This window comes from Lycium barbarum, chromosome 7 (genome assembly GCF_019175385.1).
Source record: "Lycium barbarum isolate Lr01 chromosome 7, ASM1917538v2, whole genome shotgun sequence".
NCBI lineage: Eukaryota > Viridiplantae > Streptophyta > Magnoliopsida > Solanales > Solanaceae > Lycium > Lycium barbarum.
Genome location: NC_083343.1, coordinates 45,734,872 through 46,023,229, shown reverse-complemented (window position 1 = coordinate 46,023,229; position 288,358 = coordinate 45,734,872).

Here is a 288,358-nt window from a genome sequence, read left to right as displayed (position 1 = left end):
GTTTTAAAATAAACGCAACAAGTTAAAGACAAGACTATCTCAAGATACGAAGTATAGACTTTAACTTCCGGTTTCGTTTCAAGTCACAATTTAACTACAAATTTCGTTTGGCATTGAAATATTAATGGAAAATTGGGATTAAACTAACCATAATTGGATTATTAAGTGGGATTGGGAACAAAAATCTGCCCATTTTTTAAACCATGTTTGGCCGTGCATAATAGTGGAATGGTCAATGGTGTTTTACCCAAAAACTTGAGTGGACACATGTCCAAGTCTTGTAGGGAATAAATATAGTGAAAATCTGATTCACTCCACAACTCACTACATCATTTCAACAATTACAAGTTAAGAACACATAGAGAGAGAAAGGGAAACTCGCGGCCTAGAGCTAGCCGAGAGTCAGGGTTCCAAATTGCTCCAAAAATTCAGTTTTCTTAAGCAATTCAACTCCATTGAAGGTATATTAACGTGTAGCATCCATTGATATAGCAAGAACAAGTGTTAAAATTCAAGAAGAGAGTTTGAGGGGCTAGCCGATTGAAGAAGTTAGTTACAAGGTAAGAATGATCATTTTTCTTGTGTTGTATGATGATTTGAATGTATAATTCATGCATGTTGTTGTTGGATTGTTGTTGTGCTTGAAGTAGGGGGTGAGCCGTGAGCTTGGTGAAGCCATGGTTGGTTTCATTTTGCATGTATTGTTGATGAATTGAATGTGTGTCAACATATGTAAATGAACAAAGATTGTAGAAGTTGGTTTATGATGTTGCATGTTGGTATTGGACTGTTTTTTCTTAAAATTTAAATGAGTCGTGTGTTGTAGGCTTTAATGGAATCATGTTTAATCTTCTTGTACATGTATTGGATGTGGATTGAATGTGTTGTAGTATGGATAAATGAATGAAAATCATGAAGTTGTTGGAATGGTGCTGAAGCCGTGTAAGGGGACTGTTTTAGGGGGATTGTGGACTGTTTTGTGCCAAGTTTTGATTGTTGTTGTTATGGACATTGTGGTGTATTGTATGCATATTGAATATGTGAATTGAGGTGTTAAAGAAACGAATCATGTTGAAGTATACAAGCAGTCCAAAACTGTGGACTATTTTAAAGTTAGAAGTGAATTAGTGTATGTTGAATGTTGAATGTTGGTATGAACATATAGTGAAAGTGAAGTGCAATGATTCAAGTTGAAATTGAAATTATTTGTGGGCTGTTGTAAGAATGAAAATGATGCTAAAACAGTTCCAAGAATCGTGAAAGTAATGTTATTAAACGTGTTGTTGTCGTTGTAAGTTAAAACTGGAAAATTGCTAAGTGAAAATGGTATTATGGTATGTGCTGTTTGGCCGTGAGTTTGGGACTGATTTGAATGATGTGCAAGCTATCCAAAGTCCCCTAAGTCATGTTAAACAAGTTTGGATAGATGTATGAAAGAATGATTAGCAATGTTAGCTTGTAGCACTAGTTGGTTTGAATGCGAACGAAACGTCGTTTAAATGTTAGAAAGGGATGGTGAGCATCAAAATACGTATTAAATTCCTTTGTAGACTAATTGTAGCTCTTGATATCTTGATATAGGATAAGTGTTTTTGGGCAGCAAGTATAAGTTATAATACGACTAAACGCTAAAGGTATGTAAAGCCTATTCTTTCTTTCTTTTGGCATGTCCAAGACGTAAGTATGAAATGATATGAACCATGGGGTAAATTCTATTCTCTAGTTCCATGCATGACTTATGATTCTATATTTCCTTAATGCTATTGTCACGAGCCTACTACATGATTGACTAATGAATGATGTATAGAAGTTCTTACTCTTACAAGAATGGCATGAACAGAAGCATACTTGACTTTCAAAAACTACATCATGGAAATTGATACATGTACATGAAAGCTGAAACGTTCCTTGCTATAACTTATAATGAGAGTTGAAAAGAATTGAATATGATTATTATCCCAATACTTTAGAGCTGGTTAGTTGCTTATCTATTGAGTCTCAAAAGATGAATTGCATATATGTGGTTGCTTATTATTCTGCTCGTGCTTACCGCTATATCCTTCACTGAGTCCCGGGCCAGGACACGTTCTCGTGCGCATATTTACTATATTAATCACCGAGTCCCTCACTAGAGGGCCGGGACACGTTATATATATATATATATATATATATATATATATATATATATATATGATATGATGATATGATGATGTGATGATATGATGACATGATGATATGGAGATGGTGGCCAGGAGGGCATATTCCCTATTACCAAGTCCCTTATTAAAGGGCCGGGACACGTCTATGTTTATGTTTATGATGCTATGATTTTAATTACTGAGTCCCTCATTAAAGGTCCGGGACACGCTATATATATGTTATATACAAAATGATTATGCAGCTTTGATTACAAAACTCTATAACGATATTGATATGAGAATGATACAGATGAAATATGTCCAAAGGCATGTTTTATGAATTTCTGATTGTTGCATTGGGTCCTACATACTTTGTCTCCTTATGAGTTTATTACTACATTTCATGCTTTACATGCTCAGTACATATTCCGTACTGACCCTCTTTCTTCGGGGGGCTGCGTTCATGCCTGCAGGTACAGACGCTCGTTTTGGAGATCCGTCAGCTTAGGGTACCTATTCAGCTATTTTGGACTGCTCCTTTGTCCCGGAGCCTAGCCTGTGGTATAACTCCGTTTTATGGTACATATAAGTGTTTATTCAGGGTACGGCGGGGCCCTGTCCCGTCATATGATATTGTCGTTACTCTTAGAGGTCTGTGGACATTTGTGTGGGTCTGTATGTAGTTGTTGATGCGTTGTATGACTATGACTTAGGGTTGGGGTGTACCCATTCGTAATGGCAGCCTTGTCGGCTTGCATATATATGTATGTTTGGTATGTTGCATATCGTGGCAGCCTTGTCGGCTTGCGTAGAAATATATATGTTGTTGTTTAAAAATTGTAACTCCTCAGGAGACAGGTGCCTACGACATACAAAATTTTGACAGCTTTAGAATAACACCCTACCTTTTTATACAAATAAGTTCATGACATGCTAGTTATAAATGATTACATTTAACAGGCAATATGAGTGTCCAATTCGGGCACTAGTCACGGCCTACGGGGTTGGGTCGTGACAATGTAACAGTTGGATTATTAATACCAACTCCTACACTGCTTGAGTCAATTAGGCGAACTCCAAGGCTGGCTAGCTGGTGGAGTTCACAACTTAATTTTTTCTTCCCCGGAGGGACCTCACATAGACTACCCATCGACTTGCGGCTAAGTGCATCAGCCACTACATTTGCCTTTCCGGGGTGGTATAAGATGCTTACATCATAATATTTCAATAGTTCCAACCACCACCTCTGCCGTAGATTTAACTCCTTCTGCTTGAAAATATATTGGAGACTCTTGTGATCTGTATAGATATTAACATGTACACCATACAAATAGTGTCTCCACATTTTTAGTGCATGAATAACCGCAGCCAATTCAAGATCATGAGTTGGGTAGTTCTTTTCATGTTTTCGCAACTGCCTCGAAGCATAGGCAATGACTTTACCATGCTGCATCAATACATATCCTAACCCAACACCAGAAGCATCACAATATAAAACATAACTATCTGGCCCTTCTGGGAGTGTCAAGACTGAAGCTGAAGTTATCCTATTTTTCAATTCCTAAAAACTGCACTCATAAGCATTATTCCACTGAAATTTAGCTAACTTCTAGTTTAGCTTTGTCAATGGTGCTGAATGGAGGAAAATCCTTCCATAAACTTTCTGTAGTAACCTGCCAACCCCAGAAAACTACGGACTTCTGTAGGCGTTGTAGGCCTCGGCCAAGTCTTCACAACTTCAATTTTTTGCGTGTCAACCCGAATAACATCAGCTGAAATAATATGGCCCAAAAACGTCACAGAATTTAGCCAAAACTCGCATTTTGAAAATTTAGCATACAATTCATGAGCCCGAAGAATTCCAAGGACAATATGCAAATGGTCTGCATGCTCCGATTCTGTCCGAGAGTATACTAGAATATCATCAATGAACACTATCACGAGTAGATATAAAAGAGGCCTGAATACATTATTCATCAAATTCATAAACACCGTCGGGGCATTAGTCAACCCAAATGACATTACCCGAAATTCATAGTGGCCATATCTCGTTCTGAAAGCTGTCTTAGGAATATCTTCCTCTCTAAATCTCACTTGATGATAACCTGACCTCAGATCTATTTTGAAAAACCATTTGGCACCTTGTAATTGATCAAACAAATCATCAATCCTTGGAAGCGGATATTTATTCTTTATCGTCACCTTGTTCAACTACCTGTAATCAATGCACATCCGTAGGGAACCGTCTTTATTTCTCACAAACAAGTCGGGTGCTCCCCACGGTGATGAACTGGGCCTAATGAATCCCTTCTCAAGCAAATCTATCAGTTGTGCCTTTAGCTCTTTCAATTCTACAGGAGACATTCGGTAAGGAGTAATGGAAATAGGCTTGGTGTCCGGCAACACATCAATAGCGAAATCAATCTCTCTTTATGGAGGAAGACCTGGGAGTTCATCTGGAAATACATCCGGGAATTCATTTACTGCCGGAACAGATTGGAAAGGTGGTGACTATGCTTCGGTGTCACGAACTCGAACTAGGCGATAAATATAGCCTTTAGATATCATCTTTCTTGCCTTAAGGTAAGAAATAAACCTACCCCTTGGAAATGCTGTATTACCTTTCCATTCAAGCACGGGTTCTCCCGGAAATTGAAATCGAACTACTTTCATTCGGCAATCAAAATTGGCATAACAAGAGGCCAACCAATCCATACCCATAATCACATCAAAATCTAACATTTCCAGCTCAACAAAATCAACTTTAGTCTGGCGGCCAAATACCACAATTATACAATTCTTGTATTCTTGTCTAGCTATCACGGGATCACCAACCGGAGTAGATGTCACGACCCAACTAGGGGACGCGACGGGTACCCGAAGCAAGATACCGAGCACTGCTCACTCTACTACTCATTTTACTCATTTAATGATCTTTTGCCAGTTTTACGCATGAAAGTATAGGAAACATAATTTGTATCAAAACATAAGTACTTTATATACATATGTCTCTCGGCCATCAAAATAATATATACATAATAATACCATCTTTTCAGACCACCTGACCCACACTACGTATCTACGAGCCTCTATTGTCATAATGAATACATAGACGGAACAGGACTCCGTCGTGCCCAAAATATATATACATAAATACCAAAGAGAAATCATAAGCACCTCCGAACAATGGAGTGCTCCCAACAGCTGACAGCTCCTAAGTATCTGGATCAAGCTCGCCTCCCTGTCTACCTGTGGGCATGAACACAGCGTCCAAAGAAGGGACGTCAGTACGACTATTGTACTGAGTATGAGTGGCATGAACAATGAAGAAAGGCATCAATAATATAATGAGAGCATCAATATAAAGCACATGGATCTGACTGATAATCATAAATGGAATAATGCATGCGGTCTTACTCATACTTATCATCGTAACACGTATGCATCATATGCAAGCCGCCCGCCCATGATGGAACGGTGTGATAATCAATAATATAAACCCGCGTCCAGGCCTCCCGCATCCGGGGTACCATCTAATGCAGCCCACTAGTGGTGTCTGCCCACACCCGAAGGTCGTGGTGTATCCGTATCGCCACCCGCCGAAGCGGTGTCTGCCCGGCCAACTAGGCCCGGTATGCAATCCTCATGCCATTCTTATCATAAAATAATCATAATAATGTACTCATTGTAAAATACTTATCTTATCATAGCACATGCGTAAGGTTTGAGAACAATTTTACTTTATCGGAGTGACGTAAGGTCGTGACCCCCCGATTACTTTATGGAGAAATTACGGACATTCTGCCTCACCTTGAAAGGACTAGTACATAAGGTGAGTGTAGGCAAGGACTAACATCATCATCATCCTAGCATCATCATATCGTATAACTTATCTCATATAGGCATTCAACTTTTTGGAATGTAGGAGCTCATGGAAAGATGGAAATTCGGGCTATAAGATTCATGCCATTGGAAAGAAAGGACTAGCCTCACATACCTTTCCGTTTAGCTAAGTTGTTGTCCACTTATTCTCCTTCGATACCACGTCGTCACCTTCATGAGAGAATTCGTACTTCATTAGTTAATTAACTACAAGAACGGATCGCTAGTTCTAGGAAAATTTGGGTAGTACTTCCTTCGTTTATACTACTTTTCCCATGTTCTATCTCTACCCCCAACATTCACAATGCTATTCATAATATCGCAATCAAAATCATCATTTATGCACCATTAGCAAAATCCACCATTTTCCTCCAATTTTCCCATATTTCTCCCTATAGCTCACCTTAGTGCTTTCGTGCATTTACTACTTGTTTCACGTTATAAACATCATTTATATCGTATTTGTATTCACAACACTTCAACATTCATGATTCAATTCCACTACCCTTCATTTATGTCAGTATTCACTCAATAATGACCCATTCCTATGTTCTTCTACATTTTAAGTATCTAAGCCTTCCAATACCTTGAATCACGTGGTATAGTCATGAAACATACCTTAACTGATGATTGAACAGGCCTTGAGTTGAAATACTTTACTTAGCCAAAACCCTAGTCCCACCCCTTTAAGGATTTCTTGACTTAGATGATCCTTTGATGTGTTCTTACACTTGTTTTCATGAATTTAGTGGTGTTGATCTTGATGTTCCCTTTGATTCTCTTGAATTCTTATGGAGGATATATTTGGAGAGTTCTAGAGCATTCTTGAGTTGTATGGAAGAAAAATCAAATGAAATGAAGCCTAAGTTCCTTTTAATAATCACAAAACTGATCTTTAATGAAAAATTATCGGGATGAACAGTGGTCGTAAACCACAGTTTACGGACCGTATTGTGGTTTACGGTCCGTCCTCCGCGATAGTTTTTAAGCATTTCAAAAACAGAAAGTTTGGCTAAGGGACATGGCAGTTTACGACCGAGGTTTACGGTCCGTAAACCAGTTTACGGGCCGTCCTCTAAGTCATTTTTAGCCATTTCAACACTTTGACAGAACTTGAAATTTTTGGACAGCTGGAGGGCGATTGCACTATACGGTCTGTAAATCACTTTACGGGCCGTATATTGCCCTTTACGACCACTGAGCTGAAAATTCTCCGCCACTTCCTTATTTCCACAAATTCATAATTTTCCATTCCTGACTTAACAAAACATCATACACCCAAGCCTTTCGTTGTTCTACTCATCACACAAGTACGGAAAAATTTCCGAGGTGTAACATTTTCCCCCCCTTTTGGAACATTCGTCCTCGAATGTTCGACACTCGGGAATTCTAGAAATTTTTGCCAGAGTCTCCTTTGTAATTTGACTCTACCAACCTGTCACAGCAACCCACAATATCATGGCCTTACAGGGCTATATCACACTATCAACACATCCATGGCCACACACGACTAAAAGCATAATACTAAAGTGTACATACCTTACATCTTCGACGTTTCATCTTGAATCCCTTCCGGGGGTTGGAATAAATGCGAGTATTTGGCTTTCATCTTTTCTTCCGCTTCCCAAGTCATTTCTTCCCGGTTGTTGTTTCGCCATCGAACCTTGACCGAAGCGACTTCTTTATTTCGGAGTCGTCGCACCTGTCTATCTAAAATGGCAATAGGTAGTTCTTCATATGTCAGCTTCTCTGTCACCTACACATCGTCAACCGGGACTATTCTTGTAGGATCCCCGATACACTTGCGGAGCATCGAAACATGGAACACCGGATGGACAGATTCAAGCTCCGAAGGTAGGTCCAATTCATATGCTACCTGTCCCACCTTACGGACAATTTTATAAGTTCTGATGTATCTTGGACTCAACTTCCCTTTTTTTACAAATCTCATCATCCCTTTCATTGGCGATACCTTCAGAAATACCCAGTCATTTACCTGGAATTCTAAATCCTGTCGGCGGTTGTCTACATAAGACTTTTGGCGACTTTGAGCTGTTAACAGTCGGTCTCGAATCACTTTAACCTTTTCAACTGCTTGTTGGATCAAGTCGGGGCCTATCAATTGTAATTCTCCGGTTTCAAACCATCCAATTGGAGATCTGCATTTTCTTCCATATAAGGCTTCATACAGGGCCATTTGAGTACCGGAATGGTAGCTATTTATATAAGAAAATTCGATAAGGGGTAAATGCTCATCCCAACTACCCCCAAAATCCAACACACACGGTCGGAGCATATCCTCCAAGGTCTGAATGGTGCGCTCAGCTTGTCCGTCAGTTTGTGGATGAAATGCTGTGCTGAATTTGACTTGAGTACCTAACCCTTCTTGAAAAGATTTCCATAACTTGGCGGTAAACTGTACCCCTCTGTCTGTAATAATGGTCAAAGGAATTCCATGAAGTCGCACAATTTCTTTTAGATACAACCTGGCATAGTCTTCCGCCGAATACGTGGTTCTAACTGGGAGGAAATGAGCTGCTTTCGTGAGCCTGTCCACGATCACCCATATAGAATCGTATCTGCCTCGGGAGCGGGGTAATCCCACAATAAAATCCATATTAATCTCCTCCCATTTCCAGGTAGGAATTTCCATTGCTTGCAATAAGCCCCCTTGCTTCTGATGTTCTGTTTTCACCTGTTGGCAGTTCGGACATTATGCTACGAAATCTGCTATGTCTCGTTTCATGCCATCCCACCAATATAGCAATTTAAGGTCATGATACATTTTGGTCGTACAGGGATGGATGGAATATCGAGAATAGTGCGCTTTCTCTAAAATTCGCTGGCGTAATTTTTCCACATCCGGTACACACAGTCTGTCTCGGTATCTAAGAACCCCATCTATGGAAACTGCAAATGGAGACTTCTCTTTCCTATGGGATACATCCCTATGACGACACATCTGTGGATCTTCATACTGGCGTTCTTTTATCTCCGCATTCAAGGGCGAGACTGCAGGATCATTAACACTAATTCCTGCCTTACCCGAATCAATTACACGTACCCCAAGATTTGCTAGCTGATAGAGCTCACGAACCATTTCTTTCTTTTCTGAAGGGAATTCACTTAAACTGCCCATTGATCAACGGCTAAGCACGTCTGCTACCACATTCGCTTTCCCGGGGTGGTATAAAATATTCACGACATAATCCTTCAACAATTCCAACCACCGCCTCTGTCGTAGATTCAACTCCTTCTGCTTAAAAATATGTTGAATATTATTGTAATCTATATAGATATCGACGTGCACACCATACAGATAATGCCTCCATATCTTTAAGGCATGAATAACCGCAGCCAATTCGAGATCATGAGTCGGATAATTCTGTTCATGTTTCCGTAACTGTCTCGAAGCATATGCAATAACCTTGCCATGCTGCATCAGCACACATCCTAGTCCCACACCGGAAGCGTCACAATACACGACATAACCATCCGGCCCTTCTGGAAGTGTTAACACTGGAGCTGAGGTCAATCTATCTTTTAGCTCTTGGAAACTACACTCACAAGCATCATTCCACTGAAATTTCGCTGACTTCTGGGTTAGCTTCGTTAATGAGGCTGAAATAGATGAAAAGCCCTCTACGAATCTTCGATAATAATCTGCCAAACCCAGAAAACTATGAACTTCTGTAGGCGTCGTAGGTCTTGGCCAAGTCTTCACAACTTCTATTTTCTGAGTGTCGACTCGAATGCCATCATCTGAAATAACATGGCCTAGAAATGCCATAGAATTTAGCCAAAACTCGCACTTTGAGAACTTCGCATATAATTCTCGGGCTCGGAGAACGCCAAGAACAATTCTTAGGTGGTCTGCATGTTCTGACTCTGTGCGAGAATATACCAGAATATCGTCGATAAATACTATCACGATGAGATCCAAAAATGGCCTGAACAGATTATTCATTAAATTCATGAACACCGCCGGGGCATTTTTCAATCCAAACGACATCACTCGGAACTCGTAATGACCACATCTTGTCCTGAAGGCAGTCTTAGGAATATCTGCTTCTCTAATTCTCACCTGATGATAACCCGATCTTAGATCTATCTTGGAAAACCACTTAGCGCCCTGTAACTGATCAAACAAATCATCAATTCTGGGAAGAGGATATTTATTCTTTATTGTCACCTTATTCAGCTGCCTCTAGTCAATACACATTCGTAGAGATCCGTCTTTCTTCTTTACGAACAAGACTGGCGCTCCCCACGGCGATGAACTGGGTCTTATAAATCCATTCTCAAGTAAATCTTTTAGCTGTGCTTTTAGCTCATTCAGTTCTGCCGGAGTCATTTGATAAGGGGGAATAGAAATAGGCTCGGTGTCTGGTAATACATCGATAACAAAGTCGATTTCCCTTTCTGGAGGAAGACCTGGAAGTTTATCCGGGAATACATCTGGAAATTCATTTACTACCGGGACAGATTGGAAAACTGGTGGCCTTGCCTCCGTATCATGAACCCGAACTAGATGATAAATATAGCCCTTGGCTATCATCTTTCTCGCCTTGAGGTAGGAAATAAAACTACCCTTAGGGGATGCTGTATTACCCTTCCATTCAAGTACGGGCTCTCCCGGAAACTGGAATGGAACTATTTTCGTTCGGCAATCAACATTTGCATAACACGACGCTAACCAATCCATACCCATTATTACGTCGAAGTCTATCATTTCCAGTTCAATCAAATCGGCCCTGGTTTGTCAGTCACATATAGCGACTACACAATTCTTATATACTTGCCTCGCTATTACGGGATCACCAACCGGGGTGAACACCTCGAAAGGTTTAATCGGCTCGGGTTCCACCCCGAAACAATTAGCAACATACAGGGTAACATAAGAGAAAGTAGAACCCGGATCAATCAAATCATATACCTCACGGGAAAATATATTCAAGGTACCTGTGACAACATCGGGGGAGGATTCAAGATCCTGTCACCCTACCAAAGCATATACGCGGGGCTGAACAACTCCTGAAGTAGATGCTCCCCCTCTGCCTCTGCCTCTACCTTCTGTAGTCTGAGAAGTCTGTGCTGTCAGACGCACTGAAGAAGAACCCGCTGCTGAACCTGTGGGCTGACTCCCTGCTCTATCTCTCGCCGAAAGGCAATCCCTCATCATGTGACCAACTTTCCCACTGGCATAACAAGCATCGGTACCCTGACGACACTGTCCGGAATGTAATTTACCTCACTGGCTACACCGCGGTACTGGGGGTCTCCTCTGGCTAAAATCTCCCTTGAACTGAAAATCGGAGGCCCTCGAACTCTGGCCTTGTCCCGAATGAAAAGAACGATTAGACCTCCTGTCTGAGAACCTGGGAGGCGCACTGGTCACTGACTGACCTGAGTGCCTAGAGTGCGTCTGCCTCGGTCCCCCTCTATACTCGCTACTCGCTCCCATCAATCTAGCCCTCTTACCTTGTTTCCTATCACCGTCACGCTCACTCCTTTGCTGTTGTTGTCGTTCCTCAAGATTTTGGGCGTGAGCCTGTATCCAGGAAATATCCATCCCATCTTGCAAAGAGGCCGTCAAACAATCTCTAAACAAGTGGGGTCCTAAACCACTCACAAATCTGTAGACTCTATCTCCCATGTCGGCCACCATAGTTGGAGCGTATCTGGCCAACGAATTAAACTGCATACTATACTCTCGAGCACTCATGTTTCCTTGCTTTAAATTCAAGAACCTGTCCGCTCTAGCTCGGCAGACCTCAGGCGGCAAGTAATGACGAATAAAGGCATCCACAAATTCTTGCCAAACGGGAGGTGGTGCATTCTCTCCTCTTGATATCATCCAATTTTTGTACCATAGCACCGCCAGATCGCGGAGTCTATAAGAGACCAACTCTACCGATTCGGTCTCAGACGCATGCATAAGTTTCAGCGTCCTCAACATCTCATCAACAAAGCCTTGGGGGTCCTCATCCGGCTTCGACCCGAAAAATTTCGGAGGATTTAAAGTCAAGAAATCACGGGCTCTCGTACTGGCGGAACGGTCACTCGGGCCCGCATTCGGCTGCTGTGCCTGAGCGGAAACCAATTGTGTCAGTAGGTGTATGGCCTCGGTCACTTGTTGACCCGAAACAAGTGGCGGAGGAATTGGGACTGAGGCTCCTCCCTGCTCTCCCACATTAGGCGAGGCCTCATTCTGTGATTCACTTTTCCTTACATTCGCCGGAGGCTCCCTTTCTGCCCGCTTCTTCGTCGTAGCTTTGTCTTTCTGGGCAGCTGTAGCTTTTCCTTTCGGCGGCATTCTGAAATCACAACGCACTTTTAGGGAAGGATAAAATCCTATGCATGGCTCTATCACACGATTTAGTAAAAAGAAAGATGGTCATTTTCCTAAATGCCCTGTAGCCTCTAGTTTATTGATGTGGCGCGCAACACACCATAAACAAGAATCTACTAGACACGGCTCGTAGACACTTCCTAGGACGAACTGCTCTGATACCACTTCTGTCATGACCCAACTAGGGGCCGCGACGGGTACCCGGAGCTAGATACCGAGCACCGCTCACTCTACTACTCATTTTACTCATTTAATGATCTTTTGCCAGTTTTACGCATGAAAGTATAGGAAACATAATTTGTATCAAAACGTAAGTACTTTATATACATATGTCTCTCGGCCATCAAAATAATATATACATAATAATAGCATTTTTGAGACCACCTGATCCACACTACGTATTTACGAGCCTCTACTGTCATAATGAAAAAATAGACGGAACAAGACTCCGTCGTGCCCAAAATATATATACATATATAACAAAGAGAAATCATAAGCACCTCCGAATAATGGAGTGCTCCCAACAGCTGACAGCTCCTAAGTATCTGGATCAAGCTCGCCTCCCTGTCTACCTGTGGGCATGAACACAGAGTCCAAAGAAGGGACGTCAGTATGAGTATTGTACTGAGTATGAGAGGCATGAACAATGAAGAAAGGCATCAATAATATAATGAGAGCATCAATATAAAGCATATGGATCTGACCGATAATCATAAATGGAATAATGCATGCGGTCTTACTCATACTTATCATCGTAATATGTATGCATCATATGCAAGCCGCCCGCCCATGATGGAACAGTGTGATAATCAATAATATAAGCCCGCGTCCAGGCCTCCCGCGTCCGGGGTACCATCTCATGCCGCCCACTAGTGGTGTCTGCACACGCCCGAAGGTCGTGGTGTATCCGTATCGCCGCCCGCAGAAGCGGTGTCTGCCCGGCCAACTAGGCCCGGTATGCAATGCTCATGCCATGCTTATCATAAAATAATCATAATAATGTACTCATTGTAAAATACTTATCTTATCATAGCACATGCATAAGGTTTGAGAACAACTTTACTCTATCGGGGTGACGTAAGGTCATGACCCCCCGATTACTTTATGGAGCAATTACAGATATTCTGCCTCACCTTGAAAGGACTAGTACATAAGGTGAGTGTAGGCAAGGACTAACATCATCTTCATCCTAGCATCATCATATCGTATAACTTATCTCATATAGGCATTCAACTTTTTGGAATGTAGGAGCTCATGGAAAGATGGAAATTCGGGCTATAAGATTCATGCCATTGGAAAGAAAGGACTAGCCTCACATACCTTTCCGTTTAGCTAAGTTGTTGTCCACTTATTCTCCTTCGATACCACGTCGTCACCTTCATGAGAGAATTCGTACTTCATTAGTTAATTAACTACAAGAACGGATCGCTAGTTCTAGGAAAATTTGGGCAGTACTTCCTTCGTTTATACTAATTTTCCCATGTTCTATCTCTACCCCTAACATGCACAATGCTATTCACAATATCGCAATCAAAATCATCATTTATGCACCATTAGCAAAATCCACCATTTTCCTCCAATTTTCCCATATTTCTCCCTATAGCTCACCTTAGTGATTTCGTGCATTTACTACTTGTTTCACGTTATAAACATCATTTATATCGTATTTGTATTCACAACACTTCAACATTCATGATTCAATTCCACTACCCTTCATTTATGTCACTATTCACTCAATAATGACCCATTCCTATGTTCTTCTACATTTTAAGTATCTAAGCCTTCCAATACCTTGAATCACGTGGTATAGTCATGAAACATACCTTAACTGATGATTGAACAGGCCTTGAGTAGAAATACTTTACTTAGCCAAAACCCTAGTCCCACCCCTTTAAGGATTTCTTGACTTAGATGATCCTTTGATGTGTTCTTACACTTGTTTTCATGAATTTAGTGGTGTTGATCTTGATGTTCCCTTTGATTCTCTTGAATTCTTATGGAGGATATATTTGGAGAGTTCTAGAGCATTCTTGAGTTGTATGGAAGAAAAATCAAATGAAATGAAGCCTAAGTTCCTTTTAATAATCACAAAACTGATCTTTAATGAAAAATTATCGGGATGAACAGTGGTCGTAAACCACAGTTTACGGACCGTATTGTGGTTTACAGTCCGTCCTCCGCGATTGTTTTTAAGCATTTCAAAAACAGAAAGTTTGGCTAAAGGACATGGCAGTTTACGACCGAGGTTTACGGTCCGTAAACTAGTTTACGGGCCGTCCTCCAAGTCATTTTTAGCCATTTCAACACTTTTACAGAACTTGAAATTTTTTGACAGCTGGAGGACGATTGCACTATACGGTCCGTAAATCACTTTACGGGCCGTATAGTGTCCTCTACGACCACTGAGCTGAAAATTCTCCGCCACTTCCTTATTTCCAAAAATTCATAATTTGCCATTCCTGACTTAACAAAACATTATGCACCCAAGCCTTTCGTTGTTCTACTCATCACACAAGTACCGAAAAATTTTCGAGGTGTAATAGTAGACACCTCAAAGGGTTTAATTGGCTCGGGTTTCACCCCAATGCGACCAGCAATATATAGAGTGATCTAAGATAACGTAGAACCCAGATCTATCAATGCATATACGTCATGAGAAAATACAGATAATATACCTGTAACCACATCCGGGGAGGACTCAAGATCCTGTCGTCCGGCTAGGGCATAGATACGGGGCTGGATACCACCTGAACTGGACGCTCCCCCTCTGCCTCTACCTCGACCTGCTGGAATCGGGGGAGTCTGCCCAACCGGGTGCATAGAAGAAGAACCAGCTGCTGATCCTGTGGGTTGAACCCCACCTCTGCCGTACCTCGAGGGACAGTCACGCATCATGTGTCTGCCTACAAGCATAACAAGCATCCGTACCTTGGCGACATGGACCCGAATGTAACTTTCTACACTGACTACATCGTGGGACTGGTGGTCTCCTCTAGCTATACTCATCCCCAAACTGAGAACTTGAGACCTCGAACTCTGACCCTGTCTTGAATGAACGGAGCGGTCAAATCCCCTGCCTGCAAATCGTGGAGGTGTACTAGTCACCGACTGGCCTAAATGTCTAGAATATGACTGCCTTGATCCCCCTCTATAGTCACTACCGGCACCCATAGATCTGGCCCTCTTACTCTGCCCTCTATCAATGTCATGCTCACCCCTTTGAGGGTGTTGCTGCTCTTCTAAGTTCTAGGCATGGGACTGAATGCGGGAAATATCCATCCCCTTTTGGAACGAAGCTGTTAAGCAATCTTTGAACAAATGTGGCCCTAGGCCACTCACAAATCTATGCACTCTATCTCCCATGTCGGCCACCATAGTCGGAGCATATCTAGCCAATGAATTGAAGTGAAGGCTATACTCCTGGGCACTCATACGTCCTTGTTTTAAATTTAAGAACCTATCCGCCGTAGCTCGACGGACCTCGGGTGGCCAATAGTGGCGGATGAAGGCATCTACAAATTCTTGCCAAACTGGAGGAGGTGCATCCTCTTTTCTTGAAGATATCCAATTATTATACCAAAGAACCACCACATCTCGGAGTCTATAAGATGCCAACTCCACAGATTCGGTCTCAGAGGCATGGATAATTTTTAATGTCCTCAACATCTCATCAATAAAACCTTGTGGGTCTTCATCCGGCTTTGACGCGAGAAACATCACGGGCTCTGGTACTAACAACCCTGTCACTTGGACCCGAATTCTGCCGCTGTGCCTGGGCGGTGACTAACTGTGTCAATAAATGAATAGCTTCGGTCAATTGTAGACCCGAAGCAGCTAGTGGAGGAACCGTAGGCATAGGAGCTGGAGCTGAAGCTCCCTCTTGTTCTTCTAGAACAGGCGGAGTGGGAGAGGTATTAGATGGAGCCTCATTATATGATTCACCTTCTTCTACATTAGTTAGCGGCTCCCTTTCTATCCGCCTTTCTGTCTTAGCCTTGCCCTTCTGGGCGGCTGTGGCTTTTTTCTTTACCGGCATTTCTGAAAGTATAACACACAATTAGGGAGGAGTAAATCTTATAACATGGCTCTATAGCACGATCTAATAGGAAGAAGAATGGTCATTTTTCCTAAATTCCTTGTAGCCTCCTATTTATAAATGTGGCGCGCAACATACCATAAACAAGACTCTACCAGACACGGCTCGTAGACACACCCTAGGACTGAACTGCTCTGATACCACTTTTGTCACAACCCGACTAGGGGCCATGACAGGTACCCGGAGCTAACTATCCAACACCACTCATTCTACTTATCCTGCATTCATTTATTGCTCTCATCCTTCTAATCATAGAGAAACCATTTTTATTTTTAGACATAACTACATTTATATACATAAGCCCTTCGGCTATCAAAATAATAATACGTATGTACATATATATAATGAGGAGATCATGAAACCGTACTACCCACACATTCGTATCTATGAGCCTCTACTAGAGTACTAGACATAAGGACGGGACCCCGTCGTGCCCAAGTATGTACACAAAACAATAAATCAATTGGCACCTCCAGAATAATAGAGTGCTCTCGTAAATCTGCTGATCAGCTCCTACGTGTCTGGGTCGCCTCCTTGTTTACCTGTGGGCATGAACGCAACATCCAAAAAGAAAGGACGCCAGTACGAGCATTGTACTGAGTATGTAAGGCATGAATAAAACTGTCATAATAAAGAAATAATGTGTCACGACCGGCCTAGGGACCGTGACGGGTACCCGGGGCTAACCACCGAGCACCACTCATTCCCTTACTTATCATACTCTTTATGCGTACATTCATTAATTTTTACTCAATCATAGGAAAACTATTTTTCATTTGGAAACATAATCACTTTTATATACATAAGCCCTTCGGCTATCAAAACAATATATATATATATATATATATATATATATATATATATATATATATATATATATATATATATATATATAATAACAACATTGTGAGACCATATAACCCACACCTGCGTATCTACGAGGCTCTACTAGAGTGATAAACATAGGGACGGAACAGGATCTTGTCGTGCCCAAAATATACATATATACGCAAAAGAATAAACCAAATAGCACCTCCAGAGAAATGGAGTGCTCCTGTAAATCTGCTGATAACTCTACGAGTCTGGATCGCCTCCCTGTCTACCTGTGGGCATGACCACAGCGTCCAAAGAAAACGAACGTCAGTACGAACATTGTACTGAGTATGAGGGGCATAAGTAACAATAATACGTCAATGAGGTAAAAGAAACATCAAATAAGGAGCAACTGTAACTAACTGTCAATTATAAAAGAAGTAATGCATGCTGGCTTACTTCATACTCATCATCATATCATGTATGCATATATGTATAAGCAGCCCGACCATATAGGTACGGTGTGATAATCTGTTACACCTTGGAAAATTTCTCGTTAACATACAGTGAATAGGCTAGCAAAGGGCACGACATATACGATGTTGCGATAAGAAAGAAATAGTATTTGATGATCCTAATCGAGATTCAAAGACATTTGACTTAAGAGAAGAATGTTATCAAGGAAAGTAAGGGATATGTTGCGTGTCGGGTAAGAGTTATGAGCGACGAGTTAATGGTGGCGTAATGATGTCTTGGAGAAGAGTGATAATTTTTCCTTAGATTGGTATTCAGGTGTTAATCAAGTGTCAAGAAGGTTCCATAAGGATTGAAGATCAAACGAGTCGACGAGAACGAGTTTCCGACAACTGGGCATTATACGGCCAAACATACTGGCCGTATAAAACATACGGACCGTATGTCCAGACGCATGTCTTGCCCAGAATAAGGGTCCTCACTGGACCAAACATACGGCCCGTATAAAATGTACGGACCGTATGTGGGTCCGTATGTTTCGGTCGGGACAGATTTTTAATGTTGATATAAGGACCCTCTCTCATTAATTCATTTCATTTTTCACTCCTCCACACTTCAAGAATTCTCTAGAACTCTCTCCATTATTCATCCACAAGAAAACAAGAGAAATCTTTGATCAACTTAATCAAACCCATAAAATCAAGTGTATGAAACATAGAAAAGTTCATCCATATCAAGAAATCTCAAGGGAAGTGAGCTAGGGTTTTGGTGCAAGAAGAGAAGTTCCACTCAAGGATTATTCTCCCATCATCTAAGGTGAGTTTCATGATCATTTCACATTTTTTAAGGTATTGGAAGGCTAAGACACTTGGATTGTAGAAAGATATAGGAAATGGGTCATGAATGTGGGAATAGTGACATTGTTGGGTAAAGGTTTGGATTGAGTCATGATTATCGATATGTTGTGATTGTAAATATGTTATGAATGACATTTATAACATGGAATAAGTATTACATGTGAGAAAATGCAATAATGATTTATGACCATGATTATGGAGAAATTAGAGTGAAATGGAGAAATGCGGATAATGTAGATGAATGATGATTGTTGCCTATGATATTGTAAATGTTGTTACGGTTGTTTGGGAATTGAAATATGACATGGAGAAAGTAGTAGAAACAAAGGAAATCCTGCCCAATTTTCTTTAGCCTTAGTAAGCACGTTTAACTAATTGATTAGCTAATGTTAACGCGACTTCTCTTGAAGGTAGAAACGTGGGCATTGAAGGAGAACAAGCAAGCGATATATTAGTTAAACGGAAAAGGTATGTGAGGCTAGTCCTTTTTTTCTATGGCATGAATCCGATGGTATGATTTTTCCTTCTTCTCCATGAATCCTCTATATCCCGGAAACCTAACAGCCTATGTTCATGAATATCCATATGAGATGAGAGACATATTATGAGTTCAATAATGATGACGATGAGCTAAGTATAAAGATTCTAGAGTTCATGATATGATGTTCCTATAAAGTTAATGATGTCGTTTATTGTATACACTCACCTTATCTACTACTTCCTTCAAGGTGAGGCAGAAAACTTATAAATGTCCATGATGGAATCGGGAGTTCACGACCTTATGTCATCTCGATAAAGTATAGCTATCTTTGAGTTGTTATACATGCATTATGATGAGTACATGTTGATGATATTACATCGTGCCTATATGGCACGGGCAGACATACCACTGTAGTGGGCAGCTTATACCTCGGACGCGGGAGGCCTGGACGTAGGTTATTGATTATCACACCGTACCTATATGGACGGGCAGCTTAATAATTCTCACACCGTACCTATATTGACGGGCACCTTATACATTTATGCATACATGATAAGATGATGATTATGAAGTAAGCCAGCATGCATTCTTTCTTTTATAAGTGACAGTCAGATACAGTTGCTCCTTGTTTGACGCTTCCTTTATCTCATTGATGTATTATTATTACTTATGCCTCTCATACTCAGTACAATGTTCGTACTGACGTCCGTTTCCTTTGGATGTCGTGTTCATGCTCACAGGTAGACAGGGAGGTGATCTTGATCCAGACTCGTAGGAGTTAGTAGTTGATTTGAGAGCACTCCATTGTTCCGGAGGTGCCTTTGATCATTCTTTTGTGTACGTATGTATATTTTGGGCACGACGGGGTCCTGTCCCGTCCCTATGTCTAGCACTCTAGTAGTGGCTCGTAGATACACAGGTGTGGGTTATATGGTCTAACGATGTTACTAATATATATATATTATCATTTTGATAGCCGAAAGGCTTATGTATATAAAGATATTTATGTTCTCAAATGAAAAATGAATTTTTTATGATTTGAGTATGAAATTGATAAAAGAACGCTTAATGGGTATGATGAGTAGTAGAACGAGTGCTGCTCGGTGGTTAGCCCCGGGTATCCGTCACAGCCCCTAGTTTGGTCGTGACAAAAGTGGTATCAGAGCAGTTCAGTCTTAGGAAATGTCTACGAGTCGTGTCTAGTAGAGTCTTGTTTATGGTGTGCTGCACGCCACATTAATAAATAGGAGGCTACAGGGCATTTAGGAAAAATGACCATCTTTCATCTTAAGAGATCGTGCGATAGAGCTGTATTACAAGGTTTTCTCCTCCCTAATAGTGTTCTATGATTTCAGAAATGCCGCCAAAGGGAAAAGCTACTGCTGCCCAGAAGGGCAAGACTACGATGGAAAGGCGGGTAGAAAGAGAGCCACCAATGAATGTAGAAGAGGGCTAGTCACATAATGAGGCCCCATCTAATACTTCCTCTACCCCGCCCAATGTAAAAGAACAAGTAGGAGCTTCAGCTCCAGTTCCTCCACCGGTTGCTTCGGGTCAACAAGTGACCGAAGCCATTCATCTATTGACAAAGTTAGTTGCCGCCCAGGCACAGCGGCAAAATGTGAGTTCAAGTGATAGGGCAGCTAGTACCAGAGCCCGTGAGTTTATGAGTTTGAATCCTCCGGAGTTTTTCGGGTTAAAGCCGGATGAAGACCCGCAAGGTTTTATTGATGAGATGCTGAGAACATTGAGGATTATTCATGCCTCTGAAACTGAATCTGTGGAGTTGGCATCTTGTAGACTCCGAGATGTGGCGGTATTGTGGTACAATAATTGGCTAGCATCAGGAAAAGAAAATGCGCCTCCTCCTGTGTGGCAAGAATTTTTAGATGCTTTCATCCGCCACTATTTGCCACCCGAGGTCCGCCGAGCTAGAGCGGATAGATTTTTATATTTAAAGCAAGGAAATATAAGTGCTCGGGAATATAATCTTCAATTTAATTCATTGGCTAGATATGCCCCGACCATGGTGGCCGACATAGGAGATAGAGTGCATTGCTTTGTGAGTGGCTTAGGTCCACATTTGTTCAAGGATTGCTTGACAGCTTCATGATAAGGTGGGATGGATATTTCCCGAATACAAGCTCATGCCTAGAATTTAGAAGGACAACAACCTCCGCAAAGGGGTGATCGTGATATCAATAGAAGGCAAAGTAAGAGAGCCAGATCTATGGGGGCAGGCAGTGATTATAGAGGGGGATCAAGGCAAACACATTCTAGACACTCAGGCCTGTCGGTGACTAGTGCACCTCCTCGATTTACGGGTAAGAGATTTGATCGCTCCTTTTATTCAGAACAGGGTCAGAGTTCGAGGGCCTCAGATTCTCAGTTTGGGGGAGATTATAGCCAGAGAAGACCCCCAGTACCACAATGCAGCCAGTGCGATAGGTTACATTCCGGACGGTGTCGCCAGGGTTCGGATGCTTGCTATGCCTGCGGCCGGATTAGGCATATGATGCGAGATTGCCCGTCGATGAGTGGTAGAGTTGGGGTTTAGCCCCCAGGATCAGTGGCTGGTTCATCTTCAGTGCGCTCGGTAGGGCAGACTCCCCAGATTTCAGCAGGTCGAGGTAGAGGCAGAAAGGGAGCATCTACTTCAGGTGCCACTCAGCCCCGTGTGTACTGTCACGACCCGACCCCATGGGCCGTGACTAGTGCCCGAGCTGGACACCCGCACACACTCACTTACCAGAATCGGCATACAAATGTCTTATCCAGATACGAAGGTCAAACGTCGTCTCAAGCGGTCGCATATAAACAAATGTATCACACAAAAGTTGGCAAGGCTATCGTAAAACACATCGCCCCAGAAATATATATATGTATATACAAACAAGCCGATAAGGCTGTCACAGCAAATGGAACCGCTTAAGACATAAATGACACAGACACGACTGGACAGTAACTATTCACAACCCACATGTATGTCTACAGGCCTCTAATAAAGACAACAGAATCACATGACGGGATAGGGCCCCGTCGTACCCCTGAACATATACATACATATATAAAACGGAAGAGTCTATACCAGAATGTAGGCTCCAGAACAAGGGGAGCACTCCAAAATAGCAGAATAGGTGTACTAAGCTGGCGGGTCACCAGAACGAGCGTCTGTACCTGCGGGCATGAAACGCAGTCCCCGAAGAAAGGGGGTCAGTACGAAAGAGGTACTGAGTATATAAAGCGTGAAATACAATAATGTGGATCATAACTGAAATAAGAAGTATGGAAAACGAGTACAAGAATCAAAATACCAAAATGCTTGTTTTTGAAACACAAATAATTTATGTCAAAATCATGTATAGGGCTCGGAAACATGGTCGCCGCCCCGTCATTGGCGCAACAGCACATCATACTCCAGAAGATTTCATATCCCCGTAACATCTCCGTAACACATCATAGCAACATAACACATCATAACACCATAACATACATAAACGGTACCCGGCCCGCTAGTGCGCGACTCGGGGAAACTGTAACACATCATACTGCCGAATATAACATAGTGCGCACGATGACAAAACCGGCCCAGGACTCAGCGAAAGATATAATAACAGTATGCACGAACAGAGTAGTGAGAAACCATATGCACATAAATCAATTTTTAAGACTCGATAGACAAGTACACTTACCGACCCCTGAAGGATCATAAACACGTTTCGAGTCAATCCGATTTAGTATAAGAAAGCTATAGGCATTTTACTACAGGAACCTCTACGAACGATTAAAAGCAATCCGAGACTGCCTACGAAAGATACAGACATTATTCGCTTTAGAACTTCCTAAGAACGTATCGGAGCGATCCGAGCTCGTCTAGGAAAGTTAGAGACATTATTCGACATAAGACCTTTAAGAACAAAAAAATTATGTATACACGTTCATTATCCAATTATACAAAAGACCTAAGGACCATAGTTCGACTATATTAGGAGTGTAACATCAAGAAGTGAATGAGAATCGTCGACATGCTCGGATCTTATGAAAGAAGTTACCCCGAGGTTTGTATCACATCTTATTTGCATCTAAGGCATGCCAAAAGAAAGAAAGGTAAACTTTACATACCTTGCCCGCTTCCTAAGCTAATCCCAACTCAAGTCTCGGGGTCCCCAAGATCTACAATAACGTCATTAAATACCAAATGTTAGCTACAAGTACTTAGGAATTTAATCCTAAGCTAGCACTTGTCTACAGAAATTTGGGCAGCATTTCCCCTGTAAATTCAACAACCCCGATAATTCAACTCGGCCAAATCATCAACAACAATACCAACAACCATATTAACAACATCAATAATTAATTCAAAACACATTCTAACATTAGCAACTCCCTTTTACATAATTCGACGACATTCAATCTACATTCACTTCAACTACATACAATCAAGCTAACACCAATGCTCGCACACTCAAATACTATTCCGAAACCATTCAAACAAAACTCAAGAACGCTTCAAACAATCCGCATGACATTCAAACGTCCCAACCAACACACACTACCCGAAACCTTCCAAATGCAACAAGAGCAATAACAACACATTTCCTTCTTTCAAATTCATGAACTACACCAACAATTCACACACTAACAACATTATTTTCCATAAATACAAGAAGACTACATTCAAATCACATTGGCTTCTAAAACAGCCCACAACAATTTCAACTTCAATTTGAATCATTAAACTCTCATTTTCATCATAGAATCCATGACGACAACAACCAAAATACTAGATAAAATTAGTTCATTCCTTGCCATACAAAGCAGCCCATATTCGGCCACCACCCTAACACACAAATTTCATGGTTTTCATCCATTTCCACACACTACAACATGTACAAAACATTTATAACATATGAAGAAGAGGATTAACCTTAACTTTCTTCACTACACTTCTCAACTTGGCTAGGGTGGTAAAGTGCACAAATAAGTGTTTTGCTTGCTCCAACAACTACTTCACGTTAAAGAGGACCTTCCAATTGGTTGAATTGCTAGAAGAAAATAATTTTTGTGATCAAATTTTCCCAAGGCCTTGTTCGGCTATGCCATGGCCGAATGGCTTCTCTTTATTTTTCTCCAAGGTTCTTGAATTTTCTAAGGGATGAAGATGAAGAATATGATTAATTAGTCATCTTTTATTTACTTATATTGAGCATCCATGTGGGCCATAGCCCACACCATATTACACGGCCACTTGGCCCTTTTGTGCAAGAATTATAAGTTTCCATAAATCACTTTTAACCCCAATTTTTCCTTGATATTTCCATGAGCCACCTTGTGAATTTTCCTTTTTACCCCTAGCCTTTCTTAATATTTCCACATCAATAATTTTCATAAACAACTATTGTATTAAACAAGATAAAAAATATATCCTTGCCCTTAACTTATCGCAACTATCTTGAAGTATCCGAATGTACAAGATATGGGATATAACATGTACGCTTTAACCAGACGACAGGATCTTGAGTCCTCTCCGGATGTGGTTACAGGTACATTATCCATATTTTCCCACGATGTGTATGCATTGATAGATCCGGGTTCTACTCTTTCTTATATTACTCCGTATTTTGCTGGCTGTATTGGGGTGAAACCTGAGCCAATTAATCCTTTTGAGGTATCTACTCCGATTGGTGATCCCGTCATAGCTAGACAAGTGTATAAAAATTATGTACTTGTGATATGCAATCGCCAGACCAAAACAGATTTAATTGAGCTAGAAATGTTAGATTTTGATGTGATTATGGGTATGGATTGGTTGGCCTCATGTTATGCTAATGTTGATTTCCGAATGAAAATAGTTCGATTCCAATTTCCGGGAGAGCCTACGCTTGAATGGAAGGGTAATACAACATCTCCAAAAGGTAGGTTTATTTCCTACCTTAAGGCAAGACAGATGATAGCTAAAGGCTATATTTATCATCTAGTCCGAGTTCATGATACCGAAGCAAAGTCGCCAACTTTCCAATCCGTTCCGGTAGTGAATGAATTTCTGGATGTATTTCCAGATGAACTTCCAGGCCTTCATCCAGAAAGAGAGATTGACTTCGCTATTGATGTGTTGCCGGACACCAAGCCTATTTCTATTCCTCCTTATCGAAGGGCTCCGGCAGAATTGAAAGAGCTGAAGGCACAGTTAAAAGATTTGCTTGAGAAGGGGTTTATTAGACCCAGTTCATCACTGTGGGGAGCACTAGTCTTGTTCGTGAGAAAGAAAGATGGTTCCCTACGAATGTGCATCGATTATAGGCAGTTGAATAAGGTGACAATAAAGAACAAATATCCTCTCCCAAGGATTGATGACTTGTTTGATCAACTACAGGGCGCCAAGTGGTTCTCAAAACTAGACTTGAGGTCGGGTTATCATCAAGTGAGAGTTAGAGAAGCAGGTATTCCTAAAACAACTTTCAGAACGAGATATGGCCACTATGAATTCCAGGCCACTCTTGGATTTATTCATGATAATATTCATTGATGATATTCTGGCATACTCTCTCACAGAATCAGAACATGCAGATCATTTACGTATTATTCTTGGAATTCTTCGAACCCGAGAATTATTTTCCTAATTTTCAAAGTGCAGGTTTTGGCTGAATTCTGTAACATTTCTGGGCCATGTTATTTCAGATGATGGCATTCGAGTCGACACTCAGAAAGTTGAAGCTGCGAAGACTTGGCCAAGGCCTAAGACACCTACAGAAGTTCGTAGTTTTCTGGGATTGGCAGGGTACTATAGAAGATTCGTAGAGGGATTTTCCTCTATTTCAGCCCCATTGACGAAGCTAACCCAGAAGTCAGTTAAATTTCAGTGGAATGATGCTTGTGAACACAGTTTCCAAGAGTTGAAAGACAGATTAACCTCAGTTCCAGTCTTAACACTTCCAGAAGGGCCAGATGGTTATGTTGTGTACTGTGATGCTTCCTGTCACGACCCGACTAGGGGCCGTGACAGGTACCCGGGGCTAACCACCGAGCACCACTCACTTCCTTACTCGTCATAGTCATTATGCAATTCTTTACCATTCATATACTCATAATCATAAGACAACCACTTTTCATTTGGAGAACATAATTAATTTTTATATACATACGCCCTTCGGCTATCAAAATAGTAATATATACACCATAGTAGCATCGTGAGACCATCCTACCCACACATACGTATCTACGAGCCTCTACTAGAGTACAAGACATATGGACGGGACAAGACCTCGTCATGCCCAAAATACATATACATATATATACACAAAAGTATAAACCCAATTTGCACCTCCGGAATAATGAAGTACTTCTGCAAATCTGCTGATAGCTCCTAAAGGACTGCGTCGTCTCCCTGTCAACCTGTGGGCATGAACACAGCGTCAAAAGAAAACGGATGTCAGTACGAATATAGTACTGTGTATGTAAGGCATGAATGAAATAAACATGATAGAGAAATCATAAGTAATAAGGTGAAGGCAAAACCTACGCGACCTTTAAGGATGAATACATTTCATACATATATCATATATACATAATCGTCGCACATGAATCATCATAGCGTATACATCATTATGTCATATAATTCATCATCGTAGTACTGTATCTGCTCATACGCATAAAAAATTATCCGTATTCGGCCACATAGTGGCTCGACATCATCCATATTCGGCCATATAGTGGCTCGACAATATCCGTATTCGGCCACGTAGTGGCTCGACAGTATCACATACATATCTTTCGTATTCGGCCACGTAGTGGCTCGACATTTTCACATATATCATAACAAGACTCGGTATATCTCATCATCGTCATTGCCATTACATACATCTTGTAAGCTTATCGTAACCTTTCATTAAGGCATACATTCGAATTTAAGGACAATTTATGAAAATCACATCATATTCGTAGCATGAACTTCATATAAATATCGTATGATAGATTTTATAATCTTTAGACTTAAGCTGATCATTACCATTATCGCTTCTATAGCATATACCTTACCTTTATATCATATGAAATCCTCTATGAACATAGACTCGAAATTTTTCGGAACATTGGTCATAGGACATGCATTAGAGCTGATAGACAATCTATAGTAAGATCGGGGTAACATAAGGTGGAGAACCCCCGATTCCGTTATGGAGCATTCAAAAGCATTCTGCCTCACCATGAAGGAATTAGCATATAAGGTGAGTGTATTCAATGAACAATATCAATGGATCATAATATGGATCATTAGCCTTGTAGAACCATAATATTATAGGCCTTAGAATCTTTAGACTTAGACTCGTCACCATCATTATCGCATTCGTAACACAACTCTTATCTTATCCCATATGGCTATTCATGAACATAGGCTTTTAGTTTTCCGGAGGCTAGGAAAGTCATGAAGAGGTAGGAGGATAATATTATAGAAATCATGTAGGGATCATTAGCTTCGTAGGAATATCATATCATAAACTTTATGACTTCTAGACTTAGATTCATCATCGGTATTGTCATGTTCGTAACGTATCTCTTTTCTTTATCTCGTATGAAGTTCTTTATACTCGTAGATTCATAGTTCCCAATAGGTAGGAAGATCATAGAGAGATAGGAGGATTCATACCATAAGATTCATGCCTTAGAAAGAAAGGACTAGCCTCACATACCTTTTGCGTTTAACTAATCTATGGCTTGCTTGTTCTCCGTCGATGCCCACGTTTCTACCTTTAAGAGAATACACATTAACATTAGTCAATCGACTATAAGAACGTGTTATTATTTCTAGGGAAAATTGGGCAGAATTTCCTTTGTTTATACAACTTTCCTCATTTTACATATCAACTCCCAACATCCATCACAACATTCACAATATCACAAGCAACAATCATCATTCACCCATATTATCCACATTTCGTAATTTCACTCCAATCTCTCCATAATCATGGTCATAGTTTATTATTGCATTTTCTCGCATATAATACTTATTCCATGTTCTAAATTTCATTCATACTATATTTACAATCACAACATACCAAGATTCATGATTCATATTAATCTACTATTCACAATTGCCACTAATCTCATCTTTCGTAATCCATTTTCCATTTTCTCCCATAATCCAAGTGTTTCAACTTTTCCTTACCTTAAACAACATGGAATAATCATGAAACTCACCTTTGAATGCGTAGGAACGGGTTTTAGTTGGTAATACTTCACTTGGAGAAAACCCAAGCTTCACTCCCAAGAGAATTCTTGACTTAGAGGAACCCTAGTGAGCTTCTTGCACTTGATTCACTTGAATTCTTGATATTGATATTTTCTTTCCTTTGTATTCTTGTATATGAAGTGTGTGGAACCCTCTAGAAGCTTGGAGAGAAGTGGTGAAGTGAGGAGAATGAATAAAATGAAGTGGGATCACATTTAAATACTTGGAATAACTCAGCCCGTCGGGACTTATACGGACCCCTTATACGGTCCATATAACATTTCATGGGCCGTATAAGTGTCCGTGGTTCATCACCAGGGAACACATAGTTGATGTTGGGTTATACGGACCATTATACGGTCCGTATAACATTCCACGGACCGTATAATGTGGTCGTGTAACTCACAGGTTTTTTTTCCGAAGTTGTTCTCGTCGTTTCGTTTGATCTCCAATCTTTATACAACCTTCTTAACACTTTTTTAATACTTCACTAATGATCTAAACATCCCTATAACTCGTCCTCAAGATCTTACCAAACAATTCTTAACGCAATAATTTACGAAACCTTTCCTAAACCTCACTTATACTCCACTTATCCTTATCAATCCTTATTCCATCAATTCATATAACTTCAAGATCTTAACGTACACATTCTAAGACCACTAATTATCTGTATTATAGTCTTAATAACTTCATGTTACCCTTAAGCTTGCAGTGGTTCATTCACTATGCGACGACATGAAATTTCCAAGGTGTAACATTCTTCCCCCCTTTTGGAACATTCGTCCTCGAATGTTAAACACTCGGAAATTCTACAAACATTTCGCCAGAGTTTCCCCTGTAATATGGCACTGCCATCCTGTCACAACAACCCATAATAATATTGCCTCACAGGGCCATGACATAATAGCAATAGAGTTTGGTCACACACGACCCAAAAGCATAAAAGAAAACGTACATACCTTTATCAAGCTTGCATTTTAGTTCTTAACTAACATCCTAGGGCTATTTGGGAGGGCATTTTTATATCTGCCTATACCTCTCCCATTCCCTTTCTGTCATACAATTAATTCTTCTAGGACATCTCTCATGTGCTTCATCGATTATGCAGCCCCGTACTACTAACTCAATAATCCTGTAACGGTAAACTTCTAAAGTGCTATAACTCTTGTCTCATATATTTTTCATACACTCACATCTTCATAAAATATATTGACAATATAGTCTGCACGATAAGGAAGCTTTCTTTAATAACTAACTTACTCGGTAGCGTATGTCACTCTCTTGATTTTTCTAACTGACCCTATCTTTTCTCTATTCTTCAGCAACTATTATCTTGGAGGTTCTACTCTTCACACCCTACTTCCTTAAAACTTGTGTACCATCGTCCTTACAATCCCCTTTAAGTCTCATCGGTAGTACTTTAAAGGTATTTCATGTAGATTACAGGTGGTAGATCAATGCTATCCTCAAGAATATATATAAACATTGTTAATACCACATATCGTACCTTACCGATTACCGTCGCTACATAGCATAAAACCTCTCAATTCATACTTGCTTAATATTACAAATATTTACTTCTCCTTTCACACATTATCAAAGGTGCAGATATACCTGTGACGGCATCGGGGAATGACTCTGGATCCTGTCGCTCAGCTAAAGCATATATACGGGGCTGAGTGGCACCTGAAGTAGATGCTCCCCCTATGCCTCTACCTCGACCTGCTGGAATTAGGGGAGTCTGCCCTCCTCGGCGCACCGAAGATGAACCAGCCGCTGATCCTGCGGGCTGAACCGCATGCCTACCGCCTCGAAATGGGCACTCTCTCATAATATGACTTGACTGGCAGCAAACATAACAATCATCCAAACCCAATCGGCACGGTCCCCAATGTAGCTAACCGCACTGGGTACATTATAGTATAGATGATCTCCTCTGGCCTGAATCACTCCTATACCGAGAGCCCGACTCTGTGAAACTTTGATCCGGTCCGGGATGACTTGAGAAATCGGACCCCTGGCCTGCAACTCGTGGGGTTACACTAGTCGCCGCCTGTCCTAAGTGTCTAGAACATGTCTGCCTCGATCCCCCTCTATAGTCGCTTTCAGCACCTATGGATCCGGCCCTCTTACTTTGCCCTTGACCCATATCACGCTCGCCCTTTTGCGGATGTCATTACTCTTATAGATTTTGGGCATGGGCTTGAATGCGGGAAATATCCATCCTGTCTTGCAATGAAGCCGTTAAGCAACCTTTGAACAAATGTGGCCCTAGGCCACTCACAAACCTGTGCACTCTATCTCCCATGTCGGCCACCATAGTCGGGGCATATCTAGCCAATGAATTGAATTGAAGGCTATACTCTCGGGCACTCATGTTTCCTTGTTTCAAATTTAAGAACCTATCCGCTCTAGCTCGGCGGACCTCGGGTGATAAATAGTGGCGGATGAAGGCATCTACAAATTCTTGCCAAACCAGAGGAGGCGCATTATCTTTCCTTAATGATACCCAGTTATTATACCATAAGACTGCCATATCCCGGAGTCTATATGATGCTAAATCCACCGATTCGGTTTTAGAGGCATGAATAATCCTTAATGTTCTCAACATTTCATCAATAAAACCTTGAGGGTCTTCATCTAGCTTTGACCCGAAAAACTCCGGAGGATTCAAACTAATAAAATCACGGGCTTTAGTACTAACGGCCCTGTCACTTGAACCCGAACCCTGCCGCTGTGCCTAGGCGGAAACTAGTTGTGTTAATAGATGGATGGCCTCGGTCACTTGTCGACACAAAGCAACCGGTGGAGGAACCGGAGCTGAAGCTCCTCCTTGTTCTTCTACATTGGGCGGGGTGGAGGAGGTATTAGATAGGGCCTCATTATGTGATTCGCCCTCTTTTACATTCGTTGACGACTCTCTTTCTACCCGTTTTTTTGTTGTAGTCTTGCCCTTCTGGGCGGCTATAGCTTTTCCATTTGGCGGCATTTCTGAAATCATAACACACTATTAAGAGGGGAAATTCTTATAACGCAGCTTTATCGCACGACCGCTTAAGATGAAAGATGGTCATTTTTCCTAAATGCCCTGTAGCCACTTGTTTATTAGTGTGGCGCGCAATAAACCATAAACAAGACTATACTAGACACGGCTTATAGACACTTCCTAGGAATGAACTGCTCTGATACCACTTTTGTCACGACCCGACTAGGGGCTGTGACGGGTACCCGGGGCTAACCATCGAGCACCACTCACTTCCTTACTCGTCATAGTCATTATGCAATTCTTTACCATTCATATACTCATAATCATAAGACAACCATTTTTCATTAAGAGAACATAATTAATTTTTATATACATACGCCCTTCGGCTATCAAAATAGTAATATATACACGGTAGTAGCATCGTGAGACCGTACTATCCACACATACGTATCTACGAGCCTCTACTAGTGTACTAGACATATGGACATGATAAGATCCCGTCATGCCCAAAATACATATACATATATATACACATAAGTATAAACCCAATTAGCACCTCCGGAATAACGGAGTGCTCCTGCAAATCTGCTGATAGCTCCTAAAGGTCTGCGCCGTCTCCCTGTCTACCTGTGGGGCATGAACACAACGTCCACCGAAAATGTATGTCAGTACGAATATTGTACTGAGTATGTAACACATGAATGAAACAGACATGATAGAGAAATCATAAGTCATAAGGTGAAGGCAAAACCTGTGCGACCTTTAAGGATGAATACATTTCATACATATATCATATAAACATAATCGTCGTACATGAATCATCATAGCGTATACATCATTATGTCATATAATTCATCATCGTAGTACCGTATCTGCTCATACACATAAAACATTATCCATATTCGGCCACATAGTGGCTCGACATCATCCGTATTCAGCGATGTAGTGGCTCGACAATATCCGTATTCAGCCACGTAGTGGCTCGACAGTATCACATACATATCTTTCATATTCGGCCACGTAGTGGCTCGACATTATCACATACATCATAACAAGACTCGGTATATCTCATCATCGTCATTTCCATTACATACATCATCGTCATTGCTATTACATACATCTTGTAAGCTTATCGTAACCTTTCATTAAGGCATACATTCGAATTTAAGGACAATTTACGAAAATCACATCATATTCGTAGCATGAACTTCGTATAAATATCGTATGATAGATTTTATAATCTTTAGACTTAAGCTCATCATTACCATTATCGTTTCTATAGCATATCTCTTACCTTTATCTCATATGAAATCCTCTATGAACATAGACTCAAAATTTTTTGGAACATTGGTCATAGGACGTGCATTAGAGCTTATAGACAATCTATAGTAAGATCGGGGTGACATAAGGTCGAGAACCCCCGATTCCGTTATGGAGCATTCAAAAGCATTCTACCTCACCCTGAAGGAATTAACATATAAGGTGAGTGTATTAAATGAAAAATATCAATGGATCATAATATGGATCATTAGCCTTGTAGAACCATAATATTATAGGCCTTAGAATCTTTAGACGTAAACTCGTCACCATAATTATCGCATTCGTAACACATCTCTTATCTTATCCCATATGGCAATTCATGAACATAGGCTTTTAGTTTTCCGGAGGGTAGGAAAGTCATGAAGCGGTAGGAGGATAATATTATAGAAATCATGTAGGGATCATTAGCTTCGTAGGAATATCATATCATAAACTTTATGACTTCTTGACTTAGATTCATCATCGGTATTGTCATGTTCGTAATGTATCTCTTTTCTTTATCTCGTATGAAGTTCTTTATACTCGTAGATTCATAGTTCCCAATAGGTAGGAAGATCATAGAGAGATAGGAGGATTCATACCATAAGATTCATGCCTTAGAAAGAAAGGACTAGCCTCACATACCTTTTGCGTTTAACTAATCTATCGCTTGCTTGTTCTCCGTCGATGCCCACGTTTCTACCTTACAGAGAATTCACATTAACATTAGTCAATCGACTATAAGAACGTGTTATTATTTCTAGCGAAATTGGGCAGCATTTCCTTTGTTTATACAACTTTCCTCATTTTACATATCAACTCCCAACATCCATCACAACATTCACAATATCACAAGCAACAATCATCATTCACCCATATTATCCACATTTCGTAATTTCACTCCAATCTCTCCATAATCATGGTCATAGTTTATTATTGCATTTTCTCGCATATAATACTTATTCCATGTTCTAAATTTCATTCATACTATATTTACAATCACAACATACCAAGATTCATGATTCATATTAATCTACTATGCACAATTGCCACTAATCTCATCTTTCGTAATCCATTTTCCATTTTCTCCCATAATCCAAGTGTTTCAACTTTTCCTTACCTTAAACAACATGGAATAATCATGAAACCCACCTTTGAATGCGTAGGAACAAGTTTTGGTTGGTAATACTTTACTTGGAGAAAACCCTAGCTTCACTCCCAAGAGAATTCTTGACTTGGAGGAACCCTAGTGAGCTTCTTGCACTTGATTCACTTGAATTCTTGATATTGATCTTTGCATTCCTTTTTATTCTTATATATGAAATGTGTGGAACCCTCTAGAAGCTTGGAGAGAAGCGGTTAAGTGAGGAGAATGAATAAAATGAAGTGGGATCACATTTAAATACTTTGAATAACTCAGCCTGTCGGGACTTATACGGACCACTTATATGGTCCGTATAACATTTCACGGGCTGTATAACTGTCTGTGGTTCATCACCATGGAAACACATAGTTGTTGTTGGGTTATACGGTCCGTATAACATTCCACGGACCGTATAATGTGGTCGTGTAACTCACAGTTTTTTTTTTCCGAAGTTGTTCTCGTTGTTTCGTTTGATCTCCAATCCTTATACAACCTTCTTAACACTTGTTTAATACTTCACTAATGATCTAAACATCCATATAACTCATCCTCAAGACCTTACCAAACAATTCTTAAAGCAATAATTTATGAAACCTTTCCTAAACCTCACTTATACTCCACTTATCCTTATCAATCCTTATTCCATCAATTCATATAACTTCAAGATCTTAACGTACGCATTATAAGACCACTAATTTTCCGTCTTAAAGTCATAAGAAATTCCTGTTACCGTTAAGCTCGCAGTGGTTCATTCACTATGCGACGACATGAAATTTCCAAGGTGTAACATTCTTCCCCTCTTTTGGAACATTCGTCCTCGAATGTTAAACACTCGGAAATTCTACGAATATTTCGCCAGAGTTTCCCCTGTAATATGGCAATGCCATCCTGTCACAACAACCCATAATAATATTGCCTCACAGGGCCATGACATAATAGCAATAGAGTTTGGTCACACACGACCCAAAAGCATAAAAGAAAACGTACATACCTTTATCAAGCTTGCATTTTAGTTCTTAACTAACATCCTAGGGCTATTTGGGAGGGCATTTTTATATCTGCCTATACCTCTCCCATTCCCTTTCTGTCATACAATTAATTCTTCTAGGACATCTCTCATGTGCTTCATCGATTATGCAGCCTCGTACTACTAACTCAATAATCCTGTAACGGTAAACTTCTAAAGTGCTATAACTCTTGTCTCATATATTTTTCATACACTCACATCTTCATAAAATATATTGACAATATAGTCTGCACGATAAGGAAGCTTTCTTTAATAACTAACTTACTCGGTAGTGTATGTCACTCTCTTGCTTTTTCTAACTGACCCTATCCTTTCTCTATTCTTCAGCAACTACTATCTTGGAGGTTCTACTCTTCGCACCCTACTTCCTTAAAACTTGTGTACCATCGTCCTTACAATCCCCTTTAAGTCTCATCGGTAGTACTTTTAAAGGTATTTCATGTAGATTACAGGTGGTGGATCAATACTGTCCTCAAGGATATATATAAACATTGTTAATACCACATATCGTACTTTACCGATTACCGTCGATACATAGCATAAAACCTCTCAATTCATACTTGCTTAATATTACAAATATTTACTTCTCCTTTCACACATTATCAAAGGTGCAGATATACCTGTGACGGCATCGAGGAATGATTCTGAACCCTATCGCTCAGCTAAAGCATATATACGGGGCTGAGTGGCACCTGAAGTACATGCTCCCCCTCTGCCTCTACCTTGACTTGCTGGAATCGGGGGAGTCTGCCCTCTCGGGCGTCCCGAAGAAGAACCAGCCGCTGATCCTGCTGGCTGAACCGCACGCCTACCGCCTCGAAATGGGCACTCTCTCATAATATGACCTGACTGGCCACAAACATAACAAACATCCAAACCCAATCGGCACGGTCCCCAATGTAGCTTATCGCACTTGAATTCTTGATATTGATCTTTTCTTTCCTTTGTATTCTTGTATATGAAGTGTGTGGAACCCTCTCGAAGCTTGGAGAGAAGTGGTGAAGTAAGGAGAATGAATAAAATGAAGTGGGGTCATATTTAAATACTTGGAATAACTCAGCCCGTCGGGACTTATACGGACCACTTATACGGTCCGTATAGCCTTTCACGGGCCGTATAAGTGTCCGTGGTATAGTTGCTGTTGGGTTATACGGACCATTATACGGTCCGTATAACATTCCACGAACCGTATAATGTGGTCGTGTAACTCACAGTTTTTTTTTCTGAAGTTGTTCTCGTCGTTTCGTTTGATCTCCAATCCTTATACAACCTTCTTAACACTTTTTTAATACTTCACTAATGATCTAAACATCCCTATAACTCGTCCTCAAGACCTTACCAAACAATTCTTAACGCAATAATTTACAAAACCTTTCCTAAACCTCTCTTATACTCCACTTATCCTTATTAATTCTTATTCCATCAATTAATATAACTTCAAGATCTTAACATACACATTCTAAGACCACTAATTATCCGTCTTATAGTCTTAAGAACTTCCTGTTACCCTTAAGCTCGCAGTGGTTCATTCACTATGCGACAACATGAAATTTCCTAGGTGTAACACTTCTGGCGTTGGGTTATGATGTGTGTTAATGCAGCACGATAGAGTTATTGCTTATGCTTCGAGACAGCTGCGGAAACATGAAAAGAACTATCCAACTGATGATCTCGAACTGGCTGTAGTCATTCATGCATTAAAAATGTGGAGATATTACTTGTATGAAGTGCATGTTGACATTTATACAGATCACAAGATTCTTCAATACATTTTCAAGCAGAAGGAGTTAAATCTGTGGCAGAGGCGGTGGTTAGAGTTATTGAAAGATTATGATGTGAGCATTTTATACCACCCCGGAAAGGCAAATGTAGTAGCTAATGCGCTTAGCCGCCGATCAATGGGTAGCCTATATGAATTTTCTCCGGAAAAGAAAGAATTGATTCATGAGCTCCACCAACTAGCTAATCTTGGAGTACGTGTATTGATTTGGGTAATGCAGGAATTGGTATAAATGATCCCACAGTTTCGTTCCTAGATATGGAAGTGAAAGAGCGTCAGTATGAAGATCCTCATTTGTGCCATTACAGAGACACATCTCAAGGAAAAGAGAAGTCTCCATTTGAAATTTCCATGGATGGAATTCTTAGGTACCAAGGCAGGCTATGTGTTCCGAATGTTGCAAAACTACGTCGTAGAATTCTAGAAGAAGCCTATTACTCTCGGTATTCTATTTACCCAGGTGCAACCAAGATATATCATGATCTCAAGTTGATATATTGGTGGGATGGCATGATGAGAGACATAGCAAAATTTGTAGCACAGTGTCCAAATTGTAAGCAAGTAAAAATCGAACATCAAAAGCCAGGAGGATTATTGCAAGCAATGGAAATCCCTACCTGGAAATGGGAAGTGATCAACATGGATTTTATTGTGGGGTTACCTCGTTCTCGAGGCAAGTATGATTCTATATGGATGATTGTGGACAGATTAACAAAAGCATCTCATTTTCTTCCAGTCAGAACCACATACTCAGCGGAAGACTATGCAAGGTTGTATCTCAAAGAAATTGTGCGACTCCGTGGTATAACGATATCCATTATCACAGATAGAGGAGCGCAATTAACAGCCATGTTCTGGAAGTCTTTTCAAGAACGCCTAGGTACTCAAGTGAAGCTTAGTATGGCATTCCATCCGCAGACTGATGGGCAAGCCGAACGTACTATTCAGACTTTAGAAGATATGCTACGGGCATGTGTACTAGATTTTGGTGGTAGTTGGGCTGATCACCTACCTCTGATTGAGTTTGCATATAACAATAGCTATCATTCCAGTATCCAAATGGCTCCGTATGAAGCCTTATATGGAAGGAAGTGTAGATCCCCGATTGGATGGTTTAAAACAGGAGAAGTACAGCTAATAGGCCCTGAATTGATTCGGCAAGCGGTAGAAAAAGTCAAAGTGATCCGAGATCGGTTGTTGACAGCCCAAAGTCGCCAAAAATCTTATGCGGACAACCGCCGGCGATGTCACGACCCAACCCCGTGGGCCGCGACTGGTGCCCTACTTAGGCACCCCAAACAGACTCACAAACCAGATCATCATATTAAGACTCATTCAGACATAACATACGTTGTTCGAACTGAAAACTAATAGCAGACGTCACACGAACATTTATCGAGGACTTATCTTAAGCGGTCGCCCGTGCAGAACAGTCATATCAAAATCAGAAAGGTGGCGGAATATACATCGCCCAAATGCACACACACACATACAAACTCATGGGCCGTCTTGGCCATAGTAGCATACGGGCCGCTTAAGAACGCAAAACAGATCCACATACAAACACACCGGACCCACGACCCATAAATATGACTACAGGCCTCTAAAACAAAACAGAACATGCGAACATATGACGGGACAGGGCCCTGCCGTACCCACACAGCCACAAATGTATAGAACACACGCACAGCAAAAGGTATGTACCAAAAGTTAAGCTCCGGATCAAGGGGAGCCCTCCAAAATAGCAAAATAGGTAGCCTAAACCTGAGGATCACCCGAACGAGCTTCTGTACCTGCGGGCTTGAAACGCAGCCCCCGAAGAACAGGGGGGTCAGTACGGGAGAAGTACTGAGTATGTAAAGTAGAAGGTACAGGAATCACAATCATAACTGGAGTCAGAAGGAACAAACACAAACGTCAAAGTAGCAAATCAAACCTGTATGGAAGATAAATGTACAAATGCAAATAAAAGATCATGTATAGGGCTTAGGAACGTGGTCACCCCCGACGCTGGTGCCACAACACATCATACTCCAGAAGTTTTTCAAATCTCCGTACAGTCTCCAGACAAATCGTATCACACACATATCACATCATCAGAACATGTCAAATGCCATATCACATCATAACACCATAGACGGTAACCGGTCCTATGACGAGGCCTCGGAGACTGTAACACATCATACTTCCGAATATGGTATAGCGCGCACGATCACAAAGCCGGCCCGAGTACCGACGAACGAAATCATAGTGAATGGCACGAACGGAGTAGTGCAGAGACCATATGCATATTAAAAGTAAATTACAGGACTCGACATATAATTACATATAGGCATATACCGACGCCAAAAGGCTCGGAGTAGGAGTCAGGTCGATCAAAATTAATGTATAGAAGTTACGAAGTTCCAAACTGCAAAACCTTTGAAAACCAACTGCCAGATCATTTTCCGAAAATCTAGTATCATTCATAGTGCAAAACGTTCCATAATGGTGTAGGAGATTTCAAACGGACCTTTGAGTCATAGGCAAACAATTACTTTTCATATCGGACGGAAGTGAGTCAAACAAATCAAATAAGGGAAGCCTCGGGGCTTACGGGCCCACCTTGACTCAAATCGAGGCAGCGGAAACAAATCACGGACTTTAGGCTCCATAAAGCCATCTACGAATGTTCGGAGAGATTCGGACACAATAGCAAAAGTTATGAACGTTTGAACATTCTTTAAACCAAATGTAAGGAATAGGTTTCAATTGCGCTGAATGAATAGTGCCCAAACTTGAACTCGGATTTCCAAGAGCAGAATTATCCCCGAGGGTCCGATCTTAACCTAGTATAACTAGGACATGCCAAAAGAAGGAAAGGTAAGCTTTACATACCTGGATTGCGCCTTACGCTCGTCAAATCTCAATTCCCGTTTCGTCCAAAAACTGCAAATAGTCACTTTAACCAGTTACTATTCATGAAAGTTAACATTTTAACCTTTGGGTTATACTTGGCTATCGAAATTTTGGCAGCACTTCCCCTATACATTTGACACCCCGAGAATTTAACTCGGCTCAACACAACCAACAACAACCCAACAACAACATCAACAACATCAACAATTTTTCATAATTCACAATAAGACATAATATAACACCATTAGTCTACTTTCCAATGTAATGCCATAATTCTTCCAACAGTTCCAAATCAATGCCAACTTACATCATTCTTTCCATTAAGTCACTACTTTTCCAATTTTTCCTAACCTTCAACATACAAGTTCGTTATACACTTCCATCTTCCAAATTCATCAACAATAATCATAATTTGCCTCTTGATACATTCATTTTCCATTTTTAAATAAATCATAACAAAGTTGCATATTCTCTTACAACAACTTAATAACCATTTTTCCAAGACAATAAAGATTGTTATCTTTCCATTCACTTCACCATAACATACTTAGCATACAAACAAGATCAAATTCATATTCCATACCCAACATAGCACCACACGGCCACTTCCTACATTCTCCAATTTTCACTAATTCATTCCACTTTCATTTCTAACACAATTTCCATCATACTACAACTAAATTACACCATGAATTCAAGCCATCTTAAACATACAATTCATGCATAAATTCGGCCACCATGAACACCATCCCAACACACAAATTTTCCAAGTTTTTCATTCATTCACACATACTACAACATACATACATATATCTTATGGCATGAAAATGAAAAAATCCTTACCTTTCTTCAAGTTCTTCACTTGGAGGTTAAAATTGTTTTCTTGCCACAATACTTATACCAACTTGTAGAGGGCCTTGAGTTTAGCACTAATCTTGCAACCAAAGAATTTTTTAACCAAAGATTTGGGCTCCAAATTGTTTTTCTTTCTTTTCTTTCTCTTTCTCTTCTTAAACCCGAAATGTTCCCTTTCTTTTTCTTTGTTTGTTCTTGTTCCTTTTTCTTGAAGCTTCCTTACACTTATCCATTATATGGACTTATCACATAATAAAAATTAATAATTCCATGGGCCAAGGCCTACATGGCCGGTTGGGCCCCTTAAAATTGGGCCTCACTTCACCTTTTTTTTTTTTAGCCCAAAATGGTTGGCTAATTATTGTAATTCATAAGGCAAATTTCCAAAATTCCAATTTTGTTTTTTTTGCCCTTGGCCTCCCTTCGTAATTCCGCACCATTGAATTCATAACCTACACATTCATACCTAGTAAGGTTCAATTGTGGCCTTATTCATCACAAGTCCATTTATCTTGAATTTTTCGAATAAACAAAAATGTCGGATGTAACATCCTCCCCCCCTTTAAAAACATTCGTCCTCGAATGTTAAATTAACCTTATGGGGCGTCATACTACTTCGGAAGGGTTCTCTTTATAGCCGTCCTTTGTTGACTTTCCGACATGGCTTCTTCACCAACCTTATAGGGTAACTTTTCACATCACTGATTCAAATGCCTTCACAAAATATATTTTCTCATACCCTACATAATCATCGGACCATAAGCTGCATTCTCGTAACCGACGGATGCTCTTTCAGACATTATAATCAATATCATTTCTCGTAATCCCACTTTACTTCATACCAGACACTTTATGCCAAACAGATTCAGAGCTAGGGCCGGACGCGTATAAGCATGTCGGGCGGATTCATAGTCAACATCAGAGGTACGAAAGTATGTCAGACAAATCTGAGATCGGAGTCAGACGTACAGAGAGATATCAGACAGATTCGAAATCAGAATCAGACGTACAGAATTGTATTATACAGAGTCGTGGTCAATGTCAGACAGACCGAAATGTATCAGACATACGCGTGATCAAAATCAGACGTACAGAGGTGTGTCAGACAGAAACGTATTCAGAATCAGACGCACAAAAATTCATCAGATGGGAACATAATCGAGCTCAGAAATACAGCGGTGTACTAGGCAGAGCCTTATCGGAATCGGGAGGGTAGAAGTACAACAGATAGAATATCGAATTAGGATCAAATCGCTCCTATTAAGGCTCCAATGGTTCATAAGAATTTCCCTTTATTTGTAAACTTGTTTGCCAAGTGATCATACAAATCGTCTTGCGTGTCGCTCAACGGCTCCTTCAGAGGTTCCGCTTATTCACACTTCTTATCTTCCATCACTCACAATATTAGTCGCCTGGACTCGGCTCTTGTTCCATATGGACACCAAACGAAAATCATACACACACACATACACACACTTACTAATGCCTTACTGGCGAACGTCTCTGACTGTTATTCGAATTCGTTCAATTTCCCAAGCGGTGTTGTACCTTTTTCTTTTTGCCCATTTAGTCCGCCTCGTTCTGCGCGACTCCTGTAAGGGCACTAATTACTCCACACATTCTATTTTTCCTTTTGGTTACTCCAAATTTCCATTCATATTTATCATACTCTCACTTGTGAAAAACTTTGCATTACTTTCCAGGGGGTCACCCATCCCAGAATTGCTCTGGCTTGAGCACGCTTAACCCCGAAAATTTTATATATTTTGACGCGTTAGGGTTGATATAATTTCGGCGATCGCCCCGCACGACCTTTGTCACAAAATTTTAGAGCAAATCGGGGTCTTAGCAAATTTTCGGAAATTTTTTATAGCGGGTCCCACCCCCGGCTAAGTCGTACAATTACCGTGTTGCCTTTCTGAATCTTCAACATTCAGTTTCATACACATATACATATGATTACGGATAACCCACAGATTTAAGTCTTCGTCCCACGAATTCCGCCTCCAAATAGTCGGTGGAATCTGATAAAATATCACCGTAAGGTGTTCTCCGGCCACCGCAGAAGAAAACTAAAGTCCGACAAGTATCGCGGGACCTTTTTGTACTTAGTCTACATATTTACTTCCATCTCTCTGGAAAATTTGGGCAGAGGTTCCTCTGTTTCTCTTACTATCCAAAACCTGTACACCAGAAATACCAATCATGCCTCACAGGGCCAACACATATACACACACATACATACATATCATGTCGTATCGCAGCCACACGGAGCTGATAACTTCAAATAAGAATTATAACGTCGTCGACACTTACCCCACGTGCCCATCTCAAACGGCATCGGAGGCACTTTCCTGTTTACTTTCATCCAGGATTTCCAGACTCACACTGACGGTGGGGACATCTCAGTCGCCCTTGCCTTCGATCACTAGGTCGCTAATCCTTTTAAATTTCCGTTATCGTCATTGAACAACGTTTTACAGATATCATACACATACCGAGAATTTTAGGAAACTTACGTAGTCATAACTGATCAAACTCGGGTCTAACCTGGGGAGCTGCCGTGGGAACTGTGTCCCTCATCATCGTCGTCTGTCTGGCCCCCACTATTACCTGCATCTGAATCGGAGGAGTGTAGATAGCCTGGCAATTCCTGGTTCACTGACGGCCAGGACAAAGGGCTGGAGTAGGGCGTAACACTCTCCGGGGAAGCCTGTCTAACATACTGCTCCACTACCAGAGCTGCTGGCACATCCTCGGGAACCTCCTCCTCCGGCGTCCCAGAGGGATGCTCTGGTGGCTCAGCATCGGGGCTATCCTCCTCCCTGGGAGTAAGAAACTCTGGAGGTATCATCGCTGGGTCCTCCGAAGGGTCGGTGTCATAACTGTCTTCCCTGGGAGCCTCTGCTCCGGGGATCAAAAACTCTGGAGCAATTGTCTCTGGATCCTCCGAAGGGTCTGTCTCAATCGAGTAGCTGGGGATCTACCTACTCGGTCCTGGTGATGTCCTAGGGGCCTTATTAGCACCCCCATCCCCATCATCCGAAGTGCTCCTCTTCATTATTTATCAACCTACAATCACTTGAAGGAAGAGGGTCAGAAACATTTTCCCCAAATACCGACACTTCTGCTCTTTGGAGCCTCGCTGTAGATACAGCAATTCGTAGGGGAGAATTATCCTAATCATACAGCTTTATCGCACGATCTAAGAATCCAAAGAAGACTAACACCCTAAATGCCCTGTAGCCTCCTGTTTATAGATGTGGTGCACAACACATCGATAAACAAGACTCTACAAGACACGGCCTGTAGACATTCCGAGGACAAACCGCTCTGATACCACTTCTGTCACGACCCAACCCCGTGGGCCACGACTGGTGCCCTACTTAGGCACCCCAAACAGACTCACAAACCAGATCATCATATTAAGACTCATTCAGACTTAACATACGTTGTTCGAACTGAAAACTAATAGCAGACGTCACACGAACATTTATCGAGCACTTATCTTAAGCGGTCGCCCGTGCAGAACAGTCATATCAAAATCAGAAAGGTGGCGGAATATACATCGCCCAAATGCACACACACACGTACAAACTCATGGGCCGTCTTGGCCATAGTAGCATACGGGCCGCTTAAGAACGCAAAACAGATCCACATACAAACACACCGGACCCACGACCCACAAATATGACTACAGGCCTCTAAAACAAAACAGAACATGCGAACATATGACGGGACAGGGCCCCGCCGTACCCACACAGCCACAAATGTACAGAACACACGCACAGCAAAAGGTATGTACCAAAAGTTAAGCTCCGGATCAAGGGGAGCCCTCCAAAATAGCAGAATAGGTAGCCTAAACTAGAGGATCACCCGAACGAGCTTCTGTACCTACGGGCATCAAACGCAGCCCCCCGAAGAACAGGGGGTCAGTACGGGAGAAGTACTAAGTATGTAAAGCAGAAGGTACAGGAATCACAATCATAACTGGAGTCAGAAGGAACAAACACAAACGTCAAAGTAGCAAATCAAACCTGTACGGAAGATAAATGTACAAATGCAAATAAAAGATCATGTATAGGGCTTAGGAACGTGGTCACCCCCGACGCTGGTGCCACAACACATCATACTCCAGAAGTTTTTCAAATCTCCGTACAGTCTCCAGACAAATCGTATCACACACATATCACATCATCAGAACATGTCAAATGCCATATCACATCATAACTCCATAGACGGTAACCGGCCCTATGGCGAGGCCTCGGAAACCGTAACACATCATACTTCCGAATATGGTATAGCGCGCACGATCACAAAGTCGGCCCGGGTACCGACGAACGAAATCATAGTGAATGGCACGAACGGAGTAGTGCAGAGACCATATGCATATTAAAAGTAAATTACAGGACTCGACATATAATTACATCTAGGCATATACCGACGCCAAAAGGCTCGGAGTAGGAGTCAGGTCGATCAAAATTAATGTATAGAAGTTACGAAGTTCCAAACTACAAAACCTTTGAAAAGCAACTCCCAGATCATTTTCCGAAAATCTAGTATCATTCATAGTGCAAAACGTTCCATAATGGTGTAGGAGATTTCAAACGGACCTTTGAGTCATAGGCAAACAATTACTTTTCATATCGGACGGAAGTGAGTCAAACAAATCAAATAAGGGAAGCCTCGGGGCTTACGGGCCCACCTTGAGTCAAATCGAGGCGGCGGACACAAATCACGGACTTTAGCCTCCATAAAGCCATCTACGAAAGTTTCGGAGAGATTCGGACACAATAGCAAAAGTTATGAAGGTTTGAACATTCTTTCAACCAAATGTAAGGAATAGGTTTCAATTGCGCTGAATGAATAGTGCCCAAACTTGAACTCGGATTTCCAAGAGCAGAATTGTCCCCGAGGGTCCGATCTTAACCTAGTATAACTAGGACATGCCAAAAGAAGGAAAGGTAAGCTTTACATACCTGGATTGCGCCTTACGCTCGTCAAATCTCAATTCCCGTTTCGTCCAAAAACTGCAAATGGTCACTTTTACCAGTTACTATTCATGAAAGTTAACATTTTAACCTTTGGGTTATACTTGGCTACCGAAATTTCGGCAGCACTTCCCCTATACATTTGACACCCCGAGAATTTAACTCGGCTCAACACAACCAACAACAACCCAACAACAACATCAACAACATCAACAATTTTTCATAATTCACAATAAGACATAATATAACACCATTAGTCTACTTTCCAATGTAATGCCATAATTCTTCCAACTCTTCCAAATCAATGCCAACTTACATCATTCTTTCCATTAAGTCACTACTTTTCCAATTTTTCCTAACCTTCAACATACAAGTTCGTTATACACTTCCATCTTCCAAATTCATCAACAATAATCATAATTTGCTTCTTGATACATTCATTTTCCATTTTTACATAAATCATAACAAAGTTGCATATTCTCTTACAACAACTTAATAACCATTTTTCCAAGACAATAAAGATTGTTATCTTTCCATTCACTTCACCATAACATACTTAGCATACAAAAAAGATCAAATTCATATTCCATACCCAACATAGGACCACACGGCCACTTCCTACATTCTCCAATTTTCACTAATTCATTCCACTTTCATTTCTAACACAATTTCCATCATACTACAACTAAATTACACCATGAATTCAAGCCATCTTAAACATACAATTCATGCATAAATGTGGCCACCATGAACACCATCCCAACACACAAAGTTTCCAAGTTTTTCATTCATTCACACATACTACAACATACATACATATATCTTATGGCATGAAAATGGAAAAATCCTTACCTTTCTTCAAGTTCTTCACTTGGAGGTTAAAATTGTTTTCTTGCCACAATACTTATACCAACTTGTAGAGGGCCTTGAGTTTAGCACTAATCTCGCAACCAAAGAATTTTTGAACCAAAGATTTGGGCTCCAAATTTTTTTTCTTTCTTTTCTTTCTCTTTCTCTTCTCAAACCCGAAATGCTCCCTTTCTTTTTCTTTGTTTGTTCTTGTTCCTTTTTATTGAAGCTTCCTTACACTTATCCATTATATGGACTTATCACATAATAAAAATTAATAATTCCATGGGCCAAGGCCTACATGGCCGGTTGGGCCCCTTAAAATTGGGCCTCACTTCACCTTTTTTTTAGCCCAAAATGGTTGGCTAATTATTGTAATTCATAAGGCAAATTTCCAAAATTCCAATTTTTTTTTTGCCCTTGGCCTCCTTTCGTAATTCCGCACCATTGAATTCATAACCTTCACATTCATACCAAGTAAGGTTCAATTGTGGCCTTATTCATCACAAGTCCATTTATCTTGAATTTTTCGAATAAACAAAAATGTCGGATGTAACAGGCGAGACTTGGAATTTTAGGGTGATGATTGGGTATTTTTGAAGGTGTTGCCAATTAAAGGGGTGATGAGATTTGGCAAGAAATGGAAGTTAAGTCCTCGATACATTTGACCTTATAAAATTATCCGCAAGGTGGGTCATGTAGCTTATGAATTGGACTTGCCTTCAGAGCTTGAATCAGTCCATCCAGCCTTCCATGTCTCAATGCTCCGCAAGTGTGTTGGAGATCCCACGAAAATTGTTCTAATAGATGATTTGCAAGTGATAGAAAAGCTAGCATATGAAGAAGTGCCCATTGCCATCTTTGACAGGCAAGTACGAAGACTTCGAAATAAGGAAGTAGCTTCAGTCAAAGTCTTGTGGCGAAATGACAACAGAGAGGAAATGACATGGGAAGCAGAAGAGAGCATGAAGTCCAAGTACCCGCACTTATTCCAACCCCCAGGAGAGATTCAAGATGAAACACTAAAATTATGAGGTATGTATGCTTTGTTTTCATGCTTTTGGTCGTGTGTGGCCATAGATGTGTTGATGTTGTGCTGTAGCCATGTGAGGAAATATTATTATGGGTTGTTGTGACAGGATGGTAGTGCCATATTACAAGGAAAACTCTGGCGAAATTTTCGTAGAATTCCCGAGTGTTTAACATTCGAAGACGAATGTTTCAAAAGGGGGGAAGAATTTCTCGTTAACGTACAGTAAATAGGATAGCGAAGGGTACGACGTATACAATGTTGTGATAAAAAAGAAATAGCATTTGATGATCCTAATCGAGATTCAAAGACATTTGACTTAAGGGAAGAAGGTTGTCAAGAAAAGTAAGGGATATGTTGCGTGGCGGGTAAGAGTTATGAGTGACGAGTTAATGATGATGTAATGATGTCTTGGAGAAGAGTGATACTGTTCCTTATATTGGTATTGAGGTGTTAATCAAGTGTCAAGAAGGTTCCATAAGGATTGAAGATCAAACGAGTCGACGAGAATGAGTTTCGGACAACTGGGTATTATACGGCCAAACATACTGGCCGTATAAAACATACGGACTGTATGTCCAGCCGTATGTATTGCCCAGAATAAGGGTCCTCACTGGACCAAACATACGGCCAGACATACGGCCCGTATAAAATTTACGGACCGTATGTTTCGGTCGGGATAGATTTTTAATGTTGATATAAGGACCCTCTCTCATTAATTCATTTCATTTTTCAGTCCTCCACACTTCAAGAATTCTCTAGAACTCTCTCCATTATTCATTCACAAGAAAACAAGAGAAATCCATGATCAACTTAATCAAACCCACAAAATCAAGTGTATGAAACATAGAAAAGTTCATCCACATCAAGAAATCTCAAGGGAAGTGAGCTAGGGTTTTGGTGCAAGAAGAGAAGTTCCACTCAAGGATTATTCTCCCATAATCTAAAGTGAGTTTCATGATCATTTCATGTTTTTTAAGGTATTGGAAGGCTAAGACACTTGGATTATAGAAAGATATAGGAAATGGGTCGTGAATGTAGGAATAGTGACATTGTTGGGTAAAGGTTTGGACTGAGTCATGATTATCGATATGTTGTGATTGTAAATATGTTATGAATGACATTTAGAACATGGAATAAGTATTACATGTGAGAAAATGCAATAATGATTTATGACCATGATTATGGAGAAATTGGAGTGAAATGGTGAAATGCGGATAATGTAGATGAATGATGATTGTTGCCTATAATATTGTAAATGTTGTTATGGTTGTTTGGGAATTGAAATATGATATGGAGAAAGTAGTAGAAACAAAGGAAATGCTGCCCAATTTTCTTAAGCCTTAGTAAGCACGTTTAACTAATTGATTAGCTAATGTTAACGCGACTTCTCTTGAAGGTAGAAACGTGGGCATTGAAGGAGAACAAGCAAGCGATATATTAGTTAAACGGAAAAGGTATGTGAGGCTAGTCCTTTTTTTCTATGGCATGAATCCGATGGTATGATTTTTCCTTCTTCTCCATGAATCCTCTATATCCCGGAAACCTAACAGCCTATGTTCATGAATATCCATATGAGATGAGAGACATATTATGAGTTCAATAATGATGATGATGAGTTAAGTATAAAGATTCTATAGTTCATGATATGATGTTCCTATAAAGTTAATGATGTCGTTTATTGTATACACTCACCTTATCTACTACTTCCTTCAAGGTGAGGCAGAAAACTTATAAATGTCCATGATGGAATCGGGAGTTCACGACCTTATGTCATCTCGATAAAGTATAGCTATCTTTGAGTTGTTATACATGCATTATGATGAGTACATGTTGATGATATTACATCGTGCCTATATGGCACGGGCAGACATACCACTGTAGTGGGCAGCTTATAGCCCAGACGCGGGAGGCCTGGACGCAGGTTATTGATTATCACACCGTACCTATATGGACGGGCAGCTTAATAATTCTCACACTGTACCTATATGGATGGGCAGCTAATACATTTATGCATACATGATAAGATGATGATTATGAAGTAAGCCAGCATGCATTATTTCTTTTATAAGTGACAGTCACATACAGTTGCTCCATATTTGACGCTTCCTTTATCTCATTGATGTATTATTATTACTTATGCCTCTCATACTCAGTACAATGTTTGTACTGACGTCCGTTTCCTTTGGACGCTGTGTTCATGCTCACAGGTAGACAGGGAGGTGATCTTGATCCAGACTCGTAGGAGCTAGTAGCCGATCTGAGAGCACTGCATTATTCCGGAGGTGCCTTTGATCATTCTTTTGTGTACATATGTATATTTTGGGCACGACGGGGTCCTGTCCCGTCCCTATGTCTAGCACTCTAGTAGAGGCTCGTAGATACGTTGGTGTGGGTTATATGGTCTCATGATGTTACTACTATATATATATTATCATTTTGATAGCCGAAAGGCTTATGTATAAAAAGGTATTTATGTTCTCAAATGAAAAATGATTTTTTTATGATTTGAGTATGAATTTGATAAAAGAACGCTTAATGGGTATGATGAGTAGTAGAACGAGTGGTGCTCGGTGGTTAGCCCCGGGTACCCATCACGACCTCTAGTCGGGTCGTGACATAATCATTAGCCCGCGTCCAGGCCCCCCACGTCCGGGGTACCATCTCATGCCGCCTACCAGTGGTGTCTGCCCATGCCATCTAGACATGGTGTATACGTTGCCCGCCTTAGCGGTGTCTTCCCGGCCATATAGGCGCAGTGTAATATCATAATCACATACTTATCATGAATCATGCATAAGACTCAAGACAAACTGTACATATATCGAGGTGACATAAGGTCGTGAACCCCCGATTCTGTTATGGAGCATTTATAAGCATTTTGCCTCACGTTGAAGGAAATAGTATATAAGGTGAGTGTATACATTAAACAAAATCATATCATGAACTCTAGAATCTTTAGACTTAAGCTCATTTTCATCATTATCGACTCATAATATATCTCTTATCTCATGTGGCTATTCATGAACATAGACTCTTAGCTTTCCGGGATGTAGAAGGACCATGGAGAAGAAGGAAAAATCATGCCATAGGATTCATGCCATAGAAAGAAAGGACTAGCCTCACATACATTTTTCGTTTAACTAATCTATCGCTTGCTTGTTCTCCTTCAATGCCCACGGTTTTACCTTCAAGAGAATTCGCATTAACATTAGCTAATCGATTACTTAAACGTGGTTACTAAAGCTAAAGAAAATTGGGCAGCGTTTCCTTTGTTTATACTACTTTCTCCATATCATATTTCAACTCCCAAACGTCAATAATAACATTCATAATATCATCATCAATGACTTTAGTCAAATTCATCATTATCCAATTCCTACAATTTCCTCTTAAGGTCATCCATAATCATAATCATACTACAACGTTACATTCATTCTCATCTAACGTTTCTCTCATGCTCTTAACATTATTCATAACATAATTATAGTCACAACATATCAATATTTATGATTCATATTAATCTACTATTCACAATTGCCACTAATCTCATCTTTTGTAATCCATTTTCCATCTTCTTCCATAATACAATTGTTTCAACTTTCCAATACTTTAAACAACATGGAATAACCATAAAAACACACCTTTGAATTCGTAGGAACGAGTTTTGGTGGCAATACTTCACTTGAAGAAAACCCTAGCTTCAACTTCCAAGGGATTTCTTGACTCTAGCAACTCCAAAGAGCTTCCTTGCACTCTATTCAATTGAATTTATGGTATTAACCTTTGATTTCCCCTTGTATTCTTGAAAATAATATGTATGGAATATTCTAGAAGTTTGGAGAGAAGTGGAGAAGTGGAAAAGAATGAGAAAATAAAGTGGGAACATGTATTTATAGTTGCAACTTAATCAGTCGGTCGGGACTTATACGAACAACTTATACGGTCCGTATAACATTATACGGTCCGTATAAGTGTCCGTGGTTCACCACCTTGGGAAACATTGTTCCTGTTGGGTTATACGGACCATTATACTGTCTGTATAATGTGGTCGTGTAGCTCACAGTTTTTCCGAAGTTGTCTTCGTCGTTTCGTTTGATCTCCAATCCTTGTACAACCTTCTTAACACTTGTTTAATGCTTCATTAATGATCTAAACATCCCTATAACTCGCACTCAAGGCCTTACCAAACAATTCTTAACGCAATAATTTACGAAACCTTTCTTGAACCCCATTTATACTCCACTTGCCCTTACTAATCCTTATTCTTGTCGATTCATATGACTTCAAAATCTTAACGTATGCATTCTAAGACCACTAATTATCCATCTTATAGTCTTAAGAACTTCCTGTTATCCTTAAGCTCGCAGTGGTTCATTCACTACACGACGACATGAAATTTCCAAGGTGTAACATAATAAACATAAGGTGAAGATGTAACCTGCTTAGCTTTTAAGAGTAAATGCATTTTATACCTATCACATCTATCAACATATAACATGTACTATCATCGTTAGCCCGCGTCCGGGTAACCGTCATACGCCGCCCACTAGTGGTGTCATGTCCGGCTCTCTAGGCACGGTGTAATCATATGCAGCTTGCCCTTGCGGTGACATGGCCGGCCATTTAGGTACAGTGGAATCGTATGCAGCCCGCTTTCGCGGTGACATGTCCGGCCCTCTAGGCATGGTTGAATCATATCATCATATACATCTCTTAACTTACCATGGCCATATCATAACTTTATCATAACTTCAAATAAAGCATACATTAGAATTCAAAGATAGCCTATAACCATATCAGGGTGACGTAAGGTCGAGAACCCCCGATTCCATTATGAAGTAATCATGATCATCATACCTCACCTTGAAAGAACTAGCATCATAAGGTGGGTGTTACACCTCGGAAATTTTTCCGTACTTGTGTGATGAGTAGAACAACGAAAGGCTTGGGTGCATGATGTTTTTTTTAAGTCAGGAATGACAAAGTGATTTACGGACCGTATAGTGCAATCGTCCTCCAGCTGTCCAAAAATTTCAAGTTCTGTCAAAGTGTTGAAATGGCTAAAAACGACTTGGAGGACGGCCCGTTAACTGGTTTACGGACCGTAAACCTCGGTCGTAAACTGCCATGTCCCTTAGCCAAACTTTTTGTTTTTGAAATGCTTAAAAACGATCGCGGAGGACGGACCGTAAACCATAATACGGTCCGTAAACTGTGGTTTACGACCACTGTTCATCCCGACAATTTTTCATTAAAGATCAGTTTTGTGATTATTAAAAGGAACTTAGGCTTCATTTCATTTCATTTTTCTTCCATACAACTCAAGAATGCTCTAGAACTCTCCAAATATTTCCTCTATAAGAATTCAAGAGAATCAAAGGGAACATCAAGATCAACACCAATAAATTCATGAAAACAAGTGTAAGAACACATCAAAGGATCATCTAAGTCAAGAAATCCTTAAAGGGGTGGGACTAGGGTTTTGGCTAAGTGAAGTATTTCAACTCAAGGCCTGTTCAATCATCAGTTAAGGTATGTTTCATGACTATACCACGTGATTCAAGGTATTGGAAGACTTAGATACTTAAAATGTAGAAGAACATAGGAATGGGTCATTATTGAGTGAATAGTGACATAAATGAAGGGTAGTGGAATTGAATCATGAATGTTGAAGTGTTGTGAATACAAATACGATATAAATGATGTTTATAACGTGAAAGAAGTAGTAAATGCACGAAAGCACTAAGGTGAGCTATAGGGAGAAATATGGGAAAATTGGAGGAAAATGGTGGATTTTGCTAATGGTGTATAAATGATGATTTTGATTGCGATATTGTGAATAGCATTGTGAATGTTGGGGGTAGAGATAGAACATGGGAAAAGTAGTATAAACGAAGGAAGTACTGCCCAAATTTTCTTAGAACTAGCGATCCGTTCTTGTAGTTAATTAACTAATGAAGTACGAATTCTCTCATGAAGGTGACGACGTGGTATCGAAGGAGAATAAGTGGACAAAAACTTAGCTAAACGGCAAGGCATGTGAGGCTAGTCCTTTCTATCCAATGGCATGAATCTTATAGCCCGATTTTCCATCTTTCCATGAGCTCCTACATTCCAAAAAGTTAAATGCCTATATGAGATAAGTTATACGATATGATGATGCTAGGATGATGATGATGTTAGTCCTTTCCTACACTCACCTTATGTACTAGTCCTTTCAAGTGAGGCAGAATGTCCGTAATTGCTCCATAAAGTAATCGGGGGGTCACGACCTTACGTCACCCCGATAAAGTAAAGTTGTTCTCACACCTTACGCATGTGCTATGATAAGATAAGTATTTTACAATGAGTACATTATTATGATTATTTTATGATAAGCATGGCATGAGCATTGTATAACGGGCCTAGTTGGCCGGGCAGACACCGCTTCGGCGGGCGGCGATACGGATACACCACGACCTTCGGGCGTGGGCAGACACCACTAGTGGGCGGCATGAGATGGTACCCCGGACGTGGGAGGCCTGGACGCGGGCTTATATTATTGATTATCACACCGTTCCGACATGGGCGGGCAGCTTGCATATGACGCATACATGTTACGATGATAAGTATGAGTAAGACAGCATGCATTATTCCATTTATGACTAATGGTCAGATCCATATGCTTTATATTGATGCTCTCATTATATTATTGATGCCTTTCTTCATTGTTCATGCCTCTCATACTCAGTACAATAGTCGTACTGACGTCCCTTCTTTGGACGCTGTATTCATGCCCACAGGTAGACAGGGAGGCGAGCTTGATCCAGATACTTAGGAGCTGTCAGCTGTTGGGAGCACTCCATTGTTCGGAGGTGCTTATGATTTCTCTTTGTTATATATGTATATATATTTTGGGTACGACGAAGTCTTGTTCCGTCTATGTATTCATTATGACAGTAGAGGCTCGTAGATACGTAGTGTGGGTCAGGTGGTCTCAAAAGATGCTATTATTATGTATATATTATTTTGATGGCCGAGAGACATATGTATATAAAGTACTTACATTTTGATACAAATTATGTTTCCTATACTTTCATGCATAAAACTGGCAAAAGATCATTAAATGAGTAAAATGAGTGGTAGAGTGAGCGGTGCTCGGTATCTAGCTCCGGGTACTCGTCGCGGCCCCTAGTTGGGTCGTGACAGTGGGTCTAGCAATAATGAATAGTATCAAGGAATAGTATAAGGAGCATTAGCTTCATGGAATTATCATATCGTAAGCTTTAGGATCTCTAGGCTTACACTCATTATCATCATTATCATATTCATGTTATATCTCTCATCTATATCTCATAGAAAGCCCTTTTTCAACATTGACTCATGGTTTTTGGAATGTAAAAAAGTCATGGAGAATAAGGAAAATCATATCACAAGATTCATGCCTTAGGAAAGAAGGGTCTAGCCTTACATACCTTTTCATTTAGCTACTATATCACTTGAACTTTCTTCTCCAATGTTCACGTTTCTACCTTCAAGTGAGTTTGTACTAACATTAGATAATCGATAGCTTAAGCATGCTTGACTAAAGCTAGAGAAAATTGGCAGCATTTCCTTTGTTTGTACAACTTTCTCCATATCATATATCAACTCACAAACGTCACTAATAACATTCATAATTTCATAAGCAACAATCTTCATTCACTTACATTATCCAAATTTCCCAACTTCACTTCAAATCATCCATAACCATGGTCATAGTACACTATTAAATTCATTCCTATATAATGTTTATCCCATGTTCTTAATGTCATTTATAACATATTTATAATCACAACATGTCAAGAATCATGATTCATTCTAAGCTACTACTCAAAAATGCCACTACTCTCATATTCATTACCCATCTTCCACCTCCTTTCATAATCCAAGTCTTTCAACCCCTCAATACCCTAAACAACATGAAATGATCATAAAACTTACCTTTGATAGTGTGGGAATGAGCCTTGGGTGGAAACACTTCACTTGAGCAAAACCCTATTTCCACTTCCAATGAGATTTCTTGTCTTAGATGAACCCTTGTGAGTTTCTTGCACTTGATTCTCTTGGTTTGATGAAGTTGATCATTAGTTTCTCTTGAATTCTTGTAGGATAAGTGTGGAGAGGTTTCTAGAGAGTTCTTGAGGTGTCGAGTGAAAAATGAAATGAAATAAATGGGGTTGGGGTCCCTTATATTAATTTAAAAATCTGTCCCGACTCGGTTATACAGACAAACATACGGTTCGTATAGTTTATATGGACCGTATGTGTGACCGTATCTTTGGTCCATTGAAGGCTCCAGGTCTGGCCAGTTTATACGGCCTAACATATGGCCAATATCTTTTATACGGTCTGTATAGTGGACCGTACAATGCTCAGTTTTCCGAAACTTGTTCCTGTCGACTCGTTTGATCTCCAATCCTTATGGAGCTTTCTTAACACTTGTTTAACACTTCATTATAAATCTAAGGGACGTTATAACTCTTATTCTAAGACATCATTAAGCCATCAATAACTTGATACCTCATAAATCCTTTTCGACACACAACGTATATGTTATATCCCGTATTTTGTGCATTAGGACATTTTAAGCCAACCACGTTAAGTTAAGGACAAGGCTATTTTCCGATTTTGCCTTAATGCACAAGTTGCTTATAAGTATTATTGGTATGACATATTAAGGGCAAAGTTGGGATTAGCAAATTAATTATTTCATGAAATGGGGAAAAAAAAGAGAAAAAGAAGCCCTATGGCCGTGTGGCACAAGTGGGTCCCACCCATGGCTTGGCCAATTGCCTTGAGCCATGAGATGGGGCATGTGTCCACAATTTAGGGGCTATGTGTCACACCCCGACCTCGCTGGGGTGTGATGGGCACCCGACCCTTACTTAGGGCCGAGCGAACCCTCAGACTCTCGCTGCACATAAAATCACGTCAACTCTTTTTTTTTCTTTAAAACAAATAATAAAGTACATAGCAAAACTTTTATTTCAGAAATATTCTTTCTCGTGGCTTTCAAGCCGAACAAATTTGTGATCATACAAAATTCATTACGTACACAGACCGACAACCAATACCCACGACACTGTCTGCAAAGTCTCTAGTAAGATCCCAAAAGCATAACATACAGAATCTGACTCGGCAGCACTCCGGGAACAAATGGAGCTTGCCATCTGCACTGGAACATCTTCCATCTGTCCTCAACTCAACTGGGAGTACCTGTGCGGCATGAAACGCAGCCCCCGAAGAACAGGGGGTCAGTACGGAAATGTACCGAGTATGTAAAGCGGAAATATAACTATATAAGCAAAACCGAGCCAGAAGTATAGAACTAGAACAGGTAGTATCGGATCCGAGTCCGAAACGGAAATACAGAGTGTGTGGCCAGGACCACGATATATATCATAAGCACGGGGTGTAGCCGTCTGAATCATGATATGAAACAGAGGTACAAAGCCTAACTGGCAGGATCATCGTGCGGATCGGGGCACAGAGTGCGACTGACATACCCGCAACCGAAGCTAGGGGTGTAGAACTATAGCCGACTGAAGCATAGTCCGGCTCAATCATGCACAAGCAACACCAACAGAATCATTCTCCGAATCCGCTGTCCAGAAATGTAACAGGCAGAACCATGCATGCAGAATCATAAACTTACACAAGCACAGGTAGTATACATTTACCTCAGGTTTCGGCCCTTTAGTGAGGGGCGCAATGGACAGTGCACTGGGGTGTGCACGAATAACCAGGTCGCCATAGGGTCGCCTCTTGTGCACAAGTCATACCCAAGAGGTTCCAGCAGGCAAATACGGCAGTTAGAATGTCAAAATGCTTTACTTTCTTTTGAAAAACATTTTTGTTTCACACATATAAAAGAATCAACGCACAATTTCCGCGGCCATAAGGCCAGCGGTCGCTACCACGCATACCGCGGCCAAGTACCCAGCGGTCACTATCACACGTACCGCGGCCAAGGGTCCAGCGGTTATAATCACACATACCGCGACCAAAAGTCCAGCGGTTACAATCACACATACCGCGGTCGAGGGTCCAGCGGTCACAATCACACATTTGACATACCGCGGTCAAGGGTCCAGCGGTCTATGTCAGGCACAAGCACAAGTGCGGCAGACGCGGTCAAGGGTCCAGCAGTCAATGCCACACGTCCGGCATGACACGGTCAAGGGTCCAGCTGTCAATGTCGGACACGCCGCGGTCGAGGGTCCAGCGGCCAATATTACATATGCGCATATTCACATAACCGGCCCGGGACTCGGTGAAATAGAAAACAACCATACAGGATACTAAATCACTACTTCCCATACATAAATCACACGTGCCAGGATCATGCATCACACAAGATTCAGGTATGCCAAAATCGTATATCAAAAAATACAGAAGATAAGTAGTTTATCCAAATTATCAGGGTAAGGTTTTCAAAATGTTTTAGACGTCAAAAACATTTTATAACGCTCATGAAGGTGGTCATAACACCTATCGTATAGTAAACAGCATAATAACCAGGAGTTACCTGCGAACTCCGGACAAGAGTACATTGGCTAAAGCCATACAGCACATATCAGGGTTTCTGTCCCCGCAGTTGGTTCAATAATAATTAAAATTCGTCTCAGGATAGATAAAATATCTCCCGTTTAGTAGTCGGGACAATAGCCATAAGTCCCTAGACTTGTCGCACCGAAGTGAGACAAACAAAACCATAGGAGGGGCGCCGGGGGTAACGGGCCCACCTCGGGTCAATTCGGGGTGGCGGACATGAATCACGCCCATTAGACTCTACGGAGTCATCCAGGAAAGTTTCGGAGTGATTGGATTACATTTGTGAAAGTTATGGAGGTTTAACCACTTTTTTTCAACAAAAGCACCTTTTGAAGTTCAATTGAATTGAATGAATAGTACCAAGAAATCAATCTCGGTTTCCGATGAGCAGAATTTCCCCCGAGGCTAAAATCTCCACCTAGCACACCTAGGACATGCCAAAGAACAAAGGGGAAGGCTTTACATACCTCGATTGCGCCTTATGCTCGCTTGGCTTCAATTCTAATTTCGTCCAGAATCTACAAATGGTCATGTTTACCAATTGTCAATTTCAAGCTTTTCAAGAATCTAAGCTTAATCACATAATTGCCTACCGAAATTTCGGCAGCATTTCCCCTATAAACTCGTCTATCCGAATTTCCAATTGCTCTCCTGTTGACACAGAAATACCAACAATAACATATGGACACAACCATATCTTCAATTCTTTTATTTCAACAAGAACAACAACATATCAAAACAGCCCCCAACTATAACATAACGATGCCCGAAATTCTAACGAACACTTGCAATACACCAAGAAGCCCGTATGCACTTCTTATACCTTATTCCATGCAATCTTTTCAGCAAATTTCTGAGAAATACAACAGCAGCCACACGACACCACATCATCTATTCATATGCAACTAAACCACATTATTATCTCTATAATCCTTACAACAACCCACAACAATTTTTAACTCCAACTCTAACCTTCAAATTCCTTCATTCTCATCACATAATCTATGATTACAACAACCAAAATATTAATTCAAATCAGTCCATCAATTTCAATTAAAACAGCCCCTAATCCATAAATCTCAACAAAACAACAAACGAGTTTATAATGTTGTTTTCTCCGTTCTAATTCGTTAAAACTCTAAATAAACACTTTAATAACATAAAATGAATCTTATAAATACCTTAGAAGCAGCTCAAAGACTAAAATTTCATTCCCCAAGACCAATATTTAGCTCAAATTGAAGGCAACTCAACGTACAATGCTTTTCTCTTCATGAGCTTCGGGATTCGGGGCTCGGATTTTGATCAAAATGACCTTCTTAGCCTTGAAGTTTTCTCTCTCTCTCTAATGTTCTTGGAAGATTTTATGTTAAATGAAAATCCCTCAAATAATTTTTCCTTATATACTTGACGTTAATGGGCCTCATGGGCCGAAATGTGAATGTTTGGATCGGGTCACAATTTTCTGCCCCGCCAGCCCAACTTGCATCGTCCATATCTGCTTATCCAGATATCGTTTTGACGAGCGGTTTGTTGCGTTAGAAACTATACTCGATGAACTTCATTTTAGAATTTTGAAACACCTTAAAACTCCTCATATACTAGGAGATATGCCTCCAACAATATGGGCTAAAAATCTGGTCCGAGATATTTTCTGAAGTTGTTTGGATTCATTTCGTTCAGCTTCGTTTAACTTCTAATCCTCTTCCGACCCTCATGTAACCTCTTATACATACATATACATACTCATATACGCTCGTAACGCGATTTCAAATCCTTTAGGTTACGATGTCACCTCGGGATACTTAAGGCAACTATATATATATAACGATATTCTTACTAACTCGATTAACTTTCCTTGAACTTTCTTAACTCATTCTTTCTTGTCTTAATTAAAATAGCACGGACTCTTACGGGGTATAACACTATGTAATTATATATATATAGATATATATGGGGCATGACCAAGCAAGACTCATTATTCATCCTTTTCCACTCCAAAAACTTGAAGAAAGTTGGAGAAAAAAAAAGGGAACCATTCGGCCATGGCTAAGAAAATTGGCCCCATGAAAAATTGATCAAAAAAAATATTTTCTTCTAGTAATTCAACCAAGTGGAAGGCCCATATTAACATGGAGTGGTTGTTGGAATAAGCAAGCATTCATTGTGCAATTTACAACCCTAGCCAAGCAAGAGGATAAGTGGAAAAGGTAAGGTTTAATCTCCTTTTCTATGTGTTAAGGGTAAATTGTGAGTGTTGTAGTATGTAGAAATGGATGAAATTCATGAAATATATGTGTGTTGGTTGTAGCCATGTGGGTGTTGTGTTGTGTGGAAGGGATGAATTAATTTTACTTAGCATTTTAGTTGTTGTTCTTGTGGATTCTATGATGCAAATGGAGGTTTAAGTGGTTCAAGTTGGCATTATAATTGTTTGTGGGTTGTTGTAGGAGTTAATGTGATTTTAATATGGTTTCTTGTAATTATGAGAATGAAGTTGCTAATGTGTAGATTGTTGGTGTAGTTCATGAATGTGGAAGAAAAGAATGTGTTGTTGTTGTTCTTATTGAGTTTGGAAGATTGCGGATTGTGTTGTTATGGGTAATTTGAACATAAATGAAATGTCGTCGAATTGTGTAGAAATGGTTACCAACGTTAGAATGCGTTCTGAGTTAATCGTTGAAGTTGTTAGTGTGGTTGTTGGTGTTGTTGTTGATGATTTAGCCGAGTTGAATTCTCGGGGTTGGTTGAATTTATAGGGGAAATGCTGCCAAAATATTTGTAAATGAAGTTTTAGTCTAGGATTGGACTCTTAAGTATCTATAGCTAATGTTTGAGATCTTTTGACGTCGTTGTAGATCTTGCGAAAGTCGAGACATAAGTTCGAATTAGCTTAGGAAGCGGGCAAGGTATGTAAGGCTTACCCTTTCTTTCTTTTGGCATGTCCTAGAGCTGAGTAAGTATGATATGTACCTTGGGGTAATTCTATTCCTAAATTTAGAGCTTATTTATGATTCTTATGCACTTCTTGTCATAAGCATGCTTAGTATGGTCGAGTTTAGTGTATGATGGAATAACGAACAAGGCACAAAGAGATTCTGTTCCTAAGAGGATTCTATAAGGATTAATGTACTTAACTTTCATAGACGGTCTCGGATTGTTTGAAACGTTCATAGAAGTTTCTATGATGAATAGCGTCCATGACTTTCTGATGCTAACTTGGATTGCTCTGAAACGTTCATAAAGGTTTCTGTAATGAATAACGTCTATAACTTTCTGATGCTAACTCGGATTGACTCGAAACGTGTTTATGATCCTTCAAGTGTCGATCAGTGTACTTATCTATCGAGTCTTGAAAATTGATTTTTATGCATATAGTTTCTCACTACTCTGCTCGTGCATGCGTCAATATGTCTTTCACTGAGTCCCGGGCCAGGACATGTTCTCGTGCACACTCCACTGTATTGTTCACCGAGTCCCTCACTAGAAGGCCGGGACACATTATATGTATATGTATATGATTATATGATGACACGATGATATGATGATATGGGGATGGCGGCCAGGATGTCATATGATGATTCTCTTCACCGAGTCCCTCACTAGAGGGCCGGGACACGTTATATGTATATGATATATGATGATGACATGCATGATTTTATCCACCGAGTCCCTCACTAGAGGGCCGGGACACGATATATGTATATGATATGTGATGATGACATGCATAACTTTATCCACCGAGTCCCTCATTAGAGGGCCGGGACACGTTATATGTATATATGATATATGATGTTGATATACATGATCTCCAGTTCATAAGGCAAATGTGTTGATGTTTTAACAGTTATACTGGTTTCTGGTAAAGCTCCATTTTAGATATGATCCTTTTTACTATATTCCATGCCTTACATGCTCGGTACATATTTCGTACTGACCCCCTTTCTTCTAGGGCTGCGTTTCATGCTCGCAGGTACCGACGCTCGTTACGGTGACCCGTCAGCCTAGGACATCCATTCAGCTATCTTTAAGTGATCCCTTGTTCCGGAGCCTACACCTTTGGTACAGATCTCTCTGTTGTGAATATGTATATGTATATCTGTCTAATTAGGGTACGGTGGGGCCCTGTCCCGCCATATGAAACTGTTGTTACTCTTAGAGGCCTGTAGATATATATGTGGGTCATGGGTGGTCATTGTGCAGTTATGTCAGTATGGATTACCTTTTGGCAAGTTCCCTGCATTACGATAGCCTGACCAGCTTGTGTGCAACATCATATGTGACAGTTTCATACAGTGTTTTGTCTTACATTTATAAAATCCCTTAATATGCTAATCGCAAGTGTGATAAATGTCTATCTGGTTGAGTCGTGGTAGCATAGGCTGAACAATAGATAATATGATAAGGGGTGGTCGGTAGTCAATACTGGGTACCTGTCATGGCCCTCTGGTTGGGTCATGACTGAAGTGGTATCAGAGCGGTTCATCCTCGGAATGTCTACAGGCCGTGTCTAGTAGAGTCTTGTTTATCGGTGTGTGGTGCACCACATCTATAAACAGGAAGCTACGGGACATTTAGGATGTTATCTTTCTTTCTTACTCTAGATCGTGCGATAGAGCTGTATTATTAGTGTTATAACCCATGTTTTCATACATTGGGACGTTTGAAAATAAACGCGACAAGTTAAAGACAAGACTATCTTAAGATACGAAGTAGAGACTTTAACTTCCGGCTTCGTTTCAAGTCACAAATTACCTACAAATTTCGTTTGGCATGGAAGTATTAATGGGAAATTGGAATTAAATTAATCATGATTAGATTATTAGTGGGATTGGGAACAAAAATCAGTCCATTATTTTAAGCCATGTTTGGCCGTGTAGTTGAGTGAAATGGTCAAAGATTCTTGACCCAAAAAACTTGAGTGGGACACTTGTCCAAACCTTGTAACCCATATATAAGGTAAAAATCTGATTATTCATCAACTCACTACATCATTTCAACATTACAAAGTGTAGGAAAATGTAGTGTTAGAGAGAGAAGCTCTCGGCCTAGAGCTAGCCGAGAGTGGTGGGGTGAAATTGCTCAAACAAAAATCAGTTTCTCCATCAAATCAACTCCTCATCAAGTGCATAAGAACTTGTAGTAGTTGTTTGAAAGAAACAAGGAGGTGTAGCATTTCAATAGGGTTGAAGATTCGGCCAAGGTTGAAGAACAAGTTGTAAGGTAAGAATGATCATTGTTCTTGTGGTGCATGATGATTTGAATGTATAATTCATGCATGTTGTTGTTGGATTGTTGTTGTGGTTGAACTTGAGGGTGAGCCGTGAGCTTGGTGAAGCCATGGTTGGTCTCATTTTGCATGTATTGTTGATGGAGTGAATGTGTGTCAACATATGTAAATGAACAAAGATTGTAGAAGTTTGTTTATGATGTTGCATATTGGTATTGGACTGTTTTTCTTAAAAATTGAAATGAGCCGTGTAGACTTAATGGAATCATGTTTAATCTTCTTGTACATATATTGGAAATGGATTGAATGTGTTGTGGTTTGGATGAATGGATGAAAATCATGAAGATGTGGTAATTGTGTGGAAGCCGTTTATGGAGACTGTTTTAGGGGAGTTTGTGGACTGTTTTATGCCAAGTTTTGATTGTTGTTGTTATGATCATTGTGGTGTATTGTATGCATATTGAATATGTGAATTGAGGTGTTAAAGAAACGAATCATGTTGAAGTATACAAGTAGCCCAAAACCGTGGACTCTTTTAAGGTTAGAAGTGAATTAGTGTATGTTGAATGTTGAATGTTGTTATGAACATATAGTGAAAGTGAAGTGCAATGATTCAAGTTGAAATTGAAATGGTTTGTGGGATGTTGTAAGAATAAAAATGATGCTAAAACAGTTCCAAGAATCGTGAAAGTAATGTTATTAAACGTGTTGTTGTCGTTGTAAGTTAAATCTGGAAAATTGCTAAGTGAAAATGGTATTGTGGTATGTGTTGTTTGGCCGTGAGTTTGGGACTGATTTGAATGATGTGCAAGCTGTCCAAAGTCCCCTAAGTCATGTTAAAAAAGTTTGGATTGATATATGAAAGAATGATTAGCAATGTTAGCTTGTAGCACTAGTGGGTTTGAATGCGAACGAAACGTCGTTTAAATGTTAGAAAGGGATTGTGAGCGTCAAAATACGTATTAAATTCCTTTGTAGACTAATTGTAGCTCTTGATATCTTGATATAGGATAAGTGTTTTGGGCAGCAAGTACAAGTTATAATACGACTAAACGCTAAAGGTATGTAAAGCCTATTCTTTCTTTCTTTTGGCATGTCCTAGACGTAAGTATGAAATGATATGAACCTTGGGGGTAAATTCTATTCTCTAGCTCCATGCATGACTTATGATTCTATACTTCCTTAATGCTATTGTCACGAGCCTACTACATGATTGACTAATGAATGATGTATAGAAGTTCTTACTCTTAAAAGAATGGCAGGAACAGAAGCATACTTGACTTTCAAAAACTACATCATGGAAATTGATACATGTAAATGAAAGCTGAAACGTTCCTTGCTTTAACTTATAATAAGAGTTGAAAAGAATTGAATATGATTATTATCCCAATACTTTAGAGCTGGTTAGAATCTTATCTATTGAGTCTCAAAAGATGAATTGCGTATATGTGGTTGCTTATTATTCTGCTCGTGCTTACCGCTAAATCCTTCACTGAGTCCCGGGCCAGGACACGTTCTCGTGCGCAAATTTACTATATTAATCACCGAGTCCCTCCCTAGAGGGCCGGGACACGTTATATATATATATATATATATATATATATATATATATATATATATATATATATATATATATATATATATGATATGATGATGTGATGATATGATGATATGATGATATGATGATGTGATGATATGATGACATGACGATATGGAGATGGTGGCCAGGAGGGCATATTCCCTATTACCGAGTCCCTCACTAGAGGGCCGGGACACGTATTTGTTTATGTTTATGATGCTATGATTTTAATTACCGAGTCCCTTACTAAAGGGCCGGGACACGTTATATATTTTATATACAGAATGACTATGCAACTTTGATTACAACACTCTACATTGATATTGAAATGAGAATGATACAGATGAAATATGTTCAAAGGCAAATTTTATGAAATTTTGTTTGTTGCATTGGGTCCTATACACCTTGTCTCAGTATGAGTCCATTACTATATTTCATGCTTTACATACTCAGTACATATTCCGTACTGACCCCTTTTCTTCGGGGGGCTGCGTTCATGCCCGCAGGTACAGACGCTCGTTTTGGAGATCCGCCAGCTTAGGATACTTATTCAGCTACTTTGAAGTGCTCCTTTGTTCCGGAGCCTAGCTTGTGGTATAACTCCCTTTTATCGTATATGTATGTGTTTATTCGCGGTACGGCGGGGCCCTGTCCCATCATATGATACTATCACTACTCTTAGAGGTCTGTGGACATCTATGTGGGTCTATGTATAGTTGACGTTGCGTTGTATGAACATGACTTATGTTTGGGGCGTACGCATTCGTGATGGCAGCCTTGTCGGCTTGCATAAGTATATATGTTTGGAATGTTGCGTGTAATGGCAGCCTTGTCGGCTTGCGTATATATAAATATATGTTGTTGTTGAAAATGGTAACTCCTCAGGAGACAGGTGCTTATGACATACAGAATCATGACAACTTTAAAATAACACCTTGCCTTTTTGTACAAATAAGTTCATGACATGCTAGTTATAAATGATTACAGTTAACAGGCAATATGAGTGTCCAATTGGGGCACTAGTCACGGCCTACGGGGTTGGGTCGTGACAAAAGTGGTACCAGAGCAGTTAAATCCTCGGAGTGTCTACAAACCGTGTCTAGTATAGTCTTGTTTATCGATGTGTTGTGCACCACGTTTATAAACAGGAAGCTACAGGACATTTAGGATGTCATCTTTCCTTCTCATTCTAGATCGTACGCTAGAGCTGTATTATCAGGATAATCTTTCCCTAACAGATTGTTATGTTTGCAGCGATGCCTCCAAAGAAGGCAACAGCCGCCCAGAAGGGCAAAGCGGTAGTTGGAGAGACCAGTGGGACCCGGAGGGTAACTAGAGATTATTCCCAGTATGTTCCTGAGATTAGGCTTCAGTCAGCGAGCTCCGCTACACCATCATTATCAGAGGAGCCTAGGGCAGCAGCAGCTACAGATCAGGAGACATAATTACCACCAGCTCCTGAGGCTCCAGTACCCGAGCCTCCAGCTCCCCAGCCTGGGGCGGAGGACAGGGCTATGCTTGACGCAGTACAGTTATTGACCAGGTTGGTGGCGGGGCAGGCTCGCAGACGCGGGTTAGGAGGTGATTATGCGGGCATACACGATAGTTTGAGGGTCCGTGATTTTCTAACTTGTAACCCCCCAGAGTTTTATGGGTCAAAGCCCGCAAAGGATCCACAGGAGTTTATTCGACAGATGTTGCGTATGTTGCGGGTGACTAAATCTTCCGAGACTGAGTCGGTCGAATTGGCTTCATATCGGTTGCGGGATGTGGCAGTTAATTGGTATGACTCCTGGGAGTTGTCCAGGGGTGAGGATGCTCCACCAGCAGTATGGGACGAGTTCGTAGAGGCTTTTCTGGGTCATTTCCTGCTTCCGGAGATGAGGTGAGCGAGAGTTTACAGATTTCTACACCTGAGGCAGAATGGCAGAAGTGTTCGAGATTATAGCCTCGAGTTTGATTCACTGGCTAGGTATGCGCCCACTATTGTAGCTGACATGGCAGACAGGGTGCATCGTTACGTAATGGGGCTGGATAATTACTTGATTGATGGCTGTATGGCAATGGCTTCTGAGCCCGGCATAGATATCGCTCGAGTGCAAGCATATGCACAGGGGGTTGAGGAACGACAGAGAGGCCGTCGATTTGATAGGGAGCAGGACAGGGGTCAGCATAAGAGAGCGAGATCAGCGGGGTACTCTTCTGGTGACTTTCGGGGCAGGCAGCCCCAACAGCAGTATAACAGATACCCTTCCCAGCCGGCACGGAGTGCACCTTCACGATTTACTGGCAGGAGGTTTGATAACACGGGGCATTCGGGAGCTGGTCAAAGCTCCATGACTTCAGGTTATTAGATGCACAGGAATTCAGGCCAGATGAGACCACCTATACCTCCTTGTCCTCGATGTGGCAGACGCCATCCAGGGGAATGTCGTCTTATTACTGGTGCTTGTTTCTCTTGCGGCCGTCAGGGCCATACTATGAGGGAGTGTCGATTTGGGGGTGGTGCAGGTGGCCCAGCTCAGCCTACGGGATCAGTTGCGGGTTCTTCTTCTTCGGTGGCTATGCACCCTATGGGGCAGGGTATTCCGACACCAGCAGGCCGTGGCAGAGGCCGTGGGGGGGGGGGGGGGCTTCCAGTTCTGGCGGTCCTTCAAACCGCATATATGCTTTAGCCAGCAAACAGGATCAGGAGGCGTCTCCAAATGTAGTCACAGGTATACTATCGATTTTCTCCCGAGACGTATATGCATTGATAGATCCAGGCTCCACATTATCAAATATTTCGCCTTTTGTTGCTAGTAAAATTGGAATAAAATCTGAATCTATAGAACCATTTGAGGTAGCTACACCAGTAGGGGATTTTGTTTTAGCCAGATTAGTGTATAAGGATTGTTCGGTGGTCATATGTAATCACTGCACCAAGGCAGATTTGATAGAAATAGACATGACTGAGTTCGATGTTATTATGGGGATGGACTGGCTAGCTTCTTGTTATGCTAACGTTGATTGCAGAGGCAAAGTAGTTCGGTTTCAGTTCCCAGGGGAACCAATTATAGAATGGAGGGGGAATACAGCATCGCCGAGGGGTAAGTTTATTTCATACCTCAAGGCAAGGAAGATGGTTAGAAAGGGCTGTATTTATCATCTGGTTCGTGTGCATGACTTGAAAGCAGAAACACCGACTCTTCAGTTAGTCTCGGTAGTTAATGAATATCCAGAGGAACTTCCAGGCCTTCCTCCTGAGCGTAAGATAGAGTTCACTATAGATGTACTGCTAGACACTCAGCCCATATCTATTCCTCCTTACAGAATGGCACCTGCAGAATTGAAAGAATTGAAGGAGCAACTGAGAGATTTGTTAGAAAAGGGATTTATTAGACCCCGTACATCACCTTGGGGCGCACCGGTATTATTTGTACGATAGAAGGATGGGTCGCTGCGGATGTGCATTGATTATAGGCAGCTGAACAAAGTCACAATAAAGAACAAATATCCCCTCCCCAGGATTGATGATTTATTTGATCAGTTGCAGGGTGCTAGTTGTTTTTCAAAGATAGACTTGCGGTCAGGTTATCACCAAGTGCGGGTAAGGGAAGCAGACATTCCGAAGACTGCATTTAGGACCCGATACGGGCATTATGAGTTTAAAGTGATGTCTTTTGGGTTGACTAATGCTCCAGCAGTATTTATGGACTTGATGAACAGGGTGTTTAAGCCATTCCTCGACTTGTTCGTGATTGTATTTATTGATTATATTCTGGTCTATTCACGATCGGAAGGAGAGCATGCAGATCACTTGAGGACAGTACTTAAGGCCCTCCAGCACAAGAAGTTATATGCTAAGTTTTCTAAATGTGAATTCTGGTTGACTTCTGTAGCATTTCTGGGGCATATTGTTGGAGCAGACGGTATTCGGGTAGACTCGCAGAAGATTGAGGCAGTCAAGACTTGGCCTAGACCTACGGCGCCTACTGAGGTACGTAGCTTTCTGGGGCTGGCAGGGTATTACAGGAGATTTGTGGAAAAGTTTGCTTCTATCTCAGCGCCTTTAACAAGGCTAACACAGAAAGCAGCAAAATTCCAGTAGACCGATGCCTGTGAACGGAGTTTCCAATTATTGAAAGATAAGTTGACTACAGCTCCAGTTCTAACTCTTCCTGAAGGGCCAGATGGCTATGTTATTTATTGTGACGCTTCCGGTGTTGGGTTGGGTTGCGTGTTGATGCAGCACGGCAGAGTTATAGCCTATGCCTCCCGACAGCTCAGGAAGCATGAAAGAAATTATCCTACACATGACCTGGAGCTGGCGGCGGTGATACATGCTTTGAAGATATGGAGACATTATCTATATGGCGTGCATGTGGATATTTATACAGACCATAAAAGTCTCCAGTATATCTTTAAGCAGAAGGAGCTGAATTTGCGACAAAGGAGATGGCTAGAGTTACTGAAAGATTATGATGTCGATATTCTATATCACCCAGGAAAGGCTAACGTTGTGGCAGATGCACTCAGCCGTAAATCTATGGATTGTTTGGCAGGCGTGCAGCCAGGAAAGAAAGAGATAGTCCGTGAGATTCATCAGCTAGCTAGTCTTGGAGTTCGTTTGGCTGATTCTGATGATGGTAAAATTTTGGTGCGAGGTGTTGCTGAGTCCTCTATTGTGGAAGAGGTGAAGAAGCGTCAATATGAGGATCCTGTCTTTGTACATTACAGAGACACAGCACTTCAGAAGGACAAGACCCCATTCAAGATGTCATCTGATGGAGTACTACGATACAGAGATAGATTATGTGTACCTGAGGTTGCAGGATTACGGCAGCAGGTAATGGGGGAAGCACACTATGCTCGTTATTCTGTTCACCCAGGATCGACAAAAATGTATCATGACCTTAGGTGTTTGTATTGGTGGGATGGTATGAAGAAGGACATAGCAGAATTTGTGGCCCAGTGTCCGAATCGCCAACAGGTCAAGATAGAGCACCAGAAGCCTGGAGGGCTATTGCAGGAGATGGAAATTCCAACCTGGCAATGGGAGGTAATTAATATGGATTTCGTCACAGGTTTCCCACGCACTCCACGGAAGTATGACTCTGTCTGGGTTATTGTTGATGGACTGACAAAATCAGTCCACTTTCTTCCAGTCAGGACTACGTATTCAGCTGGGGATTATGCCAGATTGTATCTTAAGGAGATAGTGAGACTTCATGGAGTTCCCACAGCTATTATCTCGGATAGAGGGGCCCAGTTTACAGCTAATTTCTGGAGATCCTTCTAGGAGGGATTGGGGACACAAGTGAGTCTCAGCACAGCATTTCATCCTCAGACTGACGGGCAGGCCGAGCGTACCATTCAGACGCTACAAGATATGTTACGGGCCTGTGTCATTGATTTCAGGGGCAGCTGGGATGATCACTTGCCACTTATCGAGTTTGCTTATAATAACAGCTACCATTCTAGCATTCAGATGGCACTGTACGAAGCTCTGTATGGAAGGAAGTGCAGATCCCCTATAGGTTGGTTCGACGTGGGTGAAACTAAGCTGATAGGCCCGGATATGGTTCAGCAGGCTGTGGATAAGGTGAATCTTATTCAGGAAAGATTACTGGCAGCCCAGAGTCGACAGAAGTCATATGCAGATAATCGACGTCGACATTTGGACTTTCAGGTTGGCGACTGGGTGTTCTTGAAGGTGTCACCCATGAAGGGTGTTATGAGATTCAGCAAGAAAGGGAAGTTGCGCCCGAGATACATTGGACCTTATCAGGTTATCCGTAAGGTAGGCCAAGTTGCCTACGAGCTAGATTTACCAGCGAATTTAGAAGCAGTACATCCGGTCTTCTATGTGTCAATGCTTCAGAAGTATATAGGCGATCCTTCCAGGGTGTTTCCGGCAGATGATGTCCAGGTAACAGAGGAGCTATCATACGAAGAGCAGCCTATAGCTATACTTGATCGACAAATCAGAAGGCTGCGAACTAAAGACATGGCTTCAGTTAAAGTGTTGTGGCGGAACAATAATAGGGAAGAGATGACTTGGGAGGCCGAAGAGGAGATGAAAAAGAGATATCCTCACTTGTTTTCCACGCCTACAGGTAATTTAAACTCCCTTACTTGATGGTGTTAATTGTCTGCTCAATTTATATGTTAGCGATAAGGAAAACCCTTCCCAAGACTCTTATAGAACCCGACGGGATGAAAATCGACATTCGAGGACGAATGTTCTAAAGGGGGGAGGATGTTATAACCCATATTTTCATACATTGGGACGTTTGAAAATAAACGCGACAAGTTAAAAACAAGACTATCTTAAGATACGAAGTAGAGACTTTAACTTCCGGCATAGTTTCAAGTCACAAATTACCTACAAATTTCATTTTGCGTGGAAGTATTAATGGGAAATTGGGATTAAATTAATCATGATTAGATTATTAGTGGGATTGGGAACAAAAATCAGTCCATTATTTTAAGCCATGTTTGGCCGTGTAGTTGAGTGAAATGGTCAAAGATTCTTGACCCAAAAAAATTGAGTGGGACACTTGTCCAAACCTTGTAACCCATATATAAGGTAAAAATCTGATTATTCATCAACTCACTACATCATTTCAACATTACAAAGTGTAGGAAAATATAGTGTTAGAGAGAGAAGCTCTCGGCCTAGAGCTAACCGAGAGTGGTGGGGTGAAATTGCTCAAAACAAAATCAGTTTCTCCATCAAATCAACTCCTCATCAAGTGCATAAGAACGTGTAGTAGTTGTTTGAAAGAAACAAGGAGGTGTAGCATTTCAATAGGGTTGAAGATTCGGCCAAGGTTGAAGAACAAGTTGTAAGGTAAGAATGATCATTGTTCTTGTGGTGCATGATGATTTGAATGTATAATTCATGCATGTTGTTGTTGGATTGTTGTTGTGGTTGAACTTGAGGGTGAGCCGTGAGCTTGGTGAAGCCATGGTTGGTCTCATTTTGCATGTATTGTTGATGGAGTGAATGTGTGTCAACATATGTAAATGAACAAAGATTGTAGAAGTTTGTTTATGATGTTGCATATTGGTATTGGACTGTTTTTGTTAAAAATTGAAATGAGCCGTGTAGACTTAATGGAATCATGTTTAATCTTCTTGTACATATATTGGAAATGGATTGAATGTGTTGTGGTTTGGATGAATGGATGAAAATCATGAAGATGTGGTAATTGTGTGGAAGCCGCTTAAGGAGACTGTTTTAGGGGAGTTTGTGGACTGTTTTGTGCCAAGTTTTGATTGTTGTTGTTATGGACATTGTGGTGTATTTTATGCATATTGAATATGTGAATTGAGGTGTTAAAGAACTGAATCATGTTGAAGTATACAAGCAGTCCAAAACCGTGGACTGTTTTAAGGTTAGAAGTGAATTAGTGTATGTTGAATGTTGAATGTTGTTATGAACATATAGTGAAAGTGAAGTGAAATGATTCAAGTTGAAATTGAAATGGTTTGTGGGCTGTTGTAAGAATAAAAATGATGCTAAAACAGTTCCAAGAATCGTGAAAGTAATGTTATTAAACGTGTTGTTGTCGTTGTAAGTTAAATCTGGAAAATTGCTAAGTGAAAATGGTATTGTGGTATGTGTTGTTTGGCCGTGAGTTTGGGACTGATTTGAATGATGTGCAAGCTGTCCAAAGTCCCCTAAGTCATGTTAAACAAGTTTGGATTGATATATGAAAGAATGATTAGCAATGTTAGCTTGTAGCACTAGTGGGTTTGAATGCGAACGAAACGTCGTTTAAATGTTAGAAAGGGATTGTGAGCGTTAAAATACGTATTAAATTCCTTTGTAGACTAATTGTAGCTCTTGATATTTTGATATAGGATAAGTGTTTTGGGCAGCAAGTACAAGTTATAATACGACTAAACGCTAAAGGTATGTAAATCCTATTCTTTCTTTCTTTTGGCATGTCCTAGACGTAAGTATGAAATGATATGAACCTTGGGGGTAAATTCTATTCTCTAGCTCCATGCATGACTTATGATTCTATACTTCCTTAATGCTATTGTCACGAGCCTACTACATGATTGACTAATGAATGATGTATAGAAGTTCTTACTCTTAAAAGAATGGCATGAACAGAAGCATACTTGACTTTAAAAAACTACATCATGGAAATTGATACATGTACATGAAAGCTGAAACGTTCCTTGCTATAACTTATAATAAGAGTTGAAAAGAATTGAATATGATTATTATCCCAATACTTTAGAGTTGGTTAGTTGCTTATCTATTGAGTCTCAAAAGATGAATTGCGTATATGTGGTTGCTTATTATTCTGCTCGTGCTTACCGTTAAATCCTTCACTGAGTCCCGGGCCAGGACACGTTCTCGTGCGCATATTTACTATATTAATCACCGAGTCCCTCACTAGAGGGCCGGGACACGTTATATATATATATATACATATGATGATATGATGATGTGATGATGTGATGATATGATGACATGACGATATGGAGATGGTGGCCAGGAGGGCATATTCCCTATTACCGAGTCCCTCACTAGAGGGCCGGGACACGTATTTGTTTATGTTTATGATGCTATGATTTTAATTACCGAGTCCCTTACTAAAGGGCCGGGACACGTTATATATGTTATATACAGAATGACTATGCAACTTTGATTACAACACTCTACATTGATATTGAAATGAGAATGATACAAATGAAATATGTTCAAAGGCAAATTTTATGAAATTCTGTTTGTTGCATTGGGTCCTATACACCTTGTCTCATTATGAGTCCATTACTATATTTCATGCTTTACATACTCAGTACATATTCCGTACTGACCCCCTTTCTTCGGGGGGCTGCGTTCATGCCCGCAGGTACAGACGCTCGTTTTGGAGATCCGCCAGCTTAGGATACTTGTTCAGCTACTTTGAAGTGCTCCTTTGTTCCGGAGCCAAGCTTGTGGTATAACTCCCTTTTATCGTATATGTATGTGTTTATTCGGGGTACGGCGGGGCCCTGTCCCATCATATGATACTATCACTACTCTTAGAGGTCTGTGGACATCTATGTGGGTCTATGTATAGTTGACGTTGCGTTGTATGAACATGACTTATGTTTGGGGCGTACCCATTCGTGATGGCAGCCTTGTCGGCTTGCATAAGTATGTATGTTTGGAATGTTGCGTGTAATAGCATCCTTGTCGGCTTGCGTATATATAAATATATGTTGTTGTTGAAAATGGTAACTCCTTAGGAGACAGGTGCTTATGACATACAGAATCGTGATAGCTTTAAAATAACGCCTTGCCTTTTTATACAAATAAGTTCATGACATGCTAGTTATAAATGATTACAGTTCACAGGCAATATGAGTGTCCACTTCGGGCACTAGTCACGGCCTACGGGGTTGGGTCGTGACAATTAGGATGGTCCCTCTCTAACGAACTGCTATGTTTACAGCGATGCCTACGAAGAAAGTGACCGCTGCCCAAAAGGGCAAATCACTAGCAGGGGACGCTAGCCTGGCTAGGAGAGTTACTCGGGCCCATGCCCAGATCATGCCCGAGGTTGCGCTCCAGTCCGCGAGTTCTGCGACAATGCCACTTCCAGATGGACCCAGACCAGCGACAGCTCTAGGACAGGGGGTGGCTCCACTGCCAGCTCCTGAGGTCCCAGCACTTGAGCCTTCAGCTCCTCAGCCAGGGCTGAGGATAGAGCTATGAGACACGCAGTACAGGTGCTGACTAGACTAGTAGCGGGGCAGGCTAGCAGGCCTGGGCCAGGAAGTGATTATGCGGATAGGTATGACAGTTTAAGGGTTCGTGACTTCTTGACTTGTAATCCTTCGGAGTTCTACGGGTCAAAGCCCAAGGAGGATCCCCAGGAGTTTATTCGACAGATGCAGCGTACGCTAAGGATAATCAGAGCTTCCAAGACTGAGTCGGTCGAGATGGCTTCATATCGGTTGCGTGATGTGGATGTTAATTGGTATGAGTCCTGGGAGCTGTCTAGGGGCGAGGGCGCTCCTCTAGCGGTGTGGGCTGAGTTTACAGAGGCCTTTCTTGGCCACTTTCTACCTCCTGAGGTGCGGCGAGCCAGGGTTGACAGATTCCTACAGCTGAGACAGAGGGGCAGGAGCGTTCGGGAGTACAGTCTAGAGTTCGACTCTTTGGCTAGATATGCGCCCACTATCGTAGCTGATATGACTGATCGGGTGCATCGGTATGTGATGGGGTTGGATGGTTATCTATTTGATAGCTGCATGGCAGTGCCTTCCCAGCCAGGGATGGACATTTCTCGAGTACAGGCGTATGCGCAGGGAATGGAGGATCGACACAGGGGGCGTCAACCCGATAGGGATCGTGACAGGGGTCAGCCCAAGGGGGCTAGATCAGCTAGTTATTCTGGGGAGTTCCGAGGCGGGAAGCCTCCACAGCCTACTAGGCATCCTTCTCAGCCAGTACGGAGTGCACCTCTACAGTTTACTGGTAATAGACTTGATAGCACAGGATATCCAGGAGCTAGTTAAGGCCTCAGGGCTTCGGGTTTGCAGTCGATCAGGGGGTTCAGTCAGATGAGGCCACCTATGCCTCAGTGCCCTCGGTGTGGCAGGAGTCATCCAGGGGAATGCCGTTTCGCTACCGGTGCTTGTTTTACTTATGGCCGTCAAGGCCATGTCATGAGGGAGTGACTGTTTGGGGGTAGTTCAGGTGGTCCAGTCCAGGCCACTGGGTCAGTTGCGGGTTCATCTTCCTCTTCTGTAGCTATGCGCCCTACGGAGCAGGGTATGCCGACGCCAGCAGGACACGGTAGAGGTCGTGGCGGAGTTCGCTGTTCTAGCGGTCTTTCGAACCGCATATATGCTTTGGCCAGCCGACAGGACCAGGAGGCGTCACCAAATGTGGTTACAGGTATATTATTGATCTTCTCCCGAGACGTATATGCATTGATAGATCCAGGCTCTACTTTATCATATATTTCCCCCCTGGTTGCTAGTAGAATTGGAATAGAACCCGGACTGATAGAACCGTTCGAGGTAGCTACACCGGTAGGAGATTCCGTTATAGCAAGGCGAGTATATAGAAATTGTTCCATAGATATATCTGGCCGTTGCACCAAAGCGGATCTGATAGAGCTGGATATGACTGAATTTGATGTTATTATGGGTATGGACTGGTTAGCTTCCTGTTATGCCAATGTCGACTGTCAGAAGAAAGTGGTTAGCTTCCAGTTTCCAGGAGAACCCATTTTGGAGTGGACGGGTAGTACAGCATCGCCAAGGGATAAGTTTATTTCATACCTCAAGGCCAGAAAGATGATTAAGAAAGGGTATATTTATCATCTGGTTCGGGTGCATGACACGAAAGCAGAGGCACCCACTCTTTAGTCGGTCCCAGTAGTAAATGAATTCCCAGATGTATTTCCAGACGAGCTTCCAGGTTTTCCTCCTGAGCGGGAGATAGAGTTCACGATAGATGTGCTGCCAGATATGCAACCTATATCTATTCCTCCTTACAGAATGGCACCTGCGGAACTGAAAGAATTGAAGGAGCAGCTGAGGGATTTGTTAGAGAAGGGCTTCATCAAGCCCAGTACGTCACCTTGTGGAGCACCGGTATTGTTTGTGAGGAAGAAAGATGGATCACTATGGATTTGTATTGATTATAGGCAGCTGAACAAGGTGACTATAAAGAATAAATATCCCCTCCCCAGGATCGATGACTTATTTGACCAATTACAGGGTGCTAAATATTTCTCGAAGATAGACCTGCGGTCGGGTTACCATCAGGTGCGGATAAGAGAGGCAGATATTCCAAAGACCGCATTCAAGACCCGATACGGACACTACGAGTTTAGGGTAATGTCTTTTGGGTTGACCAACGCCCCAGCGGTATTTATGGACCTGATGAATCGAGTATTCAAGCCGTTCTTGGATATGTTCGTAATTTTATTTATTGACGATATCCTGGTCTATTCGCGATCAGAAGAGGAGCATGCAGATCATCTAAGAGCGGTACTTGGGGTACTCCGGCACCAGAAATTGTATGCTAAGTTCTCTAAATGTGAATTCTGGTTGACTTCAGTGGCATTTTTGGGGCATATCATTGGAGCCGATGGCCTTCGAGTGGATACACAGAAAATTGAGGTCGTGAAGGCTTGGCTGAGACCGACAACCCCTACAGAGGTACGTAGTTTTCTAGGAATAGCCGGATATTATAGGAGATTTGTGGAGAAGTTTGCTTCGATTGCAGCGCCATTAACGAAGCTGACTCAGAAGGAAGCTAAGTTCCAGTGGACTGACGCCTGTGAACGAAGCTACCAGACGCTGAAAGAAAAGCTGACTATAGCTCCAGTTCTGACTCTCCCTGAGGGACCAGACGGTTATGCCATTTATTGCGATGCTTCTGGTGTTGGGATAGGTTGTGTATTAATGCAGCATGGTAGGGTTATAGCCTACGCCTCCCGGCAGCTCAAAGAGCATGAAAGAAATTATCCTACTCATGATCTAGAGCTAGCAGCAGTAATTCATGCTTTAAAAATATGGAGCCATTATCTGTGTGGCGTCCATGTTGATATTTATACAGATCACAAAAGCCTTCAGTATATCTTTAGGCAGAAGGAGCTGAATTTGCGACAGAGAAGGTGGCTAGAGTTGCTAAAGGACTACGATGTTGATATTCTATATCACCCTGGAAAGGCCAACGTAGTAGCAGATGCACTCAGCCGTAAGTCTATGGGTAGCCTGACGGACGTGCAGCCCGGAAGAAAAGAAATAATTCGTGAGATTTACCAACTAGCTAGTCTGGGAGTTCGTTTAGCTGACTCTGGAGATACTGGGGTTTCTGTCCGAGAAGTTGCCGAATCCTCTATTATGGAAGAAATAAAGCGACGTCAATATGAGGATCCTGTTCTGGCACAGTATAGAGACACGGCCCTTGAAAAGGAGAAGACTCCATTCGATATTACACCTGATGGGGCGCTATTACATAAGGGCAGAATATGTGTACCTGAAGTTGCCGGGCTGCGGTGACAAGTTATGGGAGAAGCACATTATGCCCGTTATTCCGTCCATCCGGGATCAACCAAGATGTATCATGACCTCAGATTCTTATATTGGTGGGATGGTATGAAAAGGGACATCGCAAAGTTTGTTGCTCAGTGCCCAAATTGCCAACCGGTTAAGATCGAGCATCAGAAACCTGGTGGGTTGTTACAAGAGATGGAGATTCCGACTTGGAAGTGAGAATCGATTAACATGGATTTCATTACAGGTTTACCACGCACCCCACGGAAGTATGACTCCATATGGGTTATTGTTGATAGGCTGACAAAATCAGCCCATTTTCTTCCAATCAGGACTACCTACTCAGCTGAAGACTATGCAGGGTTATATATTAAGGAGATAGTAAGATTTCACGGACTCCCCACATCTATTATATCGGACAGAGGTGCTCAGTTTACAGCTAACTTCTGGACATCATTTCAAGAAGGATTGGGGACCCAGGTAAGTCTTAGTACCGCATTCTACCCGCAATCTGACAGACAGGCTGAGCGTACTATTCAGACATTAGAAGATATGCTACGGGCCTGTGTTATTGACTTCAAGGGTAGCTGGGATGATCATTTTCCACTTATCGAGTTTGCTTATAATAATAGCTACCATTCCAGCATCCAGATGGCACCGTATGAGGCTCTATATGGTAGGAAGTGTAGGTCACCGATTGGTTAGTTTGACGTTGGCGAAACCAAGTTAATTGGCCCGGACATGGTTCAGCAGGCAGTTGATAAAGTGAAACTTATTCAGGAACGGTTACGGGCAGCCCAGAGTTGACAGAAATCATACGCCGATAATCGACGTCGACACTTGGAGTTCCAGGTTGGCGATTGGGTATTTCTGAAAGTGTCACCCATGAAGGGTGTAATGAGATTCGGCAAGAAGGGAAAGCTCAGTCCAAGGTATATTGGACCTTATCAGATCATCTGTAAGGTAGGCAAGGTTTCCTATGAATTGGACCTACCATCGGATTTGGACGTAGTGCATCCAGTCTTCCATGTGTCTATGCTTCATAAATGCATAAGCGATCCTTCCAGAATATTTCCCCTAGATGATATCCAGGTGACAGAAGAGCTGTCCTATGAAGAGCAGCCGATAGCCATACTGGATCGTCAGGTGAGGAGACTGCGTACAAAAGATGTGGCTTCCGTTAAGGTATTGTGGCGGAACAATAACAGGGAGCCTGGGAAGCCGAAGAAGTGATGAAGAAAAAGTATCCTCACTTTTTTCCTACACCTACAGGTAATCTAAACTCCTAAATTGATTATGTTGATGGATGAATGAACTGTATGTGATAATTATAAAAGAGATTTCCCCGAAGTGTTTACAAGACCCTATAAGACCAGTTCGACATTCGAGGACGAATGTTCTAAAGGGGGGGGAGGATGTTATATCCCGTATTTTGTGCATTAGGACATTTTAAGCCAACCGCGTTAAGTTAAGGACAAGGCTATTTTCCGGTTTTGCCTTAATGCACAAGTTGCTTATAAGTATTATTGGTATGAAATATTAAGGGCAAAGTTGGGATTAACAAATTGATTTTTTCATGAAATGGGGAAAAAAAGAGAAAAAGAAGCCCCATGGCCGTGTGGCACAAGTGGGTCCCACCCATGGCTTGGCCAATTGCCTTGAGCCATGAGTTGGGGCATGTGTCCACAATTTAGGGGCTATGTAATTATATATATATATATATATATATATATATATGGGGCATGACCAAGCAAGACTCATTATTCATCCTTTTCCGCTCTAGAAACTTGAAGAAAGTTGGAGAAAACAAAAGGGAACTATTCGGCCATGGCTAAGAACATTGGCCGCCTGAAAAATTGATCAAAAAAAATATTTTCTTCTAGTAATTCAACCAAATGGAAGGCCCTTATTAACGTGGAGTGGTTGTTTGAATAAGCAAGCATTCATTGTGCAATTTACAACCCTAGCCAAGCAAGATGATAAGTGGAAAAGGTAAGGTTTAATCTCTTTTTCTATGTGTTAAGGGTGAATTGTGAGTGTTGTAGTATGTAGAAATGGATGAAATTCATGAAATATATGTGTGTTGGTTGTAGCCGTATGGGTGTTGTGTTGTGTGGAAGGGATGAATTAATTTTACTTAGCATTTTAGTTGTTGTTCTTGTGGATTCTATGATGCAAATGGAGGTTTAAGTGGTTCAAGTTGGCATTATAATTGTTTGTGGGTTGTTGTAGGAGTTAATGTGATTTTAATATGGTTTCTTGTAATTATGAGAATGAAGTTGCTAATGTGTAGATTGTTGGTGTAGTTCATGAATGTGGATGAAAAGAATGTGTTGTTGTTGTTCTTATTGAGTTTGAAAGATTGCGGATTGTGTTGTTATGGGTAATTTGAACATAAATGAAATGCCGTCGAATTGTGTAGAAATGGTTACCAACGTTAGAATGCGGTCTGAGTTAATCGTTGAAGTTGTTAATGTGGTTGTTGGTGTTGTTGTTGATGATTTAGCCGAGTTGAATTCTCGGGGTTGGTTGAATTTATAGGGGAAATGCTGCCAAAATTTCTGTAAATGAAGTTTTAGTCTAGGATTGGACTCTTAAGTATCTATAGCTAATGTTTGAGATCTTTTGACGTTGTTGTAGATCTTGCGAAAGTCGAGACATAAGTTCGAATTAGCTTAGGAAGCGGGCAAGGTATGTAAGGCTTACCCTTTCTTTCTTTTGGCATGTCCTAGAGCTGAGTAAGTATGATATGTACCTTGGGGTAATTCTATTCCTAAATTTCGAGCTTATTTATGATTCTTATTCACTTCTTGTCATAAGCATGCTTAGTATGGTTGAGTTTAGTGTATGATGGAATAACGAACAAGGCACAAAGAGATTCTGTTCCTAAGAGGATTCTATAAGGATTAATGTACTTAACTTTCATAGACGGTCTCGGATTGTTTGAAACGTTCATAGAAGTTTCTATGATGAATAGCGTCCATGACTTTCTGATGCTAACTTGGATTGCTCTGAAACGTTCATAAAGGTTTCTGTAATGAATAACGTCCATAACTTTCTGATGCTAACTCGGATTGACTCGAAACGTGTTTATGACCCTTCAAGTGTCGATCAGTGTACTTATCTATTGAGTCTTGAAAATTGATTTTTATGCCTATAGTTTCTCACTACTCAGCTCGTGCATGCGTCAATATGTCTTTCACTTAGTCCCGGGCCAGGACATGTTCTCGTGCGCACTCCACTGTATTGTTCACCGAGTCCCTCACTAGAGGGCCGGGACACGTTATATGTATATGTATATGATGATATGATGACATGATGATATGATGATATGGGGATGGCGGCTAGGATGGCATATAATGATTCTCTTAACCGAGTCCCTCACTAGTGGGCCGGGACACGTTATATGTATATGATATATGATGATGACATGCATGATTTTATCCATCGAGTCCCTCACTAGAGGGCCGGGACACGTTATATGTATATGATATGTGATGATGACATGCATAACTTTATCCACCGAGTCCCTCATTAGAGGGTCGGGACACGTTATATGTATATATGATATATGATGTTGATATACATGATCTCCAGTTCATAAGGAAAATGTGTTGATGTTTTAACAGTTATACTGGTTTCTGGTAAAGCTCCATTTTAGATATGATCCTTTTTACTGTATTCCATGCCTTACATGCTCGGTACATATTTCGTACTGACCCCCTTTCTTCGGGGGCTGCGTTTCATGCCCGCAGGTACCAACGCTCGTTACGGTGACCCGTCAGCCTAGGACATCCATTCAGCTATCTTGAAGTGCTCCCTTGTTCCGGAGCCTACACCTTTGGTACAGATCTCTCTATTGTGAATATGTATATGTATATCTGTCTAATTAGGGTACGGTGGGGCCCTGTCCCGCCATATGACACTGTTGTTACTCTTAGAGGCCTGTAGATATGTATGTGGGTAATGGGTGGTCATTGTGCAGTTATGTCAGTGTGGATTACCTTTTGGCAAGTTCCCTGCATTACGATAGCCTGACCGGCTTGTGTGCAACATCATATGTGACAGTTTCATACAGTGTTTTGTCTTACATTTATAAAGACCCTTAATATGCTAATCGCAAGTGTGATAAATGTCTATCTTGGTAAGTCATGACAACATAGGCTGAACAATAGATAATATGATAAGGGGTGCTCGGTAGTCAATACTGGGTACCTGTCATGGCCCTCTGGTTGGGTCGTGACAGTATACCTCACCTTTCTTGACGAACGTTCTTCTCTCACCTCCAATGTCTTTGAAATCTCAATTAGAAACATTAAATACTAATTCGTACCAGTAGAAACATCGTATACCTCGTTCCTTTCATTAGTCTATTCACGGTGCAACAAGATGAAATTTTTCGAGGTGTAACACGAACTCTCTCCACACTATACCAATATATATCCAAGGGAAATCAAGGATCAACTTCATCAAACCATGGGAATCAAGTGCAAGGAGCTCTTTAGGGTTGCTTAGAGTCAAGAAATCTCCTTGGATTGAAGCTAGAGTTTTTCTCAAGTGAAGTGCTTTCATCCAAAGGCCATTCTCATACTATCAAAGGTATGTTTTATGATCAATTCATGTTATTTAAAGTATTGAGAGGTCGAAAGACTTTGATTATGGAAGGAAATAGAAAAAGGGTTACAAATATGAGAATAGTGATATTTTTGAATAGTAGCTTAATATGAATCATGATTCTTTGTATGTTACGAGTATAGTTATGTTATAAATGATATTAAGAACATGGGAGAAACATTATATAAGGATGAATGTAATGTTGTATTATGACCATGGTTATGGATGCCCTTGAAAAGGAAGTAGGAGAATTGAATAACGTATGGTTGATGAAGATTGTTGATTATGATATGATGAATGTTATTATTGACGTTTGGGAGTTGTTATGTTATATGGAGAAAGTCGTAGAAACAAAGGAGATGCTACCCAATTTTCTCTAGCTTTAGTTTAAGCATGCTTATGCTATCGATTATCTAATATTAGTACGAACTCTCTCGAAGGTAGAAACGTGAATATTGGAGGGGAACGTTCAAGTGATAAAGTAGCTAAACGAAAAGGTATGTAAGGCTAGTTCTTTTTTTTTAAGGCATGATTCTTATGATATGATCCTCCCTATCTCTTCATGACTTTCTTACATTCCAAAAATTATGAGTCTATGATTGTAAAGAGCTTCACATGAGGTAAAGAAAAGATATATGTTGTGAATACGATAATGGTAATGATGAGTCTAAGTCTAGAAATCCTAAAGCTCATGATGTGATTCTTATGAAGTAAATGATTCCTTGATATTATTCATTATTGCTACACTCACCTTATAATACTAGTTCCTTCAAGGTGAGGCAGGATGGTTATGACTATTACAAAATGGAATCGGGGGTTCTCGACCTTAGGTCACCCTGATAGAATTATAGTTGTCCTTGAGTTCTTATACATGCATTATGATAAGTATATGATGATGAGATTACACCGTGCCTACATGGTCGGGCAGACACCTAAGGCGGGCAGCGTATACACCATGTCTAGATGGCATGGGCAGACACCGCTAGTGGGCGGCATGAGATGTTTACCCCGGAGGCGGGAGGCCTGGACGTGGGCTAATAATGATCACACCGTACCTATATGGTCGGGCAGCTTTGTTTACCCCGAATTTGGATAATCAATTGAATTTATGAGTAAGGTATAGGATATGTGGTTGTGCCTTAATCTATTTGATGGAGGAAAGAAATATATGAATATGCTATGAACGAGCAGCTAATAATCAGTGGTTTACTATACATTTTGTAACTACTAATATATGGATATTGTTTGATCAAGCAGATTTAAAAGATGAACACGATGATCCAGGCGGAAATTAGATGTTAGATAGAGAAATTTTATATATCTTGCTATTACAAAATATTCTTGGTATGAGGAAGCCGACCCTTCAAAAGTGGGACAATGACCCCTATTTATAATTGGAAGTTAAACATGGCAGGACGTTATCGACGCGTGGCAATCGCGTCACGGATCTCCCGGACCAACGGCCACGATCAAACGGACCAACGACCACGATCAAATGGACTAACGACCACGATCAAACGGACTAACGGCCACCATCAACTCGGCTATAGAGAAACCGGACCGAACGATATCCTTCGCTTTCTTCGGATCAAGAACTTCTCCGATCCTGAAAGAAAGTCTTCATGCTCGTGCTAATTTCTTTCTTCCCTCAGACTCCGGGCTTACTAGTTTAGCATATATCCGATTTTTACCGTATAAAGATAGTCCCCACACTTTCCGGACCGTAGTTTTATCGGAGTAACGGGAAGTGGAGGAATCACGCCTTCATTTCATTTTTCCTCCATTTTATTTTCTTCACTTCCTCACCTCTAATCATGTTCCATCTCAAGTTTGTTGCTGATTTAACCGTTTATCCCCTTTGGTTCATTGCTTGTATTATGAACGGTGGAAGTGTCGGAAGATCACCCTTGACCAAGCCGAGCATGGTTTTACTGTCAGTTATGACCCTTTTCTGTGATCTCTGCCTTACATGCTCAGTACATTTTCCGTACTGACCCCCTTTTCTTCGGGGGCTGCGTTTCATGCCACGCAGGTACACCCAGATGAGTTGAAGCTAATATAGAAGGTGTTCCAACGGAGATGGCAAGCTCTAATTGCTCCCGGGGTGTTCCCGAGTCAGAGTTTGTATGTTATGATTTCTGGATTGATGTTAGAGACTTTGCAGACAGAGTTGTGGGTATAGAATGTCAGTTTTGTAAGCGGCTCCATCAGCCGATGTGTCATTTTGTGTTACGTGATAAATTCCATATGATTACTGATTTTGTTGATTTGAGATTGATAAAAAGAATGTTTCTGAAAGCTGTACTATGTATTTCATCCTTATTTGATTTAAAAGTCCAAAAAAGATTGTGTGTGTACTAAGGGTCAGAGGGTTCGCTCGACCCTAAGTAAGGGTCGGGTGCCCATCACACCCTAGGGAGATTAGGGTGTGACAATCAGGCAAGCGCTATTAAGCCCCCACTCGTAGGCCGTGACCTCGAGTTTCTGGGCGTTTGTCCTTTTATTTGTCAAGTAACACGTTGTACTTGTTGCCTCATTAAAAACCTTGTCGGAAAACCCATTTTGGGACAAAACCGTACTAAGGAAAAGAGTGCAACACGCGTTTTCAGACCTAGATCCTAACTTTATCCGGTACTTGACTTCCTGCAAAAAGAAAAAGGTTAAACATGAGGTGTCCATACCTTAGCAGTAATATCTCTTCAAATGAGCCGCATTCCTGTTGTTGCGCAACCGTTACCCGTCCATGGATTCCCGCTGATACGATCCTTTGCCCGTTATCTTGTACGGTCCTTCCCAGTTCGGACCCAGTTTTCCTTCGTTGGGATTCTTGGTGTTCAAGGTAACTTTCCGAAGCACCAAGTCCCCAACTTGGAAATGTCGAAAACTGACTCTCCGATTGTAGTACCTTTCCATTCTCTGCTTCTGGGCTGCAATACGGACCAACGCGTTTTCGCGAAGTTCATCCGTGAGATCCGTTTTCACAGCCATAGCCTCCTCGTTTGACTCCTCGGTGGTATACCTGAACCGGAGACTCGGACCGTATATCAGCCCGCCCGGAGAAATGACTCGGGCCATCCCTTGATTTTTCCGCCCTGAAGTTTGGTTTTTCCGAATGAGAGTATGGCCGATACCTTTCCCTCGATGGTCTGGCCTCCATTTCGTAATTCTTTCGTAGTCTCTCCGAGCTTTTGTTCATTTTTATGGGCCCCGGGAGAAACTCGAGTTGGTCATCCTCCACCCGAATCTTCAACTCGTATCGGTTATGGACATCTGCTAATGTCACAGCCTCGTATTCCAGCAATCTCTCCTTTAATTTGAACGAAGTAGTCGAGCTCCGAACATTGAGCCCCTTTGTGAAAGCTTGTGCAGCCCATTCCTCCGGAACCGGGGGGAGCTCCGTTCGTTCCCTTTGGAACCGGTTGACAAATTCACGCAGTAACTGATCGTCTCTTTGGGCTATACAAAAAATATCCGCCCTCCGAGCTTGCACCTTTTTGGCTCCAGCGTGTGTTTTCATGAACGCATCGGCGACCATTTCGAAAGAAGTGATTGAATGCTCGGGAAGATGGTCGTACCAAGTCAATGCTCCTTTTGATAGAGTTTCCCTGAACTTTTTCAGCAACACGGATTCGATTTCATCCTCTTCCATATCATTGCCTTTTATAGCGCAGGCGTATGAGTCTGTACCAAAATGCAGGCTCCAGAACAAGGGAGCACTCCAAAGCAGCAGAATAGAAGACCTAAGTTGTCGGATCACACACGTGAACGTCTGTACCTGCGGGCATGAAACGCAGCCCCCGAAGAAGAGGGGGATCAGTACGGAATATGTACTGAGTATGTAAGGCATGAAGAACAATATCGAGGATCATAACTGAAACAGAACTCACCAGAACACGTATGACTGTTAGAAAACATCAACACACTTGCCTTTTCAAATGAAAACCATGCGTGTCATTATCATATATCTTATATACATATAACGTGCCCCGGCCCTCTGGTGAGGGACGCGGTAAAATCATGTATGTCATCATCATATATCATATATATATATATATATATATATATATATATATAACGTGCCCCGGCCCTCTAGTGAGGGACGCGGTGAATAAAATCATGTATCATATATGCATAAACGTGCCCCGGCCCTCTAGTGAGGGACACGGTGAATAGAGTCATCATATACCATCCTGGCCGCCACCCCATCATCATATCATCATGTCATCATATCATATATATACATATAACATGCCCCAGCCCTCTAGTGAGGGACGCGGTGAACAATGCAATAGAATACGCACGAGAACATACCCTGGCCCGGGACGCAGTGGAGGATACATTAAGGCATGCACGAGCAGAGTCGTGAGAAACCATATGCATATAAAACAAATTTCAAGACACGATAGACAAGTATACTTACCGACACTTGAAGGCTCAGAAACAAATTTCGGGTCAATCCGACTTAGTATAAGAAAGTTATGAGCGTTTGAAGTACAGAACCTTCTACGAACGTTTCAGAAGCCATTTTTGGAAAATCAAAGCAACAATTATATCAAGTACCTTTCGGATATCATTATGGATCAAATCAAATATAGCTTTTGGAACCATATGTACATATCAAAATATATCAAGACATAACGGAATAATCAGACGTGCTATGATTTGAAAATCAAGACATTAATCATATCACTTATCTCTCGAATGCCAATTCGGGAACATACCAAATAGATCTTCAGACATCATAGATACGCATCAAAATCATATGAAACAGCTTATGGAAATCAAGGATATTAGCCATCCTAGTGGCTCTAAGAATGGGAATTTCTTTGAAATAATACATATACGTCATTTGTTCATTTCATAAAGATCATGCCAAAAGAAAGAAATGGTAAGCCTTACATACCTTGCCCGCTTTCTACGCTAATCCGAACTTAAGTCTTTGGCTTCGCAAGATCTACAACAATATTCATACATACCAAACATTAGCCATAAACACTTGAGAGACCAATTCTAAACCAACACTTAATCTATAGAAATTTCGGCAGCATTTCCCCTATAAATACACCATCCCCGAGAATCCAACTCGGCCATATCATCAACAACAAATCCGAGAATTTAACTCGGTCAACTTAGCAACAACAATACCAACAGTTATTCCAACAATATCGACAATCAATTCAAAACGCATTCCAACGTTAACAAATTCTTTCTATAAACTTCGACGACGTTCCATTTATGTTAGATTCATAATTGCTTACATATGCAAGTTCTAATCCCAACCATTCAAACAATATTCAAGAATACTTCAAACAATCCGTACAATATTCACAATAACCAACCCATATGCCATTCCACCCGAAACCTTCCAAATGGAACAAGAACAATAACAACACTTTTTATTCCTTCAATTTCATAAACTTCACCAACAATTCACACACTAACAACATTGTTTTCCATAATTACAAGAAATGGCTTTTGACATCACATTAGTTTCTAAACAACTCTCCAACACTTACAACTTCAACTAGAATCACCAAACTTTCATTATCAACATAGAATTCATGACAACAACAATCAAAACACTAAGTAAAATTGATTCATTCTCTTCTATACCACATAAGCACCACACGGCCACAACACTACATCCATATTTTCATGAATTTCACTCATTTCTACACACTACAACATACACAATCATCCATAACATATAAAAGAAGATTAATTCTTACCTTTTTCCCTTAACTTCTCACTTGGCTATGATTATGAACTTGCAACAAAGAGAGATCTTCTTGCTCTAACAATTATACCACGTTAAAGAGGACCCTTGAATTAGTAAGAATACTAGAAGAAAATATTTTTTTTGGATCAAAATTGAAGGCTTCAAAATTTTTCTTCTTTTCTTTTTCTTGGCCGAATGGCCCTTCTCACTTTGGTCTCAAGTTTTTCTTGAATGTTCTTGAATTGGAGATGACAAAATGATAATTGGTCATCCCTTTTATTACTTATTTTTTTAGCTTTCGTATGGGTCTTGGCCCTTTCCTCCTTGGCCGGCCACACTTGGCCATTTTTCTCAAGCCCAAATCTTTTTTTTTATTCCAAGCCCATTTTATTTCATGACCAATTTTTGTAATTCATGAAAAACTATTTTCCTAACTTCCAAATTTTCCCTTAGCCTTCCTAAATATTTCCGCATCAATATTTTCATGAACAACTTATGTATTAAACAAGATCAAAATATAGCCTTGTCTTTAACTTGTCACAATTATCCCAAATTATCCGAACGTGCAAAATACGGGATGTAACAGCTATGAAGGAGCAACTGATAATTAGTGGTTTACTATAGATCTTGTATCTACTAATATATGGATATTGTTTGATCAAGCAGATTTAAAAGATGAACACGATGATCCGGGCCAAAATCAGATGTTAGAGACAGAAATTTTATATATCTTGCTATTACAAAATATTCTTGGTATGAGGAAGCCGACCCTTTAAAAGTGGGACAATGACCCCTATTTATAGTATTGCCCCATGGGCTTCATACAACAAGTGTTTCTAAAAAATAAAGAAAAACTCTGAAATGTATTAGGTTGGTCGTACGGTCTGACACCCGTACGATTGACAGTTAAGCATGGCAGGACGTTATCGACGCGTGGCAATCGCGTCACGGATCTCCCGGACCAACGGCCACGATCAAACGGACTAATGGCCATGACCAAACGGACTAACGGCCACGATCACACGGACTAACGGCCACGATCACACGGACTAACGGCCAGGATCAACTCGGCTATGGAGAAACCAGGCCGAACGATATCCTTCGCTTTCTTTGGATCAAGCACTTCTCCGATCCTGAAAGAAAGTCTTCATGCTCGTGCTAATTTCTTTCTTCCCACGGACTCCGGTCTTACCGGTTTAGCATATATCCGATTTTTACCATATACAAGCTTATCTATATATATGTATATTTGATATGATGATGTTTATGAGGTCAGCTAGCATGTATTATTCAGTACATGTTGTTCTTTATATGATGTCTCCTTATTTAATTGATATGTTATTCTTGTTCATGCCTTACATACTTAGTACAATACTCGTACTGACGTCCTTTCTTTTTGGACGTTGTGTTCATGCCCACAGGTAGACAGGGAGGCGATCCAGATTCCTAAGTGTTGATCAGCGGACTCACAGGAGCACTCCATTATTCTAGAGGTGCTGTTTGATATACATTATTTTTTGTAAATATGTTTTGAGCATGACGGGATCCTGTCCCGTCTTTATGTTTAGTACTCTAGTAGAGGCTCGTAGATATGTATGTGTGGGTAGTAGATGTCCCCTGATGACTACGTTGTATTTCTGTATATCATTCTGATAGCCGAAGGGCTTATGTATATAAAAGTAGACATGTTCGTGGAAGTGATAATGATTTTCCCTATGATTAGAAGTGTGAGAATAATAAATGAATGCGGGATAAGTGTGACGAGTAATAAAATGAGTGGTGCTCGGTAGTTAGCTCCGAGTACCCGTCATGGCCGTAACTGGGTCGTGACAAAAGTGGTATCGGAGCAGTTCCGTCCTAGGGTATGTCTACGAGCCGTGTCCACCAGAGTCTCATTTATGGGTGTGAAGCACGCCATACTTATAAACAAGAGGCTGAGGGGTATTAGGAAAAATGACCATTCTTCTTCTTATTAGATCGTGCCATAGAGCCACGTCATAAGATTTTCTTCTCCCTAATTTTGTGTTATGATTTCAGTGATGCCGCCAAAGAGGAAAGCTACAGCCGCCCCGAAAGGCATAGCTACGACAGAAAGGCGGATAGGAAGGGAGCCACCAATGAATATATAAGAAGGTGGATCTCATAATAAGGCTCCGTCAAATACCTCTCATACTCCGCCTAATCTAGAAGAGCAAGAGGGGGCTTCAGCTCCAGCTTCTATGCCCCCAGTTCCTCTACCGGCTGCTTCGGGTCAACAAATGACCGAAGCCATTCAGCTACTGACACAGTTAGTTGCCACTCAGGCACAACGGCAGAGTACAGGCTCAGGTGACAGGGCGACTAGTACTCGAGGCTGGGATTTTATGAGTTTAAACCCTCCAGAGTTTTTCGGGTCAAAGCCGGATGAAAACCCGCACGGTTTTATTGATGAGATGTTGAGAACATTGAAAATTATTCATGCCTACGATATTAAATCTGTGGATTTGGCATCTTATAGACTCCGGGATGTGGCAGTTCTTTAGTATAATAATGGGATACAAGAAAAGAGAATGCAGCTCCTCCAGTTTGGCAAGAATTTGTAGATGCCTTCATCCGTCACTATTTTCCACCTGAGGTTCGTCGGGATAGAGCTGATAGGTTCCTGAGTTTATAACAAGAAAATATGAGTGCCCGGGAGTATAGCCTGCACTTTAATTCATTGACTAGATATGCTACGACTATGGTAGCTGACATGCGAGACAGAGTACACAGGTTTGTGAGTAGCCTAGGGCCACATTTATTTAAAGATTGCTTGATAGCTTCATTGCAAGAGGGGATGGATATTTCCCATATTCAGGCCCATGCCCAGAACCTAGAAGGGTAGCAACATCCACAAAGGGGTGAGCGTGATATCGATAGAGGGCAGAGTAAGAGGGCCAGATCTGTTGGTGTCGGTAGTGACTATAGAGGGGGTCGACACAGTCACATTCTAGATATTCAGGCCAGTCGCTGACTAGTGCACTTCCTCGATTTACAGGTAGGAGATTTGATCGCCCCGTTCATTCAGGACAGGGTCAGAGTTCGAGGGTCTCAGGTCCTCAATTTGAGGGTGATCCTAGCCAGTGGAGACCACCAGTACCGCGATGTAGCCAGTGCCGTAGATTGCATTCCGAACAGTGTCGACGAGGTCCATATGTTTGCTATGCCTGTGGCCGGGTCGGGCATATGATGCGAGATTGCCCATCGATGAGTGGTAAAGTTAGGGTTCAGCCCATAGGATCAGCAACTGGTTCTTCTTTGTTTGTGCGCCCGATAGGGCAGACTCCCTAGATTCCAGTAGGTCGAGGTAGAGGCAGAGGGGGAGCGTCCAGTTCAGGTGGTACCCAGCCCCGTATCTATGCTTTAGCCGGACGACAGGATCATGAGTCCTCCTCGGATGTGGTTATAGGTATAGTATCTATATTCTCTCATGAGGTTTATGCATTGATAGATTCGGGTTCCATATTATCTTATATTACCCCTTACATTGCTGGCCGGATTAGGGTGAAACCCGAACCAATTAAACCTTTTGAGGTATCTACTTCGGTTGGTGATCCCGTGATAGCTAGACAAGTATACAAGAATTGTGTAATTGTGGTATGTGATCTCCAGACTAAAGTTGATTTAGTTGAGGTGGAAATGGTAGATTTTGATATGATTATGGGTATGGATTGGTTGGCCTCTTGTTATACTAATGTCGTTTACAAAATGAAAGTGGTTCTATTTCAATTTCCGGGAGAGCCAGTGCTTGAATGGAAAGGTAATACACCGTCTCCCAAAGGTAGGTTTATTTCCAACCTTAAGGCAAGGAAGATGATAGCAAAAGGTTACATTTATCACCTAGTCCGAGTTCATGTCACCGAAGTAGAGCCACCAACTTTTCAATCCATCCCGGTAGTGAATGAATTTCCGGATGTATTTCTAGATGAACTTCCAGGCCTTTCTCTAGAGAGAGAAATTGATTTTGCTATTGATGTGTTACCGGATACTAAACAAATCTCTATTCCTCCTTACTAAATGGCTCCTGCAGAATTAAAAGAGCTAAAGGCGCAACTGAAAGATTTACTTGAAAAGGGGTTTATTAGGCCCAGTTCATCACCGTGGGGAGCACCTGTCCTATTTGTGAGAAATAAAGATGGTTCCCTATGGATGTACATTGATTATAGACAGCTGAATAAGGTGACGATAAAGAATAAATATACTCTCCCGAGAATTGATGATTTGTTTGACCAATTACAGGGTGCCAAATGGTTTTCTAAAATAGATCTGAGGTCAGGTTATCATCAGGTGAGAGTTAGAGAAGAAGATATTCCCAAAACAACTTTCAGAACGAGATATGGCCATTATGAATTTCGGGTGATGTCATTTGGGTTAACTAATGCTCTAGCGGTGTTTATGAATTTGATGAATAATGTATTCAGGCTTCTCTTAGATTTGTTCATGATAGTGTTCATTGATGATATTTTAGTATACTCTCGGACAGAATTAGAGCATGCAGACCATTTGCGTATTGTCCTTATAATTCTTCGGACTCGAGATTTGTATGCAAAATTTTCGAAATGTGAGTTTTGGTTAAATTCTGTGACTTTTCTAGGCCATGTTATTTCAGCTGATGGCATTCGTCTTGATACTTAGAAAATTAAAGATGTGAAGACTTGGCCAAGGCCTACAATGCCTACAGAAGTCCTTAGTTTTCTAGGATTAACAGGTTACTATAGAAGATTCATGGAAGTATTTTCCTCTATTTCAGCACCATTAACAAAGTTAACTCAAAAATCAGTAAAATTTCAGTGGACTGATGCTTGTGAATGCAGTTTCCAGGAGTTAAAGAATAGATTAACCTCAGCTACACTTCTGACACTCCCAGAAAGGCCAAATGGTTATGTTGTATATTGTGATGCCTCTGGTGTTGGGTTAGGATGTGTGTTGATGCCGCACAGTAAAGTCATAGCCTATGCTTCAAGGCAGTTGCGGAAATATGAGAAAAACTATCCGACCCATGACCTTGAGTTGGCTACGGTTATCCATGCACTAAAGATGTGGAGACACTACTTGTATGGTGTAAATGTTGATATTTATACAGATCACAAGAGTCTCCAGTATATTTTCAAACAGAAGGAGTTGAATCTTCCACAGAGACGATGGTTGGAATTATTGAAAGATTATGATATGAGTATTTTATACCATCCTGGAAAGGTGAATGTAGTGGCTGATGCACTTAGCCGCAAATCAATGGGTAGGTTATGTGAGGCTCCTCCAGAGAAGAAAGAATTAATCCGTAAGCTCCGCTAGCTAGCCAGCCTTGGAGTTCGCCTAATTGATTCAGGCAATGCAGGAATTGGTATTCACAACCCAATTGATTCATCCTTAGATGTGGAGGTGAGAGAACACTAATATGAAGATCCCCAGTTGAGCCACTATAAAAATACGCTTAATGAGAAAGAGAAGTCACTGTTTGAAGTTTCTACAGATGGAGTTCTTAGATACCGAGACAGGCTATGTGTTCCAAATCTTGCAGAATTATGTCATCAGAGTCTAGAAGAAGCTCATTACTCTTGGTATTCTATTCACCCAGGGGCCACAAAGATATATCACGAGCTTAAGCTAACGTATTGGTAGGATAGAATGAAGAAGGACATAGCAGAATTTGTAGCTCAATGTCCAACCTGCCAACAAGTGAAAATCAAGCATCAAAAGCCCGGCGGATTATTGCAAGCTACGGAGATTCTAATCTGGAAATGGGAGATGATAAACTTGGATTTCATTGTAGGGTTACCTCATTCCTTAAGCAAGTATGACTCCATATGAGTGGTCGTGGACAAACTCACGAAATCAGCTCATTTTCTTCCGGTCAAAACTACATATTCAGCAGCAGATTATGCAAGGTTGTATCTTAAGGAGATTGTGAGACTTCATGGTGTCTCGATATCTATTATTACAGATAGAGGAGCACAATTTACAACTACATTTTAGAAGTCTTTCCAAGAAGGTTTGGGTACTCAAGTAAGGCTTAGCACAACATTTTATCCACAGATTGACGGGCAAGCCGAACGCACTATTCAAACTTTGAAAGATATGTTACGGGCATGTGTGCTAGATTTTGGTGGTAGTTGGGATGACCACTTACCCCTTATTGAATTTTCTTACAACAACAACTACCATTCCAGTATTCAAATGAACTCGTATGAAGCATTATATGGAAGAAAGTGTAGATCCCTAATTGGGTCATTCGAAGTAGGAGAGGTGCAGCTAATAGGCCCTGAGTTGATTCAACAAGCAGTGGAAAGGTTCAAGGGTATCCGAGACCGACTATTGACAGCCCAAAGTCTCCATAAATCTTATGCGGACAACCGTCGGTGACACTTAGAATTCCTAGTTAATGATTAGGTATTCTTAAAGGTATCGCCGATGAAAGGGATGATGATATTTGGTAAGAACGGAAAGTTAAGTCCTCAATACATCAGACCTTATAAGATTGTCCGCAAGGTGGGTCAAGTAGCTTATGAACTAGACCTACCCTCAGAACTGGAATCAGTCCATCTATTTTTTCAAGTGTCAACGTTACAAAAATATGTTGGAGACCCTACTAGAATTGTGCCGGTAGCGGATGTGCAAGTTACGAAAAAGTTGACTTATGAAGAGGTACCTATTACCATATTAGATAGGCAAGTACGAAGGCTTAGAAATAAGGAAGTAGCTTCCGTTAAAGCATTGTGGCGAAATAATAACCGAGAAGAAATGACTTGGGAAGTGGAAGAAAATATGAAGTTCAAGTACCCACACCTGTTCTCACCCCCGGAAGAGATTCTAGATGAAACATTAACATTATGAGGTATGTATGCTTTCTTTTCATGCTTTTGGGTGGTGTGTGGCCAAAAGTTATTGCTATTATGTTATAGCCCTATGTGGCATGGATATTGTAGGCTTTTGTGACAGGATAGTAGTGCCATATTACAGGGGAAACTCTGGCAAAATTTTCATAGAATTCTCGAAAACTTAACATTCGAGGACGAATGTTTTTAAAGGGGGGAAGAATATTACACCTCGGGAAATTTCACGTCGTCATATAGTAGATAGAATAATGCAGTGTGACAAGTATATAATGTTTCTATAAACAAGAAGCAGTATTTAATGGTTCTAATTGAGATTCCAAAGACATTTGAGGCAAGGGAAGAAAGTTTGTTAAGAGAGGCGAAGTATTCGTTGTGTTTCGGAAGAGGTTTATAAAGTACCGAGCTAAGGTTGATCTAATAATGTCTTGAGGAAAAGCTATAATGCTCCTTAAGTTGTTAATGAAGTGTTAAACAAGTTTTAAGAAGGTTCCATAAGGATTGGAGATCAAACGGGTTGACGAGAACAAGTTTCGGGAAGTTGTGGATTATACGATCCTTTATACGGACAGTATAAAAGATATTGCCCGTATTTTTGACCGTAGAATCCTCCCAGGGAAGGATGCGGTTTTGAAAGAAATGTACAGTCCTTTATACGGACCGTATAAATTATACGGTCTGTATAATAGGCCGTTGGTTCGGGTCGGGACAGATTTTTAAGTTCTGTATAAGGGACTCAAGTTCATTATTTCATTTCCATTTTTCTCTCCACACCTCAAGAAACCTCCAGAACTCTCTCCACACTGTACCAACACATATCCAAGGGAAATCAAGGATCAACCTCATCAAACTAAGGGAATCAAGTGCAAGAAGCTCTTTAGGGTTGCTTGGAGTCAAGAAATCTCCTTGGATTGAAGCTAGGGTTTTTCTCAAGTGAAGTTTTTTCATCCAAAGGCCATTCTCATACTATCAAAGGTAATTTTTATGATCAATTCATGTTATTTATAGTATTGAGAGGTTGAAAGACTTTGATTATGGAAGGAAATAGAAAATGGGTTGCAAATATGAGAATAATGACATTTTGGAATAGTAGCTTAATATGAATCATGATTCTTTGTATGTTATGAGTATATTTATAGTATAAATGATATTAAGAACATGGGACAAACATTATATGAGGATGAATGTAATGTTGTATTATGACCATGGTTTTGGATGCCCTTGAAATGGAAGTAGGAGAATTGAATAACGTATGGTTGATGAAGATTGTTGATTATGATATGATGAATGTTATTATTGACGTTTGGCAGTTGTTATGTTATATGTAGAAAATCGTAGAAACAAAGGAGATGCTGCCCAATTTTCTCTAGCTTTAGTTTAAGCATGCTTATGCTATCGATTATCTAATATTAGTACGAACTCTCTTGAAGGTAGAAACGTGAATATTGGAGGGGAACGTTCAAGTGATAAAGTAGCTAAACAAAAAGGTATGTAAGGCTAGTCCTTTCTTTTGTAAGGCATGATTCTTATGACATGATCCTCCCTATCTCTCCATGACTTTCTTACATCCCGAAAATTATGGTAAAGAGCTTCACATGAGGTAAAGAAAAGAGATATGTTATGAATACGATAATGGTAATGATGAGTTTAAGTCTAGAAATCCTAAAGCTCATGATACGATTCTTATGAAGTAAATGATTCCTTGATATTATTCATTATTGCTACACTCACCTTATAATAGTAGTTCCTTCAAGGTGAGGAAGGATAGTTATGACTATTCCATAATGGAATCGGGGGTTCTCGACCTTTCATCACCCTGATAGAATTATAGTTATCCTTGAGTTCTTATACATGCATTATGATAAGTATATGATGACGAGATTACACCGACCCTACATGGCCGGGCAGCCAGTAGTGTTACACCTCTCATCTTGTTGCAATGAGATTTTGGCTTATTGGTGGTGTGTACCTTCAGTTCGGTAATCCGCACTAGAGTTTTGGGACATGAGATATTTTACCTTATATATGTACAGGCGTATAAGTATGCATTCTTGACATTACGAGGGAATTAGAAGTGAAACAAATCGAAACAAAACGGAGCAGTTCAGAAAAACTGTTGATACCTGTCAGCATCGACGACCCAAAGGACGAGCGTCGACACGTCGACGAGCCGTCGTCTAGCACCGTCGACAGCGTTCTGCAACGAACATCTCAGGCGGTAGTTCGATGGGGCATGTCGACAGACCGTCGACCTTGCTCGTTGACCTACGGATCTGGAACTTTCCAGCCCTGATTATAAATAAAATATCCCACGTTTTTATGCTATTATTCTCCCAAAAACAGATTCTATATCTCTCTAGAACTCTCCAAAAACCCTCCCTCTATTTCTACTACAAATCTATACCAAGAAACCAAAAATCAAAAGCAAGATTAAGAGATTCATATACTAAGAAGCCTATTAGGGCTTGTGAAGAGTAAGAATTTCTTTGGTATACAAGTGGGGGATTTCATTCTAATGGAGTAGAATTGACTCAAGGCTTATTCCTAAGTGATTAAGGCGAGTTTTATGTTTATTTCATGTTATTAAAAGTATTGAGAGGTTGAAAGACTTGGATTATGGAATGGAGGAGAATATGGAGTGCAAATATAAAATTAGTAATATTCTTGAATCATGATTTAACTTAAATCATAGTTCTTGATATGTAATGATTATAATCTTGCTATGAATATTATTAAAGATGTTGTAAAATCATTGTATGAGGATGGATACGGTATGGTGCCATAGCTAGGGTTATGAAGGATTGATAGGGAATGTTGAGGATTTAATAATGTCTAGGTTGATGAAGTTGTTGATTAAGATATTGTGGGAGCTGTTATTGATGTTGGAGTTGTTTACTATGTGGAGGAAGTCATCGAAATAAAGGAAATGTTCCCCAATTTTCATTAGCTTTAGCTTAAGCCTAAGTATGTCTTTAATTATCTTATCTTAGTATGAATTCCCTTGATGGTAGAATCGCAAGCTTGAGAGGCACGCAATTAGACGATAGAGTTGAAGAGATACAAAGGTATGTAAGGCTAGTCCCTTCTTTTCTAAGGAATGATTCCTATGATATGACTTCCTTTATCTTTCCATGACCTTCTTACATTCCGAAAAATATGAGTCAATGTTTATAGAAAGCTTCTTATGAGACAAAGATAAGAGATATGTCATGAGTATTATAATGATGATTATGAGTCTAAGCCTAGAGATCCTAAAGCTTATGATATGATATTTCCATGAAGCTAATGATCCTTGTATGATTCTTTGATGTTATTCATTATTGCTAGACCCACCTTATGATGCTAGTTCCTTCAAGTTGAGGTATGATGATTATGATTACTCCATAATGGAATCGGGGGTTCTCGACCTTACGTTACCCCGATATAGTTATAGATTATCTTTGAGTTCTAATGCATGCTTTATGATAAGTATATGATGATGAGGTTACACCGTGCCTAGAAGGCCGGACATGTCACTGCGAAGGCAGGCTGCATACGATTACACCGTGCCTAGATGGCTGGACATGTCAGCGCGGAGGCGGGTTGCATATGATTACACCGTGCCTAGAGGGCCGGAAATGACACCACTAGTGGGTGGCATGCGATGGTTACCCAGACGCGGGTTAACGATGATCGTATATGTGATATGTATGACATGTTTTTATTTTAAAGGTTAAGAAGGTTACATCCTTATCTCATATTTTATGATTTCTTTATCATGTTAGTATTATTCATGCCTACATACTTAGTACATTTATCGTACTGACTTCGTTTCTTTTATGGACGTTGTATTGATGCCCACAGGTAGACAGGGAGGTGACCCAGATTCATAGGAGCTGATCAGCGGACTTACAGGAGCACTCCATTATTCCGGAGGTGCTATTTTTAATATATTATATTGTCTATATATTTAGGCACGACGGGGTCTTGTCCCGTTCTTATCTCTAGTACTCTAGTAGAGGCTCGTAGATTTGTATGTATGGGTAGTACATATCCCATGATGACTACATTGCTCTTTCGTATATCATTTTTGTAGCCGTGAGGGCTTATGTTTATAGATATGTGTTTCTTTGAAGGCTATATATATATGTGTGTGTGTGTGTGTGTGTGTGTGTGTGTGTGTGTGTGTTTAGGTTGAGTATGACAATTAGCATATTGAGTGGTGCTCGGTAGTCAGCTCCGGTACTCGTCATGGCCCACTATTCTGGTCGTGACAAAAGTGGTATCAGAGCACTTCCGTCCTAGGGAGTGTCTACGAGCCGTGTCTAGTAGAGTCTTGTTTATGGGTGTGAAGCGCGCCACACTTATAAGCAAGAGGCTGCGGGGCATTTAGGAAAAATGACCGTTCTTCTTCTTACTAGATCGTGCGATAGAGCAATGTTATATGATTTTCTCCTCCCTAATTGTGCGTTATGATTTCAGTGATGCCGCCCAAGAGAAAAGCTGCAGTTGCCCAGAGGGGCAAGGCTACGATATAAAGGTGGATGGAAAGGGAGCCTCTAACAAATGTAGAAAAATGTGAATCTTACAATGAGGCTCCATCCAATACCTCTCATACTCCGCCTATCTTAGAAGAACAAGAGGGGGTTTCAGCTCCGGCTCCTATGCCTCCAGTTCCACCACCGAGTGCTTCGGGTCAATAAATGACTGAAGCTATTCAGCTATTAACACAGTTAGTTACCGCTCAGGCACAGCGACAGAGCACGAGTCCAGGTGACAGGGCGACTAGTGCTAGAGCCCGCGATTTCATAAGTTTAAATCCTCTAGAATTTTTTTGGTCAAAGCCGGATGAAGACCCGCAAGGTTTCATTGATGAGATGCTGAGAATGTTGAGAATTATTCATTCCTCGGATACTAAATCTGTGGAGTCGGCATCTTATAGACTCCGGGATATAGCGGTCCTTTGGTATAATAACTGGATATCTTCGAGAAAGGAAAATACGGCTCTCCCAGTTTGGCAAGAATTTGTAGATGCTTTCCTTCGTCATTATTTTCCACCTGAGGTTCGAAGGGCCCGTGCGGATAGGTTTCTGAATCTAAAGCAAGGGAATATGAGTGCTCGGGAGTATAGCCTTCACTTTAATTCATTAGCTAGATATGGTCTGACGATGGTGGCTGATATGGGAGATAAAGTGTATAGATTTGTGAGTGTCTTAGGGCCGCATCTCTTTAAATATTGCTTGACAGCTTCATTGCAAGAGGGGATGGATATTTCTCGTATTCAGGTCCACGCCCAGAACATAGAAGAGCAGCAACATCCGTAAAGGGGTGAGCGCGATATTGATAGAGGGCAGAGTAAGAGGGCCAGATCTGTTGGTGCTAGCAGCGATTATAGAGGGGGATCGAGGCAGTCATATTCTAGACATCCGGCCAGCCAGCGACTAGTGCACCCCCTCAGTTTGCAGGTAGGAGATGTGACCGCTCCATTCATTCAGGACAGGGTCAGAGCTTAAAGGCTTCGGGTTCTCAGTTGCGAGGTGATTAAAGTCAGAGGATACCACCGGTTCCGCGATGTAGTCAGTGTAGAAAGTTACATTCGGGCCCATGTCGCCAAGATTCAGATGCTTTTTATGTTTGTGGACAGACTGGGCACTTGGTGCGTGATTGTCCCTCGAGGTACGGTAGAGGTGGGGTTCAGCCCACAGGATCAGCAGCTGGTTCTTCCTCATCTGTGCGCCTAACAGGGCAGACTCCCCCGATTCCAGTAGGCCGTGGTAGGGGCAGAGGGGGAGCATCCAGTTCAGGTGGTGCTCAGTCCTGTATTTATGCTCTAGCCAGACGTCAGGATCTTGAGTCCTCCCCGAATGTGGTTACAGGTATATTATTCATATTCTCTCATCATGTTTATGCATTGATTGATTCGGGTTCTTCGTTATCTTATATCACTCCGTATATTGTTGGCCGTATTGGGGTGAGACCCGAGCCAATTAAACCTTTTGAGGTATCTACTCTGGTTGGTGATCCCGTAATAGTTAGACAAGTGTACAAAAATTGTGTGGTGGTGGTATGTAATCGTCAGACTATTGCTGATTTGGTTGAGCTCGAAATGTTAGATTTTGATGTGATTATGGGCATGGATTGGTTGGCTTCTAGGTATGCTAATGTGGCTTGCAGAACGAAAATAGTCCGATTTCAATTTTCGGGAGAACCCGTGCTTGAATTGAAAGGTAATACAACATCTCCCAGAGGTAGGTTTATTTCCTACCTCAAGGTGAGGAAGATGATCGTCGAAGGCTATATATATATATCACCTTGTCCGAGTTCATGACACCGAAGAAAAGCCACCGACTTTTCAATCTGTCCCGATAGTAAATGAATTTTTGGATGTATTTTACAGATGAACTTTTGGGCCTTCCTCCGAAAAGAGAGGTTGACTTTGCTATTGATGTGTTACCGGACACCAAACCTATATATATTCCTCCTTACCGAATGGCTCCTGCAGAGTTGAAAGAGCTGAAGGCGCAATTGAAAGATTTGCTTGAGAAGGGATTCATTAGACCCAGTTCATCACCGTGTAGAGCACCTGTCCTATTTGTGAGAAAGAAAGATGGTTCTCTACGGATGTGCATCGATTATAGGCAGCTAAACAAGGTAACGATAAAGAATAAATATCTGCTTCCAAGGATCGATGATTTTTTTAATCAATTACAGGGTGCCAAATGGTTTTTCAAAATTGATCTAAGGTCGGGGTATCACCAAGTGAGAGTGAGGGAAGAGGACATTCCTAAAACATCTTTCAGAACGAGATATGGCCACTATGAATTTCGGGTGATGTCATTTGGGTTGACTAATGCTCCGGCAGTGTTTATGAATTTGATGAATAATGTATTTAGGCCTTTTTTAGATCTGTTTTTAATCGTGTTCATTGATGATATTTTAGTATACTCTAGAACAGAGGTCGAGCATGCAGACCATTTACGTATTGTCCTTGGAATTCTTCGGACTCGAGAATTGTATGCAAAATTTTCAAAATGCGAGTTTTGGCTAAATTCTGTGACTTTTCTGGGCCATGTTATTTCAACAGAGGGCATTCGAGTTGATACCCAGAAAATTGAGGCTGTGAAAACTTGGCCAAGGCCTACAATGCCTATATAGATCCGTAGTTTTCTGGGATTGGCAGGTTACTATAGAAATTTATAGAAGAGTTTTCCTCTATTTCAGCACCATTGATGAAGCTAACTTATAAATTGGCAAAATTTCAATGGACTGATGCTTGTGAATGCAGTTTCCAGGAATTGAGGGATAAATTGATTTCGGCCCCAGTTCTGACAATCCTAGAAGGACCAGACGGTTATGTTGTGTATTGGGATGCCTCTGGTGTGGGGTTAGGTTGTATGTTGATGCAGCACGGTAAAGTCATCGCCTATGATTCAAGGCAGTTGCGAAAACATGAAAAGAACTATCCGCCCCATGATCTTGAATTAGCTGCGGTTATTCATGCACTAAAGATGTGGAGACACTATTTGTATGGCGTTCATGTCGATATTTATACAGATCACAAGAGTCTCCAGTATATTTTCAAACAGAAGGAGTTGAATCTTCGGCAGAGATGATGGTTTGAACTACCAAAAGACTATGATGTGACATTTTATACCACCCCGGGAAGGTGAATATAGTAGCTGATGCACTTAGCTGCAAATCAATGGGTAGTCTATGTGAGGTTCCTCCGGAGAAGAACCTCACATAAATTTTCCATAATCTTCCTAAATAAAGGAACTATGAGTCCATGACTGTAATGAGCTATATATGTGTGAGATAAAGAAATGAGATATGACGAGCAAGATAATGATGATGATGAGTTTAGGTACAAGGAATCCTAGAGTAAAGTAAGATGTCCATGAAGCTAATGATTCTAGGTATGGTTCCATTGATGCTTTTCCTTGTATACACTCACCTTAAAATGTTAGCCCCTTCATGGTGAGATATGATATTGATGATTACTCCATAATATAATTGAGGGATCACGACCTTATGTCACCCCGACATAGCCATAGTTGCCTTCAAGTTCTAATGTATGTTTTGATGATAAATGTTTAACGATGCTAAGTTATGCTATGCCTATGAGATGTACAATAATTAAGCTATGATTGATTATATGGCGATACAATTCCACCGCGCCTAGTTGACCGGGCATGTCACCGCGAAGGCGGGCTGCATACGATTCCACCATGCCTAAATGGCCGGGCATGTCACCGCTAAGGCGGGCTGCTATGTATACACCATGTCTAGAGGGCATGGGCAGACACCACTAATGGGCGGCATATGATGGTTACCCGGACGCGGGTTAACTATAATGATTATGATGAGATGATATATGCGCAATGATGACACATGTACTATGAATATATAAATATATGATATATGTGTGAAACGTATTCACCCATAAAAACGCACGCAGGTCATATCCTCATCCTATGTCTTATGATTCTTTTATTATGTTCATTTCATTCATGTCTTACATACTCAGTACAATGTTCATACTGACGTCCGTTTTCTTTGGACGCTGTGTTCATGCCCACAGGTAGACAGGGAGGTGATCTAGACTCATAGAAGTTATCTGCCGATTTACAGGAGCACTCCATTACTTCGGAGGTGCAATTTGGTTTATCATTTTGTATATATATATATATATATATATATATGTATATATGTATTTTGGGCACGACGGGGTATTGTCCCGTCCATATGTCTAGTACTCTAGTAGAGGCTCGTAGATACGAATGTGTGGGTAGTATGGTCTCACAAAGCTACTATTGTGTATATATTATTATTTTGATAGCCGAAGGGCTTATGTACATAAAAGTAATTATGTTTCCAAACGAGAAATGATTTTTTATGATTTGAGTATGAATTTGATAAAAGAAATGCTTAATGAGTATCATAAGTAAGGGAATGAGTGGTGCTCGGTGGTTAGCCCCGGGTACCCGTCACGGTCCCTAGTCGGGTCGTGACAAAAGTGGTATCAGAGCAGTTCAGTCCTAGGAAGTGTCTACGAGCCGTGTCTAGTAGAGTCTTGTTTATGGTGTGGTGCGCGCCACATCTATAAACAGGAGGCTACAGGGCATTTAGGAAAAATGACCTTCTTTCATCTTAAGAGATTGTGCGATAGATCTGTATGATAAGACTATCCCCTCCCTAATTGTGCATTATAATTTCAACAAAGCTGATGAAAGGAAAAGCTACTGCAGCCCAGAAGGGCAAGATAATAGTTGAAGAAGGGCTTGAACGGGAGCCGTCTATGGATATGGAGGAGAGAGAACCCCAGAATAAGGACCTATCTCGATTTTTCCATACTTTTCCCACTTTAGAGGATCAAAGGGGAGCCTTAACTTTAGCTCCAGCACCCCCCGTTCCTCCACCAGATGCCTCGGGCTAAGAGATGAGACAGGCCATTCTTCTACTGACTCAATTGGTAGCCGCTCTAGCTCGGCGGTAGGATGTGGGCCACGATAATAGGGGTTGGAGAAAGAGAGTTAGTTCTTCAGGGTTTGATCATGAGTTTAGGGGTGCTCCGAAGCAACAATTCTCTAGGCACTCAGTTCGTTTAACAAGCGGTGCTCCTCCGCAGTTTCCTTGACCTAGGTATGATGGATCTACTTATTCTAAGTCACCCCAGAGTCTCAGAGCTTCCAGTTCTCGGATTCGGAGTGGTTCTAGTCAGACGAGATCCTCGGTACCACAATGTACTCGGTGTTCTAGGTTACATTGGGGATCGTGCTGCTTGGGCTCGGATTGTTGTCATGCTTGTGCTCGTCCAGGCCATTTAAAGCGCGACTACCCATCGCTACGTGGTAAAAATAAGGTTCGGACTACGGGAGTGGTAGCTGGCTCTTCATCATCGGTACGCCCTCCAAGGCTAGGGCCACAGATGTTAGTAGGCGGTGATAGAGACCGAAGAGGAATGCCCAGTCCAAGTGGATCCGAGCATCATATCCATGCGTTATCTGGGTGACAGAATCTTGAGTCTCTCCCCGATATTATCCCAGGTATATTGCTAGTATCTTCTTATGATATGTGTGCATTGATTGATTCGGATCCTATGCTGTCATGTATCACTCCCGTGGTGATGATTGCGTTGAGGTGAAAAATCTGAGCCAACCCGACAATTTGAGATGACTATATTTGTTAGTGACCTAGTGATGGCCAGAATCGTGATTTATGAGTAAGTTGATTGACAGTGAGTGAAAATAAATAATATGTGTGTGTATATATATATATATATATATATATATATATATATATATATATATACATATATGTTTGGGATTGTTATGCTTACAAGAGAAACTCTGCCGAAATTTTCCTAGAATCTAAGGGAGATAAGATATAAGCTTGTAATATGCCTTAACGGGAAAAGATGTTGTGCAAAAAGTAATGGCAGGACGAGATTAAGTTAGGAGTATAGTTGACAACTACAAGAGATGAGTAACGATAATTATAAGAACGACATTGATATGGTAAAGAGAAATACTAGAGTAAATTGAGGAGACTGGTACTACTAAAGCATGACATAGAAGAGAAAAGGGTGACTCCAATAGAGTGTGATACTGAAGTATTGATTGGGTGGATAAGTACAAGTAAAATACGATAAGACTATTAGCAAAATGAAGTAACAACATGACTGAGGCAGGGGTACGATGAATGTGAATCCATTGGTAAAACAATTTATATGGTAAGTGTAATAGAGCAAGGTTTATTCTACTTTACGAGCAGGCTTGCGAACGAGGTAAAGAAGTGGCACCCTATAGCGTTGATTATGATCAGGATATAATGAGAGCGTGGCAAGAACCGTAATACAAAGTATAGCGAGGAAACGACTAAAGATGTGACATGTTCTATATGAATAAAGAGTGAACGCAAGTGTGAAATCAACAAGCGATCCATGGGGCTGCAGATGAGAAAGCTTATAAGACTTTGTTAAGGGAGAGTCCAGCTTAGAGGTTCCTCAACGACAGAAATGATGGCAAGCAAAAGCGAGAAGTCAACTTGAAAAAGAAATCAGAGAAAAGCGATATGGCAGAGTAGTAGTTCGTGATTTCTATAATCGAAGATATGGGTGATATTTTTAGCTAGATGTAAAAGACGAAGACTACAGAAAGATGAATAACGAAAGGATCAACACGAGAAGGATGAGAGGGGATGATCAGAATGAACGGAATAAGTTTTGGAAGCAAAGAATGGATTGTACGAAGCTAGTATATTCTAACGGACAAAGCGGTACTCAGTTAAGAATAGGGTTCCTCGTGCGAAGAATAAAGGATTGATTATAATGGGGGGAAGTAATATAAATTGAGGAGGAAGGAATGTAAAGGAATAAGAATGGGAATAGAAGAGAAGGAAATGCGCCGCAAAGTACGTGCACTTAACAAATAGTCGTGTTATGATTAAAGGAAGATACATCTCCTATGAATATCCTATACCACGTTAGAAAGAGTAAAGTATATGAAGTGATGAGCTGAAAAGAAAAAGATGATCATGAGTTATGAGTTTACCGTACGACCATAAAGCGATAGAGTAAAGCTATCATCAATGACAAATATAATACGATTATTATTGGTTTTGAAATCAATGTTCAGTGCAACACAAGAGTAGAAGAGTATGAGGCATGAGGGATATTAGTGGCGCATAAGACTTAGGCCCTGGAAAACAAATATGACGTTACAAATAAACTTTGAGCACCGAAGAAGAGGGCAAGTGACATTGCATAGATGGTATGGATAACTAGGCATACTACTATGATCAGCATCCCTATGGGATAAAAGTTGTTAATTGGAGAGGATTAGACATTGACTCATAATTACCAGATGAGTCAGGTAAAATACCTTTTTGCTCGGATTGTTATATCGGTTGTGTTACTTGGTTACAAACCTGCAAGATGAGTATATTAAGACTTCACACATGAATTATTGTAGCTATAAATTATGGGAAACGGCATGAATAAGATGTAGTATAGTAAGGGATATGTGAATTTGAGATTTGAAAGTGAGGCAACGAATTTGAGAATGGTACAAGTAAAACCCTAAAGGGGGGGGGGGGGGGGGAGCGAGTAAAGAGAATACAAGTGTAGAAATTGAAACGATGGACCCTGAGATGTGATAGATAAAGACTCTGAAACAAAGAGTGAGAGTTACACAGAAACGAGTTTGATAACTGGTAAATAAACGAACACGAATTGAGCAGGCATCTGAGACTGTGCGGGAAATCATTCGTGAAAACCTTGAACCACGTGACATTCATAGAAAATAACTCAAGGGGTACTGTAAAGGATGGCGATGTTATACTAGAATAGAGGCAAAGGCACTAGCGGTAAAGTCGTTGTTAATGATATTGTGATTTATAAGCGACAATTAAGAAAGGGACCTAATGTTTTCTATAGTAGAACATAAGATATGATAATCAAGGGAAAAATAAAGGAAGGAAGAGAGCACGACGAGATAAGTTACTACAGATAGACAAAAGACTTTTGGTATGAATGACACTGAGCCTTGTCGTGGCCGGATATGCGAAAACCACCGAACCTTCAAAGTCGGGTGTGCTATGGATATGAATATGGACACGAATGTGTATACAGATATGGATACATGTATATGTATAGATGTATATGTACACGAATCACGCAAGAACGATTATGTAACTTGTAGATATTTATGTATTGCCAATGAAACCAAGTGGGTACTTAAAAAGAGGAGTAGGAGGTAAACAAGGATAGTGTAGTGATGATACTTCGGGTCAGTTGAAGGAAAATATTTGGTAAATTGAGTTGAAATGTTGAGTTGGGATTATCGTTAGGGATAAACAAGACAATTACTTGGAATATGACATAAGTACATGCTATACGCTTACTACAATAGCCCTGGGGTGTGACAACTTACGAATGCAATAAGACCACTGAATGAAGGGGAAGCTTAGTCCCCGATACATTAGGCCTTGTGAGATTGTGTGCAAAATAGGCAAGGTGGCTTATGAATTAGATCTACCTCCTGGTTTGGAGTCAGTTCACCCAGTTTTCTTTGTCTCGATGCTTCGTAAATAGGTTGGAAATCCCACTAGGATCGTGCCAGTAAATGATGTTAAAGTGACGGAAAATTTTATTTATGAAGAGGTAACCATTGCCATATTATATAGGCAAGTACGGAGACTTCGAAATAAAGGAGTGGCCTCAGTTAAGGTCTTTTGGAAAAGTAACAACCGAGAAGAAAGACTCGGGAAGCGGAAGAAAATATGAAATCCAAGTGTCCGCACTCATTCCAGCCCCGGAAGACATTCAAGATGAAATATCAAGATTTTGAGGTATGTATGGTTTCTTTCTATGCATATGGGTCGTGTGTGGCCAATTTATATTGCTATTGTGTTGTGGCCCTGTGAGGCAATATTATTGTGGGCTGTGGTAACAGGACGGTAGTGCCATATTACTGGGGAAACTCTGGCGAAGTTCTCGTAGAATTCCCGAGTGTTTAACATTCGAGGACGAATGTTCGAAAAGGGGCGAAGAATGTTACACCTTGGAAATTTCATGTCGTCATGTAGTGAATGAACCAATGCGATCTTAAGGATAACAAGAAGTTCCTAAGACTATAATACAGATATTTAGTAGTCTTAGAATGCATACGTTAAGATTTTTAAGTCATATGAATTGATGAAATAAGGATTGATAAGGACAAGTGGAGTATAAGTGGGGTTTAGGAAAGGTTTCGTTAATTATTGTGTTAAAGATTGTTCGGTAAGGCCTTGAGGACGTGTTATAGGGATGTTTAGATCATTAATGAAGTATTAAACAAGTGTTAAGAAGGTTGTATAAGGATTGGAGATCAAACGAAACGACGAGGACAACTTCGGAAAAACTGTGAGCTACACGACCATATTATACGGCCCGTGGAACTTTATACGAACCGTATAACGGTCTGTATAACCCAACAACAACAATTTATTCCAAGGTGGTGAACCACGGACACTTATACGGACTGTATAATGTTATACGGACCGTATAAGTCCCAACGGACTGATTAAGTTGCAACTATAAATACATGTTCCCACTTTATTTTCTCATTCTTTTCCACTTCTCCACTTCTCTCCAAGCTTCTAGAATATTCCATACACATCTTCAACATAAAAATCAAGGGAAACTAAAGATCAAACACCAATATTCAAGGGAAATCAAGCATATGGAAGCTTGCTAGGGTTATGGAAGTTAGAAATCCCTTGGAAGCTAAAGCTAGGGTTTTCTTCAGTGAAGCATTGTCAACCAAAACCTGTTCCTACGCATTCAAAGGTGAGTTTTTATGATTATTCCATATTATTTAAGGTATTGAAAAGTTGAAAAACTTGGATTGTAGAAGAATATAGAAAATGGGTCATGAATGTGGGAATAGTGTCACTTTTGAGTAATAGCTTGGGTTGAGTTATGATTCTTGAAGTGTTATGATTATGGTTATGTTATAAATGATGTTAAGAACATGAGATAGACATTGTATATAAATGAATGTAATCATGTGTTATGACTATTAAGACGGATGATTGGAAGTGAATGGAAGTGGAATTGTGAAATGAGGGTAATGTAGATGAATGATGATTGTTGGTTATGATATTGTGAATGTTATTATAAATGTTTGGGAGTTGATATACGATATGGGAAAGGTTGTATAAACAGAGGAAATGCTGCCCAATTTCCTCTAGCTTTAGTAAGCACGTTCATATAATCAATTAGCTAATGTGAATGCGAATTCTCTTGAAGGTAGAAACAGGAGCATTGAAGGAGAACAATCTAGCGATGGAAATTGTTAAACGAAAGAGGTATGTAAGGCTAGTCCCTTATTTCTAAGGCATGACTCCTATGACGTGAATCTTCTAAATTTTCCATAGTCTTCCTAAATAAAGGAACTATGAGTCCATGACTGTAATGAGCTATATATGTGCGAGATAAAGAAAAGAGATATGACGAGCAAGATAATGATGATGATGAGTTTAGGCACAAGGAATCCTAGAGTAAAGTAAGATGTCTATGAAGCTAATGATTCTAGGTATGGTTCCATTGATGCTTTTCTTTGTATACACTCACCTTAAAATGTTAGCCCCTTCAAGGTGAGATATGATGTTGATGATTGCTCCATAATATAATCGGGGGATCATGACCTTATGTCACCCCGACATAGCCATAGTTTCCTTCAAGTTCTAATGTATGTTTTGATGATAAATGTATAACGTTGCGAAGTCATGCTATGCCTATGAGATGTACAATAATGTTAAGCTTATGATTGATTATATGGCAATACGATTCCACCGCGCCTAGTTGGCCGGGCATGTCACCGCGAAGGCGGGCTGCATACGATTCCACCGTGCCTAAATGGTCGGGCATGTCACCGGTAAGGTGGGCTACTATGTATACACCATGTTTAGAGGGCATGGGCAGACACCACTAGTGGGCGGCATATGATGGTTACCCGGACGCGGGTTAACGATGATGATTATGATGTGATGATGTATGCGCTATGATGGCACATGTACTATGACTATATAAATATATGATATATGTGTGAAACGTGTTCACCCATAAAATCGCACGCAGGTTATATCCTCATCATATGTCTTATGATTCTTTTATTATGTTCATTTCATTCATGTATTACATACTCAGTACAGTGTTCGTACTGATGTTCGTTTTCTTTTGACGCTGTGTTCATGCCCATAGGTAGACAGGGAGGTGATCCAGACTCGTAGAACTTATCAGCCGATTTACAAGAGCACTCGATTACTCCGGAGGTGCTATTTGGTTTATCCTTTTGTGTGTATATATATATATATATATATATATATATATGTATTTTGGGCACGACGGGGTCTTGTCCCATCCATATGTCTAGTACTCTAGTAGAGGCCTCGTAGATACGCATGTGTGGGTAGTATGGTCTCACGATGCTACTATTGTGTATATATTATTATTTTGATAGCCGAAGGGCTTATGTACATAAAATTAATTATGTTTCCAAACGGGAAATGATTTTCTATGATTTGAGTATGAATTTGATAAAAGAAACGCTTAATGAGTATGATAAGTAAGGGAATGAGTGGTGCTCGGTGGTTAGCCCCGGGTACCCGTCACGGCCCCTAGTCGGGTCGTGACACCCAGATTCATAAGAGCTGATCAGCGGACTTACAGGAGCACTTCATTATTCCGGAGGTGCTATTTTTGATATATAATATTGTGTATATATTTGGACACGACGGGGTCATGTCCCGTCCTTATGTCTAGTACTCTACTAGAGGCTCGTAGATACGTACGTATGGGTAGCAGATATCCCATGATGACTACATTGCTCTTTTGTATATCATTTTTGTAGTCGTGAGGGTTTATGTATATAGATATGTGTTTCTTTGGAGGCTATATATATGTGTGTGTGTGTGTGTGTGTGTGTGTGTGTGTGTGTGTATGTGTGTTTGTGTGTGTGTTTAGGTTGAGTATGGCAATTAGCATAATGAGTGGTGCTCGATAGTCAGCTCCGAGTACCCCTCATGGCCCACTAGTCGGGTCGTGATAAGTAGCTCACCCCAAATCCTTCGTAATAGCTCCTCAATGGATATGGAAGTCTCAAGCCCCGCTCGTGCTAGGAACATAATCTGTACACAAAAAGGTGCATCAAGTGTAGAGTGAGTATGGAAAATCAATGTGTACTCAGCAGCATCGTCTGCCGACCCTAAACTAAAATAGAGACAAGGGTTGTGTTACACCCTGTAGTTTCTGTACATTGAGATTCGTTCGGTATAGTGTATATCTAAGATCAATGGGTACAAAAAGGATAGCAGAAATGGCACCGAAGGAGTAAACGCAAAGAGGGCGCTGTAGAGAGAGAAAGGTAGCTGCCCACTAACAAGGGAACAAGGAGCGAGAAAAAAAAAGGGGAAGAGTACTTACGGGCTGATAAATAGTTATGGCACGATAAGTCAAGACTACAATAATGGAGACAAAATGAGAGTGAGATGCTAGTTAATTTCTGACCATGTACATGAAGACAAAGAAGTGCAAGAAGCTGACTGAAGGCAATGAAAGAGTTAAGGGAAGATGAGAAGAGACTGAACCAAGTTATAGTCTAAACAAACGGTAATCGGACCCTAAGGGAAGAATAAAGGTTCTAAGGAATCAAAGATGGTGTGTAGGTTGGCAATACTACAACATTCAAGGACGAATGTTTCTAAGGGGGGAAGGATGTTACACCGTGTAGTTTCTGTACGTTGAGATTCATTAGGTATTAGCTATTCAATTGCAGACATCGGAGTTATTGTCGAGAAGATGCAAGATCATAGGTGCTCGTGTTACGATTATAAGAGTCCGAGTTGGCGTAACAGGTTATAGGAGTATTGGAATACCAGTGATCTAAGGATATTAAGCTTGCGAGGCTTTGAAGGAAAGTTGGGAAAGGTTTGGTACGGAAATTTTGGTCTAACTGGAAGAAAGAATATGTTTTAGTATATAAGAGTTTTGAAGTGAAACAAAAGTCTAAAGTGAAGTTCGGAAAGTCTAGTTACCAACACAACAAACCGCTTCTCAATAGGACATCGGGGTAAGGAGATATGAACGTTACAAGTCGGGCTGGCAGACCAAAAAATGGTCTACGCGAACGCGCCAGGGAGTGGCGCGAACACGCAGAAGGCGAAGGGCCAACAAAGCGCGAACGCACCACTACGAGGCACGAACGCGCTGAACTATTTTGAGGCCCAGGTTAGGGATGAAGGTTATATTATAAGAGTGTAAGAATAATATGCATATGACATTTGGAGACCATATGGGGTAAATCAGGCAGTGCATTACTTGACGAAAAGCCCTCGTCGCTGTACGCTAAGTGGGTCCCACACGTCAAAGTTTTATAAAGGACATATGAAGAGATATATGGGTAGTACATGGAAAGCTGAGTAAGTCCTAAGAAGTACCCTTAAGCTAAATATGGGCATAGGCTCTCCAAAAGGACGATTTAAGGAAACATTTTCGAATGATCTGACTTGGAGGGGCCAAAACGACATTATAAGTTTGGACTTTGTAAAAACACCAAGAATGAAAGTTGTATATAATTGAAAGATCTTTCAAACCATAGGTCGTGGGCCGTCACACGATTTTGGGATCAATAGTTATGACCTTTTTACTGAACGAACGCGCAGTCAGAAAAATTAGACCGGCGCGAACACGCCCAAAGGGGGCGTGATCGCGCTGAAGGATTTTTATGTCGGTCCAGGCAGAACCTGGACTGATATACAAAGGGGTTTATCCCCCATTTTTCAGCCGAGACACCCAAAAACATCCCAAATTCTCTGGAAAATTCCCCAACCTTCCCACACCCACTTTTTAGCCCAAACCATGTATAATTTCCAAATTCCGGTCCGGATAGCGTATAGTTATTGTTGCAGAATCATATAGCGGTGTGTTGTGGCCTAAACTTAGGGTGGAAAAGTGAAGATACAATAATATTAACGGGATAAAGGTATGGATTTCTTCCTATTTATGTTGATACTGGCTTATTTACAAAGATAGAATGGTTAAATGGTTGTATAGTGAGTTGATTAGTTATGGAAGTTGGAAAACAGCGTGTGGGATGTTTTATGGAATACTTTGATATGGGAAATGATATTATTGATGTTGGTATTGTTGTTGTTGTTGTTGGTTGATGAACTCAGAATTCGGGCTAGGCACATAAAAAGGGGAGATGCTGCCCGATTTTCGATAGAATATAAAATAGTTTAAATTGAAACTTGGGATAAGTGTGTGATAAGGAGACTAACAATAGTGTGAATCCTCTCGAATGTAGATTTACGAGCTCGGGCGGATAAACGTAGACAATAGGAGGTCGAGCAGGTATGTTAAGGCTCGTCCCTTTCTTTCAAAGGCATGATTCCTATGTTACGATTTCATAAATGCTTCCGTAACTTCTTGTTTTCAAAAGTTAGAAGTTTATGATCCCAAGGTATGATTCCTTTCCCGATAACCCGTAAATGTTTTTCCAAAATGTCCGTATTTTGTTTCAAAACAGAGGTTTATAATTTTGTAAGCCCCTATGACAACAAGGATGGACATGTTTTTATCATGATGACAATGATGCCAAAGATGAGAATATTTTTCTATGATGACTACAATGAGAACGATTTCATGTTTAAAGGTTCCAAGTTATGATTTCAATGACGATATAAGAATGTTGAGCTATTTCTTGATTTCTCAGTTTTATTCATGGATGATGACTATTTTTAAAGATTCCAAAGTATATGAATTGATGCCTTATGAGATTTATGATCTTATTCTATGTTCTCTCTTGATGCCATTCTTCATTGATAGTCTCACCTTATAATAATTGTTCCTTCATGGTGAGACGGAGCGATGATGATTATTCCATAATATAATCGGAGGTTACCGACCTTACGTCACTCCGATAAAAACATACATTTCCTTGGGCTCTCTTGCATGCTGCTTATATGATATATGTATATGTATATGGGGAATATGAGAAAAAAAGGAATGGCGCTATAGACGCATGACTACCTGATCAGTTGGCGTAATATAATATCATCCCGGACGCGGGATGCCCGGACCCGGGACATATGTGGTTAAATGGATCGGACTAGAGACCGATCGGCTACAGGTATATGAGTCCTTATTGGAATTTTCTATGTATGTACATTTCCTGTAGATTATTATTTAATAGCGGCGAGCGGAAACCCAAAGAGGTCGAACCGAGTATTTATAAGTAACGGTGACCAAGGTGTGTTTGCTACCTTTGGGAATCTGGAAATCTAGGACGGAAAGTAGTCATACATACAGATTAAAGGTGAATATTGAGAATTAAAAAGGCCTAAATAGTAATTGTGTAGTCAGAAGAGTAAGAGACCCTTTCTAATACGGAGGGAGATGTGTTAGGAGAACATTTTGGAATCTGTCAAGACCTCAACTTGCTCCAGATAATATCATGAAGGCCATGCGGTAAGGTGGATGCGACCATACCAGCATTAACGCGCCGGATTTTATCAAAGTTTCAAGGTTAAGCGTGCTGGAGTGAGAAAAATATCAGGATGGGTGACCCCCTGGGAAGTGTACTAAAAGTTCTGTGAACTCAGACATAAAAGACAAATGATTAGAAAATTAATCACATGGGACAAGAATTCTTGTAAAGACCGAGAGATTCGATCACCGAGGAAATAGAATGAAATGTAAGGAACGTGCATGGAGGACAACCTGGCCGTGACATCAGAAAGACGGATGAAGGCTCGATGAACGAGGATAGAGAGAGTGTACATTGTAAGAATTCCGTGCTAAGAGAAAGAAGTAGCAGGACACTCAGAAAACTTGGATGCACAGCTGCAACACAAACGCGTAGTTAAGAAGAATTATAAACAAGTGGATTAAACAGGCAAAAGGACTAGTAGTGGATGGAAGAGTATGGAAATATTGACAAAAGAATGATGATATAGACATAAATGGAAGAAGAACCCAGGGTAAGAAGTTTTAGAGATGTTATAAGCAAAGCCGGGAAGAAAGACAAGGAGTAAGGTATAATCGAAGACTTCATAAAGGAAGTGGTGAATCTCGATGTCCCCATTAACTTGTGGGTCCAGAAAATCGTTAGTTATCAAAGACAGAGGTGTGAAAAGACGGAAAAGTAGGCATCAGAATTGAATCTAACCCTTATAAGTATTCCAATTGAGTACAAGAGTTTAACCAGCAAAAAGACAGATAAGTCAGACTATACGATGACGAAACCCCGGCCCTAAGAAAATCGTGAAGGACGGCACATAATTATCGAAGACGACGATTACTCGAAGGCTATGGGCGTATAAGGACCTTCTTAATAAGGGGGGAAGAACATACTAGACTTGAAAGGAGCTGTGATGTTTCAAGCTCCAGAAAAGTAGATTTATTAGCTCGGGGCTAGAGTTCGAGGTGTATTGGCATATCGGGAAGGTAACAGAAAGACGTAGAAACAAATTGACAATAAGCGTACCATGAGGTAGACATAGGGAGAAAGTATGTAAGATAACTAAAGAGAGCACTTTACTCCAAGATGAACTACGATATTTTTAGACCATGATTTGAATCCCTCGTATGCGGCAAAAAAATTGCGTCGTACCTAAGTATGCAGCGACATGCCCTAAAGGTTAATGAAAAGAGCAAGAAAAGTCTCCAAGCTAAATTCACAAAGGGTGTTAGAGGGGATGACAAACCCAAAGGACACTTGGGATGATGAACCCAAAGGACACTTGGGATGACAATGACAATTGTAATAAAAGGAACAACGATTGGTAGTTTGGAAATTTTTGGAGGAAAGAAAGAACGTTGCTCCTACAAATGGAAATAAAAGAGTTCACCGGATATTAGAAAATAGTTCATGGACCACTAATTATACTGAACATGAGAGCATATGCTATGGAGTTATATGAACTATCAACGTGAAGCTATGAACGACTATAATTGCAAAAAGGCCATATCAGAAAGCCAATAGGGAATAACGACAGATGAAGTGATAGCCGGTACAAAGAAATCGAAGCTATATATATATATATATATATGTTGTAAGAGAGTCGTAATGGAGTGAGAATTGTCATAATCCTATGCTTCTGGGTTTGTATCGCGAGATTTAAAGGAACTCAAAAATGGAGGTTAAAGAAACAGTTGTGGTAGGAGCCCCAGGGATTTAGCTTTAACTTGGATTATAAGTTTTCCATAAGTACAATGGTACTGCGAAAGATAGAAAAGGGTGAAGTACCATTATGTATATACGTACTTTGGATCGATAGAAGTGGTCTTGGAAAGGAACTGGGAGGAATAGTTTAAGAAACACAACCATTATGCCCACTAGCGACAAGGCCATGTTGGATAAACACGTGGAATGCAAAGGTAAGAAAGATGGTGAAAAGAATGTAAGGACTAATAAAGTTGACCAATGAACTACAAGGAGTCTGTATAGTATATATCCAAGACCAACAGATATAAAAAAAGATAGCTGAAATGGCACCGAAGGAGTAAACGCAAAGAGGGTGCCGTAGAGAGAAAGGTAGCTGCCCACTAACAAGGGAACAAGGAGCGAAAAAAAATGAGAGCGAGATTCAAGTTAATTTCTGACCATGTACATGAAGACAAAGAATTGAAAGAAGCTGACTGAAGGCAATGAAAGAGTGAAGGGAAGATGAGAAGAGACTGAACCAAGTTATAGCCTAAGCAAACAGTAATCGGAACCTAAGGGAAGAATAACAGTTCTAAGGAATCAAAGATGGTGTGTAGGTTGGCAATTGTGCAACATTCGAGGACGAATGTTTCTAAGGGGGGAAGGATGTTACACCCTATAGTTTCGGTACGTTGAGATTCGTTAGGTATTAGATATTCAATTGCAGACATCGAGTTATTGTCGAGAAGATGCAAGATCATAGGTGCTCGTGTTACGATTATAAGAGTCCGAGTTCGCGTAACAGGTTATAGGAGGATTGGAAAACCAGTGAACTAAGGAGATTAAGCTCCCGAGGCTTTGAAGGAAAGTTGGGCAAGGTTTGGTACGGAAATTTTTGTCTAACTGGAAGAAAGAAAATGTTTAAGTATATTAAGAGTTTTGAAGTGAAGTTCGGAAAGTCTAGTTTCCAACACAACAAACCGCTTCTCAATAGGACATCGGGGTAAGGAGATATAGACGTTATAAGTCGGGCTGGCAGACCCGGAAAATGGTCTGTGCGAACGCGCAGAAGGCCAAGGGCCAACACAGCGCGAACGCGCCACTACGAGGCGCATACGCGCTGAACTATTTTGAGGCCTAGGTTAGGGATGAAGGTTATATTATAAGAGTGCAAGAATAATATGCACATGACATTTGGAGACCATATGGTGTAAATCGGGTAGTGCGTTGCTTGACAAAAAGCCCTCGTCGCTGTATGCTAAGTGGGTCCCACATGTCAGAGTTTTTTAAAGGACATCTGAGTAGTACATGGAAAGTTGAGCAAGTCCTAAGAAGGACCCATAAGCCAAATATGGGCATAAGCCCTCCAAAAGAACGATTTAAAGAAACATTTTCGGATGATCTGACTTGGAGGGGCCAAAACGCTATTATAGGTTTGCAATATGGAAAAACATAAAGAATAAAAGTTTTAGATAATTGAAATATATTTCCAACCATAGGTCGTGGGCCCTCACACGATATCGGGATCAAGGGTTATGACCTTTGTACTGAACGAAGGCGCAGGCAGAAAAACTAAGCCAGCACGAACGTCCTCAAAGGGGGCGCGAATGCGCTGAAGGAATTTTAAGTCTGTCCAGGCAGAACCTGCACCGCTATTTAAAGGGGCTTAACCCCCCCCCCCCCCCCCCCGCCCCATTTTCTTCATCAAACACCCCAAAACTTCACCAAAAATCTGGAGGCTTCCTCCCAACTCCCAACACAAACTTTTTAGCCCAAACCAGGTATAATTCCCAAATTTCGGTCAAGACGGCGTATAGTTGCAACTACAAAATTGTGTATTGAGGCGTTGTGGCTTAAGTTCAAGGTGGAGGAGTGAAGATATAGCATTATTATCAAGATAAAGGTATGAATATCTTGTTATTAACGTTAATCTTGGTTTATTTACGGAGAAGGAGTTGTTAAATTGTTGTAAATTAATTCTGTTGATGGAAAAATGGGACAAACACCATATGGGATGTTTATGAATATTTTGGGGTTGGAAATATTATGGTTAATACTGGTATTGTTGTGATTGTTGTTGGTTGTTGGTTGTTGAATTGAGAATTCGGGCTAGGCATATAAACAGGGGAGATGCTGCCTGATTTTCGGCAGAATATAGAATAGTTTGATTTGAAACTTGGAATAAGTTGCGATAAAGAGGCTAACGTTAGTGTAAATCCTCTTAAATGTAGACTTACGAGCACGGACGCATAAGCGTAACCAATAGGAGGTTGAACAGGTATGTTGAGGCTTGTCCCTTTCTTTCAAAGGCATGAATCCTATATTGTGATACCATAAACGCTTCCATAATATCCTTATTGTCAAACGTTAGGAGTCCTTGACTCAAAGACATGGTTCCTTTTTCCAATAATAGATACATGTTTTCCAAATGCCCGTATTCTCCAAACCAAGGGTCTACGGTTATGTAAGCTCTTATGATAACAACGATGAACATGTTTTCACAACGATAATGGTGATATCAAAGATGAAAACTTTTTTTATCATGTTTATGATGATGATGATTTTATGGTTACATTGATAATGATGATTTCATGTTCAAAGGTTCCATGCTTGTGCCTTCTATGTGAATATGAGAATGTTGAACCATTTCTTGACCCTCAATTTCATTCTTTGATAATGACTCTATTTTCTAAAGACTTCAAAGTATATAAATTGACACCCTATGAGATTTATGACCTTACTCTATGTTTTCCCTTATCGTTATTCTTCATTGATAATCTCACCTCTAAATTCTAGTTCCTTCAAGGTGAGACATGACGACCGTGATTATTCCATAATATAATCGGAGGTTACTGACCTTACGTCACTCCGATAGATACATGACGTTCTTTGGGCTCTCATGCATGCTGCTTATATGATATATGTATATGTATATGGGGAATATGGGAAAAAGGGAGTGGCGCTATAGACGCATGGCCACCTGATCAGTTGGCATAAAATGATATCATCCCGGACGCGGGACATATGTGGCTAAATGGATCGGAGCCGACGCCTCGGCAACATGATATGTTCTATTTTCCGTATATATGAACAAGAAATGTTTTTCAAAGAAAGCTAAGCATGCATGGCATCCGCCCTAAGAGGCACTCATATGTACAGGTCACTCTTTTATGTTATGGCATACTCTATATTTCCATTCTGTTATTATTTATACTTTACATCCCTTACTATGTTACTATTCATGCCTTACATACTCGGTACATTATTCGTACTGACGTCCCTTCTTGTGGATGTTGCGTTCATGCCCGCAGGATCAGGTAGCCAGTCAGATGATTCGCAGCAGTAGGACCTTCTCTCAGCAGCATTCAGTACGCTCCATTGGTCCGGAGCTACACCCCTGTGGTATGCCATTCCGTTACGTACATATATAGGTACGGCAGGGCCTTGTCCTGTCATTTCTACAGTTTGTACTCCATAGAGGTCTGTAGACAGTGATATGTAGTCGTGATATTATACAGCCTCGACGGTATGTATTTTGTTGTACCGTATATACAACAAAATTTGTCACGCGGCCAAAATTTGTCACGACCCAAACCGATGGGCCGTAACAAGTGCCCGACTACTATTGGCCAAGCGCTCCTATGCTTGCATTTATTTCTCACTGACTGTCCTGGGCCCATATACAATCTGTAACTGCGCTATACTGTCTCCCGAACAATCAACATAAAACACACCGTACCGGGAACTCACGGCCAACGCATACATATAAACATAAAACTGAGAATAACAGCGTAAGCCGATTTGGCCGCCACACATATATACTTTACAACAAAATACACGCCGACGAGGCTGCATAATAGCACGACTACATATCACTGTCTACAGACATCTATGGAGTACAAACTTTAGAAATGATATGACAAGGCCTTGTCGTACCTATATATGTACGTAACGGAATGGCATACCACAGGGGTGTAGCTCCAGACCAATGGAGCGTACTGACTGCTGCTGAGAGGAGGTCTTACTACTGTGAATCGGCTGACTGGCTACCTGATCCTGCGGGCATGAACGCAGCATCCACAAGAAGGGACGTCAGTACGAATAATGTACCGAGTATGTAAGGTATGAATAGTAACATAGTAAGGGATGTAAAGTATGAATAATAATATAATGGAAATATAGAGCATATCGTAAGATAAAAGAGTCACCTGTACATATGAGTGACTCTTAGGGCGAATGCCATGCATGCTTAGCTTTCTTTGAAAAACATTTCTTGTTCATACTTACAGAAAATAGAACATATCATGTTGTCGAGGCGTCGGCTCCGATCCATTTAGCCACACATGTCCCGCGTCCGGGATGATATCACATTACGCCAACTGATCAGGTGGCCATGCGTCTATAGCGCCACTACCTTTTTCCTATATTCCCCATATACATATACATATATCATATAAGCAGCATGCATGAGAGCCCAAAGAACGTCATGTATCTATCGGAGTGATGTAAGGTCGGTAACCTCCAATTATATTATGGAATAATCATGATCGTCATGTCTCACCTTGAAGGAACGATTATTATAAGGTGAGACTATCAATGAAAACAAAATCAAGAGAAAGCATAGAATAAAGTCATAGATCTCATATGGCGTCAATTCACATACTTTGGAATCTCTAACACTAGTCATCATCCATGAATAAGATTGAGAAATCAAGAAATAACTTAACGTTCTTATATTGTTATTGAAATCGTAACCTTGGGACCTTTAAACACAGAATCCTCATCATTATAATCATCATAGGAAAATATTCTCATTCTTTTGGCATCATTGTCATCACGATAAAAATATGTCCATCATTGTTGTCATAAGAGCTTACAAAATCACAAACCTCTTGTTTGGAAAAATACGGACATTCTGGAAAGCATTGACGGGTTATCGGGAAAAGAATCATGACTTGGGATCATAAACATCTAACCTTGAAAGCAAGGAGGCTATGAAAACATTTATGGAATTATAATCATAGTAATCATGCCTTTGAAAGAAAGGGGCGAGCCTTAACATACCTGTTCAACCTCTTATTGCCTACGCTTATGCGTCCGAGCTCATAAGTCTACATTTAAGAGGATTTACACTCTTATAATATAACCTTTCTCCTTAATCCTCGCATAACTTTGCTCTTCCTCAGGCCCATACTAAGCTGTCTACGACTTTGGTAGCGCGAAATTTTCCGGGGTGTAACATCCTTCCCCCCTTAGGAACATTCGTCCTCGAATGTTGCAGTATTGCCGACCCTCAACACCAACCTGGAGGTGAACTTTTTGTTAGAATGGTTATTCTTCCTTTAGGGTCGGGTTACCATGTGCTTAAACTATAACTTGGGTCAGTCTCTTCTCATTCTTCCTTAACCCTTTTATTGCTTTCAGTCAACTTCTTTCACTTATTTGCCCTCATGTACATGATCGGAATTTAACTAGTACCTCGCTCTCGCTCTGTCTCCATTATTGTAGCCTTGACTTGCCGTGCCGTAACTATTGATCGTCCTATAAGTATTCTCTTTTTCTCGCTTCTTGTTTCCTTGTTAGTGGACAATTACCTTTCTCATATATGGCATCCTCTTTGCGTTTACTCCTTCGGTATCATCTCGGGCTATCCTTTTATACTCGTTGATTTTTAAGTATGCATTGTACCGACTTATGGTACCTCGTTAGTCAGGCTCCCTATTCCCTTACATTCCTGTCACTGTCTCTCTTACCCTTACATTCCAATTGCTTATTCAACATTACTTTGTCGCTAATGTACATAATGGCTATATCCCTTAAGTTATTCTCCCCAGTCCCTTTCCAAGACCAGTTATATCAATATCAAAGATACGTATATACATAATGTTTCTTCGCCATTTATTATCCTTCACAATATAGCTACACTTATGGCAAAAAAGCATAATCCGAGTTCAACTAAATATTTAGCTCGCCACATTTTTGAGCTCCTGCCACAACTGTTTCTTTAACCTCCTTCCCTCAAATCTCACAATACAACCCAGAAGCATAGGGCTACGGCAATTCTTACTCCATTATGACCCTCTTAAAACATATATATATCTAGCTTCGATTTCCTTGTACCGACGGTCACTTCACTGGTCGTTATTCCTTATTGGCTTTCTGATATGGCCTTTTTGCAATTATAGTCAGGCATAGCTTTACGTTGATAGTTCATATAACTCCATAGCATATACTCTCATGTTACGTATAATTAGTAATCCATGAAATGTTTTCTAATATCCGGTGAAATCTTTTATTTCCATTCATAATAGCATCGTTCTTCCTCTCTTTGAAAATTACCAAACTACTAATCGTGGTTGCTTTTGTTACAATAGTCGTCCCTTCCAGTGCTAAAATGCTTTTTTTTTGTCATCCTCGGATTCGTCATCCTCTCTGTCATCCTTGTGAATTTGACATGGAAACCTTTCTTGCTCTCTTTATTACCCTTTTAGGACATGTCGCCGCATACTTAGGTACGGCGTAATTGTTTCCCGGAACGGGGGTTTCAAACCATGGTCTAGAAATGTCGTTGCTAATGTCGGCGTGAAGAATTCTCTTAAGGTGTCTTCCATACTTTCTTCCTATGTCTGTCTCACGGTACATTTATTGTCAACTTGTTTCTGCTTCTTTCCGATACCTTCCTGACATGCCAATACGCCTCCAGCTAATAAATTTCTTCTTTTGGAGCTTGAGAGCATCCCAGTTCTTTTCAAGTCTAATATGCTCTTCCCCCCTTAAGGAGGTCCTTATATGCCAATAACCTTCGAGTATCCAGCGTCTTCACTACTTATCTGCCATCCTTCACGATCTTCCCAAGGCCACGTTTTCGCCATCGTATGGTCTGACTTATCTATCTTTTTGCTAGTTACACTCTCATATTCAATTGGAATACTTTTAAGGGTTAGGTCCAGTTCCGATGCCTTTTTTTCCGTCTTTTCACACCTCTGTCTTTTATGACTAACAGTTCCTGGACCCGCAAGTTAATGGGGACATTGAGATTCACCACGTCATTTATGAAGTCTTCGATTATACCTTATTCCTCGTCTCTCTTCCCGACTTTTCTTATAACATATCTAAAACTTCTTACCCTGAGTTCTTCTTCCATTTATGTCTACACCATCATTCTTTTGTAAATATTTCCACACCCTTCCATCCATTACTAGTCCTTTCGCCCATTTATCTCACTTGTTTATAATTCTTCTTAACTACACGTTTGTGTTGCAGCTATGCATCCAAGTTTTCCGAGTGTCCTGCTACTTCTCGCTCTTAGCACGAAATTTTTTACAATGTACACTCTCTCCATCCTCGTTCATCGAGCCTTTGTCTGTCTTTCTGATGCCACGGCTAGGTTGTCTTCCATGCACGTTCTTTACATTTCATTCTATTTTCTCGGTGATCGAATCTCTCGGTTTTTACAAGAATTCTTGTCCCATGTCATTACTTTTCTAGTCATATGTGTCACCCTATCATCCTCGTTCTTATCTCGATGATTGATCGGTTTCCTACCGCCAACTCGTTAATGTATCTTGTGTACCCTCGTGGTTGAAGGTTTCCAGTTACTTTATTCCGAGATGCTCTCTTCTTTCTTCAATCAGCCCATTAGAATACCTTTGCTACTTTCACCCTTAACCTTTCTTGAGTTCTTTCCTCCTCGAGCGCCCTTCTCCTCTTGTTATTTACAGTATCGGCTTCGAAGTTCGTGACATATTCCTTTAAACGTGCAAATCCGTCTTATTTTTAAGTCATCTTTTAGAAAAGCTTCCTCATGTCCGAGGCAACCGTGTCAATTTGACCACACATTTATCCCTTTATATATCTACCTTTCGAGAGTTGCAAATCTTTTAACATCGTTGCAAGGCTTAATCATCCTTTCTCTTACTTCACATTCCTCGTCGTGGTCATTATCCTTTTAGCCCCACTTATCAAAATTTGTTCTCTAGCCCCACACATTCCTCTTTCATTCCATACTACCACACTTCACCTTATAGTCCACCGGACCAGACTAGAGACCGATCGGCTACAGGTATATGAGCCTTTATTGGAATTTTCTATGTATGTGGAATTGCTGTAGACTAGCACTTAACAGCGGCGAGCGGAAATCCAAAGGGGCCGATAACCAAGTGTTTATAAGTAACGGCGACCAAGGTGTTTTCACCACCATTGGGAATCTGGAAACCTTGGATGGAAAGTAGTCATACGCATAGGTGAAAGGTGAATATTGAGGATTGAAAAGGCCAAAATGGAAATTGTGTAGTCGGAAGACTAAGAGACCCTCTCTAATTCGTAGGGAGATGCATTACGAGAATGGTTTGGAATTCGTTAAGACTTCAACTTGCCCTAGATAATATCATGAAGGCCATGCGGTGGGGTGGATGCGACCATACCAGCATTAACGCACCGGATTTTATCAAAGTTTCAAGGTTAAGTGTGCTGGAGTGAAAGAAATATCAGGATGGGTGACCCCCTGGAAAGTGTACTAAAAATCTTACAAAGTCAGACATAGGAGGCAGATGGGCACCTCTTATCTCGCATTCTATTCTTACTACTGAGTGGGCCATATGGACGATACAGTCACATTTTACTCAATACAGTCATCAATAGCATACTCGTAAACAAATGTCAATAAGCTTTAACAACATATTATACAACAACGAGGACGAACAAGATTGTGAAACGTCTGACTGTACACGTCTGTCTTCGAGCCTCTAGATAAGATACATATATTCACAAGGAGGGGCCGGGTTCTACAGTGCCCAAATATGTACACAAAAGTAGTACCGATAAACTGAAGCTCCTCAACAACTGGAACGCCCTCAATGTGCCGCTGGTGGAGCTCCTAGGGATCAGACGCGTCTACCTGTTTACCTACGGGCATGAACGCATCGTCCACGAGAAGGGACGTCAGTACGAGCAATGTACTGAGTATGTAAGGCATGGGTAATAACATATTATGGAATACAAAGCATGAATAATAACAAAATGGAAATATGGAGTATATCGTAAGATAAAAGAGTGACCTGTACATATGAGTGCCTCTTAGGGCGGATGCCATGCACGCTTAGCTTTCTTTGAAAAACATTTCTTGTTTATGTATACATAAAATAGAGCATATCATGTTGTCGAGGCGTCGGCTCCGATCCATTTAGCCACATATGTCCCGCGTCCGGGCATCCCGCGTCCGGGATGATATCATATTACGCCAACTGCTCAGGTGGCCATGCGTCTAGACCGCCACTCCCTTGTTCCCATATTCGCCATATACATATACATATATCATATAAGCAGCATGCATGAGAGCCCAAAGAAGGTCATGTATCTATCGGAGTGACTTAAGGTCGATAATCTCCGAGTATATTATGGAATAATCATGATCGTCATGTCTCACCTTGAAGGAACAATTATTATAAGGTGAGACTATCAATGAAAAACAACATCAAGAAAAAACATAGAATAAGGTCATAAATCTCATAAGGTGTCAATTCATATACTTTGGAATCTCTAAAAATAGTCATCATCCATGAATAAGATTGAGAAATCAAGAAATAGCTCAACATTCTTATATCGTCATTGAAATCGTAACCTTGGAACCTTTAAACACAGAATCCTTATCATTATAATCATCATAGGAAAATATTCTCATTTTTTTTGGCCTCATTGTCATCATGATAAAAATATGTCCATCATTGTTGTCATAAGAGCTTACAAAATCATAACCCTCTAGTTTGGAAAAATACAGAAATTTTGCAAAACATTTACGGGTTATCAGGAAAGGAATCATGACTTGGGGTCATAAACATCTAACCTTGAAAGAAAGGAGGCTATGAAAACATTTATGGATTATAATCATAGGAATCATGCCTTTGAAAGAAAGGGGCGAGCCTTAACATACCTGCTCGACCTCCTATTGGCTATGTTTATCCGCCCGAGCTCATAAATCTACATTCAAGAGGATTCACACTAATGTTAGTCTCCTTATCTCACACTTATCCCAAGTTTCAATTTAAACTATTTTATATTCTATGGAAAATCAGGCGGCATCTCCCCTGTTTATGTGCTTAGCCCGAATTCTTACTTCATCAACCAACAACAACAATAACAATACCAACATCAATAATATCATTTCCCATATCAAAGTATTCCATAAAACAGCCCACACGCAGTTTTCCAACTTCCATAACCAATCAACTAACTATACAACCATTTAACCGTTTTTGTAAATAAGCCAGTATCAACATAAATAGGAAGAGATCCTGTCACGACCCAACCCCGTAGGCCACGACTAGTGTCCGTGCTGGACACCTGAACGTACCCAATAACCCAAACCAGCATATAAGCAGAATATTTAAATGTAAAAGTCAATTGGCGTTATTAATTATCACAGATTAACGGATAAAGCACAAGGAAGCCGATCAGGCTGTCACAGATCATACCAACCCAAATCATATGCAGAACCCACATGTATGTCTACAGACCTCTACAGAACACATCAGAATCATAAGACGGGACAGGGCCCCGTCATACCCCTGAACAACATACAAATGTACCATAGCAAGGACTGTACCAAACATAGGCTCCGAACAATAGAGCACTCCAAGATGGCAGAATATAGTCCTAAACATGCAGATCAGCAAATCTGTAGTCTGTACCTGCGCGGCATGAAAACGCAGCCCCCAAAGAAAGGGGGTCAGTACGAAATATGTACTGAGTATGTAAAGCATGGAACGTAGTAAACAAAGTCATAATCGAAGCAGAAGATACAGAAAATGAACGGAATATCTAGATTAGCAAAGATGCTGATCATAAAGCATAAATAGTATTTGCAGAAAACGTATGTCATACCTGGTCCCACTACGGGACAAAATCATAACCGAAACAGAACGTACAGAAAAGTGAGTGTGATATCCAGAGTATCGAATGCATATTTTCAAAACATGAAGAGTGTGTACAGAAACATATGCCATATCATCTCCGGCCCCTGCCAAGGGACTCGGCAGACAGAATGTGGCCACCCCCCCGACGCTGGTGCCACAACACATAAGGATCAGAAAAGGGGAATAACCCCGTAACATAGCATAACATATCAAATGGCCATATCAGATAATATCATATCATGTCAGAATAGTGTACATGGCACAACATACTCCACCAACCATGTACATATATACCTTCCCCCTCACATCGAGGCACGGCGAACAATGCAGTGGAACAAGCTTGAGAACATATCCTGGCCCGGGCTCAGTGTGGGAAACATTGAGGCATCCACGAATGGAGTAGTGAGAAACTAAATGCAATAAAATACCATGTATACTTCCAGAGACTCAATGAGGCATATCGAGTGACAAGTCAAAACAATGAAATCGGACGGAATCATAGTAAGTTAAACTTCGGATGTCATAATGGGTTACGGAAGCATAATCTTTCTGAGATCGTTTCCAAGATCCAAAACAGTTTATAAGACTTAACGGAGTATTTAAAACAATTCTTTAGATAATATTTAGAGGAGTAGTTAAGACATTTCATTTAAAGCAGCTCGAAGACAAGTCATAAATACAAAAGGGGTAAAATCGGAAATAGTGGGCCCACCTCGGGACAAACGAAGCGGTGGGCTCAAATTACGTATTTTAAGCTTGTGGGGTCACCTATAGAGGTACTAGGGACATTTCATAACTTTCTAAACAATTTGTGAAAGTTTGCCTAATTCTTCTAACAAAGCATACCTAAAAGGTTCAATTCTATTGAATGAAAAAGTGACAATTTAGAACGCGGATTCCGATGGACAGAATATATTCCGGGGCTCAAATCCGATCGTAGTACACCTAGGACATGCCAAAAGAAGAATCGGGATAACTTTACATACCTTATATGCTCTTTACGCCTTTCCAAATTCAATTCCCGTTTCGCCCAAAATCTGCAATTGGTCACATTTACCAATTCTCAATTTCCAATCTTTAAGTATTCAATCTTTATTCATAATTGCCTACAGAAATTTGGGCAGCATCTCCCCTATACATATACCATCCCCGAGAATTTAACTCGGCCAAAACAATCAACAACAACCCAACAACAACACCAACAACGACAACAATCAATATAGGACACAATATAACACAACTAGTCTTCTTTCCGACATAATGCAAGAACTTTCATTCCGACTTCCCATTTCCAAACCAATCTCAATGTTTTCATATTCATTATTAATCTAGATTATCACAATATAATTTGGAAGCATTTCATATCATTTCCACAAAATATTCACAAGATATACAAAATATACAAACTTTCCACGAAAGTCATAACTCATCCAAAACTTCTAATATTCAACCTACATATCCATAACATATTTCCATCTTCCAATTTCATCAACCATAATCATAATTCACATCTTAACAACTTCATTTCCATAATATCACAAAATCATTCTAAAGTGACATAATCTTCTACATTCCAACTTCAACCAAAATTCATTCAACTTTCATTCCCAATATAATTTTCACCATAACCACAACTAGAATACAACATAAAATTCAACTCATATATGTATACAACATACATACACTCACGGCTACATATATATATATATATATACACTTTGTAAACTTCCATATTTCCATAGTTTCTACTCATTTCCATATACTACAACACAAACAAACCTTCATAACATAACAAAAAGGTATGAATTCCTACCTTTTTCTCCAATCTTCTTCACTTGTCCAAAGTGTGAGATTGATGAAACTAATGCTCAATCTTCCAAAACAACTACACCAAGTTGTAGAGGGACCTTGAATTAGTAGGAATTCAACAAGAAAATAATTTTAGAGTCAAGATTTTTTTGAGGGTGATTTTTCTATGGCCAACCCGAAATGGCTCTTATGTTTGCTCTTGGTTTTTCTTCTTTCTCTTCTTTCTTTGTTTCTTGAAACTTCTATTAGATAGTGACCATTTATAATTAATTAGCACATGGAAATATAAATTAAAACCATGGGTTGGGCCTCACTTGGCCGGCCACCCCTTAAACATTGAGCCTAAATTTTCATTTTATTTTTTTGGGTCAACTCGGTTGATCCCGAGTCGGGCCTAGCCCACTGACCTTTTGACCGTAAAACGTTGATATCTCCTTGTACCGACATCACCTAGGAACCCACGACCTATGGATAGAAAGCTAATTCAATTATCTACAACTTCTATTTCATGGTATCTTTCCAAATTCCAAACTTATAATACCGTTTTTGCCCCTCAAAGTCAGGTCACCCGAAAACGTTTTCTTACAAATATTCGTTTGGAGGGCTTCCACTTTGATTTGGCCCAAGGGTACTTCATGAGTTGTGTTTAACTTTACATATGTGATTCATATGACTTTTCAGATGTTCCAAAAAAATATCTTGGTGTGTGGGCCCCACCCCAGCAAATAATCCGACGTTCAAAAATACGGGATATAACAGATCCATACCATTCTCCTGTTAATATTATTGTGTCTTCAATTTTCCACCATAATTTTAGGCCAGAACATACCCCTATATGATTCTGCAACAATAACTATACGCTATTCAGACCAGAATTTGGAAATTATACTTGGTTTGGGCTAAAAAGTGGGTGTGGGAAGGTTAGGGAATTTTACAGAGAATTTGGGATGTTTTTGGGTGTCTTTGGTGTAAAAATGGGGGATAACCCCCTTTTTATAACGGTCCAGGTTCTGCCTGGACCGACATAAAAATCCTCCAGCGCGATCGCACCCCCTGTGGGCCCCACTTAGCTTACAGTAACGAGGGCTTCCATTAAGCAACGTACGAACTGCTTTACACCATATGGTCTCCAAATGTCATATGAATACTATTATTATTACACTCTTATAATATAACCTTCATCCGGAACCCGGTCCTCAAAGTTACTCAGCGCGTTCGCGGCTCGTAGTGGCGCATTCACGTTGTGTTGGCCCTTGGCCTTCTGGGCGTTCGCGCCAATCCCTGGTGCGTTCACGCAGACCATTTTCTAGGTCTGCCAGCCCAATTTGTAATGTCCATATCTCTTTATCCCGATGTCCTATTAAGGAACGGCTTGTTGCATTGGAAACTAGACTTCCCGAACTTCACTTTATTCTTTTGTTCCACTTCAAAAATCTTACTATACTAAAAGATATTCTTTCTCCCGGTTAGACCAAAACTTCCGTACCAAACTTTGCCGAACTTTCCTTCAAAGCCTCAGAAGCTTAATCTCCTTAGTTCATTTGTTTTCTAGTCCTTCTATAACCTGTTACGCGAACTCGGACTCTTATAATTGTTAAACTAGCACCTATGATCTTGCATCTTCTCGACAATAACTCCGGTGTATGTAGTTAAATAGCAAACACCTAACGAATCTCAACGTACAGAAACTATGAGGTGTAATAATTCCTCCCCCCTTAGGGACATTCGTCCCCGAATGTTTGACTCTTAGGGACCTAAAAATTTACCAGAGTTTCCCTTATAACTGTACCACTATTGTCTTTTCATAAAAACCCAAAATTTGGTGAAAGAATTGTTTTGGAGAAATATTACATACCTGAGGGTACTGAGGGCTCTGTTTGCATATCTTTTGGAGGCTGAAATAGATGCGGGTACCTAGACTTCATTTCTTCCTCAGCTTTCCAAGTCATTTCTTCTTTGTTATTATTCCTCCACAGGACTTTGACTGAAGTTACGTCCTTGGTCCTAAGCCTTCGGACTTGCCTATACAGAATAGCAACCGGTACTTCCTCATAGGACAATTTCTCCGTGACTTGTACATCGTCCACATGCACAATCCTGGAGGGATCTCCAACACACTTGCATAGTATGGATACGTGAAATACTGGGTGGATTGATTCTAATTCTGGAGGTAAATCCAACTCATATGCTACTTGGCCTACTTTGCGCACAATCTCATAAGGTCCAATATAACGGGGACTAAGCTTCCCTTTCTTACCAAATCTCATCACCCCTTTCATCGGTGATACTTTCAAGAACACCCAATCATTGACTTTGAATTCCAAATTTCACCGACGGTTGTCCGCATAGGATTTCTGACGACTCTGAGCTGTTAGTAGCCGTTCTTGAATAAGCTTGACCTTTTCTGCCGCTTGCTGAATCAAATATGGGCCTACTAACTGTGCCTCTCCTACTTCGAACCATCCAACAGGCGATCTACACTTTCTCCCGTACAGAGCTTCATATGGGGCCATTTGACTGCTAGAGTGATAGCTATTGTTGTACGCAAATGCGATAAGTGGAAGGTTATCGTCCCAATTGCCTCCAAGATCTAGCACGCATGCCCTTAGCATGTCTTCAAGGGTTTGGATAGTGCGTTTCGCCTGTCCGTCCATTTGCGGATGGAATGTTGTACTGAGTTTCACCTGCGTTCCCAAACCTTCTTGAAAGGATCTCTAGAAATTAGCCGAAAATTATGCTCCTCTATCCGTAATAATAGACACTGGAACCCCGTGAAGTCGCACTATCTCTTTGATATATAACTTTGCATAATCTTCTGCTGAATACGTCATTCTGACTGGCAGAAAATGAGCGAACTTCGTGAATCTATCGACTATCACCCATATAGAATCATATTTACGTCGGGAACGAGGTAAGCCAGTAATGAAATCCATATTAATCGCCTCCAATTTCCAGGTGGGGATCTCTATAGCTTGCAATAATCCTCCAGCCTTTTGATTCTCTGTTTTAACTTGTTGGCAATATAGACATTAGGCAACAAACTCCGCTATGTCCCTTTTCATGCCATCCCACCAATATAAGCATCTGAGGTCATGATACATCTATGTTGACCCTAGATGTACAGAATAATGGGCATAATGTGCCTCACCCATGACCTGTCGTCGTAGCCCGGCAACATTAGGCACACATAATCTACCTCTATACCGTAGTACTCCGTCAGGTGTCACCTCAAATGAGGTCTTCTCCTTTTGAAGAGCTGTATCTCTATACTGTGCTAGAACAGGGTCCTCGTACTAACATCTCTTTACCTCTTCTATGATAGAGGACTCAGCAACTCCTTGGAGAGAAACTCCGCTATCTCCAGAACTAGCCAAACGGACTCCAAGGCAAGCTAGCTGGTAATCTCACGAACCATCTCCCTGCTTTTTGGTTGTACATCTATCAAGCTGCCCATAGATTTACGGCTAAGAGAATCTGCTACAACATTTGCTTTCCCTGGATGGTATAGGATGTCAATATCATAATCCTTTAGCAGCTTTAGCCACCGTCTTTGGCGTAAATTCAGCTTCTTCTGTTTGAAGATATATTGTAGGCTCTTATGATCTGTATAAATGTCCATATGGAATCCAAATAAATAATGCCTCCATATCTTTAATGCGTGAATAACCGCAGCCAATTCTAAGTCATGGGTTGGATAATTCTTCTCGTGTTTCTGTAACTGTCGTGAGGCATAAGCAATTACTTTTCCATGCTGCATCAACACGCAACCTAGTCCGACACCTGAAGCATCATAGTAAATAACAAAGCCCTCTGATCCTTCGGGAAGTGTCAAGACTGGGGCCGAAGTCAACCTATTTTTCAACTCATGAAAGCTGCGCTCACACGTATCCGTCCACTGAAACTTAGCCGCTTTCTGAGTCAGCTTCATTAATGGTGCTGCGATGGAAGAAAATCCTTCTACAAACCTTCTATAGTAACCGGCCAAACCCAAGAAACTACGGACCTCTGTAGGCGTTTTAGGCCTTGGCCAATCCTTCACAGCTTCAATCTTCTGCGTATCTACCCAAATGCCATCAGTGGAAATAATGTGACCCAGAAAAGTCATAGAATTCAGCCAAAATTCACATTTTTAGAATTTGGCATATAACTCCCGAGCTCGAAGGATTTCAATACCAACATTAACCATAATGTTTCCAACTCCAAAATACTTCATAAACATCCCATTTGGTGTTTGTCCCATTTTTCCGTCACAGAATCGTTTTACAACAATTTTACAGCTCCTTTTCCATAAATAAACCAAGATTAACGTTAATAGCAAGAGATTCATACCTTTCTTTCGATAAGAATGCTATATCTTCACTCCCCCACCTTGATCTTAAGCCACAACACGTTAATATACAATTTTGTAGTTGCAACTATACGACGTCTGGACCGGTATTTGGGAATTATACCTGGTTTCGGGCTAAAAAGTTGATGATGGAAAGTTGGGGAATATTCTGGAAGATTAGAGAGAGTTTGGGGTGGTTTGGGACCAAAATGAGGGGGTCTCCCCCTTTAAATAGCAGTCCAGTTTCTGCCTGGACCGACTTAATTTTCCTTCAGCGCGTTCGCGCCCCCTTTGGGTGCGTTCGCGCAGCCTTAGTTTTTCTGCCTGTGCCTTTGTTCAGTAAAAACGTCATACATCTTAATCCCGATATCTTGTGAGGGCCCACAACATATTTTTGGAAATCTAATTCAATTATCTACAACTTTTATTCTTGGGGTTTTTCAAAATTCCAAACTTATAATAGCGTTGTGGCCCCTCCAAGTCAGATTATCCGAAAATGTTTCCTTAAATCGTCCTTTTGGAGGGCTTATGCCCATATTTGGCTTATGGGTCCTTCTTAGGACTTTCTCAACTTTCCATGTACTACTCATACATCTCATCAGATGTCCTTTATAAATCTCTGGCATGTGGTCCCCACTTAGCTTACAACAACGGGGGCTTTCCGTCAAGTGACATATTAACCAATTCACCCCATATGGCCTCCAAATGTCATATGTATACCATTATTACACTCTTATAATATAACCTTTCTCCTTAATCCTCGAATAACTTTGCTATTACTTAGGCCCATACTAAGTTTCCTACGACCTTGGTAGCGTGAAATTCCCTTGGTAGGGTGTGATTGGCACCTGGCACCTTATGGAAACAGAGCGAACCAACTATTAACTTATATCCTTCATTTCTCAAATGGAAACAATTAGATCAAGAGGCTAAATGCGAACATAATATCATGTATATATATATATACTCGGCGGTGCTCCAAGAAGAGATGGAGCTCACTAATCAGAACTGGTACCTGAAGGCAGCCTATTATGGAAGATCCTTGTCTCGTCTATCTACACCTGCGGGCATGAACGCAACGTTCACAAGAAGGGACGTCAGTACGAACAATGTACTGAGTATGTAAGGCATGAATAGTAACATATTAAGAAATACTGAATATAAAAAATTAATATAATGAACGTATGGGGATAAAGTAATATAAACAAGATCAACCTGTGCCTTTGAATGCCCTTTTAAGGCGAATGTCGTACATGCTTAGCTTTTTAAGAATTTTTCCATACATATCCATACATATATAATATCTCGTCCGGTCGTTAAGGCGCGGTAATATGTATATATAGATACATATATTTATATACATATAGCATCTTACATGGTGTTATCTTACCCAGCCATGTAGGCTCGGTATCATCTTACCCGGCCCTTTCGGGACTCGGTGTCATCTTACTCGACTCTATCGGGACTCGGTGCTATCTTACCTGGCCCTTTTGGGACTCAGTCCTATCTTACTCGGCCCTTTCGGGACTCGGTGTTATCTTACTCGGCCCTTTCGGGACTCGGTGCTATCTTACCCGGCCCTTTCGGGACTCGGTGTTATCTTACCCGGCCTTTTCGGGACTCGGTGTTATCTTACCCGGCCCTTTCGGGACTCGGTGTTAACCCCAGCTGATCAGTGGGATGCAATGCATACATACATAGACATAAAAATACATAAATGAAATCAACATCATCATTAGCATTACCATTATCATCATATCAATCCTTGAAGGATCAACCATCGCAAGATGAAATCGACGATGTCACAGGAGTCTCGAGAATCATGAACTTAGGTAGCACTGGAAATAGAATCGTTATCATCGCTATATCTCACCTCGAAGGAACGAGTAACATGAGGTGAGACCCTCAACAATAAGTACGGTTAAGGGATTCATGGAATGGCTCAATAGTCTCATAATGCCTTCAAATCATAGCTTCGGAGTTTCAAAAGAAAAGGATCATTATCATCATCACAATCATCATAGAACATATTCCATTTAACATCATAAGAGGCTTTAAGAGTCATTAACTTCGAGCTTTTGGAAACAAGGCGGTTATGGAAACGTTTATGGAATCATAACATAGGAATCATGCCTTTGAAAGAAAGGGACGAGCCTTAACATACCTGTTCAACCTCCTATTAGCTACGCTTATTCGTTAGAGCTTGCAAGTCTACATTTAAGAGGATTTACATTAACATTAGCCTCTTTGTCGCACAATTATTCCAAGTTTCAAATCAAACTATTCTATATTCTGCCGAAAATCGGGCAGCATCTCCCCTGTTTATATGCCTAGCCCGAATTCTCAATTCAACAACTAACACAACAATAACAATACTGTTACACCTTGGAAATTTCATGTCGTCGTGTAGTGAATGAACCAATGCGAGCTTAAGGGTAACAGGAAGTTCTTAAGACTATAAGACGGATATTTAGTGGTCTTAGAATTCATACGTATAGATTTTGAAGTTATATGAATTGATGAATTGAGGATTGATAAGGATAAGTGAAGTATAAGTGGGGTTTAGGAAAGGTTTCGTAAATTATTGCGTTACGGATTGTTGGTAAGGCCTTGAGAATGAGTTATAGGGTTGTTTAGATTGTTAATGAAGTATTAAACAAGTGTCAAGAAGGTTCCATAAGGATTGGAGATCAAACGAGTCGACGAGAACTAACTTCGGAAAGCTGGGCATTATACGGCCAAACATACGGACCGTATGTCCAACTGTATGTTATACCCAGAATGAGGGTCTTCACTGGACCGAACATACGGTCCAGACATACGGTCAGTATAAAATATACGGACCGTATGTTGGTCTGTATGTTCAGGTCGGGACAGATTGTTAAGTTGATATAAGGACCCTCTCTCTCATTTGTTTCATTTCATATCCTCGCTCTACACTTCAAGAACGCTCTAGAATCCTCTCCACACTTCATCCACAAGAAACCAAGAGAAATCTATGATCAACTACATCAAACCCAAAAACTCAAGCGTATGAAACATATCAAAGCTCATCAAAACCAAGAAATCCCAAGGGAAGTGAGCTAGGGTTTTGGTGCAAGAAGAGAATTTCCACTCAAAGCTTATTCTTCCATTATATAAGGTGAGTTTTATGATCATTCCGTGTTGTTTAAGGTGTTGCAAAGTTAAAACACTTGGATTGTAGAAGAATATAGAAAATGGGTCATGAATGTGGGAATAGCGTCAATGTTGAGTAGTACTTTGGAGTGAATTATGAATATTGATATGTCATGATTATAAGTATGCTATAAATGATAGTAAGAACATGGGGTAAACATTATATGCATGAAAACGTAGTAGTGAATTATGACCATGATTATGGAGGAATTGAAGTGAAATTGTGAAATGTGGAAAATGTAGATGAATGATGATTGTTGCCTATAATATGTGAATGTTCCTATGGATGTTTGAGAATTGATAAAATATATGGAGAAAGTTGTATAAACAAAGAAAATTCTGCCCAATTTTCTCTAGCAATAGTAACACGTTCGTATAATCGATTGACAAATATTGATACGAATCCTCTTGAAGGTAGAAACGCGAGTACCGAAGGAGAACGATCAAGTGATAAAACTGTTAAACGAATGAGGTATGTAAAACTAGTCCCTTCTTTCTAAGGCATGACTCCTATGACATGAATATTCTATATTTTCCATAATCTTCCTAAATAAAGGAACTATGAGTCCATCACTGTGATGAGCTATATATGTATGAGGTAAAGAAAAGAGATATGATGAGCAAGATAATGATGATGATGAATTAAGTATAAAGAGTCCTAGAGTGCAGTAAGATGTCCATGAAGCTAATGATTCTAAGTATGGTTCCATTGATGCTTTTCCTTGTGTACACTCACCTTAAAATGTTAGTTCCTTCAAGGTGAGATGTGATGTTGATGATTACTCCATAATATAATCGGGGGTTCACGACCTTATGTCACCCCGACATAGCTATAGTTGCCTTCGAGTTCAAATGAATGTTTTGATGATCAATGTACAATGACGCTAAGTCATGATATGTCTATGAGATGTACAATAATGTAAGTTTATGTTATGCCTATGTAATGTATGAAATTGTTAAATTTATGATTGATTATATGACAATACGATTCCACCGTGCCTAGTTGGCCGGGCATGTCACAATGAAGGCGGGCTGCATACGATTGCACCGTGCCTAAATGGCCAGGCATGTCACCGCTAAGGCGGGCTGCTATGTTTACACCCAGCCTAGAGGGCCGGGCGTGATCACCACTAGTGGGCGGCATATGATGGTTACCCAGACACGGGTTAACGATGATGATTTATATGATACGACGATGTATGCGCTATGATGATACGTGTGCTATGATTATTTATATATGATATATGTATGAAATGTATCCATCCTTAAAAGTCACGCAGGTTTTGCCTTCACCTTATGACTTATGATTTCTCTATCATGTTCATTTCATTCATGCCTTACATACTCAGTACAATGTTCGTACTGACGTCCGTTTTCTTTTGACGCTGTGTTCATGCCCACAGGAAGACAGGGAGGTGATCCAGACTCGTAGGAGTTATCAGCAGATTGACAGGAGCACTCTATTATTCCAGATGTGCTACTTGGTTTATTCTTTTGTGTGTGTGTGTATATATATATATATATATATATATAAGATGTATTTTGGGTACGACGGGGTCTTGTCCCATCCATATTTCTAGTACTCTGGTAGAGCCTCGTAGATACGCATGTGTGGGTAGTATGGTCTCACGATGTTACTATTGTATATGTATTACTATTTTATAGCCAAAGGGGTTATGTATATAAAAGTAATTATGTTTCCAAATGAACAATTGTTTTCCTATGATTGAGTATAAACTAATGAATGTACGCTAAATGAGTATGATAACTAATGGAATGAGTTGTGCTCGGTGATTAGCCCCGGGTACCCGTCATGGCCCCTAGTCGGGTCGTGACAAAAGTGGTATCAGAGCAGTTCAGTCCTAGGAAGTGTCTACGAGCCGTGTCTAGTACGGTCTTGTTTATGGTGTGTTGCGCGCCACACTAAAAAACAAGAGGCTACAGAGCATTTAGGAAAAATGATCATCTTTCATCTTAAGAGATCGTGCGATAGAGCGGTGTTATAATATTTTCTCTTCTTAATAGTATGCTACGATTTCAGAAATGCCGCCAAAGGGAAAAGCTACAACATCCTAGAAGGGCAAGACTACGATGAAAAGGCGGGTAGAAAGAGAGCCGCCCATGACTGTAAAAGAGGGCGAATCACATAATGAGGCCCCATCTAATACTTCTTCCGCCCCGCCCAATGTAGAAGAACAAGGAGGAGCTTCAGCTTCAGTTCCTCCACCGGTTGCTTCGGGTCAACAAGTGACCGAGGCTATACATCTATTGACTCAGTTAGTTGCCGCCCAGGCACAGCGGCAAAATGTGGGTCCAAGTGATCGGGCAGCCAGTACCAGAGCCCGTGATTTCATGAGTTTGAATCTTCCGGAATTTTTCGGGTCGAAGCCGAATGAAGACTTGCAAAGTTTTATTGATGAAATGTTGAGGATGTTGAAGATTATTCATGCCTCCGAAACTGAATCTGTGGAGTTGGCATCTTATGGACTCCGAGATGTGGCGGTATTATGGTATAATAATTGGATATCGTCAAGAAAAGAGAATGCACCTCCTCCCGTTTGGCAAGAATTTGTAGATGCCTTCATCCGCAACTATTTGCCACCCGAGGTCCGCCGAGCTAGAGTGATTAGGTTCTTAAATTTGAAGCAAGGAAGTATGAGTGCCCGGGAGTATAGCCTTCAGTTTAATTCTTTGGCTAGATATGCCCCGACTATGGTGGCCGACATGGGAGATAGAGTGCATCGATTTGTGAGTGGCTTAGGGCCACATTTGTTCAAGGATTGTTTGACGGCTTCGTTAGAATATGGGATGGATATTTCCCGAATTCAAGCCCATTCCCAGAATTTAGAAGGACAAAAATATCCACAAAAGGGTGATCGTGATACCGATAGAAGGCAAAGCAAGAGGGCCAAATCTATGGGGGCAGGTAGTGATTATAGAGGGGGATCGAGGCAGACCAATTCCAGACATTCAGGCTAGTCGGTGACTAGTGCGCCTCCACGATTCCCAGACATTCGGGTTCTCAGTTTGGGGGTGATCATAGCCAGAGGAGACCACCAGTGCCACGATGTAATCAGTGCGGTAAATTACATTCAGGGTTATGTCGCCAGGACACAAATGCTTGCTATGTTTGTTGACAAACTGGGCACTTGATGCGAGATCGTCCCTCGAGGTATGGTAGAGGTGGGGTTCAGCCCGCAGGATCAGCAGCCGGTTCCTCTTCAGTGCGCCCGGTAGGATAGACTCCCCAGATTTCAGCAAGTCGAGGTAGAGGCACAGGGGGAGCATCTACTTCAGGTGCCACTCAGCCCCGTGTGTACGCTTTATCCTGACAACAGGATCTTGAGTCCTCCCCAGATGTGGTTATAGGTACATTATCCATATTTTCCCACAATGTATATGCATTGATAGATCCGGGTTCCACCCTATCTTATATTACTCTGTATGTTGCTGGTCGTATTGGGGTGAAACCTGAGCCAATAAAACCTTTTGAGGTATCTACTCCGGTTGGTGATCCCGTGATAGCTAGACAAGTGTATAAAAATTGTGTAAATGTGATATGCGACAGCCAAACTATAGAAATGTTAGATTTTGATGTGATTATGGGTATGGGTTGGTTGGCCTCATATTATGCTAGTGTTGATTGACGAATGAAAGTGGTTCGATTTCAATTTCCGGGAGAGCCCGTGCTTGAATGGAAGGGTAATACAACATCTCCAAAAGGTAGGTTTATTTTCTACCTTAAGGCAAGAAAGATGATAGCTAAGGTCTATATTTATCACTTAGTCCGAGTTCATGATACTGAAGCGAAGTCGCCAACTCTCCAGTCTGTTCCGGTAGTGAATGAATTCCCAGACGTATTTCCAGATGAACTTCCAGGTCTTCCTCCCGAAAGAGAGATTGATTTCGCTATTGATGTGTTACCGGACGCTAAGCCTATCTCTATTCCTCCTTACCGAATGGCTCCGGCAGAATTAAAAGAATTAAAGGTACAGTTGAAATATTTGCTTGAGAAAGGGTTTATTAGACCCAGTTCATCACCATGGGGAGCACCAGTCTTATTCGTGAGTAAGAAAGATGGTTCCCTACGGATGTGCATCGACTATAGGAAGTTGAATAAGGTGACGATAAAGAACAAATATCCTCTTCCGAGAATTGATGATTTATTTGATCAACTACAGGGTGCCAAGTGGTTTTCCAAAATAGACTTGAGGTCAGGTTATCATCAAGTGAGAGTTAAAGAAGAAGATATTCCCAAAACTGCTTTCAGAACGAGATATGGCCATTATGAATTCCGGGTGATGTCGTTTGGGTTGACCAATGCTCCGGCAGTGTTCATTAATTTGATGAATAATGTATTCAGGCCTCTCTTGGATTTATTCGTAATAGTATTCATTTACGATATTCTGGTATACTCTCACACAGAATCGGAACATGCAGATCATTTACGTATTGTTCTTGGAATTCTTCGAACCGAGAATTGTATACAAAATTTTCAAAGTGCGAGTTTTGGCTGAATTCTGTAACATTTCTGGGTCATGTTATTTCAGATGATGGCATTCGAGTTGATACTCAGAAAATTGAAGCTGTGAAGACTTGGCCAAGGCCTACAACGCCTATAGAGGTCCGTAGTTTTCTGGGATTGGCAGGGTACTATAGAAGGTTCGTAGAGGGATTTTTCTCTATTTCAGCCCCATTGACGAAGCTAACCCAAAAGTCAGTTAAATTTCAATGGAATGATGCCTGTGAACGCAGTTTCCAAGAGTTGAAGGACAGATTAACCTCAGCCCTAGTCTTGACACTCCCAGAAGGGATAGATGGCTATGTTGTGTACTGTGATGCTTCCGGTGTTGGGTTAGGATGTGTGTTAATGCAGCACGGTAAAGTCATTGCTTATGCTTCGAGACAGCTGCGGAAACATGAAAAGAACTACCCAACTCATGATCTCGAATTGGCTGCAGTTATTCATGCATTAAAGATGTGGAGACATTACTTGTATGGTGTGCATGTTGATATCTATATAGATCACAAAAGTCATCAGTACATTTTCAAACATAAGGAGTTGAATCTGCGACAGAGGCGGTTGTTAGAATTATTGAAAGATTATGATGTGAGTATTTTATACCACCTTGGAAAGGCAAATGTAGTAGCTGATGCGCTTAGCCGATCAATGGGCAGCCTATGTGAAGTTCCTCCGGAAAAGAAAGAATTGATTCATGAGCTCCACCAACTAGCTAATCTTGGAGTACGTGTAATTGATTCGGGTAGTGCAGGGATTGGAATTAATGATCCCACAGTTTCATCCCTGAATATGGAAGTAAAAGAGCGTTAATATGAAGATCCTCATTTGAGCCATTACACAGACACATTTCATGGAAAAGAGAAGTCTCCATTTGAAATTTCCACGGATGGAATTCCTAGATACCGAGGCAGGCTATGTGTTCCGAATGTTGTAGAACTACGTCGTAGAATTCTAGAAGAAGCTTATTATTCTTGGTATTCTATTCACCCAGGTGCAACAAAGATGTATCATGATCTCAAATTGATATATTGGTGGGATGGCATGAAGAGAGACATAGCAGAATTTGTAGCTCAATGTCCAAATTGCCAGCAAGTAAAAATCGAACATCAAAAGCCAGGAGGATTATTGCAAGCAATGGAAATCCCTACTTGGAAATGGGAAGTGATCAACATGGATTTTATTGTGGGATTACCTCGTTCCTGAGGCAAGTATGATTCCATATGGGTGATCGTGGACAGACTCACGAAAGTGGCTCATTTTCTTCCAGTCAGAACCACATACTCAGCAGAAGATTATGCAAGGTTGTATCTCAAAGAAATTGTGCGACTCCATGGTATTCCGATATCTATTATCACAGATAGAGGAGCGCAATTTACAGCCAAGTTCTAGAAATCCTTCCAAGAAGATCTAGGTACTCAAGTAAAGCTCAACACGGCATTCCATCCTCAAACTGATTGGCAAGCCGAGCGTACTATTCGGACCTTGGAAGATATGCTACGAGCATGTGTACTAGATTTTGGTGGTAATTGGGATGATCACCTACCCCTTATTGAGTTTTCATGTAATAATAGCTACCATTCCAGTATCCAAATGGCTCCGTATGAAGCTTTATATGGAAGGAAGTGCAGATCCCCAATTGGATGGTTTGAAATAGGAGAATTACAGCTAATAGGCCCTGAGTTGATTCAACAAGCGGTAGAAAAAGTCAAGATTATCCGAGATCGACTATTGACAGCCCAAAGTCGCCAAAAATCATATGCGAACAACCGCCGGCGAGACGTAGAATTTCAAGTTGATGATTGGGTATTCTTAAAGGTGTCACCAATTAAAGGTGTGATGATATTTGGCAAGAAAGGAAAGTTAATTGCTCGATATATTGGACCTTAGAAGATTATCCGCAAGGTGGGTCAAGTAGCTTATGAATTGGACTTGCCTTGTTACATCTGACATTTTAGCTTATTCGAAAGATTCGAAATAATTTGACTTGCAATGAATAAGGCCACAATTGGACCTTGCTTGGTAGGAATGTGTAAGCTATGAATACAATGGTGTGGAATTTCGAAAGGTGGCCAAGGGAAAAATTGGCATTTTGGAAACTTGCCCCATGAATTACAATATGTAACCAACAATTTTGGGCTCAAAAATAATAAGTAAATGAGGCTCAATTTGGGAAGGCCCAACCGGCCACCACCAATGCCCAAGTCCATGGAATTAATTTCCATGTGACAATATATATATCTATGTTTATCCAAGGAAGGTTCAAGAAAGAACACAAAGCAAGAACAAAGAAAAAAAAAAAGAGAGAGGGTTCGGGTGAAGGAGGAAAAAAGAAAGGAAAGAAAGAAATTTTTTTTGGAGCCAATCCTTGATTCAAAAAAAAAATCCATTTCTTGTGAAATAATTACCAAGTGCAAGGCCCTCTACAAGTTGATATAATTATTGTGGCAAGAAAGCAACTTTAACCCCAAGTGAAGAAAAGGTAAGAACCAATCCAATTTCTTATGTTATGAAGCTTGAATTGTGTTGTGGAATGTAGAAAATGAGTAGAAATCATGAAAACATGGAAGTTGCATGATGCTTATGTAAAGTAGTATGTAGTCGTACATGAGCATGTGTTGTGTAAGCAAAGATGAGTTGATTTCATGTTGTATTCTAGTTATGGTTGTGTGAAATCTATATTGGAAATGAAAGTTGAATGAATTGAGTTGAATTGAAAACAAAATATGGATGATGGCCGTGGCTATGGAAGGATTTGATATGGTGATGAATTGTTTTGTTTGATATGTTAGTTGTATGGTTATGATCTTTATAATTTAAATGACGGAAAAATGATGTAAGTTTGCATTGATTTGGAAGTGTTGGAGGAATTATGGCATTATATTGGAAAGTAGACTAATAGTGTTATATTATGTTTTATTGTGATTGTTGATGTTGTTGATGTTGTTGGTGGGTTGTTGTAGAATACTCTAAGCCGAGTTAAATTCTCGGGGTGTCAAAGTTATAGGGGAAGTGCTGCCGAAATTTCGGTAGCCAAGCTTAACCCAAATATTAAAATGTTAACTTTCATGAATAGTAACTGGTAAAAGTGACCATTTGCAGTTTTTGGACGAAACGGGAATTGAGATTTGACGAGCGTAAGGCGCAATCCAGGTATGTAAAGCCTACCTTTCCTTCTTTTGGCATGTCCTAGTCATACTAGGTTAAGATCGGACCCTCGGGGATAATTCTGCTCTTGGAAATCCGAGTTCAAGTTTGGGCACTATTCATTCAGCGCAATTGAAACATATTCCTTATAATTGGTTGCAAGAATGTTCAAACCTTCATAACTTTTGCTATTGTGTCTGAATCTCTCCGAAACTTTCGTAGATGGCTTTATGGAGCCTAAAGTCTGTGATTTGTGTCCGCCGCCTCGATTTGACTCAAGGTGGGCCCGCAAGCCTCGAGGCTTCCCTTATTTGGTTTGTTTGACTCATTTCCGTCCGATATGAAAAGTGATCGTTTGCCTAGGACTCAAAGGTCCGTTTGAAGTTTCTTATACCATTATTGAACGTTTTGCACTATGAATGATATTAGATTTTCGGAAAATGACCTGTGAATTGTTTTTCAAAGGTTTTGCAGTTTGGAACTTCGTAACTTCTATACATTAATTTTGATCGACCTGACTCCTACTCTGAGCCTTCTGGCGTCGGTATATGCCTATATGTAATTATGTGTCGAGTCCTGTAAATTATTTTAATATGCATATGGTCTCTGCACTACTCCGTTCGTGCCATTCGTTATGATTTCGTTCGTCGGTACCCGGGCCGACTTTGTGATCGTGCGCGCTATACCATATTCGGAAGTATGATGTGTTACGGTTTCCGAGGCCTCGCCATAGGGCCGGTTACCGTCTATGGAGTTATGATGTGATATGGCATTTGATATGTTCTGATGATGTGATATGTGTGTGATACGATTTGTCTGGAGACTGTACGGAGATTTGAAAAACTTCTGGAGTATGATGTGTTGTGGCACCAGCGTCGGGGGTGACCACGTTCCTAAGCCCTATACATGATTTTTATTTGCATTTGTACATTTATCTTCCGTACAGGTTTGATTTGCTACTTTGACGTTTGTGTTTGTTCCTTCTGACTCCAGTTATGATTGTGATTTCTGTACCTTCTGCTTTACATACTCAGTACTTCTCCCGTACTGACCCCCTGTTCTTCGGGGGGGCTGCGTTTCATGCCCGCAGGTACAGAAGCTCGTGTGGGTGATCCTCCGGTTTAGGCTACCTATTCTGCTATTTTGGAGAGCTCCCCTTGATCCGGAGCTTAACGTTTGGTACATACCTTTTGCTGTGCCTGTATTCTGTACATTTGTAGCTGTATGGGTACGGCGGGGCCCTGTCCCGTCATATGTTCGTATATTCTGTTTTGTTCTAGAGGCCTATAGTCATATTTGTGGGTCGTGGGTCCGGTGTGTTTGTATGTGGATCTGTTTTGCGTTCTTAAGCGGCCCGTATGCTACTATGGCCAAAACGGCCCATGAGTTTGTACGTGTGTGTGTGCATTTGGGCGATGTATATTCCGCCACCTTTATGATTTTTGATATGACTGTCCTGCACGGGCGACCGCGTAAGATAAATGTTCGTTCAATACTTGTATGACCCCTGTTATTAGTTTTCAGTTCGAATAACTTATGTTAAGTCTGAATGAGTCTTAATATGATGATCGGGTTTGTAAGTTTATTTGGGGTGCCTAAGTAGGGCGCCCGTCGCGGCTCACGGGGCTGGGTCGTGACAGAAGTGGTATCAGAGCGGTTTGTCCTCGGAATGTCTACAGGCCGTGTCTTGTAGAGTCTTGTTTATCGATGTGTTGTGCACCACATCTATAAACAGGAAGCTACAGGGCATTTAGGATGTTACCCTTCTTTGGATTCTTAGATCGTGCGATAAAGCTGTATGATTAGGATAATTCTCCCCTACGAATTGTTGTATCTACAGCGAGGCTCCAAAGAGCAGAAGTGTCGGTATTTGGGGAAAATGTTTCTGACCCTCTTCCTGCAGGTGATTGTAGGTTGATAAATAATGAAGAGGAGCGCTTCGGATGATGGGGATGGGGGTGCTAATAAGGCCCCTAGGACATCACCAGGACCGAGTAGGCAAATCCCCAGCTACTCGATTGAGACAGACCCTTCGGAGGATCCAGAGACAATTCCTCCAGAGTTTTTGATCCCCAGAGCAGAGGCTCCCAGGGAAGACGGTTATGACACCGACCCTTCGGAGGACCCAGCGACGATACCTCCAGAGTTTCTTACTCCCAGGGAGGAGGATAGCCCCGATGCTGAACCACCAGAGCATCCCTCTGGGACGCCGGAGGAGGAGGTTCCCGAGGATGTGCCAGCAGCTCTGGTAGTGGAGCAGTATGTTAGACAGGCTTCCCCGGAGAGTGTTACGCCCTACTCCAGCCCTTTGTCCTGGCCGTCGGTGAACCAGGAATTGCCAGGCTATCTACACTCCTCCGATTCAGATGCAGGTAATAGTGGGGGCCAGACAGACGACGATGATGAGGGACACAGTTCCCGCGGCAGCTCCCCAGGTTAGACCCGAGTTTGATCAGTTATGAGTACGTAAGTTTCCTAACAAATTCTCGGTATGTGTATGATATCTGTAAAACGTTATTCAATGACGATAGCGGAAATTTAAAAGGATTAGCGACCTAGTGATCGAAGGTAAGGGCGACTGAGATGTCCCCACCGTCAGTGTGAGTCTGGAAATCCTGGATGAAAGTAAACAGGAAAGTACCTCCGATGCCATTTGAGATGGGCACGTGTGGTAAGTGTCGACGACGTTATAATTCTTATTTGAAGTTATCAGCCCCGTGTGGCTGCGATACGACATGATATGATATGTATGTGTGTGTATATGTGTTGGCCCTGTGAGGCATGATTGGTATTTCTGGTGTACAGGTTTTGGATAGTAAGAGAAACAGAGGAACCTCTGCCCAAATTTTTCCAGAGATATGGAAGTAAATATGTAGACTAAGTACAAAAAGGTCCCGCGATACTTGTCGGACTTTAGTTTTCTTCTGTCGGTGGCCGGAGAACACCTTACGGTGATATTTTATCAGATTCCACCGACTATTTGGAGGCGGAATTCGTGGGACGAAGACTTAAATTCGTGGGTTATCCGTAATCATATGTATATGTGTATGAAAGTGAATGTTGAAGATTCAGAAAGGCAGCACGGTAATTGTATGACTTGGCCCGGGGTGGGACCCGCTACAAGAATTTTCCGAAAAATTTGCTAAGACCCCGATTGGCCCTAAAATTACGTGACAAAGGTCGTGCGGGGCAATTGACGAAATTATATCAGCCCTAACGCGTCAAAATGCATGAAAGTTTCGGGGTTAAGAGCCGAGACCCGGTAACTAATGTTGTGATAGACGAAAGGTTTTACTAAACCGAATACATGAAGCGAAGCGGGGGGCGACGATCCGAAAGTTCTCAAGGGATAGAAAATCCCTAAGTACATTATAACTCAGTTTAGAATGACGATGTCTGGAAGAGAAAATGAGTATGGAGGGTAGGAAAGATGAAAGATAAGCAGTGTGAACAAGTGGAATCTTTGAAAGAGTCGATACGCGAGACGCAAGACAATTTGTGTGACAACTTGGCGAATAAGTTTACCAATAACGGGGAAATTCTCATGAATTATTGGAGCCTTAATAGGAGCGATTTGATTCTAATTCGACATTCTATCTGTTGTGCTTCTGCACTCCCTATTCCGATAAGGCTCTGTCTAGTACGCCTCTGTATTTCTGAGCTCGATTATGTTCCCGTCTGATGAATCTTTGTGCGTCTGATTCTGGATACGTTTCTGTCTGGCACACCTCTGTATGTCTGACTCTGGATATAAATCCGTCTGATATGCTTCTGTGCGTTTGGTTTTGATCACGCGTATGTTCGATACATTTCGGTCTGTCTGATCACGACTCTGTATGATACAATTCTGTACATTTGATTCTGATTTCAAATCTGTCCGATATGATCTTGTACGTCTGACTCCGATTATGAATCTGTCTGGTATATCTTCGTGTGTTTGATTCTGATTACGAATCCGTTTGATACGCCTTTGTACGTTTGACTCCGATCTCAGATTTTTCTGATATACTTCCGTACCTCTGATTTTGACTATGAATCCGTCCGCCATAATTTAGTGCGTCTGCCTCCGATTACGAATCCGTCCGATATGCTTATACGCGTCCGGTCCTAGTTCTGAATCTATTTGGCATGAAGTGTCTGGTATGAAGTGCAGTGGGAATGCGACGATGTGGTAAGAAACTCAGAAGTGTAACAAGAAATGATATTGATTATGATGTCTGAAAAAGCATCTGTCTGTTACGAGAATATAGCTTCTGGTTCGATGATTACGTGAGATATGAGAAGATAAATTACGAAGGCATTTGGATCAGTGGCGTGAAGAATTACCCCATCATGTGGGTGAAGAAGCCATGTCGGAAAGTCCACGAAAGGCAACCATAAAGAGAACCCTCCCGAAATGGTATGACGCCCCATGAGGTCGATTTAACATTCGAGGATGAATGTTTTAAAGGGGAAGGATGTTACATCTGACATTTTAGCTTATTCGAAAGATTCGAAATAATTTGACTTGCAATGAATAAGGCCACAATTGGACCTTGCTTGGTAGGAATGTGTAAGCTATGAATACAATGGTGTGGAATTTCGAAAGGTGGCCAAGGGCAAAATTGGAATTTTGGAAACTTGCCCCATGAATTACAATATGTAACCAACAATTTTGGGCTCAAAAATAATAAGTAAATGAGGCTCAATTTGGGAAGGCCCAACCGGCCACCACCTAGGCCCAAGTCCATGGAATTAATTTCCATGTGACAATATATATATCTATGTTTATCCAAGGAAGGTTCAAGAAAGAACACAAAGCAAGAACAAAGAAAAAAAAAAAAGAGGGTTCGGGTGAAGGAGGAAAAAAGAAAGGAAAGAAAGAAATATTTTTTGGAGCCAATCCTTGATTCAAAAAAAAAATCCATTTCTTGTGAAATAATTACCAAGTGCAAGGCCCTCTACAAGTTGATATAATTATTGTGGCAAGAAAGCAACTTTAACCCCAAGTGAAGAAAAGGTAAGAACCAATCCAATTTCTTATGTTATGAAGCTTGAATTGTGTTGTGGAATGTAGAAAATGAGTAGAAATCATGAAAACATGGAAGTTGCATGATGCTTATGTAAAGTAGTATGTAGTCGTGCATGAGCATGTGTTGTGTAAGCAAAGATGAGTTGATTTCATGTTGTATTCTAGTTATGGTTGTGTGAAATCTATATTGGAAACGAAAGTTGAATCAATTGAGTTGAATTGAAAAAACAAAATATGGATGTTGGCCGTGGCTATGGAAGGATTTGATATGGTGATGAATTGTTTTGTTTGATATGTTAGTTGTATGGTTATGATCTTTATAATTTAAATGACGGAAAAATGATGTAAGTTTGCATTGATTTGGAAGTGTTGGAGGAATTATGGCATTATATTGGAAAGTAGACTAATAGTGTTATATTATGTTTTATTGTGATTGTTGATGTTGTTGATGTTGTTGGTGGGTTGTTGTAGAATACTCTAAGCCGAGTTAAATTCTCGGGGTGTCAAAGTTATAGGGGAAGTGCTGCCGAAATTTCGGTAGCCAAGCTTAACCCAAATATTAAAATGTTAACTTTCATGAATAGTAACTGGTAAAAGTGACCATTTGCAGTTTTTGGACAAAACGGGAATTGAGATTTGACGAGCGTAAGGCGCAATCCAAGTATGTAAAGCCTACCTTTCCTTCTTTTGGCATGTCCTAGTCATACTAGGTTAAGATCGGACCCTCGGGGATAATTCTGCTCTTGGAAATCCGAGTTCAAGTTTCGGCACTATTCATTCAATGCAATTGAAACATATTCCTTATAATTGGTTGCAAGAATGTTCAAACCTTCATAACTTTTGCTATTGTGTCCGAATCTCTCCGAAACTTTCGTAGATGGCTTTATGGAGCCTAAAGTCTGTGATTTGTGTCCGCCGCCTCGATTTGACTCAAGGTGGGCCCGCAAGCCCCGAGGCTTCCCTTATTTGGTTTGTTTGACTCATCTCCGTCCGATATGAAAAGTGATCGTTTGCCTAGGACTCAAAGGTCCGTTTGAAGTTTCCTATACCATTATTGAACGTTTTGCACTATGAATGATATTAGATTTTCGGAAAATGACCTGTGAATTGTTTTTCAAAGGTTTTGCAGTTTGGAACTTCGTAACTTCTATACATTAATTTTGATCGACCTGACTCCTACTCCGAGCCTTCTGGCGTCGGTATATGCCTATATGTAATTATGTGTCGAGTCCTGTAAATTATTTTAATATGCATATGGTCTCTGCACTACTCCGTTCGTGCCATTCGTTATGATTTCGTTCGTCGGTACCCGGGCCGGCTTTGTGATCGTGCGCGCTATACCATATTCGGAAGTATGATGTGTTACGGTTTCCGAGGCCTCGCCATAGGGCCGGTTACCGTTTATGGAGTTATGATGTGATATGGCATTTGATATGTTCTGATGATGTGATATGTGTGTGATACGATTTGTCTGGAGACTGTACGGAGATTTGAAAAACTTCTGGAGTATGATGTGTTGTGGCACCAGCATCGGGGGTGACCACGTTCCTAAGCCCTATACATGATTTTTATTTGCATTTGTACATTTATCTTCCGTACAGGTTTGATTTGCTACTTTGACGTTTGTGTTTGTTCCTTCTGACTCCAGTTATGATTGTGATTTCTGTACCTTCTGCTTTACATACTCAGTACTTCTCCCGTACTGACCCCCTGTTCTTCGGGGGGGCTGCGTTTCATGCCCGCAGGTACAGAAGCTCGTGTGGGTGATCCTCCGGTTTAGGCTACCTATTCTGCTATTTTGGAGAGCTCCCCTTGATCCGGAGCTTAACTTTTGGTACATACCTTTTGCTGTGCGTGTATTCTATACATTTGTAGCTATATGGGTACGGCGGGGCCCTGTCCCGTCATATGTTCGTATGTTCTATTTTGTTCTAGAGGCCTGTAGTCATATTTGTGGGTCGTGGGTCCGGTGTGTTTGTATGTGGATCTGTTTTGCGTTCTTAAGCGGCCCGTATGCTACTATGGCCAAAACGGCCCATGAGTTTGTACGTGTGTGTGTGCATTTGGGCGATGTATATTCCGCCACCTTTATGATTTTTGATATGACTGTCCTGCACGGGCGACCGCGTAAGATAAATGTTCGTTCAATACTTGTATGACCTCTGTTATTAGTTTTCAGTTCGAATAACTTATGTTAAGTCTGAATGAGTCTTAATATGATGATCGGGTTTGTAAGTTTGTTTGGAGTGCCTAAGTAGGGCGCCCGTCGCGGCTCACGGGGCTGGGTCGTGACATGCCTCCATAACTTGAATCGGTCCATCCTGTTTTCCATGTTTCCATGCTCCACAAGTGTGATGGAGATCCTACAAAAATTGTTCCAATAGATGATGTTCAAGTGATGGAAAAACTAGCCTATGAAGAAGTGCCTATTTCCATACAGGCAAGTACGGAGACTTCAAAATAAGGAAGTAGCCTTAGATAAAGTCTTATGGCGGAATGACAACCGAGAGGAAATGACTTAGGAAGCAGAAGAGAGTATGAAGTCCAGGTACCCGCACTTATTCCAACTCCCAGAAGAGATACAAGATGAAACACTAAGAGTATGAGGTATGTATGTTTTCTTTTATGCATATGGGTCGTGTGTGGCAAAATTTATATTGTTATTGTGTTGTGGCCCTGTGAGGCAATGTTATTGTGCGCTGTTGTGATAAGATGGTAATGTCATATTACAGCGGAAACTCGGGCGAAATTTTTGTAGAATTCCCGAGTGCTTAACATTCGGGGACGAATGTTCTAAAAGGGGGGAGAGTGTTACATCTTCGAAATTTCATGTCGTCGTGTAGTGAATGAACCAATGCGAGCTTAAGGGTAACAGGAAGTTCTTAAGACTATAAGACGGATATTTAGTGTTCTTAGAATTCATACGTTAAGATTTTGAAGTTATATGAATTGATGAATTGAGGATTGATAAGGATAAGTGAAGTATAAGTGGAGTTTAGGAAAGGTTTCGTAAATTATTGCATTAAGGATAGTTGGTAAAGCCTTGAGAATGAGTTATAGGAATTTTTAGATTGTTAATGAAGTATTAAACAAGTGTCAAGAAGGTTCCATAAGGATTGGAGATCAAACGGGTCGACGAGAACGAACTTTGGAAAGCTGGGCATTATACGACCAAACATACTGGCCGTATAAAACATACGGACCGTATGTCCAACCGTATGTTCTACCCAGAATGAGGGTCTCCACTGAACCAAACATACGGTCCAGACATACGGTCAGTATAAAATATACGGACCGTATGTTGGTTTGTATGTTCAGGTCGGGACAGATTTTTAAGTTGATATAAGGACCCTCTCTCTCATTTATTTCATTTCATTTCCTCACTCTACACTTCAAGAATACTCTAGAATCCTCTCCACACTTCATCCACAAGAAACCAAGAGAAATATATGATCAACTTCATCAAACCCACAAACTCAAGCGTATGAAACATATCAAAGCTCATCAAAACCAAGAAATCCCAGGGGAAGTGAGCTAGGGTTTTGGTGCAAGAAGAGAATTTCCACTCAAGGCTTATTCTTCCATTATATAAGGTGAGTTTTATGATCATTCCGTGTTGTTTAAGGTGTTGCAATGTTAAAACACTTGGATTGTAGAAGAATATAGAAAATGGGTCATGAATGTGGGAATAGCGTCAATGTTGAGTAGTACTTTGGAGTGAATTATGAATATTGATATGTCGTGATTATAAGTATGCTATAAATGATAGTAAGAACATGGGGTAAACATTATATACAAGAAAACGTAGTAGTGAATTATGACCATGATTACGGAGGAATTGAAGTGAAATTGTGAAATGTGGACAATGTAGATGAATGATGATTGTTGCCTATAATATTGTGAATGTTGCTATGGATGTTTGGGAATTGATACAAGATATGGAGAAAGTTGTATAAACAACGGAAATGTTGCCTAATTTTCTCAAACAATAGTAACACGTTCGTATAATCGATTGACTAATGTTGATACGAATCCTCTTGAAGGTAGAACCGCGAGCATCGAAGGAGAACGATCAAGCGTTAAAACTGTGAAACGAAAGAGGTATGTAAGGCTAGTCCCTTCTTTCTAAGGCATGACTCCTATGACATGAATCTTCTAAATTTTCCATAATCTTCCTAAATAAAGGAACTGTGAGTCCATGACTGTGATGAGCTATATATGTATGAGGTAAAGAAAAGAAATACGACGAGCAAGATAATGATGATGATGAATTAAGTATAAAGAGTCCTAGAGTGAAGTAAGATGCCCATGAAGCTAATGATTCTAAGTAAGGTTCCATTGATGCTTTTCCTTGTGTACACTCACCTTAAAATGTTAGTTCCTTCAAGGTGAGATGTGATATTGATGATTACTCCATAATATAATCGGGGGTTCATGACCTTATGTCACCTCGACATAGCTATAGTTGCCTTCGCGTTCTAATGAATGTTTTGATGATCAATGTATAATGATGCTAAGTCATGATATGTCTATGAGATGTACAATAATGTAAGTTTATGTTATGCCTATGTAATATATGAAATTGTTAAATTTATGATTGATTATATGACGATACGATTCCACCGCGCCTAGTTGGCCGGCCATGTCACCGCGAAGGCGGGCTGCATACGATTCCACCGTGCCTAAATGGTCGGGCATGTCACCGCTAAGGCGGGCTGCTATGTTTACACCGAGTCTAGAGGGCCGGGCATGATCACCACTAGTGGGCGGCATATGATGGTTACCCGGATGCAGGTTAACGATGATGATTTATATGATACGACGATGTATGCACTATGATGATACATGTGCTATGATTATGTATATATGATATATGTATGAAATGTATCCATCCTTAAAAGTCACGTAGGTTTTGTCTTCACCTTATGACTTATGATTTCTCTATCATGTTCATTTCATTCATGCCTTACATACTCAGTACAATGTTCGTACTGACGTCCGTTTTCTTTGGACGCTATGTTCATGCCCACAGGAAGACAGGGAGGTGATCCAAACTCGTAGGAGTTATTAGCATATCGACAGGAGCACTCCATTATTCCGGAGGTGCTACTTGGTTTATTATTTTGTGTATATATATATATATATATATATATATATATATATATATATATATAGATGTATTTTGGGTATGACGGGGTCCTGTCCCGTCCATATGTCTAGTACTCTGGTAGAGGCTCGTAGATACGCATGTGTGGGTAGTATGATCTCACGATGTTACTATTATATATGTATTACTATTTTGATAGCCGAAGGGCTTACGTATATAAAAGTAATTACGTTTCCAAATGAACACATGTTTTCCTATGATTGAGTATAAATTAATGAATGTACTCTAAATGAGTATGATAAGTAATGGAATGAGTGGTGATCGGTAGTTAGCCCCGGGTACCCGTCATGGCCCCTAGTCGGGTCGTGACAAATACCAACATTAATAACATCATTTCCCATACCAAATTATTATACAAAACAGCCCACACACTGTTTTCCAACTTCCATAACTACTCAACTCACTATACAATCATTTTACCGCTCTATTTCCGTGAATAAGCCAGTATTAACATAAACAGGAAGAGATCCATACCTTTATCCCTTTGATATTGTTGTATCGTCACTTTTCCACGCTAAGTTTAGGCCACAACACGCAGCTATATGATTCTGAAGCAATAACTATACGCTATCCGGACCGAAATTTGGAAATTATACCTGGTTTGGGTTAAAACGTTGGCTTGGGGGGTTGGGGAGAAGTCTCCAGATTTTTGGAGATGTCTTGGGGTGTTTGATGAAGAAAAATGAGGGGTAAGCCCCTTTAAATAGCGGTCCAGGTTCTGCCTGGACCGACTTAAAATTCCTTCAGCGCGATCGTGCCCCCTTTGGACGCGTTCGCGCTGGCTTAATCTTTCAGCCTACGCCTTCGCTTAGTAAAAAGGTCATAACTCTTGATCCCGATATCTTATGAGGGCCCACGACCTATGGTCGGAAAGCTAATTCAATTATCTACAACTTTCATTCTTGGTGTGTTTCCAAATTCCAAACTTACAATATCGTTTTGGCCCCTCCAATTCAGATCATCCGAAAATGTTTCCTTAAATCGTCCTTTTGGAGGGCTTATGCCCATATTTGGCTTAAGGGTCCATCTTAGGACTTGCTCAACTTTCCATGTACTACTCATATATCTCTTCATATTTCCTTTATAAAACTCCGGTGTGTGGCCCCACTTGGCTTACAGTGACGAGGGCTTTTTATCAAGCAACATATGGACCGATTCACCCTCCTATGGTCTCCAAATGTCATACATATACGTATTATTATACTCAGATCATCTAATATTCATCCCTAATCCTTGTATAACTTCACTCTTTTCTGAGCTCGTACCACGCCGTCTATGATCTTATAACGGGAAATTTTCCGGGGGGTAACATCCTTCCCCCCTTAGAAACATTCGTCCTCGAATGTTTCAGTATTGCCAACCCACAACACCATCTTTGATTCCTTAGAACCGTTATTCTTCCCTTAGGGTCCGATTACTAGTTGCTTAAACTAGAACTTGGGTCAGTCTCTTCTCATTCTTCCTTAACCCTATTATTGCCTTCAGTCAACTTCTTTCACTTATTTGCCCTCATGTACATGATCGGAATTTAACTAGTATCTCGCTCTCGCTCTGTCCTCATTATTCTAGCCTTGACTTGCTGCGCCTTAACCATTCGTCATCCTATAAGTATTCTCTTTTTCTCGCTTTTTGTTTCCTTGTTAGTGGGCAACTACCTTTCTCATATATGGCGTCCTCTTTGCGTTTACTCCTTCGGTACCATCTCGGGCTATCCTTTTATACTCGTTGAGTTTTAAGTATGCAGTGTACCGACTTCTGGTAGCTCGTTAGTTAGGCTCCCTATTCCTTACATCCTTGTCGCCATCTCTCTTACCCTTACATTCCAATTGCTTATTCAACATTACTTTGTCGCTAATGTACATAATGGCTATATCCCTTAAGTTATTCTCCCCAATTCCTTTCCAAGACTAGTTATATCGATATCCAAAATACGTATATACATAATGTTTCTTCACCATATATTATCCTTCGCAGTACGGTTACACTGATGGCAAAGTCATAATCTGAGTTCAACTAAATTTGTAGCTCGCCACATTTTTGAGCTCCTGCCACAACTGTTTCTTTAACCTCCTTCCCTCAAATCTCGCAATACAACCCAGAAGCATATGGCTACGGCAATTCTTACTCCATTACGACTCTCTTACAACATGTATATATATATATATATATATCTAGCTTCGATTTCTTTGTACCGGCGATCACTTCATCTGTCGTTATTCCTTATTGGCTTTTTGATATGACCTTTTTGCAATGATAGTTGGGCATAACTTCACGTTGACGGTTCATATAATTCCATAGCATATACTCTCATGTTCAGTATAATTAGCGATCCATGAAGTGTTTTCTAATATCCGATGAACTATTTTATTTCCATCCACAAGAGAAGCATTCTTCCTTTCCTCAGAAAATTACGAAACTACCAATCTTTGTTGCTTTTGTTACAATTGTTATCCCTTCCAGTGTAAAATCCAATTTTGTTGTCATCCTTGGATCCATCATCCTCTCTGTCATCCTTGTGACTTTGACTTAGAACCCGTTCTTGCTCTCTTTACTACCCTTTTAGGCATATCACTATATACTTAGGTACGGCATAATTTTACCCGATGCAAGGGATTCAAATCTTTGTCTAGAAATGTCATAGCTCATGTTGGCGTGAAGCGTTCCCTTGATTTCTCTTCCATACTTTCTTTCTATGTCTGCCTCATGGCACACTTATTGTCAATTCGTTTCAGTTTCTTTCTGATACCTTCCTGATATGCCGATACGCCTCGAACTCTAGCCCTGATTTAATAAATTTCTTCTTCTGTAACTTGAGAACGTCATAATTTCTTTCAAGTCTAATATGTTCTTCCCCCCTTATTAAGGAGGTCCTAATACACCAATAGCTTTCGAGTATCCATCGTCTTCGATAATTATCTGCCGCCCTTCACGACCTTCTCAAGGCCGGGGTTCCGTTATCGTATGGTTTGACTTATCTATCTTTTTGCTGGTTACACTCTTGTACTCAATTGGAATACTTATAAGGGTTAGATCCAAATCCGATGCCTTCTTTTCCGTCTTTTCACCCCTCTGTCTTTGATAACTAACGGTTTTCTGGACCCACAAGTTAATGGCGACATCGAGATTCACCACGTCCTTTATGAAGTCTTCGATTATACCTTACTCCTTGTCTTTCTTCCCGACTTTGCTTATAACATCTCTAAAACTTCTAACCCTGAGTTCTTCTTCCATTTACGTCTATATCATCATTCTTTTGTCAATATTTCCTACTCTTCCATCCTCTACTAGTCCTTTCGCCCGTTTAACTCACTTGTTTATAATTCTTCTTAACTACGCGTTTGTGTTGCAGCTGTGCATCCAAGTTTTCCGAGTGTCCTGCTACTTCTTGCTCTTAGCACAGAATTCTTACAATGTACAGTCTCTCTATCCTCGTTCATCGAGCCTTCATCCATCTTTTTGATGTCACGACCAGGTTGTCCTCCATGCACGTTCCTTACATTTCATTCTATTTCCTCGGTGATCGAATCTCTCGGTATTTACAAGAATTCTTGTCCCATGTTATTAATTTTCTAATCATTTGTGTCGCCCCATCATTCTCATTCTTATCTCGACGATTGATCGGTTTCCTACAACCAACTCATTAACGTATCTTGTGTACCCCCATGGTTGAAGGTTTCTAGTTACTTTATTCATAGATGCTCCCCTCTTTCTTCAATCAGCCCATTAGTATACCTTCGCTACTTTCACCCTTAGCCTTTCTTAAGTTCTTTCCTCCTCGAGCGCCCTTCTCCTCTTGTTATTTCCAATATCAGCTCTGAAGTTCATGAAATATTCCTTTAAACATGCAAATCCGTCTTATTCTTAAGTCATCTTTTAGAAAAGTTTCCTTATGTCCGAGGCAACCGTGTCAATTTGACCACACATTTATCCTTTTATATATCTACCTTTCGAGAGTTGCAAATCTTTTAACATCAATTCAAGGCCTAATCATTCTTTCTCTTACTTCACATTCGTTGTCGTGGTCACTATCCTTTTATCCTCACTTATCGAATTCAGTTCTCGAACCCCCACACATTCCTCTTTTGTTCCATACTACCACACTTATCCCTTTCACATGCCTACCTTCGAATTTTTACCCAAATAGTCTCGTGCTTTGCCCATCGTCTCTCTTGGAGGATCCACTCACTCATATTTCTTACTTTTGACATTTTGATCTCCTTACCTTCCATATATTCACTTTCTCTCCTTTCCAGATGTCGTTGCATTAGAACTTTCCAAGCCTAACCTGTAGTGAAAGTAACATCAGCTTATCTGGTAACGTTCTTCCGTCACTTGCACTTTATTACCCTATTCGATCAATGCCTTCAATATACCGCAACAGCGGTTGGTGGGATACACATACCCGTTGATACAGCCACATATGGGATATCATACGCATTCATATATATGTATTCTAACGCCTCACTTACAAAGTATTTCCAAACGCTACTTAAACCCATCCTAGTTCTATAGTTGTGATGCACCTTCTTTCTCTTCACCGGTCTAGTCCGCCTCGTCCTACGCGACCTCTTAAGGTTTCTAACCACTCCGCATACTCTAATTTCCCTTAGGCTACTCTAGCTTCTCATTTGTCTCTTATGTCTGAATTTATACGACTTTTAGTACACTTCCCAGGGGGTCACCCATCCTGATATTTCTCTCACTCCAGCACGCTTAACCTTGAAACTTTGATAAAATGTGGCGCGTTAATGCTGGTATGGTCGCATCCACCTCACCGCATGGCCTTCATGATATTATCTAGGGCAAGTTGAAGTCTTAACGGATTCCAAACCATTCTCGTAACGCATCTCCCTCCCAATTAGAAAGGGTCTCTTAGTTTTCCGACTACACAATTTCCATTTTGGCCTTTTCAATCATCTATATTCACCTTTCACCTATGAGTATGACTACTTTCCATCCTAGGTTTCCAGATTCCCAATGGTGGCGAAAACACCTTGGTCGCCGTTACTTATAAACACTTGGCTATCGGCCCCTTTGGATTTCCGCTCGCCGTTGTTAAGTGCTAGTCGACAACAATTACACATACATAGAAAATTCCAATAAAGGCTCATATACCTGTAGCCGATCGGTCTCTAGTCTGATCTGGTGGACTATAAGGTGAAGTGTGCTCCTCGTCATCGTCTACCCACAATCTGCTCATCTGGCCTTCATCATCTCTCTCGTCTGAGTCCGAAGGGTATAGATAACCGGGTAACTCGTAGTTTACCGACGGCCAGGATAGAGGGCTAGAGTAATCTGTAACACTCACCGGGGAGGCTAGTCTGACGTAGTGCTCTACCATAGGAGCAGCTAGTTCGGCCTCGGGAATCTCCTCTTCCAGTGTCCCAGACAAATACTCGGATGGATCTGTGTCATAACTGCCCTCAGGAGGGGGGTCCTCCTCTCTGGGAGTCAAAACTCTGGAGGAATCGTCTCTGGGTCCTCCGAGGGATCAGTCTCAATGGAATAACTGAGGCTCCTCCGACTCGGTCTGGGGGCCTGGAGTCCTAGATATACTCTAGGGGCCTTCTTAGCACCCCGACTATCTGAAGCTGATCTCTTATTCTCTCGTCAGTCTGCACTTACCTGCAGGAAAATGATCAGTAGCGATCTTTCCTAGACTCTGGCTCTATCGCAAGATCTAAGATGGAAAGAAAGGTCAATGATTCCTAGATGCCCTGCAGCCTCCTGTTTATAAATGTGGCCGGCTTCACACCCATAAACAGGACTCTGCTAGACACTGCTTGCAGAAAACCCTAGGACAGAACTGCTCTGATACCAATTTACCACACCCCACCCTTGGTAGGGCGTGATTGGCACCCGGCACCTTACGGAAACCGAGCGAACCAACTATTAACTTATATCCTTCGTGTTTAGGGGAGGTTTAGGTGTGTTTGGTGTGAAAATAGGGGATCTCCCCCTTTTATAGAATGGTCCCGGTTCTTCCTGGACCGACTTAATTTTCCTTCAGCGCGTTCGCGCCCCTGTTGGGCGTGTTCGGGCAGCCTTAGTTTTTCTACCTGCGCCTTCGTTCAGTCAAAAGGTCATAACGCTTGATCCCGATATCGTGTGAGGTCCCATGACCTATGGTTAGAAAGATAATTCAATTATATACAACTTTCATTCTTAGTGATTTTCCGAATTCCAAACTTACAATATCGTTTTGGCCCGTGCAAGTCAGATCATCCGAAAATGTTTCCTTAAATCGTCCTTTTGGAGGGCTTATGCCCATATTTGGCTTAAGGGTCCCTTCATATGTCCTTTATAAAACTCCAGTGTGTGGGCCCCACTTGCCTTACAGTGATGAGGGCTTTTCATCAAGCAATGTATGGACCGATTCACCCTCCTATGGTCTCCAAATGTCATACATATATGTATTCTTATACTCAGATCATCTAATCTTCATCCTAGCTACCTGGTCCTGCGGGCATGAACGCAGCGTCCACAAGAAGGGACGTCAGTACGAATAATGTACTGAGCATGTAAGGCATGAATAGTAACATAGTAAGGGATGTAAAGTATGAATGATAACAGAATTGAAATATAGAGCATATCGTGAGATAAAAGAGTAACCTGTACATGTGAGTGCCTCTTAGGACGGATGCCATGCATGCTTAGCTTTCATTAAAACACATATGTCCTACGTCCGGGCATCCCACATCCGGGATGATAAGTTACACTAACTGATCAGGTGGCCATGCGTCTATAGCGCCACTCCCTTTTTCCCATATTCCCTATATACATATACATATATCATATAAGCAGCATGCATGAGAACCCAAAGAACGTCATGTATCTATCGGAGTGACGTAAGGTCGGTAACCTCAAATTATACTGTGGAATAATCATGATTGTCATGTCTCACCCTGAAGGAACAGTTATTATAAGGTGAGACTATTAATGAAAAACAACATCAAGAGAAAGCATAGAATAAAGTCATAAATCTCATAAGGCGTCAATTCACATACTTTGGAATCTTTAAAAATAGTCATGATCCATGAATAAAATTGAGGAATCAAGAAATAGCTCAACATTCTTATATCGTCATTGAAATCGTAAACTTGCAACCTTTAAACACGGAATCCTCATCATAATAATCATCGTAGGAAAATATTCTCATCTTTGACATCATCGTTGTCATTGTAAAAAATATCCATCGGTGTTGTCATAAAAGCTTACGGAGTCATAAACCTCTGTCTTGGAAAAATACGGAGATTTTGGAAAGCATTTACGGGTTACTGGAAAAAGGAATCATGCCTTGGAATCATAGACATCTAACATTTGAAAACAAAGAAGTTATGAAAACATTTATGGAATTGTAGTCATAGGAATCATGCCTTTGAAAGAAAGGGACGAGCCTTAACATACCTGTTTAACCTCCTATTGGCCACGCTTATACGTCCAAGCTCGCAAGTTTACATTTAAGAGTATTTACACTAACGTTAGCCTCTTTATCGCACACTTACACCAAGTTTCAAATCAAACTATTCTACATTCTGTTGAAAATCGGGCAGCATCTCCCCTGTTTATATGCCTAGCCCGAATTCTCAATTCAACAACCAATAACAATACCAACATTAACAATAGTATTTCCAACTCCAAAATACTTCATAAACATCCCATATGGAGTTTGTCCCATATTTCCATCACAGAATCATTTTATAACAATTTTACAGCTCCTTCTCCGTAAATAAACCAAGATTAATGTTAATAGCAAGAGATTCATACCTTTCTTTGGATAAGAATGCTATATATTCACTCCCCCACCTTGATATTAAGCCACAACGCGTTAACACACAATTTTGTAGTTGCAACTATACGCCGTCTGGACCGGGATTTGGGAATTATACTTGGTTTCGGGCTAAAAAGTTGGTGTTGGAAAGTTGGAGAATATTCTGGATGTTTTGGGGAGGTTTGGGTGTGTTTGGTGTGAAAATAGGGGCCCCCCTCCGTTTATAGAACGGTCCAGGTTATGCCTGGACCGACTTAATTTTCCTTTGGGCGCGTTCGCGCAGCCTTAGTTTTTCTGCCTGCGCCTTCGTTCAGTAAAAAGTTCATAACTCTTGATCCCGATATCGTGTGAGGGCCTACGACCTATGGTTGGAAAGCTTTTAGCATCATTGTAAGGACTAATCATTCTTTCTCTTACTTCACATTCCTCGTTGTGGTCATTATCCTTTGAGTACCACTCATCGAAGTCCGTTCTCTGAACCCCACACATTCCTCTTTCGTTCCATACTACCACACTTTGTCCCTCTCACATGCCTACCTTTGAATGTTGAAACTCCGATACCAATAATGGCGTTTTGGCCCCTCCATGTCAAATCATCCGAAAATGTTTCCTTAAATCGTCCTTTTGGGGGGCTTATGCCCATATTTGGCTTATGGGTCCTTCTAAGGACTTGCTCAACATTCCATGTACTACTCATATGTCTCTTCATATGTCCCGTATAAAACTCCGACGTGTGGGAACCACTCAGCATACAGCGACGAGGGCTTTTCGTCAAGCAAAGCACTACCTGATTTACACCATATGGTCTCCAAATGTCATGTGCATATTATTCTTGAACTCTTATAATATAACCTTCATCCCTAACCCGGGCCACAAAATAGTTCAGCGCGTTCGCGCAGACTATTTTCCTGGTCTGCCAGCCCGACTTATAACGTCCATATCTCCTTACCCCGATGTCCTATTGAGAAGCGGTTTGTTGTGTTGGAAACTAGACTTTCCGAACTTCCCTTCAAAACTCTTAATATACTTAAACATTTTCTTTCTTCCAGTTAGACCAAAATTTCCGTAAAAAACCTTGCCCAACTTTCCTTCAAAGCCTCGGGAGCTTATTCTCCTTAGTTTACTAGTTTTCCAATCCTTCTATAACCTGTTACGCGAACTCGGACTCTTATAATCGTAACACGAGCACCTATGATCTTTCATCTTCTCGACAATAACTCTGATGTCTGCAATTGAATAGCTAATTCCTAACGAATCTCAACGTACAGAAACTACGGGGTGTAAACAATTTGACAACTCTTTCTCCGTAAATAAACCAAGATTAACGTTAATAACAAGAGATTATACATTTATCTCGATAATAATGCTATGTCTTCACTCCTCCACCTTGAACGTAAGCCACAACGCCTCAATACACAATTTTGTCGTTGCAACTATACGCCGTCTGGACCGGGATTTCGGAATTATACCTGGTTTCGGGCTAAAAAGTTGGTGTTGGAATGTTGGAGAATATTCTCGATGTTTTGGGGAGGTTTGGGTGTGTTTGGTGTGAAAATAGGGGGCCTCTGTCACACCCCAATCCTGATAGGGCATGATGGGCACCCGGCCCTTACATAGAGCCGAGCGAACCCGCTGGTTCTCGTTATACTCATAATCTCACAGGACTCCTAAGTCATGAAATGAAATGCATAATGGAAGCTTTTCAAAAACATTCTTTTCGTCTTTCTCAAATCAAGTAAAATCTGTACTCATATGAAATTTGTAACATAATGCATAATGATACATCGGCTTGCAGAGCCGCTTGCGAGACTGGCAGGCTATATATGTGACTCTGTCTGCAAAGTCTCTAACATAAATCAATATGCCGTAACATATATACTCTGACTCGGCAACACTCCGGAAAGAAATGGAGCTCGCCAATCCAGCTGGAACATCTTCTAGCAGTATCCTCTACTCATCTGTATGCACCTGCGTGGCATGAAACGCAGCGTCCACAAGAAGGGACGTCAGTACGAATAATGTACTGAGTATGAAAGGCATGAGTAACAACATAACATAGATATGAAAAGTAACAAGGAATAAGAGAGATAACATGTACATCTGAATGCCTCGTAAGGCGGATGTCATGCATGCTTAGCCTTTTTAAAAAAATATTTCTATACATATACATAGTAACATGGCCGGCCATTAAGGCGTGGTGTCATATATGTAATATCATGCCCGGCCATTAAGGCTCGGTGTTATCATCATTAGCCCGCGTCCGAGCCTCCCGCGTCCGGGGCAATATCATAACATGTCCACTGCAGTGGTGTGCACATCTACGTGCCTGTCCGGCCGACTATAGCACGGCGCGGTGTGAGAAAATACATACATAAATATATAAAGCATGCATGAGAGCCCAATCAAAAGCCACAACTATATCGGAGTGACGTAAGGTCGGTAACCTCCGATTATATTATGGAATAAATCATCGTCGTTTTGTCTCACCTTGAAGGAACAATTATTATAAGGTGAGACTATCAAGGAAGAATAGCATTAAGAGAAAACATAGAATAAGATCATAAATCTCATAAGGCATCAATTCATATACTTTGGAAGATTTAGAAATCGTAAACTTGGAACCTTTAAACATAAAATCGTTCTCATCATAGTCATCATAACAATATTCTCATTTTTTACATCATCGTTGTCATGGAAAAACATATCCATTGTTTTTATCATGAGAGCTCACATAATCACAAACGTTGATTTGGAAAATACGAATATTTTGGAAAACATTTATGGATTATTAGGAAGGAAATCATGCCTTGGAATCTTAGACTTTTTAACTTTTGATAACAAGGGAAATATGGAAACATTTATGAAATCATAACCTAGGGATCATGCCTTTAAAAGAAATGGACGAGCCTTAACATACCTGGAAGATAATTTGTCGGCTTCCAAGTTACTTCCTGTCTTGCAATTCACTGAATATTATTCGTAGCCTCGTAATCTACATATACAACCATTCATACTATTATTAGAATCATCATCATACACTTGTCTCGAAACTTTAATTAAAATCCTTTTAGATTCTGTCGAAATTCGGGCAGCATCTCCCTTGTTTATATGCCTAGCCCGAAATCATAATATCAACAACCAATCAACAACAACAATACCAACATCATCAATACCATTATCCATACCAATATACTTCCTAAAACATCCCACACGATGTCTTCTAAATTTCTCAACTAACCAACTTGTGATACGACTATTTGAATACTTTATTTCCGTAAATAAGCCGAAATTAATACTAACACATCAATAACAACATCCTCAACATCCTACAAGATAAATATATGTATTTTCATCCAAATTTATCTTTAACCCTCAATCCATAAATCAAAAACATCAACACAACACACCATAACCTCTATTCTTGAAATTATTCCTCAATTCATATTGATAGAGAAAGAGATTCAACAATTCATACCTTATTTTTATGAAGGTAGAAAAATCTTCAACATTTACTTGTTCCCAAGCCAACTCAAACACCAAACGAAATTATAATCGCGTCTACGCGTTTCCCGGACTTCGATTGGTATTTCGTATCTTGAATTTTTGCTCAAAATCCTCAATTTTAAGTAGGATTTATGACCCCTTTTGTTGGCTGAAAATTCTGGAACATTTGGTCCATTTTTGATGAATAAAAATGGGATATTTAGCCCTTTTATAATAGTTAAGTCGGCATCACTGCAGCAGTACTGTAGCAATTTTGTTTCTGCGTCGACAGCTCAGTTTGTAACGACTATAATTCTCTACTCCGATGTCCTATCGACGAGCGGTTTGTTTCATTAGAAACTAGACTCGATGAAATTCATTTTAGGATTTTGAAACACCTTAAAACTCCCAATGTACTAGGTGATATACCCCTCCAAAGTTGATTAAAAATCTGCCCAAAATCCTATCAACATTTCTCAAATTTTCGTCAAACTTATTTTCTTCAATTAGCTTGACCTCGAAACCTTCCGAAACTCTCCATACATGATATTTATCATTCATTATACTAATAATTTCCATGTTCTCGTGTTTCAAAATAGTCTTTCCCGATTACGACTTACGAGATCATAATCATCCTTTACTTCATTGTTACATACTTTCCATGGCTTGTACCTTCCAAAACATCATGGGACATCTCCGATACTTTGTTACTACGGTGATGTACATGTCATGCTCATGCTCCGAAAGTGCGGGGTATAACATCCTCCCCCCCCCCCCTTTAAAAACATTAATCCTCGAATGTTGAGGTAGAGTTCACTCCGAGGTTGATATCAATGTTTTTACCCGTATTTGTCGGTTTTTACTTTACTGACTTGCAGTCTTACTTGCTCATTTTAAACTGAACTTATCCGAATTATGCAGTTTATCGTTCCTCGTTTGTAGCCAAAATTTATGCTTGTACTCAAGATTATCCCTTTTTTTTATTATTTGCCTGTCCACTAACTCTCCATGCTTTACGCTTTCCTTGTCTCCCTTCAGCCTTCGTTGTTTACATTCTTGTATGCCCTTTCATGCCATGCTTACCATATACTTTTATCCAATTTTGATCTCATCTTCTGTTATAGCCCGTACCTTGTACGTTTGGAAATTCAAAATGTCATCGCGAAAGGTTAAGGGCGAAACCCTTTTCAAATATTACATTAATGCACAAGATGTTGAGAATACCATTTATGACCATTATTAGTATGAAAATATTGTGAGAGGCTAAGGGCAAGAAGAGAAATTGCAAAATGATCAATGGAAATAATGTGGAAGGTTAGGGGTAAAACGGTCATATTGAGAAAAGTCGAGGGACGAAACGGGAATTTCACAAAAAAAAAATTATGAAGGTTCAAAAGGGGCACATTGTCCATGTGATGAAAAATGTATGGGCCAAAGTGTGCATGGCAAGACTTGGATCATCTTTTAATTCAAGAAAAATTTCAAGAAAATTTAAGACTATTCTAGAGAGGGGCATGTGCCCCTCACATGCTTAAATTATGTGTCTATATATATATGGGTTCCTTCTAAATTAAGACAAGAGAGGAGAAGTGAAAACAAAAAAAAAAATAAGAGGGAGGAGTCGGCTAGGGGCTGGCCGAAACCAGCCCCTCAAAGTTGATCATGGAGGATCATTTTCTTTTAGTTTTCTTGCTATGTGGAAGGTGCTTGTTAACATGGTGGAATTGTTGGAACAAGCAAAGCACTCATATGGATGATTCATGAGTCATAACCAAGTGGAGAAGTTGAATAATGAAGGTAAGGAACCAATCCTCCTTCATGTGTTATGGATGTTGTTGAAGTGTTGTAGTATGTAGAAATGGGTGAAATTTATGAAATATGTGTGTATTGGTATGTGGCCGTGTGCATATGTAGCTTACAAGACAATGATTCAATTGTTTTATCTAGTATTTTGAGTGTTGTTTGTGTTATGGGTGATTTGTATATGTTGTAGGGTGAAGGAAATGATGGAATTGTGCATGTAGTGTGTGGATATAGTGCTGGCCGAAAATGGACTGTTTTGTGTGTCAAGGAATGAATTAATTTTATGTAGTATGTTTGGGTTGTTGTATTGTAGATCCTATGTTGTAAAATGAAGGCTTAATGATTCAAAGTGAAGTCGAAATCATGTGGGCTGTTTTGGTACCTAATGTGATCTTAATATGGTTTCTTGTATTTGTAAGACTAATGTTGTTATATTATGGATTGTTAGTGTGGTTGATGAATTTGGAAGAAAAGAAATGTATTGTTGATGTTTTCTTGGACTTGGAAGATTTCGGAATTTGCTTGTGTATTGGATGGGCTGATTTGAACATTTTGTGGGTTGTCCGAAGTGTTTTTGAATCTTGTTTAAGTGTTTTGGATTAGCACTTGAGTGTACGAATATTGATGTTGGTTCGATCGTATGCGGTTGATTTGAGTGAAAATGGAATATTGCCAAATTGTATAGCAAAGAGTCACTAATGTTAAAATGTGTTTTGAACCTCTTATTGGTGTTGTTAGTATCTTTGTTGGTTTGGCCGGGTTAAATTCCCGGATGGTTGTTGTTGATTTGGGGCCGAGCCTTATTCTCGGGGTTGGTAGATTTACAGGGGAGATGCTGCCGAAATTCCGGCAGAACATAAGTAAACGTGTTTGAAAGGTTAAGGCAAGTATGTGACAACGAGTCTAACGAATGAATGAATCCTTTTGGACGTAGATTGACAAGATGGATAAACTCTCTTGCATGTAAGCAAACAAGTTGGATACGTAAGCGCAACTAGTTGGTCGTCACTCAGGTATGTGAGGCTTACCCTTCTTTCTTTTGGCATGCCCTAAGGCCACGTAGGATATGATGTAGTATGTAACTTGAGGCTATTCCATTCTGTGGTTCTGAGTCCATTTGTGATTTGTATGCCCTCCCTAGCTTAAGTGTCAAATAATTCTAATGGGTAAATCATGACTTAAGTATTTCGACGTACGTATGATTCCAAGGGTTCTATTTGGTTTGATCCATAATCATGTCTAAAAGGTAGTTAACCTGATTACGGCTCTGGTTTTCCAAGAAAAGCTTCTGAAATGATTGTAGAGCGTTCTGTACTTCGAACGCTCGTAACTTTTGTATACTAACTCCGATTGACCCGAGACTTGTTCTGGGCCTTCATATGTCGATAAGTATTCTGTCATAATCCTTTGATATATGTATTCAGACCTAAGTAATCGGTTATAAGGAATCTGATGCAAGTAACCTGAAAAATGTAATCTGATTGAGTAAAAGCGATATAAGCACTTTGATAGAAATATTCTGATAAAGGTAACTTGACATAAAGTATTCGGTAATAAGTAATCTGTTATGGATATTCAGAGAATATGTTTGAATAATCTATAAGTAATCTGTAATAAGTGATCTGTATGGACATTCTGAGAATACGTTTGATTAACTTATTGAGCTTGAGTTATGCGCATTTGATTCTTCACGACTCTGCTCGTGCATATGTTATGACTTCCTTCGCCGAGTCCCGGGCCGGTATGTATCGTGTGGATGGTTCGCCGAGTCCTCTGTTGAGGGACGGGTTCCATATATGAATTCTGAAGTATGATGTGTCCGGTTCTGGGGTACCGTGTTATCTGCCCGTCCCCGGTTACCGAGGTTATGTTACGAAGTAGGATGTGTCCGGGCTCGGGGTGTTGTGTTATCTGTCCGCCCCCGGGTACCGTGGTTATGTGTGATGTGTGACGGAGAACGGAGAAAAACTTCTGGAAGTTAGATGTGTTGTGGCGCCAAAGGCAGGAGTGGCAGCCACGTTCCTATGCTATCGTGCGCATTCATTGGCACTGTTCATCGGGTCCTCGGCGTGTTATCTGCACCCGAGGCCACCATGCATATGATATGATGTGACCGTCCCTCGGCGTGCTATTTGTCCCCGAGGTTATCGTCTGTATGATATGGCACTTGTCCCGGCGTGTTATTTGTCCCCGGGGTTGCCGCGTATATGATACGATATCCGATCCTGATACGTATGACTTACGTTGGAAAGTAAGTATTCTGACCTTCCGTATATTCTGTATTCCGTCTGCTATATGATGTTATTTAAACAATTTGTACGTTCTGTAATCTGTCTAGTATACGAGGTGAGTAAGTATGATTCGTGTCTGGAAAAGAAAAACGATAAGTGTTTGATATTTCTGAATAAGCTTTTGTATGTTGTTCTGTCTATATCAATCATGGTTTCGTTTTCTGTACTCATGCCTTACATACTCAGTACATATCCGTACTGACCCCCTGTTCTTCGGGGGCTGCGTTTCATGCCGCGCAGGTACCCACAAATGGTTAGACGAGATGAGCTGAAGATGGCCCAACGGATTGGCGGGCTCCATTTCCTCCAGGAGTACTGCCAAGTCAGGGTATGTATGTTGTGATGTCTGATCAGTATTAGAGACTTTGCAGACAGCGTCATGGGTAGTGATAGTCAGTCTGTAAGCGGCTCCATCAGCCGATATGCTATTTGGTGTGCTATATAATAAATTTTGTATAATTACAGATTTGTTAAATTCTGGAAATAGTAAGCAGAAGATTTCGAAAGCACAACATGTATTTTGTTCGTAATTGACTTTCAAAAAAAAAAAAACTATGTGTGTAATCAGGGTCTGCGGGTTCGCTCGGCTCCGTATGTGGGGTCGGGAACCCATCACACCCTAATAAGATCAGGGGGTGACATCTTCTTTTTATTCAGAAATTCTTGTTCTCTTCGATCCCCACGTATCTTTCTTACATTTTTACAGATGTCCCAAGCCTTTGTCTTCTTGGAGTTGACTTATTCTTATTCTTACTTCCTTAAAGATAACCTCAAGACTGATCACATTTAGCATCCTTTGCTTTTTATAGCAGTCGAATGAATCTTTGCGGTACTTTCTCTTTCAACTAGTTTAACGCAGAAATGTCTCGTTTAATTTCTCTTTCCTTCAATTGGACTTCTGACAGTTGGCTAACTAACGATAATTCTTGTACGTATATCAAAAACATCTCAAACCTCTTCTTTGATGATTCCTTTCCTTCAATTTACTCTTGAAGTTTCTGATCCTTAGTTCGGCTAATAAATTAGGGGTGAATTCAGAAGTTTGTCGAAAAATAACCAAGATTCTTAGTCATGCAGCGAATTCGAAGCTTCTCATTCTTTCCTTCGTCTGTAACCTTCATTCATCCCTTTTTCCAATAAGATCCATCATGTTACTTGTTCCACGAGGTCTCATTGTCACCCGATTGATCTAATCAAACGCAATATCGTTTGATCGTTTCCTTTGGGTTTCTCCTTCTACTTTTAACCTTTGCCCGATTATCACTTAATAAGTCTTTACCATAGTTTGACGCGATTGTCTATAAATTTGGTTTATTAATCAAGCAGATCTCTTAATTCCTTAAATGTCCATCTCCGTTTTAATTCTCGGACTCCTTACTTCCTTGCTTTGTCATCATAGTTCGACCTATGATAACACCCAGATGATTTGTCATAGCATTTCCTTGCTAATGGCTTATTATTATAATTAATTACTTTACTTCAGATTACTCATCCAATGCGTCAAAAATACCATATCCAAGGGATTTATATTTAAATGGGACTCAATTCAACCCATACAACACCTTACAACATATTAATCCACTATTCAAAATATTTTCAAATCCTTGTTTGAATCTTTCCTCCAATTTCTTCTCCTCTAACCTTAACATCATTACAAAATAACTCATTAGCATGAGACTAAAATAAAATCTTACTTAATCACAACTTCCTTTCAATACGAGTGTGCTTCTCTCTTTAAGTCCTTAGCTCTCCTATACTAGCGACTAATTGAGATTTGACGAGCTTCCATTCTTCTTCAAATATTTATCGTCATCCCCACACCATTTTACTATCCATTTCATCAGGACGATTATTTATATAGTCCTATGACATATACTTTTCACGATTTAGTATAAATGGTGACTTATGATTTTTGGACGCATGAGATATTTCTAGTCTCAGGCAGTACTGCTGTCGCGCTATCCATAGGCATACTGCCTTTCTTTCTTTTGACGATCATTGAGATTCCTATAAATATTCCTCTTTTTAAAACTCTCATCTCTTCCAACGCCGCGATTTTTTTCTTTAGTAATCCCGTCTATCCTTGATACTTATCCTTGATCACTTGTAGGCCTTCTCACTTCCTCCGTTACCTTTTTGGAGTATGCCTGCTGCATATTTACTTGTAATAAAATATTTCTCTGGTACGAGCGATTTGAATCATAGCTCGGGACACCAAGTATTGCATTGACAAAACTTATTTCCTTTGATTTGCTCAACCTCCGTTATCTTGTCATGCCTCCTTTCCCCTGTCTGTCTCATAATATACTTGTATTTAGTCCATTTTCACTTCTCTTTAGCACATCCTTGCTATATTAGTTCCTCTCGAATTTCGACTCCTTCAAGCTGGTACATTTCTTTCTTCTGTACTTGGAATTGTTTTAATTCGTCTAAGAAGGTTATCATATACCAGTAGCCTTCGAGTATTGACCGTCTTTGGTAGTCAATTGGCCGAGCCTAGTGATCCTCCAACTCCTCCAGTCCATATAATGCCAGAGTTACCATCATCGCATGGTTTGACTTATTTCTCTTTTGCTAATTGAATTCTTGTATCAAGTCAAATGTCCACACATATTGGACACAACTCAAACCACTTCCTTCCTTCATGCCTAATAGTCCCCTAGGTTAATGAATCAATGGTGACATTCTAATTCGTTAGGCTCCTTATATAAGGCCTGACTATACCGTGCTCCTTCACCCGTAAAATAGTGCATTACATTTATTCATACGTATATACCATTATTGGTCTGGACCTAAAAGAAAAAAAACTGAGCAGGATTCCGCTTTTCCTTCCACGATGCGGACGAAAAGCGCAATGTCCTGAGACCTTCCGCTTTCCTTCCGCGATGCGGACGAAAAACGGAAAGTTCTGAGGCCTTCCGCTTTCCTTCCACAATGCGGACGGAAAGCGCAATTCCCTGAGGATTTCTACGCAAGACTCTGCTTTTCTTCCGTGATGCGGAAGGAAAGCGCAATGCTCTGTGGATGGTTTTTGAAGGAAAATTCAATAATCTAGCCTTGGCCTTTCGGAGTGACATGAGGTCGATAGTCTCCAAATAGCTTATGGAATTCGTATCGAGTCCAAGGAGTAATCGATGATGAGTAAAATAATATTTCCAAAAAAATTAATCAAATAACAAGGCATTAAGACTTGATATACCAAGCATTGGAATGGAGTGGATTTATTACGGATTGCTCATGTTCATGTTCTAATTGGGTTCATATCATATCAATAATAGTCGATACTTCCTCTCATATTCTCGCGATTCATCCTTTTCTTAATTTAGCTCATAGCGTCTCATAGTTCTCTTAACTAATTGATTGTATCATAATCATGCGTCATAATCCTTCTAATGTCCCGCCGATTCTTGTTCTCATCATGAAATTTTAGTAAAATACGCCCTTTTCTTTCTTCCTTCGTTGATTTCTTATTTCCCTTTTCGATAGCACAGCTTGTTCGTATATATATATATATATATATATATATATATATATATATATATATATATATATATATATATTTCTCGTATATTCGTCTTGTTTCCTTTATAATCGTATTTCTCTCCCAAGTCCACTGTCGTATGCCATCACTGTCTACCCTTGGCCAACCTTATTAATTTATTAAACTTCCTCTCATAGTTGCCAATCACATAACTTCCTTTAATCAATTCATAATCGCACTTTCTCGTACTCGTTAACTTCCTTCCCATATCAATATCTCTTTGTTATCACTTACTAACCAATCTAATCTATAAATCGTAATACTGTATTTGAGTTTCTAATGTCAAATTTCCTTATGTTTCCAATAGGTCCCAATCCTTCGAAATCTCGGATGCAACTCATCCCAGTTTCTTAACTACTAATCATTTTTCCCTCCATGATTCCTTCCTTAAATTAAATTAAGATCATTCTAAAACTTCTCTTTTGAAAGCATCCCATAATTGTTCCTTCAATAATGACTTACCAAACGGTTGATGGTCACATTTTCCCTCTACTCTTTCTCTATAGACATACAAACAATTCAATTTGCAAAAATTTCGACAGAGTTTCCCCTATAATTCTTACTACCTCATCCCTGCACACAGCCCAGAAAATACATCCAATGCCCCACAGAGCAATCACAAATACTATATTATCTTGCTTAAGTTCTTATATCAACATCTATCCATATTAATCAAATAGGAAACATACCTTTTGAATGAACAACTTCAATTCCAAACAATTTCCTCGTAGCAGCATAATCAACTTCTTATCCATGATCAAATATTTGATGTTAGAATCAGGGACATCATATCCTATGATTTAGCTCTATGGCACGATCTAAGATAAGAAAGAAAGGTCAATCGTTCCTAAATGTCCCGCAGCCTCTTGTTTATAAGTGTGGCGCGCTTCACACCCATAAACAAGACTCTACTGGACACGACTTTGCAGACAACCCCTAGGACGAACTGCTCTGATACCAATTTGTCACATCCCAATCCTGATAGGGCATGATGGGCACCCGACCCTTACTTAGGGCCGAGCGAACCCACTGGTTCTCGTTATACTCATAATCTCACAGGACTCCTAAGTCATGAAATGAAATGCATAATGGAAGCTTTTCAAAAACATTCTTTTCGTCTTTCTCAAATCAAGTAAAATATGTAGTCATATGAAATTTGTAACATAATGCATAATGATACATCGGCTTGCAGAGCCGCTTGCGAGACTAGCAGGCTATATATGTGACTCTGTCTACAAAGTCTCTAACATAAATCAATATACCGTAACATAGATACTCTGACTCGGCAACACTCCAGAAAGAAATGGAGCTCGCCAAACTATATGGAACATCTTCTAGCACTATCCTCTACTCATCTGTATGCACCTGCGTGGCATGAAACACAGCGTCCACAAGAAGGGACGTCAGTACGAATAATGTACTGAGTATGTAAGGCATGAGTAACAACATAACATAGACATGAAAAGTAACAAGGAATAAGAGAGATAACATGTACATCTGAATGCCTCGTAAGGCGGATGTCATGCATGCTTAGCCTTTTTAAAAAAACTATTTCTATACATATACATAGTAACATGCCCGGACATTAAGGCGCGGTGTCATATATGTAATATCATGCCCGGCCATTATGGCTCGGTGTTATCATCATTAGCCCGCGTCCGGGCCTCCTGCGTCCGGGGCAATATCATAACATGCCCACTGCAGTGGTGTGCACATCTACGTGCCTGCCCGGCCGACTATAGTGCGGCGCGGTGTGAGAAAATACATACATAAATATATAAAGCATGCATGAGAGCCCAATCAAAAGCCACAACTATATCGGAGTGACGTAAGGTCGGTAACCTCCGATTATATTATGGAATAAATCATCGTCGCTTTGTCTCACCTTGAAGGAACAATTATTATAAGGTGAGACTATCAAGGAAGAATAGTATTAAGAGAAAACATAGAATAAGATCATAAATCTCATAAGGAATCAATTCATATACTTTGGAAGATTTAGAAATAAAGTCACCATCCATGAATAAATTGAGCAATCAATAAATAGCTCGACCTTCTCATATCGTCATTGAAATCATAAACTTGGAACCTTTAAACATAAAATCGTTCTCATCATAGTCATCATAATAATATTCTCATTTTTGACATCATCGTTGTCATGGAAAAACATATCCATCGTTTTTATCATGAGAGCTCTCATAATCACAAACTTTGATTTGGAAAATACGAATATTTTGGAAAACATTTATGGATTATGAGGAAAGAAATCATTCCTTGGAATCTTAGACTTTTTAACTTTTGATAACAAGGGAGATATGGAAACATTTATGAAATCATTACCTAGGGATCATGCCTTTGAAAGAAAGGGACGAGCCTTAACATACCTAGAAGATAATTTCTCGGCTTCCAACTTACTTCCTGTCTTGCAATTCACTGAAGATTATTCGTAGCCTCGTAATCTACATATACAACCATTCATACTATTATTAGAATCATCATCATACGCTCGTCTCGAAACTTTAATTAAAATCCTTTTAGATTCTGTCGAAATTCGGGAAGCATCTCCCCTGTTTATATGCCTAGCCCGAAATTATAATATCAACAACCAATCAACAACAACAATACCAACATCATCAATACTATTATCCATACCAATATACTTCCTAAAACATCCCACACGATGTCTTCTAAATTTCTCAACTAACCAACTTGTGATACGACTATTTGAATACTTTATTTCCATAAAGAAGCCGAAATTAATACTAACACATCAATAACATCCTCAACATCCTACAAGATAAATATATGTATTTTCATCCAAATTTTTCTTCAACCCTCAATCCATAAATCAACAACATCAACACAACACACCATAACCTCTATTCTTGAAATTATTCCTTAATTCATATTAATAGAGAAAGAGATTCCACAATTCATACCTTATTTTTATGAAGGTAGCAAAATCTTCAACAATTACTTGTTCCCAAGCCAACTCCAACACCAAACGAAATTATAATCGCGTCTACGCGTTGCCCGAACTTCGATTGGTATTTCATAGCTTGAATGTTTGCTCAAAATCCTCAATTTTAAGTGGGATTTAGGACCCATTTTGTTGGATGAAAATTCTGGAACATTTGGTCCATTTTTGATGAAGAAAAATGGGATATTTAGCCCTTTTATAATAGTTAAGTCGGCATCACTGCAGCAGTACTGTTTCTGCGTCGACAACTCAGTTTGTAACGACTATAATTCTCTACTCCGATGTCCTATCGATGAGAGGTTTGTTGGATTAAAAACTAGACTCGACGAACTTCATTTTAGGAATTTGAAACACCTTAAAACTCCAAATTTACTAGGAGATTTACCCCTCCAAAGTTGACTAAAAATCTGTCCAAAATCCTGTCAACATTTCTCAAATTTTCGTCAAACTTATTTTCTTCAATTTGCTTGACCTCGAAATCTTCCGAAACTCTCCATACATGATATTTATCATTCATTATACTAATAATGGCCATGTTCTCGTGTTTCAAAATAGTCTTTCCCAATTACGACTTATGAGATCATAATCATCTTTTACTTCATTGTTACATACTTTCCATGGCTTGTACCTTCCAAAACATCATGGGACATCTCCGATACTTCGTTACTACGGTGATGTACATGTCATGCTCATGCTCTGAAAGTTCGGGGTGTAACAGCCTCCCCCTTTTATAGAACTTGGACCGACTTAATTTTCCTTTAGTGCGTTCGCGCAGCCTTAGTTTTTCTGCCTGCACCTTCGTTCAGTAAAAACGTCATAACTCTTGATACCGATATCGTGTGAGGGCCCACGACCTATGGTTGGAAAGCTAATTCAATTATATACAACTTTCGTTCTTGGTAGTTTTCCTAATTCCAAACTTATAATATCGTTTTGGCCCCTCCAAGTCAGATCATCCGAAAATGTTTCCTTAAATCGCCATTTTGGAGGGCTTATGCACATTTTTGGCTTAAGGGTCCTTCTTAGGACTTGCTCAACTTTCCATGTATTACTCATATATTTCATCATATGTCCTTTATAAAACTCGGGCGTGTGGACCGCACTTAGCGTACAGCAACGAGGCTTTTCGTCAAGTGACATATGAACCGATGCACCCCATATGGTCTCCACATATCATATATATGCCATCATTCACTCTTATAATATAACCTTTCTCCTTAATCCTCGCATGACTTTACTATTGTTTGGGCTCACATTAAGCTATTTACAGTCTAGGTAGCGCAAAATTTTCCGGGGTGTAACATCCTTCCCCCCTTAGGAACATTCGTCCTCGAATGTTGCAGTATTGCCAACCCACAACATCATATTTGATTCCTTAGAATAGTTATTCCCCCCTTAGGGTCCGATTACCAGTTGCTTAAACAAGAACTTGGGTCAGTCTCTTCTCATTATTCCTTAACCCTTTTATTGCCTTCAGTCAACTTCTTTCACTTATTTGCCCTCATGTACATGATCGGAATTTAACTAGTATATCGCTCTCGCTCTGTCCTCATTATTGTAGCCTTGACTTGCCGTGCCGTAACTATTGATCGTCCTATAAGTATTCTCTTTTTCTCGTTTCTTATTTCCTTGTTAGTGGACAATTACCCTTCTCATATATGGCGTCCTCTTTGCGTTTACTCCTTCGGTATCATCTCGGGCTATCCTTTTATACTCGTTGATTTTTAAGTATGCACTGTACCGACTTCTGGTAGCTCGTTACTCAGGCTCCCTATTCCCTTACATTCCTGTCACTGTCTCTCTTAGCCTTACATTCCAATTGCTTATTCAACATTACTTTGTCGCTAATGTACATAATGGCTATATCCCTTATGTTATTCTACCTAGTCCCTTTCAGAGACCAGTTATATCAATATCCAAAATAAGTATATACATAATGTTTCTTCGCCATTTATTATCCTTCGCAGTATAGTTACACTTATGGCAAACTCATAATCCGAGTTCAACTAAATTTGTAGCTCGCCACATTTTAGAGCTCCTGCCATAACTGTTTCTTTAACCTCCTTCCCTCAAATCTCACAATACAACCCAGAAGCATAGGGCTACGACAATTCTTACTCCATTACGACCCTCTTACAATATATATATATCTAGCTTCGATTTCCTTGTACCGGCGGTCACTTCACCCGTCGTTATTCCTTATTGGCTTTCTGATATGGACTTTTTGCATTTATCGTCGAGTATAGCTTCACGTTGATGATGATTCTCTTCTTTTGAAATGATGGTGATTCACTTCTTTTGAAACTCCGAAGCTATGATTTGAGGGCATTATGAGATTATTGAGCCATTCCATGAATCCCTTAACCGTACTTATTGTTGATGGTCTCACCTCATGTTACTCGTTCCTTCGAGGTGAGATATAGTGCTGATAACGATTCTATTTCTAGTGCTACCTAAGTTCATGATTCTCGAGACTCCCGTGACATCGTCGATTTCATCTTGCGATGGTTGATCCTTCAAGGATTGATATGACGATAATGGTAATGCTAATGATGACGTTCATTTCATTTATGCATTTATATATATATATATATATATATATATATATATATATATATATATATATATATATATATATATATATATATATATATATATATATATATATATGTATGTATGTATGTATGTGTTGCCTCCCACTGATCAGCCGAGTAAGATAACGTATATATATATATATATATATATATATATATATATATATATATGTATGTATGTATGCGTTGCCTCCCACTGATCAGCCGAGTAAGATAACACCGAGTCCCGAAAGGGCCGGGTAAGATAGCACCGAGTCCCGAAAGGGCCAGATAAGATAACACCGAGTCCCGAAAGGGCCGGCTAAGATAACACCGAGTCTCGAAAGGGCCGGCTAAGATAACACCGAGTCCCGAAAGGGTCAGGTAAGATGATACCGAGTCCCGAAAGGGACAGATAAGATAACACCGAGTCCCGAAAGGGCCGGGTAAAATGATACCGAGCCTACATGGCCCGGTAAGATAACACCATGTAAGATGCTATATGTATATAAATATATGTATCTATATATACATATTACCGCACCTTAACGATCTCCATCCTCGTTCATCGAGCCTTCATCCGTCTTTCTGATGTCACGCCAGGTTGTCTTCTCTTCCATGCACGTTCCCTACATTTCATTCTATTTCCTTTATAATCGATCCTCTCGGTCTTTACGGAAGTTCTTGCCTCATATCAGTAATTTTCTAATCACATGGGTCACCCCATCATCCTCGTTCTTATCTCGGTGATTGATCGGTTTCCTACCGCCAACTCGTTAAAGTATCCTTCTTACTCGCATCGGGTAAAATTATACCATACCTAAGTATGTAGTGATATGCCTAAAAGGGTAGTAAAGAGAGCAAGAACGGGTTCTAAGTCAAATTCACAAGGATGACAGAGAGGATGACGGATCCAAGGATGACAACAAAATTGGATTTTACACCGGAAGGGATAACAATTGTAACACAAGCAACAAAGATTGGTAGTTTGGTAATTTTCTAAGGAAAGGAAGAACGCTGCTCTTGTGGATGGAAATAAAATAATTCACCGGATATTAGAAAACACTTCATGGATCACTAATTATACTGAACATAAGAGTATATGCTATGGAATTAAGCATTTGGAATGTAAGGGTAAGAGAGATGGCGACAAGTATGTAAGGAATAGAGAGAAAGACTAACGAGCTACCAGAAGTCGGTACACTGCATACTTAGAAATCAACGAGTATAAAAGGATAGCCCGAGATGGTACCAAAAGAGTAAACGCAAAGAGGACGCCATGTATGAGAAAGGTTGTTGCCCACTAACAAGGAAACAAGAAGCGATAAAAAGAGAATACTTATAGGATGCCGAATAGTTACGGCGCGGCAAGTCAAGTCTAAAATAATGAGGACAGAGCGAGAGCGAGATACGAGTTAAATTCTGATCATGTACATGAGGGCAACAAAGTGAAAGAAGTTGACTGAAGGCAATAAAAGGGTTAAGGAAGAATGATAAGAGACTAACCCAAGTTCTGGTTTAAGCAACTGGTAATCGGACCCTAAGGGAAGAATAACGATTCTAAGGAATCAAAGATGGTGTTGTGGGTTGGCAATACTGCAACATTCGAAGACGAATGTTTCTAAGGGGAGAAGGATGTTACACCCCGGAAAATTTCGCGTTACAAGATCATAGACGGTGTGGTACGAGCTCGGAAAAGAGTGAAGTTATACAAGGATTAGGGATGAAGATTAGATGATCTGATTATAAGAATACATATATGTATGACATTTGGAGACCATAGGAGGGTGAATCGGTCCATATGTTGCTTGATGAAAAGCCCTCGTCACTGTAAGCCAAGTGCGGCCCACACATCGGAGTTTTATAAAGGACATATCAATAGATATATGAGTAGTACATGGAAAGTTGAGAAAGTCCTAAGAAGGACCCTTAAGCCAAATATGGGCATAAGCCCTCAACAAGGACGATTTAAGGAAACATTTTTGGATAATCTGACTTGGAGGGGCCAAAACTATATTTTAACTTTAAAATTTTGAAAACCAGCAAGAAAGAAAGTTGTATATAATTGAATTAGCTTTCCGAGCATAGGTCGTGGGCCCTCAGACGATATCGGGATCAAGAGTTATGACCTTTTTACTGAGCGAAGGCGCAGGCTGAAAGATTAAACCAGCGCGAACGCGCCTGAAGGAATTTTAAGTCGGTCCAGGCAGAACCTGGACCGCTATTTAAAGGGGCTTACCCCTCGTTTTTCTTCATCAAACACCCCAGACATCTCAAAAAATCTGGAGACTTCTCCCCAACCCCCCAAGCCAACTTTTTAACCAAACCAGGTATAATTTCCAAATTCCGGTCTCGATAGTGTATAGTTATTGCTGCAGAATCATATAGCGGCGTGTTGTGGCCTAAACTTAGCGTGGAAAAGTGAAAATACAACAATATTAAAGGGATAAAGGTATGGATCTCTTCCTGTTTATGTTAATACTGGCTTATTCACGGAAATAGAGCGGTAAAATGATTGTATAGTGAGTTGAGTAGTTATGGAAGTTGGAAAACAGTGTGTGGGCTGTTTTATATAATAATTTTGTATGGGAAATGATGTTATTAATGTTGGTATTGTTATGGTTGTGTTGGTTGTTGAATTGAGAATTCGGGCTAGGCATATAAACAGGGGAGATGCTGCCCGATTTTCGGCAGAATATAGAATAGTTTGATTTGAAACATGGAATAAGTGTGCGATAAAGAGGCTAATGTTAATGTAAATCCTCTTAAATGTAGACTTGCGAGCTCGGAAGAATAAGCGTAGCTAATAGGAGGTTGAACAGGTATATTAAGGCTCGTCCCTTTCTTTCAAAGGCATGATTCCTATGTTATGATTCCATAAATGTTTCCATAACCGCCTTGTTTCCAAAAGCTCGAAGTTCATGACTCTTAAAGCTTCTTATGATGTTAAATGGAATATGTTCTATGATGATTGTGACGATGATGATGATCCTCTTCTTTTGATATTCCGAAGCTATGATTTGAAGGCACTATGAGACTATTGAGCCATTCCATGAATCCCTCAACCTTACTTATTGTTGAGGGTCTCACCTCATGTTACTCGTTCCTTCAAGGTGAGATATAGCGATGATAACGATTCTATTTCCAGTGCTACCTAAGTTCATGATTCTCGATACTTCTGTAACATCGTCGATTTCATCTTGCGATGGTTGATCCTTCAAGGATTGATATGATGATAAAGGTAATGCTAATGATGATGTTGATGTTGATTTCATTTATGTATTTTTATGTGTATGTATGTATGTATGCATTACATCCCATTGATCAGCTGGGATAACACCGAGTCCCGAAAGGGCTGGGTAAGATAACACCGAGTCCCAAAAGGGCCGGGTAAGATAGTACCGAGCCCCGAAAGGGCCGGGTAAGATAGCATCGAGTCCCGAAAGGGCCGGGTAAGATAACACCGAGTCCCGAAAGGGTCGAGTAAGATAGTACCGAGTCTCGAAAGGGCCGGGTAAGATAACACCGAGTTCCGAAAGGGCCGGGTAAGATGACATCGAGTCCCGAAAGGGCCGGGTAAGATAACACCAAGTCCCAAAAGGGCCGGGTAAGATGATACCGAGCCTACATGGCCGGGTAAGATAACACCATGTAAGATGCTATATTTATATAAATATATGTATCTATATATACATATTACCGCACCTTAATGACCAAAGGAGATATTATATATGTATGGATTTGTATGGAAAAATTCTTAAAAAGCTAAGCATGCATGACATTCGCCTTAAAAGGGCATTCAAAGGCACAGGTTGATCTTGTTTATATTACTTTATCCCCACACGTTCAGTATATTAATTTTTTATGTTTGGTATTTCTTAATATGTTAATACTCATGCCTTACATACTCAGTACATTGTTTGTACTGACGTCCCTTCTTGTGGACGCTGCGTTCATGCCCACAGGTGTAGATAGACGAGATAGTAATGTTGGTATCACGGGTCCAATGTACATATACGTATGCATGATATTATGTTCGCATTTAGCCTCTTGATCCAATTGTTTCCATTTGAGACACGAAGGATATAAGTTAATAGTTGGTTCGCTCGGTTTCCGTAAGGTGCCGGGTGCCAATCCCGCCCTACCAAGGGTGGGGTGTGATAAATTGGTATCAGAGCAGCTCGTCCTAGGGATTATCTACAGACCGTGTCCGGTGGAGTCCTATTTATGGGTGTGAAGCCGGCCACACTTATAAACAGGAGGCTGCAGGGCATTTAGGAATCATTGACCTTTCCTTCAGTCTTAGATCATACGATAGATCCAGGGTCTAGGAAAGATCGCTTCTGATCCATTTTCTTGTAGGTAAGTGAAGACTGACGAAAGATGAAGAGATCAGCCTCGGACAGTGAGGGTGCTAAGAAGGCCCCTAGAGTATCTCCAGGACCCTAGGCTCCAGGACCGAGCAGAAGGATCCTCAGTTATTCTATTGAGACTGATCCCTCGGAGGACCAAGCGACAATTCCCCCAGAGTTCTTGACTCCCAGGGAGAAGGGCCCCCTAGAGGACAGCTATGATACAGATCCGTCTGAGTATTTGTCTGGGACACCGGAGGAGGAGATCCCCGAGGCCGTACCAGCTGCTCCTATGGTGGAGCACTATGTCAGACCAGCCTCCCCATTGAGTGTTACAGATTATTCTAGCCCTCTATCCTGGCCATCGGTAAACCAGGAGTCACCCGGTTATTTATATCCTTCGGACTAAGATGAGAGAGATGATGAAGGCCGGAAGAGCAGATGGTGGGTAGATGATGACGAGGACTACACTTCACCTTATAGTCCACCAGATCAGACTAGAGACCGATCGGCTGCAGGTATATGGGCCTTTATTAGAATTTTCTATGTATGTGCATTTCCTGTAGATTATTATTTAATGGTGGCAAGCGGAAACCCAAAGAGGCCGATAACCGAGTATTTATAAGTAACGGCGACCAAGGTGTGTTCGCTACCATTGGGAATCTGGAAATCTATGACGGAAAGTAGTCATACATACAAATGAAAGGTGAATATTGAGAATTAAAAAGGCCTAAATAGTAATTGTGTAGTCGGAAGAGTAAGACACCCTTTCTAATGCGGAGGGAGATGCGTTACGAGAACGTTTTGGAATCTGTCAAGACTTTAACTTGCTTTAGATTTTGTGTGAAGGTTATGCGGTGAGGTAGATACGATTATACCAGTATTAATGCAATGGATTTCATCAGAGTTTCAAGGTTAAGCGTGCTGGAGTGAGAGAAATATTAGGATGGGTGACCCCCTGGGAAGCGTGCTAAAAGTTTTGTGAATTCAGACATAAAAAACAAATGAGAAGCTAGAGCAGCCTAAGGAAGATGGGAGTATACGGACCGGTTGGATACCTTAAGAGGTCGTGTAGGCCGAGGCGGACTAGACTGGTGAAGAGAAAGAAGGTGCATCACAACTCTAGAATTAGGGTGAGTTTGAATAGCGTTTGGAAATATTTTGTAAGCGAGATGGTAGTAATTATATATATACGTATGCATATGATATCCCATATATGGCTATATCAGCGGGTATGTGTATCCCGGCAACCAACGTTGCGGTATATGGAAGGCATTAATCGAACATGGTAACAAAGTTGAAGGGACAACAAAAAAAAAGGTACAAATGTTACAAGGTAAGCTGATGCTATTTTCACTACAGGTTAAGCTTGGAAAGTCCTAATACACTGATATTTGGAAAAGAAAGAAAGTGAGCAGATGGAAGTTAAGGAGATCAAAATGTCGAAAAAAGTGAAAAGTAAGAAAAATGAGTGAGTAAAGCCTCCAAGAGAGACGACGGGCAAAGCACGAGACTATTTGGGTAAAACTTCGAAGGTAGGCGTGTGAATGGGATAAAGTGTGGTAGTATGGAACAAAAGAGGAATGTGTGGGGTTCGAGAAGAATTCGATAAGTGGCGCTAAGAGGATAGTGACCACGACGAGGAATGTGAACTAAGAGAAAGAATGATTAGGCCTTGCAACGATGCTAAGAGATTACCAACTCTCGAAAGATATATTTATAAAGGGATAAATGTGTAGACATATTGATATGTTTTCCTCTGATATAGAGAAGCTTTCCTAAAAGGTGACTTAAGAATAAGACGGATTTTCACGTTTAAAGGAATATTTCATGAACTTCGGAGCCGATACTGTAAATAACCAGAGGAGAAGGGCGCTCGAGGAGGAAAGAACTCAAGAAAGGTTAAGGGTGAAAGTAGCAAAGGTATACTAATGGGTTAATTGAAGAAAGAGGAGAGAATCTAGGAATAAAGTAAATGGAAACCTTCAACCATGGGGGTACATAAGATACGTTAACGAGTTGGCGGTAGGAAACCGATCAATCATCGAGATAAGAACGAGGATGATGGGGCGACACAAATGATTTGAAAATTAATGACATGAGGCAAGAATTCCTGTAAAGACTAACAGATTCGATTATAAAGGAAATAGAGTGTAATGTAAGGAACGTGCATCGAAGACAACCTGGCCGTGATATCAGAAAGACGGATGAAGGATCGATGAACGAGGATGGATAGAGAGTACATTGTAAGAATTTTGTGCTAAGAGTAAGAAGTAGCAGGACACTCGGAAAACTTGGATGCACAGCTGCAACACAAACGCGCAGTTAAGAAGAATTATGAATAAGAAACCGTTAGCCATAAAAGATAGAGGTGTGAAAAAAAAAAGCACTAGAATTGGATCTAACCCTTATAAGTATTCCGATTAGATACAAGAGTGTGACTAGCAAAAAGATAGATAAGTCAGACCATGCGATGAAGGAACTTCAATTTTAAGAAGATCATGAAGGGCGGCAGAAAATTATCGAAGACGATGGATACTCGAAGGCTATTGGCTTATAAGGACCTCCGTAATGGGAGGGGGGGGGGGAGAACATATTATATTAGACTTGAAAGTAATTATGACGTTCTCAAGCTCTAGAAGAAGAAATTTATCGGCTCAAGGACAAGCTCGGGGCGTATTGACATATCAAGAAGCATAAAAAAGGAGTAGACACAAATCGAAAATAAGTGATGCCATGAGGCAGGCATAGGAAGAAAGCAAAAAACTTTGAACCTTTAAACACGGAATCCTCATCATCATAATCATCGTAGGAAAATATTCTCATCTTTGACGTCATCATTGTCATTGTAAAACATATCCATCAGTGTTGTCATAAAATCTTACGGAGTCATAAACCTCTGTCTTGGAAAAATACGAACATTTTGGAAAGCATTTATGGGTTACCGGGAAAAGGAATCATGCCTTGTAATCATAGACTTCTAACTTTTGAAAAAAAATAAGTTATGAAACATTTATGGAATTGTAGTCATAGGAATCATGCCTTTGAAAGAAAGGGGCGAGCCTTAACATACCTGTTCAACCTCCAATTGGCTACGCTTATGTGTCCGAGCTCATAAGTCTACATTTAAGAGGATTTACACTAACATTAGCCTCTTTATCACAGAAGAAAGTTACCAGGAGGCTACAGGGCATTTAGGAATCATTGACCTTTCCTTCTGTCTTAGATCGTGCGATAGAGCCAGAGTCTACGAAAGATTGCTTCTGATCCTTTTTCCTGTAGGTAAGTGCAGACTGACGAACGATTAAGAGATCAGCCTTAGACAATGGGAGGGCTAAGCTGGCCCCTAGAGTATCTCCAGGACCCTAAGCTCCAGGACCGAGCATAAGGAGCCTCGGTTATTCTATTGAGACTGATCCCTCGGAGGACCCAGCGACAATTCCTCCAGAGTTCTGGACTCCCAGGGAGGAGGACCCCCCAGAGGACAACTCTGATACCACTTTTGTCAAAAACCCAAACCGATGAGCCGTGACAAGTACCCAACCATTGCTGGTCAAGCACTCCTGTGCCTGCATATAGTTCTCACTGACTATCCTGGGCCCATCCATAATCTGTAACTGAACTATGCTATCTCCCAAACAACCAACGTAAGAGACACTGTACCGGGAACTCATGGCCAACACATACGTATAGACATAAGCATTGAGAGTAACAGCGCAAGCCGATTTGGCTGCTACATATATATTGTACAACAAAATGAGCACCGACGAGGCTGCATAATATCAAGGCTACATATCACTGTCTACAGACCTCTATGGAGTACAAACTGTAGAAATGACAGGACAAGGCCCTGCCGTACCCATATATGTACGTAACCGAATAGCATACCAAAAAAGGTGTAGCTCCGAATCAATGGAGCGTACTGACTGTTGCTGAGGGGAGGTCCTACTGCTGCGAATCGTCTGACTGGCTACCTGGTCCTGCGGTAAGAATAACATCAACTTACCTTGCAGCATCCGTACCATTTTTGCCACTTGAACTTCGTTACCTTATTCAATTAATATCTTCTACATACCGCAACGTCGGTTGCTGGGATACACGTACCCGTTTATACAGCCACATATGGAATGTCATACACTTACGCAACCTCTTATGGTTTCCAACCATCCCGTATACTCCAATTTCCTTTAGACTACTCTAGTTTCTCATTTGTCTCTTATGTCTGAATTTATAGAACCTTTAGTACACTTCCCACGGGGTCACCCATCCTAGAACTTCTCTCACCCCAGCACGCTTAACCTTGAAGCTCTGATGAAATCCGGTGCGTTAATGCTGGTATGATCGCATCCACCTCACCGCATGACCTTCATCACATAATCTGGAGCAAGTTGAGGTCTTTAACAGATTTCCAAAAATTCTCGTAACGCATCTCCCTCCGAATTAGAAAGGGTCTCTTAGTCTTCCGACTACACAATTACTATTTTATCCTTTTCAATCCTCATTATTCACCGTTCACCATTGCGTATGACTACTTTCCATCCTAGGTTTCCAGATTCCCAATGGTGGAGAAAACACCTTGGTCGCCGTTACTTATAAACACTTGGCTATCGGCCCCTTTGGATTTCCACTCGCTGCTGTTAAGTGCTAGTCTACAGCAATTACACATACATAGATAATTCCAATAAAGGCTCATATACCTGTAGCCGATCGGTCTCTAGTCTGATGTGGTGGACTATAAGGTGAAGTGTGCTCCTCGTCATCGTCTACCCACCAGCTGCTCTTATGGTAGAGCACTACATCAGACTAGCCTCCCCGGTGAGTGTTGCAGATTAATCTAGCCCTCTATCCTGGCCGTCAGTAAACCAGGAGTTACCCGGTTATCTATACCCTTTGGACTCAGATAAGAGAGATGATGAAGGTCGGACGAATAAGCGTAGCTAATAGGAGGTTGAACAGGTATGTTAAGGCTCATCCCTTTCTTTCAAAGGCATGATTCCTATGTTATGATTCCATAAATGTTTCCATAACTGCCTTGTTTCCAAAAGCTCGAAGTTTACGACTCTTAAAGCCTCTTATGATGTTAAATGGAATATGTTCTATGATGATTGTGACGATGATGAAGATCCTCTTCTTTTGAAACTCTGAAGCTATTATTTGAAGGCATTATGAGACTATTGAGCCATTCCATGATTCCCTTAACCGTACTTATTGTTGAGGGTCTCACCTCATGTTACTCGTTCCTTCAAGGTGAGATATAACGATGATAACGATTCTATTTCCAGTGCTACCTAAGTTCATGATTCTCGAGACTCCCGAGACATCGTCGATTTCATCTTGCGATGGTTGATCATTCAAGGATTGATATGATGATAATGGTAATGCTAAGCCAATTTATCACACCCCACCCTTGGTAGGGCGTGATTGGCACCCAGCACCTTACGAAAATCGAGCGAACTAGCTATTAACTTATATCCTTCGTGTCTCAAATGGAAACAATTGGATCAAGAGGATAAATGTGAACATAATATCATGCATAAGTATATGTGCATTGGACCCATGATGCCAACATTACTATCATCACACTATGACTATACTGTACACAGGAACTGTCTATAAAGCCTCTATGAACATGACTGAAGTATACAAGTCGGGACAGGGTCCCCGACATAACCTGAACAAAATCATACATATATATATATATACTCGGCGGTGCTCCAGGAAGAGATGGAGCTCACAAATCAGAACTGGTACCTGAAGGCAGCCTACTATGGAAGATCCTTGTCTAGTCTATCTACACCTGCGGGCATGAACGCAGCGTCCACAAGAAGGGACGTCAATACGAACAATGTACTGAGTATGTAAGGCATGAATAGTAACATATTAAGAAAAATCGAACATAAAAAATTAATATAATGAACGTATGGGGATAAAGTAATATAAACAAGATCAACCTGTGCCTTTGAATGCTCTTTTAAGGCGAATGTCATGCATGCTTAGCTTTTTAAGAATTTTTCCATACATATCCATATAAATATAATATCTCTTCCGGTCATTAAGGCACGGTAATATGTATATATATATATACATATATTTATATACATATAGCATCTTACATGGGGTTATCTTACCTGGCCATGAAGGCTCAGTATCATCTTACCCGGGCCTTTCGGGACTCGATGTTATCTTACCCGACCCTTTCGGGACTCAGTGTGATCTTACCCGGCTCTTTCGGGACTCGGTGTCATCTTACCCGGCCCTTGCGGGACTCGATGTCATCTTACCCGGCCCTTTCGAGACTCGGTACTATCTTACCCGGCCCTTTCGGGACTCGATGCTATCTTACCCGGCCCTTTCGGGACTCGGTGTTATCTTACCCGGCCCTTTCGACACTCGGTGTTATCTTACCCGGTCCTTTCGGGACTCGGTGTTATCTTACCCGGCCCTTTCGGGACTCGGTATTATCTTACCCAGCCTTTTCGGGACTCGGTGTTATCTTACCCGGCCCTTTCGGGACTCGGTGTTATCCCCAGATGATTAGTGGGATGCAATGCATACATACATACACATAAAAATACATAAATGAAATCAACATCATCATTAGCATTACCATTATCATCATATCAATCCTTGAAGGATCAACCATCGCAAGATGAAATCGACGATGTCACAGGATTCTCGAGAATCATAAACTTAGGTAGCACTGGAAATAGAATCGTTATATATCTCACCTTGAAGGAACGAGTAACATGAGGTGAGACCCTCAACAATAAGTACGGTTAAGGGATTCATGGAATGGCTCAACAGTCTCATAATGCCTTCAAATCATAGCTTCGAAGTTTCAAAAGATAAGGATCATAGAACATATTCCATTTAACATCATAAGAGGCTTTAAGAGTCATGAACTTCGAGCTTTTGGCAACAAGGTGGTTATGGAAACATTTATGGAATCATAACATAGGAATCATGCCTTTGAAAGAAAGGGACGAGCCTTAACATACCTGTTCGGCCTCCTATTAGCTATGATTATTCGTCCGATCTCGCAAGTCTACATTTTAGAGGATTTACATTAACATTAGCCTCTTTATCGCACACTTATTCCAAGTTTCAAATCAAACTATTCTATATTCTGCCGAAAATCGGGCAGCATCTCCCCTGTTTATATGCCTACCCCAAATTCTCAATTCAACAACCAACACAACAATAACAATACCAACATTAATAACATCATTTCCCATACCAAAGTATTATATAGAACAGCCCATACACTGTTTTCCAACTTCCATAACTACTCAACACATTATACAATCATTTTACCGCTCTATTTCCGTGAATAAGCAAGTATTAACATAAACAGGAAGAGATCCATACCTTTCTCCCTTTAATATTGCAGTATCTTCACTTTTTCACGCTAATTTTAGGCCACAACACGCTGCTATATGATTCTGTAGAAATAACTATACGCTATCCGGATCGGAATTTGGAAATTATACCTAGTTTGGGTTAAAAAGTTGGCTTGGGGGGTTGGGGAGAAGTCTCCTGATTTTTGGAGATGTCTTGGGGTGTTTGATGAAGAAAAATGAGGGGCAAGCCCCTTTAAGAGCCTGCTTGGATGGGCTTATAAAAAGCAGCTTATAAGCTGTTTCTAGCTTATAAGCTAAAACAAAAGGTGGGGTAGGTCAACTTATTTTTTTTGGCTTATAAGCTGTTTTCAGCTTACAAGCTGCTTTAGATAAACTAAGCTAAAGGGGCCCAATTAATTTTTTAGACTTATTTTAAGCACAAAATGACTTTAAGCTGGCCAGCCAAACACTCAAAAAAGCTGAAAACTGCTTATAAGCAACTTATAAGCCAATCCAAATGGGCTCCAAATAGCGGTCCGGGTTCTGCCTGGACCGACTTAAAATTCCATCAACGCGATCGCGCCCCCTTTGGGCCCGTTCGTACTGGCTTAATCTTTCAGCCTATGCCTTCGCTCAGTAAAAAGGTCATAACTGTTGACCCCGATATCGTGTGAGGGCCCACGCCCTATGGTTGGAAAGCTAATTCAATTATCTACAACTTTCATTCTTGGTATATTTCCAAATTCCAAACTTACAATATCGTTTTGGCCCCTCCAAGTCAGATCATCTGAAAATGTTTCCTTAACTTGTCTTTTGGAGGGCTTATGCCCATATTTTGCTTAAGGGTCCTTCTTAGGCCTTGCTCAACTTTCCATGTACTACTTATATATCTCTTCATATGTCCTTTATAAAACTCCGGTGTGTGGGCCTCACTTGTCTTACAGTGACGAGGGATTTTCATCAAGCAACATATGGACCGATTCACCCTCCTATGGTCTCCAAATGTCATACATATATGTATTCTTATTCTCAGATCATCTAATCTTCATCCGTAATCCTTGTATAACTTCACTATTTTCCGAGCTCGTACCACGCCATCTATGATCTTGTAACGCGAAATTTTCCGGGGTGTAACATCCCAACAATACCAACATCAATAGCATCATTTCCAACACCAAAGTATTCCATAGAACAGCCCATACGCTTTTTTCTAACTTCCATAACTAACCAACCCGTTAAACAATTATTTAACCACACTTTCTTCTTAAATAAGTCGGTATTAACATAAATAGAAAGCGATTCATACCTTTCTCTTGGTAAGACTGCAATATCTTCACTTATCCACCATAGACTTAAGCCACAACGCATTACTATACAATTTTGTAGTTGTAACTATACGTCGCCTGGACCGGAATTTGGGAATTTTTACCTGGTTTGGGCTAAAAAGTTGGGTTGGGGGTTTGGGGAGAACTCTCCAAATTTTTGGATCATATTTGAGGTGTTTGTTGAGGAAAATAAGGGGTAAGCCCCTTTAAATAGCGATCCAGGTTCTGCCTAGACCGACTTAAAATTCCCTCAGCGCGATCGCGCCCCCTTTGGGCGCGTTCGCGCAGGCCTAATTTTTCTGACTATGCCTTCGTTCAGTAAAAAGATCATAACTCTTGATCCTACTATCGTGTGAGGGCCCACGACCTATGGTTGGAAAGATCTTTAAATTATCTACAACTTGCATTCTTTGCATATTTCCAAATTCCAAATTTATAATATCGGTTTGGCCCCTCCAAGTCAGATCATCTGAAAATGTTTCCTTAAATCGTCCTTTTAGAGGGCTTATGCCCATATTTGGCTTATGGGTTCGTTAATTTCATAAATGTTTCCATAACCGCCTTGTTTTAAAAATCTCAAAGTTCATGACTCTTAAAGCCTCTTGTGATGTTAAATGGAAATTGTTCTATGATGATTGTGAAGATGATGATGATTTTTTTTTTTGAAACTCCGAAGCTATGATTTGAGGGCATTATGAGATTATTGAGCCATTCCATGAATCTCTTAACCGTACTTATTGTTGATGGTCTCACCCCATGTTACTTGTTCCTTCTAGGTGAGATATAGCGATGATAACGATTCTATTTCCAGTGGTACCTAAGTTCATAATTCTCTAGACTCCCGTGACATCGTCGGTTTCATCTTACGAAGGTTGATCCTTTAAGGAATGATATAGTGAAAATGGTAATGCTAATGATGACGTTGATTTCATTTATGTATTTTTATGTGTATATATGTATGTATGCATTGCATCCCACTGATCAGCTAGGGATAACACTGAGTCCCAAAAGGGCTGGGTAAGATAACACCGAGTCCCAAAAGGGCCGGGTAAGATAACACCAAGTCCCGAAAGGGCCGGGTAAGATAGCACCGAGTCCCAAAAGGGCCGGGTAAGATAACACCAAGTCCCGAAAGGGTCGGGTAAGACAACACCGAGTCCTGAAAGGGCTGGGTAAGAAGACATCGAGTCTCGAAAGGGCCAGGTAAGATAACACCGAGTCCCGAAAGGGTCGGGTAAGATGATACCGAGCCTACATGGCCGGGTAAGATAACACCATGTATGATGCTATATGTATATAAATATATGTATCTATATATACATATTACTGCGCCTTAACGCCTGGACGAGATATTATATATGTATGGATATGTATGGAAAAATTCTTAAAAAGCTAAGCACACACGACATTCGCCTTCAAAGGGTATTCAAAGGCACAGGTTGATCTTGTTTATATTACTTTTTCCCCATACGCTCATTTTGTTAATTTTTTATGTTCGGTATTTCTTAATATGTTACTATTCATGCCTTACATACTCAGTACATTGTTCGTACTAACGTCCCTTCTTGTAGACGCTACGTTCATGCCCGCTGGTGTAGATAGACGAGACAAGGATCTTCCATAATAGGCTTCCTTCAGGTACCAGTTCTGATTGGTGAGCTCCATCCCTTCCGGGAGCGCTGCCGAGTATAGATATATATATGTATTATTTTATTCAGGGTATGTCGGGGGCCCTGTCCCGACTTGTATACTTCAGTCATGTTCATAGAGGCTTTGCAGACAGTTCCTGCGTACAGCAAAGTCATAGTGTGACGATAGTAATGTTGGCATCATGGGTCCAATGTACATATACGTATGCATGATATTATGTTCGCATTTAGCCTCTTGATCCAATTGTTTCCATTTGAGACACGAAGGATATAAGTTAATAGTTGGTTCGCTCGGTTTCAGTAAGGTGTCGGGTGCCAATCACGCCCTACCAAGGGTGGGGTGTGATAAATATGAATGCCCTTTTAAGGCGAATGTCGTGCATGCTTAGCTTTTTAAGAAGTTTTCCATACATATCCATACATATATAATATCTCGTCCGGTCGTTAAGGCGCGGTAATATTTATATATAGATACATATATTTATATACATATAGCATCTTACATGGTGTTATCTTACCCGACCATGTAGGCTCGGTATCATCTTACCTGGCCCGTTCGGGACTCGGTGTTATCTTATCCGGCCCTTTCGGGACTCGGTATCATCTTACCCGGCCCTTTCGGGACTCGGTGTTATCTTACCCGTCCCTTTCGGACTCGATGGTATCTTACCCGTCCCTTTCAAACTCGATGGTATCTTACCCGGCCCTTTCGGGGCTCGGTGCTATCTTACCCGGCCCTTTCGGGACTCGATGCTATCTTAACCGGCCCTTTCGGGACTCGGTGCTATCTTACTCGGCCCTTTCGGGACTCTAGTCTGATCTGGTGGACTATAAGGTGTACTCCTCATCATCGTCTACCCACCATCTGCTCGTCTGGCCTTCGTCATCTCTCTCATCTGAATCCGAGGGATATACATAACCGGGTAACTCCTGGTTATGGTATCAGAGCAGTTCGTCCTAGGGATTGTCTACAGACCGTGTCCGGTAGAGTCCTGTTTATGGGTGTGAAGCCGACCACACTTATAAACAGGAGGCTACAGGGCATTTAGGAATCATTGACCTTTCCTTCTATCTTAGATCGTGCGATAGAGCCAGAGTCTAAGGAAGATTGCCTCTGATCTATTTTCCTGTAGGTAGGCGCAGATTGACGAAAAGATAAAGAGATCAACTTCGGGTAGTGGGGGCGCTATGAAGGCCCCTAGATTAGATCCAGGACCCCAGGCTCCAGGACCCAACAGGAGGACCCTCAGTTATTCCATTGAGACTGATCCCTCGGAGGACCCAGCGACGATTCCTCCAGAGTTTTTGATTTCCAGGAAGGAGGATCCCCTGAGGGCAGTTATGACACAGTTCTATCCGAGTATTCGTCTAGGACACCGGAGGAGGAGATTCCCGAGGCCGTACAAGCTGCTCCTATGGTAGAGCACTACGTCAGACCAGCCTTCCCGGTGAGTGTTACGGATTACTCCAGCCCCCTATCCTGGCCGTCGGTAAACCAGGAGTTACCCGGTTATCTATATCCCTTAGATTCAGATGAGAGAGATGACGAAGGCCAGATGAGCAGATGGTGGGTAGACGATGATGAGGAGCACACTTTACCTTATAGTCCACCAGATTAGACTAGAGACCGATCGGCTACAGGTATATGAGCCTTTATTGGAATTTTCTATATATGTGTAATTCCTGTAGACTAGCACTTAACAACAGCGAGTGGAAATCCAAAAGGGGCCGATAACCAAGTATTTACAAGTAACGGCTACCAAGGTATTTTCGCCACCATTGGGAATCTGGAAATCTAGGACGAAAAGTAGTCATACATACAGATGAAAGGTGAATATTGAGAATTGAAAAGGGCAAAATAGTAATTGTGTAATTGGAAGAGTAAGAAACCCTTTCTAATTCGGAGGGAGACACGTTACGAGAATATTTTGGAATCTGTTAAGACTTCAACTTGCTCTAATAATATGGTGAAGGCCATGCAGTAAGGTGGATGCAATCATACCAGCATTAATGCACCGGATTTCATCAGAGTTTCAAGGTTAAGCTTGCTTGGATGAGAGAAATGTTAGGATGGGTGACCCCCTGGGAAGTGTACTAAAAGTCCTATAAATTCAAACATAAGAGACAAATGAGAAGCTAGAGTAACCTAAGGGAAATTACAGTGTGCGGAGTGGTTGGAAACCTTAAGAGGTCGCGCACGATGAGGCAGAATAGACCAGTGAAGAGAAAGAAGGTGCATCACAACTTTAGAAGTAGGATGAGGTTAAGTAGCGTTTGGGAATACCTTGTAAGCGAGGCTTTAGAAATATATATATATATATATATATATATATATATATATATATATGAATGCGTATGATATCCCGTATGCGGCTGTATCAACGGGTAGGTGTATCCCAGCAACCGACGTTGTGGTATATTGAAGGCATTGATCTAACAGGGTAATAAAGTTCAAGTGACAGAAGAACGTTACCAGATAAGCTGATTTTACTTTCACTACAAGTTAGGCTTGGAAAGTTCTAATGCAACGACGTCTGGAAAGGAGAGAAAGTGAATATATGGAAGGTAAGGAGATCAAAATGTCAAAAGTAAGAAATATGAGTGAGTGGAGCCTCCAAGAGAGACGATGGGCAGAGCACGAGACTATTTGGGTAAAAATTCGAAGGTAGGCATGTGAAAGGGATAAAGTGTGGTAGTATGGAACAAAAGAGGAATGGTGGGGTTTGTGAACCGAATTCGATAAGTGGGGCTAAAAGGATAGTGACCACGACAAGGAATGTGAAGTAAGAGAAAGAATGATTAAGCCTTACAACGATGCTAAAAGATTTCCAACTCTTGAAAGATATATATATATATATATATATATATATATATATATATAAAGGGATAGATGTGTAGTCATATTGATATGGTTGCCTCGGATATAGAGAAGCTTTCCTAAAAATTGACCTAAGAATAGAACGGATTTGCACGTTTCAAGGAATATTTCACGAACTTCAGGGTCGATACTGTAAATAACGAGCGAAGAAAGGCGCTCAAGAAGGAAGGAACCTAAGGAAGGTTAAGGATAAAAATTGGGAAGGTATACTAATGGGTTGTGATTGAAAAAAAAGGGACAACATTTTGCAGCAAAGTAACTAGAAATCCTTAACGATGAGAGTTAGAAGGATACTTTAACGAGTTGGCGGTAAGATACCGATCAATCACCGAGATAAGAACGAGGATGATGGGGCGACACATATGATTAGGAAATTAATGACATGAGGCAAGAATTCCTGTAGAGATCGAGAAATTCAAAGGAAATAGAGTGTAATGTAAGGAACGTGTACGGAGGACAACCTAGTCGTGACATCAGAAAGACGGATGAAGGCTCGATGGATGAGGATGGAGAGAGTGTACATTGTAAGAATTCCGTGCTAAGAGCAAGAAGTAGCAGGAAACTCGAAAAACTTGGATGCGCAGTTGCAACACAAACGCGTAGTTAAGAAGAATTACTAGTAAGTTCGCTAAATGGGTGAAAGGACTGGTAGTGGATGGAAGAGTATGAAATATTGATAAAATGGTATGGTATAGACATAAATGGAAGAACAACTCAAGATAATAAGAATTCTAGATATGTTATAAGCAAAGTCAGGAATAGAGACGAGGAGTAAGGTATAGTCGAAGACTTTATAAATGACGTGGTGAATCTCGATGCCCCCATTAACTTGCGTGTCCAAAAAACCGTTAGTCATAAAAGACAAAGGTGTGAAAAGATGGAAAAGAAGGCATCAGAATTGGATCTAACTCTTATAAGTGTTCCTATTGGATACAAGAGTGAAGATAGATAAGGCAAACCATATGATGACAGAACCCCAACCTTGAGAAGGTCGTGAAGGGTGGCAGATAATTGCTGAAGACGATGGATATTCGAAAGCTATTGGTGTATTAGGACCTCCTTAATAAGGGGGGAAGGAAGAACATATTGGCCTTGAAAGGAATTATAAGTTCTCAAGCTCCAGAAGGAGAAATTTATTAGCTCGGGGCCAGAGTTCGAAACATATCGGCATATCAGGAAGATATTAGAAAGAAGTAGGAAGGAATTGACAATAGACATAGGAAGAAAGTATGGAAGACACCGTAAGAGAATGCTTCACACCAATATGAACTACGATATTTCTAGACCATGATTTGAATCCCCCGTATCAGGCAAGAATTGCACCGTACCTAGGTATGCAGCGATATGTCCTAAAGAGTAATAAAGAGAGCAAGAAAGGTTTTCAAGTCAAAGAATGACAAAAAAAATGACAAAAAAAAGGATTTTAGCATCGGAAGGGATAACAATTGTAACAAAAGCAACGAAGACTGGTAGTTTGGTAATTTTCTGAGGAAAGGAAGAACACTGCTCTTGCGGAGGGAAATAAAAGAGTTCACCGGATATTAGAAAACACTTCATGGATCGCTAATTATACTGAACATGAGAGTATATGCTATGGAATTATATGAACCGTCAACGTGAAGCTATGCCCAACTATCATTGCAAAAAGGTTATATCAGAAAGCCAATAAGGAATAATGACAGATGAAGTGATCGCCGGTACAAAGAAATCGAAGCTAGATATATATACGTTGTAAGAGAGTTGTAATGGAGTGAGAATTGTCGTAATCCTACGCTTCTGGGTTTGTATCGCGAGATTTGGGAGCAGGAAGCTAACAAAAAAGTTGTGGCAAGAGCCCCAGGGATTTAACTTGAACTCGGATTATAAGTTTGCCATAATTATAATGGTACTGCGAAGGATAGTAAAGGGTGACCGAGTATTTATAAGTAACGGCGATCAAGGTGTGTTCGCTACCATTGGGAAGCTAGAAAACTAGGACGGAAAGTAGTCATACATACAGATGAAAGGTGAATATTGAGAATTAAAAAGGCCTAAATAGTAATTGTGTAGTCGAAAAAGTAAGAGACCCTTTCTAATGCGGAGGGAGATGCTAGATATATATATATATGTTGTAAGAGAGTCATGATGGAGTGAGAATTGTCGTAATCCTAAGCTTCTAGGTTTGTATCGCGAGATTTGAAGGAACTCAAAAATAGAGGTTAAAGAAACAGTTGTGGCAGGAGCCCCAGGGATTTAGCTTGAACTCGGATTATAGGTTTGCCATAAGTATAATGGTACTGCGAAGGACATTAAAGGGTGAAGAATCATTATGTATATACGTACTTTGGATCGATGGAAGTGGTCTTGGAAAGGAACTGGGAGGAATAGTTTAAGAAACACAACCATTATGCCCACTAGCGATAAGGTCATGTTGGATAAACACGCGGAATGCAATGGTAAGAGAGATGGTGACAAAGATGTAAGGACTAATGAAGCTGACCAATGAACTACAAGGAGTCAGTATAGTATATATCCAAGACCAACAGATATCAAAAAGGATAGCCGAAATGGCACCGAAGGAGTAAACGCAAAGAGGGCGTCGCAGAGAGAGAAAGGTAGCTGCCCACTAACAAGGGAACAAAGAGCGAAAAAAAATTGGGGGGGGGGGGGGGGTGGGGGAGTACTTACGGGCCGATGAATAGTTATAGTACGATAAGTCAAGACTACAATAATGAAGACAAAATGAGAGCGAGATGCTAGTTAATTTCCGACCATGTACATGAAGACAAAGAAGTGAAAGAAGCTGACTGAAGGCAATGAAAGAGTTAAGGGAAGATGAGAAGAGACTAAACCAAGTTATAGTCTAAGGAAACGGTAATCGGACCCTAAGGGAAGAACAATAGTTCTAAGGAATCAAAGATGGTGTGTGGGTTGGCAATACTGCAACATTCGAGGACGAATGTTTCTAAGGGGGGAAGGATGTTACACCCCATAGTTTCTATACGTTGAGATTCGTTAGGTATTAGATATTCAATTGCAGACATTAAAGTTATTGTCAAGAAGATGCAAGATCATAGGTGCTCGTGTTACGATTATAAGAGTTCGAGTTCGTGTAACAGGTTATAGGAGGATTGGAAAACTAGTGAACTAAGGAGATTAAGCTCCCGAGGCTTTGAAGGAAAGTTGGGCAAAGTTTGGTACAGAAATTTTGGTCTAACTGGAAGAAAGAAAATGTTTAAGTATATTAAGAATTTTGTGTACCCCCATGGTTGAAGGTTTCTAGTTACTTTATTCCTAGATGCTCCCCTCTTTCTTCAATCAGCCCATTAGTATACCTTTGCTACTTTCACCCTTAACCTTTCTTGAGTTCTTTCCTCCTCGAGCGCCCTTCTCCTTTTGTTATTTACAGTATCGGCTCCCAAGTTCGTGAAATATTCCTTTAAACGTGCAGATCCGTCTTATTCTTAAGTCATCTTTTACAAATGCTTCCTTATGTCCGAGGCAACCGTGTCAATTTGACCACATTAATCCTTTTGTATATCTACCTTTCGAGAGTTTCAAATCTTTTAACATCAATGCAAGGCCTAATCATTCTTTCTCTTACTTCACATTCCTTGTATTTATAAGTAACGACAACCAAGGTGTGTTCGCTACCATTGGGAATCTGGAAATCTAGGACGGAAAGTAGTCATACATACAGATTAAAGGTGAATATTGAGAATTTAAAAAGGCTAAATAGTAATTGTGTAGTCAGAAGAGTAAGAGACCCTTGCTAATGCGGAGGGAGATGCGTTACGAGAGCGTTTTGGAATCTGTCAAGACTTTAACTTCCTTTAGATTTTGTGGTGAAGGTTATGCGGTGAGGTGGATAAGATTATACCAGCATTAACGCACCGGATTTCATCATAGTTTCACGGTTAAGCGTGCCGGAGTGAGAGAAATATTAGGATGGGGTGACCCCCTAGGAAGCGTGCTAAATGTTCTGTGAATTTAGACATAAAAAAACAAATGAGAAGCTAGAGCAGCCTAAGGGAGATTGGAGTATGCGGAGTGGTTGGACACCTTAAGAGGTCGCGTAGGTCGAGGCGAACTAGACTGGTGAAGAGAAAGAAAGTGCATCACAGCTCTAGAATTAGGGTGAGTTTGAATAGCGTTTGGAAATATTTTGTAAGCGAGATGGTAGTAATTATATATATATGTATGCATATGATATTCCAGATATGGCTATATCAGCGGGTATGTGTATCCCGGCAACCAACGTTGCGGTATATAGAAGGCATTAATCGAACAGGGTAACAAAGTTCAAGGGACAAAAAAAAAGGTACAAATGTTACAAGGTAAGCTGATGCTTTTTTCACTACAGGTTAAGCTTGGAAAGTCCTAATACAATGATATTTGGAAAGGAAAGAAAGTGAGTAGATGGAAGGTAAGGAGATCAAAATGTCGGAAAAAGTGAAAAGTAAGAAACATGAGTGAGTAAAGCCTCCAAAAGAGACGACGGGCAAAGCACGAGACTATTTGGGTAAAAATTCGAAGGTAGGAGTGTGAAAGGGATAAAGTGTCGTAGTATGGAACAAAAGAGGAATGTGTGGGGTTCGAGAATAGAATTCTATAAGTGGGGCTAAGAGGATAGTGACCACAACGAGGAATGAGAAGTAACAGAAAGAATGGTTAGGCCTTGCGACGATGTTAAGAGATTTTCAACTCTCAAAAGATATATTTACAAAGGGATAAATGTGTAGCCATATTGGTATGGTTGCCTCGGACATGGAGAAGCTTTCCTAAAAAGTGACTTAAGAACAAGACGGATTTGCACATTTAAAGGAATATTTCTTGAACTTCGGAGCCGATACTGTAAATAACAAGAGGAGAAGGGCGCTCGGGGAGGAAAGAACTCAAGAAAGGTTAAGGGTGAAAGTAGCAAAGGTATACTAATGGGTTGATCGAAGAAAGAGGAGCGCATCTAGGAATAAAGTAACTGGAAACCTTCAACCATGGGGTACACAAGATACGTTAACGAGGTGGTGGTAGGAAACCGATCAATCATCGAGATAAGAACGAGGATGATGGGGCGACACAAATGATTGGAAAATTAATGACATGAGGGAAGAATTCCTGTAAAGACCGATAGATTCGATTATAAAGGAAATAGAGTGTAATGTAAGGAACGTGCATGGAAGACAACCTGGCCGTTATATCAGAAAGATGGATGAAGGCTCGATGAATGATGATGGAGAGAGAGTACATTGTAAGAATTTTGTGCCAAGAGTAAGAAGTAGCAGGACACTCGGAAAACTTGGATGCACAGCTGCAACACAAATGCGCAGTTAAGAAGAATTATGAATAAGTGAGTTACACGAGCGAAAGGACTAGCAATGGATGGACAAGTATGGAAATATTGACAAAAGAATGATGATATAGACATGAATGGAAGAAGAACTCAAGATTAGAAGAATTCTAGATATGTTATAAGCAAAGTCGGGAATAGAAAAACAAGGAGTATGGTATAAACGAAGACTTCATAAAGGACGAGGTAAATCTCGATGTCCCCATTAACTTGCAGGTCCGGAAAACCGTTAGTCATAAAAAGATAGAGGTGTGAAAAGATGGAAAAGAAGGCATCGGAATTGGATCTAACCCTTATAAGTATTTCGATTGGATACAAGACTGTAACTAGCAAGAAGATAGACAAGTCAGACCATACGATGACGGAACCCCGACCCTAAGAAGATCATGAAGGACGGCAGATAATTATCGAAGACGACGGTTACTCGAAGGCTATGGGCGTATAAGGACCTCCTTCATAAGGGGGGAAGAATGTACTAGACTTGAAAGGAGCTATGACGTTTCAAGCTACAGAAAAGGAGATTTATTAGCTCGGGGCCAGAGTTCGAGGCGTATTGCCATATCGGGAAGGTAACGAAAATACGTAGAAACGAATTGACAATAAGCACACCATGAGGTAGGCATAGGGAGAATGTATGGAAGATAACTCAAGAGAGAACTTTACGCCAAGATGAACTACGATATTTTTAGACCATGATTTGAATACCTCGTATCGGGCAAAAATTGCGCCGTACCTAACTATGCAACGACATGCCCTAAAGGGTAATGAAAAGAGCAAGAAAAGTCTCCAAGCTAAATTCACAAAGGGTGTTAGAGAGGATGACGAACCCAAAGGTCACTTGGGATGACGATGAAAATTGTAATAAAAAGAACAACGATTGGTAGTTTGGAAATTTCTGAAGGAAAGAAAGAACGCTTGTTATATCCCGTATTTTGTATGTTCGGATAAATTGGGAAAACCAAGACAAGTTAAGGACAAGGCTACAATTTTGATCTTATTTAATATATATGTTGTTCATGAAAATATTGATGCGGAAATATGGAGGGAGGCTAAGGGCAAAATTGGAATTTTGGAAATTAGTTTCATGAATTACAAAATACTAACTAAGTAATTGGGCTAGAAAAAATAAAAAAAAGGGGGCCCAAGGTGTGTGGGTGGCCGGCCATGGGCATGGCCCAAGCCCATGTAAAAATTAAACCCAAGTGATATTAATAAATAGACAAAAGGGCCTATTATTCTTCATTAGTCAAGAACTTTCAAGAAAAAAAAGTAGAAGAGAGCAAGAGAAAGGGCCATTCGGCCAACAAGAAAGAAAAAAAAAGAAAAATTTGAAGCCTTTCATCCTTGGTACAAAAATTCCTTTCATCTTGAATTCTTACTAAGTTCAAGAACCTCTTCAACGTGGTATAATTATTTAAGCAAGAAAACTACTTTTGTGGCAAGTGGGAAATTGAAGAAAAGGTGTGAATTTCTCTTCTTTTATATGTTATAGAAGGTTTATGTATGTTGTAGTATGTAGAAATGATTGAAATTCATGAAAATATGAATGTTGGGTGTAGCCGTGTACATGTATGTGTGTGGCCGTGTGTGTGTAAAATTTAAGGGACCAATTTTGCTTAGTATTTTGGGTTGTTGTTGTTATGGATTTCATGTTGATAATGAAAGTTTAATTATCCTAGTGAAGTTGTAATGGTTAGAGACTTGTTTTAAAAATTAATGTGGATTGGAAATAGTGTTCTTGTATTTATGGAAGAGAATGTTGTTAGTGTGTGAATTGTTGGAGTAGTTCATGAATTTGAATGAAGGAAATGTGTTGTTATGGTTCTTGTTGCATTTGGAAGATTTCAGATGAAGTAGAGTGTTGGTTGAATTGTTTGAGTATTGTATGGATTGTTTGAAGTATTCTTGGATGTGATTTGAATGGTTGCGGATTAGTGTTTGAATGTGTAAATAATTATGAATTGAACGTAAATGGAAAGTCGTCCAAGTTTGTGGGAAGAAGTTGTTAATGTTAGTATACTTTTGAATTAATTGTGGATATTGTGAGAATAATCGTTGGTATTGTTGTCGATATTTTGGCCGAGTTAAATTCCCGGATTTGTTGTTGTATGTTTGGTCGAGTTGAAATCTCGGGGATGTTGTCTTTACAGGGGAAATGCTGCTGAAATTTCCGTAGAAAAAAAAGTGTTGGATGGAATTGATTTCTTAAGTGTTTATACATAATGTTTGGTGCGCATTAATGTTGTTGTAGATCTTGTGAAGCCAAAGGCTTAAATTCGGATTTGCGTAGAAAGCGGGCAAGGTATGTAAGGCTTACCTTTCTTTCTTATGGCATGATCTCTATGAAATGAACAAATGATGTATATGTATGATTTCAAAGAAATTATCGTTCTTAGAGCCATTAGGGTGGCTAATATCTTTGACCTCCATAAGCCGTTCCATATGGTTTCGATACGTATTCATTATTCCGAGGCTCTATTTGATAAGTTTCCGAGTTCGTCTACGATTTCTATTGGCCTATTGATACGAGTATACGTAGTATGGTTGAGATTATCGCATAATTGGATAATAAGCCAAGTATAAGAATTCATGTCCTTAAAATGATTTTGTAAGTATTAATGTTTCTAACTTTTGCATACAATCTTGGATCGGGCCGAACGTTCCTCGGCAATACTATAATACGTTTATGGATCGGGCTGCACGTCCCGCAGCAATACAATGTACGATGTTCTACGAGTATGCGTGCATGAATCTGTTATATGTATATATAGATGATATATGATGTCAGCATGATGTCCAAAGACCTATTTGATATGTTCCTGAATTGGCATTTAAGAGATAAGTGATACGATTAATGTCTTGATTTTCGAATGATAGCACGTCCGACTATTCCGTTAAGTTTTGATATACCTTGATATGTACGTACGGTTCCAAAGGCTATATTTGATTTTATCCATCACGAGATCCGTAAGGTACTTAACATGATTGTTCCAAAATCTGTTATATGTATATATGATTATTGCTTCGGTTTTCCAAAAATGGCTTCTGAAATGTCCGTAAGGTTCTGTGGTAAAATATCCGTAACTTTCCTATACTAGCCACGATTGGTTTGAAACTTGTTCTAAACCTTCAGGTGTCGATAAGTACACCTATCTATCGAGTCTCGATTTATGTGTATATGGTTTCGCACTACTCTATTCATACAGCTTCAGTATGTCCTTCACTGAGCCCGGGCCAGGATATGTTCTCGAGCGTACTCCTCTGCATTGTTCACCGCGTCCCTCTCACTTGCGGACCGGGGCACGTTATATATGATATGTTGATATGATGATATGATGACGGGGTGGTGGCCAGGATGGCATATGATGATTCTATTCACCGCGTTATGCAAAATAGGGCCAGGGCACGTTATGTTGTATCCCGTATTTCATACGTTCGGATATTCCAAGGTAGTCGTGCCAAGTTAAGGGTAAGGCTATTTTCAAAAATTATGTTAATGTGCAAGTTGGTTATAAATATCAATTATGGACATTACTAGAACGGAAATGTTGAGAAAGGCCAAGGGTAAGAAGGAAAATTCGCAAAAGGGTTCATGGTCACATTGCGGAAAGAATAGGGGCAAAATGGGAATTTCACAAAAAAAAGATATCAAGAATGTTCTTGAAGGGCCACTTGTGGCCGTGTGGCATGTAGGGTGTATGCCCACATTTTTATTAATTAATGGGGGGCTAAATGTAAACTATAAAAAGAACTTGGACCAAGCTTCCTTAAGAAGACATTAGTCTTCTTTGTTAAATTTCAAGAAAATTCAAGGAAAAGGGAGAAAATTCTAGAGAATGGGCATGTGCCCCTCACATGCATATAAGGCTATATATATATATATATATATATATATGAGGGTGGTCATCTTTTATTAAAAAGAGTGGAGAGAAAGAAATTTCAAGAACTTTGAAGAGAAAAATAGGGGCCATATTCGGCCATGGCAAGAGAGAAATGAAGACCCAAAAATCTTCATCCCAAAAATATTTTCTTCTAGTTTCTTCACCAATTAGGAGGTCCTCTTCAACGTGGAGTAGTTGTTGGAACAAATAAATCATTTATTCTTGCAAAATATGGCCTAGCCGAGAGTTATGAAGCAAGAAGAAAGGTAACGTTCAATCTTCTCTTATATGTTTTATGGATATTTTGGACGTGTTATAGTGCATGGAAATGGATGGAAACCATGAAAGGTTGTGTGTTGGAAGTTATGGCCGTGTGTATGCTCCTTTGGTGTAAGTATGATAAACAAATTTTACTTAATGTTATTTGATTGTTGTATATGTTGTGGAGTGTGAAAATGAATGACATTCATGACAATATGGATGTTGGGGTGTTGGCCAAAAATGGGCTGCTTTGTATGTTAGGTAATGACCTAATTTTATTTAGTGTCGGTTGATATGGTTAGGAGCGTTTTGAACATGTCGTAATGTGTTGAAATGGATGAAATGCATGAAGTTGTGTGTGTTAATGTGTTGGCCGAATGGTGGCTGCTTGTATGAAAGAAATGGACTAATTTTATTTGGTATAAGTCGGTTTTCGTATTGTAAACGCTATGGTGAAAAATGAAGGTTTAATGACCCTTGTCGAAGTTGTAGTGTTGTGGGCTGTTTTGAAAGATAATATGATTCCAATATGTTTTCTCATATTTATGAAGGTAATGTGGTAATATATGGAATTGTTGACATAGTTTATGAATTGGAAAGAAAGGAAAGCATTGTTGTCGTATTCATTGAGTTGAAAGGTTTCGGGTAAGGTTGGGTGTTGGTTTGGACGTTTTGAATTACTTGTCGATATTGTTATTATGATTGTTAGTATTGTCGTTGGTTTGGCCGGGTCAAATTCCCGGATTGTTGTTGTTGATTTGGGGCCGAGCCGTATTCTCGGGGATGGAGTATTTACAGGGGAAATGCTGCCGAAATTTCGGCAGACAAAGTGTTACTTTAAGAATTCAAATCTAAAGGCTCTAATCAAGTTTTGGTAAACATGACCAATTTGTAGATTTTGGCGAATTTGGAACATGAATTTGGAGTCGCATAAGAAGCAGAAAAGGTATGTAAAGCTTCACCCTTCTTTCTATGGCATGTCTTAGACGTAATATGTTGGATAAGAACCTCGGGGACCCTTCTACCCTCCAGAATCCGCATCTAAAGTTTTCCCTTTTTCAATCAGTAGAATTGAATTAAAAGTGTGCAAAATGTTGGAAGAATGTTCTAAACCTTTAGAACTCGCATAAATAGGACCCGACTACCCTAAAACCCTCACAAGTAACGCCATGACATGTAACATATGTAAATTTGGTGCGCCGCCTCATTTAATCCGAGGTGGGCCCACTGTTTCCCCGATTTACCTTATTGCTTCGCTTGACTTACTTTGAAGCTGAATCGAAAAGAAACCTTCGATCCTTATTCCATTACCAAATGACAAGTACTGTACCTATCCCAACGAGAATACTTCCATGATGATAATGATAACGATGATGTCAGAAAAGAGAATATGCCTATGATAAGTACGACAAGAATGATTCCATGACTAAGAGTCTTGAGCTAAGAATCCAATATGAATAGGAAAGTGTTATACTAGTTTCTAAAAGACTTCAAAGCATATGAATTGACGGTTATAATGCCTATGATCTTATTCTATGTCTCCTCTTAAAGCTATCTTTCGTTGATAGTCTCGCCTTATAATTATGGTTCCTTCAAGGTGAGACAAGTGACCCGAGTATTCCATAATGTAATCGGAGGATTTCGACCTCACGTCACTCCGATGGACACATGATTTTCTTTGGGCTCTCATGCATGCCAATTGTATGACATATGTGTATGAATGTGAATATGTATATGTATATGTATGTGGGGAAAAGGGGAAGGGCCACTGTCATATCACCACCTGATTCAGCTAGATTTCGTCCCGGACGCGGGATGCCCGGACGCGGGATATGGGAGAGCCGGATACGGCGTCTGTATATGCGATATATATATAATATGTTGGGACACTGTTGGGGAGGGGGGTGGGAGAGCCGATGTACTCGACGTCTGTGAATGTAAATAAAGGACACCGTTTCCTGAAATGTTCTGTTTTCTGTATATGTAAATAAGAAGCACCGTTTTTCTGAAAAAGAAACTAAGCATGCATGGTATCCGCAGAAAGGCATTCATATGTACAGGTTACATCTGTCCCAGGATAAGCTCCATATGTCTATTCCGTTATTATTCATACTGTATATTCCCTTATTATGTTGCTATTCATGCTTTACATACCAGAACGGGTACGCCCCACCGGAAGAAGTATGGGAAAGAATTACTGTGAATAGGTAATAAGTGAAATGCGTTGGTTCAGAAAGGTTATGGATTTGGGCGTGGCAACAAAGGTAAGGTCGCTAATATCGGGAATCTGGAAGCCTAAGACAGGAGGTAGTCATACACACAGGCGGGAGGTGAACATCGGGAACCAAAAGGGTAAAACGGTAATTACAAAAGAAGGGACGTGTTACGAAAATGTTTTGGGAACTGTAAGACTTTGACTTGCTCCAGAGCATGTAGTAAAGGTCATGTGAGGAAGCTGACGCGAAAATATCGGCATTAAGGCACCGAATTTCAGTGAAGCTTTTGGGTTAAGCGTGCTCAGGTGGGAGCAATTCCATGATGGGTGACCCCCTGGGAAGTTTATAAGGAATTTTACATATTCCGACATAAAAGACAAATGGAAAACTAGAATAGCCTAAGTGAAACTACGGTACATGAGATGATGGGAGACCATAAGAAGACGCGTGAAACAAGGCAGACTAGCTTGGTAAAGAGACAGAAAATGCATCATAGCCCTGGAATTAGGATAGGCTTGAACAGCGCTTGGAAGTATTTTGTGAACTAGTTGATAGTGAATATGTATGTATATATGAATGTGTAAGATATCCTGCATATGATTGTATCAGTGGCGTGCGAGCCCCAGTAACCGAAACTACGGGGAGAAAGGTATTGATCACGCAAAGGTGCCGAAGTATGAGTGACAACAAGAATAAATGGTACAAGCGCGGCGGGTGAACTGTTATTATTTTACTATAAGTTGAGGTCGGAAATTCCAGTATAACGATACTCGAAAAATAAAGAGAGTGTGAGTAAATGGAAGATAGGAAGCTTAAATGTCGGAAAAGGGGAAAGTTAAGAAAACCTTAGTAAATGAAACCCCCGCGAGAAATTAATGGTAAAAGTACGAGACCACTAGGATGAAAATTCAAGCAGGCATGTGAGACGAGATGGAGTGAGGTAAAAGGAAACAAGGAGAAATGTGGAGAGGTTGAGAGTTGATTTCAACAAGTAGGTCTAAGAGAATGGTGACCAGGGTAGAGGAATGCTCAGGATGGTGATGGTGTTAAGGTGAAAGATCTGTAAAAAGACAAGTATGTAGCTATAGTAATATGCTTAGAGGTTTAAGAAAGTAACGAGACGCTTAAGGAATACGGACGCACAACTACAACACGAACACGTAGTTAAGAAAGAATTACGAGCAAGAGAGCTAAGCAAGTGAAAGGGCGAATAAAGGATAGAAAGGTATGGAAATGTGTACAAATGAAGACCTAGACACGAAGTAAAAGAAAAGCTTAAGATAAGAAGTTTTCGATATGTTAGGCACAAAGCTGGAAAAGAAGGTGAGGGATAAAGGTAGAAGCGAAGACTTCATCAAGGACTATGAGCATATAAGGAACCCCTTAAAGAGGGGGAGGCCATATTAGGCTTACAAGGAATGACGATAAATGAAACGAGCACCAGCACATGAAGTCAAAGACAAGTATACCTGTATTGAGAGATACAAAAAGAAACTAAAGAATAGTTGTAGTAAGAATCTGAAGGTGTGGCTTTTGTTATGATATGGTCATGAAATAGTAACAGAAAAGAGATGATTTGAGAAAGACAAGGATAATACGTTGGCCCAACAAAGTAGAAAACCCACGACACGGGAAGAAGATTCATGTAAAAACCGAGAAGTTCGATTATAAAAGGAATGAGGTTAAGGATAAGGAGTGAGCATGAAGGAAAGGACGACTACAAAGGGATCCTCCCGAAATATTATGACACCCCATAAGACCAATTGAACATTCGAGGACGAATGTTCTAAAGGGGGGGAGGATGTTATATCCCGTATTTCATACGTTCGGATATTCCAAGGTAGTCGTGGCAAGTTAAGGGTAAGGCTATTTTCAAAAATTATGTTAATGTGCAAGTTGGTTATAAATATCAATTATGGACATTACTAGAACGGAAATGTTGAGAAAGGCCAAGAGTAAGAAGGAAAATTCGCAAAAGGGTTCATGGTCACATTGCGGAAAGAATAGGGGCAAAATGGGAATTTCACAAAAAAAAGATATCAAGAATGTTCTTGAAGGGCCACTTGTGGCCGTGTGGCATGTAGGGTGTATGCCCACATTTTTATTAATTAATGGGGGGCTAAATGTAAACTATAAAAAGAACTTGGACCAAGCTTCCTTAAGAAGAAATTAGTCTTCTTTGTTAAATTTCAAGAAAATTCAAGGAAAAGGGAGAAAATTCTAGAGAATGGGCATGTGCCCCTCACATGCATATAGGGCTATATATATATATATATATGAGGGTGGTCATCTTTTATTAAAAAGAGTGGAGAGAAAGAAATTTCAAGAACTTTGAAGAGAAAAATAGGGGCCATATTCGGCCATGGCAAGAGAGAAATGAAGACCCAAAAATCTTCATCCCAAAAATATTTTCTTCTAGTTTCTTCACCAATTAGGAGGTCCTCTTCAACGTGGAGTAGTTGTTGGAACAAATAAATCATTTATTCTTGCAAAATATGGCCTAGCCGAGAGTTATGACGCAAGAAGAAAGGTAACGTTCAATCTTCTCTTATATGTTTTATGGATATTTTGGACGTGTTATAGTGCATGGAAATGGATGGAAACCATGAAAGGTTGTGTGTTGGAAGTTATGGCCGTGTGTATGCTCCTTTGGTGTAAGTATGACAAACAAATTTTACTTAATGTTATTTGATTGTTGTATATGTTGTGGAGTGTGAAAATGAATGACATTCATGACAATATGGATGTTGGGGTGTTGGCCAAAAATGGGCTGCTTTGTATGTTAGGTAATGACCTAATTTTATTTAGTGTCGGTTGATATGGTTAGGAGCGTTTTGAACATGTCGTAATGTGTTGAAACGGATGAAATGCATGAAGTTGTGTGTGTTAATGTGTTGGCCGAATGGTGGCTGCTTGTATGAAAGAAATGGACTAATTTTATTTGGTATAAGTCGGTTTTCGTATTGTAAACGCTATGGTGAAAAATGAAGGTTTAATGACTCTTGTCGAAGTTGTAGTGTTGTGGGCTGTTTTGAAAGATAATATGATTCCAATATGTTTTCTCATATTTATGAAGGTAATGTGGTAATATATGGAATTGTTGACATAGTTTATGAATTGGAAAGAAAGGAAAGCATTGTTGTCGTATTCATTGAGTTGAAAGGTTTCGGGTAAGGTTGGGTGTTGGTTTGGACGTTTTGAATTACTTGTCGATATTGTTATTATGATTGTTAGTATTGTTGTTGGTTTGGCCGGGTCAAATTCCCGGATTGTTGTTGTTGATTTGGGGCCGAGCCGTATTCTCGGGGATGGAGTATTAACAGGGGAAATGCTGCCGAAATTTCGGCAGACAAAGTGTTACTTTAAGAATTCAAATCTAAAGGCTCTAATCAAGTTTTGGTAAACATGACCAATTTGTAGATTTTGGCGAATTTGGAACATGAATTTGGAGTCGCATAAGAAGCAGAAAAGGTATGTAAGGCTTCACCCTTCTTTCTATGGCATGTCTTAGACGTAATAGGTTGGATAAGAACCTCGGGGACCCTTCTACCCTCCAGAATCCGCATCTAAAGTTTTCCCTTTTTCAATCAGTAGAATTGAATTAAAAGTGTGGAAAATGTTGGAAGAATGTTCTAAAGCTCTAGAACTCGCATAAATAGGACCCGACTACCCTAAAACCCTCACAAGTAACGCCATGACATGTAACATATGTAAATTTGGTGCGCCGCCTCATTTGATCCGAGGTGGGCCCACTGTTTCCACGATTTACCTTATTGCTCCGCTTGACTTACTTTGAAGCTGAATCGAAAAGAAACCTTCGATCCTTATTCCATTACCAAATGACAAGTACTGTACCTATCCCAACGAGAAAACTTCCATGATGATAATGATAACGATGATGTCAGAAAAGAGAATATGCCTATGATAAGTACGACAAGAATGATTCCATGACTAAGAGTCTTGAGCTAAGAATCTAATATGAATATGAAAGTGTTATACTAGTTTCTAAAAGACTTCAAAGCATATGAATTGACGGTTATAATGCCTATGATCTTATTCTATGTCTCCTCTTAAAGCTATCTTTCGTTGATAGTCTCGCCTTATAATTATGGTTCCTTCAAGGTGAGACAAGTGACCCGAGTATTCCATAATGTAATCGGAGGATGGACACATGATTTTCTTTGGGCTCTCATGCATGCCAATTGTATGACATATGTGTATGAATGTGAATATGTATATGTATATGTATGTGGGGAAAAGGGGAAGGGCCACTGTTATATCACCACCTGATTCAGCTGGATTTCGTCCCGGACGCGGGATATGGGAGAGCCGGATACGGCGTCTGTATATGCGATATATATATAATATGTTGGGACACTGTTGGGGAGGGGGGTGGGAGAGCCGATGTACTCGGCGTCTGTGAATGTAAATAAAGGACACCGTTTCCTGAAATGTTCTATTTTCTGTATATGTAAATAAGAAGCACCGTTTTTCTGAAAAAGAAACTAAGCATGCATGGTATCCGCAGAAAGGCATTCATATGTACAGGTTACATCTGTCCCAGGATAAGCTCCATATGTCTATTCCGTTATTATTCATACTGTATATTCCCTTATTATGTTGCTATTCATGCTTTACATACTCAGTACATTACTCGTACTGACCCCTCTTCTTCGGGAGCTGCGTTCATGCCGCGCAGGTACACCAGATGAGCCACAGTTATCATAGCAGATGTTCCAGCGGAGTTGGCAGGCTCCACTTGTTCAGGAGTGCTGCCGAGTCAGAGAGTATCTGAGCCATGATGTTTGTTTGATGTTAGAGACTTTGCAGACAGAGTCGTGGGTATAGAGTGTCGATAATATGTTGTATCATAAAGTCCATGTGATTGCAGATTCTGTTTGACTTGAGTACGATGGAAACAAAAAAATCTCTTGAAAGTTTTACTATGTTTTCCATTTTTATTGATATAAGAGTCTAAGAAAGTCATCTATGTAATAAGAGTCAGCGGGTTCACTCGGCTCCAGATATGGGGTCGGGTGCCCATCACACCCCAGTAAAGTTGGGGTGTGACAAAGTGGTATCAGAGCAGGTCGGTCTAAGGGTTGTCTGCAAAGTCGTGTCCGGTAGAGTTCTGTTTATGAGTGTGAAGCCGGCCACATTTATAAACAGGAGGCTGCGTGGCATCTAGGGATTGTTGACCTTCTTTCTGTCTTAGATGGTGCGATAGAGCCAAGTCATAGGAAATAAGATTCCTTATACCAACCGTCGATTGCCGCAGACGCCTAGTGGTGACGGAAGAAGGCGAGTGACGATATGGCAAGTCACAGAGGTAAGTCTGGGTGTTTGCTCTATTACTTGGAACTGGAAGTTCTAGATGGCTGGAATATGTCATATAGTCGTATATTCTGAGAGGTGTTGTCAATATTTGCTACGTACAGACGTTGAAAAGTAAAGATGGTAAAGGAGGTTCTGCCAGAACGGGTACGCCCCACAGGAAGAAGTATGGGAAAGAATTACTGTGAATAGGTAATAAGTGAAATGCGTTGGTTCAGAAAGGTTATGGATTTGGGCGTGGCAACAAAGGTAAGGTCGCTACTATCGGGAATCTGGAAGCATAAGGCAGGAGGTAGTCATACACACAGGCGGGAGGTGAACATCGGGAACCAAAAGGGTAAAACGGTAATTACAAAAGAAGGGACGTGTTACGAAAATGTTTTGGGAACTGTAAGACTTTGACTTGCTCCAGAGCATGTAGTAAAGGTCATGTGAGGAAGCTGACGCGAAAATATCGGCATTAAGGCACCGAATTTCAGTGAAGCTTTTGGGTTAAGCGTGCTCAGGTTGGAGCAATTCCATGATGGGTGACCCCCTGGGAAGTTTGTAAGGAATTTTACATATTCCGACATAAAAGACAAATGGAAAACTAGAATAGCCTAAGTGAAACTACGGTACATGAGATGACGGGAGACCATAAGAAGACGCGTGAAACAAGGCAGACTAGCTTGGTAAAGAGACAGAAAATGCATCATAGCCCTGGAATTAGGATAGGCTTGAACAGCGCTTGGAAGTATTTTGTGAACTAGTTGATAGTGAATATGTATGTATATATGAATGTGTAAGATATCCTGCATATGATTGTATCAGTGGCGTGCGAGCCCCAGTAACCGAAACTACGGGGAGAAAGGTATTGATCACGCAAAGGTGCCGAAGTACGAGTGACAACAAGAATAAATAGTACAAGCGCGGCGGGTGGACTGATATTATTTTACTATAAGTTGAGGTCGGAAATTCCAGTATAACGATACTCGGAAAATAAAGAGAGTGTGAGTAAATGGAAGATAGGAAGCTTAAATGTCGGAAAAGGGGAAAGTTAAGAAAACCTTAGTAAGTGAAACCCCCGCGAGAAATTAATGGTAAAAGTACGAGACCACTAGGATGAAAATTCAAGCAGGCATGTGAGACGAGATGGAGTGAGGTAAAAGGAAACAAGGAGAAATGTGGAGAGGTTGAGAGTTGATTTCAACAAGTAGGTCTAAGAGAATGGTGACCAGGGTAGAGGAATGCTCAGGATGGTGATGGTGTTAAGGTGAAAGATCTGTAAAAAGACAAGTATGTAGCTATAGTAATATGCTTAGAGGTTTAAGAAAGTAACGAGACGCTTAAGAAATACGGACGCACAGCTACAACACGAACACGTAGTTAAGAAAGAATTACGAGCAAGAGAGCTAAGAAAGTGAAAGGACGAATAAAGGATAGAAAGGTATGGAAATGTGGACAAATGAAGACCTAGACAGGAAGTAAAAGAAAAGCTTAAGATAAGAAGTTTTCGATATGTTAGGCACAAAGCTGGAAAAGAAGGTGAGGGATAAAGGTAGAAGCGAAGACTTCATCAAGGACTATGAGCATATAAGGAACCCCTTAAAGAGGGGGACGCCATATTAGGCTTACAAGGAATGACGTTAAATGAAACGAGCACCAGCACATGAAGTCAAAGACAAGTATACCTGTATTGAGAGATACGAAAAGAAATTAAAGAATAGTTGTAGTAAGAATCTGAAGGTGTGGCTTTTGTTATGATATGGTCATGAAATAGTAACAGAAAAGAGATGATTTGAGAAAGACAAGGATAATACGTTGGCCCAACAAAGTAGAAAACCCACGACACGGGAAGAAGATTCATGTAAAAACCGAGAAGTTCGATTATAAAAGGAATGAGGTTAAGGATAAGGAGTGAGCATGAAGGAAAGGACGACTACAAAGGGATCCTCCCGAAATATTATGACACCCCATAAGACCAATTGAACATTCGAGGACGAATGTTCTAAAGGGGGGGAGGATGTTATATCCCGTATTTCATACGTTCGGATATTCCAAGGTAGTCGTGGCAAGTTAAGGGTAAGGCTATTTTCAAAAATTATGTTAATGTGCAAGTTGGTTATAAATATCAATTATGGACATTACTAGAACGGAAATGTTGAGAAAGGCCAAGAGTAAGAAGGAAAATTCGCAAAAGGGTTCATGGTCACATTGCGGAAAGAATAGGGGCAAAATGGGAATTTCACAAAAAAAAGATATCAAGAATGTTCTTGAAGGGCCACTTGTGGCCGTGTGGCATGTAGGGTGTATGCCCACATTTTTATTAATTAATGGGGGGCTAAATGTAAACTATAAAAAGAACTTGGACCAAGCTTCCTTAAGAAGAAATTAGTCTTCTTTGTTAAATTTCAAGAAAATTCAAGGAAAAGGGAGAAAATTCTAGAGAATGGGCATGTGCCCCTCACATGCATATAGGGCTATATATATATATATATATATATATATATATATATATATATATATATATATATATATATATATGAGGGTGGTCATCTTTTATTAAAAAGAGTGGAGAGAAAGAAATTTCAAGAACTTTGAAGAGAAAAATAGGGGCCATATTCGGCCATGGCAAGAGAGAAATGAAGACCCAAAAATCTTCATCCCAAAAATATTTTCTTCTAGTTTCTTCACCAATTAGGAGGTCCTCTTCAACGTGGAGTAGTTGTTGGAACAAATAAATCATTTATTCTTGCAAAATATGGCCTAGCCGAGAGTTATGAAGCAAGAAGAAAGGTAACGTTCAATCTTCTCTTATATGTTTTATGGATATTTTGGACGTGTTATAGTGCATGGAAATGGATGGAAACCATGAAAGGTTGTGTGTTGGAAGTTATGGTCGTGTGTATGTTCCTTTGGTGTAAGTATGATAAACAAATTTTACTTAATGTTATTTGATTGTTGTATATGTTGTGGAGTGTGAAAATGAATGACATTCATGACAATATGGATGTTGGGGTGTTGGCCAAAAATGGGCTGCTTTGTATGTTAGGTAATGACCTAATTTTATTTAGTGTCGGTTGATATGGTTAGGAGCGTTTTGAACATGTCGTAATGTGTTGAAATGGATGAAATGCATGAAGTTGTGTGTGTTAATGTGTTGGCCGAATGGTGGCTGCTTGTATGAAAGAAATGGACTAATTTTATTTGGTATAAGTCGGTTTTCGTATTGTAAACGCTATGGTGAAAAATGAAGGTTTAATGACTCTTGTCGAAGTTGTAGTGTTGTGGGCTGTTTTGAAAGATAATATGATTCCAATATGTTTTCTCATATTTATGAAGGTAATGTGGTAATATATGGAATTGTTGACATAGTTTATGAATTGGAAAGAAAGGAAAGCATTGTTGTCGTATTCATTGAGTTGAAAGGTTTCGGGTAAGGTTGGGTGTTGGTTTGGACGTTTTGAATTACTTGTCGATATTGTTATTATGATTGTTAGTATTGTTGTTGGTTTGGCCGGGTCAAATTCCCGGATTGTTGTTGTTGATTTGGGGCCGAGCCGTATTCTCGGGGATGGAGTATTTACAGGGGAAATGCTGCCGAAATTTCGGCAGACAAAGTGTTACTTTAAGAATTCAAATCTAAAGGCTCTAATCAAGTTTTGGTAAACATGACCAATTTGTAGATTTTGGCGAATTTGGAACATGAATTTGGAGTCGCATAAGAAGCAGAAAAGGTATGTAAGGCTTCACCCTTCTTTCTATGGCATGTCTTAGACGTAATATGTTGGATAAGAACCTCGGGGACCCTTCTACCCTCCAGAATCCGCATCTAAAGTTTTCCCTTTTTCAATCAGTAGAATTGAATTAAAAGTATGCAAAATGTTGGAAGAATGTTCTAAACCTCTAGAACTCGCATAAATAGGACCCGACTACCCTAAAACCCTCACAAGTAACGCCATGACATGTAACATATGTAAATTTGGTGCGCCGCCTCATTTGATCCGAGGTGGGCCCACTGTTTCCACGATTTACCTTATTGCTCCGCTTGACTTACTTTGAAGCTGAATCGAAAAGAAACCTTCGATCCTGATTCCATTACCAAATGACAAGTACTGTACCTATCCCAACGAGAATACTTCCATGATGATAATGATAACGATGATGTCAGAAAAGAGAATATGCCTATGATAAGTATGACAAGAATGATTCCATGACTAAGAGTCTTGAGCTAAGAATCCAATATGAATATGAAAGTGTTATACTAGTTTCTAAAAGACTTCAAAGCATATGAATTGACGGTTATAATGCCTATGATCTTATTCTATGTCTCCTCTTAAAGCTATCTTTCGTTGATAGTCTCGCCTTATAATTATGGTTCCTTCAAGGTGAGACAAGTGACCCGAGTATTCCATAATGTAATCGGAGGATTTCGACCTCACGTCACTCCGATGGACACATGATTTTCTTTGGGCTCTCATGCATGCCAATTGTATGACATATGTGTATGAATGTGAATATGTATATGTATATGTATGTGGGGAAAAGGGGAAAGGCCACTGTTATATCACCACCTGATTCAGCTGGATTTCGTCCCGGACGCGGGATGCCCGGACGCGGGATATGGGAGAGCCGGATACGGCGTCTGTATATGCGATATATATATAATATGTTGGGACATTGTTGGGGAGGGGGGTGGGAGAGCCGATGTACTCGGCGTCTGTGAATGTAAATAAAGGACACCGTTTCCTGAAATGTTCTGTTTTCTGTATATGTAAATAAGAAGCACCGTTTTTCTGAAAAAGAAACTAAGCATGCATGGTATCCGCAGAAAGGCATTCATATGTACAGGTTACATCTGTCCCAGGATAAGCTCCATATGTCTATTCCGTTATTATTCATACTGTATATTCCCTGATTATGTTGCTATTCATGCTTTACATACTAAGTACATTACTCGTACTGACCCCTCTTCTTCGAGGACTGCGTTCATGCCGCGCAGGTACACCAGATGAGCCACAGTTATCATAGCAGATGTTCCAGCGGAGTTGGCAGGCTCCACTTGTTCAGGAGTGCTGCCGAGTCAGAGAGTATCTGAGCCATGATGTTTGTTTGATGTTAGAGACTTTGCAGACAGAGTCGTGGGTATAGAGTGTCGATAATATGTTGTATCATAAAGTCCATGTGATTGCAGATTCTGTTTGACTTGAGTACGATGGAAACAAAAAAATCTCTTGAAAGTTTTACTATGTTTTCCATTTTTATTGATATAAGAGTCTAAGAAAGTCATCTATGTAATAAGAGTCAGCGGGTTCGCTCGGCTCCAGATATGGGGTCGGGTGCCCATCACACCCCAGTAAAGTTGGGGTGTGACAAAGTGGTATCAGAGCAGGTCGGTCTAAGGGTTGTCTGCAAAGTCGTGTCAGGTAGAGTTCTGTTTATGAGTGTGAAGCCGGCCACATTTATAAACAGGAGGCTGCGGGGCATCTAGGGATTGTTGACCTTCTTTCTGTCTTAGATGGTGCGATAGAGCCAAGTCATAGGAAATAAGATTCCTTATACCAACCGTCGATTACCGCAGACGCCTAGTGGTGACGGAAGAAGGCGAGTGACGATATGGCAAGTCACAGAGGTAAGTCTGGGTATTTGCTCTATTACTTGGAACTGGAAGTTCTAGATGGCTGGAATATGTCATATAGTCGTATATTCTGAGAGGTGTTGTCGATATTTGCTACGTACAGACGTTGAAAAGTAAAGATGGTAAAGGAGGTTCTGCCAGAACGGGTACACCCCACAGGAAGAAGTATGGGAAAGAATTACTGTGAATAGGTAATAAGTGAAATGCGTTGGTTCAGAAAGGTTATGGATTTGGGCGTGGCAACAAAGGTAAGGTCGCTACTATCGGGAATCTGGAAGCCTAAGGCAGGAGGTAGTCATACACACAGGCGGGAGGTGAACATCGGGAACCAAAAGGGTAAAACGGTAATTACAAAAGAAGGGACGTGTTACGAAAATGTTTTGGGAACTGTAAGACTTTGACTTGCTCCAGAGCATGTAGTAAAGGTCATGTGAGGAAGCTGACGCGAAAATATCGGCATTAAGGCACCGAATTTCGGTGAAGCTTTTGGGTTAAGCGTGCTCAGGTGGGAGCAATTCCATGATGGGTGACCCCCTGGGAAGTTTATAAGGAATTTTACATATTCCGACATAAAAGACAAATGGAAAACTAGAATAGCCTAAGTGAAACTACGGTACATGAGATGACGGGAGACCATAAGAAGACGCGTGAAGCAAGGCAGACTAGCTTGGTAAAGAGACAGAAAATGCATCATAGCCCTGGAATTAGGATAGGCTTGAACAGCGCTTGGAAGTATTTTGTGAACTAGTTGATAGTGAATATGTATGTATATATGAATGTGTAAGATATCCTGCATATGATTGTATCAGTGGCGTGCGAGCCCCAGTAACCGAAACTAGGGGGAGAAAGGTATTGATCACGCAAAGGTGCCGAAGTACGAGTGACAACAAGAATAAATGGTACAAGCGCGGCGGGTGAACTGTTATTATTTTACTATAAGTTGAGGTCGGAAATTCCAGTATAACGATACTCGGAAAATAAAGAGAGTGTGAGTAAATGGAAGATAGGAAGCTTAAATGTCGGAAAAGGGGAAAGTTAAGAAAACCTTAGTAAGTGAAACCCCCGCGAGAAATTAATGGTAAAAGTACGAGACCACTAGGATGAAAATTCAAGCAGGCATGTGAGACGAGATGGAGTGAGGTAAAAGGAAACAAGGAGAAATGTGGAGAGGTTGAGAGTTGATTTCAACAAGTAGGTCTAAGAGAATGGTGACCAGGGTAGAGGAATGCTCAGGATGGTGATGGTGTTAAGGTGAAAGATCTGTAAAAAGACAAGTATGTAGCTATAGTAATATGCTTAGAGGTTTAAGAAAGTAACGAGACGCTTAAGAAATACGGACGCACAGCTACAACACGAACACGTAGTTAAGAAAGAATTACGAGCAAGAGAGCTAAGCAAGTGAAAGGACGAATAAAGGATAGAAAGGTATGGAAATGTGGACAAATGAAGACCTAGACAGGAAGTAAAAGAAAAGCTTAAGATAAGAAGTTTTCGATATGTTAGGCACAAATCTGGAAAAGAAGGTGAGGGATAAAGGTAGAAGCGAAGACTTCATCAAGGACTATGAGCATATAAGGAACCCCTTAAAGAGGGGGACGCCATATTAGGCTTACAAGGAATGACGTTAAATGAAATGAGCACCAGCACATGAAGTCAAAGACAAGTATACCTGTATTGAGAGATACGAAAAGAAATTAAAGAATAGTTGTAGTAAGAATCTGAAGGTGTGGCTTTTGTTATGATATGGTCATGAAATAGTAACAGAAAAGAGATGATTTGAGAAAGACAAGGATAATACGTTGGCCCAACAAAGTAGAAAACCCACGACACGGGAAGAAGATTCATGTAAAAACCGAGAAGTTCGATTATAAAAGGAATGAGGTAAAGGATAAGGAGTGAGCATGAAGGAAAGGACGACTACAAAGGGATCCTCCCGAAATATTATGACACCCCATAAGACCAATTGAACATTCGAGGACGAATGTTCTAAAGGGGGGGAGGATGTTATATCCCGTATTTCATACGTTCGGATATTCCAAGGTAGTCGTGGCAAGTTAAGGGTAAGGCTATTTTCAAAAATTATGTTAATGTGCAAGTTGGTTATAAATATCAATTATGGACATTACTAGAACGGAAATGTTGAGAAAGGCCAAGGGTAAGAAGGAAAATTCGTAAAAGGGTTCATGGTCACATTGCGGAAAGAATAGGGGCAAAATGGGAATTTCACAAAAAAAAGATATCAAGAATGTTCTTGAAGGGCCACTTGTGGCCGTGTGGCATGTAGGGTGTATGCCCACATTTTTATTAATTAATGGGGGGCTAAATGTAAACTATAAAAAGAACTTGGACCAAGCTTCCTTAAGAAGACATTAGTCTTCTTTGTTAAATTTCAAGAAAATTCAAGGAAAAGGGAGAAAATTCTAGAGAATGGGCATGTGCCCCTCATATGCATATAGGGCTATATATATATATATATATATATATATATATATATATATATATATATATATATATATATATATATATATATATATATATATATATATATATGAGGGTGGTCATCTTGTATTAAAAAGAGTGGAGAGAAAGAAATTTCAAGAACTTTGAAGAGAAAAATAGGGGCCATATTCGGCCATGGCAAGAGAGAAATGAAGACCCAAAAATCTTCATCCCAAAAATATTTTCTTCTAGTTTCTTCACCAATTAGGAGGTCCTCTTCAACGTGGAGTAGTTGTTGGAACAAATAAATCATTTATTCTTGCAAAATATGGCCTAGCCGAGAGTTATGAAGCAAGAAGAAAGGTAACGTTCAATCTTCTCTTATATGTTTTATGGATATTTTGGACGTGTTATAGTGCATGGAAATGGATGGAAACCATGAAAGGTTGTGTGTTGGAAGTTATGGCCGTGTGTATGTTCCTTTGGTGTAAGTATGATAAAATAATTTTACTTAATGTTATTTGATTGTTGTATATGTTGTGGAGTGTGAAAATGAATGACATTCATGACAATATGGATGTTGGGGTGTTGGCCAAAAATGGGCTGCTTTGTATGTTAGGTAATGACCTAATTTTATGTAGTGTCGGTTGATATGGTTAGGAGCGTTTTGAACATGTCGTAATGTGTTGAAATGGATGAAATGCATGAAGTTGTGTGTGTTAATGTGTTGGCCGAATGGTGGCTGCTTGTATGAAAGAAATGGACTAATTTTATTTGGTATAAGTCGGTTTTCGTATTGTAAACGCTATGGTGAAAAATGAAGGTTTAATGACCCTTGTCGAAGTTGTAGTGTTGTGGGCTGTTTTGAAAGATAATATGATTCCAATATGTTTTCTCATATTTATGAAGGTAATGTGGTAATATATGGAATTGTTGACATAGTTTATGAATTGGAAAGAAAGGAAAGCATTGTTGTCGTATTCATTGAGTTGAAAGGTTTCGGGTAAGGTTGGGTGTTGGTTTGGACGTTTTGAATTACTTGTCGATATTGTTATTATGATTGTTAGTATTGTTGTTGGTTTGGCCGGGTCAAATTCCCGGATTGTTGTTGTTGATTTGGGGCTGTGCCGTATTCTCGGGGATGGAGTATTTACAGGGGAAATGCTGCCGAAATTTCGGCAGACAAAGTGTTACTTTAAGAATTCAAATCTAAAGGCTCTAATCAAGTTTTGGTAAACATGACCAATTTGTAGATTTTGGCGAATTTGGAACATGAATTTGGAGTCGCATAAGAAGCAGAAAAGGTATGTAAGGCTTCACCCTTCTTTCTATGGCATGTCTTAGACGTAATATGTTGGATAAGAACCTCGGGGACCCTTCTACCCTCCAGAATCCGCATCTAAAGTTTTCCCTTTTTCAATCAGTAGAATTGAATTAAAAGTGTGGAAAATGTTGGAAGAATGTTCTAAACCTCTAGAACTCGCATAAATAGGACCCGACTACCCTAAAACCCTCACAAGTAACGCCATGACATGTAACATATGTAAATTTGGTGCGCCGCCTCATTTGATCCGAGGTGGGCCCACTGTTTCCCCGATTTACCTTATTGCTCCGCTTGACTTACTTTGAAGCTGAATCGAAAAGAAACCTTCGATCCTTATTCCATTACCAAATGACAAGTACTGTACCTATCCCAACGAGAATACTTCCATGATGATAATGATAACGATGATGTCAGAAAAGAGAATATGCCTATGATAAGTACGACAAGAATGATTCCATGACTAAGAGTCTTGAGCTAAGAATCCAATATGAATATGAAAGTGTTATACTAGTTTTTAAAAGACTTCAAAGCATATGAATTGACGGTTATAATGCCTATGATCTTATTCTATGTCTCCTCTTAAAGCTATCTTTCGTTGATAGTCTCGCCTTATAATTATGGTTCCTTCAAGTTGAGACAAGTGACCCGAGTATTCCATAATGTAATCGGAGGATTTCGACCTCACGTCACTCCGATGGACACATGATTTTATTTGGGATCTCATGCATGCCAATTGTATGACATATGTGTATGAATGTGAATATGTATATGTATATGTATGTGGGGAAAAGGGGAAAGGCCACTGTTATATCACCACCTGATTCAGCTGGATTTCGTCCCGGACGCGGGATGCCCGGACGCGGGATATGGGAGAGCCGGATACGGCGTCTGTATATGCGATATATATATATAATATGTTGGGACACTGTTGGGGAGGAGCGTGGGAGAGCCGATGTACTCGGCGTCTGTGAATGTAAATAAAGGACACTGTTTCCTGAAATGTTCTATTTTCTGTATATGTAAATAAGAAGCACTGTTTTTCTGAAAAAGAAACTAAGCATGCATGGTATCCGCAGAAAGGCATTCATATGTACAGGTTACATCTGTCCCAGGATAAGCTCCATATGTCTATTCCGTTATTATTCATACTGTATATTCCCTTATTATGTTGCTATTCATGCTTTACATACTCAGTACATTACTCGTACTGACCCCTCTTCTTCGGGGACTGCGTTCATGCCGCGCAGGTACACCAGATGAGCCACAGTTATCATAGCAGATGTTCCAGCGGAGTTGGCAGGCTCCACTTGTTCAGGAGTGCTGCCGAGTCAGAGAGTATCTGAGCCATGATGTTTGTTTGATGTTAGAGACTTTGCAGACAGAGTCGTGGGTATAGAGTGTCGATAATATGTTGTATCATAAAGTCCATGTGATTGCAGATTCTGTTTGACTTGACTACGATGGAAACAAAAAAATCTCTTGAAAGTTTTACTATGTTTTCCATTTTTATTGATATAAGAGTCTAAGAAAGTCATCTATGTAATAAGAGTCAGCGGGTTCGCTCGGCTCCAGATATGGGGTCGGGTGACCATCACACCCCAGTAAAGTCGGGGTGTGACACGTTACATGCATATATGATACATGATATTGACATACATGATATATGATTCACCGCGTCCCTCACCGAGGGCCGGGGCACGTTATATGCATACATGGTCCATGATTTACCGCGTCCATCACGGGAGGGACGGGGCACCATATATGTTTACAAGATATATGATTTACCGCGTCCCTCACGGGAGGGCCGGGGTACGTTATACGCATCTATGATATATGATTCTGTCATGCATGATCCGTGTGTGGAAAGTGAGCTCTTTTGGCACTCTGGAAGATTCACTTATTTTCTATACTTTTCTGACATATGACATCGGTATACGTGATTTGTGTCTGGAAGGTAAGTATCTTGGTATTCTGGACTGTGTATTTCATGCCGTACATACTCAGTACATACTCCGTATTGACCCCCTTTCTTCGGGGGCTGCGTTTCATGCCCGCAAGTAGAGACGCTTATTGTGGTGATCCGTCACCCTAGGGTGCCCATTCTGCTAATTGAGAGCGCTCCTTTGATCCGGAGCCCACACTGTGTGTGTGTGTGTGTATGTGTTTGTGTGTTTATACGATAAGATTATGTCCGATCTTCGCATCTATATAAGCTAATATATGTTGGACAAGAATAAGTTATGGATATGTCGATCGGTTAGGTAAGTGTTTATGGGTGTCCAGCTCGGGCATTAGTCACGGCCTACGGGGTTGGGTCGTGACAAAAGTGGTATCAGAGCGGTTTGTCCTCGGAATGTCTACAGGCCGTGTCCAGTAGAGTCTTGTTTATCGGTGTGTTGTGCACCACATCTATAAACAGGAGGCTACAGGACTATTTAGGGTGTTACCTTTCTTTGGATCTTAGATCGTGCGATAGAGGTGTGCTATTAGGATGATTTCTTTCTGACCGATCGCTATGTTTTCAGTGATGCCTCCGAAGAAGGCGACAGCTGCCCAGAAGGGCAAAGCAGTGGCAGAAGAGACCAGCCAGATACAGAGAGTTACTCGGGCCCGTGTTCAGACTATGCCCGATATTGCACCCCAGTCAGAGGGTTCTGCTACACCCCCACCATTGGAGGAGCCTGGTGCAGCAGCCGCTGCCACTATGGATCAGGGGGCGGCTCCACCAGTAGCTCCAGAGGCTCCAGCGCCCGAGCCTCCAGCTCCTCAGCCAGGGGCGGAGGACAGGGCGATGAGAGAGGCTGTGCAGTTATTGACGACATTAGTAGCAGGATAGGCTCGCAGACGCGGGCTAGGGGGTGATGATGGTGACAGACGTGATAGTTTGAGGGTCCGTGATTTCTTGACCTGTAATCCCCCAGAGTTTTATGGGTATAAGCCCGAGGAGGACCCCTAGGATTTCATTCGACAGATGCAGCGCACATTGAGATTGGTCAGGGCTTCTGAGACTGAGTCTGTCGAGCTGGTCTCACACAGATTGCGGGACGTAGCGATTAATTGGTACGAGTCTTGGGAGCTGTCCAGAGGCGAGGATGCTCCTCCAGCTGTGTGGCATGAGTTTACAACAGCTTTTCTCAGCCACTATTTGCCCCCAGAGTTGCGGCGGGCGAGAGTTGACAGGTTTTTACAGCTGAGGCAGAGAGGCAGGAGTGTCCGAGAGTACAGCTTAGAGTTTGATTCCCTGGCCAAATATGCACCTACCATCGCGGCTGATATGACTAACAGGATGCACCGATATGTGATAGGGTTGGATGACTACCTGATTGATAGCTGTATAGCAATGGCATCTCAGTCCGGGATGGATATTGCACGGTTGCAGGCATACGCACAAGGTATGAAGGACCAACATAGAGGGCGTTAGCTCGATAGGGATTGTGATAGGAGACAGCCCAAGAGGGCTAGATCAGCTGGGTATTCTGGGGAGTTTTGAGGCGGACAGCCTCAACAGTATGTTAGACAGTCTTCTCAGCCAGCGCGAAGTGCACCCCCACAGCCTACCTGTAAAAGATTTGATAGCGTCAGATATCCAGGAGCTGGTTAAGGGTATAGGGCTTCCGGTTCGCAGGCGAATAGAGAGGTCAGCCAAACGAGGCCACTTATGCCTCAGTGCTCCTAGTGCGGCAGACGCCATCTGGGATAATGCCGTCGCTCCACTGGTGCCTGTTTTTCTTGTGGCCATCAGGGCCATGTTACGAGGGAGTGTCCATTTAGGGGTGGTTCAGCCCAGCCCACCGGATCAGTTGCTGGTTCATCTTCCCTTTCTGTAGCAATGCGGCCGACACCGGCAGGCCGCGGTAGAGGTCGAAGCGGAGCTCCCGGTTCTAGCGGTCCTTCGAACCACTTATATGCTTTGATCAGCCGACAGGACTAGGAGGCGTCACCAGACGTGGTTACAGGTATACCGTTGATCTTCTACTGAAATGTATATGTATTGATAGATTCAGACTCTATTTTATTATATATTTTCCCCTGATTACTAGAAGAATTCGGATAAAAACCCAAAAATTGATAGGACCGTTTGAGGTAGCTATTCATACAGATAAATAGTGAATGTTGAGAATTTAAAAGGCTAACTCGGTAATTACATAATCAGGAAAGTAAAAGGATCCCCTCTAGATCGGGGTGGGACCCACTACGAGAACTTTTCGAAAATCGTTAAAACCCTGAATTTCCCTAGATTATGTGAGAAAGGTCGTGCGAGGAAGTGCATGCAATTATATCAACATTAACGCATCGAAATGCATTAAAGTTTTAAGGTTAAGCGTGCTAGGGCCAGTGTAATTTTGGGATGGGTGACCCCCTGGGAAGTATACAAAATTTTTCACAAATATAGGTATAAGAGACAAATGGGAAATTTGGAATAACTTAAATAGAATTAGAATATATGGGGTGGTTAGAAACCTTATAGAGGTCGCGTAGGCTGACACGGACTAGATTGGTGAGAAGAAAGAACGCGCAACACAGTTCTGAAATCAGAGTAAGTTTGAATAGCGTTTGGAAATGTTTTGTGAGCAAAATGGTAGTAAATGCATAAGTATGCATATGATATCCCGTTTATGATTGTATCGATCAGCAGGTGGGCCCCTGCAGCCAGTGTTGCTATATATGAAAGACATTAGCTGAACGGAATTTAAGAGACAACGAGTAACATATGGTACAGATGTTACAAAGTAGACTGATACCGGTTCCACCACTAGTTAAGGTTGGAAAGTCCTAGTACAACGATGTTCGGGAATGGAAAGAAAGGGAGCACGTAAAAAGAGGATAGCAATCGTAACGTTTGGGAAATTTTAAAGGAAAGAAAGAGACCTCCCTGAAGTATTATAATACGCCATGAGGCCGGTTCAATATTCGAGGACGAATGTTCTAAATGGGGGGAGGATGTTATATCCCGTATTTAGTATGTTCTGATAAATTGGGATAACCAAGACAAGTTAAGGACAAGGCTATAATTTTGATCTTATCTAATATATATGTTGTTCATGAAAATATTGATGCGGAAATATGGAGGGAGGCTAAGGGCAAAATTGGAATTTTGGAAATTAGTTTCATGAATTACAAAATACTAACTAAGTAATTGGGCTAGGAAAAATAAAAAAAAAAGGGCCCAAGGTGTGTGTGTGGCCGGCCATGGGCATGGCCCAAGCCCATGTAAAAATTAAACCCAAGTGATATTAATAAATAGACAAAAGGGCCTATTATTCTTCATTAGTCAAGAACTTTCAAGAAAAAAAAAGAAGAGAGCAAGAGAAAGGGCCATTCGGCCAACAACAAAGAAAAAAAAAGAAAAATTTGAAGCCTTTCATCCTTGGTACAAAAATTCATTTCTTCTTGAATTTTTACTCAGTTCAAGGCCCTCTTCAACGTGGTATAATTATTTAAGCAAGAAAACTACTTTTGTGGCCAGTGGGAAATTGAAGAAAAGTTGTGAATTTCTCTTCTTTTATATGTTATAGAAGGTTTATGTATGTTGTAGTATGTAGAAATGATTGAAATTCATGAAAATATGAATGTTGGGTGTAGTCGTGTACATGTATGTGTGTGGCCGTGTGTGTGTAAAATTTAAGGGACCAATTTTGCTTAGTATTTTGGGTTGTTGTTGTTATGGATTTCATGTTGATAATGAAAGTTTAATGATCCTAGTGAAGTTGTAATGGTTAGAGACTTGTTTTAAAAATTAATGTGGATTGGAAATAGTGTTCTTGTATTTATGGAAGAGAATGTTGTTAGTGTGTGAATTGTTGGAGTAGTTCATGAATTTGAATGAAGGAAATGTGTTGTTATGGTTCTTGTTGCATTTGGAAGATTTCGGATGAAGTAGAGTGTTGGTTTAATTGTTTGAGTATTGTATGGATTGTTTGAAGTATCCTTGGATGTGATTTGAATGGTTGCGGATTAGTGTTTGAATATGTAAATAACTATGAATTGAACGTAAATGGAAAGTCGTCCAAGTTTGTGGGAAGAAGTTGTTAATGTTAGTATGCTTTTGAATTAATTGTGGATATTGTGAGAATAATCGTTGGTATTGTTGTCTATATTTTGGCCGAGTTAAATTCCCGGATTTGTTGTTGTATGTTTGGCCGAGTTGAATTCTCGGGGATGTTGTATTTACAGGGGAAATGCTGCCGAAATTTCCGTAGAAAAAAAAGTGTTGGTTGGAATTGAATTCTTAAGTGTTTATACCTAATGTTTGGTGCGCATTAATGTTGTTGTAGATCTTGTGAAGCCAAAGGCTTAAGTTCGGATTTGCGTAGAAAGCGGGCAAGGTATGTAAGGCTTACCTTTCTTTCTTATGGCATGATCTCTATGAAATGAACAAATGATGTATATGTATGATTTCAAAGAAATTCTCGTTCTTAGAGCCATTAGGGTGGCTAATATCTTTTACCTCCACAAGTCGTTCCATATGGTTTCGATACTTATTCATGATTCCGAAGCTCTATTTGATAAGTTTCCGAGTTCGTATACGATTTCATTTGGCCTATTGATACGAGTATACGTAGTATGGTTGAGGTTATCGCATAATTGGATAATAAGCCAAGTATAAGAATTCATGTCCTTAAAATGATTTTGTAAGTATTAATGTTTCTAACTTTTGCATACAATCTTGGATCGAGCCGAACGTTCCTCGGCAATACTATAATACGTTTATGGATCGGGCTGCACGTCCCGCAGCAGTACAATGTACGATGTTCTACGAGTATGCGTGCATGAATCTGTTATATGTATATATAGATGATATATGATGTCAGCATGATGTCCAAAGACCTATTTGATATGTTCCTGAATTGGTATTTAAGAGATAAGTGATATGATAAATGTCTTGATTTTTGAATGATAGCACGTCCGACTATTCCGTTAAGTTTTGATATACCTTGATATGTACGTACGGTTCCAAAAGCTATATTTGATTTTATCCATCACGAGATCCGAAAAGTACTTAACATGATTGTTCCAAAATCTGTTATATGTATATTTGATTATTGCTTCGGTTTTCCAAAAATGGCTTCTGAAATGTCCGTAAGGTTCTGTGGTAAAATATCCGTAACTTTCCTATACTAGCCCCGATTGGTTTGAAACTTGTTCTAAACCTTCAGGTGTCGATAAGTACACCTATCTATCGGGTGTCGATTTATGTGTATATGGTTTCGTACTACTCTGTTCATGCAGCTTCAGTATGTCCTTCACTGAGCCCGGGCCAGGATATGTTCTCGTGCGTACTCTTCTGCATTGTTCATCGCGTCCCTCTCACTTGCGGACCGGGGCACGTTATATATGATATGCTGATATGATGATATGATGACGGGGTGGTGGCCAGGATGACATATGATGATTCTATTCACCGCGTTACGCAAAAGAGGGCCGGGGCAAGTTACATGCATATATGATACATGATATTGACATACATGATATATGATTCACCGCATCCCTTACCGAGGGCCGGGGCACGTTATATGCATACATGGTACATGATTTACCGCGTCCCTCACGGTAGGGCCGGGGCACAATATATGTTTACATGATACATGATTTACCGCGTCCCTCACGGGAGGGCCGGGGCACGTTATACGCATCTATGATATATGATTCTGTCATGCATGATCCGTGTCTGGAAAGTGAGCTCTTTTGGCACTCTGGAAGATTCACTTATTTTCTGTACTTTTCTAACATATGACATCGGTATACGTGATTTGTGTCTGGAAGGTAAGTATCTTGGTATTTTGGACGGTGTACCTAGTTCGGTACTATTATTCCGGTTATGATTCTATTTTCTGTATTTCATGCCTTACATACTCCGTACTGACCCCCTTTCTTCGGGGGCTGCGTTTCATGCCCGCAGGTACAGACGCTTATTGTGGTGATCCGCCAGCCTAGGGTGCCCATTCTGCTACTTGAGAGTGCTCCTTTGATCCGGAGCCCACAGTTTTGGTACCGATCTTTCCATTGAACATATTTATGCATATATGACTATTCAGGGGTACGGCGGGACCCTGTCCCATCATATGATTCTGTTATCTTTGTTAGAGGCCTGTAGACATGTATGTGGGTCATGGGTCGTCATGATTCTGTTATGTCTGTGTAGTTTGCGTCAAAGTGGCTCCAGTTGCTGTGACAGCCTTAACGGCTGGTGCTTGTATATATATATATATATATCTGTGTGTGTGTGTGTGTGTGTGTGTGTGTGTGTGTGTATGTGTGTGTGTGTGTTTATACGATACATTTGTTATCTGCGACCGCTTAAGATTATGTCCGATCTTCGCATCTATATAAGCAGTCACGGCCTACGGGGTTGGTTCGTGACAAAAGTGGTATCAGAGCGGTTTGTCCTCGGAATGTCTACAGGCCGTGTCCAGTAGAGTCTTGTTTATCGGTGTGTTGTGCACCACATCTATAAACAGGAGGGTACAGGACATTTAGGGTGTTACCTTTCTTTGGATCTTAGATCGTGCGATAGAGGTGTGCTATTAGGATGATTTCTTTCTGACCGATCACTATGTTTTCAGTGATGCCTCCGAAGAAGGCGACAGCTGCCCAGAAGGGCAAAGCAGTGGCAGAAGAGACCAGCCAGATACAGAGAGTTACTCGGGCCCGTGTTCAGACTATGCCCGATACTGCACCCCAGTCAGAGGGTTCTGCTACACCCCCACCATTGGAGGAGCCTGGTGCAGCAGCCGCTGCCACTATGGATCAGGGGGCGGCTCCACCAGTAGCTCCAGAGGCTCCAGCGCCCGAGCCTCCAGCTCCACAGCCAGGGGCGGAGGACATGGCGATGAGAGAGGTTGTGTAGTTATTGACGACATTAGTAGCAGGACAGGCTCGCAGACGCAGGCTAGGGGGTGATGATGGTGACAGACGTGATAGTTTGAGGGTCCGTGATTTCTTGACCTGTAATCCCCCCAGAGTTTTACGGGTCTAAGCCCGAGGAGGACCCCCAGGATTTCATTCGATAGATGCAGCGCACATTGAGATTGGTCAGGGCTTCTGAGACTGAGTCTGTCGAGCTGGCCTCACACAGATTGCGGGACGTAGAAATTAATTGGTACGAGTCTTGGGAGCTGTCCAGAGGCGAGGATGCTCCTCCAGCTGTGTGGGATGAGTTTACAACAGCTTTTCTCAGCCACTTTTTACCCCAGAGTTGCGGCGGGCGAGAGTTGACAGATTTTTACAGCTGAGGCAGAGAGGCAGGAGTGTCCGAGAGTACAACTTAGAGTTTGATTCCCTGGCCAGATATGCACCTACCATCGTGGCTGATATGACTGACAGGATGCACCGATATGTGATAGGGTTGGATGACTACCTGATTGATAGCTGTATAGCAATGGTATCTCAGTCCGGGATGGATATTGCACGGTTGCAGGCATACGCACAAGGTATGGAGGACCAACATAGAGGGCGTTAGCTCGATAGGGATTTTGATAGGAGACAGCCCAAGAGGGCTAGATCAGTTGGGTATTCTGGGGAGTTTCGAGGCGGACAGCCTCAACAGTATGTTAGAGAGTCTTCTCAGCCAGCGCGAAGTGCACCCCCACAGCCTACCGGTAAAAGATTTGATAGCGTCGGATATTCAGGAGCTGGTTAAGGGTCTAGGGCTTCCGGTTCGCAGGCGAATAGAGAGGTCAGCCAAACGAGGCCACTTATGCCTCAGTGCTCCCAGTGCGGCAGGCGCCGTCTAGGAGAATGTCGTCGCGCCACTGGTGCCAGTTTTTCTTGTGGCCGTCAGGGCCATGTTATGAGGGAGTGTCCATTTAGAGGTGGTCCAGGTGGTTCAGCCCAGCCCACCGGATCAGTTGTTGGTTCATCTTCCCCTTTTGTAGCAATGCGGCCGACACCGGCAGGCCGCGGTAGAGGTCGAAGCAGAGCTCCCGGTTCTAGCAGTCCTTCGAACCGCTTATATGCTTTGATCAGCCGACAGGACCAGGAGGCGTCACCAGACGTGGTTACAGGTATACCGTTGATCTTCTACTGAAATGTATATGTATTGATAGATTCAGACTCTATTTTATTATATATTTTCCCCTGATTACTAGAAGAACTGGGATAAAAACCCAAAAATTGATAGGACCGTTTGAGGTAGCTATTCATACAGATAAAAAGTGAATGTTGAGAATTTAAAAGGCTAACTCGGTAATTACATAATCAAGAAAGTACAAGGATCCCCTCTAGATCGGGGTGGGACCCACTACGAGAACGTTTCGAAAATCGTTAAAACCCCGACTTGCCCTAGATTATGTGAGAAAAGTCGTGCGGGGAAGTGGATGCAATTATACCAGCATTAACGCATTAAAATGCATTAAAGTTTTAAGGTTAAGCGTGCTAGGGCCAGAGTAATTTTGGGATGGGTGACCCCATGGGAAGTATACAAAAAAATTCACAAATATAGGTATAAGAGACAAATGGGAAATTTGGAATAACTTAAATAAAATTAGAATATATGGGGTGGTTAGAAACCTTATAGAGGTCGCGTAGGCTGACACGGACTAGATTGGTGAGAAGAAAGAACGCGCAACACAGTTCTGAAATCAGAGTAAGTTTGAATAGCGTTTGGAAATGTTTTGTGAGCAAAATGGTAGTAAATGCATAAGTATGCATATGATATCCCGTTTATGACTGTACCGATCGGCAGGTGGGCCCCTGCAGCCAGTGTTGCTATATATGAAAGACATTAGCTGAACGGAATTTAAGAGATAACGAGTAACATATGGTACAGATGTTACAAAGTAGACTGATACCGGTTCCACCACTAGTTAAGGTTGGAAGGTCCTAGTACAACGATGTTCGGGAATGGAAAGAAAGGGAGCACGTAAAAAGAGGATAGCAATCGTAACGTTTGGGAAATTTTAAAGGAAAGAAAGAGACCTCCCTGAAGTATTATAATACGCCATGAGGCCGGTTCAATATTCGAGGACGAATGTTCTAAATGGGGGGAGGATGTTATATCCCGTATTTAGTATGTTCTGATAAATTGGGATAACCAAGACAAGTTAAGGACAAGGCTATAATTTTGATCTTATTTAATATATATGTTGTTCATGAAAATATTGATGCGGAAATATGGAGGGAGGCTAAGGGCAAAATTGGAATTTTAGAAATTAGTTTCATGAATTACAAAATACTAACCAAGTAATTGGGCTAGGAAAAAAAACAAAAGGGGCCCAAAGTGTGTGTGTGGCCGGTCATGGGCATGGCCCAAGCCCATGTAAAAATTAAACCCAAGTGATATTAATAAATAGACAAAAGGGCCTATTATTCTTCATTAGTCAAGAACTTTCAAGAAAAAAAAAAGAAGAAGAGAGCAAGAGAAAGGGCCATTTTGGCCAACAAGAAAGAAAAAAAAAGAAAAATTTGAAGCCTTTCATCCTTGGTCCAAAAATTCCTTTCTTCTTGAATTCTCACTAAGTTCAAGACCCTCTTCAACGTGGTATAATTATTTAAGGAAGAAAACTACTTTTGTGGCGAGTTTGAAATTGAAGAAAAGGTGTGAATTTCACTTCTTTTATATGTTATAGAAGGTTTATGTATGTTGTAGTATGTAGAAATGATTGAAATTCATGAAAATATGAATGTTGGGTGTAGCCGTGTACATGTATGTGTGTGGCCGTGTGTGTGTAAAATTTAAGAGACCAATTTTGCTTAGTATTTTGGGTTGTTGTTGTTATGGATTTCATGTTGATAATGAAAGTTTAATGATCCTAGTGAAGTTGTAATGGTTAGAGACATGTTTTAAAAATTAATGTGGATTGGAAATAGTGTTCTTGTATTTATGGAAGAGAATGTTGTTAGTGTGTGAATTGTTGGAGTAGTTCATGAATTTGAATGAAGGAAATGTGTTGTTATGGTTCTTGTTGCATTTGGAAGATTACGGATGAAGTAGAGTGTTGGTTTAATTGTTTGAATATTGTATGGATTGTTTGAAGTATTCTTGGATGTGATTTGAATGGTTGCGGATTAGTGTTTGAATATGTAAATAATTATGAATTGAACGTAAATGGAAAGTCGTCCAAGTTTGTGGGAAGAAGTTGTTAATGTTAGTATGCTTTTGAATTAATTGTGGATATTGTGAGAATAATCGTTGGTATTGTTGTCGATATTTTGGCCGAGTTAAATTCCCGGATTTGTTGTTGTATGTTTGGCCGAGTTGAATTCTCGGGGATGTTGTATTTACAGGGGAAATGCTGCCGAAATTTCCGTAGAAAAAAAAGTGTTTGTTGGAATTGAATTCTTAAGTGTTTATACCTAATGTTTGGTGCGCATTAATGTTGTTGTAGATCTTGTGAAGCCAAAGACTTAAATTCGGATTTGCGTAGAAAGCGGGCAAGGTATGTAAGGCTTACCTTTCTTTCTTATGGCATGATCTCTATGAAATGAACAAATGATGTATATGTATGATTTCAAAGAAATTCTCGTTCTTAGAGCCATTAGGGTGGCTAATATCTTTGACCTCCATAAGCCGTTCCATATGGTTTCGATACGTATTCATGATTCCGAAGCTCTATTTGATAAGTTTCCGAGTTCGTATACGATTTCTATTGGCCTATTGATACGAGTATACGTAGTATGGTTGAGATTATCGCATAATTGGATAATAAGCCAAGTATAAGAATTCATGTCCTTAAAATGATTTTGTAAGTATTAATGTTTCTAACTTTTGCATACAATCTTGGATCGGGCCGAACGTTCCTCGGCAATACTATAATACGTTTATGGATCGGGCTGCACGTCCTGCAGCAGTACAATGTACGATGTTCTACGAGTATGCGTGCATGAATCTGTTATATGTATATATAGATGATATATGATGTCAGCATGATGTCCAAAGACCTATTTGATATGTTCCTGAATTGGCATTTAAGAGATAAGTGATATGATTAATGTCTTGATTTTCGAATGATAGCACGCCCGACTATTCCGTTAAGTTTTGATATACCTTGATATGTACGTACGGTTCCAAAAGATATATTTGATTTTATCCATCACGAGATCCGAAAGGTACTTAACATGATTGTTCCAAAATCTGTTATATGTATATATGATTATTGCTTCGGTTTTCCAAAAATGGCTTCTGAAATGTCCGTAAGGTTCTGTGGTAAAATATCTGTAACTTTCCTATACTAGCTCCGATTGGTTTGAAACTTGTTCTAAACCTTCTGGTGTCGATAAGTACACCTATCTATCGGGTCTCGATTTATGTGTGTATGGTTTCGCACTACTCTGTTCATGGAGCTTCAGTATATCCTTCAATAAGCCCGGGCCGGGATATGTTCTCGTGTGTACTCCTCTGCATTGTTCACCGCGTCCCTCTCACTTGCGGACCGGGGCACGTTATATATGATATGTTGATATGATGATATGATGACGGGGTGGTAGCCAGGATGGCATATGATGATTCTATTCACCGCGTTACGCAAAAGAGGGTCGGGGCACGTTACATGCATATATGATACATGATATTGACATACATGATATATGATTCACCGCGTCCCTCACCGAGGGCCGGGGCACGTTATATGCATACATGGTACATGATTTACCGCGTCCCTCACGGGAGGTCCGGGGCACGATATATGTTTACATGATACATGATTTACCGCGTCCCTCACGGGAGGGCCGGGGCACGTTAGACGCATCTATGATATATGATTCTGTCATGCATGATTCGTGTCTGGAAAGTGAGCTCTTTTGGCACTCTGGAAGATTCACTTATTTTCTGTACTTTTCTGACATATGACATCGGTATACGTGATTTGTGTCTGTAAGGTAAGTATCTTGGTATTCTGGACGGTGTACCTAGTTCTGTACTGTTATTCCGGTTATGATTCTGTTTTCTGTATTTCATGCCTTACATACTCAGTACATACTCCGTACTGACCCCCTTTCTTCGGGGGCTGCGTTTCATGCCCGCAGGTACAGACGCTTATTGTGGTGATCCGCCAGCCTAGGGTGCCCATTCTGCTACTTGAGAGCGCTCCTTTGATCCGGAGCCCACACTTTCGGTACCGATCTTTCCATTGTACATATTTATGCATATATGACTATTCAGGGGTACGGCGGGGCCCTGTCCCGTCATATGATTCTGTTATCTTTGTTAGAGGCCTGTAGACATGTATGTGGGTCATAGGTCGTCATGATTCTGTTATGTCTGTGTAGTTTGCGTCTAAGTGGCTCCAGTTGCTGTGACAGCCTTAACGGCTGGTGCGTGTATATATATATATGTGTGTGTGTGTTTATACGATACGTTTGTTATCTGCGACCGCTTAAGATTATGTCCGATCTTCGCATCTATATAAGCTAATATATGTTGGACAAGAATAAGTTATGGATATGTCGATCGGTTAGGTAAGTGTGTATGGGTGTCCAGCTCGGGCATTAGTCACGGCTTACGGGGTTGGGTCGTGACAACGCTGCTCCTACGAATGGAAATAAAAGAGTTCACCGGATATTAGAAAATAGTTCATGGACCACTAATTATACTGAACATGAGAGCATATGCTATGGAATTATATGAACCATCAACGTGATGCTATGCCCAACTACAATTGTAAGAAGGTCACACCAGAAAGCCAACAAGGAATAACGACTAACGAAACGATTGCCGATACAAGGTAATCGAAGATAAGTCTACTTGCGTCACACGAGAGTCATAATAGAAGAATTGTCGTAGTCCTATGCTTCTGGGGTTGTATTGATAGATATGAGGGAAGGAAGTAAAGAAAAAGTTATAGCAGGAGCTCAAAGATGTTGCGAGCTATGAAATTAGTTGAACTCAGATTATGAATTGCCATAAGTGTAACTGTACTGTGAAGGATAGTAATGGTTGAAGAACCATTATGTATATACGTACTTTGGATCGATGGAAGTGGTCTTGGAAAGGAACTAGGAGGAATAGTTTAAGGAACACAGCCATTATGCCCACTAGCGACAAGGTCATATTGGATAAACACTCGGAATGTAAGGGTAAGAGAGATGGTGACAAGGATGTAAGGACTAATGAAGCTGACCAATGTACTACAAGGAGTCAGTATAGTGTATATCCAAGACCAACAGATATCAAAAAGAGTAGCCCGAGATGGTACCAAAGGGATAAACGCAAGAAGGGCACCGTATATGAGAAAGGTAGTGGGTCACAAACAAGGAAACAAGGAATGAGAAAAAGAGAAATACTTACAGGCCGATGAATAGTTATGGCATGATAAGTCAAGACTACAATAATGGAGACAAAATGGGAGCGAGATGCTAGTTAATTTCCGACCATGTATATGAAGACAAAGAAGTGAAAAACGCTGACTGAAGGCAATGAAAGAATTAAGGAAGATAAGAAGAGACTGAACCAAGTTATCGTCTAAGCAAACGGTAATTGGAACCTAAGGGAAGTATAACGGTTCTAAGGAATCAAAGATGGTGTTATGGGTTGGCAATAATGCAACATTCGAGGAAGAATGTTTCTAAGGGGGGAAGGATGTTACACCCCGTAGTTTCTGTATGTTGAGATTCGTTAGGTATTAGCTATTCAATTGCAGACATCGGAGTTATTGTCGGGAAAATTCAAGATCATAGGTGCTCGTGTTACGATTATAAGAGTTCGAGTTCACGTAACAGGTTATAGGAGGATTGGAAAACCAGTGAACTAAGGAGATTAAGCTCCCGAGGCTTTGAAGGAAAGTTGGGCAAGGTTTGGTACGGAAATTTTGGTCTAACTGGAAGAAAGAATATGTTTTAGTATATTAAGAGTTTTGAAGTGAAACAAAAGTCTAAAGTGAAGTTCGAAAAGTCTAGTTTCCAACGCAACAAACCGCTCCTCAATAGGACATCGGGGTATGGAGATATGGATGTTACAAGTCGGGCTGGCAGACCACCAAATTGGTCTGCGCGAACGCGCCAAGGAGTGGCGCAAACGCGCAGAAGGCCAAGGGCCAATACAGCATGGACGCGCCACCACGAGGCGCGAACGCGCTGAGCAATTTTGAGGCCCGGGTTCGGGATGAAGGTTATATTATAAGAGTGTAATAATAATATATATATATGACATTTGGAGACCATACGGTGCGAATTGGTTCATATGGCACTTGACGAAAAGCCTCGTCGCTGTAAGCTAAGTGGGGTCCACACGCCCGAGTTTTATAAAGGACATATGAAGAAATATATGAGTAATACATGGAAAGTTGAGCAAGTCCTAAGAAGGACCCTTAAGCCAAAAATGGGCATAAGCCCTCCTAAAGGACGATTTGAGGAAACATTTTTGGATGATCTGACTTGGAGGGGCCAAAACGATATTATAAGTTTGGAAACAACCAAGAATGAAAGTTGTAGCTAATTGAACTAGCTTTCCAACCATAGGTTGTGGGCCCTCACACGATATCTGGATCAAGAGTTATGACCTTTTTACTGAATGAAGGCGCATGCAAAGAAACTAAGGCTGCGCGAACGCGCCCAAAGGGGGCGCGAACGCGCTGAAGGAAAATTAAGTCGGTACAGGCAGAACCTGGACTATTCTATAAAAGGGGGAGGCCCCCTATTTTCCTACCAAACACACCCAAACCTCCCCAAAACATCCAGAATATTCTCCAACTTTCCAACACCAACGTTTTAGGCCGAAACCAGGTATAATTCCCAAATCCCGGTCCAGACGACGTATAGTTGCAACGACAAAATTGTTTATTGAGGCGTTGTGGCTTAAGTTCAAGGTGGAGGAGTGAAGACATAGCATTATTATCGAGATAAAGGTATAAATCTCTTGTTTTATTTACGGAGAAGGAGTTGTTAAATTGTTGTAATTTAATTCTGTTGGTGGAAATATGGGACAAACACCATATGGGATGTTCTATGGAATAATTAGATATGGGAAACGATGTTATTGATGTTGGTAGTGTTATTGTTGTATTGGTTGTTGAATTGAGAATTCGGGCTACGCATACAAACAGGGGAGATGCTGTCCGATTTTTGGTAGAATGTAGAATAGTTTGATTTGAAACTTGGAATAAGTGTGCGATAAAGAGGCTAACGTTAGTGTAAATCCTCTTAAATGTATACTTACGAGCTCGGACACATAAGCGTAGCCAATAAGAGGTTGAACAGGTATGTTAAGGCTCGCCCCTTTCATTCATATGCATGATTCCTTTTCCCGGTAATCCGTAAATGCTTTCTAAAATGTCCGTATTTTTCCAAGACAGAGGTTTATGACTTCGTAAGCTTTTATGACAACACCGATGCATATGATTTATAATGACAACGATGATGTCAAAGATGAGAATATTTTCCTACGATGATTATGATGATGAGGATTCCGTGTTTAAAGGTTCCAAGCTTACGATTTCAATGACGATATAAGAATGTTGAGCTATTTCTTGATTTCTCAATTTCATTCATGGATCGTGACTATTTTTAAAGATTCCAATGTATATGAATTGAAGCCTTATGAGATTTATGACTTTATTCTATGCTTTCTCTTGATGTTGTTTTTCATTGATAGTCTCACCTTATAATAATTGTTCCTTCAAGGTGAGACATGACGATCATGATTATTCCATAATATTATCGGAGGTTACCGACCTTACGTCACTCCGATAGATACATGACGTTATTTGAGCTCTCATGTACGCTGCTTATATGATATATGTATATGATATATGTATATGTATATGGGGAATATGGGAAAAAGGGAGTGGCGCTATAGACGCATGGCCACCTGATCAGTTGGCGTAATATGATATCATCCCGGACGCGGGATGCCCGGACGCGGGACATATGTGGCTAAATGGATCGGAGTCGACGCCTCGACAACATGATATGTTCTATTTTCTGTATACATGAACTAGAAATGTTTTTCAAAGAAAGCTAAGCATGCATGGCATCCGCCCTAAGAGGCATTCACATGTACAGGTTACTTTTTTATCTCACGATATGCTCTATATTTCCATTATGTTATTATTCATACTTTACATCCCTTACTATGTTACTATTCATGCCTTACATACTCGGTACATTATTCGTACTGACGTCCCTTCATGTGGACACTGCGTTCATGCCCGCAGGACCAGGTAGCCAGTTAGATGATTCGCAGCAGTAGAACCTCCCCTCAGCAGCAGTCAGTATGCTCCATTGGTCCGAAGCTACACCCATGTGGCATGCCATTCCGTTAGGTATATATATAGGTACGACAGAGCCTTGTCCTGTCATTTCTACAGTTTGTACTCTATAGAGGTCTGTAGACAGTGATATGTAGTCGTGATATTATGCAGCCTCGTCGGCGTGTATTTTGTTGTACAGTATATATGTGTGGCGGCCAAATTGGCTCACACTGTTATTCTCAGTGTTTATGTTTATATGTATGCGTTGGCCGTGAGTTCCCGGTACGGTGTCTTTTATGTTGATTGTTCGGGAGACAATATAGCACAGTTACAGATTGTATATGGGCCCAGGACAGTCAGTGAGAAGTAAATGCAAGCACAAGAGTGCTTGGCCAGTAGTGGTCCGGCACTTGTTACGGCCCATCGGTTTGGGTCGTGAAACGTTTTGGAATCTGTCAAGACTTCAACTTGCTTTAGATCTTTTGCTGAAGGTCATGCGGTGAGGTGGATACGATTATACCATCATTAACGCACCGGATTTCATCAGAATTTCAAGGTTAAGCGTGCTGGGGTAAGAGAAATCTTAGGACGGGTGACCCCCTGGGAAGTGTACTAAAGGTCCTATATATTCAGACATAAGAGACAAATGAGAAGCTAGAGTAGTCTAAAGGAAATTAGAGTATACGGAATAGTTGGAAACCATAAGAGGTCGCGTAGGCCGAGGCGGACTAGACCGGTGAAGAGAAAGAAGGTGCATCACAACTCTATAATTAGGGTGAGTTTGAATAGCGTTTGAAAATACTTTGTAAGCGAGATGGTAGTAATTATATATATACATATGCATATGATATTCCATATATGGCTATATCAGCGGGTATGTGTATCCCGGCAACCAACGTTGCGGTATATGGAAGGCATTAATCGAACAGGGTAACGAAGTTCAAGGGACAAAAAAAATCGGTACAGTGTATATCTAAGATCAACGGGTAAAAAAGAGATAGCCGAAATAGCATCGAAGGAGTAAACGCAAAGAGGGCGCCGTAGAGAGAGAGAAAGGTAGCTGCCCACTAACAAGGGAACAAGGAGCAAGAAAAAAAAAAGGGAGAGTACTTACAGACCGATGAATAGTTATGGCACGATAAGTCAAGACTACAATAATGGAGAAAAATGAGAGCGAGATGCTTGTTAATTTCCGACCATGTACATGAAGACAAAGAAGTGAAAGAAGTTGACTGAAGGCAATGAAAGAGTTAAGGGAAGATGAGAAGAGACTGAACCAAGTTATAGTCTAAGCAAACGGTAATCGGACCCTAAGGGAAGAATAACGGTTCTAAGGAATCAAAGATGGTGTGTGGGTTGGCAATACTGCAACATTCGAGGACGAATGTTTCTAAGGGGGGAAGGATGTTACACCCTATAGTTTCTGTAGGTTGAGATTCGTTAGGTATTAGTTATTCAATTGCAGACATCGGAGTTATTGTCGAGAAGATGCAAGATCATAGGTGCTTGTGTTACGATTATAAGAGTCCGAGTTCGCGTAACAGGTTATAGGAGGATTGGAAAACCAGTGAACTAAGGAGAATAAGCTCTCGAGGCTTTGAAGAAAAGTTGGGCAAGGTTTGGTACGAAAATTTTGGTCTAACTGGAAGAAAGAATTTGTTTTAGTATATTAAGAGTTTTGAAGTGAAACAAAAGTCTAAAGTGAAGTTCGGAAAGTCTAGTTTCCAACACAACAAACCGCTTCTCAATAGGACATCGGGGTAAGGAGATATGGACGTTACAAGTCGGGCTGGCAGACCAGGAAAATGGTCTGCGCGAACGCGCCAGGGAGTGGCGCGAACGCACAGAAGGCCAAGGGCCAACACAGCGCGAATGCGCTGAACTATTTTGACGTCCATGTTAGGGATGAAGGTTATATTATAATAGTGAAAATAATAATATGCATATGACATTTGGAGACCATATGGTGTAAATCAGGTAGTGCGTTGCTTGACGAAAAGCCCTCGTCGCTGTACGCTAAGTGGGTCCCAGACGTTGAATTTTTATAAAGGACATATGAAGAGATATATGGGTAGTACATGGAAAGTTGGGCAAGTCCTAAGAAGGACCTTTAAGCCAAATATGGGCATAGGCCCTCCAAAAGGACGATTTAAGGAAACATTTTCGGATGATCTGACTTGGAGGGGCCAAAACGATATTATAGGTTTGGAATATGGAATAAAACGAAGAATGAAAGTTGTAGATAATTGAAAGAGCTTTCCAACCATAGGTCGTGGGCCCTCATACGATATCGGGATCAAGAGTTATGACATTTTTACTGAACGAACACGCAGTCAGAAAAATTAGACCTGCGCGAACGCGCCCAAAGGTGGCGCGATCGCGCTGAAGGATTTTTATGTCGGTCCAGGCAGAACCTGGACCGTTATAAAAAGGGGGTTATCCCACAAGTTTCAGCCAAAGACACCCAAAAACATCCCAAATTCTCTGGAAAATTCCCCAACCTTCCCACACCCACTTTTTAGCCCAAACCAGGTATAATTTCCAAATTCCGGTCCGGATAGCGTATAGTTATTATTGCAGAATCATATAGTGGTGTGTTGTGGCCTAAAGATAGGGTGGAAAAATGAAGATAAAATAATATTAACGGGAGAAAGGTATGGATTTCTTCCTATTTATGTTGATACTGGCTTATTTACAATGATGGAACGGTTAAATGGTTGTATAGTGAGTTGATTAGTTATGGAAGTTGGAAAACAGCGTGAGCTGTTTTATGGAATACTTTGATATGGGAAATGCTATTATTGATGTTGGTATTGTTGTTGTTGTTGGTTGATGAATTGAGAATTCGGGCTAGGCACATAAATAGGGGAGATGCTGCCCGATTTTCGATAGAATATAAAATAGTTTAAGTTGAAACTAGGGATAAGTGTATGATAATGAGACTAACGTTAGAGTGAATCCTCTCGAATGTAGATTTACGAGCTCGGGCGGATAAACATAGCTAATAGGAGGTCTAGCAGGTATGTTAAGGCTCGTTCCTTTCTTTCAAAGGCATTATTCCTATGTTACGATTTCATAAATGCTTCCGTAACTTTTTGTTTTCAAAAGTTAGAAGTCTATGATCCCAAGGCATGATTCCTTTCCCGATAACCCGTAATAGTTTTTCCAAAATGTCCGTATTTTTTTCAAAACAGAGGTTTATGATTTTGTAAGCCCTTACAACAACAAGGATGGACATGTTTTTATCATGATGACAATGATGCCAAAGATGAGAATATTTTTCTATGATGACTATGATGAGAACGATTTCATGTTTAAAGGTTCCAAGTTATGATTTCAATGACGATATAAGAATGTTGAGCTATTTCTTGATTTCTCAATTTTATTCATGGATGATGACTATTTTTAAAGATTCCAAAGTATATGAATTGATGCTTTATGAGATTTATGATCTTATTCTATGTTCTCTCTTGATGCAATTCTTCATTGATAGTCTCACCTTATAATAATTGTTCCTTCAAGGTGAGACAGAGCGATGATGATTATTCCATAATATAATTGGAGGTTACCGACCTTACGTCACTCCGATAAAGACATAACTTTCCTTGGGCTCTCCTGCATGCTGATTATATGATATATGTATATGTATATGGGGAATATGGGAAAAAGGGAGTGGCGCTATAGACGCATGACCACCTGATCAGTTGGCGTAATATGATATCATCCCGGATGCGGGATGCCTGGACGCGGGACATATGTGGTTAAATGGATCAGGCCGATGTTCCTCGGCATATTTTCTGTATATATGAACAAGAAATGTTTTTCAAAGACAGATAAGCATGCATGACATCCGCCATAAGAGGCACTCATATGTACAGGTTACTCTTTTATCTTACGATATGCTCTATATTTCCATTCTGTTATTATTCATACTTTACATCCCGTACTATGTTACTATTCATGCCTTACATACTCGGTACATTATTCGTACTGACATCCCTTCTTGTGGACGCTGCGTTCATGCCCGCAGGATCAGGTAGCCAGTCAGACGATCCGCAGTAGTAGGACCTCCCCTCAGTAGCAGTCAGTACGCTCCATTGGTCCGGAGCTACACCCATGTGGCATGCCATTCCGTTATGTACATATATAGGTACGGCAGGGCCTTGTCCTATCATTTCTACAATTTTTACTCCATAGAGGTCTGTAGACAGTGATATGGAGTCGTGATATTATGCAGCCTCGTCGGCGTGTATTTTGTTGTACAATATATATGTGTGGCGGCCAAATCGGCTCACGCTGTTATTCTCAGTGTTTATGTTTATATGTATGCGTTGGCCGTGAGTTCCCGGTATGGTGTCTTTATGTTGATTGTTCGGGAGATAGTATTGTTACATCCGACATTTTTGTTTATTCGAAAAATTCAAGATAAATTGACTTGTGATGAATAAGGCCATAATTGGACATTTCTTGGTATGAATGTGTAGGTTATGAATACAATGGTGTGGAATTACGAAAGGAGGCCAAGGGCAAAATTTGAATTTTGGGAAATTCGTCCCATGAATTACAATAATTAGCCAACCATTTTGGGCTCAAAAAAAATAAGTGAAGGGAGGCCCAATTTAAGGGGCCCAACCGGCCACCACACATCCAAGCCCATGGATTAATTAAATTCCATGGGTAATTATATATCATGGATAAGTATCAAGAAGTTTCAAGAAAAAGGAAAACAAGAACAACAAACAAAAAGAACAAGAGGGTTCGGGTGAGAGAGAGAAAAAGAAAGAAAAGAAAGAAAATTTTTTTGGAGCCAATTCCTTGGTTTAAAAGATCATCTCTTGTGAAAGTATTACCAAGTGCAAAGCCCTCTACAAGTTGATATAAGTATTGTGGCAAGAAAGCAATTTTATCCTCCAAGTGAAGAACTTGAAGAAAGGTGAGGATTTCATGCTTTTGTTATGTTATAAATGGTATATGTATGTTGTAGTATGTGTGAAGGAATGAAAAGTATGAAACTTTTATGTGTTGGAAGTGGTTGTGTTTGGGCCGTGAGCATGCTTGTGTTACATGTCCTTGATGATTTGAATTCATGTTGTAATTTAGTTGTAGTGTGATGGAAATTGTATTAGAAATGAAAGTGGGATGAATTAATGGAAGTTGGGGGATATTGCATGTTGGTCGTGTGGTGCCTTGTATGAAAGTGGATGGATTGAATTTATTTAATGCAATACTTGTGTTGTTATGACTTTGTGAAGTAGATGGAAGGATAATGGTTAAGCTAAAACGAAGAATTTGTTGGTTAAGTTGTTGTCGGAAAGTATGTCGCTTTAGCGTGATTTCATGAAAATTATGATTAATGATAATGAACTTGGGAATATGGGAATGTGTTTATGAACTTGTATGTTGAAAGTTAGGAAAAGATTGGAAAAGTAGTAGCTTAATGGAAAGTTTGAATGTTTGCATATCTTATGTATATCGTGTGAAAATGGTATGGATGCCTCCGATGTAAGTCGTGATGATTTTGATGGATAATGAATATGAAAATAATAAGTTTGGTTTGGAAATGTATGTTTGAAACGAAAGATGTTTCGTTATGTCGAAAGATGGCTAGTGATGCCATAGTGTATGTCTTAATGTTTATTGTTGTTTTAATGTCATTTCTGGGTTGTTGTGTTGATGAATTGAGCCGAACTAAGTCTCTGGGATGTCGTGTATACAGAGGAAATGCTGCCGAAATTTCGGTAGGCAAGCATGTGTTAAGTTGGAATATTGAAAGTTTGAAACTAACAAATGGTAAACTTGACCATTTCCAGATTTTGGACGAAATTTGGATTGACGCCAAGCGAGCGTAAGGTGCTACCAAGGTATGTGAAGCATTTCCCTTTGTTCCTAGGCATGTTCCGGATGTGATAGGCTCGACCGCGAGCCTTATGTACGACTCCGTCCCCCGGAATGCGAGACGGAAAACCGCTCCAATTCCTTCAATCCAATTGAAGCTATTTTCTTACAAATTGCCTTTAAAGTGAATATTTGTACAAAACTTCCCTAAACGGAGTCGGAACACTCCCAGATGATTATGGATGACCTTATAATGTCTACTATCGGTAATTTACCTATGTCTCCTCGAGTTTATCCGCGGCGGGCCCACGAGGCCCGATACCTTCTGTATGATCTTAATTACTTTAGTTTTGCCCGATTTTCTCAGAAAACACCTGGACTACTATTCTGATCACGATACGACTGTTTTTACACAAATCTTACAAAATAGTTTTTGACATTTGGAAATCTGGTTCTGATTATAATCTGTCGTGCCTCCCCAAGTGACGTGTAGGCACGTACCTTGAAAACTATCCGAATACTTGGTTCGATCGGCCAGTTGGCCTACTTCTGTTCTGTTGAGTCTGTATGACGATCTGTATGTATGTGGTTCCTCATTAATCAGTTAGTGCACATGCTATGATTCCTTTCACCGGATCCCGGGCCGGTACGTATATCGTGCGGTGGGCCGTCGAGCCCCATATGTGAATTCTAAAGTATGATGTGTCCGGTTTCGGGGTACTGTGTTATATGTCCGTCCCCGGTTACCGAGGATATACTACGAAGTATGATGAGTCCGGGCTCGGGGTGCTGTGTTATCTGTCCGCCCCCGGGTACCGTGGTTATGTTATGATGTGTGACGGAGATCGGAGAAGAATTTCTGATATCTGACGTGTTGTGGTGCCAATGGCAGGAGTGGCGACCACTTTCTTGCACCCTATGTGTGATTCTTTCTGTCTGTATGACTTATGCTTCTGTATGTCCGTCTGGATTATCTGCCCGACTGGTTATGATTATGTATGTCCGTCCGGATTATCTGTCTGACTGGTCATGCTTCTGTATGTCCGTCTGGATTATCTGTCCGACTGGTTATGATTCTGTATGTCCGTCTGGATTATCTGTCCGACTGGTTATGATTCTGTATGTCCGTCCGGATTATCTGTCCAACCGGTTACGATTCCGTCTGTCCGTCTGGATTATCTGGCCGACGGGTTCCGATTCTGTACGTCCGTATGAATTCTGATTCTGTCTGTCTGGACTATGATTCTGTCCGTTTGTCGGGACTATGACTCTGTCCGTCCGGCTTATGAGCTTGTCTATTATATTTTTGTGCTTCCGGTCCAGATCATGATTATGTTTGATATATTTCTGCTTTACATACTCGGTACATTTTTCGTACTGACCCCCGGTTCTTCGGGGGCTGCGTTACATGCCCGCAGGTACAGGCGCACTTGGTGATACGCCGCCAGTCTAGGGCTCGGATTCTGCTATTCTGAAGAGCTCCTTCGATCCGGAGCAAATACTTTTGGTATATATCTTCTGTTATCTGTAGACTCTGTATGTATGGTATTTTGGGTACGGCGGGGCCCTGTCCCGTCATCTGATTCTGTATGTCTGTAGAGGCCTGTAGATAGATGTGTGGGCTACGGGTTTCGTCTGTATGTTAGCCTTATCGGCTTATCTGTAAATGTCTGCATGTTCAGGTATATATATATATATGTTTGCGCGCGTGCCGTACCTGTATCGGCCTACTTCTGTAACATCTGTTTAAAAAAAGAAAATCTGTATGATACGAAATTCGGTCAGGTAGGTATGTACGGGTACCCAGTTAGGGTACCAGTCGCGGCCCACGGGGTTGGGTCGTGACAGAAGTGGTATCAGAGCGGTTAGTCCTCGGTATGTCTACAGGTCGTGTCTAGTAGAGTCTTGTTTATCGGTGTGTTGTGCACCACATCTATAAACAGAGAGCTACAGGGCATTTAGGATGTTACCCTTCTTTGGATTCTTAGATCGTGCTATAGAACTGTATTAGTAGGATGATCCTCTCCTAACGATCTGCTATGTTTCAGTGATGCCTCCGAAGAAGGCAACAGCTGCCCAGAAGGGCAAGGCGAGGATTGAGGCAGGAGAGACCAGCCGGGCCCCGAGGGTTACCAGGGCCAGTGTGCAGCCTGCACTTGGGGATGTGCCCCAGTCGTCTGGATCTGTTACACCCCCCTTGCCGGAGGATACAGAGCAGCAGGAGCTGCTAATCGGGAGACGGCTCCACCGCAAGCTCCTGAGGTTCTAGTGCCCGAGCCTCCAGCTCCACAGGCAGGGGCGGAGGGTAAGGCCATGCGAGATGCGGTTCAGCTATTGACCACACTGATGGCGGAGCAGGTTCGCAGGCATGGATTTGGGGGTGGTCGTACGGACAGGTATGAGAGCTCCAGGGCTCGTGAGTTTTTGACGTGTAATCCTCCAGAATTCTCCGGGACAAAACCTGAGGAGGACCCCCAGGAGTTCATTAGAAAGATGGAGAGCACAATACGATTGATTAAGGCCTCGCCGATTGAGTCTGTGGAGTTGGCTTCGTATCGACTATATGAGGTGGCGGCAAATTGGTATGAGTCTTGGCAGCTCTCCAGGGGTGACGGAGCTCCCCCAGCAGTATGGGCCGAGTTTACTAAGGCCTTCCTTGAGCATTTTCTGCCTCCAATGCTACGGAGAGCCAGGGTTGATCGATATTTGCATCTAAAACAGAATGGTAGGAGTGTTCGAGAGTATAGCCTGGAGTTCGACTCATTGGCTAGGTATGCACCCGCTATAGTAGCAGAGATGGCCGACAGGGTGCACCGGTATGTGATGGGGCTAGACCCCTATTTGATTGATGGTTGCCTGGCGATGGCTTCCCAGCCAGGAATGCATGTTGCCCGAGTACAGGCATATGCCCAGGGCATGGAGGACCGGCGTAGGGAGCGTCGGCCTGATAGGGGTCCCGATAGGGGCCGGCTTAAGAGAGCCAGATCGACCGGATATTCAGGGGGATTCCAGGGTGAGTTTTCTCAGTGGCAGGGTAACAGGTATCCGTCCCAGCCAGCATACAGTACGCCCCTACAGTTTTCGGGACAAAACTCCATGGCTTCGAGTTCGCGAGTAGATGGGAGTTTCAGTCAGATGGGGCCATCCATACCTCGATGTCCTCATTGCAGGAGGCGCCACCCCGGCGAGTGTTATCGTGCCACTGGTGCCTGCTATTCGTGTGGCCAACAAGGCCATACGATGAGAGAATGTCCATATAGGGGTGGTCCAGGTGGTTCAACCCAGCTTACCGGGTCAGTTGCTGGCTCATCCCCTCCTTTGGCAGCCATACGCCCCACGGGGCGAGGGGCCCCAGCACCAGCACCAGCACCAGCACCAGCGCCAGCGAGTCGTGGCAGGGGTCGCGGTGCAGCTTCGGGTTACAGCGGTCCTTCGAACCGCGTATTTGCTTTGACCGGCCGGCAGGACCCAGGAGCGTCTTCTAGTGCACACCCAGGTATGCTACTAATCTCTTTTGAGGGATGTGTGTATGAACAAGTATGTATCTCATTACGTCATATGATTTCCTTCTTCTGGGTACTAGTAGGGGTAAGGTAATGTCTAACTCGATAGACACCGAGAGTTCGGAAGGGCGATATGATAATTGTACGGTTTAGCCCGGGGTGGGACCCACTACGAGAATTTTCCGAAAATGTACCAAGATCCCGATTTGCCCTAAATCACGTAACAAAGGTCGTGCGGGGCGGTCGACGAAATTATACTAGCCGTAACGTATCAAAACGCATGAAAATTTTGAGGTTAAGCGTGCTAAGGCTAGAGTAATTCTGGGATGGGTGACCCCCTGGGAAGGATGCAAAAAAAAAAAAACCTGTGGTATAATCGTCGGGATTAATGATGAGATATCGATAACGGAAATTTTCATTAACCACAGGAGCCTCAACAAGAGTGGTCCGATTCTGATCAAAATTTCGTTTGTCATACCTCCGTCCGTCTGATTCTGAATACGTTTCTGCTTGACATACCTCTGTATGATTAACTCTGATTGTGAATCTGTCTGACACACCTCTGTATGTCTGACTCCAGATATGAATCCGTCTGATATGCTTCTATGCGTCTGATTTCGATCGCACGCCTGCCTGATACATCTCCGTATGTCTGATCTTGATTACGACTCTATCTGATACATTTCTGTCCGTCTGACTTTGATCATGATTCTGTATGATACATTTCTGTACGTCTGACTCCGATCTCAGATCTGTCTGACATACTTCCGTGCCCCTGACTTTGATTACGAATCCGTCCGATATGCTTCTACGCGTCCGGTTCTAGTTCTGAATCTGTTGATGTGAAGTGTCTGGTATGAAGAGGGATTACGAAAACGTGGTAAGGATCTCAGGAGTGTAACAAGAAATGATATGGACTATGACATCTGGAAAGCGTTTGTCTGTTACAAGAATATAGCTTATGGTTCGATGATTATGTGGGGAATGAGAAAATATATTATGAAGGCATTTGACTCAGTAATGTGAAAAATTACCCCATAATGTTGGTGAAGAGGCCATGTCGGAAAGTCAACAAAAGACGACTATAAAGAAAACCCTCCCGAAGTGGTATGACGCCCCATAAGGTTAATTTAACATTCGAGGACGAATGTTTTTAAAGGGGGGAGGATGTTACATCCGGCATTTTTGTTTATTTGAAAAATTCAAGATAAATTGACTTGTGATGAATAAGGCCATAATTGGACATTTCTTGGTATGAATGTGTAGGTTATGAATACAATGGTGTGGAATTACGAAAGGAGGCCAAGGGCAAAATTGGAATTTTGGGAAATTCGTCCCATGAATTACAATAATTAGCCAACCATTTTGGGCTCAAAAAAAATAAGTGAAGGGAGGCCCAATTTAAGGGGCCCAACCGGCCACCACACATCCAAGCCCATGGATTAATTAAATTCCATGGGTAATTATATATCATGGATAAGTATCAAGAAGTTTCAAGAAAAAGGAAAACAAGAACAACAAACAAAAAGAACAAGAGGGTTCGGGTGAGAGAGAGAAAAAGAAAGAAAGAAAAGAAAGAAAAAATTATTGGAGCCAATTCCTTGGTTTAAAAGATCATCTCTTGTGAAAGTATTACCAAGTGCAAAGCCCTCTACAAGTTGATATAAGTATTGTGGCAAGAAAGCAATTTTATCCTCCAAGTGAAGAACTTGAAGAAAGGTGAGGATTTCATGCTTTTGTTATGTTATAAATGGTATATGTATGTTGTAGTATGTGTGAAGGAATGAAAAGTATGAAAATTTTGTGTGTTGGAAGTGGTTGTGTTTGGGCCGTGAGCATGCTTGTGTTACATGTCCTTGATGATTTGAATTCATGTTGTAATTTAGTTGTAGTGTGATGGAAATTGTATTAGAAATGAAAGTGGGATGAATTAATGGAAGTTGGGGGATATTGTATGTTGGCCGTGTGGTGCCTTGTATGAAAGTGGATGGATTGAATTTATTTAATACAATACTTGTGTTGTTATGACTTTGTGAAGTAGATGGAAGGATAATGGTTAAGCTAAAACGAAGAATTTGTTGGTTAAGTTGTTGTCGGAAAGTATGTCGCTTTAGCGTGATTTCATGAAAATTATGATTAATGATAATGAACTTGGGAATATGGGAATGTGTTTATGAACATGTATGTTGAAAGTTGGGAAAAGATTGGAAAAGTAGTAGCTTAATGGAAAGTTTGAATGTTTGCATATCTTATGTATATCGTGTGAAAATGGTATGGATGCCTCCGATGTATGTCGTGATGATTTTGATGGATAATGAATATGAAAATAATAAGTTTGGTTTGGAAATGTAAGTTTGAAACGAAAGATGTTTCGTTATGTCGAAAGATGGCTAGTGATGCCATAGTGTATGTCTTAATGTTTATTGTTGTTTTAATGTCATTTCTGGGTTGTTGTGTTGATGAATTGAGCCGAGCTAAGTCTCTGGGATGTCGTGTATACAGAGGAAATGCTGCCGAAATTTCGGTAGGCAAGCATGTGTTAAGTTGGAATATTGAAAGTTTGAAACTAACAAATGGTAAACTTGACCATTTCCAGATTTTGGACGAAATTTGGATTGACGCCAAGCGAGCGTAAGGTGCTACCAAGGTATGTGAAGCATTTCCCTTTGTTCCTAGGCATGTTCCGGATGTGATAGGCTCGACCGCGAGCCTTAAGTACGACTCCGTCCCCCGGAATGCGAGACGGAAAACCGCTCCAATTCCTTCAATCTAATTGAAGCTATTTTCTTACAAATTGCCTTTAAAGTGAATTTTTGTACAAAACTTCCCTAAACGGAGTCGTAACACTCCCAGATGATTATGGATGACCTTATAATGTCTACTATCGGTAATTTACCTATGTCTCCTCGAGTTTATCCGCGGCGGGCCCACGAGGCCCGATACCTTCTGTATGATCTTAATTACTTTAGTTTTCCCCGATTTTCTCAGAAAACACCTGGACTACTATTCTGATCACGATACGACTGTTTTTATACAAATCTTACAAAATAGTTTTTGACATTTGGAAATCTGGTTCTGATTATAATCTGTCGTGCCTCCCCAAGTGACGTGTAGGCACGTACCTTGAAAACTATCCGAATACTTGGTTCGATCGGCCAGTTGGCCTACTTCTGTTCTGTTGAGTCTGTATGACGATCTGTATGTATGTGGTCCCTCATTAATCAGTTCGTGCACATGCTATGATTCCTTTCACCGGATCCCGGGCCGGTACGTATATCGTGCGGTGGGCCGCCGAGCCCCATATGTGAATTCTAAAGTCTGATGTGTCTGGTTTCGGGGTACTGTGTTATATGTCCGTCCCCGGTTACCGAGGATATACTACGAAGTACGATGAGTCCGGGCTCGGGGTGCTGTGTTATCTGTCCGCCCCCGGGTACCGTGGTTATGTTATGATGTGTGACGGAGATCGGAGAAGAATTTCTGATATCTGACGTGTTGTGGTGCCAATGGCAGGAGTGGCGACCACGTTCTTGCACCCTATGTGTGATTCTTTCTGTCTGTACGACTTATGCTTCTGTATGTCCGTCTGGATTATCTGCCCGACTGGTTATGATTCTGTATGTCCGTCCGGATTATCTGTCTGACTTGTCATGCTTCTGTATGTCCGTCTGGATTATCTGTCCGACTGGTTATGATTCTGTATGTCCGTCTGGATTATCTGTCCGACTGGTTATGATTCTGTATGTCCGTCCGGATTATCTGTCCAACCGGTTACGATTCCGTCTGTCCGTCTGGATTATCTGGCCGACGGGTTCCGATTCTGTACGTCCGTATGAATTCTGATTCTGTCTGTCTGGACTATGCTTCTGTCCGTTTGTCGGGACTATGACTCTGTCCGTCCGGCTTATGAGCTTGTCTATTATATTTTTGTGCTTCCGGTCCAGATCATGATTATGTTTGATATATTTCTGCTTTACATACTCGGTACATTTTTCGTACTGACCCCCGGTTCTTCGGGGGCTGCGTTACATGCCAGCAGGTACAGGCGCACTTTTTGATACGCCGCCAGTCTAGGGCTCGGATTCTGCTATTCTGAAGAGCTCCTTCGATCCGGAGCAAATACTTTTGGTATATATCTTCTGTTATCTGTAGACTCTGTATGTATGGTATTTTGGGGTACGGCGGGGCCCTGTCCCGTCATCTGATTCTGTATGTCTGTAGAGGCCTGTAGATAGATGTGTGGGCTACGGGTTTCGTCTGTATGTTAGCCTTATCGGCTTATCTGTAAATGTCTGCATGTTCAGGTATATATATATATATGTTTGCGCGCGTGCCATACCTGTATCGGCCTACTTCTGTAACATCTGTTTAAAAAAAAAATCTGTATGATACGAAATTCGGTCAGGTAGGTATGTACGGGTACCCAGTTAGGGTACCAGTCGCGGCCCACGGGGTTGGGTCGTGACAAGTATAGCACAGTTACAGATTGTATATGGGCCCTGGACAGTTAGTGAGAAGTAAATGCAAGCACAGGAGTGCTTGGCCAGTAGTGGTCGGGCACTTGTTACGGCCCATCGGTTTGGGTCGTGACAGGTTGGTCTTGGAATACTACTTCCAAATTAACCGTTATTAGTCTATCATAATAATAATCACATGTTAGAAGCCTAGGTAAGAAGCCTCTAAGTTCTCAAGTCCGTCTAAGTAGCCAAATAAGTAAGTGAATACAATTCAATCAACAATTTAAGCACGTCATCTAAACAAGGAACCAATGAGATGATATGATTTGTAAATGCTATGCAATGCAAGGCCTTTCCATCACCAGTACACACACATTCAAATACTATGAATCATGACCCATGGGGGACTCGTGAGGTCCATATACCACCAAAATCATTTCTCTTTGGGTTCCTAGCTCTTTAGGCTGCCAAATCATCATACTCAACCCGTAGGCTCGTATTACTATAACTAGCCAAATTGGCTCGTATCATCAGCATCACTCCGTTCAGAACCATTTCCCCTCGGACCTTATATATGTATCCTCAAATATGCATGAGATACCATATAAAGCATGAATATGACATGCACAAAAATAAGCAATTTATCTAAGCATAAAGACGCAATCTTTAGCTTTTTTTCACTTTTAAACGAGTATTTAGGAGTGATGGGAACACATAATCACAAATAAGACATGTAATAAGCATAGAAGCAATAAAAAGGGACCTCATATCCCAATTGCAATCACAAACAAATCTATGCTATCAGTTAATGCCCAAAGCATGGCATACAGACCGGTCTATACAATGGAAATTACACAATACCCATATCATGGCACCGGTACCCGATACAAGCGCTCGACACCTCACAAGTATCAGAACCCCCTTAGATATCCCATTACCCCCTCTTTATTTGTCCATTGAAAACCAACCACGACGCTCCAAATAAGGTTAAGAAAGGTCCCAACTTGCCTATTTTAAAGTCTGAAGCTCAAGTGACCACCACACGGCCTTGCCCTTCTTCAAAGCCTCCGAAGAACCCAAACTATTAAAATATGTTATCCACATTAGTATACGAGTCTTTAGACACCCATATTTCCAGGATAATAATTTGGTTCCAGAAAGTCACCCAAAAACCAAATTTCCAGCCCCGAAGTTCAAAACTGTAATTCGCTACAAATCGGGTTCAATCTAGTCAAAATAGTATTCTACAAGGTTAAACAAGTCCAATGATACCCATATTGTTAGACTTTAGTTCGGAACCCAAAAATGAACCCAAAAAGGTAACTCTGAGCCCCCAAGAGTACATGTCACGCCCCAAATCTGGAGTGGTGTGACCGGCACTTGGTGCCAAACTAGGCCCGAGCAAACCACTCTAAATCTGAAACTCCGATAAGGCCTACCTGAACACAGACATTACCAACAAGCCGGCGAGGACGTAATATGGATATATATATAAACGCTGACTATCTCGTCTAAACTAGGCACACACATACCCAAAATATATATACACAACTGAGCAAGACGACGAGGCTGCAATGTATGTTGTACAAAAAAAATGAGAGCCGACAAGGCTACATAACATCCCAACTACATAGAAAAGTCTACAGACCTCTAGGAAACATAAGTTGTTGAAAGGATAGGACAAGGCCCCATCATACCTATATATATGTATCAAAATAGCATACCAGAAGGGACTGCAGCTCCGAACCAAGTAGAGCGCCCTGACTGCAGCTGAGTGGAAGACCTACTGAGCTGGATCGTCTATCCGAGTACCTAAACCTGTGGGCATGAATGCAACGCCCCTACGCAAAAGGGATGTCAGTACGGAACAATGTACTAAGTATGTAAGGCAATGGAACAACTAAAAACTGAACTGGAAATAATACAATCTAGAGGCCAAAGAATGCCCTGAAAATCTCACCTGACCTGTCTCATATGAAATGGAATATAATACTACTATATATATCTCATTGACCAAGTGGCGAGGCAACTGTAAAATCTCATTGGCCAAGTAGCCAGGCAATACGTCTCACTGACCCGTAGGCCAGGCATATCTGTCTCACTGATCCGTAGACCAAGCAATATGTTTCACTGACCCATAGGCCAGGCATATCTCACTGACCTGTAAGCCAGGCATATCTGTCTCACTGACCCGTAGGCCAGGCAATCTGTCTCACTGACATGTAGGGCCAGGCATATCTGTCTTACTGACCCGTAGGCCAGGAAATCTTTTTCACTGACCCATAGGCCAGGTATATCTGTCTCACTGACCCGTAGGCCTAGCAAAATAAAAATGTCTCACTGACCAAGTGGCCAGGCTAAAGAAAAATATATATGTATATCATGCAGTATATCATGCATATGCTTAAAAACACTGATACTATAGCATGTCTCTTCTGTCTCTCTATAAACTCAAGGAAATAGGGAGGGGATATGGCCCCTCGGAAAGAATAACATCACACTCAGAAACTATGCAATAATATGACAAGCTCTACTCATACAAATCCCTAGTCATAAGGTTCGTTACACTCTTACCACATATGGAATCATGCCAGGAAAAGAAGGAATAGCCTTAACATACCTGAAGCTTACTTCCCGACTTTACACCTACTTCCTGTCTCGTAATCTATATAAGATCATTAGCAATCTCGCAATCTACACATATAAAACCGTTCATACTATTGTTAGACTCATCGTCATGTGCTTATCTTAAGCCTTAAAATTAGATTCCTTTTAGAATCTGCCAAAATTCGGGCAGCAACTCCCCTGTTTATATCCGTAGCCCGAACTCACAATACCAATAACCAACAACAACAACACTAACATCAACAACATCATCACCAATACCAAAATATTCCATAAAACATCCCACACGATGTGTATCCGATTTCTGAATGAAATTCATTATACGGTCATTTAATAGCTCCATCTTCATAGATAAACGTAAATCAATATCAATAATGAGAGATTCATACCTTGTTATCACTAGAAAAACAATATATTCAATATTTGCTTTGAACCCAAGCTGAAATCCATTGCAAAACGATACTATAATCACAATTACACGTTACCCGAGCCTCGATTTAATACTCCGCCACTTGAAATCACTCACAAACCGTCGAATTTATGATATATACTCACCCCTATATGTTTTCTTTGGGAAATATTTTGGGTGAAAATGAAGGGGGTTAGCCCCTTATATAGGGTTTATGTCGGTTTCCACCAACATAAAATTTACCCTTCGCGTTCGCTGCCTTAGGTCGCGTTCGCGAAGGGTTAATCCCTTCTCCTCTTCCCGTTCGCAAAGGGTTAATTTTTGCTTTGGTGGCCTAGCTTATAACGTCCATAACTCTCTACTCCGATGTCCTATCAACGAAAGATTTATTGCATTGGAAACTATCTCTTGTCTGCATACTGTTCAGTTGTGCCGGCAATATTTTCCTTAAACCTTTTTGGATTTTCTTATACTGAATCTTTGGCATTCTTAGTCTTACTACAGTAGTATCCAATATTTCTTTACACTGTAGTGCGCCTTAATTTCTGACGATTAATCTCTCTTGGATTTCCTTGGTTTCCTTATATGAGCAACGACATCATTCCTTCTTAATATATATAGTTCTTTCTCATGCTCTTACTGACTTATCATCCTTATGTACATGTGGACTCTGTATTCATAGTTTCACAATTCCTTTGGTATTTCTTGATTGCTGTTGTGTTACTACCAATGGGTATATTCTCGGGTTTGCTAAATTTCTTGCCTACTCAATTCTTGAATATTTTTCTCCTTCTCTTGTGGCTAAAATTTATGCTCGTACTTATGGTCATACCTTTTTTCTTATCACCTGTTTGTATACTAGTTCTTCATACTTTATCATTCTCATTGTCTCTTCAACCTCTATCGTTTCCACCTGTATATGCTTGTTTACCTAGTACTTACCGCAAACGTTATCCACTTTTGGTCCCGTCTTTCTTTTTATCCCCTTTTTGTATGTCAGAAATTCTTACTCCTTTGACCTTTTTGCGTTTCTCTTACGCTTCATAGGTATTCCGTGTCGTTTTCTTCTTGGAGTTTAACTTATTCTTTCCCCCTTAAGGATAACCTTAGAAACTGGTAATATAGTATCCTTTGCTTTCCTATAGCAACTGAATCAATCCTTGCGGTATTGATGAATTCGGGTGGAAGGTATTTGTTTTGAAGTCAAACCAACTAGTGAAGTTCTTAAGGGCTCTTAATCTCGCCTAAGTTTTGGAGGTCTGTCTTTTGGGCGATTTTCATGAAAATGTGTAGAGAATTTGGGAAACTTCCTTGATAAAATTTGTAGATCTTTGAAATATGTTTCCAACAGTAGGTTTCCTAGCCCATGTAAAGTTAGGTACAAAAATTTATGTCCACTTTACTTAAACCTTTCGGGACGCAAAACATTCTGGAAATTTGGCTTGTGTTACGATGAGATGTTACGGACCGTAACACGCATAACGGGTTGTAACACTGCACTGTAATGACTCAAAAATCACCAGAACTCTCTGAAACTTTCCGCTAAAGGACGGCCCATCCTTCGGGGCGTCATTTGGCCCGTTTTTACAAGAAAAACCTCCACTTTTTGAAAAAACCTAAGACCAAAAACCATTCCTCCAAGTTTTCAACTCAAAGGTAAGAACATATTTATCATTATTAATCAATCCTAGCATCAAACCCATGATTCTTAACATAATCCTTGTAACAAAAACTTAGGGATTGCAAAGTAATCCTTCTCAAAGTGACTCAAGCTAGGGTTTTGGGTGTTCTTCGCTAAGAAGGTTAATTGTTAAGATACATAAAGTATAATTAAGGCATGTCTCTCTTTTGAAAATATATTTTGGATGAAAATCAATTTTTGAAACTATTGTTGGAAGTATAAATTTCATTCAAGGTTCATTAATGAAGGAAAAGAAAAGTAATCTTTTCATGTTTCTTGAGCTTTAATTCATGTCTAAATGGTGGTTAATGTGTGTGAGGGGACAAACCCACATTAAACCTAGATTGTAACAAACCCTATATATGTATATGATATTATGAACGTTTTCCTCTGTAAGAGATGCTTAATAATGATGGTTAAGGGTTTGTAATGATATTCTCATTGATGAATAAGGACATGGAAATCTTTCATAAAGAAGTTAAATGTTTCCAAAACATTGATTGGAATGACTTATTCTTTCAATATGGCATAATGAACCTTAACGACAATTGATGATGTGACTACATTACAAATGAATTATGAATTGGCTTATATGCTATGAAAATTGGTTGTTGTGTTTTGCCTAGCTACTCGGGAGGAAGGGTAGCCACTATGGATCCTACTGTGATAATGTCTAGCCATTCGGGAGGAAGAATGGCTACTTCTGGGTTCGCTACCTGGGGTGTGATTAGTCCTAGATATTTAGGAGGAAGGATAGCCACCGTTGAATTTCATATTCCAGTGTGATGTGCTGCTATGATTAGGGAACCTTAAAGGTCATCCTTTCGTTATGATTGATTTTTTGGGCCTGTATTTGCAAGTGTGATATTCCTATCTTTAATGGAACTGTTGTTAATAATCATGATCAACTTAAATGGCATATTTAGAGGTTAGAACTTGACAAAGACTTTATAACTTGTTTTGATAATTGTCTTTCATTTAGATAAACAAGCTGAATAATTGTTTTCTTATTGTGTCACACCATCTTCAAAACTGATTTCTTTATATGTTATTACACTTTATTTTCATATCACTTGTTATCCCCGAGGCATTCACTGAGTACGAAGTACTCAGGCATACCATTGTTTTTTTATGGTATGTTAGGTAATGAAGAAGAGCAAGTTCGTGACATTCAGAATGTTTAGGAGAACTTGCTGGTGCTGCTGATTTGGTGAGCCCACATGCGTATTCATGGGACACCCCATTTGTTGATTCCATTTATTTATATTATTTTACGGGCTGCGTCTCGATGAGTTAGACATTTATTCTTTATTGTTAGAAGCTCCTTAGTATACATTCGAATGTGGGTAGAAGAAGAGTTGTTGTTTAACTCTTTCGGGCACACTATCATGTGTTGGTTGAATTATTTAAATTATAAAGACTTCCGCTGATTTTATTCTTACATCATGACTTGTTTAAATTTATTTTATAAACTGTTTGAGGTGATTATGGAACCTGGCGGGTTCTAGTGTCATTGTGCATCTTTTAGGTTCTTCCGATGTTCTTTATGATGTCGGATGCTGGTCATGTCTCATAGCCTAAGTTTAAATACATCCTAGGATTATTGTCGGTGTTTGTGGACCTGTGTCTAGTGGAGTTTTCCTTGTGCAGCTTGATCACTTGCATGACTGAGAAACTCCTAGGACATTCATAGGTGTTTCCTATTCTTCTTGATTATAGATTGTGTTGTAGAGCTTAAAGTCTTTTTAGGATCGTTCTAATTCGCTCATTAATCCGTGCTTTGCAGAAATGGCTCTGACGCGATCCAAAAATGGTAACCGAGTGTCACGACCCGACTCGGGGCCGCGACGAGCACCCGGTGCTAACCCACCCGAGCACCCTCTTAGCTTACTCTTATACTTACATCTAGGTGAGCCATATAATTATACATGCATTTCCATTGATTCGTCAACTAGTCCCATATGGACGACCGCACATTTATATCATCATAGGCATTTATGCTACGTCAATATACATGGGCCAACGTGGCCGAAAAAATGATATACAAAACATAGGCCGACAAGGCCAAACACATCTACCCGCACACACACACGTCTACGAGCCTCTAAGAGTATAACATATCACATTAGCGGGACAGGACCCCGCTATGCCCATAATTATATACACAAAAGAATGAGTACCCAAAAGATATGGCTCTAAAGGAAATGGATCTCTCTATGAAATCTCCGAATAGGCGGCTAAGACGCGGCGGGCATGACGCAGCGTCCACAAACAAAAGGACGTCAGTACGAAGAATGTACTGAGTATGTAAAGCATGATCAACATCAATATAGAAGCATAATAGATATCATATGAAGATAGCATAGGAGGGGAGACAGTAATATCATCATGTCGCTTACTTGCATACATCGTCGTTCGTATCCGTTAGTAATACTCGTACCATACTTGTGCTCATATTCGCATACATGTCCTTATCCGTATTGCTATACATAGTCTTTTCACATTCATATTCATATTATATACATAGTCACTTCATATACATAGCATTTACATAGCATACCCGGCCTCATGGGATCGGTGTCTTATACATACATGGCCAACCAAGGCTCAAGGTCATACATACCTGGCCCTACCAAGGCATCAGGGTTATCCGTACCCTCTGCAGAGGTGTGCGCGCGCTTCATAATCGTATACATACTTTATACATAGTCATATACATATAGTCTTACCCGGCATCATAAGCTCGGGGTCTTATTATAGCCCTTCATAGGCACACATACACATATATCGTAGCTCGTAAGCATCTTTAGTCTCATTTTACTCTCATCATCATTTCTATCCTCATCATTATCGTTACATTTACATTATAGACTTACTCGTCATACGAGGAACGTAGTATAAGCATAGTACATATCAAGGGTCGTGAGCTTATGAGCTCGGAATGTCAACCATGTGAAGACAACATACTCATATAGAGGAATTTAGGAATTTGGCCAAGAACCATGCCTTATGAAAGAAAGGTTAGCCTTACATACCTTTCCGTCGAACTATTCTATGCTTGCACGTTCCCTTCCAATGCTAGCATTTATACCTTCATTAATATCATGACAATGGCCATTAGTCATTCACATTATCCACATTATCTAGAATTCCTCAATTTGCCTCTAATTCACCCACATTCATGATTATAACTCCCATCTTCGTCCATTCGTCTAAAGTTTTTAGTTCATGATCTTAATACCATTTATAACACATTCATATCACAACACAACAACATTCATAACTCAATTCAAACTATTTCTCAAAATGTCACTATTCATCATTCATGACCTAGTTGACCTCATTTTCTACAATCCATGTATTTTAATTCTCCAATACCTCAAACATCTTGTAAAAATCATGAATCTTACCTTAGAAGTTGTAGGAACAAGCTTTGGTTGATAATACTCTTCTTTGAGCAAAACCCTAGTTTTTCTCCATTTGGATTTCTTGACTTGGATGATCCTTGATGATTCCCTTATCCTTGATTTACTTGTCTTAATGTTATGGATGACTTATAATCCTTGAAAACTAATAAAATAAATGTAGAGGGAAGTCCTAGAGAGAAGTGGTGTAATGTTGTAAATGAAATAAGACAAGTCTTGATCCTCATATTTAATGAATTGAAAAATCTGTGCTGGGTGAACAGTGGTCGTGCCTGGAGGTTTACGGTCCGTATTTCAGTTTACGGACCGTCCCTCGTGGTCGTTTTTAAGCTTAAGCAGAACCAGAAACTTTGGCCTGCATGCATGGTGATTTACGACCGTGGTTTACGGGCCGTAAATCACTTTACGGTCCGTCCACCAGGTCGTATTATACCTCTTCCTCAGCTGGCAGAAAGTTGAAGTTTGGTATGCCAGTTTACGACCTGGCAGTTTACGGACCGTTTACCAGTTTACGATCCGTATTTGCACTTTACGACCCCTGGCAGAAAGCTGAAGCTTTTGCATGGCAGTTTACGACTGCCAGTTTACGGACCGTATTGCACTTTACGGTCCGTATTTTTCAATATACGACCACTGGGCAGTTTTGCCAACTTTCAATTTTTCTCATTTCTCGACTTTTCATTCTAATCATCCACATCCCTTTACATACATTTCCCATGAAACATTATACACTCGCACTCCTTGCATACCTCATTAGTTCATTTACTTGCGTACCAACGGGAAATTTTCCGAGGTGTAACTTTCTACCCCCCTTAGGAACATTTGTCCTAGAATGTTAAAGGCTTGGGGATTTCTATAAAAATTTTGCCAGAGTTTCCTCTGTAATGTGGCACTACCACCCTGTCACAACAACCCACAATAACAATGCCTCACAGGGCAATAATACAACAACACTAGAAATTTGGCCACACACGACCTGAATGTATAAAAGGAAAACATGCATACCTTATGATTTTGACGTCTCATCTTGGACTTCTTCCAAGGGCTGAAATAAATGTGGGTATTTGGATCGCATATTCTCTTCTGCTTCCCATGTCATTTCCTCTCGATTGTTATTTCTCCACAGAACTTTAATTGAGGCCACTTCTTTGTTTCTAAGCCTCCGTACTTGCCTATCTAATATGGCAATGGGTATTTCATCATAAGTTAACTTTTCTGTCACTTGAATATCATTCACTGGGATGATCCTCGTAGGATCTCCAACACACTTCCGAAGCATCGAGACATGAAATACTGGATGGACTGACTCCAAATCTGGAGGTAGATCTAGTTCATAGGCCACTTTGCCTATTTTGCGCACAATTTCATATGGCCCAATATACCGGGGACTGAGCTTCCCCTTTTTGCCAAATCTCATCACGCCCTTCATTGGCGACACTTTCAAGAATACCCAATCTTTCACTTCGAACTCTAAGTCTCTTCGACGATTATCCGCATAGGACTTCTGACGACTTTGAGCCGCTAGCAACCGATCTTGTATGAGCTTAACTTTCTCTATTGCTTGCTGGACCAAGTCTGGCCCTATCAACTTAGCTTCTCCGGTTTCAAACCACCCAATTGGGGATCTACACTTTCACCCATATAGAGCTTCATACGGTGCCATTTGAATGCTAGAATGGTAACTGTTATTGTAAGAAAACTCAATGAGTGGCAAATGGTCATCCCAATTTCCTCCAAAATCTATCATACATGCCCGTAACATATCTTCAAGAGTCTGAATAGTACGTTCAGCTTGCCCATCGGTCTGTGGGTGAAACGCCGTGCTTAGGCGCACTTGGGTCCCTAAACCTTCTTGGAAAGACCCCCAAAACTTGGCTGTAAACTGAGTCCCTCTATCGGAGATGATAGATACCGGAACGCCATGGAGTCTCACTATCTCTTTAAGATAAAGCTTGGCATAATCTTCTGCCATATAGGTCGTTCTGACCGGTAAGAAATGCGCTGACTTTGTGAGCCTATCCACGATCACCCATAAAGAATCATATTTACGTCGAGAACGGGGTAACCCTGTAATGATATCTATATTAATCACTTCCCACTTCCAAGTTAGGATTTCTATAGCCTGCAATAAGCCACCCGACTTTTGGTGTTCTATCTTCACTTGTTGGCAATTAGGACACTGACCTATGAATTCTGCTACGTCTTTCTTCATCTCATTCCACCAATATATAGTCTTAAGATCACGATACATTTTCGTCGCTCCAGGGTGAACGGAGTAACGGGAACAATGAGCTTCTCTCAAAATCTGATGGCGTAGACCTGCCACATCGGGAACACATAACCTGCCTCGACATCGGAGAACTCCGTCTTCCGAAATGTCAAATGATGACTCCTCCTTCTGAGGGAGTGTATCTCTATACTGCATTAGCATGGGATCCTCATATTGTCGCTCTTCTACTTCCGCTACTAACGATGAAACTGCTGAATTCTGAATAATAGCTCCACTGCTACCGGAGTCCACCACTCGGACTCCTAGGCTAGCTAACTACTGAAGATCACGGGCCATCTCTTTCTTTTCTGGTCGTACATCACTTAGACTTCCCATCGACCTATGGCTAAGAGCATCAGCCACAACATTTGCCTTTCCGGGGTGGTACAGGATTTCGACGTCATAGTCTTTTAGCAACTCCAGCCATCGTCGTTGCCGCAAATTCAACTCTTTCTGCTTGAAGATGTACTGGAGACTCTTATGATCTGTATAAATATCCACGTGGACACCATATAAGTAATGTCTCCATATCTTTAAAGCATGGACCACCGCGGCCAATTCTAAGTCATGGGTAGGATAATTCTGCTCATGTTTCCGTAATTGTCTAGAAGCATACGCAATCACCTTACCATTTTGCATCAATACACAGGCTAGCCCGATGCCTGAAGCATCACAATAAATAACATATCCTTCCAATCCTTCTGGAAGTGTCAAGACTGGGGCTGAAGTCAGTCGGTCTTTCAACTCTTGGAAACTACGCTCGCAAGCATCTGTCCATTGAAACTTAGCTGACTTCTGAGTCAACTTGGTGAGCGGTGCAGAAATAGAAGAGAAATCCTCAACAAATCTTCTGTAATAACCTACTAAACCCAAAAAGCTACGAACCTCCGTAGGGGTCGTGGGCCTTGGCCAAGTCTTCACTGCCTCAATATTTTGGCTATCCACTCGAATACCGTCAGCTGCAACAATGTGGCCCAGAAATGCCACTGAGTTCAACCAAAACTCGCATTTGGAAAACTTCGCGAATAACTCTCGAGCTCGAAGAACTCCAAGGACAATTCGCAAATGATCCACATGTTCTGCCTTGGATCTAGAATACACTAGGATGTCATTGATGAATACAATCACGAATCGATCCAGAAAAGGCCTGAATACATTGTTCATTAAGTCCATAAACACTGCCGGTGCAATAGTTAGCCCAAACGACATTACTCGAAACTCGAAATGGCCATATCTTGTTCTGAAAGCTGTCTTAGGGATATCTTTCTCCCTAACTCTTACTTGGTGATACCCGGACCTCAAATCAATCTTTGAAAACCATTTGGCACCTTGCAATTGATCAAATAAATCATCAATCCTCGGGAGGGGATACTTGTTCTTAATTGTCACTTTATTCAATTGCCGATAATCAATGCACATTCTCAAGGAGCCATCCTTCTTCCGGACGAACAATATGGGTGCTCCCCACGGGGATGAACTAGGCCGAATGAAGCCTTTTTCAAGCAAGTCTTTCAATTGCTCCTTCAACTCTTTCAACTCTGCGGGTGCCATCCTATAGGGAGGAATAGATATGGGATTAGTGTCTGGCAACACATCAATCGCAAAATCTATCTCTCGCTCGGGAGGAAGGTCTGGAAGCTCTTCCGGGAACACATCCGGAAATTTGTTCACTACCGGAACTGACTGAAGAGTCGGCGACTCAGCTTCTACATCTTGAACTCGCACTAGGTGATAAATACACCCTTTCGTGATCATCTTCCTTGCCTTTAGATAGGAAATAAACCTACCTTTTGGTGATGCCGCATTCCCTTTCCATCCTAAGACTGGTTCTCCCGGAAACTGGAAACGAACCATCTTCATTCGGCAATCAACATTGGCGTAACAAGAAGCCAACCAATCCATGCCCATAATAACGTCAAAATCTACCATTTCTAGCTCATGCAAATCAATCATGGTACGACGATCACAAATCACAATCACACAATTCCTATATACTCGGCTAGCTATTATCGAGTCACCTACGGGTGTAGACACCTTGAAAGGTTTGATAGACTCCAGATCAATTATAAATCGACCCGCAATATATGGAGTAACATATGATAATGTGGAGCCCGGATCAATCAAAGCATATACATCATCAGAGAATACCGATAATATACCTGTGACCACATCAGGAGAAGACTCAAGATCTTGGCGTCCAGCCAAAGCATAAATACGTTGCTGAGGACCGCTAATACTGGGAGCTCTGCCTCTACCTCTACCATGGCCGACTGGCGCATGTGAGCCTGGCCCCGTAGGGCGTACAGATGCTGAAGATCCGGCTACCGACCCTGATGGCTGGGTCTTACCTCTACCATGTACTGAGGGGAAATCACGCATAATATGGCCTGGCCGACCACATGAATAGCAAGCGTCTGAACCTGATCGGCACTGACCCCAATGTAACTTTCCACACTGAGAACATCGTGGTACGGGTGGCCTTGGCTGGCCTGAATCACCTCTAAACTGAGACCCCGAATAACCCTGACTCGGCTCGGAACGAGTAGATCTGTCAAATCTCTGCCCCGTGAACTGTGGAGGTGTACTGGTCATAGAATAGCCTGAATGGCTGGGAAACTGCTGTCTGTGTCCGCCCCTGGACTCGCTCCTCGAACCCGAAGGTCTGGCCCTCTTGTTATGGCCCCTATCCTGCTCACGTTCATTTCTCCGCTGTTGTAGGTGTTCCTCTAATTCCTGAGCATGTGCCTGAATGCGTGCAATATCCATGCCATCCTGAAGGGACGCAGTCAAACATTTATCCATCAAGTGTGGCCCTAGGCCTTTCACAAACCGGTGCACCCGATCGCCCATATCCGCTACCATGGTCGAAGCATACCTAGCCAAGGAATTAAAGCGGAGACTATACTCTGTAGCACTCATGCTACCTTGCCTCAGATTCAAGAATTTATCGGCCCTAGCTCGCCGAACTTCTAGAGGCATGTAGTGACGGAGAAAATCATCGACAAACTCTTTCCATACCGGCGGAGGTGCATTGGCTCCCCGCGAAGCTATCCAAACCGTATACCACTGGATTGAGACATCCCTCAATCTGTATGATGCTAGCTCCACCGATTCGGTGTCTCAAGCACGTATCAACCGGAGCGTCCTTAGCATACCATCAATAAATTCCTGGGGATCCTCCTCCAGTTTCGACCCAAAGAATTCCGGTGGTTTCAAAGCAATGAAGTCACGGGCCCTTGCACTAACAGTCCTGTCACCTTGCCCTGTGCTTGGCCTCTGAGTCTGGGCCGCAACCAACTGAGTCAACAAATTAATGGCCTCTCTCACATCTTGGCCTGAAGCATTCGGTGGAGGAGCTGGAGCTGGGGCTGAGGCTCCCACGTGCTCCTCAGTAATAGGTACTGTCTGGGAGGACTGAGATTGAGCCGTACTCTGGGACTCATCTTCCTCTACTACCGGTGGCGGTGCTCTTTCAGCCCGCTTTTCTGCCACCGTCTTGCCCTTTTGGGCTGCTGTAGCCTTTTTCTTTTTAGGCATCTCTGAAATACACAACACACGATTTAAGAACAAGAATTTCCTACATCATAGCTCTATCGCACGATTCTTATGAAGAAGGAAGGTCATATATTCCTAAGATGTCTGCAGCTTCTCGTTTATAAGTGTGGCACGCAACACACCCATAACCAAGACTCTACTAGACACGGCTCGTAGACACATCCTAGGACTGAACTGCTCTGATACCACTTTTGTCACGACCCGACTCGGGGCCGCGACGAGCACCCGGTGCTAACCCACCCGAGCACCCTCTTAGCTTACTCTTATACTTACATCTAGGTGAGCCACATAATTATACATGCATTTCCATTGATTCGTCAACTAGTCCCATATGGACGACTGCACATTTATATCATCATAGGCATTTATGCTACGTCAATATACATGGGCCAATGTGGCCGACAAAATGATATACAAAACATAGGCCTACAAGGCCAAACACATCTACCCGCACACACACACGTCTACGAGCCTCTAAGAGTATAACATATCACATTAGCGGGACAGGACCCCGCTATGCCCATAATTATATACACAAAAGAATGAGTACCCAAAAGATATGGCTCCGAAGGAAATAGAGCTCTCTATGAAATCTCCGAATAGGCGGCTAAGGATCAAAAGGACGTCAGTACGAAGAATGTACTGAGTATGTAAAGCATGATCAACATCAATATAGAAGCATAATAGATATCATATGAAGATAGCATAGGAGGGGAGACAGTAATATCATCATGTCGCTTACTTGCATACATCGTCGTTCGTATCCCATAGTAATACTCGTACCATACTTGTGCTCATATTCGCATACATGTCCTTATCCGTATTCCTATACATAGTCTTTTCACATTCATATTCATATTATATACATAGTCACTTCATATACATAACATTTACATAGCATACCCGGCCTCATGGGATCGGTGTCTTATACATACTTGGCCGACCAAGGCTCAAGGTCATACATACCTGGCCCTACCAAGGCATCAGGGTTATCCGTACCCTCTGCAGAGGTGTGCGCGCGTTTCGTAATCGTATACATACTTTATACATAGTCATATACATATAGTCTTACCCGGCATCATAAGCTCGGGGTCTTATTATAGCCCTTCATAGGCACACATACACATATATCGTAGCTCGTAAGCATCTCTAGTCTCATTTTACTCTCATCATCATTTCTATCCTCATCATTATCGTTACATTTACATTATAGACTTACTCGTCATACGAGGAACGTAGTATAAGAATTGTACATATCAACGGTCGTGAGCTTATGAGCTCGGAATGTCAACCATGTGAAGACAACATACTCATATAGAGGAATTTAGGAATTTGGCCAAGAACCATGCCTTATGAAAGAAGGGTTAGCCTTACATACCTTTCCGTCGAACTATTCTATGCTTGCACGTTCCCTTCCAATGCTAGCATTTATACCTTCATTAATATCATAACAATGGCCATTAGTCATTCACATTATCCACATTATCTAGAATTCCTCAATTTGCCTCTAATTCACCCACATTCATGATTATAACTCCCATCTTCGTCCATTCGTCTAAAGTTTTTAGTTCATGATCTTAATACCATTTATAACACATTCATATCATAACACAACAACATTCATAACTCAATTCAAACTATTTCTCAAAATGTCACTATTCATCATTCATGACCTAGTTGACCACATTTTCTACAATCCATGTATTTTAATTCTCCAATACCTCAAACATCTTGTAAAAATCATGAATCTTACCTTAGAAGTTGTAGGAACAAGCTTTGGTTGATAATACTCTTCTTTGAGCAAAACCCTAGTTTTTCTCCATTTGGATTTCTTGACTTGGATGATCCTTGATGATTCCCTTATCCTTGATTTACTTGTCTTAATGTTATGGATGACTTATAATCCTTGAAAACTCATAAAATAAATGTAGAGGGAAGTTCTAGAGAGAAGTGGTGTAATGTTGTAAATGAAATAAGACAAGTCTTGATCCTCATATTTAATGAATTAAAAAATCTGTGCTGGGTGAACAGTGGTCGACCCTGGAGGTTTACGGTCCGTATTTCAGTTTACGGACCGTCCCTCGTGGTCGTTTTTAAGCTTAAGCAGAACCAGAAACTTTGGCCTGCATGCATGGTGATTTACGACCGTGGTTTACGGGCCGTAAATCACTTTACGGTCCGTCCACCAGGTCGTATTATACCTCTTCCTCAGCTGGCAGAAAGTTGAAGTTTGGTATGCCAGTTTACGACCTGGAAGTTTACGGATCGTATACCAGTTTACGGTCCGTATTTGCACTTTACGACCACTGGCAGAAAGCTGAAGCTTTTGCATGGCAGTTTACGACTGCCAGTTTGCGGACCGTATTGCACTTTACGGTCCGTATTTTGCAATATACGACCACTGGGCAGTTTTGCCAACTTTCAATTTTTCTCATTTCTCGACTTTTCATTCTAATCATCCACATCCCTTTACATACATTTCCCATGAAACATTATACACTCGCACTCCTCGCACACCTCATTAGTTCATTTACTTGCGCACTTACGGGAAATTTTGCGAGGTGTAACACCGAGGACGTCCCGCGGGAGTTAGCCAAAATCTTCGGGGCGCGAATGTTGGTAACAGAAACAATGTTGGGAATCAAGCACCACCTCCAGCATCGCCTGCTCCTGCTGTTCCTGTTGTGGGTGTGCCAGAGATTGGTACTATGCAAATGGCTATTCAAATGTTGACACCATTGGTTGCGGCTCAACAGCAGCGTGGAGGTGTGGGACCTCACGGTGGAGGCAGACTTAAGCAATTCCTCGACTTGAAGTCACCAGAGTTCTTCAGGTCACGAGAGGTGGATGACCCCTAGCATTTTTTAGATGAGACCTTCAAGGCATTGAGGGCAATGGATGCTCAGAATTCTGAAACTGTGAGGCTTGTTTCTTATCAGTTGAAGGATGTCGCTTACACGTGGTTTGGGATATGGGAGTTTGAGAGGGGTGACGCTACTTTAGCTCCGACGTGGGCTGAATTTGAAGAGGCATTCATTGAAAGGTTTTTGTCTGATGAGGAGAGATTTGCTATGGCTACGAAATTTGAAAAGCCGGAACAGGGTAACAAGTCGGTTCGTGAGTATAGTTTGGAGTTCACCCGTTCATCAAAGTATGTTGTATACATGATTGCGACTGAAAAACATAAGTTGACTCGTTTTGTGAAAGGTTTGGTACCATGTATCAAGTCTGCATGTGCTGCTATTGCTATGTCTCCTACTTGCACTTTCTCATCACTAGTTGGGTTTTCTGAGCAGCAAAAGAGTTGGAAAAATGAGGAGAGGGTAGATCGAGACCAGAACAAGAAGGCCCGATTTGTGGGTGGTTTCGGTGGTAACAACTATAATGGAGGGCAGAAGAGAGGGTATTCTGCGCCTGCTCGGTCTAGTTCTTATTCCCATGCTAGTGTGCCTTCTGGTAGGCAAGGCTAGAAAAATAATAATGCTAGTGATTTTTCGCTGGGAAGTAGTCGTCCGCCAATGTGGGAAGAACGTATCGATTATCATTGTGGGATTAGAGGCCACATTAAGGAGGAATGCAAAAAGTGGCTACGTGAGATGGCTGCTATGAATAACGAAAAGAATGATTCGCCTACTTTTGTATCTGCTAAAAATTCGCCTGCTGGTAATGCTTACAATAATTATCAGAATGTTCATCATAACGACAAAGGAAAGGAAGTTACTAATACTTCTGGTGGAGGGACAGCTCAACTTTATGGGCTGACTAGTAGGGAGGCAGCTAGGGCTTCTGACGCTGTGGTTATAGGTATCCTTACCATCTATTCTTATGATGCTTACTCATTGATTGATTCGGGTTCAAATTTATCCTATGTGACCCCTTATATTGCTCTTGGTATGGGTATGAAACCTGAACCTTTGTTGGAACCTTTTGCTGTTGATATACCTTCTAGTGTTCCTGTTATTGCTTCTAGAGTGTATAGAAATTGTGTTGTTATGATTAAGGGACGTGAGACCATAGCTGATTTGTATGAACTTGAGATGGTGGATTTCGATGTAATTATTGGGATGGACTGGTTGTTCGAGTGTTATGCTAATGTGGATTGTCGCTATAAGTTAGTTCGTTTTGCCTTTCCCGATGAGCCTATTATTGTGTGGGAGGGTGAAATCGCTAAGCCAAGGGGTAGATTTTTTTCTTATCTTAAGGCTCATAAGATGATTACTAAGGGGTGTATTTACCATTTGGTTGTTGTTAATGATACAAAAGCGGTAGTACCTGAATTTGCATCTGTTCCTATAGTTAGTGATTATCCCAAAGTTTTTCCCGAAGATCTCCCTGGTATCCCTCCTGATAGGGTTATTGATTTTGGGACTGATGTTATTCCTGACACCCAACCTATTTCTATTCCACCTTATCGTATGGCTCCAGCGGAGCTAAAGGAGTTAAAGGATTAGTTAAAGGACTTGTTGGATAAAGGTTTCATCCGACCATGTTCCTCACCTTGGGGTGCTCCAGTCTTGTTTGTTAGAAAGAAAGATGGTTCCCTTAGGATATGTGTTGATTACCGTTAACTTAATAAAGTGATCATTAAGAATAAATATCCTTTGCCTAGGATAGATGATCTATTTGACCAACTTTAGGGTGCTAAGATATTTTCAAAAATTGACCAGAGGTCTGGGTATCACCAATTGAAGATAAAGGAAAAGGATATCCCGAAAATCGCTTTCCGTACTCGTTATGGGCACTTTGAGTTTCTAGTTATGTCCTTTGGGTTGAAAAAGGAAAAGGATATTTCGAATATTCTATGTTTAAGCCTTATCTAGACCGCTTCATTATTATATTCATTGATGATATTTTGGTGTATTCTAAAAGTTGTGAGGATCATGCAAATCACTTGAGGATAACTTTGACGACACTTAGGGAGAACGAGCTTTATGCAAAATTCTCTAAGTGTGAATTCTAGCTTAAGTTTGTGGCTTTCTTGGGTCATGTGGTAACTGGTGACAGCATCAAAGTAGACCCTACAAAAAGTTCAGCGGTTGAGGATTGGCTTAGACCAATTAGTGCGACGGAAATTCGTAATTTCTTGGGTTTGGCAAATTATTACCGAAAGTTTGTGGAAGGCTTTTCTTCAATAGCCTCTCCATTAACTAAATTGACACAGAAGACTGCTAAGTTTCAGTTGTCCGAAGCTTGTGAAAAGAGTTTCCAAGAACTTAAGACAAAGTTGACTTCGGCTCCTATTTTGACTTTACCTTCTGGGTGTGGTGGATATGTTGTATACTATGATGCTTCCAGAATTGGTTTGGGTTGTGTGTTGATGCAGAACGGTAAGGTGATTTCTTATGCTTCATGACAGTTGAAGAAGCATGAGAAGACATACCCGACTCATGACTTGGAGTTGGCTGCCGTAGTATTTGCCTTGAAAATTTGGCGTCATTATTTGTATGGTGAACATTGTTATGTGTATACTGACCATAAAATCTTGCAATACATCTTCTAACAGCGAGAGTTGAATCTTAGGCAGAGGAGGTGGTTGGAGTTGTTGAAAGATTATGACTTGAACATTTTGTATCATCCCGGTAAGGCTAATGTAGTTGCTGATGCTTTGAGCAGGAAGTCTATGGGCACGTTATCTTATTTGTGTTCACATGACATGCCCATGGGGAGGGAAATTCGAAGACTTGCTAGTCTTAGGTTCAGACTTGATGAAACTGAAGATGGGGAGTTAGTGGGAATCACGCCATCACGGTCTGACATGGTGGAAAGGATAAAATCGAAGCAATATGATGATGAACTTTTGCCAAAGCTGAGAGATGGAGTGGAAAAGGGTGAGTACACTTCATTTACTGTTGGTACTGGTGATAGTGTTCTACGGTTGCAAGGACGATTGTGTGTTCCTGATGTTGATGATCTTCGACAAGAATTAATGATAGAAGCTCAGAGTTCCAAGTATTCGGTTCATTCGGGATCCACCAAAATGTATAAGGACTTGAAGCAGCACTATTGGTGGAGAAGCATAAAGGTCGATATTTCTAACTTTGTGGCTAAGTGTTTGAATTGTCAACAGGTGAAGGCTAAACATCAAAGATCTGGCGGTCTGGCTCAGAATATCGAGATTCCGCAGTGGAAGTGGGAGGTGATCAATATGGATTTCATTGTGGGTTTACCCCGCACAAAGGCCAAATTTGATTCGATTTGGGTGATCGTGGATAAACTCAAAAAGTCCGCCCATTTTCTCCTAGTGAAGACGTTATATACCGCGGAGAAGTACTCCAAGTTATATCTAAAAGAGATAGTTAGATTGCATGGTGTTCCTACATCAATTATATCTGACAGAGGTACGCAATTTACTACTCACTTTTGGAAATCCTTTCAGGAAGGTTTGGGTACTAGAGTGAATTTGAGTATCGATTTTCATCCTCGAACTGAGGGGCAAGCAGAGAGGACTATTCAGACTTTAGAGGATATGTTGCGTGCTTGTGCAATTGATTTCGGAGGAAGTTGGGATGAACACTTATCTCTGGTGGAATTTGCTTACAATAATAGTTATCAGGTGAGTATTCAGATGGCTCCTTATGAGGCTCTTTATGGGAGGCGTTGCAGATCTCCAATTGGGTGGTTTGAACCCACCGAAGAAGAATTATTGGGTCCTGATTCAGTTCATGATGCGATTGAAAAGGTAAATCTTATTGTGCAATGACTGAAGACCCATCAGAGTAAACAAAAGTCTTATACGGACATGAGGCGTGGGGAATTGAAATTTGTTGTTGGTGACAAGGTTTTCTTCAAAATGTCACCTATGAAGGGGGTAATGCGTTTTGGCAGAAAGGGCAAGCTTAGTCCTCGCTATATTGGTCCTTACGAGATTACTAGAAAAATTGGGAAGGTAGCTTATGAGTTGAGATTACCAGCTGAGATGTCAATAGTTCATTCGGTGTTTCACATTTCGATGTTGAGGTTGTATAAACCTGATCCTTCTCATGTACTGAACTATGAAGAGGTTGAGATTTATGAATCCTTGGATTATGAAGAAGAACACGTTCAGATTTTGGATCGCCAAGTTAGAAGGTTGAGAACAAAGGATGTTGCGTCGGTTAAAGTGTTGTGGCGAAATCATCATACTGAGGAAGCTACTTGAGAAGCGGAAGAGGACATGAAGAAGAGATATCCTCACTTGCTCCCTATTTCAGGTATGAGTTAAGTTTCGAGCTATTCATTTGCAAGGTGATTGTGTGGTTAAAATTCGTGGTGGTTAGTGACCTTCCTAGAATACGATTCTCATTCGAGGATGAATGATCTTAATGGGGGGATAATGTAACACCCTGTAAAGTTAAACTAGGCGTGAATGTGTAAAAATATAGCGTTAAGATGATATTTTATCTATATTAATCCATTCTTGATGAATTCGGGTGGAAGGTAGTTGTTTTGAAGTCAAACCAACTAATGAAGTTCTTAAGGGCTCTTAATCTTGCCTAAGTTTTGGGAGGTCTGTCTTCTAGGCGATTTTCATGAAAATGTGTTAAGAATTTAGAAAAACTTCCTTCATGAAACTTGTAGATCTTTGAAATAGATTTCCAACAGTAGGTCGCCCAACCCTAGAAAATTTACATATAAAAATTTATATTCGTTTTACTTAAACCTATCTGGACGCAAAACATTTTGGAATTTTGGCCTGTGTTACGGTGAGATGTTACGAACCTAACATGTGTTACGGGCAATAACACTGCACCATAACGCATCAAAAATCACCAGAACTCTCTGGAAATTTCTGCTAAAGGACGGTCCGTAACACGAAGGACGACCCATCCTTCATGGGCGTCCTTTAGCCCATTTCAACAGAAAAATATAAATAAGGCACTTGTTTTGTTTATTCCTCCACTTTCTGAAAAATCGTAAGAACGAAAACCATTCCTCCAAGTCTTCAACTCAAAGGTAAGAACATCTTTATCATTAGTAATCAATCCTAGCATCAAACCCATGATTCATAACATAATTCTTGTAACAAAAACCTAGGGTTTGCAAAGTAATACTTCTCAAAGTGACTCAAGCTAGGGTTTTGGGTGTTCTTCGCTAAGAAGGTGAATTGTTAAGATACATAAATCATAATTATGGCATGTCTCTCTTTTGAAAATATATTTTGGATGAAAATCACTTTATGAAACAATTGTTGGAAGTATAAATTTCATTCAAGGTTCTTTAATGAATGAAAAGAAAAGTAATCTTTTCATGTTTCTTGAACTCTAATTCATGTCTAAATAGTGGTTAATGTGTGTGAGGGGACAAAAACCCACATTAAACCTAGATTGTAACAAACCCTATATATGTATATGATATTATGAAAGTTTTCATCTGTAAGAGATGCTTAATAATGATGGTTAAGGGTTGGTAATGATATTCTCATTGATGAATTAGGACATGGAAATCTTTCGTAAAGAAGTTAAAAGTTTCCAAAACATTGATTGGAATGACTTATTCTTTCAATATGGCATAATGAACCTTAACGACAATTGATGATGTGACTACATTACAAATGAATTATGAATTGGCTTCTATGCTATGAAAACTGGTTGTTGTGTTTTTCCTAGCTAATCGGGAGGAAGGGTAGCCACTGTGGATCCTAGTGTGATAATGCCTAGACATTCGGGAGGAAGAGTGGCCACTCCCGGGTTCACTAGCTGGGGTGTGATTATGCCTAGCTATTCGGGAGGAAGGATAGCCACCGTTGAATTTCATATTTCGGTGTGATGAGTTGCTGTGATTAGGGAAATTCAAAGGTCATCCCTTCGTTATGATTGATTTTTTTGGGCCTGTATTGTCAAGTGTGATATTCCTATCTTTAATGAAACTGTTGTTAATAATCATGATCAACTTAAATGGCATATTTGGAGGTTGGAACTTGACAAAGACTTTATAACCTATTTTGATAATTGTCTTTCATTTAGATAAACAAGCTGAATAAATTTTTCCTTATTGTGTCACACTATTTTTAGAACTGATTTCTTTATATGTTATTACACTTTATTTTCATATCACTTGTTGTCCCGAGGCATTCACTTAGTATGAAGTACTCAGGCATACTATTGTTGTTTTTTATGGTATGTTAGGTAACGAAGAAGAGCAGGTTCGTGATATTCAGAACGTTTATGACAACTTGCTGATGCTGCTGATTTGGTGAGCCCACATGCTTATTCGTGGGACACCCCATTTGTTGATTCCATTTATTTATATTAGTTTCCGGGCTGTGTCCCGATGAGTTAAAGAAGAGTTGTTTTTTAACTCTTTCGGGCACACTATCATGTGTTGGTTGAATTATTTAAATTATAAAGACTTTCGCTGATTTTATTCTTATATCATGACTTGTTTAAATTTATTTTATAAACTGTTGGAGGTGATTATTGAACCTGGCGGGTTCAAGTGTCATTGTGCATCTTTTAGGTTCTTCCGATGTTGTTTATGACGTCGGATGCCGGTCACGTCTAGGGTGGGTTTTGGGGCGTGACATTTATCCTCCAACTAATAAACATCGAAATTTCCTTTCACCCATACACTTTATTTGATTCTCTCTTCAGGGCTTCTTATGCTCGGTGTGGCTATTGGTAATTCTTGTACCAAGAATATCTCGAATCTCTTCTTCAATGATCCTTTTAAGTTGCTAAACCTTAGTCCGGCTGATAAATTAGGAATAAATTTGGAAATTTGTCGAAATGTGAACCAGGCTCCTTACCGTGCAGTGAATTCAAGTCATCTCACTCCTTCATTTATCTGCAGTTTTCAATCATAGCTATTTAGCAGAACCATTATTTTGCTTGTTCCATGAGGTTTCATTGCCACCAGCTTCGTTCCAATCAGGCGCGTCATCCTTTTATTACTTCCTTTGAGATTCTTCTCGAACTCTTGGACTTTGTTTGATTCTTACTTGATAAATCCTCCATATAGTCTGGTATACCCTAATTACTGTTTGAGTTTATTAGTCGTACAGACATCCAAAGTCCTTAAATACTCATTTCCTCTATTTACTTTTTGCAATTGAAGCTTTTTGTTTGTTCCCTCCCCTAAACTAACCTTATCTTTTAGCCAACCAAATCTGGTTTCATCTCTTAATACAATCATAAGTCAATGTACTATCACATCTATTACCCACGACCCGCTCTTTCATTTGCCCAAATCATACTGCTCTATAGTTCCCCTTCACTAAGTGGTCGTACCATAATCAGGCGTCATAGTTCTTCTGATATCTTGTCAATCTTTGCCCCACTCACAAATACTTATAAGATACTTCCTTTTCTTCCTCCTTTAATCCCTTCCTTATTCTCCCTTTTGATGCCATCACTTTCTCATATGTATGCATATCCCTTGTATGTTTATCCTATTTCCTTTATAATCGAATTTCTATACTGCTTATCAAGACTCTTGACCTATGCTATCGATGGTTTGCCTCTTGGCCAGACGTATTAGCTTATTAACCTTACTCTTGTCCTTGATGGTTACACAACTTACTTTAACCAATTCACTCGTACACTTTTCTTACTTCTGACCTTAGGGTCTTTCTTGACTTCCCTTGCTCATAAGGTGCTCGTCTCCACTTGCCATTCTGCAGCTAAAATCGTCTTTTTTTTGGGGGGGGGGGGGGGGGGGGGGGAGGGGGATTTTCCATTTTCTAAGCGAACCTATCAATATAGATTCATATTCGTCCTTTCGGATATGCCTTAAGAGTCAAAGATCCCCTTGACACCTTATCGGCCTCCTAGCGTAATGCCCTTTTGAGGTGATTTCCTATTTCTTTGCTATTATCTTTCCATCTTCTCAGAAAGTATACTTCTGATCCCATACTTGTCGTGTTGTCTTCCCCCCCCCCCTTAATGTCACGACCCAGCCCCGTGGGCCGCGACTGGTGCCCTATTTGGACACCCAAACAGACTTACATACCAGATCGACATATCAAAGATTTATTCAAACTTAACATGCGCTACTTTAAACAGATACTGAAAACAAATATCATCTTAAGTGGTCGCCCGTACAGAAACATCATATGAAATCCGGTAGGCTGGCGGAATACACATCGCCCAGATATACACACATATACAAACATATGGGCCGTTTTGGCCATAACAGCAAACGGGACCGCATTAAGGCGCAGATCATAAACATAAACGAACAAACATGACCCATGACCCACATATATGACTACAGGCCTCTACAAACCATAACAGAAACATATGACGGGACAGGGCCCCGCCGTACCCAAATAGCCGTATATACAGAACATACATAACAGAAGATATGTACCCAAAAATATGAGCTCCGGATCAAAAGGAGTACTCCAAACAGCAGAATAAGTATCCTACAATGGCGGGTCACCTGAACGAACGTCTGCACCTGCGGGCATGAAACGCAGCCCCCGAAGAAAGGGGGTCAGTACGAAATATGTACTGAGTATGCAAAGCATGAAATACAAAAATCCAAATCATAACTGAAGTGAGGAGTACGGAAAATGGACACAGAATTAGTATATCAAAACCTGTGCTGAATATATATATATATATATATATATATATATATGATGCGAATAAAACTCATGCATAGGGCTCAGGAACGTGGTCACCACTCCGACGCTGGCGCCACAACACATCATACTCCAGAAGGTTTCATATCTCCGTACAATCCCCGAACATATCGTACCATCATAACATATCACAACACCAGAACATATCATATGCCATATCACATCATAACGCTGTATATAAGCGGTACCCGGCCTTATGGCGAGGTCTCGGGAACCGTAACACATCATACTGCCGAATATAACATAGTGCGCACGATCACAAAACCGGCCCGGGATCCGGCGAACGATATCATAGTAGTATGCACGAGCGGAGTAGTGAGGAAACCATATGCATATAAATACATAAACAAATTTCAAAACTTGATGGACAAATATATTTACGACATTCGAAGGCTCAGAAATCAGTTTCGGGTCAATCGGAGTTAGTATGTGAAAGTTACAAACTTTTGAAGTACAGAACTTTCTAGAAGCATTTCGGATGCTCTTTTTGGAAATTTCAAATAGCAATCATATTAAGGAACTTTCAACTATCGCTAAGGAGCAAATCAAACGGGTTCTTAGAATCATATGTACATATCAAAATACATGTATCCAAAACTTTAGCCATATCAAATATTTTTCGGACATCATTCGGAAGTATACCAACTAGAATCTTTCGAACATCATAAATGCGTAGCAAACCATATGAAATAGCTTATGGAGATCAAAGACGTCGGCCATCCTAGTGGCTCTAAGAATAAAAATTTTCTTTAGAAGCATACACATATGTCATTCGTTCATTTCATAAAGGTCATGCCAAAAGAAAGAAAGGTAGGCTTTACATACCTCGATCGCTCGCTAATCAATTCCCGAATCATGTCTCGGGCTCTCCAATATCTACAATGATATTATCAATTACCAAACATTAGCTACAAGTACTTAGAAATGCAATTCTAACTAGTACTTGTCTACAGAAATTTTGGCAGCATCTCCCCTGTAAATTCAACATCCCCGAGAATTTAACTCGGCCAAATTCATCAACAACCATACCAACAACACCAACAACCATACCAATAACATCAAAAACCAATTTAAAACGCATTCCAACACTAGTAACCTTCCTTTCTACATAGTTCACCATTATTCAATTCTACTACGTATTTTCAAGCCGATTACAATGCTCACATATTCATTACTAATTCAAGATCAACCAAATACAATTCAAAAGCATTTCATACAATTCTACCAAATATTCTACAATCCCACTATCACCATATTCCATTCGAAATCTCCACAAATGCGACAAGGTCACAACGTCACATTTTCTTCTTCCAATTTCATCAACAACAACAACAGTTCATATTTTAGCAATTCCATTTCCATAATTACATAAAACTATAATAAAATCACACAATTTTCCTACAACAACTTACAACTAATTTTCATGCCAATCTTGAACCATTATTCTTCCATTTACATCACAAGGTCACAACAACACAATTAACAAGCTAAATAAAATTAATCCATCTTCTCCTCACCATAACAACATCACACGGCCACATATACTTACACACACCCACACGTCTCACTCAACACACAACAACTCCATGATTTTCATTCAATTCTACTCACTATAACATATATAAATCTTCCAAGACAAAAGGGATAGAATCTTTACCTTTTTCAAAATTTTCCACTTGCCACAAAAGGGTACTTTCTTGCCTCAAAATTTATATCAAGTTGAAGGGGGTCTTGAGCTTAGTGGGAATTCAAAAAGAGATGAATTTTTGGACCAAGGGTTAAGGCTCCAAGATTTTTTTTTTCTATTCGGCCGTATGGCCTTCTTTTGTGTGCTCTCAATTTTTGCTTTTCTTTTTCTTGAATGTTCTAGAGTAGAAGACTAATGGTCCCTCCTTCTATTTATTTGACTTGAATTTTTAATGGGCACATGGGCTTGGCCCATTTTTTCCTCCATGGCCGGCCACACTTGTAGATTGGGCCTTTTATTTTCCTTTTTTTTCCATTTCTTTTGAACCCAATTAGTTACGGCTCTTATTTTGTAATTCCCAAAACCAATTTCCAAAATTCCCCATTTTTCCCTTGACCTTCCTCCATATTTCCACATCAACATTTTTCATAAACAACACATATATATTAAATAAAAATCAAATTATGGCCTTATTTCTTACAAGTCAAAATTATTTCGAATTTTCCGAATATGCAAAAATACGGGATATAACACTTAAGGTGGTAGCCCAATTTTCCATATTTGACATCCCATTTACCTCTCCTTTTTCTTGCAATTACTTACTTCCAATAATTTCCGCGACCAATCTTAACCATAATTGTTTGTCTTCTGAGTCTATATGGTCAGTTGCATACATATATGAAGGGTTACATACTATCATAGATGTAATGACCCTGGGTGGCCTAATCTTTCATTTAAGGGATCTTCGAATTTCTTTTTTTTTTCCTTATCGTACTTCAAAAAATCAGCTCTCTCCCCTCACTCGCTATCCCATTTCGCCCCTGTAATGATATACAGCTCAAGATTCTGTTCCCACAAAGCTGCCCTGATTACTAACGTTCCTCCTATTCTTTATTACATAAATGCTCGACCTTCTGGTAGGTCTTTTTCAAACTAAAAATTTACCTTGTCCAAGAGGGGTGTATCTTTTACCAATTTGCAACCTCAACCCCTTCATTTCCCATCATAAAGATAATTCTTTCGAGCATTTATCACTCCTTTCAATAGCTATTCAACCTTGTACTACCAACTCAATAATCGTGTGATAATAAAGTTCCTGGAGGAAATTTCCGTACCTTAGCCCTGCCTTCGTCTTATATATTCCTACGGATCAACTCATGATTCCTATATCCTTATACATTTGTATAACATCTTTGCTAATATAATCTATGCGATAAGAAGGCCCTTGTCAATATCTAACTCATTGAGTATCGTACATCATTTTTTTTTAACTTTTCTAACCAATCATATCCCTTTTTAGACATTCAAAACAATAACTATCCTTGGCGAATGTTGCATTGTTTATCCTATCCCCTTTAGACATTAAGCATCATCATTCTTATAACTGATACTCTTTGTTTCCGAATTCTTGCTTTATCTCTTTCTTCTCGTAAATCCTTGACATATTTATACTCAAGGGTTATATTTAAACACACACGTATCCTTTCCACATGTTATCTCGAGGGGAAAGTTACAGCTCCCATCTGGTCATATTGATGTGTGATCATCTGATCATATTGATGTCTAAGGTTACTAACAACTCACAGTAAAAAACAGTCATTCGCTATCGCCCCACCAAAAATCCCATCAAACTTCTCGTCTTTTTAGGTCTTATCAAAGGTACTTCAGAAATTATCTTAACAAAGTCGCAGGTGATATATCAATACCATCCCAAGGGTGTATAAGTAATGTTACCACAATAAATGTTCCTGGCGTTATCACTCATCTCCTAATACTATATTATCTCCTCTTATTTACAAGTTATTCGGATCTTACGAATTCCTCTTGATACCCATTATTCGTAATTATGTAGATACAGTCTCTTCATCGAACTATATTCCCCACATATGCCCTTCCTGATTAATCATACCCTTGCTTTATTACCACAACATATTGCTATTGACATATTCAGGATTTTAACCCATCGTCTAACCACAAATTTCACTCTAGATTCTTCTTTAGTATTACTCTTTTTCTTTCTCCCGGTCATTGTTGCAATCTTCGAATCACCCATAGTTCTTTCTGAAGAAGTCGTCGTCAAATAGTAAAACAACATAAATCGGGGTTAAAGATTTACACCCTATGGCTTAGCTCTATGGCACGGTCTAGAATACAAAGAAGGGAAACCATCCTAAATGCCCTGCAACCTCCTATTTATAAGTGTGACGCGCTTCACACCCATAAATAAGACTCTACTGGACACGGTCTGTAGACAACCCTAGGACAGAACTGCTCTGATACCAAGTTTGTCACGCCCCAAATCTGGAGCGGCATGACCGGCACTCGGTGCCAAACTGGTCCTGAGAGAGCCACTCTAAATCTGAAACACTGATAAAGCTTACCTGCACACAGACAATACCAATAAGCCGGCGAGGACGTTGTCACACCCCAACCTTACTAGGGTGTTATGGGCACCCGACCCCATATTCGGAGCTGAGCGAACCCGCTGATTATTATTACATACATAATCTTTTGGACCCCTTGAATTTCACAAAAGTGAAATACATACAAAGGGCTCCCAGAACATCTTTTTTTTTTTCCGTCAATCTCAAATCAAGTTACATCTGTAATCATATGGAATTTATAACATAAGGCGAAAGGACACATCGGCTGACGGAGCCGCTCACAAGACTGACATTCTATACCCACGACACTGTCTGCAAAGCCTCTAACTTCGAACAAGACATCATAGCATAGTACTCTGACCCGACAACACTCCAGGGCAAATGGAGCTTCCCAACTCCGCTGGAACATCTTCTATACTAGCTTCAACTCATCTGGGTGTACCTACGCGATATGAAACGCAGCCCCCGAAGAAAAGGGGTCAGTACGAGCAATGTACTGAGTATGTAAGGCATGAATAGTAACATAGCAAGAGATGTAATTATGAACAGCAACAGAATAGAGATATAGAGCATATCATGAGATAAAAGAGTAACCTGTACATCTGAGTGCCTCTTAGGCGGATGTCATGCATGCTTGGCTTTCTTTGAAAAACATTTCTTTTCATATATATAGAAAATAGAACATGTCATATCATAGCGCCGAATACGTCAGCTCCACCACATATGTCCCGCGTCCCGGATGATATTATGCCAACTGACCAGGTGGCAATGCGTCTATAGCGCAACATATGGCCCTTTCCCCATATCCCCCATATACATAGACATATATCATACAAGCAGCAGGCATGAGAGCCCAAAGAAAGTCATGTATCCATCGGAGTGACGTAAGGTCGGTAACCTCCGATTACATCATGGAATAACCATGACCGCTTTGTCTCACCTTGAAGGAACAATTATTATAAGATGAGACGAGCAATGAATAACAACATACATATACCGACACCTGAAGACTCAGAAACAAGTTTCGGGTTGATCCGACTTAGTATAAGAAAGTTATGAGCGTTTGAAGTACAGAACCTTTTACGAACGTTTCGGAAGCTAGTTTTGGAAAAATCAAAGCAATAACAATATCAAGTACCTTTAAACATGAGATCATTCTTACCATAGTCATCTTAGAGATATTCTCATCCTCGACATCATCAATGTCATTGTAAAACATATCCATCGTTTTGGTCATTAAAGCTTACAATACCATAAATCTTTGTTTTGGAAAACTACGGACATTTTTGGAAAACATTAACGGGTTATCGGAAAAGAATCATGCCTTGAAATCATAACCATTTAACTTTTGAAAACAAGGAGAATATGGAAGAAATTTTGAAATCATAACATCGGGATCATGCCTTTGAAAGAAAGGGACAAGCCTTAACATACCTACTCCACATCCTATTAGCTAGTCTACATTCAAGAAGATTGACGCAATCATTAGATTCATCACCATATACTTGTCTTAATCCTTTTAATGAATTCACTTATGATCTGCCGAAATTTCGGCAGCATCTCCCCTGTAAATACACCATCCCCGAGAATCTAACTCGGCCCAAATCATCAATCAACAATCCGAGAATTCAACTCGGCCAAACTATCAACAACAATACCAACAATCATGCCAACAACATCAACAACCCATTCAAGACGCATTCTAACATTAACAACCTTTGTCATACAATTTAACGACATTTCATTTATATTCAATTCAATTCACATAATATTCAAAACGACTCAATCAACACACTACTTTACCCGACACCTTCCAAATTCAACAAGAACAATAACAACCTATTTCCTTCTTTCAAATTCAATCACAACAACCCAACTTACAATCTTCCAAACAAATGTCTCACTTCCAAGTTCATAAACTACACCAACAATCTATACTTTAGCAACATCACTCATACAAATGTAAGAAACCATACTAGTGTCACTTTATCTCATTCAATAATCCCACAACAACGACAAATTCATTTCAAGTCATCAAACCTTTATTCTCTTCATGATATCCACAACAACAACAATCAAACTACTAACTAAAATTCAATTCATCACATCCTACAATCATCACTCTCATTCGCCCATGGCATACACATACCTATTTCATGAATTTCATTTATTTCCCAATACTATAACATGCATAAATCATTCCTACAAATATAAGAAACCATACTAAGGTCACACCAACTTCTTCCATAATCCACAAACAATCACAACTTCATTTCAAGCCATTAAATCCTCATTTTACATCATAGAATCAACAACGACAACAATCAAAATGCTAAATAAAATTAATTCATCACTTCTACACAACACAATACATACACGGCCAACACCAACACATACACGGCCACAACACAACTTCCATATTTTCATGAATTTCATCCATTTCTTCACTCTACAACATATACAAACCATCCACAACATATAAAAGAGGATCAAACCTTACCATTTCCACTTAGTTCTTCAACTTGGCTAGAGTTGTGCCTTGCAAGAATGAATGGTTTTCTTGTTCCAACAACCCCTCTACGTTTAAGAGGGCCTTCCACTTAGTAGAAATGTTAGAAGAAAATAATTTTTGATCAAATTCTCTCCAAGGTTCTTGTTTGGTTCTCCATGGCCGAATGGCCTCTATTTGTTTTGTTCTTGAAATTTCTTGAATTGTAAGGATAAATAATGGTCTTGGTTTGGTCATCTCTCTACATATATATATATATATATATATATCTCCTTCCAATACCAAGTGGACACATGTCCTCTTTCTTGAAACTTCTTTAATATTAAAAATAAGATGACTAATTATTTTATTTTTGTCATCACATTTTCTATATGTATATATACACGGCCAAAGGGGTTCTCCAAGAACTCTCTTAAACTTTTTGTGAAATTCCCATTTTGCCCCTAACCTTCCACAATATTACCATGAACCATTTTGCGAATTTCCCTTTTTTCCCTTAGCCTTTCTCAATAATTCCATACTACTAATGTTCATAAATAATATCCATAACCAACTTGTATATTAGAATAATTTCGGAAAATGGTATTGCCCTTAACTTACCACGACTACCTTGAAATATCCGAACGTACAAAATACGGGATATAACATCCTCCCCCCCTTTAGAACATTCGTCCTCGAATGTTCAACTGATCTTATGGGGTCTTGTAACACTTCAGGGGGGGGGGGTCCCTTTTATACTCGTTCTTCTCTTCATGCCCATTCGTTATCTTTCACCCTATTCTCCTTATACTCGAACTCCTGGGTCTTTACACGATTCCTCATTCCACGTCATGGGTTTCCTTTTCTGGTACTTGAAAATATTGTGATCCCTTTTTGGCCTAATATAATATGGTCTCCCCCCCTTTAAGGGGCTCCTTATATGCCAACAGTCCTTTTATGAAATCTTCGTTTATACCTTATTCCTCATCTCTCTTTCCCGCTCTGTGCATAACATATCGAAACTTCTTATCCCAAGTTTTCTTTTACTTCCTGTCTATGTCATCATTTTTTCCACATTTCCATACCCTTCCATCCACTATTCGTCCTTTCGCTTGCTTAGCTCACTTGCTCGTAATTCTTCTTTAACTACGTGTTTGTGTTGTAGCTGTGCGTCCATATTTCTCAAGCGTCCCGCTACTTTTGTTCTTAGCACAGAATCCTTACAACTTTCACTCTCCCTATCCTTGTTCATCGAACCTTTAACTACATTAATATAGCTACACATTTATTCTTTTATAGATCTTTCACCTCAACATCATCGCAAGCCTAAGCATTCTTTCTCTTACTTCACGTCCCCCTATCCTAGTCACTATTCCTTTAGCCCTACTTATCGAAACCGGTCCTCGAACCTCCTACACTCCTCTCCTGTTTCCTTTTACCACACTCTATCCCTTTTTACAGGCCTACTTTGAGTTCTTACCC